Source organism: Geotrypetes seraphini, chromosome 9, assembly GCF_902459505.1.
Source record: "Geotrypetes seraphini chromosome 9, aGeoSer1.1, whole genome shotgun sequence".
Classification (NCBI taxonomy): Eukaryota; Metazoa; Chordata; class Amphibia; order Gymnophiona; family Dermophiidae; genus Geotrypetes; species Geotrypetes seraphini.
The window spans coordinates 33,843-261,835 of record NC_047092.1 but is presented as its reverse complement, the minus strand read 5'-3'; the positions used below and the strand labels follow the sequence as shown (position 1 = coordinate 261,835).

Here is a 227,993-nt window from a genome sequence, read left to right as displayed (position 1 = left end):
GCGACACTCAAGGATGTTACCTTAAAGGCGATTTGTCTGGTAGCCCTGGCATCGGCCAGACTTGTGTCTGAATTGCAGGCATTGTCCTGCAGGGATACGTTCTTACGTTTCTCAGAAGCTGGCGTTTTGATTCGAATGGTTTCTTCCTTTCTTCCGAAAGTGGTGTTCCATTTTCATGTCAATCAGGTCCTCTTCCTACCGTCCTTTAGGGAAGAGGATTGGGGGTTGCAGTTTCCTCCTCGATGTAAGGAAAGTTACTAATAATTTTCAGCGTTCGGATCACCTTTGTGCTCTTTTCAGGTCCCAGAAAAGGTCTGGCGGCTTCCAAGGCCTCAGTGGCTCGTTGAGTCTGAGAGGCTCTCTCTTCCGCTTATTTGTTGGTGGGCAAACAGTTGCCGGATGCTCTACATGCTCACTCAACGAGAGCAATGGCTATGTCTTGGGCTGTCTAATGCTGAAGACAGATCAAGAGAAATTAGTACAGATTTTTGATGATCAATATAATACAGAATAGTTGTTGTTAATCCTATTAATGAGTATTTTGTGGAGTGATTTTTCCTAAAGCCCGTCTGATTCAGGTGGAGGATGTCAGCCTAGAGGCCTCTGGGAGATTATATCAATCAGACCCTGGCATGGGAAGGCAGATAGACCCTTAGTGCAGGGAAACTGTTTTAAGTAGCCCTGATTGATATATTTTAAGTTTCAAGTAGCCCTGATTGAATCATAGCTAGCTAAAAGGTGTTAATGTCTGATTAAGAGGGAGCTTAGGACAATGGTGCACAGATCAAGCCAGAGACTTAATCCCATCACCATGCTTACAGGTTTCTCACCCTCCTTTGTCAATTAAATTGACCATTGTCTCAAACAGTTTGCAAGTTCTAAACAGAAAGATACTGGGAGATACAATATTTTCTCTATTCAGAATAAGATTCCAAGGTATAAAAGCCTGCTCTCTGCTCTATCAAGTTATCTCTCTCTTTTTCTATGGAGCTATCAGGAGAGGGGGTCTTGGCCCTCTCTCTCTCTTTCTATCTAGCTATCTCTTGGCTCTTGGCTTGGCACTCTGGCTCCCCCTCTCTCTGTCTATCCTTCCCTTTATCTATGGAACACGAAGCTTCCTAGAACTGCAAGCTTCTATGTCCCTCTTTGCCTCTGACCTCTGTAAGGCAGTGAGACTGCTTGCTCTCTGCTTAAGTGTAATGCTCTCTGCTTAATTGTAATGCTTATAAATATTACTTTTCTGTAAGACTATTTCTATAATATATTCTTTATATTATCACCCCTGGCTGTGCTTCTTATTTGATTCTATCCCTAATGAAACTTCTGTGAAGGAACTGAACCTGGGACCTGGCGTCTGTCAGTGCGCATTTCACTTAACCCCTACCACCTAATATTGTGGGGGCCACTTTCAAACTGACAGAGGACCTTTGTCTTTTCAACGAATTCTGATAATTGATTGAAAACTATTTTTTCAACATTCTTAGAAAGAAACGGAATGTTAGAGATCTGCCGATAATTAGATATCTCAGATGATCCCACCTAGTGATCTTTAATGATAGGATGCACAGATGATTCTTTCCATAGTTAGGGGAGTGTTCCCAAAAGTAAGCTGTTTATGATTAGCTTATGTATATGCTGTCCAAAAACAGAAAAAAATCACTTTATTAAAAATGGTGGAAATTTATCTGTTCTAGCTCCTTTTGAATTTATGGTTTGAATTAGGCATTGAATGTCCATTAAAGAGGGAAGGGTAAAGTTAGAGCATTTGGAAGTCGGTGCCTTGTTCAGATCGCTGTGGTAAGTGCTTCATTTATATTGAGGGAGGTGTGTACTGAGGAATCCCACGGTTTGAGAACTGAAACGCCATTAGGTACATTATATTAGCTGTGCCCTGGCATTGGGAGTGAAATTCTGACAGCGTTGGAGTTCTATGGAACAGAAAAGAGCAGTTTCACACATTGGGATTGACATCATATGTTGGAATATTTTGTTGTGATTCTTTATGGAACATTTTATAATGATTTAACTCAAAAGTCAGGATTATAATTAAAAAGGATATAGATGGTTGGGGAGGAACAAATGATAAAACAGATCAGGATCAGTGAAGAAGGTTCTGAAATAGTTGTGTGCTATAAGAGACCCCATGATCCACTTTCCTGAATTAAATCTCTTATGTTCCTCTCCTGGTTAGTTAATTTCAGTTTTTTAAGCTTTAGAAAAACTCCCTATTGCGTGGGATCTGAAAGAAAGGTTTTGAGTAATTACTCTTAAAAGTCACTTTAGTGCAATGAGAAAGTGCTTTCTATATAACAGTTGGAGAGATTTGACTCAATTTGAAAATGTGGAATGAGAAACACTACCTGTTTTTCCTCTTTATTAAAGATTTTACTATGGCATATAAGGCAGAGGAGTTTCTAGCTTTTGTAATTTTTTCAGTGAAGTATTTCTTTTTTGCCTGGTAAATTTTGAGTTTATGTAAATTTGCTTGTTCTTTGTATTTTTTTCTCCATTTCCTCTCAAGCGATCATAGGAGGAGCCTTATACAACCTGTACCAATCAGAGCCTCAGGCCCCTCCCTGGATGCATTGGGAAGGGACAAAAGGCTCTGATTGGCCCAGATGATGCTTTTGTGTTCAGGCCAATAAGAGCCTTAGGCCCTTTCCCTGTGCATCCAGGGAGGGGCCTGAGCCTCTGATTGGCCCAGGTTGTATAAGGCCCCTCCCATAGGGGCTCAGTATTTTCACTGAGGGCTCATAGGAGGGGCCTTAAACATGGGCCAATCAGAGCCCCAGGATGCACCAGGGCAGGGAAGGCCCATTTTGGAAGAGGCAGGTCAGCTAGCTGGAGGGAATTTATATTTGCTAATTTTAGATGTCCATTGTGAAGATCTCACTTCTTTGATTTTTCTTCAGCAAAAGGTATTGCCTATAATCATTACTTAAGGTATTACTTTCATTGGTTGATTTCCTATCAAGCTTCTAAATGGAAGGATGATTTAGACTAGAGCCTTTAATAATTAATTCAAATTCCTATCTTCATTTCTGGAAATTGCTAAAAACTTTTTGTATATAAAATATTTGCAAGATTAATAATTGTTAATCACTGTTTATGTGTAGTTTTTCTTAATTTGTAAGCCACATTGAACTATAAGGTACTTGTGGATTATAAATACAATTTTATGTTGTATCTTTTTCTCTCTCAGGTCCTGCATGATTCCTGATGCTGGATCTCCTCACTCAAAAACTGCTCATCTCTCTCCAACACATTCTTCTCTTCCTTCCTGAAATTCCTGACCACTTCTCAAGCTGAAAACAGTGAGTCCTTCAAAACAGCCGATAGTAGCTTTTTGCTCTTGGCAGTGGGAAGTCTATGTAGTTTAAGAAATGGTTGAAAGACAGAGAGTAGGTTTAAATGGTCAGTATTCTCAATGGAGAAAGGTAAATAGTGGAGTTCTATTTAGCAAGTGAACCAGCACCAAAAGCACAAACCCGGGGCTCAAAAATATTCACAAAATCTACAACCCACTCAAAAACAAAATCAGAATTCCTTTTTTCTTTTTTGTCTATTTTTCAGAATTTACACAATGTTAGTTCATGGGTCAGCAGGTTTGCTAAGGTGGAGGAAAGAGTCTCAGACTCAAGCCTTCCACTGCTACTTTAACGTGCGGTAAAGCAATAATTTTTCGCAGAAAAAAAACTCCTCCCTTCCAAACCAATCTAATGTGACAAATTTTAAATGTGCACTAAATATACTTGAAAATAAGCAATGTTCTAAATATGCCTGCACAGAATCAGCATTAATTGCTAAAATTTGTCCATATATTTCAAAGTAGTGCTCAAGTCACTTATCTCTCCCACATTGAACAATGCTCTGGGTTTGCCCAAGTTCACTTGTAATTCAGCCAAGCAGCCGTTTGTAGTTCAGTCAGAAGAGCTGAAGCATTCCCCTCCTCACACTAATAATTATTTTTCCATCAGTAGCATTAGCTCAATAAATTGTTGGTTTTTTTTAAAACAATAAAATATATTTGAACAGAATTAGAATTCAGCTAGATTTTACAGTTACAGGAATTAAATATATAAGCTGAAAATTATTGATTTCTATTCCCAATGAAATTAAAAAACAAACCAGCTGTTTTTAGTGTTGAATTTTATTAGTAGCTAAACTCCATTATTTAGAAAGCTTTTTTTTTTTGCTCTGGCATTAGGAAAGCTTATTTGTTTTTGAGCTTAGAAAAGCCATTCAGTACTTGTTCTAAAATTTTAAATGTTTGTCAGTTAGCACCTATGATTAATTTCATTAGAAAATCAATGGAGCATCTCAATAGATCCTCAAACAAAAGTCTAATTATAAATTGCTAACCCCAATTAATATGAGATGTAAGTAGACTTCAAGTGCCTCCACAATTGTCTTCTTAGCTTTAATGAGACATAATTAGGTCTTTAAACTGCTATACTAAAACCTTTTGGGCTAGATTCAATAACCCCCGAGTCTGTCTCCGATCCATTCCCGACTGCATGTAAGCCGACAAATTCACAAAAGGCCTGCATGCAAATGGAGACAATCGTTGACACGCCCCCCCTCCCCCTCCCCCCGGCCAGGATTGCTAGAGAGCGATACTGGAACATGGGCAGACCCTTACAGTAGTGACAGGAGAAGCAGCCTCGTGTCACTGCTGTCAGGGCCTCTGCCGGCTTTTTTTTTTTTTTTTTTTCATTTTTTTAATCGATCGCAAAATATCAGGCCTATTTAAAAAAATGAAAAAGAGCCTCCTGACCGGCACGGCACCCCCCCCCCCAGCCCGGCACAGCCCAAACCAACACCCCCGAACAAGTTGGGAGCAGGAGGGACTGAGTATCCCTCCTGCTCTGTAGGCCTCCCTCCCTGCGACCGGCACGGCCCTCGCCCCCCTCCGGCATGGCCCACCCCCGGCACCAAAAAATTGGAAGCAGGAGGGGTGCTCAGCCCCTCTTGCTCCATAGGCCTCCCACCCACAGCCCGGCACCCCAGTACCTCTATGTTGGGAGCAGGAGGGGTGCTCAGTTCCTCCTGGTCCTCCGACTCCAGCGACGCGTCTGCCTGAGCCTTAGGCCCCGCCCCAGTGCATCTTGTGATGCACAAGGAGCCTAAGACCCTGATTGGCTGAACCAATGAGGGACTTCCTTAGGGCTGAAGGAAGTCCCTGATTTGCTCAGGCACCTCCCAAGGGAAGAGGAGCCCGAGGCAACTGAGCCAATCAGGGCCTTAGGCTCCTCCCTGTGCATCACATGATGCACCAGGGCGGGGGGCCTAAGGCCCAGGCAGATGCTTCGCTGGAGTCAGAGGAGCAGGAGGGACTGAGCACCCCCTCCTGCTCCCAACGTAGAGGTACTGGGGTGCAGGGCCAGGCCTGGGGTGGGAGGCCTATGGAGCAGGAGGGACTGATCACCCCTCCTGCTCTCATTTTTTTGGTGCTGGGGGTGGGCTGGGCCATGCCAGTCAGGGGAGTGTTGTGCCAGTTGGAGGCTGTCAGTTGGTGCTGTGCCAGTCACGGGGTGTCGGTTGGTGGCAGGAGAGATGACATCCCTCCTGCCATATTTGGACATGTGGGGAGGGCAGCGTTGGGTGGTGGTAGGAGGGAGTGGGCATCCCTCCTGCTATTTGTGGGTCACTGGGGAGGGGGATCGCATTTGTCGGGGGGGCGCACTCAGCTGTTTGACAGGTCTGCCTGTCTTTTCATTTTTTTTAATGGGGCCGATATTTTGCATGTGTAAGACACGCAAAATATCTGTGCCATGGAAAATAAATGAATAAAAAAGACAGGCAGGTCTGTCAAAAAACCTGCAGACCTGTCAGTAACTCAGTTACCGACAGAACTGCAGCAGTTGGGTTTGCCAATAGTAAAACCTGATTCAAAATAGCCAAGCAATGGTTAGTGAATCAATCACTTGACTATTTTGCATGGAGTTTTACTAATTTGCATGGGTAGATCGGGATTGGATCGCTACAGGTGTTAGTGAATGGGGTTGGAGGGAAATCTGGTTCCAAAGGGCTCGCAAACTGATCAGTACATGATCGGTTTGCTTTTATTAGTAGCTAAATTCCATTCTTTTGCAAGCTTTTTTTTTTGCTCTGGCATTAGGAAAGCTTATTTGTTTTTGAGCTTAGAAGAGCCATTCAGTATTTGTTCTAAAAGTTTGAATGTCTGCCAATTAGCACCTATGATTAATTTCATTAGAAAATCAATGGAACATCTCAGTAGATCCTCAAACAAAAGTCTAATTATAAATTGCTAACCCCAATTAATATGAGGTGTAAGTAGCCTTCTGTAAAGAGAGACATTCAAAGTGCCTCTACAATTGTCTTCTTAGCTTTAATGAGACATAATTAGGTCTTTAAACTGCTATACTAAAACCTTTTGTCCTTTTATGCATTGTTTATTTTCAGTCTCTAAAAAAGTCACTCAATTTCACTTTGTAAACAAGGTATTTCATCATGGTGACGTCTTCCTGATATAAGCTTATAAACACAGCTATGTTTTCCAAAGGTTTATTGCTCTCTGCTTGTACAAAAGCCAATATACAAGATCTCCATATATTTCTTCCAACACAGGGAAAGGAACAATAAAACACACGTCTGCAGGTAAAATACTGGCTTATAAGCGGAAATGGGCTTTTTCACTACTGCACATCCCATACAGGCATAAAAGGGTGTATGTAGATTTAATCTGAAGGTCATTTCAGAGGGCATTCAGAAAAGTTGAAAGGGGACAGATTCAAAACGAATGCTAGGAAGTTCTTCTTTACCCAACATGTGGTGGACACCTGGAATGCACTTCCAGAGAGTGTAATAGGGCAGAGTACGGTACTGGGGTTCAAGAAAGGATTGGACAATTTCCTGCTGGAAAAGAGGATAAAGGGGTATAGATAGAGGATTACTGCACAGGTCCTGGACCTGTTGGGCCGCCATGTGAGCGGACTGCTGGGCACGATGGACCTCAGGTCTGACCCAGCAGAGGCATTGCTTACGTTCTTAAAGGATTAAGTGTATAAAGTCATTTTATAGAGCAGAATAATGTGCAAGTATAAGACCAAATGCACATACAGGGACTATGTACAAGGGGCTGCTGAAAAGTTCTCAGTTCATCCAACAAAGTTGGGGCAGTCTCCATTGAGGGATATACACTTAGTCCAACGATTTTCCACTTTTTTCGTTCTGTATTTTTCTGATGGAATGAAAAAAGAGGAAAATCACTAGACTAAGTGTATAGCCCTTAGAGGGTTTTGTTGGTTGGGCTGAGAACTTTTCAGTGGCCGCCTCCTACACAAAAAGGCTGTATTATGAGCATGTTGCCAGGAATGGACTAGGGGGCTCATAATTGAAAGAAAAAGATGTCTAAAAACCCACCTAAATCGGCACTTCGACATCCTAAAAGACAGGTCGTCCAAGTACCGATAATCAAAATGGGTTTTTAGATGTATCCAGAGACTTTTAGGCCTCTGAATCTCACTGTACGCCCAGAGCTGACAATGGCATTTTTGAAGGAGTGGTTAGGGCGGGATGTGGGCCGACCTAGACTTAGTCATACTGCAGGGATAATCGAAAGTTTGACGAGACTGCCTAGACGGAACTTATACATTGTGACTTAGGTGATCTAAAAACAGGTCTAAGTGCCCAGAAGGTATCCAAAGTGACCAGATAACCACTGCAGACAAAAGTACAGACCCCCACACACTCCCCCAATGATCACTGACTCCCCCCCACACACACACACTCTGCAATAAAAATCGGAATAAAAACATACATACTGAGGAGTAGTGGCTCGTGGCCAGCAGGGGGTGATGTTTATGGGATGGTAATGGAATGGATGTCAGAACATGATAAGTGCAGTATTTTTGTGGAGTTTTTCTACAAAAGCGCCTGTTTTTCATATGATTCTGGGTAATTCTAGTTAGATACAAGCATATGTGTTAGTTAAGGCCACGCCCAAATAGAAGCGTATGAAAAACGGGTGAATAAAAATCTGAATAATATGTAACTAAAGCCAGAAAAACACACTATAGATTAATATAAGGGAAAGAATGGTGGTTTTTTTATGTACTTTGCTGTTGGGTCAGATCAGAAAGGAAACCAAAGGAATCCATTTTGAGTTCTCTGTCTTTGCTATATCTGCTCATTTTGAGGAATCCATTTTGTTTTTCCAGGTCTTTGTTCCCAGCAGCGTGGTGTTAATTAATACCACATGTGCTTACTTTAGACTGGTAAAGAAAGATAACGTGTCCCAAACTGAATTAGATATAGTTTTGAATGAAAAATATGATTTATTGAATGGAAGCTTGGCCAAGCAAAGTATGAATGAAACAAATATGATTGGAATGAAGTGTATGACTGTGTTGAACAAAGGAATGGGTTTTGAAAAACATATTATTGTATATATCTTTGCAACCTAAAGAAATCCTACAGCAACATCTGGAAGTAATTAAGTCAGAGACTCCTGCTCTTTGTGTGTGAGACTGTCAGCTTAGGAGGAGAGGGGGACCAGCCCCTCCTCCTCCTCCTCCAGGCTAAGGCTATGTAATTTGAACCTGTCAATTTAGGGAGAGTTTGACAACTTTTCAGCACTGTGTGTGGATAAAACTTAGCTGACAAACAAGCTGAGAACTTTTCAGCACCCTGTTAATAATTGTAGATTCTCTTGAATATGTTATAATGTTAATTCAGAAATCAAAAGTAATTTTCTAAAACTGTCTAACTTTGAAACATGGAGGAATTTTTCTTTGTCTAACTTTTAAGACCACCCATGTTATTTTATTGGTTGTCAACCTGATGATGTCACAAAAAGCCAAAAGTATATAATAGAGTGAAATAAGATATTAAGGCGAGCTCGTTATCAGAAGGCCAGCATTTGGCAACTATAACGATCTCCCATTAGCGCAACTGTTAAGCAATTATGCTTGATGCTTTTGATCTTATAATGGAAAAATAGAAACAATAACTCAATAAAGCTTAATTATAATTTTTCAAACCTTGCGTGGTGTCATTTTGCATGTGTTATTATTTTTCAAACCATGAGCTTTCAAAGAGGCATCGATGTCCCTTGTTCAATACCTGCCTCCAGAACTTCAGCACCTGGCATAGGAAAGTCTAGTAGAGTTACACAGAGGTAGCTTAAGTAGTCTGGAGGGTGGGCTAGTGAACCATATAGAAAGGAGGACCCAGTTCCATAAGCCACTCTAAACACTGCATTCATGGTGAAAAATGTGAGTCCACCAAAAAAAAAATCAAACCCTACTCTACTGCCATATAGGTGCCACCTGCAGCTATAAGGGTTATTGGGGTTGTAGACAGGTGATTAGTGGGTTTGGGGGGCTTACCATAAACTATAAGGGAGTTCTGGTGAGATGTTTATCTGGCACCCTTTTTGTGAAGTTCACAGCAGTGCCCTCCCACTGCTCTCTTGCTATGTCTGGGTGACCAGTCCATCACATTGTCTAACAAGGTCATTACAGATAGGTGACTTACTGGTGCAGAAATGAGTTAAGTCAGAAATGGCAAATTCAATAGCTTTATTTCAGCCACTGGCCAAATGAAGTCTATAACACAGGCTTCAGCTTTGCAGTATCAGAAATACTCATACCATGAAATCATATAGTTCTCATACAGAGCAAAAACAAAAATCAAAGTTCCCAAGCTTGCCAGTAATGGCTTTAAACACAGTCCCCTGCTTCTGGACTTTAGCAGTAAATTTATAATACAGTCCTCTTCACCAGAGCAGTCAGTTTATACATTTTAGGCTTGCAATTTCATTCAGATGTTTATTCAAAATGAGCACTGCCAATCCTTGGTCAGATAATGAAAAACCCCCAACTCACAGAAAACTGGATAGCATAGCATGAAGGTACATTACATTGCTTCACTTCAGCATAACCTTTCCTCAAATAGGCTGTTTCTTTATTAGCAGAACTTGTGCTCTGAATCACAGGCACTGTCGGGAAAAACTCAGAACAGCCCAGCATGTAAAGGAGTTTAGTTCAGAGCCAAAACTGGTTAAGTTCAGAGATTCTAAAGTACGTTTCCTTCTGAAACGTTGCTGTGACAACTACACACAGTTGTGGGAGTGAAACGTGATCGCCTAGCCTGGCTGCTAGCAGGGAAAAAACATACAAACGTTGGTTTAAACAAAATCAATCCTTTCAGCTTGCAAAGGCAAAAACAAACTCTCCCTAAAGAAAAACAGCAAAACCAGCAGGTGCAGTTCAAAGAAAAGCTTATCTTGTAGCTCACAGCATCTGCATACAGGAAAACAAAACTCGTACGTTTTACTGCAAGTCCATGTCCATAGCAAAGGTCTCAGTTCCTACCAGACTCTCCTGAATGTCCTTTGCTTCTCCTTGGGCTTGTTCAGAGATTCCAGAGGGAGAAAACACCTCCTCCACCTCTGCCATATGCCAGTCTGTTTCCACAGCTTCTTTTGGCTATTCAGGGAGAATCCCACTTTCTCCCTCCTGCTCATCAGCTTCTGCTTCAGCCCTTGCCTGCCTACCTACTCTCATATGCCTGGCTTTAAGCTGTGGAGAGCCACACCCCCTGAGCCTGGCCCGGGGGGGGGGGGGTTCTCCACACATTAGCTTGGTCTGTTTTGCCTGCTTGGAATGATAATGTTCTGTCAAGGAATCTCTTGTGGATACAGCCCTTCAAGGATGGAAAAGCGAACAGGTAGGCACTGCAGTGTACAGGCTGTGCCTGGAAATTCAAAATGATGAGACAGATAGATTGGGGATGATCCTGTTATGGTTTTGAAGCAAAGGCAAGCAAACTTAAAGATGACCCTTGCTTCCACAGGCAGCCAGTGTAGTTTTTGTGTAGTATGGGCTTACATGGTCTGATTTCTTGAGGCCATAAATGAGACGACCTGCAGCGTTTTGAACGATTTTCAGTCGTTTGATAGTTTTCTTGAAAGATCCCAAATATATAATATTGCAGTAGTCTAAGGCAGTGTTCTTCAACCTTTTTACACCTATGGACCGGCGGAAATAAAAGAATTATTTTGTGGACCGGCAAACTACTAAGACTGAAATTTAAAAAAAACATTTCCGCCCCGTCTCCGCGAGCTCAGTCCTCGCAAACCATCTGATCCCATCTGCACAAGCCTCAGTTATGATTTTATATTGAACATATTTTATTAAAGTATAAAAAGAAAAAATATTCTGTACAATTGTCATTTTATAAATACAAATAATACAGAGCAAGGATCAACAAAACCCCTGTCTCCCCTCCCCTTCACATATATCCCCTCTACTATCAAGAAAATTGAATAAGCCAAATTACAGAATGCTACACAGAAATATGCTAACAGAATACCGCAGTCACACATGACAGGAACAGTGTTAGGGGTGTGGCCCCCTGATCAGAGAGAGCCTTAAGCCAGTTGGAAGCTAAAGAAGCACTGCCTGGGCTTTGCTGTCCCCAGTTATGTCTAACACCAGCTCTAGCAAGATATATATTTCAAATCTGATATATTCTAATGACAAAATAGAAATAAAATTATTTTTTCTACCTTTTGTTGTCTCTGGTTTCTGCTTTCATCTTCTTTTCACTCTCTTCCTTCCAGGATCTGCCCTCTCTGTCTCTTCAATCCAGCATTTGCCCCTTCCATCCACTGTCTACCCTCTCCCACTTCCATATGGTATCTGCCTTCTTTCTATGCCCCTCTCCCCTTTCCATCCAGCCTGTGCCCCTCTCACCTTTTTACATGATTCATTCCAGCTTCACTGCTCTCATCATTTTTATCTCTTCTACACCAGATCTACCATCTTTGTCCCTTTCTCATTTCTCTGCTGACCCCCTTTCCAGCATCAATCTCTCTCTACTTTCTCATTCCTCTCTCTCCCCTTTCCCTCATCTGATCTCTCCATTCCACCCTGACCCCTTCCCCTCCTTTAATCTCCCTGCCAGCTGTTTCCTTCATTTTTTCCTTCTCCCTTCCCTCCAACAGTAACTCTCTTCCCATCCCTTTCCCTCCTCCCCTCCCAGCAGCATCTCTCCTACCTCCCTCCAGGTCCAGTAGTAGCTATCCCTTTATCCAGCAGCTTCCCAGCCTCCAACAATGGCTTCCTCCTCTCCCCTCCCTCCGCTTCCTTTCCAGCAGCTCTCAGTACTTGCCTGCAGCAGCAATTCACTTCGGCAGCCTTGGGTCCTTTGATGGGTCATGCCGCCTCTGAGGAAAGCGGAATTTGCATCATCAGAGGCAGGCTGCAACTCAGCAAAAGCCCCAAGGCTGCCGAAGTTAATCATTGCGCTGGCAAGTATGAGAGCTGCTGGGAGGGGAGAAAGCCACTGTTGGAGGCTCCCCATGATCTCGCTCACCCAGCGTTGCACCACAGGCCTTGCCTCCCAAGACAAGCTGGAGGCCCCTACCTTGCGCCCTGCCATCCAGTCACGAGTGAGCGGCCCACCAACAGGAATGCTTAGGGCCAGCGCCACACCACTCGCTCACCCGCGGATGCTGTTAACAACCCGCCGGCGGCCAGTGAACACTGCACGACCCCGCAGCCGCATGAGCTCAACCCGCTGCACCCAGAGGCACCCTCTCAACCGCCAGGTACCCGCATGCATCCCACATGTGGGTGGACTCTCACTGCACAAGTGAGCCATCGCGAAGGGAAGGTCCAGATGCTGCCGATAGCCGTAATCCACATGCTGACCCCGTGCACCGCCTGGAGCCCGAGGCTGGGTGAAACAGCAGCCTGCCACCAACAACACCACAGTCAGGGAGCCCAAGACAGGTGCCGCACTGCTATATACCCAGCAGGAAATTTCAGCGTGTCGATCTCGCCAGCCCTGTGCAGACCGGCAGGAATTTTCTGTGGACTAAAACCGGTCCGCAGACCGGCGGTTGAAGAACACTGGTCTAAGGTACTTAAGATCAGAGATTGGACCAGCAACCAAAAAGTGAACAAAAATAATGTTTGATGGTACGAAGTTTCCATAGAGTGAAAAATTTTTTTTAACCTGAACATTAGTGTGGTCTTCAAAAGTCAAGCTTCGGTCCAAGGTGACACCAAAGATTTTGATTGTAGGGTTAATTGTGTAATCTGACCCATTTATTCTCAGAGAGGTATTCATGATCTTGTTATTGGGACTTGCCAGGAAAATTTTAGTTTTTTCCAGATTTAGTTTTAGTTTAAATTTCATAGTAATCTCCTGGCAATGCTTGGGACAGTTTTAAACTCGGTAAAGCTTTACTGTCTGTCCTTCTCTTGCTATTCCTCATCTGATGCAATCTCTCTAAGTGGTAGTCAGTTAATTCTGCAGTCTAGTTTCAACTTGATCAGCTCTCCTGCATCGGGGTTTAGTGAATTTCCTCCCCATCTTTGGTACAAAACCTGACATGGAATTGGGTTTGTCAAAATATGCAATTACATATGTGGACTTCCTTCATCCATCGCCCCAGTGCCACATTGCCCAGAACTCTCCATTCCCACTCCCCCAGAGAGAGCAGCAAGTCAGAGTGAAGGAGACATTGTAGATCCAGTTTACAATATCAGTGCTGCAGCTGATGAGATAACCTCTATATCCAAACCAAAAAGACCTCAACGACTTAATCAGAGATCTTGGTCTCACCAAGTCCAATGCCAAACTTTTGACGTTTAGGCTCAAGAGTTGAATTTGCGTAAAAGTGTGCAGATCACTGATCAGAGGAAGCGTCATCAAGCTTTTTCCATCTTCATCACCCATCACAATGGGTTCTGTTTCTACCCTGTGACCAGTCTCTGTTTGAAGTAATTGGAATCACCTGTAACCTGAGTGGCATCTCTTCATTGACAGCTCATCCAGGAGCATCGTCATCATGCTGCTCCATAATGGGAACATAACATAACATCGTGTTTATAAAACGCATAACCAGAAGTTCAACGCGGTTAAAAAAAATAAAAAATAAAATAACATAGAAAACGTCTAGAACTATTTGGTCAAATACTTTGAGGTTTTCAACTGAGTTCTAAAATGTTTATAGGAACAAATACCCGTCTCTTCCACTGGCTCACTCAGTGCACCTCAAAGAGGATTACAACAGCATCACAACCTTACTAGGCATCTTGAAGTATGAGTACGGCTGGGAGGTCATCAGAGACTTTAAAATGGTGGCATTCCTAATGGCTCTTTCCTGGGGGCTCTCTGTATTCGTGCATATGATTTTTGTTACCGACATGCATCACCTTGCACTTATCCACGTTGAACCTCATTAGCCATTTTGTGGCCCATTCGAGTGTGTTTATGTCTCGTTGTAGGTCTTTGTAATCCTTGTGTCCTCACTACTCTGAATAACTTTGTATCGTCCGCAAATTTAATCACCTCATTCATCGCGCCAATTTCCAGGTCATTTATAAATATGTTGAAAAACACAAGCCCAAGCACCGAACCCTGCGGCACTCCACTCGTGACACTTTTCCAGTCCGAGTATTGTTCATTTATCCCAACTCTCTGTTTCCTATCCACCAATTTGTTAGATCTCTATATAAGGAGTTAGCAGTCTTCAGGTACCTTCAAGATATCTTCCTTCATCTGTTTGATGCAAAGGTCAAAGCTAGTGTCTTCATCAGACCACAGATAGAGAAAATTCTGGAGTGCAAAGAATTTCCCAAGAAGCTAACAAGGAAGGAATAAGTGACATGGAACAGTTTTGTCACAGTGGTTTGGGGCTTCCTGGGCAATCACAAGGCTGAAAATTACATGGAGTTGCTCGAGAATCAGGCGAAAAAGCACAGTCACTTACTGTAACAGGTGTTATTACATTACATTACGGACTTCTATTCCGCCTATACCTTGCAGTTCAAGGCGGATTACAAAAAGAGCTAACTGGACATTTCCAGTGAAGTTATAACAGTTTTGGTTTTTGTTTGGTTACAAGGGAGGAGAGGTACCTGGATTAATTCCGGAAGAACTTGCAAATTGGATATTAAATTGACTATACGCAAGTAGACTCCCTTGAAGACCTTCAAGCTAGCGATTGGCCCGCGAATGTGCCCCTCTCGCCCGACCTAGGGCATGCGTCTCCTCAGCATGTCCTCAGTTCAGATAGAGGTAGATAGAGGGACAGCAGGCAGATATTCTCTATATGTGGGGTGATGTCTCCTCAGCATGTCCTCAGTTCAGATAGAGGTAGATAGAGGGACAGCAGGCAGATATTCTCTACATGTGGGATGACGTCACCGACGTAGCCCCCTAGCGGACGTTTTCGTAAGTAGACTCGCTTGAAGACCTTCAAGCTTGCGATTGGCCCGCGCACGTGCCCCTCTCGCCTGACCTAGGGCATGCGTCTCCTCAGCATGTCAGTTCAGATAGCTAGCAAAGAAGCCAACCATGGGGAGGTGAGTGGGTTGCGAGAATATCTACTTGCTGTCCCTAGATAACACCTGTTACGGTAAATAACTGTGCTTTATCCCAGGACAAGCAGGCAGCATATTCTCTACATGTGGGAGACCTCCAAGATAACCAGAATGGGATGGAGGGAGAGTTGGCAATTTAGGAGAACAGATTTTGCAAAACTGACTGGCCAAAATGGCCATCACGCCTGGAGAAAGCATCCAGACAGTAATGCGAGGTGAACATATGAACCGAGGACCAAGTGGCAGCTTTACAGATTTCCTCAATCGGAGTTGAGCGGAAGAAAGCAACAGACGCCGCCATCGCTGACCTTGTGGCCCGTGACTTGACCCGGTAGGGAGAGACCAGCCTGAGTGTAACAGAAAGAGATACAAGCGGCCAACCAGTTAGAAATGGTCCACTTAGAAACAGAGCGACCCAAGTGATTAGGATTGAAAGAGAGGAACAGCTGGGGAGCAGAACGGTGAGGAGCGGTGCGCATCAAGTAGCCAGCACACGCTTACAATCAAGAGAATGCAGAGCCACTTCTCCAGGGTGAGAATGGGGCTTCGGAAAAAACACAGGAAGAACAATGGATTGGTTGATATGAAACTCAGAAACAACCTTAGGCAAGAACGTAGGATGGGTACGGAGGACCACCTTATCATGATGGAAGACAGTGAAAGGAGGGTCTGCTACCAAGGCTTGAAGCTCACTGACCCGACGGGCAGAAGTGAGAACAATAAGAAACACAACTTTCCAAGTAAGAAACTTCAAGTGAGCAAGGACCACGTTAAGATCCCAAACCACAGGAGGAGGTTTAAGGGGCGGATGAACATGGAAAAGGCCTTTCATGAAGTGGGAAACCACAGGATGAACAGAGATAGGCTTACCGTCAATCAGCTGATGAAAAGCCGCAATGGCACTAAGGTGAACTCGAACCGAAGAGGACTTGAGTCCAGCGCCAGACAAGTGCACCAGATAATCCAGGACAGCAGACAAGGAGACAAATAGCAGCTCCTGCAGCCGAGAAGCACACCAGGAAGAAAAATGGGTCCACTTCTGATGGTAACATTAGTGAGTAGACTCCTTCCAAGACGCCTCCAGGACGTCCAGCACAGGCTGGGAGAACTGGAACGAGGGCATTAAATCTCAAGGAACCAAGTCGTTAAATGTAGAGACTGTAGGTTGGGATGAAGCAGAGAACCCTGGCTCTGCATAAGCAGAGAAGGAAAAACAGGCAGAGGAAGAGGCTCCCTGGAACTGAGTTGCAACAGAAAGGAGAACCACGGTTGTCGGGGCCACCGAGGAGCTATCAGAATCATGGTGGCATGTGTGGATTTGAGCCTGACGAGAGTCTTCAGGATCAGAGAGAATGGGAGAATGCATACAGAAACAGGTTCGCCTAATCCAGTAGAAAGGCATCCGCCTAGATTCTGAGAGGGGTGTAAACCCTGGAGCAGAAGTGGGGCAACTTGTGATTGAGGAGAGATGCGAACTGATCGACATCCGGAGTCCCCCAACAAGCAAACACCTGATGCAGGGTCACAGAGTGGACGGACCACTCGTGAGGCTGCAGAAGACGACTCAACCTGTCCGCCAGACAATTCTGCTGGCCCTGAATGTAGACTGCTCGAAGGAATATGTTGCGGCAGATGGCCCAATCCCAGAGCCGCATTGCCTCCTGGCATAGGGACCGGGACTCCGTGCCCCCTTGTTTGTTGATATAATACATGACGACCTGGTTGTCCATGCGAACCAGCACCACTCGGTCGCAAAGTAGGTGACAAAAGGCTTTCAGAGCGAGGAAAATCGCTCGAAGCTCCAGAAGATTGATGTGACAAAGGCAGTCGGCACTGGACCAAAGACCCTGAGTGTGCAGACCGTCCAGATGAGCCCCCCAAGCATAGGTCAACGAGTCCGTCGTGAGGACCTTTTTCAGAGGAGGAGCATGAAACAGAAAACCTCTGGAAAGATTGGAAAAGAGCATCCAAAGGAGAGACTGTTTCAACAAAGGAATCATGACAATGAGCCGAGAGGCAGGATCCCGATCCTGGTTCCATTGGGACGCCAGAGTCCATTGAGGAATATGGAGGTGAAGTCTGGCAAAAGGAGTCACGTGAACCGTGGAGGCCATGTGACCTAGGAGGACCATCATGAGCCGAGCCGGTGCCGAGGGCAGATGAGTCAACCTCTGGCACAAAAGGATAAGGGCCTCCTGACGAGGCCGAGGCAAGAAGGAGCGGAGACGAACCATTTCCAGGACCGCTCCGATGAACTCGAGTGACTGAGACGGACAGAGGTGAGACTTGGGAAAGTTTACCTCGAAGCCGAGACTCTGAAGGAGCAAGATGGCTTGATTTGTTGCTCGCAGCACTTCATGGCGAGAAGACGCCTTGATTAACCAGTCGTCGAGATAAGGAAACACCTGCAGGCCGTGGAGGCGTAGGGCCGCAACTATCACAACCAGACATTTCGTGAAAACCCTCGGGAGAGGCCGCCAGGCCGAAGGGAAGAATACGATACTGGAGATGGAGATCCCCCACCCGGAATTTCAAATACCAGTGAGAGGCCAGGTGTATCGGAATGTGCGTGTACGCCTCTTTGAGGTCCAGTGAGCACAGCCAGTCCCCTTCGTCCAAGAGGGGATACAACATGGGAAGGGTGAGCATCCTGAAATGTTCCCGGACCAGAAACTTGTTCAGAGCACGGAGGTCCAGGATTGGACTCAGACCCCCCCGTCTTCTTGGGTACCAGAAAGTACCTGGAATAAAATCCGGTGTTCCACTGTTCTGGGGGAACCTCCTCAACCGCCCGAAGGCGAAGAAGGGCCTGAGCTTCCTGCAGGAGAGGTAGCTGAGACTGAGCAGAAGGAAACTCTCTTGGCGGCAGGTCCGGGGGTACGTGACTGAAGTGGAGGGAGTAACCTTCCCGGATGACAGAAAGTACCCAACAGTCAGTGGTAAGATTTTCCCACTGTGCATAGAAATGATGGAGACGACCCGCTCAGTCTTCACCCGTGAAGCGCCGGGGCTTGGCCCTCAACTACAGACAAGGGCTGACTCAGTTGACCCGTTTAGTAACTTTGAATTTACGCCCAGCAGTGTCTACGATGAGCTGTCAAAACTCAAGATTAACAAGGCAATGGGGCCTGACAACCTACACCCCAGGGTGCTTAGGGAGTTGAGTGATGTCTTGGCAGAGCCACTGTCGGCACTCTTCAACCTCTCCCTTAGTACAGGAAGCGTCCCGTTGGACTGGAGGACGGCTAACGTCATTCCACTCCACAAGAAAGGCTCAAAGATGGAGACAGCAAACTACAGACCAGTGAGTCTAACATCAATAGTGAGCAAACTTATGGAAACTCTGATCAAACGACAATTGGATAAGATCCTGGATGAGGAAAATCTACGGGACCCCCGTCAACATGGTTTTACTAAGGGGAGATCATGTCAATCCAACCTGATCAGCTTCTTTGACTGGGTGACGGGGAAGCTGGATGTTGGGGAGTCCCTGGACATCATGTACCTGGACTTTAGCAAAGCATTTGATAGCGTACCACACCGCAGGTTGCTGAGCAAGATGAGTTCTATAGGATTAGGTGACACATTGACGAAATGGGTTAGGAACTGGCTTGGTGGTAGGCTTCAAAGGGTAGTGGTGAACGGCACCCCCTCAGAAATGACGGAGGTGATCAGTGGAGTGCCACAGGGTTCGGTCTTGGGATCGACCCTATTCAACATCTTTATAAGAGACTTGGCAGAAGGGCTTCGAGGTAAAATAGCATTATTCGCCGATGACGCCAAACTAAGTAATGTAGTGGGAAAATGCACAACGGACGAAGATTCAATGCCCGACAACATGATGCACGACCTACTCCTACTGGAGCGCTGGTCTAGGACCTGGCAACTCAGCTTCAATGCCAAAAAATGCAAAGTCATGCATCTAGGCAACCATAATCCATACAAGACTTATACTCTTAATGGTGAGATCCTAACAAGAACGGTAGCAGAACGGGACTTGGGGGTGATCGTCAGTGAGGACATGAAGGCTGCCAGTCAGGTAGAGCAGGCCTCATCCAAAGCAAGACAGATCCTAGGTTGCATACGCAGGGGTTTCGTCAGCCGTAAGCCGGAAGTCATTATGCCATTGTATAGATCCATGGTGAGGCCTCACCTGGAATACTGTGTGCAATTCTGGAGACCACATTATCGCAAAGATGTGCTGAGATTGGAGTCGGTTCAGAGATTGGCCACCCGGATGGTCTCGGGACTCAAAGATCTCCCGTACGAAGAAAGGTTAGACAAACTGCAGCTATACTCGCTTGAGGAGCGCAGAGAGAGGGGGGACATGATCGAGACGTTCAAGTATCTCACGGGCCGCATCGAAGCGGAAGAAGATATCTTCCTTTTCAAGAGACCCACGGCAACAAGAGGGCATCCGTGGAAAATCAGAGGCGGGAAACTACGAGGTGACACCAGGAAATTCTTTTTCACTGAAAGGGTGGTTGATCGCTGGAATAGTCTTCCACTGCAGGTGATAGAGGCCAGCAGCGTGCCTGATTTTAAGGCCAAATGGGATCGACACGTGGGCTCTATTCACTAGGCAAAGGTAGGGGAGGGTCATTGGGGTGGGCAGACTAGATGGGCCGTGGCCCTTATCTGCCGTCTATTTCTATGTTTCTATGACCCCCGATGGGGAGGGGGAAGGCTCGGACACGAATTGTCAAAAAGACGGCCGAGTCTTCGCCGGAGCCGGCAGTTGGGCCTTAGTTTGATGTTGCTGCTGATGCTGCGGCTGCTTCGAACGAGGCCAAGAGAAGGCAAGAGTAGATTTTGTGGGTACCTCCGGAGAGGAATTTTGTATTGTCAAGCCGGAGGGGCCTTCGGTTTAAGTGTCACCAGAGAGGCGAAGGACCATTCGTGGTCCGAGAGACGCTTGGTGGCTGCCTCGAAGAGCTCATGACCCACACATGAGAGATTGGCAAGACGATCCTGTAGATTCGGATCCATATCCACAATCCAGAGCCAAGCAAGGCGACGCATGGCGATTGCAAATGCCGTGACCCTTAAGGACAACTCGAAGGCGTCGTAAGTCACCTGAAACATATACAGGTGGAGCTGGGAGAGGGTCTCCTCTAGGAGACGAAACTCCTGACACCGATAATCTGGCACAGATTCCCGGAACGAGCGGAGGGCATCCACACAGTACCAGAGGTAGGACCTGAAGATAAAACTGTAGTTAAGGACACGATTCGCCATCATTGAGTTTTGATAAAGACGGCGACCAAATTTGTCCATCGTACGGCCCTCCCTGCCCAGAGGGACGGCAGCGTAAACCCTCGAGGAGTTAGACTTCTTCAAGGAAGACTCAACCACCAAGGATTGGTGGGAAAGCTGAGCACCCTCAAACCCCTTATCCGGAATAGTCCAGTAACAGGACTCCAAACTTGGAGGGAATGGCTGTGACAGCATATGGGGTCTCCAGGTTCCAGAGAAAAGTCTGCCGGAGAACCTTGTGCATAGATAATCGGAGCGCCTTAAGGGGCGGATGATCAACACCCATTTCTGCCAGGTATTCCTGGGTATAGTGGGACTCAGACTGGAGATCCAGGTTCAAGGCCCTATCCATGTCAGAGATGAAACGAGTAAAGGAGGAGTTTCAAGAAGAAGACTCATCCTCCTGAGGAGACTCCGATCGAGATCTGGGGACAGCCGAGAAGGAGGGAGAAATTTCCCTTGAATAGGAAGCCGGGGCCTTGGAGTCCCACGAATGGGAGACCGAAGAGGCCCGACTAAAGTGTCTAGGGGGCGTCGAGGAGCAACCCCGTGCACGGTGGACCGGGGAAGACCCCGGGATCCGAGGAATCAGCTGGTGAAGCCCCGGAGAAGACGGGGTAAAGGAAAATTCCCCCACCGGCTTCGAAGAAGACCCCTTAGAGGCTGGCAACCGCCTCGATGGAGAACACAAACTAGAGTCCAACTTGAGGACAAGCGTGTGTCTGGAAGGTTTCTCGGTCGGAGACCTGCCCCGAAGGGGCAGAGAAGACCGGGGCTTTTTAGAAGGAGCAAGCCTCGACATAGTAGTGGGGAGAAATGGCCCCCTGGCCTGGATCCCCGAAAAGTCACAGGCGACTCTGGGGATGAAGAATCGCTCGAGGAAACTCAACGAGTCTTATGGGCAAGGCATCGAGATACGAGGGGACGCTCAGGCTGGTCAGACCGAGACTGGGTCGAGACCGAGGTCAGAGGCATCGAAGTCGGGACCAGTTTGCTTACCACCGAGGAAAGCTGCATGGTAAGTATAGCCTTAAGCATGTCCTTGAACATAGGCACTGAAACCAAAGGTAGTTGATTCTGAGGTGCAGCAGTGCGCTCCTTTGGGGGCAACCTTGAGGAAGAGTATTCCCTACGTGAGGAGGCACACTTAGAGTGATGTCTCAAAGACGCCGACGAGACTCCGAGGTAGGCTTCTTTGCCGGCACACTTGAGGAGGCTGGAGCCTTCGAGGACGACGGGGACTTCGAGGCTGAGGCACCCAACGAGGGCGCCGAGGCCGAGCTCGAGGCCTGTCCCGCAGGATCCATGGGGCCAAAGAGTTGGAGAATATTGGCCACCCTCCTACGAAGAGCCCGCGGTTGCAAAGTCGCACAACGGGGACACAACTCAGCGCGGTGCTCTGCACCCAGGCACTCCACACACCAACGATGAGGGTCAGTGATGGAGATAACCCGGTTGCACTTAGTACAGTTTTTAAACCCGGAACGAGGCCGGGACATAAGAAAAAATACAGCTGCAGCCCTGCGAGGCCAGGTGGCCAGAGTAATACTGGGAACCCGGTCAAAATTACACAAACTGAAAAAAATGAAAATAAGACGCGGGCACAGCGACTCAACAGAAACTAAACAAACAAGCCGCGATGCAAGAGGGACGAGATCGCGCGAAGCAAGGGAGCAGTGCTTCAGGCTCCGTGGAAAACATAGAACTGAGGAGATACTTACCCTAGGTTGGGCGGGAGGGGCACGCACGCATGCGCAGGCCAATCGCAAGTTTGAAGGTCTTCAAGCAAGTTTGCTTGCGAAAACGTCCGCTAGGGGGCTCCTGCGGTGACGTCACCCCACATGTAGAGAATATGCTGCCTGCTTGTCCTGGGATAAATTATAGTATAATGGGCTGTAGGATGTCTCTCAAAGTCTGTGTCTTTGATGCTCATCTTGAGACATTCAAAGAGAACATGGGAGCATACTCAGAGGATCCAGGTGAGCACTTCCATCAGGATATGTACTGGACTTTGAATGTTGCTACCAAGGACAATATAATGAGAAAATAATGGGAGACTACATCTGGGGACTAATTCATGACAATGACTTACAATAGAATCGTTAATCTAAAAAAAACTACTCACTTCTAGATCTGTAGTCATCTTTGTATAACTTATTTAATTCATTTTCTATCCTATTTTTCCCAAAGAGCTCAGACTTCAATGCTTCTATCAGTTTTGGGATTTGCGATCCTGGAGTTGGGATCAGCAAGGGCTGAAAGGCCCATGGAATCACTCATTCCACTAAAATCCACTCAAAAATGTGTAGGACAGTCCAGGTTTTATTCTGAAATACTGAATGGAAGATGCATAAAATATGAAGTTACAATTCAGTTTTGGCAACAATGGAAAGCCTCAATGACCTCTCTAGATATGGACACACTCTGGTAGCAGGCTCCTTCCTCTAAAACCTTGGACCCCCTGGATCATAAGTAGATAATAAAAGTCTGAGTCAGCCTTCCATCAAGCCCGGCATCCTGTCTCCAACAGTGACCAATCCAGGTCACAAGTAGCAGAAAGACACCAAAAACTAGCCCAGATTTCTCATGTTCAGTCTTGCCTACTTGGATAGCACACTAAGGGGTTATAGTATAGAAAATACCCTGACGCTGCTCCAATGCTCATAGGAATTCTATAAGTGTTGGAGCAGCATCAGAGCATTTAATGCTCCGGGCCGCTGTAGAAATATCTACCGCAGCTTAGTAAAAGGGGGAGGGAAAAGTTTAGTTTCAAATGTGAAATTCTTCAGCATCTGACTTTTTGGATGCCCTGAGCTTTATTTTGTGTAGTTTCTAGGATTCATAAATGAACCCAAGATAAGGTATGTTTCCTGCTGCTCACTGTACATATTTTAATTATTTTTTCAGTATGTAAGCATACAATCATGAAGGAAAAGGATATGATATTAATAGAAATTGCATTGATCTAGTTTATTGACACTGCCAGGCATATATATAGGCAAACACCTCTGTTGCTAAGGCACAGTGGTCCAAACAATTTCTTATCAAATAGGTAAGGCTCCTGGATATGTAAATAAAATTTGCTGCTTAGATGAATCACAATTTAATCTGTACTATATGTTTCATAGCTTTTTTTTTAAACACAGGTCAATGAAGATGAGAAACCTAAAATAGTTAAGGCTTTCTCTTAAGAACATAAGACTAGCCTTACTGGGTCAGACCAATGGTCCATCAACCCAGTAGCCCATTCTCATGGTGGCCAATCCAGGTCACCAGTACCTGGCCAAAACCCAAAGAGTAGCAACATTTCATGCTACTGATCCATTTCTTTCTCAGTAACAGACTATGGACTTTTATTTAAGGAAATTGTCCAAACCTTTCTTAAAACCAGCTACACTATCCGTTCTTACCATAACCTTTGGCAGTGCATTCTAGAGCTTAACTATTCTCCAAGTGAAAAAATATTTCCTGCTATTGGTTTTAAGAACATAAGAATCACCGCTGCTGGGTCAGACCAGTGGTCCATCGTGCCCAACACTTTGCACACGCGGCGGCCCTTGGTTTAAAGACCAGTGCCCTAACAGAGCCTAGCTTTACCTGCGTACTTTCTGGTTCAGCAGGAACTTGTCTAACTTTAGCTTGAATCCCTGGAGGGTGTTTTCTCCTATAACAGCCTCTGGAAGAGCATTCCAGTTTTCCACCACTCTCTGGGTGAAGAAGAACTTCCTTACGTTTGTATAGAATTTATCCCCTTTTAACTTTAGAGAGTGCTCTCTCGTTCTCTCTACCTTAGAGAGGGTGAACAACCTGTCTCTATCAACTAAGTCTATTCCCTTCATTATCTTGAATGTTTCGATCATGTACCCTCTTAAGTCTCAGCTTTTCAAGGGAGAAGAGGCCCAGTTTCTCTAATCTCTCACTGTACGGCAGCTCCTCCAGCCCTTTAACCATTTTAGTCGCTCTTCTCTGGACCCTTTCGAGTAGTACCGTGTCCTACTTCATGTACGGTGACCAGTGCTGGACACAGTATTCCAGGTGGGGGCATACCATGGCCCGGTACAGCGGCATGATAACCTTCTCCAATCTACTCGTGATCCCCTTCTTAATCATTTCTAGCATTCTGTTCGTCCTTTTTGCTGCCACCGCGCATTGCATTGACGGCTTCATCGACTTGTCGACCAGTACTCCCAGGTCTCATTCCTGGGGGGGTCTCTCCGAGTATCGCACCATACATCCTGTATTCATGAATAAGATTTTTGTTACCAACATGTATCACCTTACACTTATCTATGTTAAACCTCATTTGCCATGTGGCGGCCCATTTCTCCAGTATGTTTATGTCAAGTTGCAGGTCTTCGCAATCCTTCTGCATCTTCACTACTCTGAATAACTTCGTATGGTCCGCAAATTTAATTACTTCGCTCATCGTACCAGTTTCCAGGTCGTTTATAAATAGGTTGAGAATATAAGAACATCAGAACTGCCATCTCCGGATCAGACCTTCGGTCCATCAAGTCCGGCGAGCCGCACATGTGGAGGCCCAGCCAGGTGTACATCTGGCGTAATTTTAGTCACCCATATCCCTCTATGCCTCTCGTAAGGAGATGTGCATCTAGTTTGCTTTTAAATCTTAGAACGGTGGATTCCGCAATAACCTACTCTGGGAGGAGAGCACCTGTCCAAGTACCGAACCCTGCAGCACTCCACTTGTGACACTTTTCCAGTCCAAGTATTGTCCTTTACTCCCACTCTCTGTTTCCTATCCGCCAACCAGTTTTTAATCCACATGACGATTTCGCCTTCGATTCCATGCCTCGCAATTTTTCAAAGTAGTCGTTCATGCGGGACCTTGTCAAACGCCTTCTGAAAATCCAGATATACAATGTCGACTGGCTCACCCTTGTCTATCTGCCTGTTTACTCCCTCGAAGTGCAGCAAGTTCGTCAAGCAAGATCTTCCCTTGCTGAAGTCGTGCTGGCTGGTCCTCATCGGCTCATGCCCGTCAAGGTGATCAATGATGCGGTACTTTAGCAGCGCCTCTTCCACCTTTCCCGGTACCAAGGTCAGACTCACCGGTCTGTAGTTTGCCGTATCTCCCCTCGAACCTTTCTTGAAGATCAGCGTGACATTCGCCACTTTCCAGTCTTCCAGAATCCTTCCTGATTTGATCAACAGATTGGCTATTAGTTGAAGCAGTTCAGCTATAGTCCCTTTAAATTTCTTGATCATCCTCTGATGCCATCCGGTCCCTGGGATTTATTGTTTTTAAGCCTATCAATCTACCTGCATACCTCTTCTAGACTTACCATCATCCCTGTCAGTTTCCCATCCTTGTTTCCTGCATATAGCCTATCAGCTTCCGGTATGTTGCATATATCCTCTTCGGTAAAGACAGACACAAAAAATGTGTTCATTTTGTCGGTGATGGCTTTGTCCTCCTAATCCAGAATACTGCAGCCAAGTTGATCTTTGCAAAACGCAAGTCTGACCATGTCTCCCCACTCCTAGCCAAACTTCACTGGCTCCCAGTGATTTCCAGAATCCATTTCAAATGCTCCTGCCTGGCTTTTAAGATCATTCACGGCATCCTTCCTCCCTTAATCCCACTATCTTATAACTCCTCGAGTCCTGACTCTACCAGACCCGCCCAAAGGTATAAATTATCCTTCCCCTCTCTATACGGTATTCGCTATGCAGGCAAACTGGGAAAATCCCTTCTCTTCAGAATCACAAGTCTTTGGAACGACCTTACTACCCCGCTGCGGAACCTGGGCTCCCTCCAATTATTCCGCAAACAACTGAAAACCTGGCTTTTCACTAAAATGTAATTCTATCCCCCCTTACTCTTCTCTTCTATATATAAGTTTATGTAAACCTTTTTTTTTTCCTTCTCTTCCTATATTTTAAGTTCTTGTAAACCGTGCCGAGCTCCACAACATTCGTGGAGATGATGCGGTATATAAACTTAAGGTTTAGTTTAGCGCTCTCTTTATTCCATGGTCATCCAACGGCCCCACCGCTTCCTTCGCCGGTTGTTTCCCCTTAACATATTGAAAGAACAGCTTGAAGTTTTTCACCTCCTTGGCTATTTTTTCCTCATAGTCTTTTTTGGCCCTTCTTACCGCCTTGTGGCACCCTACTTTGATGTTGTTTGTGCTTTTTCCAGTTTTCGTCTGTTTTTTACCCTTTCCATTCCTTAAACGAGGTCTTCTTGTGTCTGATCGCTTCCTTCACTGCTACAGTGAGCCACGCCGGTTCCCTATTCTTTTTCCTCTTGGATCCCTTGATAATACGTGGTATATATAGATTTTGCACCTCGGAGACTGTGTCTTTAAAAAGGGACCATGCTTCCTCTAGCGTTTTTACAGTGCTTATCCTCTTCTTAATCTTCTTCCCCACCATGAGTCTCATCCCTTCGTAATTCTCTTTTCAGAAGTTTAGTGCCATGGCCGATGTTCTGGTCCGATGTTTTGCCCCTGTGTCCAGGTCGAAGCAGATCATATTGTGATCACTGTTTCCCAGCGTCCCTTCTACTTCTACACCTTGCGTCGGTCCTCGTAGTCCAAGTATTTACCTGTAAGTTCATCGAGTGTCCCCTAGTGTCTGTAATTTTTGACAGTGAAAAATTGATCCACTTGCACCCGTTCTACTCCCCTCAGGATTTTATAGACTTCAATCATATCTCGCTTCAACCGTCTTTTCCAAGCTGAAAAGCCCTAACCTTTTTAGTCTTTCCTCATACGCTCTATCATCTTGGTTGCTCTTCTTTGAACCTTTTCTAGTGCCGCTATATCTTTCTTGAGATACAGAGACTAGAATTGAACTGTATGTGAGGTCGTAGTATGGAGCGATACTGAAGCATTATAACAATGTCTTGTTGTTAAATAATTCCTAGCATCTTGTTTGCTTTTTTGGCTGCCACAGCACATTTCACAGAAGGTTTCATTGTATTATATAATACAGAGTATGGTGGTGCACCTGATTTTTGGCCTAAAGAAATATGACCACATCAGTCCTTTTTATCGGCAATTACATTGGTTACCTTTCGAGGCATGCATTCTTTTTAAATTAGGCTGTCTTTGCTTTAAAACTCTTTTTGGTCTGGCTCTGGGATACTTATCCTCTCAATTCAATTTTTATAGATCATTACTCATAATAATTTTATGTTTATGTATCCTTCTGGTCAGGCTTGTCGTTACAAGACATTTTTAAATAACACATTTGCCTTTCAATTAGGAAAAATTAACTCTTGTTTGATAAGTTTGTTACATAACTTTGTTCTTAACTGTATATTTTCATCATGTTTTTTTCCTGAACTTATGTATATTTCACTGATTGTACAGTTCTTCTCTGTAAACCGCCCGGAACTTTTATGGATGGGCGGTAAACAAGAATAAAGTTATTATTATTACAATGACACCCAGATCCTTTTCATGGGCGCTAACTCCCAAGGTGGACGCTAGCATTCAGTAACTGTGATTTCACTGTGCATTACTTTACATCTGTCCACATTAAATTTCATCTGCTACTTGGAAGCCCAGTTTTCCAATTTCCTAAAGTCTGCCTGCAATTTTTCACAATCTGCATGCATTTTAAGTTTAGCATCATCTGCAAATTTAATCACCTCACTTGTCATTCCAATTTTTAGATCACTTATAAATAAGTTAAATAGACCTGGTTCCAGTACAGATCCCTGTGGTACTCTACTGTTTACTCTCCTACATTGAGAAAAATGACCATTTAACCCTACTCTCTGTTTTCTATTCAGTAACCAAGTCCTAATCCACAACTGAACTTTGCCACCATGACTCTAATTTTCTCAGGAGCCTCTCATGAGGAACTGTCAAAAGCTTTCAGAAAATTTAGATACACTACATCAACTGGCTCATGTTTATCCACATGTTTATTCACACCTTCAAAGCCAAGCAAATTGGTGAAGCAAAATCTCCCTTAGCTGAATCTATGCTGATTGTCTCATTAAGTCATGTTCCACAATTTTATTTTTTATAATTGTTTCCACCATTTTGTCCATCACTTTGGGGCCCATGCCAAGGGCACTCCTTTATTAGACGCCGGTGTGAAACACTGTCAAAGGCTTCGCTAAAATCTAAATACAGTACATCTAGCACACTCCCTCTTATCTAATTCTCTGTTCACCCAATCAAAGAAATTTATCATATTTGTCTGATAAGACCTGCCTCTAGTGAATCCATGTTGCCTTGGGTCATGTAATCCACAGGTTTCCAGAAATGTCACTATTCTGTTTTAAGAGTTTCCATTAATTTACTTACAACAAAGTAAGACTTACCAGCCTATAGTTCCCTACTTCTTCCTCACTTCCACTTTTATGGAGAGGAACCACATCCACCCTTCTCCAGTCCTCTGGTACCACTCTTGATTCTAGAGAAACATTGAAAATGTCAGTCAGCAGAGCTGCCAGAACTTCTCCAAGTTCCTTCAGTGCCATGTACACCATCTGGCCCCATCGTTTTGTCCATTTTTAGTTTAGCTAGCTTCTCACGAACACAATCCTCTGAAAATCGATCAGGGTCTACCTCACCTCCATCCCACCTTGTATTTGTCTTCTGTGGTCCCTCTACCAGTGCTTCAGATGTGAACTCGGAACAAAAATATTTATTAAGCAATTCAGCCTTTGTCAGGTTCTACATATTTCTCCCCTTCACTTTTGAGTCTCACAATGTACTTCTTCCTATCACTAATATATTTAGAAAATGTCTTTATTCCCATTTTACCGTGTCGGCTATTTTTTCTTCTATTTGAATCTTTGCTTTCCTGACCACTTGACCAACTTCTCAACTTTTCCAGATATTTTAGCCTGTCTTCCTCTTTCTGTGATATTTTGTAGTTTATAAGAACATAAGAATTGCCGCTGCTGGGTCAGACCAGCGGTCCATCGTGCCCAGCAGTCCGCTCACGCGGCAGCCTTTAGGTCAAAGACCAGTGCCCTGAGACTAGCCTTACAAGCATACGTTCTGGTTCAGCAGGAACTTGTCTAACTTCGTCTTGAATCCCTGGAGGGTATTTTCCCCTATAACAGCCTCCGGAAGAGCGTTCCAGTTTTCTACCACTCTCTGGGTGAAGAACTTCCTTACGTTTGTTACCAGCAGACCAGCTGATTGTCAAAACTTGGAACGCGCTTCCCGTCACATACCACACACTGCGTGTGAGTATTGCTGTACTGACAATGTTTGGCTCTACGTATGCATGTGAGCAGTCTTTCTCACATCTAAAGAACATTAAGACCAACCTACAATCACGTTTAACGGATGGAAGTCTCAACGCCTGCATGAAACTTAACACCACATATCAACCAGACTACAAAGCCATCAGCAAAACCATGCAGCACCAGAAGTCGCATTAATGGTAAGAACTACTTTATTCATCATTGGTAAGCAACAGCATAACAACGTTATTAAAAATAATTTAGAGACTTATTGTACTTTAAAAGTGTTGGTCTTATATAAAATGCATACATTTACTTGTACAGTGGAACCTCGGTTTGCGAGTAACCCGGTTTGCGAGTGTTTTGCAAGACGAGCAAAACACTCAGCAAACTTTTGTCTCGCAAAACAAGTGTTGATTCGTTACACGAGCTCTCACTATGGTGGCCCAGGGGTGGGTACCTGACTGTGGGTGTTGCAGCCCTTGTAGTGTGGTGGCTTCCTTTCCCCGGGGTCCCTATGCGGCTCTCCTCCCTCTTCGGACGATGCCTTTTCCGTTCACCAGCACCTTCCGGCTTCCGATTCAAACCGGCCATCCTCCAGACGCAATGCAGGACCTCTGAACTCCCCCTTAAGCTGACGCTGCTCCAACAACATGCGCACCACGTACAAGCACGCAGGACGTACTGCGTGCTTGTACATGGTGCGCGTGTTGTTGGAGTAGCGCCGGCTTGACGGGGGAGTTCAGAGGTCCTGCACATGCGTCGGAAGGATGGCGGCTGGCTTGAATCAGAAGCCGGGAGGCGCTGATGAACGGAAAAGGCATCGGCCGAAGAGGGAGGAGAGCCACACGGGGACCCCGGGGAAAGGAAGCCACCACGCTACAAGGCCTGCAGCACCCACAGGCAGGTACCCACCACTGGGCCACCATAGTAAACCTTGGTTGTGGAATGAATTATTTCAGTTTACATTGTAGCCTATGGGGAAATGTGCTTTGATATACGAGTACTTTGAATTACGAGCATGCTTCTGGAACGAATTATGCTCATAAACCAAGGTACCACTGTATTTAGTTTTAAACATATTGTATGGCTCTCACGGAATTACATTTTAAAATATGTCATGTTTATGGCTCTCTCAGCCAAAAAGGTTCCTGACCCCTGCTATGGTGATTTAAATTGCATCATTTTTCGTATGGACATAGCTTAACATAAGGTAAAATAGCTTTGTAGGTTTGTGCGTCATTGCAGATGTAAGCTAAGGAGCTGGGTTGGTAGAGAAAGGTTTTCAAGGCCTTCCTGAAGTTCCATAGACTGTTTAAAGATCTGACAGATGGGGTATGAAATGGGAATAATAGCGTTTCTGAGCTGTTTTAGATGTGAGTGAGCGTTTGGGTGGAATGGCTAGCCGTTTTTCTGCTTGGGATCTCAGTGATCGTTGGGGACATAAATTTGTAGTTTGATACTATGTAGCTTGGTGTCATCTTGTGGAATGTCTTGAAAGCTAGAACCAGGGCTTTAAAGGCGCATCGTTTTCGGATTGGCAGCCAGTGCATGGATTTTAGTGCAGGGGTGACGTGGCCATGGAAGCCCAGGTTTTTCAGGAGTCAGATTGCAGCGTTTTGCACACCTTGGAGACGTTTTTTGCGGGTAAGCCTACTAGTAGTGTGTTGCAATAATCTAAGCGGGATAACACAAATGCATATAGTAGCACGGATTCTGATGGAGTATAGTCTGGATAGGAGAAGTGAGTGATCAATAGGTGGCATTCAGGTCTAATAGAATCAGCAATGCATCTTTACCCTCATCGAGGATTTTCCAGCTGTTTTCTACAAAGTCTAGAAGCACCGTTTCTGTGCTTTGGTACTAGAGAATGACACGGGGAAAAAATCTGTCCCCGTCACTGCACCGTCCCCGGCCCATCATCCTCTGCACCGCCCCGTCACCGCCTTTACCTTCACCGCCCCGTCACCATCACCGCCATCCCTTTCACCGCCCCGTCACCGCCACTGCCATCCCATTCACCGCCCGGTCACCGTCCCCGCAGCATCCATATAAGCCTCAGTACTGCGAAACACCATGAAGACAGAAGAGAGTTCTGCCGCTACTACTACTGCACTGAGAATCTGTTTCAGTGCCTCTGCCCTGTAGTAAAAACCGAACATAAAATAAATCAATTAACTTGTCCTCCCTTTCAATGACGTGTCCTCCATGTTCACCTATAGCTCAAATCAGGTCAATTGTGCACACTAAAAATGCAGGAGGATCTGGAACATGAGCGCAGGCAGGCAGTGATACAAAAACAGCAGACACCCGACCGACTGCAGTGTTCCGCCATCTCCCTCCCTCCATCTCACCTTAGATGTAGAGTATGCCGGCTTTCTTTTTCACCCAGCCGCATGTGCGGGTGCTCATTTGTTCAATATTCTCCTCTGACGCAACCGGAAACAGGAAGTTGCAAGAGAGGAGAAGATTGATCAATGCGAGCGCAGCTTGGCGAAAAAGACATCAGTGGTTTTCAACCTTTTTACACCCGTGGACTGGCAGAAATAAAAGAATTATTTTGTGGACCGGCAAACTACTAGGACTAAAATTTTAAAACCCTGTTTCCGCCCCATCTCCGCAAGCTCAGTCACCTCAGTAACTATAGAAAAATAGACAAATATAGTGCAAAATATAGACAGCAGATATAAATTCTCAAAACTGACACATTTTGATCACTAAATTGAAAATAAAATCATTTTCCTACCTTTGCTGTCTGGTGATTGATTTCATGAGTCTCTGGTTGCGTTTCCTTCTGTCTGTGTATCCTTTCTTTCATTTCTTTCTTTCTGCGCTCAGGCCCAAGAATTGTCCCTTTATATTCCCCTCCCTCTTTCCTTCCTATATCCTTAGTGCCCCCGATGCCTCCTTCCCATGTCTTTAGTGCTCCCGGTGCCTCCATCCCATGTCCTTAGTGCCCCTTCCTGTCTTTAGTGCCTCCAGTGCCTCCTTCCCATGTCTTTAGTGCCCCAGTGCTTCCTTCCCATGTCCTTAGTGCCCCTTCCTGTCTTTAGTGTCCCCAGTGCCTCCGTCCCGTCCTTTTCCCCTTCTCTTACCGCCATGCTGCAGCTGCTAAAGCCGGAAGTCTTCTTTCCGACTCAATTCTGACGTCGGAGAGGACGTTCTGGGCCAGCCAGGCAGCGATTGGCTGGCCCAGAACGTCCTCTCCGACGTCAGAATTGACGTCGGATAGACTTCCTGTCGGCTTTAGTAGCTGCAGCATGGCAATAAGAGCAGGAGAAAAGGAGAGGCTTTTTTTTTTCTTTGCGCGGACCGGCAGAAATTCAACCGGCGGTGCTCTTCCAATCAAAGGTGAGGTGGAGGGAGGGAGATGGCGGGGACCGCGCGATCTTGATTGCCTCACTGCGGGGACAAGTCCATTCACCGCTCCATGGAGCGGTGAATGGCCTTGTCCCCGTCCCGCAGAGGCCACTATTTTTTCTTCTCCGTTTTGGCGGGTTACCCGTGGCTTAACGTGGCTAGCTGCGGGTAACCGCCACCGTGTCATTCTCTATTTGGTACTTCCTGAATCCTGATTGGAAATTGGAAAGGGTGGTGTTTGTTTCCATGAAGTCTCACAGTTGTGTGAGTACTATCTTTTCTAGTACTTTTGAGACAAATGGAAGGTTTGAGACTGGTCTATAGCTGCTTGGATTGTCCGGATCCATGGTAGGTTTTTTCAGGAGTGGTCTTACTACGGCAGCTTTCCAGCTCTGAGGTATTATGCCTGATTGTAGGGACTTGTTAATTAGAGGTAAAATGGAGTTCAGGAATGATTCATTGGTAGCTAGCAGTGTGGTGGATGGGCATAGGTCCAAGATAGAGGTTGTGAGGTGTAGGGAGACTATTGTGCCTTTAAGGTCATCAATGGATACTGGTTTGAAGCCATTTAGAGTTTCTGACTGCCAAAAAGATTCAAGCAGCAGGTGATGTAAGTCGATGAAATGGACATATGAATCCAATGGGTGATAGAAGCATTAGATGCTGGCCTACCTCGACAAGGTTAGGACATCAACACAAAAAGATGATCTGAAAGGTGAAAAGTCATTAGTTTTCTCCAAATAGTGCTAGTGCTGCCCGATTCACATCGGTTCACTGATTCACTTCGAGTGAATCGATTTGAATCGATTTAAAATAACAAACAAAACAAAACAAAAAAAATCGGCTTCCCGATTCAGCTGACCCTCCCCCCTTGACCCCTAAAGCAGGATTGGCAGTGCTGCTCTTGCTGGCCGGCAGCTGCCACTCCTGCTTTAGAGGGCAAGGAGGTTGAATCAGTCGGGAAGTTCTGGTGTCCCCCCAGGCATCTGGCTTCCCCCTGGCCTCCCGCACACTATTTACCTAATAGGAGCAGCCTACAGAGAGGATCGTAGTGCTAGCGATCTTTGCAAACTGCTTCAGAGCTGTTTCCTCTGCCACGATCCTGCCTCTGACATCAGAGGAGAGGCAGGACCGTGGCAGAGGAAACAGCTCCGAAGCAGTTTGCAAAGATCACTAGCACCGCAATCTTCTCTGCAGGCTGCTCCTATTAGGTAAATGGTGCGCGGGAGGCCAGGGAGAACATGGAGGCCTTCCCGGGGCGGCGCAATCCTTTGGGGTGGGGGGTAGGACAGGCCTTCAGGGGGGACAGGCCTTGGGGGGTGCAGGCCTTCAAGGGGGGAGGGGAACAGGCCTTCAAGGGAGGGCAGGCCTTCAGGGGTGGGATGCAGGCCTTCAGGGGGGACAGGCCTTTAAGGGGGGGACTAGCCTTCAAGGGGGGGGGGGACAGGCCTTCAGGGATTGTGGCACAGGCCTTCAGGGATGGTGGCACAGGCCTTCAGGGGGGACGGGCAAGCCTTCAGGGGTGGGGTAAAGGCCTTCAGGGGGAGGTGCAGGCCTTCAGGGGAGGGGGACCCTGGTGTAGAAGTGCACGGAGGGAGGGAAGGGGGGGTTCAAAGAGACGTGCATATGCTGGACTTTGGGGGGGAAGAAATAAAGTGTCTAAAATAGAGGAGAGGGAGAGAGTTGATGGACAATTGGATTTAGGGAGGGAAGGAACAGAAAGGGGGAGAGGTTGGACACATGGGATGGTGTGGAGGGAGGATAGAGATACTGGATAGGAGGGTAGTTTGGAAAAGAAAGGGAGAGATGGTGGACCCTGGGGTGGTGGAGAAGGAGGGAAAGATGCTGGATGAAAAGGTAGTTGAGAAATAGTGGACCTGTGGATGGGATCGCCAGTGGGATCTCTTCACAGAGAAAGGTAGGGGAGGGTTATTGGGGTGGGCAGACTTGGTGGGCCGTGGCCCTTATCTGCCGTCTATTTCTATGTTTCTATGGAGACGAAAAATAGGAAAGATGCCAGACCTCCGGGGAGGGAAGGGAAACGGAAGGGGAGGACAGAGATGGCAGATGGATGGTTAGCACAGAGAAAGAAGAAAGAAGGAGTCCCTGGCAAGCAAGTTATCAGAAGACAACCAGAGCCTGGGACCAAGATTTGAATAATGACCAGACAACAAAAGGTAGAAAAAATAATTTTATTTTCTGTTTTTTGTCAGATTTGAAACGTGTATCCTGCCAGAGCTGGTGTTAGACCACAAATGTGAGCTAGGATTTAACAGAGAGAGGAAAAGTATTTTTTGTTTATTTATTTTGTTTACACCACAGCACCAGTGTGGTTAGGAGAAGGCAAAGGGGGTGAAGAGGCTAAAAAATAAACCCACCAGGATGTTTAAAAAAACAACAACACCCAATTGGGCAAGAAAATCAAATCGAATCGAAAAACCAATTCAATAGGCTGAATCGAATCGAAATTATTTTCCTGAATCGGGCACTCCACACATCTAATTTGCACAAGATCTGATCCTTTCACACTGACCTCGTGGAGCGGAAGGCAGGTAAATGAACCTCTTGGCTGATATAAAAATCTAAAACCACTTTTGACAGAAAGGAAGGAACCATATGGAGAACTCCTCCCGAGTCTGTTATATGCAGAAAGGGCTCCTTACACAAAAGAGCCTACAGCTCAGAAATACATTGTGTAGAGACTATAGCCACCAGAAAAAGAGTCTTGCTCATTAGATCCAAAAGTTAAGCATTCCTTAGTTGCTCAAAAAGGGCTTCCACAGGACCCTGCAGAATATTAAGATTCTATGTTAAAAAAAAGGCTGATGCAAAGGAGAACCCAAGCGAAGTACCCTTCTGAGAAATATCGTCACATCTGGATGAGCCATCAGTGAACTGGAACCACTGTGTGCTTGAAAACATGAAAGACCTGCCACTTGAACTTTAAGGGAGGCCACCACCAAACCTTTATCTAAACCTGCCTGAAGAAAAGCCAGAACCATGGAATAGGAGCCCTCATTGGCTCTACCTGGTCTCTGGCACACCATGCTTTGGCATAAGAAGCCATAGTAGAGGACAGCATTAGATAACCACATTTGAATATCCCCACTTTAGCAAGACTGAGCACTCAAGAGCCATACCAAAAGACCAAAGCTCTGTGGGTTCTCCATGGGAACCGGACCCTGACTGAGTAGGTCGCAATGAAGAGGGAGTCTGAGCTACCTGTCTCATTTAAAACAGACCAGATCCGCATACCACAGATCCGCATACCACGGATGGCAAGGCCATCACTAATCCTGGATGCAATGCTATCCTGTGGATGACCTAATCAACCAGAGAACACATAAAGGAGCTTGTGAGCTAGCCAGGGCTGAACCAATGAGTCTAGGCCCAAGCTTCCTGGTTCTGTCCTTTGAAGCAGCACTAGACTTTCAAGTTGACTGTAGCCATCAAGGTTATCTGACACTCGCCCCAGCACTGCACTATAAGACAAAACGCTATTTGGGAGAGAGACCATTCCCCCGGATCCAGTCCCCCTGGAAAAGTCCTAAAAAATTCATCCATCTACTTACATATTTCCTTGTAAAAATATATATTTTTCCCACTGACTCACTGTTTTCATCTTTTGCCCCTAATAGGAGTGCATATTCTTCTTCATACTTATGAAAGGTATTTTAACAGCCTTGTGAATTTTATCTGTACTGCTGGTTATCTGAAAGCGATGCAAAAAGAATTATTCAATTTTTGGCAGACTGAATTTTTCAACTGGGTAAAGCAGATGTCAATGCATGCTTGAATCACAATTCCAGCTCTGTGCTCTAACCACACCTTTAATAAGATCACATTATAGATGAATGCAAATAAATTTATTGCCAATGATGCAAGCACACAGATGGAGTTTGCATCACGGCTTGCCAATGTCAGCACCTTGGTTAATAAAAAAGTATACTATTTGCTTTCTAATTGGGTGCTCTGAATGGAAAAGAATTCCATCATAATATCTAACCATACCTCTCACAAAATGCAAACAATTTTAAAACTAGGAATTTAATATATATTACTACTACTTATCATTTCTATAGCGCTACCAGATGCACACAAGGCTGTACATTAAACAGGCACAAGACAGTCCCTGTTCGAAAGAGCTTACAATCTAATTATGACAAACAAGACAATTAGGGTGAAACTGTACACCAAGTTTTCCAAGTTTATTAAAAATGTGTTATACTGCCTTTTCAAAAATTTTAAGGTGGTTATACAATAAAATCAAGAAGGGGACAAATTATAACAAAGAAACATCATCAATTAAAGCAACGGACGAATAAGACCAAAGGACATACTGAAACGAGTGGAAAAGGGAGAACTACAATATAAATAAAGAAGAGAGAGAAATGCAGGAAAATACAAAACGGTAGGGTAACACACAGCAGTCCAACTTCAGTAGGCTGAAATTAAATTTATAAAATCCTTAGGACAGTCAAACTTGGAATGCATCCTTAAAAAGGAATGTTTTAAGGAAGGATTTGAATTTCTCCATAGATGTTCTCTTTCTTAAAAAGTTAGGCACTGAATTCCAAAGGGAGGGAGCAACAATCGAAAAAAGAGTTTCTCCTTGTATTAATGTGTCTAAGTCAGTGGTTCTTAACCTTGTTGGAGGTACTGAACCCCACCAGTTTCATATGCGTGTTCAACGAACCCTTCTTTATTGGAAAAATAAAATATGATTTTTACAAATTCAAAACATAGGTATACAGTGAGGGAAAAAATAATATCAATTTTGAAAACAAAAAAGTTCTCCTATATTTCGAATAATAATAACATAATAATGAAATTTACTGCAAATCAGTGTGACTTCTGCTGTTGCCTCTCAGAGACCAGTTCAGAAATGCGCGGCTTTACCTTGGCAAGTGCCACTCTCATGTCATTTTCGCAACAAAGTCTGTTCCTTTTCTTCGTTTTTATGTCCAGCATCCTCGAAAAGGATTGCTCGCAAAGATATGTTGTAACAAACAGTATGAAAATTTTCAGAGCTTTCTTAGCAATAACAGGGTACGTTACCAATTGTTGACACCAAAACGTTGAGAGCATTGTTGTTCTGAAGAGTTGCTGTTGAACCTGGCTCTGCTGAATTTTAATGATTTCATCGAGGTATTCATCATTGACATCTGTTGTCTCAACACTAAACGTGAACGGCTGTCTCACCCATGCTGGATATGACTCTCTTGTAGGGAAGTATCCGTTGAGAGACTTTGCAAGCTCATCTAAGTGCGTGGCAATAGTTTGCTTCAGTTCTGCGGGTACAGAAATGTCTCTGATTCCAGATACATCTTCGATCTTACTTACACAGTTGTCTAGCAGGGGAAAGTTTGCGGAGTTATCGTTTTCTGTTCGTCGTTTCCATAATGGTAGCTTTTTTTGAAAAGCTTTCAGGTTTTCTTCCGCTTCGATGATGTTGACTCCACCACCCTGCATCTGCTTATTGAGATGATTGAGAGCTGCAAAGATATCAGCCATGTACGCTAAAATGAGAATGAACTCAGAATTTTTGAAGCAATCTGCATGACAATGTTGCTTCTCTTGCAAAAACAGAGCTAATTCCACACGCATGGCAAAAACACGATTCAGCACCTGTCCCCGGGATAACCACCGAACGTTAGAATGGTACAGAAGTACCTCGAATTCAGATCCCATTTCTTTACATAGCTCCTTGAAGATGTGGTGCTTCAGAGCATTATTTCGCACATAGTTCACACAGTCCACAACAATTTTTAAAACTTCTGCCAGTTTTGGAGGCAAAGTTTTTGTTGCCAACGCATGCCTGTGCAGAATGCAATGCGTAACAATGATGTGTGGTGCATCGGCATTCACTAGCGCACCAAAACCGGACTTTCTTCCGAACATGGCTGGAGCTCCGTCCAAACAAACTGCAGAAATCATATCCCATGAAAGATTGTTGTCTTTGAAGAAGTCATCCACAAGTTTCTTCACGTAAGTTGCCTTAGTTGTTGTAAGAGGCTTACAAAATAAAAAATCTTCCTTTATCACGTCGTCTTTCACATAGCGCACGAATACTGCAAGCCGGCTTAGATTGGAAATGTCTGTGGTCTCGTCGAGTTGAAAGCTGAATTTTGCCGGGCTTGAAATCAGATCTGCAACTACTTGAGCCAAGATGTCTTTGCTCATGTCCTCTATTCTGTTGCTGATGATGTCATTTGAAAGAGGAATTTCAGATAACTGAACTTCAGCCGCTTTTTCCAGCATGATATTCGCCATCTTCAACACAGCTGGTTTTATGAGTGTTTCACCAATGGTGTGTGGTTTGCCCTGCTTTGCGATCAGGTAAGCAACTTCGTACGATGCTGTGAGGATCGGTTTGTTGATAGGTACAAAGCAGAGAACAGGCAGAGTAGCCTTTTCATCGAATCTTGCTCTCTTCACCTTGAATTCAGCAAGCGTTGTGTTCATGTATTTTCCATCTCCATGCAGCTTAAGGAAGTGTTCCCTTAGTTTTGCCGGAGCTAAACTAGAATTACTCAACTTGGCATTGCAAATCATGCAATTAGGACGCTGACTCCCATCACGTTCCTTTATACATGTGAATCCATATTGTACATATTCGTCCGACCACTTTCGTATTTTGCTCGACATAGTTAGTAAGGGATTAAAATATTAAGATAGGTATCACACGACGTACCATCACAAGTTACAATTCGACTACTGTGCGCATCAAATCCCCTGCAGCACAGATAGGCCAAGCGATGTTGCGTGATCACCTGCAGCCAATTATGGACAAGCGGGGCGTATCATCACGAATCATAAGCACTTCGGTCACGTTCAATCATCTATCAGTTAAATCACAAATTTTGATCAGGAATTGATTGATGTATATAAGGCGTTAGTTACAGATTGATAGATCAAGAAACCGAGTACACGATCAGTCTTGATCAAAATCACTGAATAACTGATAGATGATTGAACGTGACCGAAGCGCTATATGAGTCGGAGGTGTGTTTTGACCTCCGCCGAACCCGCAAGACTGACTCACCGAACCCCTGGGGTTCGGTCGAACCCAGGTTAAGAACCACTGGTCTAAGTGATGGGACTACTAGATTTTGATCTGAGGATCAGAGGGTGCGTAATGAAGAGTATGGGATTAGAAGTTTGTTGATAAATTCTGGCTGTCCTGTTTTTCTTGTTTTAAATGTCAGCAATAATGTTTTATAAGTGATACGGTGATCAATAGGAAGCCAATGGGCTTTAATCAAGAAGGGAGTAACATGGTTGAATTTCTTTGCCTTAAATATGAACTTAACAGCAGTATTCTGGACTATCTGAAGACGTCTAATCTCTTTTATTGTAATTCCATAGTATAAAGCGTTACCATAGTCCCGGCAAGAGATAACCAAAGAATGAATGAGAATATTTAAGCAGAATTGGCAAGGAAGTTAGAGAGAGAACGGATCATCCGGAGGCAGTAAAAACATTTTCTAACTACTGTGCTTATATGGTCATGAAAACTGAGGTTCTCATCTAGAGTAATTCCTAAGAGCTTGATTGAGTTGACTAACTGAACCGGGATAGATTTGAATTTGATTGGAGAGAGCAGAGAAGACCCTTTCTTAGTTGGAAAAACCATTGCTTTGGTTTTATTAATGTTAAGTGATAACATATTAGAGTTAAGCCATTCATCTATTTTTTCCAGCTTTCGATTGATATTGGAGATGTCTTCGAGGTTATCCAAGTTGATAGGATGAATTAATTGGATATCATCAGCATAGGCATAGATGGTAAAGCCAATTGACTGTCCAAGGGTAATCAGAGGAATCAGGAAAATATTGAAGAGGAGTAAGAAAGATTGGATCCCTGAGGAATACCAAAGTTGTTTGAGTAAGATTCAGATAAGGAACCATTAAATGATACTTTTGAAGAACGATCCTTAAAATATGAGATAAACCAGTTTAATATTTGGTCTGATACTCCTATTTCCTGTAATCGATGAATGGATGAATAAGTGGTGATTGATTGTGTCAAAAGCAGAAAACAAATCTAGAGAGATGACAATAACTTAGTTATAATGATCCAAATGATAAGTGATATTAGTAAGAAGACCAATGAGGGAAATTTCAGAATGATGTTTTCTGAATCCAGTTTGGTTTGGGTGCATGGCATTGGTGTTTTCCACAAAATCAGAAATTTGGTTAAAGACCACCTTCTCAATAATCTTGGCTAGGAAGGGGATATTGGAAATTGGGCGATAATTTGCATTATCAGCAGTGCTAACTTTAAAGTCTTTGATGGTTGGGTGAACAATAGCTTCTTTCCAAAGTTTTGGTATAGAACTTGTTATAAGACTGGTGGAAACTAAGTCTAATATGTATGGTTCAAGGGTTGCAAAGTATTGTTTAAGAATAAATGAAGGGATTTAATCTGTACTGGTACCTTTTATATTAATCAAGTTAATGATTCGCTGGATCTCAGAAAGCATAGGAATTCTGAAATGAGAACATTTTGAAAGAGATAAGTAAAAGGGTTGAGAATCAAGGTTAGAATAAGTAGAAGTGATTGGTTGAGTAAATGGTTGAAGAGAGGCACGAATTTTATGGATTTTGTTAGTGATTTTGTTAGTGAAATGATCTGCCAAAGATTGAGCAGAAGGGAGTTGTAAGGAATCATAACAGTTCAAAAGATCTGTGGTCAGCGAAAGTGCAATCTTGTATAGTGTTGATGTGTTTTTTTGCCGTAGAAATCTTTTTAGAGTAATAAAGAGATTTTGCCTTGACTATTTTTGATTTATAATAGGATGCATGTTCCTTATAATTTTTTTAATCAAGGAGAGATTTTCTATGCCTCCATTTCCACTCCAATGAGCAGAGTTGTTTTTTGATTTGTAGTAGCTCAGGGTAAAACCACAGATTCTTATGGCGACGATGGGAGATAAGCTGGGTTTGTAAAGGAGCAATTTATTTAATAGTGTAAGAGCAGTCATTCCATACTGATAGAAGGTCATCAATGTTAGAATTCAAGGTAGTATCATTGCAAAAAATAAAGTTAGAAGCAATGGTAGGAGTATCCAACTTTGAATAATCTCTAAAACTTATTAGTTTGGAGTTGGGGGGGGGGGAAGTATTCAGAGACCAATAAAGAAAGACAGTAAGCAAAGAATGATCTGACCAAGGTACCGGAGTATTAGAAATTGGTGAGAAGTTGGATACTGCTCTATTAGATACCAAAATCAAGTCGAGGGTATGGCCTGCTTTATGAGTAGGTGACAATATTAGTGGCTGGATTACTGCAATTCAGTGTATTTGGGTCTTTCAAAGGTCAGTTTGCAGATACTTCAATTAATACATAACACTGCAGCTAAACTTATTTTCGATAAAAGTAAATTTGATCATGTAACCCCTCTGCTCAAGGAATTACATTGGCTTCCAGTGTATCTCAGAATTCAATTTAAGTGCATTTGTATTACATTTAAAATCCTATTTGGCATTTTTGCCACTTTGAGTCCTTTAGACTGGAATGTTCATAGATCTCATCTTGCCAGAAGTTCCCCAATATTAAAACTTATATTTCCCTCTCTCAGTGGTAAAAACAGAACCTTTAAGAGATTTAGTTATTCCTTTGCTTTTAAATTAACTGAATTCTGGAATGCTTTACCGCTTACATTAAGAAGTTTAGGTTCTTTTGCTTTATTCCGGAAAGTTCTGAAAACTTTTTTGTTTGCTAAACATTTTGGAAATTAACTATTTCAATCTACTTTTTCTTGTCAAATTTATGTATTATGTTTTTACATTATTGTAAACTAAACTGAGTTGAGCTCCTCTTGGTTGATGACTCGGTCTATAAAACTAAGTTTTAGTTTAGTTTAGGGCCTGTTTTACAAAGCCATGTAGCAACTACCCCGAAGCCCTTTAAATCTCTATGGGCTTCGGGACCATTACTGCGCAGCAGCCGCTAGCACGGCTTTGTAAAACAGGCCCTTAATTTATCATTAAAGAAAGTTTTCATATCAATGGTGCTTACATTATTAGAGTCATCAAAGTGAATATTAAAGTCGCCAAGAATTATTGGGTTATTGGAAGAGGTACAGAAGTAAAAAATCATGGATTGTAGTAATGTGATCCTGTCTTGGGAGAGGGGTGGTGAAAGATATAAAAGTAAACAATCATACACCACATTAGTTTTGAATTTGAATTGGAGGAATTCAAGGGGACTTTGGTTGGAAGAAAATTCCAAGTTGAAGGCAAAGTATAAGCAATGAACGCAGGTAAGGCTAGACTCAGTTAGGGCACTGGTCTTTGACCTAAGGGCTGCCACGGGAGCAGACTGTTGGGCACAATGGACCACTGGTCTGACCCAGCAGTGGCAATTCTTATGTTCTTAACTATAGAAACCCCTCCCGCTCTTCTACCTCTACGACGTTTGCAATGAAATGTAAAACTTGGAAGACAGGCAAAAGCTAATTAAGGCTCCTCACCATCTGAGAGCCATGTTTCAGTGATACATAGAAGGTCAAGTTTGTAATGAGTAATAATGTCATTTAGGAGATGAAATTTAGATGTCAGAGACCTAGAGTTTATCAAACTGAATTTAAGGCTTTGTTTCTGGAGACAGGCAGGCGGATCCAATTTTACTTGGATAACATTAGAAACAGTTGCTGAAGATTTGGAGGTTTGTAATGGGTGATATTTTGTCTACCCCATATAGTCGATATATTTGTCGGGTTTCCTGCCATAGGGTAAAGTGGTAAAGCAACCAAATGATCTAGCTGGGCCTCAGGAAGATTAGATGGAAAGAATAGTAAGAAAAGAGAGAAATAATTAGAGAACAGATACTTCAAAGTCAGGAAATAATATTTTGAAGACCCGCATCCAAGATGCGCACAAAGGAGTGCATTAAGGAGCATTACCTGCTCCTTAAGCGTGCTCCTTTGGCGCCACAAGTAGGGAGACTTTATAGGGCATATACCAGCTGATGTAAGTAGGCGAAATCAACGGCGCACTGCCCCTTCTCGGCGGCAGAGAAGCAAGAAGCAAAGGGAGACCTAAAAATGAATTGGATATTTCAAATTATCACAGTTCAGAAAATCAAAACAGCAGATCAAAACCACTGCTCAGGTAGGGAATTACAGAAGGAATGAAAGGGTAGGGGACTATTTAAGGAATATCAGATAAGGTTGCTTTACAAGTGGGTTGGAGTTAGGATTTAAAAGCAGCTTTAAAAAAAAAAATGGGCTTTTAGTCTGGATTTGAATACTGCCAAAGATAGTGTCTGAATACAGGCGTGATTCCGGAAGATAGCAAATGTTACGCCCATCTTTAAAAAAGGATCGAGAGGTGACCCGGGGAACTACAGACCGGTAAGTCTGACTTCGTTTCCGGGGAAGATGGCGGAAGCTCTGATAAGACAGCATCGATGAGCGTCTAGAAAGAAATAAACTGATGAAAACAAGCCAGCATGGCTTCTGCAAGGGAAGATCGTGCCTAACGAACTTATTGCACTTCTTCGAAGGAATTAAAAAACAAATGGACAAAAGGGACCCCATAGACATCGTATACTTAGATTTCCAAAAAGCATTTGACAAGATTCCCCATGAACGCCTACTACGGAAACTGAAGAACCATGGGGTGGAAGGAGACGTACATAGATGGATCAGAAACTGGTTGGCGGGTAGGAAGCAAAGGGTAGGAGTGAAGGGCCACTACTCTGACTGGAGGAGGGTCACGAGTGGTGTTGCGCAGGGGTCGGTGCTCGGACCACTGCTGTTCAATGTATTTATAAACGATCTTAATGGGGTGGGTCAGTAGAGTGGGCAGACTTGTGGGCTGTAGCCCTTTTCTGCCGTCACCTTTCTATGTTTCTATGATCTAGAAACAGGGACGAAGTGTGAAGTAATAAAATTTGCAGACGATACCAAACTTTAGTGGAGTTGGGACAAAAGAGGACTGTGAAGATTTATAAAGGGACCTGAACAAACTAGAAGAGTGGGTGATGAGATGGCAGATGAAGTTTAATGTAGAGAAATGTAAAGTCTTGCATGTGGGAAACAAAAACCCGAAGTACAGCTACAAGATGGGAGGGCTGGTAATGGGTGAAAGTACCCTAGAAAAGGACTTGGAGGTAATAGTGGACAAGACAATGAAGCCATCGGCACAGTGCGCAGCGGCCTCAAAAAAGGCGAATAGAATGCTAGGTATTATCAAGAAAGGTATTATCCTGCCATTGTATCGGGCGATTGTGCGCCTGCATCTGGAGTACTGTGTCCAATATTGGTCGCCGTACCTTAAGAAGGATATGGCGTTACTCAAGACGGTTCAGAAAAGAGCAACTCAATTGATAAAAGGTATGGAAAACCTTTCATATGCTGAAAGACTAGAGAAACTGGGGTTCTTTTCCCTGGAAAAGCGGAGACTTAGAGGAGACATGATAGAGACTTACAAGATCATGAAGGGCATAAAGAAAGTGCAGAGGGACAGATTCTTCAAACTTTCGAAAACTACAAGAACGAGAAGGCATTCAGAAAAATTTAAAGGGGACAGAATCAGAACCAATGCTAGGAAATTCTTCTTCACCCAAAGGGTGGTGGACACCTGGAATGCGCTTCCAGAGGGTGTGATAGGACAGAGCACGATATTGGGGTTCAAGAAAGGATTAGATAATTTCCTGAAGGAAAAAAGGATAGAAGGGTATAGATAGAGGAATACTACACAGGTCCTGGACCTGATGGGCTGCCGCGTGAGCAGAATGCTGGGCATGATGGACCTCTGGCCTGACCCAACAGAGGCAATACTTATGTTCTTATGTCAGGCAGCTTGTTCTAGGCATATAGCGCAGCAAAGTAGAAGGAATGAAGTCAGGAGTTGGCACTACTATAGAGAAGCATACAGCCAAGAGAAACTTACCCGATGGTCAGAGTTCCCGGGGAGAAGTACAGGGAGAAATGAGAGGAGAGAGACTGATGAGCTGCAAAGTGAACACCATTCACATACCTGTTGCTAGTATAGGAAAGTCTCCCTTAACCATCCCCAGCTGGAGCTAGTATAGCTAGGTCTCCCTTAACCACCCTCAGCTGCACAATCATGATTGATAGATGGTCAGAAGTTAAACACACCCACCTCAATTACAGCAGATGTTGCTTACCTAGAAGGAATGTGCCACTCCTTCAGTGAAAGGTTTTCCCCATGGAGGATGCTCTCATTTGGTTAGCACACAGGACATGCAGATTTTAAGGAGTCACTGCTCCCTTTAAGCTGAACAAGTCTCCTTCATCAGAAATACTTGAACACAATTTTAAATTTTTAAAAACCTTAAGATTTATTTGAACTGGTTAGTAACAATTATATATGATAAAGTTCAGGAATCCAACAGCAATGTTTATCAACATGTGCACATACATCTTTTTCTGTGTTTTAAACTTGACATTTCTGTTTCAGCCTCATTTTTACAACATGAATAGAAGTCTTCCATCAGTAATTTTAATGGACAACCTTTCATTTTAGGCAAGGCACAAAGAATTTAGACCAATTATAATAAACTTACTACACATTGTTGAGTCCCAATTTCTCCCAATGAAATACAAAACAACTTTAATCAGGAAAATACAAATAGAATTCATTCACGCAATGTACTTTGACACAGAACTACTACCAGTAAAGACTGACATTGTGAAGTTCAAAATAATTCAGAATTAGGGTATATAAACTACTGAACAGTAAGGCAGACTAAAGAAATATTAATAGCCTGCTCACAGTGAGATCTTTATGATTCTACAGAATGTGTGCCAATGTATCTGAGTAAGCCAATAAATTTGAATTATGTAACTTTTACTGACCCTTAATTTAACTTATCATTGAAAAAAAATTCAGAACTTTCAAGGCAAAATAATGGAGCATCTTTAGATTGATGTCATCTAAGACTCACTGCCACGCAATTTAATAGCCCTCAGTAACACAAATACACAGAAAATTAACAGAAACTCATCTCTTGTTAAAACATCAGAATTACAAGGTTGAAAATGTGCTTATTACAGCAAAATGTGTAACTAAGCTATCTATTTTTTCTCTTTCTTTACTCCAACATGATTGTCTCCAAATTCATTACAATGGCATTTTACAGCCTACAAAAATGTTCAAGATGATGTTCTGGAAAACTTATTTACAATGGAAAGCTGCGTTAATTTTTACATGTATAAAAATTTTCAGCACTACCTGTAAGGTAATAAACAAGACATGTATTACATAGTAAAAATGCACAGTGAAGGCTTAAGTTAGCAGGATGAATTTTTTGTGTTATACCACTTAAGTTTGTGCAAAAGTAAGAAAGCCTTAAATTATCAATGGACCTAAATTAGTTTGTTAACAAAACAAAAACACTGGAAAAGGCAGCATGCGTGCTTAAAAGGGTAAAACAAAATGTACAATGTTTAAATAGGAAGGCAAGAATGTTTGTCCTCTGTTAAGAGGCATCTCATAATATGCAGAGACACTATAGAGGACACATTCAAACTTAAAATAGTCTGTTCAATGTCTGTACAAACACATTCCTACAATTACAAGTATACATACAATCAAGATACTTTTTTATGGTGATCTAATAATACTTATTACTTTAAAATTTACAAGACATGAACATAAATAAAGCTGTTAAAACTGGTGAGTACAGTACTGGTCCATTCAACATAAGTCTTCTTATGTCACTCTAAAAGCTGTCAAGCTAGAATATTGTGAATTTTTTTTTAACCTAAAAGAAAAGAAAAGAAATCATCAGTGGATCTAGTTTAGATATGCATATACTCAACTTATCTGTAGAAACTTCTGGGAAACAATTCTGACAATTTTCAAGTCAATTACAGAGACAGAGATGCACAGATGTAAATTGGCTGTCTTGAAATTACCCTCCATTGCTTTAATTAGGGCCAAACTTGGGAGCGATAGAGCTTTTTGCTCCTTTTAGCTCAGGACCTCAAACTGAGGATACCCACCATTCAAAAAGTTATTTAGTAGAAATACCGTATGTTTCGCTCCATAAAACACACTTTTTTCCACCCATAAGTGGGTGGAAATGTTGGTACGTCTTATACAGAGATGATACCTTTTTAAAACACCCCCACCCCGTCGTACCTTTTTAAATGTCCCTTATAGCCCGGTGGTCCAGCGGAGTATCAGCAGCAGGAGCAATCTTTCCTGCCTGGGCCTGCTCTGCTTTCTGAATGGCTGCTGTCAGTTCTCGCAGGATTCGCAAGAAGTGACAGTAGCCATTCAGAAAGCAGTGCGGGCTTAGACAGGAATGAGCTTCCGATCCCCGCTGCTTGGCTCTCCCTGTCACCCGCCCGCCGCAGCCTTCAACTTCATGCTTGGCGCGAGCTTCTGATCCCCGCCACCACCGCTCGGCTCCTGCTGTCACCTTCCAATGTCATGCTCGGCATCCTGCATGTCCTGCTGCCCTTTCGCCAGAGGGGTGCGCAGGGGCAAGGTCAATGGGGCATGATTGCGGGGCTGGGGGAGCACAAAGCGTGCAGGCAGAAAACAAAGAGCAGAGCGAAGGAGGCTGTGGGGTTCTGCAGAGACATGGGGGGCTGCGATGTGATCCTGGGGGCTTTTGTCTGGAGAAGGGAAAGGTTGCAGCTACTGGGAGTGGGGAGAGAAGGGTCTTTTAATGCCACTTGCATTATTTCTTGTACTGGCATCCTCCTTGCTTTAAAACAGCTCGGTATTGCAAGCCTCGCTGCTCTAGGCCACCCCCCCCCCCTATTATTTGGGATAATATGGTAGGGCTTGAAGGGATAAAAAGACCACTGCCCCTACACTCCCAAGGAAAGATTTGGATTCGGCCAATCAGGGAGGGAGGAAGGAGGGGGGTATTTTCCTTGGTTTTCTCTAACCCTTGGGAGGGGGTGGAGGATGGTTCTTCCTCGGGGACCATAAGAGTCCAGGTCCCTGATGGAGGTAAAGCACAGTTATTTATCGTAACAGGTGTTATCCAGGGACAGCAGGCAGATATTCTCTACATGTGGGTAACGTCATCCACAGAGCCCTGTCGCGGACAGCTTTTCAAGCAAACTTGATTGAAGATCTCGAAGTTTGCTAGTGCTGCACCGCGCATGCTTGTGCCTTCCTGCCCCACTAGAGGGCGCATCTCCTCAACGTGGTCCTCATTTCAGATAGCTAGCAAAGAAGCCAACCCAGGGAGGCGGGTGGGTTGCAAGACTATCTGCCTGCTGTCCCTGGATAACACCTGTTACGCTAAGTAACTTTGCTTTATCCCAGGACAAGCAGGCAGCATAGTCTCTACATGTGGGTGACCTCCAAGCTAACCAGGATGGGACGGTGGGAGAGTTGGCAATTTAAGAGAACAGTTTACACAAAGCCAACTGGCCGAACAGGCCGTCGCGACTGGAAAAAGTATCCAGACAATAGTGAGAGGTGAAGGTATGAACCGAGGACCAAGTGGCGGCCTTGCAGATCTTCTCAGTAGGCGTGGACCTGAGGAAAGCGACAGAAACCGCCATCACTCTGACTTTATGCCCCGTGACCCGACCCTGCAGCGGGAGACCAGCCTGAGCGTAGCAGAAGGAAATACAAGCCGCCAACCAGTTAAACAAGGTGCGCTTGGAAACAGGACGCCCCAACCGATTGGGATCGAAAGATATGAAGAATTGCGGAGCCGTCCGATGAGATTAGGTGCGTTGGAGGTAAAAAGCCAACACTCTCTTACAGTCAAGAGTGTGAAGCGCCACCTCTCCAGGATGAGAGTGGGGCTTAGGAAAAAACACCGGAAGAACAATGGATTGGATGAGGTGGAAATCCGAAACCACCTTAGGCAAGAACTTAGGATGAGTACGAAGGACCATCTTGTCATGATGAAAAACAGTAAAAGGCGGGTCCGCAACAAGAGCTTGCAGCTCACTGACATGAGGGCAATCAGGAACAATCCTTCCAAGTGAGAAACTTCAAATGAGCTTTGTCAATGGGTTCAAATGGAGGTTTCATCAATTGAGCCAGAACCACATTAAGATTCCAAACCACCAGGGGAGGCTTGAGTGGAGGATGAACATTGAACAGGCCCTTCATAAATCGGGAAACCACCGGATGAACAGAGAGCAGCTTCCCATCAAGCGGCTGATGAAAAGCAGCAATTGCACTGAGGTGGACTCGAATGGATGTTGATTTGAGACCAGACCGAGACAAGTGCAACAGATAATCCAGCACTGAAGGCAAGGAAGCAGAAAGTGGCTCCAGGCGATGCCCAGTACACCATGCAGCAAATCTAGTCCATTTCTGGGAGTAGCATTGTCGAGTGGAACTCTTCTGAGAGGCCTCGAGAACATCCCTCAACGACGGAGAGAAATCAAAGGAGGGAGTCACATGGAGAGGAACCAAGCTGTTAAGTGAACAGACTGCAGATTGGGATGCAGCAGTGAACCCTGACTCTGAGACAGCACAGAAGGAAACACAGGCAGAAGTAGAGGCTCCCGTACACTGAGTTGGAGAAGGGAGAACCACGGCTGCCTCAGCCACCGAGGAGCTATCAAAATCATGGCGGCGTGAGCAGAATCAGAGGAAAAGGAGGGAACGCATAAAGGAACCTGCCTGACCAATCCAGAAAGAAGGCATCTGCCTCAAGACGATCCGGGGAGTAAATCCTGGAGCAGAAGTGAGGCAACTTGTGGTTGAGGGGTGAGGCAAACAGATCTAAATGCGGCGTCCCCCATTGAGCAAACACCTGACGCAGAGTCGAGGAATGGAGCAACCATTTGTGAGGCTGGAGAAGGCGACTCAATCTGTCCGCCAGGCAGTTTTGTGTGCCCTGGATGTAGACCGCTCAAAGGAAGATGTTGTGGCATATTGCCCACTCCCAGAGCAGAAGAGCCTCCCGGCAGAGAGACAGGGAATCCGTACCCCCCTGCTTGTTCACATAATACATCACCACCTGGTTGTCCATGCGCACCAGGACCACGCAATCCTGAAGCAAATGCCGAAAGGCGACCAGCACATTGAAAATGGCCCGAAGCTCTAGCAGGTTGATGTGACAGTGACGGTCGGCGCTCAACCAAAGACCCTGAGATCGGAGGCCGTCGAGGTGAGCCCCTCCCAGGCATACGCGAAGGAGTCTGTTGTAAGAACCTTCTGCGGTGGGGGCGTGAGAAAGAGAAAACCTTTGGAAAGATTGGAAGAGAGCGTCCACCAGCGGAGCAAACACCTCAAGGGAGTCACCGCAATGTGCTGAGAGGCGGGATCCCGGTCCTGTCTCCACTAGGACGCCAGGGTCCACTGAGGTACCTGGAGGTGAAGTCTGGCAAAAGGAGTCACATGAACGGTGGAGGCCATGTGTCCCAACATGATCATCAACTGCTTGGCCGAGGTCGTAGACTGAAGGGAGACCTGCCGGCACAGGTGGATGAGGGTGGCCTGCCGAGGTTGAGGCAGAAACGAGCAGAGGCGAACCATGTCCAAAATCTCCCCAATGAACTGCAGAAACTGAGAGGGGCACAACTGGGACTTGGGGAAGTTGACCTTGAAGCCCAGACACTGAAGGAATGTAATAGTCCGTTGGGTCACTGAAATAACCTCCCACTGTGACGGCGCCTTGATAAGCCAGTCGTCGAGGTACAGGAACACTTGAAGACCCTGCGACCGCAGGGCCGCTGCCACCACCACGAGGCACTTCGTGAAGACTCATGGGGACGAAGCGAGCCCGAATGGGAGGACTCGATACTGCAGGTGAAGGTCTCCCATTTGAAAGTGAAGGAACTATGAGAGGCCAGGTGAATCAGGATGTGAGTGTAGGCTTCCTTCAGGTCCAGGGAACATAGCCAGTCTCCCTCGTCCATCAGGGGGTACAGTGTGGGAAGAGAGAGCATACGGAACTTCTCCTTGACCAGGAACTTGTTCAGCACGCGGAGATCCAGGATAGGGTGCAGGTCCCCGGTCTTTTTGGGGACTAGAAAGTACCGGGAGTAGAACCAGGTGCCCTGCTGACACAAAGGGACCACCTCCACCGCCCGGAGACGAAGAAGGGCATGAGCCCCCTGGAGAAGAAGGGGTAGTAGCGCTCTGTTGGAAGGACACTCTCTTGGGGGCAGGTCCGGAGGAGGCATCCGGAAGTGTAAGGAATACCTCTATCTGATGACGGAGAGGACCCAGTTGTCCGAAGTTATCAGTTCCCAGCGTGATAAAAAGCATGGAGGCAGCCCCCTATAGGCAGAGGAGAAGACTCGAGGACGGAGGGGGCCGGCCCGCTCCAACCGGGCCAGTCAAAAAGATGGCGCAGGATTGGCTGCCACAGGCGGCTGAGGTTCTGAGGGGCCCTTTGCTGTTGCAGACGCCGAGGAGGCGACCGGGAAAAAGCCAGTGTGAACTTTTGAGGATAACGCCGGGGAGGCAACTTGTACGACTTAGGAGGAGTGGGCTTCGCCTTTGGCCTAACCAAGGAGGCAAAGGAGTGCTCATGCTCGGAGAGGCGTTTGATGGCTGCATCGATAGAGTCGTCAAAGAGTTTGTTGCCCAAACACGGAAGATTCGCCAGCCGGTCCTGCAGATTCGGGTCCATGTCAACTCTGCGGAGCCAGGCTAGGCGGCGCATGGCTACCGCAAAGGCGGAGACCCTCGAGAAGAGTTCAAAGGCATCATAGGTCGCCTGAAACATATAAAGTCGAATCTGCGACAGTGTATCCAGGAGCCAGCGAAATTCCGTCCAGCGATGAACAGGCAAATCCTCCTGAGACGAGGGCATGGATTTGATGCACTGTTTCAAATATGAAGTAAAAGTAAAACTGTAATTAAGAACCCTGTTCGCCATCATCGAATTTTGGTACAGGCGCCTGCCAAACTTGTCCATAGTCTGGCCCTCCCAGCCTGGCGGGACAGCTGTGTACACCTTGGAAGCATTAGACTTCTTCAGGGAAGACTCCACCACCAAGGATTGATGGGAGAGCTGAGCCTTCTCAAACCCCTTACAGGGGACCGTCCGGAATAGAGTAAGGTGTCTCTAAATTCCGGAAGAAAGTCTGCTGCAAAACTGGGTTCAATGGGAGGCGAAGGGATTCCTTCGGTGGGTATGGAAGCTCCATCTCCTCCAAATATTCCCAAATAGTCCGGGTATACCTGGATCCAGACTGGAGGTCCAGTTGTAGCACCTTGCCCATGTCCATCATGAATCTGGTGAAGGAGGACGGCTTGCCCGTAGAATGCCCCTCAAGGGGGGAAGCCGAGCGGGACTTAGGAGCAGAAGAGAACGAGGGGGAAGCCTCCCTCAAATACTGCGCCAGCAGGTCAGTGTCCACAAGCATGGACGTCAAGGAGGCACCGCTGAGAGAACGAGGGGGAGTTGATGACAGCCTGCGCTTAAAGAGCCCAGAGGGCGAGGACCCAGGGGTCTGAGGAACGGAGGTCCGGGGAGCCTGCCTCGGCGAGCCTCGGGAGGAAGATTCCTTCTGACTCAGCAGAGAGGCTGGCGTCTTCGACCTCGAAGCTCCTCGGTCGAGGGCTTGATGGACCCCATAGTGCGAGGGCCCTGCGACCTACCCCGCCTCAGGGGAGAATCCCTGGGCCATTTGGCGGACCACTGTCTCGAGGAAGAAGTACGCTTAGGTCGGCACTTCGACCAAAGCCGGGTGGCGGGAGAAGTCCGTCTCGAGGGAGCAGGCGAGGAGGCACTCGAGGACGAGCGTCAAGACCGACGCGCCTTGCCTCGAGACCCCTCGGTGCGACTCTCAGGCTGGTCAACAACGAGCGGGGTCGAGGCCGGGGCAAGCTGAGCCAAAGCAGAGGAGATCTGCGAGGTCAAGATAGCCTTAAGCATATCCTCGAACATGGGCACCGAGACCAAAGGGTTTGGACGAACTGGTGCAGAGTGCGCTCCACCGAGGGCGACCTCGATGTAGAGTATTCCCGTAATGCGGAGGCACACTTAGAAGGAGGTCTTGTCGAGACCGGCAGGACTACACTCACTGCCTGGGTAGCCAGAGACTCCGAGGATGGCTTCTTCAGTAGCTGAGCTGAACCTGAAGGAGGAAGAGGAGACTTACCCGAGGACGAGGTCTTCGAAGCCGGGGCTGCCGAGGCCTTCGAGGTCGAGGGAGACTTGCTCGAGACCGAGGTCGAGGCCAAGACCGGGGTCAAAGTCTTATCCGCCAACGGGTCCATGTTGAAGAATTCCAATCTTGGCCCACCTGCGACGAAGAGCCGGAGGTTGAAGGGTGGCACAACGAGGGCAAGAGTCCGTAGGGTGGTCAATGTCAGCATAGCTATCGCAAGCATTCAGCATTTTCAGTTGGCATAACTTATGTCAGCGAAGGCCTATGGGAAATTATATCAATCTGACTCTGGCATGTGAATGCAGATAGACCCTGAGGGCAGGGAGACTGTTTTAAGTAGCCCTGATTGATATGTTTTAAGTAGCCCTGATTGAATCATGATTAGCTAAAAGGTGTTAATGTGTTAATGTCTGATTAAGAGGGTGCTTAGGACAATGGGTCCAGGTGCACAGATAACTAAAGTTAATCAGAAACTATTGTCAAGAGGCATACTGGAAATTACATTTGACCATAACCTATTCTTTGGCTGTCTAGCACAAGTTTACTAAGGAGGGGAAGATTTAACTTCTATTGAAGCTCAATAGTTTTCTATATTCAGAATAAGATTCCAAGCTATAAAAGCCTCCTCTCTGCAACACACAAAAATCTATCTATCTATCTCTTGGCTCTCTTGTTCTTTCTTTCTTTCTCTCTCTCTGGCTCTCCCTAGAACTTCAGACTCTCTGTCTCTTTGTCTCTGAAATATGTAAGGCAGGGAAACTGCTTTGCTCTCTACTTAATTGTAATGCTTAATTGTTGTAATGCCTATAAATACTACTTTTCTGTAAGCCTATTTCTATAATATATTCTTTATACAATCACCTCTGGCTGTGCCTCTTTGATTCTACTTCCTGGTGAATCATCTGTGAGGGAATGGAACCTGGGACCTGGCGTTTGTAAGGGCGCCTCTCAAGTGACCCCACCAACCATATATTGTGGGGGCCACTAAAGCAATGTTACTTACCGTAACAGTTGTTATCCAGGGACAGCAGGCAGCTATTCTCACTAGTGGGTGATGTCATCAGACAGAGCCCCGGTACGGACGTCTCACAAGCACGTGTTGCTTGTAGAAACTTAAAGTTTCTAGATGCCCGCACCGCGCATGCGCCGGTGCCTTCCTACCCGGAGATCCGGGCGTGTCTCCTCAGTTCAGGTAGCTAGCCTGAGAAGCCAACCCAGGGGAGGTGGGTGGGACGTGAGAATAGCTGCCTGCTGTCCCTGGATAACAACTGTTACGGTAAGTAACATTGCTTTATCCCAGGACAAGCAGGCAGGTATTCTCACTAGTGGGTGACCTCCAAGCTAACCTCAGTGGGATGGAGGGGGAGTTGGCGACTTAAGATAATAAATTTTTCAATACTGTTTGGCCAAACTGTCCATCCCGTCTGGAGAGGGTATCCAGACAATAATGTGAGGTGAATGTGTGAACCGAGGACCAGGTGGCAGCCTTGCAAATTTCCTCGATTGGTGTTGATCTGAGGAATGCTACTGAGGCTGCCATTGCTCTGACCTTATGGGCTGTGACCTTACAAGGAAGTGATAATCCAGCCTGGGCATAGCAGAAAGAGATGCAAGCCGCCATCCAATTAGAGATGGTGCGCTTTGATACGGGTCTTCCCAACTTGTTAGGGTCGAAGGAGACAAAAAGTTGAGGAGTGGTTCTGTGTGGCTTGGTGCGATCCAGGTAGAAAGCCAAGGCACGTTTACAGTCTAGAGTGTGAAGGGCCGATTCTCCGTGGTGAGAATGAGGCTTAGGGAAGAATACTGGAAGTACAATGGATTGGTTGAGATGAAATTCGGAGACCACCTTAGGCAGGAATTTCGGGTGAGTGCGGAGGACCACCTTGTCATGGTGGAATACTGTGAATGGTGGGTCCGCCATCAATGCCTGGAGTTCGCTGACTCTGCGAGCGGACGTAAGGGCTACAAGGAAAAGCACTTTCCAGGTGAGATACTTCAGAGGGGCCCTGTTGAGTGGTTCAAACGGGGGCTTCATGAGGTGGGAAAGGACTACATTGAGGTCCCAAACTACTGGGGGTGGTTTGAGAGGAGGGTTAACATGGAAGAGTCCTTTCATAAATCTGGCGACCACCGGATGGGCCGAGAGGGGTTTCCCTTGTAGAGGCTGGTGGAACGCCGCAATAGCGCTCAGGTGGACTCGTATGGATGTGGACTTGAGCCCAGATTGAGATAGGTGTAGGAGATAGTCCAGCACGGAGGATAAGGAAGCTCGCTGAGGTTCCTTTGACTTAGAAACACACCATGAGGAGAATCTGGTCCATTTCTGGGAGTAGCATTGTCGAGTGGCGGGCTTCCTGGAAGCTTCCAAGACCTCCCTCACTTCTTGTGAGAATTGGTGAGGGGTTACGTTGAGAGGAACCAAGCTGTCAGGTGGAGAGACTGCAGGTTGGGATGAAGTAGTGATCCTTGATGTTGAGTAAGTAGTGAAGGAAACACTGGAAGTGGTACTGGTTCCCTGCTGCTGAGTTGGAGTAGGAGGGAGAACCAAGGTTGTCTGGGCCACCGAGGAGCTATTAGAATCATGGTGGCCCGTTCGAGTTTCAGCTTGACCAGAGTCTTCTGGATCAGCGGGAATGGTGGGAACGCATATAGAAATCGTTTCCCCCAGTTCAGTAGAAAAGCATCTGCCTCGAGGCGATGAGGAGTGTAGATCCTGGAGCAAAACTGAGGCAGTTTGGCATTGTGGGGAGCCGCAAAGAGGTCTATCTGAGGCGTCCCCCATTGCGTGAAGATTTGGTGAAGGGGGTTGGAATGGAGAGTCCATTCGTGCGGTTGTAGCAGACGGCTTAGTTTGTCTGCTAAGACGTTGTTCTCCCCCTGGATGTATACTGCTCTGAGTAGGGCGTTGTGGCGTACCGCCCAGTCCCAGACTCGTAGAGCTTCCTGGCAAAGGAGGGCCGAGCCCGTGCCTCCTTGCTTGTTGATATAATACATGGCGGCCTGATTGTCTGTGCGAATGAGGATTACCATGTCGTGGAGTAGGTGTTGGAAAGCTTGGAGCGCATTGAAGATGGCTCTGAGTTCCAATAGATTGATTTGGTGTAGTCTTTCCGCACTGGTCCAGAATCCTTGGGTGCGGAGACCCTCCAGGTGGGCCCCCCATGCGTAATTCGACGAATCGGTTGTGAGAACTTTCTGATGGGGGGGAGAGTGCATCAGCAAACCTCTGGATAGATTCGAAGAGGTCATCCACCAAAGTAGAGACTGCCGAAGAGCAGGTGTGACTACGATGCGTTTGGATAGTGGATCGGATGTCTGATTCCACTGTGATGCCAGGGTCCACTGGGGGATCCTGAGGTGGAGTCTGGCAAAGGGTGTCACGTGTACCGTGGAGGCCATATGGCCTAGGAGCACCATCAGTTGTCTCGCCGGTAGGGTTTGGCGAGTAGCCACCGACTGGCAGAGATGAAGAAGAGACTCCATGCGTTGCCGGGGCAGGAATGCTCGGAGTCGGGTGGTGTCCAGGACCACTCCGATGAAGGGGAGGGACTGGGTGGGTTGTAGATGAGACTTGGAGAAGTTGATCTCGAAGCCCAAATTCTGGAGGAAGTAGGTTGTCGCCAAGGCCGCCGAAGTGACCTCTGGGGCTGACGGGGCCTTGATGAGCCAGTCGTCGAGGTATGGAAACACCTGTAGACCCCTGTCCCGGAGTGCTGCGGCCACTACCACCAGGCACTTTGTGAAGACTCTGGGGGACGAAGATAGGCCGAATGGTAGCACTCGATACTGTAGGTGCAGATTTCCCACCCGAAATCTGAGGAACTTTCGGGAGGCCGGGTGAATGGGGATGTGAGTGTAGGCCTCCTTGAGATCCAGGGAGCATAACCAGTCGTTCTGCTCGAGGAGGGGGTATAGAGAAGCCAAAGTCAACATGCGAAACTTCTCTTTGACCAGGAACTTGTTGAGGGCCCGAAGGTCTAAAATGGGTCGCAGGTCGCCCGTTTTCTTCGGGACAAGGAAGTACCGGGAGTAAAACCCCCGGTTCAATTGGTCTGACGGGACCGGCTCGACAGCCCGAAGCTGAAGTAAGGTTTGGACTTCCTGAAGAAGAAGGGCGGTCTGCGTCGAGCTTGAAGGATACTCTCTTGGAGGATGGTCCGGGGGGACCCGGTGGAATTGAAGAGAGTATCCTTCTCTTATGATGGAGAGGACCCATAGGTCCGTGGTTATGGCCTCCCATCGGTGGTAAAAAAGATGGAGGCGGCCCCCTATGGGAGAGGCCGAGGTTATGCTCCCGGGAGGGGCGTCAAAAGGGCTGGGGAGCCTTAGGTACAGCCGGTGGCTGAAGTTTTTGCTGAGACTTCTGGGGAGGTTGTCTCTTCGCAGGCTGTCTCGCAGCGGGCGTTTGTCTGGGCATGTAACGCCGCTGGTAAATCAGGGGTGGCCTGGAAGGTCGAGACTGTTGAGGTTTGGGTTTGGGCCGTAGGATGGATTGAAAGGATTTTTCATGATCCGACAGCTTCTTGGTAACAGTTTCGATAGACTCATCGAACAGGTCAGCTCCAGCACATGGTACGTTGGCGAGTCTGTCCTGTAGGTTGGGATCCATATCGATAGTATGGAGCCATGCCAGGCGACGCATAGTTACCGCGCTTGCGGCGGCGCGTGCCGAGAGTTCGAATGCATCGAAGGAGGATTGCATCAGCTGGAGTCGTAATTGGGAGAGGGAGGCTACCACTTCCTCGAACTCGAATCGAGCTTGGTTGTCTATGAACGGAGTGAACTTGCGGAGCACCGGCAAGAAGAACTCCAGATAGGAAGAGAAAAAGAAGTTGTAGTTTAGCACCCGTGACGCCATCATGGAGTTTTGGTAGAATTTTCTACCAAATTTGTCCATCGTTCTTCCCTCTCGGCCCGGCGGTACAGAGGCGTAGACCTGGGAGGGATGAGAGCGTTTAAGGGAGGACTCGACCAGTAGGGATTGGTGGGAGAGTTGAGGGCCCTCGAACCCTTTATGGTGCACGATGCGGTATCGAGCATCAAGTTTGCTGGGGATCGCCGGTATGGAGTACGGTGTTTCGAAACACTGCATGAAGGTCTGATCCAGCAATTTATGCAGGGGGAGCCGAAGCGACTCCGTTGGAGGGTTAGGTAAGTGCATGGTGTCCAGATACTCTTTGGAGTATCTGGAGCCCGTGTCAAGGGTCACATCCAGATCATCCGCCATTTGTCGGAGGAATGATGAGAAGGACAATTGTTCCGCCAGCGTCGGTCTGTGGGACGGGCTGGAGGAGGATGAGGCCTCCAGGTCCGTGGACATCGGGGAGTGACAAGGAGAATCGGGCACCGGTGTCTCCTCGTACTCCGGGCCCCTTGGAGGGGACACCTCTGATGAGGAGTATCCCCTACGTTGCAGTTTTTTCTGCGGTGACACCTCCGAATGGCGTGAGGAGTGCCAGGATGAGTGTCTCGATCGGTGCCCGTCTCGGTGGCGGGACGGGGATCGGGATCGTCTGTGCATCGCATGGTCTCCCGAGGCCCCCAAGTGGATAGGGCTGGAAGCGGTGGATCGCAACTGGGTTTGCGATGCGGGTTCTTGCGATGCTACCCAAGTCTGGTAAGGAGTACGGAAGAACTCTTCCTGACTATGCCCAGGGCTTCGAGTATCGATCGGAGGTCTGGTCCCATGTTGGCGCGGAGGCGTAATGGGTTCTAATGGCGGCATATCGGTAAGCGAGGCTTGCCGCGTGGGCATCGCCGCCCTCCCCCGTTCGTCTTCGTCGGTTGTCGAGGTCGAACGGTGTGGGGGAGGGGGAGGGGGCGGGCCGCCCCTTTGGGTCGGTACCGGGAGGTCACCCTGTATGGCAGCGATGAGCCCGGGTCCGATGGTCTGCATGAGCTCAACGAATTGAGCTTCCAGCACGGACCGTAGCGAAGCCGATAAGGAGGGATCCGCACCGAAAGGGGGTCCTCCTGCACGGACATCGCGCTCCTTCGAGGTCGAGTGCTTTTGCTTAGTAGCTTTCGGCACTTTGATGACCATTGGTGGCACTGTGGAAGGAAGAGGTACCTGAACCGAGGAGACCGGGGCAGGCACCGACGTCGAGCTCGTGGATGGTGTCGGGGTGAGCGATGCCGGTTTCACCACACTCGATGCAGGAGTGGTCGATGCCGGTTTCGCCCGAACCGGGGAGGTATCAGATGAAGTGGAGGCTGAGGGATCCTTAGCTGCGTCCATCTTGAACATCGATTCCCACAATAGGCAACGCCGCTTGAATGAGCGTGCCGTAAGGGTAGAGCAAGGCCCGCACGATTTCGGGATGTGGTCAGGGCCCAAACACTGCAAACAGCGCCAGTGAGGGTCCGTGAGTGAAATCGCGCGTTGGCACTTGCTGCACTTTTTAAACCCGGTGATTGGCCGGGACATAGGCCGGAAAATCTCCGCCGCGAGGTCGAAGCCAGTGGGCCTGAGCCACGTGGCCGGCCCGTTCGACCCGCCGGAGGAAATAATCTTCTTTTTTTTTTTTTTTTTTTTACTGAAAAAGAAAAGAACTGTTAACTGTAATTAAAAGAAAACGAAAATGCGGACAAGGAAGGCAAATTTAACTGAATTCAGCTAGCGCATGAAGAAGTTGAACTTCTCAGCTCCGCGGAAAAGAAAGAACTGAGGAGACACGCCCGGATCTCCGGGTAGGAAGGCACCGGCGCATGCGCGGTGCGGGCATCTAGAAACTTTAAGTTTCTACAAGCAACACGTGCTTGTGAGACGTCCGTACCGGGGCTCTGTCTGATGACATCACCCACTAGTGAGAATACCTGCCTGCTTGTCCTGGGATAACAAACCTTACAGTCAACACCCAGGCAAAGGATACACTAACGGTGCGAGTCTGTGATGCAGATCACCCGACCGCACTGCATGCACTTCTTGAACCCGGTAAGAGGCCAGGACATAAGGCAGGAAGGAATGCCGTGGCCACTGCGAGGCCGGGCGGCCAAGGTAAAACCAAAGACACCTGGTCGCGGAAAACAAAAAAATTATTCTATTAAGTTTTGGGGGGTTTATTGTATGAAAAGAAGAAAAGACGCGGCACAGTGACTTCCGAGAAAATAATAAAAGAAGCCGCAGTGCAAGAAAGGCACTTAGATTCGCAGAGAAGAGAGACAGAGCTTTCTGGCTCCACAGAAAACTAAGAACTGAGGACCACGTTGAGGAGACGCGCCCTCTAATGGGGCAGGAAGGCACACGCATGCGCAGTGCAGCACAAGCAAACTTTGAGATCTTCAATCAAGTTTGCTTGAAAAGCTGTCCGCGATGGGGCTCCGTGGATGACGTCACCCACATGTAGAGAATATGCTGCCTGCTTGTCCTGGGATAATAGAGTTTTCGCATATTTAGTGTGTATGGGGTTTTGGGAGGGTGGGAGGACAGCCTGGCAGAGAAGGGGGGACAGGGTGCAGAGCCTGGCAGGGAGGGGGGACAGGGTGCAGATCCTGGTATACTATATATTAGTACACAATTTGGTTCAGAATGTTTTTTCCTTGTTTTCCTACTCTAAATCTAGGGTGCATCTTATGGAGCAAAAAATACAGTATGTGTTTTATTCATATCGTTATGAAATTGTTGCACTCCATGCAATATATCAGTGGTTTTTTTGTATGTTTTATCTTTGAAAATGTTTTGGTCTATTTGACCTTTGGGTTTCTTTTTGGTTAAAAGTAATTTTATCTATACTTTAATGTGGTATTCCAGTGAGCACATATACATGCAGACAATTTTCAAGTCTTCACTCTTTTCCTTGGAGATTCTGCATTTACCAAAAACAGGCGCCAATAACAAGTCTCTGTGCCCCTCCCAAGTTTCAAAGTGAAAGTATACCTTATATACTCAAATATAAATCCATCTGAGTATAAACCTTCCCCCATTAATTCCACTTTCTTGGAACTCCTCAAATCCTAATACCACCAGACCTACCCAAAAATTGAAATTATCCTTCCCCTCATTAAAAGGCATTTCCCTCCCAGGAAAACTGGGGACTTCCCTCCCCTTCAGATTCACCGAGCTCTGGAACAACCTTACCTCCCCTCTTCGGAACCTGAGTGCTCTCCAACCCTTCCGTAAACATCTGAAAACCTGGCTTTTCTCAAAAATCTAACACTCCCTCCTCATCTGACATCCTAGCCCTCTAACATCCTTCTTTCCTCTGATCTTCATCTAGCCCTTTCCTTGGAGTTCCTTTCTCATTACAATTCCTGTAAACCATGCCGAGCTCCACGACTATGGAGATGGTGCGGTATACAAACCTAAGGTTTAGTTTAGTTTATAAACCGAGATACAGCACAGTTACATACCTGTAACAGATGTTATCCAAAGACAGCAGGCAGATGTGGGGTAATGTCATCCACGGAACCTGGCCGGGCTGTCTAAAGTGAACTGTCACTTTAAGAAATTAAGACTACCCTTACTACACATGAATGGGTGCCTTCCCACCTGCTGCCAGCTTGTAGGACCATAAGTTCAGTAACAAAGCTGAGAAGGGGAGGTGGATGAGTTGTGAGAATATCTGCCTGCAGCCCTTGGATAACACCTGTTACAGGTAAGTGTGTTTTATCCCAGGACAAGCAGACAGCATATTCTCACACATGGGTGATGTCACCAACGGAGCCTCTGTATGGACCACTTCAAAAGTGCATCGCCACTCTAAGTCTTTAGAAAGCTCATGATAGCCCGCACTGCACATGCGCGAGTGCCTTCCTGCCCGACGTAGGCACGCGGTCCCTCAGTTTCTTAGTTTCCACGGAGCAAAGAATACACGTTTTTTCAACAGCCGTTGAAACTTTTTTCCTTGCTTCCTGCTCTCGCGCTCTGTGACTTTTAGTCACTTGATTTTTCTTTTATCTTCTTTTCATTTTAAAAAAACAAAAACAACTTAAAAAACTTAGTTTAGTAATTTCTAGTTAGCGGGTCTTGGCCCAGAGGGGCCTTTTCGACAACCATGGTCACCGACTTCAATTTTACTGATGCGGGGTTCCCGACGTCCCACCCACTAACAGGTTTTTAAAAGTGTGGTCGCTGTGCTCGGCCCATCTCTGTGACTGACCCGCATCGCTGGTGACTCCAGTGTTTGGGGCCAGAGCACCGCCTGGAAACCTGCACGCACTGCTCTTCTCTTCAAAAAAGGACCCTAAAGAATCGCCTTCTTCAGCAGCACAAACTTTTCGGTGTCGCCATGGAGGGGGAGTCGACATTGCTTCCAACACCAATAGCACCAACCAAGATGACACCGGGTACTTCGACATTGGCAGAAACATCTGAGCTGCCTCCGGTGTCACACCATACTGTCTCTATAGGTAAGCCGGCTAAGAAGTCTTCCCCTACCACCTCTAGAACTCAGGTCAAAATGGTATCGAGCCAAATCATGCAGACCTTGAAAAAGTCCCGTAAGCGCCCAGTCTTGATCTCGGTGAGTGCCTCGACATCAGCATACTCATCACTGGACTGGAGCGCTGCACCAGTGGTACTGGCGAAAAAGCCAACGGTACTGGTGCTCTCCAACTGTTGGTACCGACGCAGTTTATACCTCTGTCGAAACCGACTCTCCTGGTGCGGGCCCAGTCTATGCAGCTCTCGACGTCGACCACACCATTAGTGGATGCTCCACTAGTGTGAAGACCATCGACACGGGAGTCGATAAATCCATCTCCATGGCACCAATCATCCTTGACTCAAATGTCCAGAGAGGTTACGCCTACAATAATAATAGTTTATTTTTATATACCACCAAACCATCAGTTCATGGTGATTCACAATAATGATGATACAAGGTCAAGGAAGGACTCTCGTAAAACGAAACATCTCGAGGCTTCAACACCGAGTCTCTGGCACTGATCTCATTCCATCCAGGATTCAAACTTGTTTAGAGACTCTAATCAGGAACCACTCTCTACGGAGGATGAGGATTCTTCTGCTTCAGACTCACCTCATCAAATTTCATGTTTATTTAAAATTTCTTATACCGCCCAATCAACCTTCTAGGCGGTGTACAAAATCATAAAAACATACTTTAGCTAAAATACAAATTTAAGCTGACAAAGCATCACCAAACAGTAACAATAACTTGCAAAGACTTTTAAAAACAAAGACAAACAGGAACAAAAGGTAAAAAGGCAAGAACTACAATAGTCAAAGTAAAAGAGAACAATTAGGGAAAAAACAATAGGAGGGGCTGCTATAAATAATTTTGAACTCAATTGTCCTTAAAAGGAGTTAGGTCTCAAAGGCATCAAAAAAGAGAAATGTCTTTAGCTTCGTCTTAAAATTATTAAGAATTGATTCTTCATGTAAGTAATTTGGGATACTATTCCAGAGAGAAGGGGCGGTAACAGAGAAGATAGTAGACCTCATTGTATTTATATACTTCAGTGATGGAATAGAAAAAAGGTTATTGGCTGTCGATCTTAAGAGTCTTAGAAGGATTATAAGAGGGGTAAGATGATTATTAATAAATTCGGGTTGATTGTTTTGTCTGTTCTTAAATGTTAACAGAAGAATTTTGTAAGTGGTTCTGTGTTCCACTGGCAACCAGTGAGCTTCTGGTTGGATTTCTTTGCATTGAATATAATCTTTACAGCGGTGTTCTGTATTATCTGGAGTCTTCTTATTTCTTTTTTAGTTATTCCTTTATAAAGGGCATTACAATAGTCAATGCACGAAATCACGAGGGAATGAATCAAGATGTTCAAAATTTCTCAGTTGGATGTCAGAAGACCTTTCAAGAAAGGAATTGACAATTTCCTGCTGGAAAAGGGGATAGAGGGGTATAGATAGAGGATTACTGCACAGGTCCTGGACCTGTTGGGCCGCCGCGTGAGCGGACTGCTGGGCACGATGGACCTCAGGTCTGACCCAGTGGAGGCATTGCTTATGTTCTTATTCCTCTGGAGGCAGATTCTAAGCATACTAAGCAATTCTTGGAGGTTTTAGATCAGGGCTGCTCAAGTCCGGTCCTCGAGATCTACTGGCAGGCCAGGTTTTCAGGATATCCACAATGAATATGCATGAGAGAGATTTGCCTGCACTGCCTTCTTGGTATGCAAATCTCTCATATGCATGTTCATTGTGGATATCCTGAAAACCTGGCCTGCCAATAGATCTTGAGTACCGGACTTGGGCAGCCCTGCTTTAGATTATGATCAACCTCCTAAAGAAATGTTGAAGCTACCGCTCCATGACATTTTGAGGGAGACTTTCTACAAAAATTTAGAGACTCCCCTTTCTGTTCCAGTGGCTCCAAAAAAGTTGGAATCTTTATAAAGGGTGGTTGCTATTCCTGGGTTTAATAAACCTCAACTTCTCCATGAGTCGTTGGTAGTGGAATTTACCTTGAAGAAATCTTCAGGAGCTATGTCTATGCATCAGTCCCTCTGGGGAGAGAAGGTAGAGCAATTGCAAATTCAGTAAATGGCTTTACCAAAATGCAATGTTGGCAAACCAATCTGGCAATTATAATTTCCACTTTTCCTTCTACCTGAAATATCTGATCAAACAGTTTTCAGCTTATCAGAAATACATTCCAGCACACAAGACACAGTCTTTTCAAAATCTCATTGCTACAGTTTTCCAACTTAGAAAATATATGGTTCGGACTACTTATGATACTTTTTAGCTCACCTCGCGGGCCGCAGCCATGTCAGTGGCTATAAGGCGGCTGGTGTAGCTCCGTGGCTCTGAACTGGATGTAAACCAACAGGATCGATTAGCCAACGCTCCGTGTCTAGGAGATTAAGTTTTTGGACCATCAATGAATACTACCACTCAGAAGCTCTCGGGCTCATGCGACCCGGTAGGACAATTTGGTCAAACCAAATTCGACGACTCAAGCTCCTCGTCCTTTTAAACCTGCTTCTTCTTACCAGCGCAGGTATACTATGAAGCCTGCTCCTCCTGAACCTAGGAAGAAAAAGCAGCAACCACGTCAGCAACCTAAACAAGCTGCTCAATAAAAGCCTACACAACCTTTTTGACTTGTTCCTCGGGAGCATAGCCACAGTTCCCATTCTCCAACCTCTACCTCAGCCAATAGGAGGGCGGCTTCAACATTACATAAATCGTTGGGAGCTCATCACTACAGATCTCTGGCATCATTTGTCAGGAGTATGGTCTCCACTTTCATGGCCTACCTCCAGATCATCCTCCAAGAGAGTCTATTTCTGACCCTGCACTGTCCTCTCTTCTCCTTCAGGAGATTCAATCACTCTTCTAAATGCCATCTAAGAAGTTCCTCTATCGCAACATCAGGTATTTTACTCCTGTTACTTCTTAATTCCAAAGAAGACGGGAGGACTGCGACCCATTCTGGATCTCAGAGATCTCAACAAATTTCTAGTCAAAGAGAAATTCTGGATGCTCTTCCTCGTCCTGCTTTATCCACTTCTGGATCAGAACGACTGGCTATGCTCTCTGGATCTCAGGGAAGCCTATACTCATATTCCAATCCATCTGACTTCCAGGAAATATCTCCATTTTCAAGTGAATCAGCGTCACTATCAGTACAAGGTCCTTCCTTTCGGCCTGGCATCTTCTTTCAGAGTCTTCACGAAGTGCCTGATTGTAATGGCGGCATCTCTCTGATTTCACGGTCTTCAAGTCTTTGATGACTGGTTGATCAAAGCTTCTTCAGCTTAGGAGGTAGCTCTGGCAACATCTCAGACCATTGCCTTTCGTGAAGCCTTGGGATTTGAAGTCAATTTTCCCAAATCCAATCTCATTTCATCTTAAAGACTTCAGTTCATTGGGGCTATCCTAGACACTATTCTCATGAGAGCATTTCTCCCTCCAGATTGCCTACCCGATACTCTTCAGTCTGTCCGCAGATATTGAATCTTCAAACCATTTCTGCGAGGTGCATGATTGTTCTTCTCAGTCACATGGCGTCTACAGTTCATGTGACACCGCCAACAAGACTGCACCTTCGCACTCCTCAGTGGACTCAAGCGACAAATTGTCTATCACAGCATATTTCTGTCACATCATAGAAACATAGAATATGACGGCAGAAAAGAGCTGTAGCCCATCATGTCTGCCCACGCTAATGACCCACCCCCAGACTTCACCCGGCTAGAGATCCCACATACATATCCCATTTCTTTTTGAAATCGAGCACGCTGCTGGCGTTAATCACCTGCAATGGAAGTTCATTCCAATGATCGACTACCCTTTCGGTGAAGAAATACTTCCTGGCGTCGCCATGAAATTGCCCACCTTTGATTTTCAGCAAATGACCTCTTGTGGTTGAAGGTCCTTTAAGAAAGAAGATATCGTCTTCCACCTCGATGTGGCCCGTGATATATTTAAAAGTCTCAATCATGTCCCCCCCTCTCTCTACGTTCCTCGAGCGAGTATAGTTGCAGTTTATTCAGTCTTTCCTCATATGGGAGGTTCTTGAGTCCCGAGACCATCCTGGTCATTCGCTGAACCGACTCGATTCTCCGCACATCTTTTTGATAATGTGGTCTCCAGAATTGAACACAATATTCAAGATGAGGTCTCACCATGGATCTGTACAGGGGCATTATGATTTCGGGCCTCCGGCTGACAAAACCTCTACGGATGCATCCCACCATTTGTCTAGCCTTGGATGCAGCTTTCTCCACCTGCTTGGCAGTTTTCATGTCTTCACTAATGATTACTCCCAAATCACGTTCTGCCCTAGTCCTAGCTAAGGTCTCACCATTCAGAGTGTAAGTTCTGCACGGGTTTTTGCTGCCAAGGTGCATGACCTTACATTTTTTGGCATTAAAGCCTAGCTGCCAAGTCGAGGACCAATGTTCCAATAAGAGCAGGTCCTGTTCCATACTGTCAGGCAAAGTGCTGTTATCTACTATGTTGCATAGTTTGGCGGCGGCGGCAAATATTGTTATTTTACCTTGAAGCCCTTGAGTCAGGTCTCTTATGTATATGTTGAAAAGGATCGGTCCCAAGACCGATCCCTGTGGCACTCCACTGGTCACCTCTGATGTATTGGAGGGGGTACCATTAACCACTACCCTCTGGATTCTACCACTTAACCAGTCATTGACCCATGTCGTCAATGTCACTCCCAATCCCATCGAAGTCATTTTGCTCAACAATCTGCGGTGCGGGACGCTATCAAAAGCTTTGCTGAAGTCCAAGTACACGACGTCTAGAGACTTCCCCATATCCAGTTTCCTTGTAACCCAGTCAAAGAAGCTGATCAGATTGGATTGACAGGACCTTCCCTTTGTGAATCCATGCTGCTGGGGATCCTGTAGATTATCCTTCAGCAGTCGCTTCAATGGTAGATGACCTACTCCAATCTATGCAGAGGTCTACTTTTTCATTTGCTTCCTCATCAAAGGGTGCTCATGACAGATGCATCTCCTTACACTTGGGGGGGTGCACCTGGATGGCCTTCAAATCCAGGGTCATTGGTCTGCTAGGGAGTAGAAATTTCACATCAATTTCCTAGAGTTCAGGGCAATGTTTATGCCCTCAAGGTTTTTCAGCATCGCTTAAGCCCTTAAGTCCTCCTCCTTTGCACAGACAATCAAGAAGCAATGTACTACACAAACAAGCAAGGAAGTACGGGCTCTCTCCTGTTATGCCAGGAAGCCCAGAAAATCTGGCTTTGGGCAACAGCTTGCAACATTTTCTTAAAGGCTGACTATATTCAAGGGGAGAATTCCCTAGACGACAATATCAGCAGAATTCTTCAACCTCATGAATGGACTTCTCAGCTCTGCAGCTCTCCGTCCCATCTTTCTTCAATGGGGCACTCCACAAGTGGATTATTTGCGGCTCCCCATAATCACAAGTTGCCCCACTTTTGCTCCAGACTATACTCTCATCATCATCTGGAAGCAGATGCCTTTCTTCTGGATTGGACAAACATATTTCTTTATGCATTTCTGCCCACGCCTCTCATACTAAAGACTCTCTTCAAACTCAAACAAGAGTCAGCCACCATGATTCTAATCGCTCCCTGGTGGCCCAGGCAGCATTGGTTCTCCCTTCTACTTCAACTCAGTTCCAGGGAGCCAATACCTCTGCAAATTTTTCCTACTCTGCTTACTCAGCATCAAGAGATATGATAGAGACTTACAAGATCATGAAGGGCATAGAGAGAGTAGAGAGGGACAGATTCTTCAAACTTTTGAACAATAAAAGAACAAGAGGGCTTCGGAAAAGTTGAAAGGGGACAGATTCAAAACGAATGCTAGGAAGTTCTTCTTTACCCAACGTGTGGTGGACACCTGGAATACGCTTCCAGAGGACGTAATAGGGAAGAGTACGGTACTGGGGTTTAAGAAAGGATTGGACAATTTTCTGCTGGAAAAGGGGATAGAGAGGTACAGATAGAGGATTAATGCGCAGGTCCTGGACCTGTTGGGCCGCTGCTTGAGCGGACTGCTGGGCATGATGGACCTCAGGTCTGACCCAGCGGAGGCATTGCTTATGTTCTTATGTACATCCCAACCTCCAGTTGCTAAACCCGACAGCTTGGTTTCTCTCGGGCTGAATCCATCTAAACTTCATCTCTCTCAGCCTGTTCATCATATTATTGATGCCTCCAGAAAACCAGCCACTCAACAGTGTTATCAACAAAAGTAGGCTGTTTTCTTCCTAGTGTCTCCATCATCATGATCCAACTTCCTTGTCAATGGAATTGGTGTTGGAATATATACTGCAGCTGTCTTGACTCTGGTCTCAAATCTACATCTATTAGAGTCCATCTTAGTGCTATTACAGCTTTTCATCTTCCAGTTGAGGGAAAGCCTCTTACTGCTCATCCTTTGATCTCCAGATTCATGAAAGTACTTTTCAAAGTGAAACCACCTCTCAAACCTCCTCCACTGGGACCTTAATGTGATTCTTTCCAGGTTAATGAAGCCTCCATCTGAATCAATGGCCAGGCTCATCTCAAATTTCTCACCTGGAAATTTGTCTCTCTCATTTCTCTCACTTCTACTAGGAGAGTTAGTGAGCTACAAGCGTTGGTGGCAGACCCACCCTGCACAATTTTTCACCATGTTAAAGTGGCTCTACGCATGCATCCCAAGTTTCTTCCGAAAGTTGTGACAGAGTTTCATCTCAATCAGTCGATTCTTCTTCCAGTTTTTTTCCCTAAGCCTCATTCTCATGCAGGAGAAATGACTCTTCATACTCTGGACTGTAAGCATGCTTTGGCCTATTACATCGACAGGACAAAGCCTCATAGAACATCTCCTCAACTCTTCGTCTCAGTTGATCCTATCAAGTTGGGGCATCCTGTTTCTAAGAGAACGATTTCCAATGAATATTAGACTGAACGATCATAAATCTCGGGTAAATACTGGGTCTGAAACAGCTCCCTTAGTTCATCATTGGGCTCTTTTCAAACATAAGATTATTGACTTGAAATGGCGGATTATTGACGCAGTACAAGTCGGGTGGGAAGGCGGTAATATTGAACACATTTTAAACCTTAAAGAACTCCGATGGATGTTTGAACTGAATACCATGATTCCTCACGGGCTTAATTTAACGAGTGATTGGATGACTCTGGCGGTATGATTTTATACTATGATCTGTTCCTTGTATGCTTGTGATGCTTTGTTTGTCTGCGATTGGTGGGAGTCAGTGCACGTCACGGGGTATTCCTTTCTTTAGCTCCACCTAGAACGCCGCGGCCATGTTGCAGTCCTGGCGAGAACGATTATGGATTTAGTTATATACTAAGACTCTGAACTGTTCTGGTAAGATAGTGAGTTTTTTCTTGTGCTTCTTACTTAGACTGTCAGGGAGGCCTAATGAAAACTATTGTTTTTGCAGTAATCTCTATCCCCGACCCTGAGGAAGAAGAATGAAACGCGTTGGTGGGTATTAGGACAGAACTGTTCTAAGTTAAGTGGCAATTTAATAAGGCTATTATGAAGATATTTTGATTTATTTATTATTAAGCACTGGCACTTTATTATAAATTAACACAACTAATATAAGAAGGTCCAAGTGAAAAACTTCACCGTATATTGGTTCCTATGAGGACGGCTACCACACTAAGTAACTAAGAACTTAATAGATTTAGTGTGGCTTTCTGAGGAACATGATGATGGTAACCACTGGACATATTTAAGGTGGAAACTAAAGTATTATTAAGTTACTTGATTGGAGACCTTGTGCATATTAGAGTGTCCTGGGATTAAGCATAGTTACTTACCGTAACAGGTGTTATCCAGGGGCAGCAGGCATATATTCTCACAACCCACCCACTTCCCCTGGGTTGGCTTCTTAGATGGCTTATCTTAACTGAGGGACCACGCGTCTACGTCAGGCGGGAAGGCACTCATACATGCGTGGTGCGGGCTATTGCAAACTTTCTAAAGACTTAAAGTGGCAATGCACTTTTGAAGTGGTCCGTACCGGGGCTCTGTTGGTGATGACACCCATGTGTGAGAATATCTGCCTGCTGTCCCTAGATAACACCTGTTTCGGTAAGTAACTATGCTTTTTATCCCAAGACAAATAGGCAGCATTTTCTCACACATGAGAACTCTCCAGCAAACAAATAGGGTTGGAGGGAAATTGGCTTCTAATTGGAAAATAAATTTTGGAGAACTTTGCAGCCAGACTATCCTGTCTAGTAAGATTTTCCAAACAGTAGTAGCTCATGAATGTATGAACTGAAAACCAGGTGGATGCTTTACAGATGTCCTTAATACAAGTGGAGTGTAAATTTGCTACCGAAATCGTCATGGCTCATATCTTATGTGCGGTCACACGACCCTCTAACGTCAGATCAGTCTGAGCATAGCAGAATGAGTTACCGTCCGCATGTGGAGATAGTCCTCTTGGTTAAAGAAGTTCCCAGCTTGTTTGGATCCAATGACAGAAGAGCTGAGTAGAAGTTCAGTGAGGCTTAGTTCTATCCAAGTAGCAAGTTAAGAGCAGTGGTCCCCATCCCTGTCCTGGAGGACCACCAGCCATTTGGGTTTTCAGGATAGCCCTAATGAATATGCATCTAATCTAATCTAATCTAAACCTTAGGTTTGTATACTGCATCATCTCTACATTCGTAAAGCTCGACACGGTTAACAAGAGTTAGGGTAGAAATGTAATGTAATGTAATGTAATTTATTTCTTGTAATTTATTTCTTATATACCGCTACATCCGTTAGGTTCTAAGCGGTTTACAGAAAATATACATTAAGATTAGAAATAAGAAAGGTACTTGAAAAATTCCCTTACTGTCCCGAAGGCTCACAATCTAACTAAAGTACCTGGAGGGTAATAGAGAAGTGAAAAGTAGAGTTAGAGGAAAAATAAAAATAAAATAAACATTTTAACAAGACAGCATTGATCTAAATACTTTGGAAGGTAGAAGAGAGGAGAGAAAGGAATAGAAGCAGAAGGGGGAGCCGTTGAACAGTAGAATTCTGGAGAAATTTAAATGATAGAAATAGAACAAAACAAAGACAAAAGGCAAAACAATAGATAAGATTAAAGATAAATCATAAGCTGGAAAGAAAAATAAAATAAAACTTTGTCTTCAATCCACGGTTTCAGCGTCAGTGATGAAGTGGAGCAAGTAAGTTTAGGAGGAGCGATTGACGTTTCCAGAAAGGGCTTCTTCAGGGAAGAGACTTGGCAGACAGTCCCAGGATGCCTATGTCTCCTCCCCTGCGATGTTCTCCCATCCATGCATTCCCTCCCAGACACACTGCCCGTGCCCCAGCCGCTCCAAGGAGGCTGCGCCAGATGAGGCCCACGGTGAATGCAGGATTCTCTCCTCTGCGGGAAAGCCGCCCGGAGCCGACAGTCGATCTTCTTAGCGGATTGCATGGGGGTAGGGTTCACACTCTTGGTAGGATCGGGTCTGTGTGCTCTCGGTGGTTGTGGCTGGTCTCGTTGCTGCTTAGGTGTAAAAGCAGTTGATCTCCACTGCTGCTGATATTTAAAAGCAGGCAGATTGATCTCTCCAATGGACTGCAGGGGGAGGAGTTCACACTCCTGGCAGGATCGGGTCTGTGGGCTCTTGGTGGTTGCGGTAGGTCTCGCTGCTGCTTGTATGTAAAAGCAGTTGTTTTTCTACTGCTGCTGATATTTAAAGCAGGTAGATTGATCTCTTAAACGGGATATAGGGGGAGGAGCTCACATGCCTGGTTGGATCGGGGCAAGGGCTCCTATTATAGGCAGCTGGTCTTGCTGCTACTTAGGTGTTAAAGCAGTTGATCTTCCTAGCGGACTGCAGGAGGTGTGGAGCTCACACTCCTGTCATGATCTGGTCTATGGGCTCTTGGTAGTTGCAGTTGGTCCCAATGCTGCTTAGGTGTAAAAGCAGTTGTTCTCCTACTGCTGCTGATATTTAAAAGCAGGTAGATTGATCTATCCAATGGAATGCTGGGGGAAGATCTTATATGTCTGGCTGGATCGTGGCAAAGGGTTCCTGGTAGTGGCGGCTGGTCCTATTGCTGCTTAGGTGTAAAAACAGTTGATCTTCTTATCGAATTGTAGGGGGCGGATCTCACATTCCTGGCAGGTTCGGGTCTGTGGGTTCTTGGTGGTTGCGGATGGACCCGCTGCTGCTTAGGTGTAAAAGCAGTTGTTTTCCCAATGCTGCTGATATTTAAAAGCAGGCAGATTGATCTCTCCAACAAATTGTATGGTGAAGAGCATACACGTCTGGCTGGATTGGGACAAAAGCTCTCGATAGTGGCGGCTGGTCTTGGTGCTGCTTAGGTGTAAAAGCAGTTGATCTCCTACTTCTGATAATATTTAAAAGCAAGCATATTGATTTTTCCAACGGAATGCTGGGGGAAGAGCTTACTTATCTGGCTGGATCAGGGCAAAGGGCTCTCGGTAGTGGTGGCTGGTCCTGTTGCTGCTTAGGTGTAAAAAACAGTTGATCTTCCTAGTGGACTGCAGGGGGAGGTGGAGCTCACACTCTTAGTTGGATCAGGTCTGTGTGCTCTTGGTAGTTGCGGATAGTTCCGCTGCTGCTGAGGTGTAAAAGCAGTTGATTTCCCACTGTTGCTGATATTTAAAAGCAGGTAGATTGATCTCTCTAATGGACTGCAGAGGGAGGAGCTCACATGCCTGGCTGGATCGGGGCAAAGGGCTCTTGGTAGTGGTGGCTGGTCCTGCTGCTGCTTAGGTGTAAAAGCAGTTGATTTTCCTAGCGAACTGCAGGGAGGGTGGAGCTCATATTTTTGCAGGACCGGGACTGTGGGTTTTTGGTGGGTTGGTCCCGTTGCTGCTTAGGTGTAAAAGCAATTGATCTCCCACTGCTGCTGATATTTAAAAGCAGACAGATTGTCCAGGGAGAGGAGCTCTGCACTCAAACTGCCATCCTCCTCGCCTCCAAGTTCCGGAACTCCAGTGGAGGGAAGAGGCAAAATAACCAGAGAGGGAGGAGGAGTTACATTTTTGAGAATAACCAGGTTTTCAGATGTTTACGGAAGAGTTGGAGGGAGCTCAGATTCCTAAGAGGGGAGGTAAGGTTGTTCCAGAGCTGAGTGATTCTGAAAGGGAGGGAAGAACCTAGTTTTCCTACAATTGAAACGCCTTTTAGAGAGGGAAAAGAAAGTTTCAGTTTTTGGGTGGATCTGGCAGAATTGGGGTTAGAGGAGTTCCAAGAAAGAGGAATGAAGGGAGGGAGAATACCGTGTAGGATCTTAAAAGTGAGGCAGGCACATTTGAAGTGGACTCTGGAGATAATCGGAAGCCAGTGGAGCTTGGATAAAAGCGGTGAGACATGGTTGAATTTGCTTTTTGCGAAGATAAGCTTAGCAGCGGTATTCTGAATCCGCTGGAATCTTTGAAGGTTTTTCTTTGTTAGGCTAAGGTAGATAGAGTTGCAGTAGTCCAGTCTGGAGAGGATGGTGGATTGGACAAGGACGACAAAGTGTTTTTGATGGAAACAGGATCTCACTTTTCTCAGCATGTGAAGGCTGAAGAAACATTTTTTTACTAGGGAGTTGAGGTGGTCATTGAAGGAAAGTGTAGAGTCAATGATGACTCCCAGAACTTTACTAGAATATTCAAGATGCAGAGTGGGGCCAGAGGACAGTGGGATGTAGGTGGGCAGTTGGTCCAATTTTGGGCCGAGCCAGAGAAGTTTTGTTTTAGATTCGTTCAGTTTCATCTGCACAGTGTGGGCCCAGGATTGAAGGTTCGATATACATGAGAATATGTTCGCCGAGAGGTTGGTGAGGCTCCGGTCGGTCTCGAGGAGGACAAAGATGTCGTCTGTGTAAGTGTAAGTGCATGAGAGAGATTTGCATATAATGGAGGTGACAAGCATGCAAATCTGTCCCATGCAAATTCATTAGGGATATCCTGAAAACCTGACTGGCTGGTGGTCCTCCAGGACGGGGTTGGGGATCACTGAGTTAGAGAACGTTTGCAGTCCAATATGTGAAGCGCCTCCTCCCCTGGTTGAGATGAAACTCTAAAATAACTTTTGGGAGTAATTTAGGATGAACCACCTTGTGAAGGTTTATTGATGCGAACCATTTATGAAGAGCCACCTTATAGGGGTAAAAATAGTATAAGGTGGATCTGCTGCTACTTTCCAGTAGTGAATTACTTCTCAGTCACGAGTGCATATTTACCAGCTACATTTAACCAGGAACCTGTTTGAATATTATCACTCAGGTCCCCTGAGGCAGGGAACGAAACGGGGCCGCGTTGGGACCCCCCAAATCCTGCTTAAGCTAAGTGCCATTTTGCATATACTACAACATACAGTGACTTTTGAACATATCGAAATCCTTTATGTGAAAATTTTTGAAATAGAGCCAAACAATATCTTTTGGAGTTTGTGATCAAAGTTTTTATAAAATAACAATGACTGGAAGGTGAACTCTTCACCCAAGGGAGGTTTTCAAGCCTTCCTTACAGAGTTCTATATCTCTGAGTATTTTTATAAACTTTCCATGAGTTTTGTAACCAACTTAGGTCAGTTGTATAATTAGATATTCCCCTGATGTAGCCTATGTGAAAGGTGGGAATATTTTGCAGCACAAATTGGTGAAATCAGTGATGAAGCTAAGTAATTAATCTTTTCTGTCTATATACTGTTCAGCATGATATAATGCTGTTGGAAGGTTACACTACAGCTTTTTGCATTTATTTATTCATTTAAAGTGAAAAACATATTTAAAGTGAAAACCGTATAACTGTTGCCATCTCACATCTACCGGTTAGTTGCTTGTGGAATTTTATTAGAGAACATGGACTGAAGCTCTGGATGAATGATTTTGTTTTTGATGTTAGTGGAGTTTTTTTCAGACCTATGATGATCTGTGGAGGAGTGTGTGGCGCGGTGGTTGAAGCTACAGCCTCAGCACCCTGGGGTTATGGGTTCAAATCCCACAACTGACATTCGGAGAAACTGAAGGGAGATAGGTTCAAAACAAATGCAAGGAAGTTTTTCTTCACCCAAAGGGTCGTGGACACTTGGAATGCGCTACCGGAGGAGGTGATCGGGCAGAGTATGGTACAGGGATTCAAACAGAGACTGGACAGATTCCTGGGGGATAAAGGGATCGTGGGATACTGAAAAAGTATAGTGGGATACTGGGATACTGAGAAAGTATAAACCCAACCAGGTCGAGCATGTGCAAGACCGGAGGGCTAGGACTTCGATGGGAAGATAGGACTCATCAGGAAGCCAAGATGGCATGGGGGCCCCTTCTGGTGATTTAGACAGGTCATGACCTGTATGGGCCGCCGCGGGAGCGGACTGCTGGGCTTGATGGACCTATGGTCTGACCCGGCGGAGGCACTGCTTATGTTCTTATGTACCTACAAACAAACAGGAGATGCTATCTTCTCAAGGTAGAAAGGAAAGACAGTGAAGGCAACCTTGAGTGCTCAGTTTCTTTATTATATCTATTTGGATTTGACACGTACGTACGTGTTTCGGCCCTATGGTCCGCTTCAGGAATTTGAATGACATTTTTGTGAAAGAAATTGAAAAGTATCAAATGATTATTGCCTTTTTACCAATGTCCTTAATATTGAAACACTAAAGAGAAAAAAGAGCACATGTTCTTGCTATTTGAGTCTGTCTGCTACTGTACACACAAAAACAAAAGTGACTCGCACCACTGTTTTCTCCAGAGTGGGCTAGAAGCGAGTGAGTCCAAGTGAAACGCCTGAAGCTCCAAATGATTGATCTACCAACACCACTGATGAGGAGACCACTGTCCCTGAATGGAACGGTCCCCGCAGTAATCACCCCAACCCAACAGGCTGGGATCCATCATAAGAGTTAACCATGCTAAGATCCGCAGAAACATGCCCTAGCGGAGAGCCTCTCCCTGAAGCCACTAGCGCAGACTTCTGAACGCTGGTGCTGTCCAGGAAAGTGGCATCTGAAAGGTATGATGTTGTGGAGACCATCGAAAAAGGAGGGACTCCAGTAGTGAGCGCATGCCCATACTGACCCAGACAAACGCAATTTGCCTCCAAAGATGTTGCCATGGACCCCAGCACCTGCATATAATGCCAGGTCGTTGGAGCTGGAAGGTTCAGGAGATCTCTGATCTGCCACAGATGTTTTGGACTGCATGGCTCATGAAGAAACCCACTATCTTGCCAGGTGTCAAAGAGAAGGCCCAGATACTCCAAGGTCAGATATCTCTACAGGAGTTCAGGCCCGAATTTCAGGCAACTGTCCGACATTGCCGCCATCTCAAACTGAATATGGCAAAAACTTATCTTTCCACCTAAATTAACCTCCTCCCTCTCGCCATTCTCTATTTCTGTGTATAACACTATCCTCTTCCCTGTCTTGTCCGCTCACAACCTTGGGGTGATCTTTGACTCCTCTCTCTCCTCCGCTCAGATCCAACAAACCGCCAAATCCTGTCGCTTCCTCCTCTATAATTTTACCAAAAGCCGTCCTCTTCTCTCTGAACACACTACCAAAACCCTTATCCACGCTCTCATCACCTCGCACTTAAGACTACTGCAACGCACTTCTCTCGGGCCTCCCGCATACCTGTCTCTCATCTCTTCAATCCGTTCAAAATTCTGCTGCATGACTCATATTCTGTGAGAGCCACTATTCTCACATTACTCTTCTCCTCAATTCACTTCAATGGCTCCCCATCCATTTCCGAATACAGTTTAAACTCCTCTTGCTGACTTACAAGTAAGTGCATTCACTCTGAAGCCCCCCAATATCTCTCCTCATTTAACTCCCCCTATGCTCCCCGCTCATAGGACAAACCCCACTTATCTGCACCCTTCTCTTCCACTGACAACTCCAGACTCCATCCCTTCTTTCTTGCAGCACCGTATGCCTGGAACAGGCTGTCCGAATCAATACATTATGCTCCATCCCTGGCAATGTTCAAATCCAAGCTAAAAACCCACTTTTTTGAAACTGCTTTCAACTCTTAACTCCCACTCACTGCTGTCAGATACCTATACCCACTGTATCATTTCTTCTACCATAATCTTCCCAACCCTGTAATGTCCTGTATAAATTAGATTGTAAGCTCTTCTGAGCAGGGACTGTCTATTGTATGTTAAAACGTACAGCGCTGCGTACGCCTTTTCAGCACTATGGAAATAATAAATAGTAGTAATAGTAGTCTGAGACAGCGCTAACTGGCTCTGTTTGAAGTTTGACAATCCAACACCAGCTCTGTAGCAGAGAGACCACCGTCTCCACCCGGGACACACTTGTGTCAAGGCAGAGCCTGGATCAACCAGTCATCCAAGAAAGGATGGATCTGGATACCCTGCCTGCGGAGAACATAAGAACAACAATATCGCAGAGACAGAGTGACACAAAAAGAAGGAGGCATTGCCATATACATCAAAGAGGGAATTGAATCTACTGGAGAGAACATGCCACAACAGACGGATAAGTTAGAATCTCTATGGGTCAAAATTCCAGGAACAAATGGACCAGAAACAAGGATAGGCATCTACTACCGACCCCCAGGGCAGTCCAAAGAAATTGATGGAGAAATGATGGATGAGATTAAATGCAACTGCAAGGGAGGCAACGCAGTTATCATGGGCGACTTCAACTATCCGGGGATAGAATGGAACTTCGGCACCTCTGGCTGTGTTAGAGAAACTAAGTTCCTGGAAACAGTAGGCGATTGCTTCCTTGAACAACTAGTCAAGGAAAACACGAGAGGAAATGCAATTCTAAATGGGCTGCGAGGGCCGGCACAGGATGTAGAAGTAGAGGGGACGCTGGGAAACAGCGATCACAATATGATCCACTTCAACCTGGATAAAGGGGCAAAACATCGGTCCAGAACGACAGCCACGGCGCTAAACTTCCGAAAAGGGAATTACAAAGGGATAAGACGGATGGTGGGGAAGAAGATTAAAAAGAGGATAAACACTTTAAGGACGCTAGAGCAAGCTTGGTCTCATTTTAAGGATACAGTAACTGAGGCACAAAATCTATATATACTGCATATCAACAAGAGATCAAAGAGGAAAAAGAATAAAGAACCTGCGTGGCTCACTGTAGAGGTTAAGAAAGCGATCAGAGACAAAAAAAACCTCATTTAAGGAATGGAAAAGATCAAAAACAGACGAAAACTGGAATAAGCACAAAAAACATCAATGCAGGTGCCATAAGGTGGTAAAAGGGGCCAAAAGAGACTACGAGGAAAAAATAGCCAAGGAGGCGAAAAACTTCAAGCCATTCTTTCAATATATTAAAGGGAAGCGACCTGCGAAGGAAGCGGTGGGACCGTTGGATGACCAAGGAACAAAGGGAGTGCTAAAGGAGGACAAAGCAATCACTCGCAGACTGAACACGTTTTTTGTGTCTGTATTTACCGAAGAGGATATACACATCATACCGGAACCCATCAGGCTATATGCTGGAAGTGAAAACAGGAAACTGACAGGGTTAACGGTCAGTTTAGAAGAGGTATACAGGCAGATTGATAGACTCAAGAGCAATAAATCCCTGGGACTGGATGGCATCCATCTGAGGGTCATCAAGGAACTGAAAGGGACCATAGCTGAACTGCTTCAACTAATAGCCAATCTGTCGATCAAAACAGGAAAGATTCTGGAGGACTGGAAGGTGTCAAATGTTACGCCGATCTTCAAAAATGTTTGTGGGGAGACCCGGGAAACTACAGGCCGGTGAGTCTGACTTCGGTACCGGGAAAGATGGTAGAGGCGCTGATAAAGGACCGCATCATTGATCAACTTGACAGACATGGGCTGATGAGGACCAGCCAGCATGGTTTCTGCAAAGGCAGATCTTGTTTGACAAACTTGCTGCACTTCTTCGAAGGAGTAAACAGGCAGATAGACAAGGGCAACCTGGTCGACATTGTATATCTGGATTTCCAGAAGGCGTTCGACAAGGTTCCGCATGAAAGACTACTTTGAAAAATTGCGAGCCATGGAATTGAGGGTGAAATACTCACGTGGATTAGAAACTGGCTGAAGCATAGGAAACAGAGAGTGGGGGGTAAATTGACAATACTCGAACTGGAAGAGTGTCACCAGTGGGATGCCGCAGGGCTCAGTGCTTGGACCCTTGCTCTTAAACATCTTTATAAACAATGCGGACACAGGAACGACAAGCGAGGTGATTAAATTTGTGGACGATACAAAGTTATTCAGAGTAGTGAAGATGCAGGGGGACTGCGAAGATCTGCAACGAAGATCCCTCTCCATGCGGCATCCACTATTCAGGCAAACTGGGAAAATCCCTTCTCTTCAAAATCACAGGTCTTTGGAACGACCTCACCACCCCGCTGCGGAACCTGAGCTCCCTTCAGTTATTCCACAAACAACTGAAAACCTGGCTTTTCAGCAAATTGTAGCTCTATCCTTCCCCCCTTTCTCTCCCCCTTCTACACATAAGTTCATGTAATCCTTTTTCTTCTTCTCTACCCACTATTTTAAGTTCTTGTAAACCGTGTCGAGCTCCATTCTCATGGAGATGATGCGGTATATAAATTTAAGGTTTAGATTAGATTAGATTAGACATAATCAGGCTTGAGAAATGGGCATCGACATGGCAAATGAGGTTTAACGTGGATAAGTGTAAGATGATGCATGTCAGTAACAAAAATCTCATGCACGAATACAGGATGTCTGGGGCGGTACTTGGAGAGACCTCCCAGGAAAGGGACTTGGAATTCTGATCGACAAATCGATAAAGCCGTCCACGCAATGTGCAGCGGCGGCGAAAAGGGCAAACAGAATGCTAGGAATGATAAAGAAGGGAATCATAAACAGATCAGAGAAGGTTATCATGCCACTGTACTGGGCCATGGTGCGCCCTCACCTGGATTACTGCGTCCATCACTGGTCGCCTTACATGAAAAAGGACACGGTAATACTTGAAAGGGTCCAGAGAAGAGCGACTAGGATGGTTAAGGGGTTGGAGGAACTGCCGTACAGCGAAAGATTAGAGAAACGTGGCCTCTTCTCCCTCGAACAGAGAATGAGAGGGGACATGATCGAAATATTCAAGGTACTGAAGGGAATAGATTTGGTAGATAAGGACAGGTTGTTCACCCTCTCCAAGGTAGGGAGAACGAGAGGACACTCTTTAAATTTGAAAGGGGATAGATTCTGTACAAACGTAAGGAAGTTCTTCTTCACCCAGAGTGGTAGAAAACTGGAACAATCTTCCGGAGTCTGTCATAGGGGAAAACACCCTCCAGGGATTCAAGACAAACATAGAAACATAGAAATAGACGGCAGATAAGGGCCAAGGCCCATCAAGTCTGCCCACCCCAGTGATCCTCACTATCTATCTTTGCGGATAGATCCCACATGTCTATCCCATCTGGCCTTAAAATCCGCCACACTGGTGGCCTCAATAACCCGAAGTGGAAGACTATTCCAGCGATCAACCACCCTTTCAGTGAAGAAGAACTTCCTAGTGTCACTGTGCAGTTTCCCGCCCCTGATTTTCCACGAATGCCCCCTTGTTGCCGCGGGACCCTTGAAGAAGAAGATGTCTTCTTCCACCTTGATGCGGCCCGTGAGATATTTGAATGTCTCGATCATGTCTCCCCTCTCTCGACGCTCCTCGAGTGAGTAGAGCTGCAAATTCCCCAACCGCTCCTCGTACGGGAGCTCCCTGAGTCCCGAGACCATCCTGGTGGCCATTCTCTGGACCGACTCCAGTCTCAGCACATCCTTGCGGTAATGCGGCCTCCAGAATTGCACACAGTACTCCAGGTGCGGTCTCACCATGGATCTATATAGTGGCATAATGACTTCAGGTTTACGGCTGATGAAACTCCTGCGTATGCAACCTATGATTTGCCTTGCTTTGGATGAAGCTTGCTCCACTTGGTTTGCCGACTTCATGTCTTCCCTGACAATCACTCCCAAGTCTCTTTCTGCTACAGTTCTTGTCAGGATCTCGCCATTTAGGGTGTAGATCTTGCATGGATTCTGGCTTCCCAGGTGCATGACTTTGCATTTTTTGGCATTGAAACTGAGTTGCCAGGACCTAGACCAGTGCTCCAGCAGAAGTAAGTCATGCACCATATCGTCTGTCATTGCTTTTTTGTCTGTTGTGCTTTTGCTCACTACATTGCACAGTTTGGCATCATCGGCAAACAATGTTATTTTACCTCGAAGCCCTTCTGTCAGGTCTCTTATATAGATGTTGAACAAGATCGGGCCTAGGACGGAGCCCTGTGGCACTCCACTTATCACCTCCGACGTCTCGGAGGGAGTGCCATTCACCATCACCCTCTGAAGCCTACCTCCAAGCCAGTTCCCAACCCATTTTGTTAAAGTGTCGCCCAAACCTAAAGAACTCATCTTATTCAGCAACCTGCGGTGTGGCACGCTATCAAATGCTTTGCTGAAATCCAGATAGACGATGTCCAGGGACTCACCAACATCCAGCTTCCTCGTCACCCAGTCAAAGAAGCCGATCAGGTTGGATTGGCACGATCTCCCTTTAGTAAATCCATGTTGGCGGGGATCCCGCAGATTCTCCTCGTCCATGATCCTATCCATTTGGTGTTTGATTAGGGTTTCCATTAGTTTGCTCACTATTGAAGTGAGACTCACTGGTCTGTAGTTTGCCATATCCACCCTGGAGCCTTTCTTGTGTAGTGGAATGACGTTAGCCGTCTTCCAGTCCATCGGGACGTTACCTGTACTAAGGGAGAGATTAAAGAGCGCGGATAGTGGTTCCGCCAAGACATCTCCCAACTCCCTGAGTTAGACAAGTTCCTGCTGAACAAGGACACACACGAATAGGGCTAGTCTTGGCTATGGTGCTGGTCTTAGACCAGAGGGCCGCCATGTGAGCGGCCTGCTGGGCATGATGGACCACTGGTCTGACCCAGCAATGACAATTCTTATGTTCTTAACATAATAACAGTCTTACTGGGTCAGACCAATGGTGCATCAAGCCCAGAAGCCTGTCCTCATATAGGTCACCAGTACCTGGCCAAAATCCAAAGAGTAGCAACATTCCATGCTACTGATACAGGGCAAGAAGTGGCTTCCCCCCCTGTCTCTCTCAATAACAGACTCTGGAATTTTCCTCTCTCAGCATTTTACGGCTGTTCTATTGGTCGGTCGGTCTGTGGGACTCAAAACCGAAACGAATTATGGGCAGAGGCAGGAGGGCTCAAAATCTGACCTGGCTAGTGGCGAACTTCGGCCGCGTCCGGGAAAAAGGGCCCGGGGAGACCGGAGGAGCGGAGCGGGCTTGTGGAGGTGATCGGCACCGCAGCTCTGTCCTGGCGGCCTCCGAGCGGCGGCGCTGGGTGCGTGAGAGGAGCCTGCTGCCCGAAGAGGAGGAGCGGCGGGATCTGAAGAGGCTGAGCTGTGGCTCCCTGAGCTGAGATTTCTGCCGTTGGCTCCTTCGGTCCCGGCTGTCTCTTTCACCATGTTCCGCCTGTTGTGTGGTGACGTATTAAGCGCGAATGCGCACTCTCGCCGCGGGCACAGCGCGACAGATCAGATCTCAGGGAACACACAGCGAGAGTGCTAACATTTTATTGTTATAGATATCTCAAACTAAATAAATACATTTGCATGCGTTTTAACAACTTTGAACAGTTTAGTGTCATCTGAAAATTTAATCGCCTTACTCATTCCAATTTCTAGATCATTTATACATAAGTTAAATAGCACCGGCACTCCACTGTTTACTCTCCTCCATTGAGAAAAATGACCATTTAACCCTACCCTCAGTTTTCTATCTGATAACCAGTCCTAATCCACAACTGAACTTTGCCATCTATCCCATGACTCTTTAATTTTCTCAGGAGCCTCTCAAGAGGAACTTTATCAAAAGCTTTCTGAAAATCTGGATACACTACATCAACTGGCTCACCTTTATCCACATGTTTATTCACACCTTCAAAGAAGTCAAACAAATTGGTGAGGCAGGATCTCCCTCGGCTGAACCCATGCTGACTGTGTTTCATTAAATCATGTTTGTCTACATGTTCCACAATTTTATTTTCTATAGTTGTTTTCACCATTCTGTCTGGCACTGAAAGCTTATCGAGAAAAACTGCTACAAGAATGATCGCCTTGATGAAAGTGCAGGGAGCTGTCACTAGCCCAAAGGGAAGAGCCACAGACTGGAAATGCTGTTGCAGAATATGGAAACACAGAAATCTGTGATGCTCCGTAAATACTGGAATATGGAGGAGAGCCTCCATGCGATCCAACGATGCTAGAACTCCCCAGGAGAAACAGCTTAATGACCGTGCACAGAGTTTCCATTCAGAAATAAGGAATCCGCTGGAAGCAAGAGACAGACTTGAGAACATGAACGTGCCCCTCCAGTCCTCTGAGCCATACTTTGGCATGATGAAGTATAGTCAAATGTATTTTATTGAGCACAACAAAACCAGCAAACAAGAAACAAACCATGTAGAGGCACGCTCAAATTTTTGATAACAAAACCCAACTGCAAAGAACAAAGTTACCCAATAAACCCCACCCAACACAATCCTCCCCAAAATAAATAACCCCCCCAGGGTCCTCCTTCCAAATACAACCTATCCAGAAAATATACAAAGATCAGGGAAATCAGGCATAATGAATAAAAACAAAATTCAGAGATTCAACAGTTCAGCAAGCGGCTTCTGGCCAGTGGGGTCATCGTTGTCCAAAATGGTTCCCAAGTGCGCTGGAAGACCTGGCCTGGTAGAGAAGAAAGATCCAACACATCCCTTCGCTCCTAAATCAAGAGGTTAATCATCCGACATCGCCAAAGAGAGTAATCGGGAGCAGTATCTTCAAGCCAGTGTAGTAAAATACATTTCAGGGCAACCAAGACAGTCAGCATGATGAAGTATAAAGAGTATCTGCCAAAGCCTGGATCATGTTCAGAAATGAGTTCTAATGCTTGGATATCCAAGAGACGCTACAAAGTAGCGTGGACCCTTGACTCCTTGTCCGACCTGCTGGTGAATCCAGAAACAAGTCGGAGGCAAGCAAAAGAAAGCAATTTTGTGCCCCTCCCGAATGCTGTCCAGCACCCATTTATCCAAGGCAGGCGAGTCCACTCCCTGCAAAACTGAGCAAGGTGGCTCTCCAGAGGGCTATTTAGAACAAGTAGCTGCCTAGGATCCAGATGTCTGAGGACGGCTTGAATGGAAGAGTTGTTACGGGGACTGTATCCCTGAGAATATTTCTGGGAGGAAGAGCATATATAAGAACATAAGAAGTTGCCACCACTGGGTCAGACCATTGGTCCATCGCGCCCAGCAGTCCGCTCTCGCGGCGGCCCGTCAGGTCTATGACCTGTAATGTGGTTCCTGTCTGTTTCTGTAACCTACCTCTTCTTTTTTATCTGTAACCCTCAATCCCCTTTTCTTTTAGGAACTTGTCTAAACCTTCCTTGAAATCCTGCAATGTGCTCTGGGCTATCACAACCTCCGGAAGCGCGTTCCATGTGTCCACCACCCTCTGGGTAAAAAAGAACCTCCTAGCATTTGTTCTAAACCTGTCCCCTCTCAATTTTTCCGAGTGACCCCTTGTGTTAGTGGTTCCCCACAGTCTGAAAAATCTGTCCCTGTCCACTTTCTCTATGCCCCTCAGGATTTTGAAGGTTTCTATCATGTCTCCTCTAAGTCTCCGCTTTTCCATGGAGAAGAGCCCCAGCATCTTCAACCTGTCAGCATACGAATAGTTTTCCATACCTTTTATCAATTTAGTTGCTCTCCTCTGGACCCCCTCGAGTACTGCCATGTCCTTCTTGAGGTACGGCGACCAGTATTGGACACAGTACTCCAGATGTGGGCGCACCATTGCACGATACAGCGGCATGATGACTTCCTTCATCCTGGTCGAGATACCCTTTTTAATGATACCCAACATTCTGTTCGCTTTCTTTGAGGCCGTTGCGCACTGAGTTGATGCTTTCAATGTTGTGTCCACCATCACCCCCAGGTCTCTTTCAAGGTTGCTTACCCCTAGCAGTGATCCCCCCATTTTGTAGCTGAACATCAGGTTCTTCTTCCCTACATGCATGACCTTACATTTCTCTATATTAAAACTCATTTGCCATTTTTTTGCCCACTCTTCCAGTCTTGTCAGGTCTCTTTGCAGGACCTCACAGTCTTCCGCGTTTCTAACCCTGCTGCAAAGCTTGGTGTCATCAGCAAATTTGATAACCTCACATGTCGTCCCCGTCTCCAGGTCGTTGATGAATATATTGAACAGGATTGGTCCCAGCACCGACCCCTGTGGAACTCCACTCGTGACCCATTGCCAATCTGAGTAATGGCCCTTTACTCCAACCCGTGTTTGATCCATCGGTGGATATCCCCCTGCACCCCGTGGCTCCACAGCTTCTTAAGTAGTCTTTCGTGAGGTACCTTATCGAAGGCTTTTTGGAAGTCAAGGTAAATGATGTCTATGGATTCCCCTTTATCCACCTAGTTGTTTATTCCCTCAAAGAAATACAGTAAGTTCGTGAGGCACGATCTTCCCTTGCAGAAGCCGTGCTGGCTCGCCTTCAGTTGTCCATTGCCTTCTATGTATTCGCAGATTGCGTCCTTGATTAGTGCTTCCATCATCTTTCCCGGAACCGAGGTCAAGCTCACCGGCCTGTAGTTTCCCGGGTCACCCCTTGATCCCATCTTAAAGATGGGCGTGACATTGGCTATTTTCCAGTCTTCTGGGATCTCCCCAGTTTTTAAGGATAGGTTACATATTTGGCTTAGTGTATCTGCTATTTCGTTTCTCAGTTCTTTTAATACCCTTGGGTGGATGCCGTCCGGACCTGGTGATTTGTCGCTCTTTAGTCTGTCTATCTTTCTGAGAACATCCTCTTTGTTTACCTCTAGTTGGACTAGCTTCTCATCAGGGTTTCCGTTTATGTGCTCCTCGGGTTCTGGGATGTTGGATGTGTCCTCTCTCGTGAAGACTGACGAGAAGAACTTGTTTAACCTGTCAGCTATCTCTTTTTCTTCCTTTACTACTCCCTTCCTGTCTCCATCGTCTAACGGTCCCACTTCCTCCCTGGCTGGTTGTTTCCCCTTCACATACCTGAAGAATGGTTTGAAGTTTCTTGCTTCCCCTGCCAGCCTCTCCTCATATTCTCTTTTTGCTTTCCTAACCTCTCGGTGACAGTCCTTTTGGTGCAAGGATCTCTGATGAAAACAGCATGAGGGACGAAAATTACTATAATCCCCTCCCAAAGTCCAGCAAGACTTGTGACAGGGAGAGACTTAGGGTGGTGATCAGCAACACCAGCCCTGAGGTCATCCAGATCTGTCCCCAAAAGAAGCTGACTCTTGAAAGGAAGTCTGCTTAAAGTGGCTTCAGAGGCAGCGTCCTCAGCTAAAGGACAGAAGCAAAGAGGTCTTAAGCAGGGAGAACATGAATGAGATCAGAAAGGGCATCCACCACATAATCCACACCATCCAGCACTAGCTGGGAATAGACCTTCACTTCCACAGAGAGCACCTTGCACAATCTCACGTGACAGGCATGCGCCACAAAGGAGGTTGCTGCTGCCGCCAGGAAACCTGAAGAAGCCACTTCAAGAAGGTTATTTTAAAATAAATAAAACCACTACTGTGCGATCCCTGGAGTCCTTAAAAACTACTCCTCTAGCACTAGGCCGGGTCCATGCACCTGGTATCCTGTCCCACGGCGGAATCCACTTTAAAGTGCTCAAAACTGCTGAAAAGCAAGAGCCAGCGGAGAAAGCTTAGATATAGCTTGAGAGCGCCAGAAGGTGCAGCCTGAGCATCCTATTGTCCTGTAACCAGACCAAGAAGCTGTGGATGGGATGGATAAAAGGATATATATATATATTGCTCTTGCAGAACCCTAGCAATAAAATGGTGGACACAGTCATGCTGAAAAGACCTGCTGATGGAGGGGTCCTCATCCAATTCCGAACTCTCAGGCAACTGCGTTGACCAGTCCCAGCAAGGGTATCAGCTGGATCCAAAATAAAAACAGTTATCAGGAGACAAAGGTGACATAATATCCATCCATATGGCACAATGCAATCGAGCTCAACCATAGCCGGACGAAAGGGCTTCTGAAAAGGGACCTCCGCTACTGGCGCAACTGGTTTAGAAGAAACTGATGCGCCGGCTGGCCGCATCCATCAAGCTGGGTCTGAAGAATACACTTTCCAGAGGAGCCGAAAAAAAGTTTGGTGACAATTCATATTATATGCACTGCAGGGCTCTGCAGAGGCACTCACACCACACCAAGAGAGTCCCCAGGCCTCTGGATGAGATATTTTCCCAAAATCATGGACCCAGGCCAAAGCCCGAAGGTCTCGCCCCCTCCCCCAGCGCGCTAAGGCTTGCAGTTGCAGATTCAACACCAATACAATGTGATCAAGGCACACATTCGACAGATTAGGGGCTGGGGAGTCCATCCCAAATGAATTTTAATCAAATCAAGGTGTTTTGAGGCAGAAATAAAACTTTGAAGATGGCCACCATCAGTGAATTTGCGACAAAAACGACAAAATCTGAAAAGAAAAAAATATGATTTGGGATCTGGGGAGGTAGGGGACCTGAACCCTACCCTCAGAAACTGTGAAAACAAGTTTAAACATGTTTTATAAACATAATAATAATAATAATAACTTTATTTTTCTATACCGCCATAGTCAAATGACTTCTAGGCGGTTCACATTGAAAGAAGGCTGGACAATCAGCAAATTACAGAATACATGAAGAGAAATGTTACATAAGAAATTGTAGTTACCGGAGAGATTACATTAGGGTTTGCAGCGGGGAATTAACATAGTGAGAGAAGGTCATCTGTTTAGGCAATGAATTTGTCAAATAGAGTGGTTTTAATTGATTTTCGGAATGCGTTGTAGGTCTGTCTGGTTTTATTTATGTAGTTTCCCAGCCAGGATTGCTGTCTGTCTGCTTGGAACATGAAGGTTCTGTCCAGGAAGGATTTGTATTTGCAGCCTGTGATCTTTGGGTATGCAAAAATGTTTTTGTTTCTGGTTGTTCGTGTGGAGTTGTGTAGCGTGAAGTGAGGTAGCAGGTAGGAAGGTGCTAGGCCCCAGACCTGTTTGAAACAGATACAAGCAAACTTGAACAGTATTCACGCGTCCATTGGTAGCCAGCTTTTTGTAGTATGGGCTAATGTGGTCTTGTTTTCTCAGTCCGAAGATTAAGCGAACTGCAGTGTTCTGCACTAATCTCAAATTTTTTACAGTTTTTTTGTGGGATGCCTAGGTAGACGATGTTGCAGTAGTCCAGGATGGGCAGGATCAGCGACTGCACCAGTAACTAAAGGATGTTGTGTCAAAGTATTTTTTAATAGTCCTTAGCTTCCACAGCGTGTAAAAGCAAGTTCCCATAGGAAATAATGGAGGGTTACTCACAGTCACTGAAGTGCCTTGCCTGTCAGCATTTTTTTTTTTTTTAATTATTTATCAATTTTCAAATTTACATATCAAGTATCCACTAGTACAGAAAGTTGAAGAAAAGCAAACAATTAACACTCTGCTATTCAAATGCAAACTATCAAAAGGAATAAAACATGTAGCTTGACTTCAGCTCAAGTCTTCAAATTAGATCCAAGATTAAATATAGCAAGTTAAGACATTATAATATTAAGATATAAAGAAAATAAGGTCACTTGGCTGAGAGAGGATATCACTTAATATTAAAACTGCACTCATTCATTCGAGCTCCCGCCAGGAAGGCTGTCAGTTGGAAAGGTTCAAAGAAAACATGTTTTTTCATACGATATTGTATTATACATTTGCATGGGTGACAAAGAGAAAAAGTCCCTCCAAGATAGATAACCCCTGGCTTTAACAAAAGAAATTCACGCCTCCTTTTTTGTATGTCCTGTGCCAAATCTGGAAACATTAATATTTTATAGCCAAGAAATTCTTTCTGCTTGTTCTTGAAGAGCCTAAGCAACCAGTTTTTATCTGGTGCAAGGGCTACTGTAATAAGTAATGTTGCCGCCAATGCAGTCTCTCTATCAGAAAGTTCCAGCATTGCTGATACATTGAGCGGTTGATTATCTTCCTGCAATTGTGGTTGCTGTTCATTACTTTTAGTGGCAAATAATAGACATGAGTAAATGGTGGCAACATATCCTCTGAAACTCCCAGTCTCCATCATATAACGTTTTAACATATCCTTAGGAGTCACAGCCGCTATCCTAGGAAAGTTAATCAATCACAAGTTATTATTGAGAAAAGTTTTCTAGAAACTCCAGTTTTCTGCGTAGATTTAAATTATCTTTTACTAATGTTTCACTAAGTTGTTTAGAAACCTTTAGTTCTTGTTGAATATTCACTATGGAATTCTTTGAATCATCCATTTCAACGCTCAAATTCTTAATATCAGTTTCTTGGGTTTTAAGTTTACCTTCTAGATGTAGCAGCTGAGGTTTTATAGATTTAGCCAGATCAGCCACAAGGTTCCAAATAGAGTCCAGAGTTACCTCTCTGGGCTTTTCTATAATGTAAGAAACTTTATCATCTTGAATAATCTCACCAGCTGAAAGCAGTTCCTTGTTGAATCCTCAGTTTCTCCTGGGCTCTCCTGAAGATGCAGGGAGCCTGTCTCCATGCTCCCCTCCGTGTTCTTCCTGACCTCCGAGGGACAGTGCAAACCGTTCACCAGTAGCTCCTCCACTCACGGGGAGCTAGTAATCTGAGGAAGTGGGGGAGGTGACCTTGCGTCGGGGCTTAATGTTGTCTTCAAGCCCAGGGAAATCGCTTCAGTCTCGCCCCTCCGAGGCGTCTCCAGCGGGGATAACGACGCTGCAGGGATATCCTGCATACGGCGCAGGAGCTCAATATTGCAGAAAGAGGGTACGCCAGAGCGCCGCGAGACTCCAGGGGCGCTGCGGCCTCTCCTCTTCGGCATGATGCAGGTAAGAAAAAGCTTCCCCGAGGTGTTTGCAATATTTATTTAAGTGAGCTCACACAGCATGTAGCTCAGCTTAATGGACAATCAGCTATCTTGGATCCAGGGTGTCGCCTGTCAGCATTTTCACACCCAGCTGAATGGAGGAAAGGATTTTCTGCCTCAGAATAGTTCCAAATTGACCACACTTGAAGATTTTCAGACTGCCAGTTGGCTGGACACTGACTGTCACCAACGCCCCCACAGATCCTCTCCATGTGACCAGGGGCAGGAAATCCAGCCTGCACCATGAAACCCAGGGGATTTTCGCTCAGGACACATACAGCCTGCACTTAAACCCCTGATAAGGTCAGCAGGCAAGCTAACTCCCAGGGGAATAGATCCTGAGTCAAAGAATGGTGGCACATGGCAGGCTGGCTCCACAGATCCAAAGTTTCTCCATGAAGCAGCAGTCCAGATTTGCAGGACTGCGTCCTTTCCTCTAACAAGAGAACCACAAGAAAGGGGTGTCAAGGCACTGAAGAAACATAGAAAAATGACGGCAGAAAAGGGCCACAACCCATCAAATCTGCCCACTCCAGTGACCCTTTGCCCTGATTTTGCCGACCCACCCTCTCCTTTACATCATTAGAGATCCCACGTGAATATCCCATTTATTTTTAAAATCTGCCACGCTGTTTGCCTCAATCACCTGCAGTGGGAGTTTGTTCCAATGATCGACCACCCTTTCGGTGAAGAAATACTTTCTGGAGTCACCATGAAATTTCCCTCCCCTGATTTTCAGCGGATGTTCTCTGGTGGATGAGGATCCTATAAGACGGAAGATATCCTCTTCCACCTCGATACGGCCCGTGATATATTTAAATGTCTCAATCATGTCCCCTCTCTCTCTTCGTTCCTCAAGCGAGTACAGCTGCAATTTATTCAGCCTTACTTCATACGGGAGATCCTTGAGCCCCGAGACCATCCTGGTGGCCATCTGCTGTACCGACTCAATTCTCAGCACATCTTTCCGGTAATGTGGTCTCCAGAATTGAACACAATATTCCAAATGAGGTCTCACCATGTATCTGTACAGTGGCATTATGACTTCTGACTTCCTGCTGACAAAACCTCTACAGATACAACCCATCATTTGCCTTGCCTTGGAGGAAACCTTTTCCACTTGATTGGCAGTTTTCATGTCATCACTAATGATTACTCCTAAATCCCGTTCTGCCGTGGTCCTAGCTAAGGTCTCACCATTTAGCGTGTAAGTTCTACACAGATTTCTTTTACCCAAGTGCATCACTTTACATTTTTTAGCATTGAAGTTGAACTGCCAAGTCGATGATCATTGTTCCAATAGTAGTAGGTCCTGCGTCATACTGCCAGGCAAAGTGCTTTTACCTACTATGCTGCACAGTTTGGCATCATCGGCGAACAATGATATTTTTCCTCTAAGCCCTTGGGTCATATCACTTATGAATATGTTGAATAGGATTGGGCCCAAGACCGAGCCTTGTGGCACTCCGCTGGTTACATCCGATGTTTTAGATGGGGTACCATTTACTATCACCCTCTGAAGTCTACCGCTCAGCCAATCCTTAACCCATGCAGTTAGTATTTCCCCTAATCCCAGCGATTTCAGCTTGTTCAACAATCTGTGGTGTGGGACGCTATCAAAGGCTTTGCTGAAGTCCAAATACACTAAGTCTAGGGACTCCCCGGCATCTAGTTGCCTTGTTACCCAGTCGAAGAAGCTAATCAGATTTGATTGGCAGGACCTGCCCTTGGTAAATCCATGTTGATGTGGATCACGTAGATCTTCCTCATCCAGGATTGTATCAAGTTTCTGTTTGATCAGTGTTTCCATGAGTTTGCTCACTATGGATGTGAGACTCACCGGTCTATAATTTGCCGTCTCTGTCCTGCAGCCCTTTTTGTGGAGTGTAATAACGTTAGCTGTTTTCCATTCCAAGGGGACTCTTCCTGTGCTTAGGGAAGGATTGAAGAGCTCTGATAATGGTTCCGCCAAGACTTCACTCAACTCTCTGAGCACCCTGGGGTGTAGGTTGTCTGGTCCCATGGCTTTGTTCACTTTAAGTCTTGAAAGTTTGCAGTAGACGCTACTGGACGTAAACTTGAAGTCTTGAAACGGGTCTTTCTGGCTTTCCCTTGTCTGTAACTGTGGACCGGATCCCGGCGCCTCACAGGTGAAGACTGAGCAGAAGTATTCATTTAGTAGTTCGGCCTTAGTGGAATCCGATTCTGCATAATTCCCGTCCGATTGCCTGAGTCGTTCTATCCCATCCTTGTTTCTTTTCCTGTCACTAATGTACCTAAAGAAGGATTTATCCCCTTTCTTAATGTTTCGTGCTAGATTCTCCTCTAATCGTAGCTTGGCCTCTCTGACTGCCTTTTTGACAACTTTAGACCTGTTGAGATAGTCATCTTTTCCCTCCTGCTTTCCTAGATGTTTGTAGGCAATAAATGCTTTTTTCTTCTCTTTAACGAGGTCCGAAATTTCAGTGCTGAACCACTGGGGTCTTTTGTTTCTCCGACTTTTGCTAACTGTTTTTATATAGCGATTTGTTGCTTCATGGAGGGTGGATTTCAGAGTTGACCACATAGTCTCCACATTGTCAGTTTGTGCTTGGTTTTGCAGCTTCCGATGAACAAAATCTCCCATGCGTTTGAAGTCTGTGCCTCTAAAGCTGAGAACTCTCGTCGCTGTGTTTGATCTAGAGAAACCTCTCTTGAGGTTAAGCCATACCATGTTATGGTCGCTGGAGGCGATATTTCTGAGACTGATATTTCTGAGACGCTGTCTCCATTGGTGAGTACTAGGTCCAGTGTTGCCTGGTTTCTAGTGGGCTCCAGTACCATTTGTTTGAGTCGTGCGCCCTTTATGGAGGTTAATATTCTTCTGCTGCCACAGGTAATCGTAGAGAGTGTGTTCCAATCTGCATCGGGCATATTGAAGTCCCCTAGCAGAACTGTGTCCCCACGCAAAGTGATGTTTTCTATATCTTCGATCAGTTCTATGTCTTTGTCTTCCTGCTGTCTTGGAGGTCTATATACCACACCAAGGTATAGGCATTTTTCATTCCCTCTGGCCAGGTTCACCCAGAGGGATTCTCCGGAGTATCTAACATCCGTGATTCTGGTAGTTTTGATGTTTTCTTTAGTGTACAGTGATACCCCTCCTCCTAACTTGCCCTCTCTGTCACGACGAAGCAGGTTGTAGCCCGGTATAACCATATCCCACCCGTGCGAGTCCGTGAACCAGGTCTCGGATATTGCCACCACGTCTAGGTCTGCATTCCTTATTTCAGTCTCCAATTCCAGAATTTTGTTGCCCAAACTGTGTGCATTAACATACATAGCCCTCCATACCTTATTGTTGTTAAGTTCCTGTGAAGAGATTCCCTTCTGATTTAGTGTGACTCCCAGTTTATCGTGTATAGTATGGGTACTTACCTTGGACTCAGAAATGTGGTTGTGACTCGCCTCCTCAGGATAGTTTCTTACTGCTCCGAAATATGAGTGGATACCCTCCCCCGACTTACCTAGTTTAAAGCCCTACGAAGTAGGCGGGCTAGTCGATGTCCGAATACGTTCTTACCTCTCCTGGTCAAGTGGAAGCCACCAAAAAAGATGAATTTTAAGCGAAAAAGAAGCAGAACAATTCAAATAATTTCTACTAGGATTGCTTGCAGATTTGAAACTGTAGGGGGCTCTAACACACTCTCTAAGGTAGGAAGAGCACATGCTCAAAAAAGTCTTTTGGATTTCTGCAACTCCCGGATTGCAGGAGAGGACTAAACACCTAGCATATGGCATCCAGAAGGGATGCAACAGAAAGCATAGCATTAAAGGGTATACAGGTTTTGCCTAATAAGGTATAAACAGATCTTATAAATAACCATTATTAAGTAGACTTAGTGAAAGCCACAACTTATCCCTGGGGTTACGGTAGCATGAAATCTTACTAAATTTTGCAACTCTTCCAGGTACATGTGACCTGGACTGGCCTCTGCTGGAAACAGGATACTGGGTTATATGGATCTAGTATGGCAAAACTGTTTTGTTTCCTGTTTTATTTACACAAAAGTTACTTACCATTTGACGCAAGAATTTAGAAAAGGCCACAGTCTTTAAGATTATTTTTTATGATGACATCAGTTACAGCATCAAAAACAAACTGCACATTCTTGGTATCTGTAGCACATGTGAAATGGGTATATATTTCCTTTGAGTCCTTTCTCTTGTTCAGATCTTCAAACTGACACTGAATATATGCAGCAGCCTCTTCATAAGTATTTGACCCTGTAAATAAAATTAGAAAAATGCTAACAAAAACAAAGGGAGCTCAAACATTCTATCAAACAACTGCAAATTTAGCAAGGTCTATACCAGAAAATTTCATTTTCATTTATTCACTTGTTATACTGCTACAAAACTAATGCCCAGAACTATGCAGTTTACAATACTAAAAACATAATAAAACGAAAGAAACAAGATTAGATTCTTACCTTTTCTAATCTTTTTTCTTGTAAATTCACACTTTATTCCGGGACAAGTGGGTTATTTCCGTCTACCCACCAGGACTTTGTAAGAAGCCTGAAACTTCAGAGATTTAAACCTCTCTCCCTCTTACCTCATCACTGTCCCCGTAACCTTAGCAGTCGTAAAGTAGACAGAACATCTAATCTAATTCTTAGTCTTATATACTGAATCATCTCCTAAAAATAGGAATTCGATTCAGTCTACATAATTAGATCACAAAGAAAGATACAATAACATTCATTGGAGCTAGACCCTAGAAAGCAATGAAACATAGTAGAGGATAATAACAAGAGAGAGGGGAACAGGGAAACTCCCTGGCAAATAAATTAATTCTGTTCATAACAAATGCAAAACAGCAACAGTGAAACAAGAGAATGGGTTATTAAACATTAGCAACCTAAACAACAAAACAGTGCTATATAGAGAGATACAGCCTGCACTGTCAGAAAGGGACGTTGGAAACAGGGACCCCCCAGAGTAAGTGCTAAACCCATTCTGAATGCACTCTTATAAAGGCTGGTTGGAAAACAGAAATCCAGCTTACCAGTACTTGTAAAAGCAGACAATCGACGAATCAGCAATGTATAGGGTAGGTTCCCAGAATAAAGTGTAGATTTACAAGAAAGATGATTAGCAAAGGTAAGAACCTAATCTTTCATTCTTGTACAATCCTTCTTTATTCCGGGACCAGTGGGACACAACAGAGCCGTCCCAAAAATTCAGGGTGAGACTGATGAGCCCGCTGCTGAAACAGAAGCACCAAAAGCAGCAGACTGGTTGGCTGCCACATCGATCCTGTAAAACTTGATGAACTTATGCAAAGAGGACCAGGTAGCAGCTCTGCAAATCTCATCCAGAGAAACAGCCCACCACTCAGCCCAAGAGGACGAAATACCTCTGGTAGAATGAGCCTGAACCGTGAGGGGCTTCTTTTTGGCTGCCACAAAAGCCACAGGAATGGCCATACAGATCCATCTGGGAATGGTGGTCTTCAAGTTTCAAGTTTATTTAAAATTTCTTATACTGCCTAATCAAACTTCTAAGCGGTGTACAGTAATAATAAAAACATAAATCAACTGTATTTATTTATTCATTCAATTTTTTATACCATTCTCCCAGGAGAATGTCCTGGTGGGCTCACAATCTATCTAATATACCTGGGGCAATGGGGGGATTAAGTGACTTGCCCAGGGTCACAAGGAGCAGCGTGGGTTTGAACCCAGGGTGCTGAGGCTGTAGCTTTACCAAACAAAAAAACTGAAGACTCGCGTACAATGATGCAGGCAAAGTTTATTTTAATAATGATTAAAATGCGGTTAAAAACATCGCCTAAAGGCAAATGACCCAACACGGTCTGTGTTTCAGAAAATACATCTTCATCAGGGGTCCCAAATGAAGAAAAACTCAGTAAAAACCGCAAACAATCTGTAATCCAGTGGTCTTCAATGCGTGCAAGTCCAGGACTTTGGGAGTTGCATGCATTGAAGACCACTGGTTTTTGCTGAGTTTTTCTTCATCTGGGACCCCTGATGAAGGTGTATTTTCCGAAACATGGACCATGTTGGGTCATTTGCCTTTAGGCGATGTTTTTAACAGCATTTTCATCATTGTTAAAATAAACTTTGCCTGCATCATTGTACGCCAATCTGCAGTTTTTTGTTTTGTTTTGCCCTTGTATTTCTGACTGCAGACCCTGTTGGTTCCCCCCTTTCTGTTGTTTGCTTTGAGGCTGTAGCTTTAACCATAAGAACATAAGAAACGCCTTCACTGGATCAGACCGAGGTCCATCTAGTCCGGCGATCCGCACACGCGGCGGCCCATTTAGGTACTCCTTTATGGAGACCCGGATTTACCGTATCCCTCAATATGATATGCAAAAAGGTATGCATCCAACTTGCGCTTGAATCCCAGTACAATAGTCTCCTCCACAACCTCCTCCAGGAGTGCATTCCAAGCATCCACCACACGCTGTGTGAAAGAAAACTTCCTGACATTTGTCCTGAACCTTCTGCCACTCAGTTTCAGGCTAAGACCTCTTGTCCGTGTCACATTTGAAAATGTCAGTAATGCTGCTTCTTGGTCTATTTTATCAAATCCTTTTAATATTTTGAAAGTCTCAATCAAATCCCCTCTTCTCAAGGGTAAACAGTCCCAGTTTCCTGAGTCGATCTTTGTAGCTCAAATGTTCCATTCCTTTAATAAGTTTCGTGGCTCGCCTCTGCACTTTCTCCAGCAGAGTTATATCCTTTTTAAGGTATGGAGACCAGTGTTGGACACAGTATTCTAAGTGCGGTCTGACCATTGTTCTATAAAGTGGCATTATGACATCTTCCGATCTACTCGTAATCCCCTTCTTAATTATGCCCAACATCCTATTTGCTTTCTTCACCGCCGCCGCACATTGTGCTTTAGGGTACTGTCAATCAGTACCCCCAAATCCCTTTCCTGTTCGCATTTTGCTAACTTGACCAACATCTTATACTCATGTTCCTTGTTTTTCTTTCCTAGATGCATCACCTTGCATTTGTTTATGTTAAAGTTCATCTGCCACTTTATCGCCCACGTTTCTAGCTGGTTCAGATCTTTCTGGAGGTCCTCGCAGTCCCTTTGAGAGCTAACCGCCCAACATAGTTTTGTATCATCAGCAAACTTTATTATATTGCATGTTGTTTCCTCTTCCAGGTCATTTATAAAAATATTGAACAAGATAGGCCCAAGAACCGAGCCCTGGGGCACGCCGCTGGTCACTTTCTCCCAGTCCGAGAATTTCCCATTTATGCTAACCCTTTGCCTTCTGTTTTCAAGCCACTGCGCCACACTCTCCCAAATACAAGGTTAAAACATTACATGACATCCAGTATAACCAGAGACTTAAACCTTGGACAAACAAAAACAGAAGGTAAAAGGTAAGAACTACAATATTCTTAGAAAAAGAGAAGTAGGGGAAGAACAATGGGAGGGGTAAAACTGTAAAGAAAACAGTGTAATGTAGCCCTTACAAGGGAAGTTATGCTTCAAAGGCATCAAGAAATAAAAATGTTTTTAGTTTTGTTTTGAAATGACTTAGAGATGATTCTTTGCGTAGATAGTTAGGTATGGAATTTCAGAGGGAGGGGTGTGATCACCGCAAAAATATTTGATCTCATTGTATTGGTGTGTTTTAAAGATGGAATAGTAAGAAGATTCTGAGTCAGGGAGCGAAGAGCTTTAGAGGGATTATATGGAATGAGAAGACTGTCAATGAATTTGGGCTGGCTACTTTGGCGGGATTTGAAGGTTAGTAGATGGATTTTATAGCTAATTCTATGTTCTACTGGTAGCCAGTGTGCTTTGTGCAAGAGAGACATGATCATATTTTTTTGCGTTAAATATGATTTTTATTGCAGTATTCTGCACTACCTGAAGGCACCTTATTTCTTTTTTTGTTATGCCTTTGTAAAGGGCATTGCAGTAGTTTATGCAGGAGATCACAAGGGAGTGAACCAGGATATTCAGGGAGGAGGGTTCAAGCAATTTGGAGAGAAATTTAATCATTCATAGACAGTGAAAGCAGCGCTGGACCACAGTACTGATGTGAAGATGGTAGGTGAATTTGCTATTAACAATTTTAGAGATTATGATTTTGATGGGTGGAGATTTGAATTTGAGAGCAGTCTGAATAGATAATCCTTCTTTGATAGGGAAGATCATTAATTTGGACTTTTCAATGTTAAGGGACAGCATGTTAGAATCCAACCATAGTTTAACTTTCTCGAGTTTTTGATTTATGATTGTTACCTCATCTGGGTTATTTACATCAATAGGATGGATTAATTGAACTTTGTCAGCATATGCGAACATTGTGAAACCAATGGACTGACCTAAAGTTAAAAGAGGTGCCATGAAAATATTGAAAAGTAAAGGTGATAATATCGAGCCTTGTAGGATGCCCTGCTCATTTTTAAATGATTCTGAGGATGCTGCATTGAAAACTACCTTGGATGACTGTTCTGTAAAGAAGGATGAGAACCAGTCCATGATGACTTGATCTGTGATTCCAATTTCTCGAAGACGTGATAAAAGAAGCTTATGGTCAATCGCGTCAGACGCTGAAGAAAGATTGGTGGTGATCAAGATGATAAAGTATCTTTGTGGTCAAGCCTATGAGTGAAAGTTCTGTGAAATAGTATTGGCAGAATCCAGTTTGATTCGGGTGTAGAACTTTGGTCTTCTCGATTAAGTCAGCAATTTGGCGGAAAATTATTTTTTCAGTGAGCTTCGCTAAGAAAGGGATGTTAGCTATAGGCCAGTAATTTGAAACTTCTTGAGCATTGGTTTTATGGTCTTTGATTATTGGATAAATGATTGATTCTTTCCATGTTTTGGGTAAGGTTCCTAAGGCTAAAATTGTCCTAACCACATCTAGGATACTGGGGCCAAAAATTGGAAAGAAACGCTTCAAGAGGAATGGTGGAATTACTTCTGAGGTGGTTCCTTTTATGTTTAGTGAATTCAGGCATCTCTGGATGTCTTGAAGGGTCGGCAGAGTAAACTGTGAGCATTTGGAAAAGGGATGATTTATTGACTCGTTCGTGTCGGCTATGTTACTGGTAAAGCACTTACTTACCGTAACAGGTGTTATCCAGGGACAGCAGGCAGATATTCTCACATGTGGGTGACGTCATCTACGGAGCCCCGATGCGGACAGCTTTTCAAGCAAACTTGATTGAAGATTCAAGTTTGCTGTGCTGCACCACGCATGTGTGCCTTCCTGCTCCACTAGAGGGCGCATCCCCTCCTCGTGGTCTCCAGTTCATATAACCAGCAAAGAAGCCAACCTCAGGGAGGAGGGCGGGTTGTGAGAATATCTGCCTGCTGTCCCTGGATAACACCTGTTACGGTAAGTAACTGTGCTTTATCCCAGGACAAGCAGGCAGTATATTCTCACATGTCACCTCCAAGCTAACTAAAAAGGGACGGAGGGAAGTTGGCAATTCAAGAAAACAAATTACGCAAAACCGACTGGCCAAAATGGCCATCGCTCCTGGACAGAGTATCCAGACAGTAGTGGGAGGTGAAAATATGAACCGAAGACCAAGTGGCAGCCTTGCAAATCTCCTCGATAGGCGTTGACCTGAGGAAAGCTACAGAAGCTGCCATCGCTCGGACCTTATGTCCCGTGACTCGACCATGCAGCGCGAGACCAGCCCAAGCATAGCAAAAGGAAATACAAGCATGATCGAGACGTTCAAGTATCTTACGGGCCGCATCGAGGCGGAGGAAGATATCTTCTTTTTCAAGGGTCCCACGACAACAAGAGGGCATCCGTTGAAAATCAGGGGCGGGAAACTACGAGGTGACACCAGGAAATTCTTTTTCACTGAAAGAGTGGTTGATCGCTGGAATAGTCTTCCACTACAGGTGATTGAGGCCAGCAGCGTGCCTGATTTTAAGGCCAAATGGGATCGGCACATGGGATCTATTCACAGGGCAAAGGTAGGGGAGGGACATTAAGGTGGGCAGACTAGATGGGCCGTGGGCCCTTATCTGCCGTCTATTTCTATGTTTCTATGTTTCTATGTTTCTAACCAGTTGGACAAGGTGCGCTTGGAAACTGGGCGTCCCAACCGATTAGGGTCGAAGGACAATAACAATTGAGGAACCGTCCGATGAGACTGAGTGCGTCGAAGATAAAAAGCCAACACCCTCTTACAGTCAAGTGTGTGAAGCGCCACCTCGCCAGGATGAGAGTGGGGCTTTGGATAAAACACCGGAAGAACAATGGACTGATTGAGATGAAAATCAGACACCACCTTAGGCAAAAACTTAGGATGAGTGCGGAGAACCACCTTGTCATGATGGAACACAGTAAAAGGCGGGTCTGCCACCAATGCCTGCAGCTCACTAACTCTTCGAGCAGAAGTGAGAGCAAGTAGGAAGATCACCTTCCAAGTGAGAAACTTAAGATGAGACTTATCCATAGGCTCAAACGGAGGTTTCATAAGTTGAGCCAGAACCACATTAAGATCCCAAACCACAGGGGGAGGCTTGAGAGGAGGATGGACATTCAAGAGACCCCTCATGAAACGAGAAATCAAAGGATGAAGGGAAAGGGACTTTCCTTCAAGGTGCCGGTGGAAAGCAGCAATCGCACTAAGATGCACCCGAATAGAAGTCGTCTTCAGACCGGAATGAGACAAATGAAGCAAATACTCCAGAACCGAAGACACAGGAACCGACACAGGATCCAGATGATGAGAGGAACACTAGGACGAGAATCTTGTCCACTTCTGAGAGTAGCAGAGTCTAGTCGAGACTTTACGAGAAGCCTCCAACACCTCCCGGACTGACTGAGACAAAGGAAGAGAAGTCAGGTGGAAAGGAACCAAGCAGTCAGATGTAGAGACTGAAGATTGGGATGCAAAAGAGAACCCCGACTCTGAGATAGCAGAGAGGGAAAAACAGGTAGAAGCAGAGGCTCCCTGACGCTGAGTTGAAGAAGCAGGGAGAACCACGGCTGGCGAGGTCACCGAGGAGCAATCAGGATCTGAGTGGCCCGCGCAGACTTGAGATGTACAAGCGTCCGCAGGATCAGAGGAAAAGGCGGAAACGCGTAGAGAAACTTCCCCTCCCAATCGAGGAGGAAGGCGTCGGCCTCGAGATGATCCGGGGAGTACATCCGGGAACAAAAGAGAGGCAGTTTGTGATTGACGGGGGAGGCGAACAGATCTATCTGAGGGGTCCCCCACCGCTCGAACACCTGTCGCAAGACCCGAGAGTGCAGCGACCACTCGTGCGGCTGGAGAAGGCGGCTGAGCTTGTCCGCCAGACAATTCCGCTCCCCCTGAATGTAAACCGCTCGATGTTTTGGGAAATCGCCCACTTCCAGAGACGAAGAGCCTCCTGACACAGGGACCAGGACCCCGTACCCCCTTGCTTATTTACATAATACATTGCCACCTGATTGTCCGTACGGACCAGAACCACCTGGTCGTGAAGCAGGTGCCAGAAGGCCAAGGCTGCCAGATAAATGGCCCGAAGTTCCAAGACGTTGATGTGACAGCGATGGTCCTCAGCTGACCACATCCCCTGAGTGCGCAGCCCGTCCAGATGAGCCCCCCCAAGCGTACTCCGAAGAGTCCGTGGTTAGGACCTTGTGGTGCGGAGGGGCGAGAAAGAGCAAACTCCTGGAAAGATTGGAAGAGTTGGCCCACCAACGGAGCGATCGTCTCAAAGAAGGAGTCACCGTCACGGGACCGGAGATCGGGTCCCAGTCCTGATGCCACTGAGAGGCCAACGTCCACTGAGGTATCCGCAGATGCAGTCGAGCGAACGGTGTGACATGGACGGTAGAAGCCATATGACCCAGCAGAGCCATCATGCATTTCGCTGAGACCGAGGCCCACAGCGAAACCTGCTGACTCAGACTGACCAGTGCCTCCAATCGAGGAGGAGGAAGGAAGGAACGGAGGCGAACCGTGTCCAGCACGGCCCCGATGAACTGCAAGGACTGAGAGGGGCATAGCTGGGATTTTGGAAAGTTTATCTCGAACCCCAAACCCTGAAGGAAGATAATAGTCTGTCGGGTCGCTGAGATAACCCCCTCCCTGGACGGCGCTTTGATCAACCAGTCGTCCAGATAGGGAAATACCTGAAAACCCCGGGACCACAAGGCCGCTGCGACCACCACGAGACACTTCGTGAAGACTCGAGGAGACGAGGCCAGACCAAAGGGGAGGACCCGATATTGAAGATGGTACTCTCCCACCTGAAAGCGCAGAAACCGGCGATAAGCGGGATGCACCGGAACATGTGTGTAGGCCTCCTTCAAATCGAGGGAGCAGAGCCAATCCCCCTCGTCCAGCAAGGGATAAAGAATCAGAAGGGAAAGCATCTGAAACTTTTCCCGCACAAGGTATTTGTTGAAGCGTCTCAAGTCCAGAATCGGGCACAGGTCCCCTGTCTTTTTCGATACCAAGAAGTAACGGGAGTAAAACCCCCGCCCCCGTTGACCAGGAGGGACCACTTCCACTGCCCGCAGGCGAAGAAGATATCAAGCCTCCAAGGACACGCGCTCGGGGGGCTGTCGGGAGGAAGTTCCCGAAAGTTGAGAGTGTAACCTGAGGATATCATGCCCAGGACCCATGCTGGCGTGATGGCTGCCCAACGAGGGTAGAAGGCTCTGAGACGGCCCCCGATGGGAAGAAGGCCTGACATCTGTGCAGAGGGAGCCCGCCCCCATCCGCTCACCCCGTCAAAAAGACGGGGACTGCTTGGCAGCAGCGGCTGGTTGGGACTTGGGCAAGACCCTAGGATGTGCCTGCTGACGCCAGGGCGGAGGCCGGGAAAAAGCCGGCGTAGACTTCTGCGGGTAGCGGCGCGGAGGGGCCCGCAAGGGTCTCGACGAGGACGGCTTCGGCTTCAGTCTGACCAATGAAGCAAACGACTTCTCATGCTCCGAGAGGCGCTTCGTAGCCGCCTCAATGGTGTCGTCGAACAACTCCTTGCCTACACAGGGAAGGTTCGCTAACCAATCTTGCAAATTTGGGTCCATGTCGACCAGGCGCAGCCAAACTAGCCGACGCATGGCCATTGCAAAGGCGGAGACCCTGGACAAAAGCTCAAATCCATCGTATGGCGCATGAAACAGATGGAGCCGCAAATTGGAAAAATCCTCCAGGAGCAGGCCAAATTCCCCTCGGCGGGAGGCCGGCAAGTCCGCCTGGAAAGCCGCCAACAGTCCAATCAGGTGTTTAAGATAGGACGTGAAGGTAAAGGCGTAGTTCAGCACCCTAGAGGCCATCATGGAGTTCTGATAAAGCCTGCGGCCGAACTTATCTAAGGTCCTGCCCTCACGACCCGGAGGGACCACCGCCGAGACACGGGAGGGGTGAGACTTTTTCAAGGACGATTCCACCAGCAACGACTGGTGGGACAATTGCGGGTGCTCGAACCCCGGGCAAGGAACCGTGCGATACTTCGACTCCATCTTAGAGGGGACAGCCGTCACCATATAGGGAGTCTCCAGGTTCCTGATAAAGGTTTGCCAGAGCACAGGGTTCAACGGCAGCCTGAGGGGACTCTCTAGGCGGAGACAGCATATCCAGCTCCGCCAGATACTCCTTGGAATACCTAGAGTCCGATTGGAGGTCCAGATCAAGCGCCCGACCCATGTCCTGGACAAATCTGGTAAAGGACGGCCGGGATGCTCCCCGAGCCTCGACGCCGAGCGAGACCGCCTCGGCGCAGAAAAGGACGGGGAAGCCTCTCTAGAGTAACGAGGCTCCCGCTCCGTAATGCGCTCAGAACCCCAGGAGGCACACAAAGAGCGCTCCGGGGTCGAGGACCTGCGTTGCCTCGAGGAGCCCCTCGGAGACGATGCCGGGGTACGTGGCACCGACCGATGACGGGTCGGAGACCGGTCCCCGAACTCCCTCGGCAAAAGCCTCGAGCCTCGGACCGGAGCCCCGGACCGAGGGGGAGTGAGCAAGAGCCGAGGGTTAGTCAGAGATAACTCTGTAACCCTCAGCGGTCCTCCAGCATGTGAAGTCGGGGAGCGACCCCGCTTCGGAGGGGAACTTCGGGCCTTCTTAGAACCCCTGCCCGAGGTCTCGGTGTGCCTCGAGTGACGCTTCGCCCCGCGGGAGAAGAACGCCTCGAGGCCCGGGGCGAGGAGTCCGAGGACGACGAGTGGTGCCGGGACCGGCGCACCTTGCCCCCAGGCACCTCGATGCGAGGCTCAGGCTGGTCCGGCACACGCGAGGTCGGGGCCGGGTGAAGATGGGCCAGCGCAGCGGACAGCTCCGACAAGATCATCCCCGGAGCATGTCCTGAAAGACCGGCACGGACAGCATCGACGGCATGTCCGAGGCCGCAGTGCACTCCACCGAGGGCGACCTCGATGCAGTGTATTCCCTTGTGGTGGAGGCACGTCCCGAAGGCTTGGAGGACTTCGCCGGAGCCACAGGCAAGGGACTCCCACCATGCCTGGCCGGCGTCCCCGAGGCTGGCTTCTTTGCCGGTAAGGAACATGTTGGAGGAAGAGGGGACTTACCCGGAGCCGAGGACTTCATCGAACCCGAGGCCTTCGGGGCCGAGTCTCGAGGCGGGGCCGGGGTACCCGAGGCCGAGGTTGAGGGCTGGTCGACCGCAAAAAGATCCGCCATACGGGCCTTACGCCAACGGAGGGCGCTGTGCTGAAACATAGCACACCAGGGGCAGGACTCGGTGGGATGATCAGCCCCCAAACAACGAATGCACCAACGATGCGGGTCTGTGAGCGAGAGAAGACGCTCGCACCGGGTGCACTTCTTAAAACCGGACAAGGGCCAGGACATAAGCAAAAAAACCGGCCGCGGCCAACGAGGCAATGCGGCCGCGACTACCCGGGAGCCCCCGGGCAGTCAAAAAACTCGCGAATGAGAAAAAAACAAATAAAACACACACGCACAGCGACTCTCCGGATGAAAAAATAAGAAAGCCGCGAAGCTAGAAGGCACTTTGGGCAGAGACCTAAAAGTACAGGACTTCGTGGCTCCGCGGAAAGAAACTAACTGAAGACCAAGAGGAGGGGATGCGCCCTCTAGTGGCTAGCTTGCCTGAGTTCGGGGCAAACAGGTGAAGTCGGCCAGAGGAGGGAGAGAGGAGAAAATCCACTGAATAAGGCACAAGGGAGCAGAGAGAAGGCAGAGGGTGAGGGGCTGAGGCGAGAGGTAGCTCCACCCACTCCCTGACATCACCCGAAGCAGACCCGATGTTCCCCCTTAAAAGGGGAGGAGCCAACACTGGAAAAAGGACAAAACTGAGGGGAACTGGAAAGAGCACAGGAAGTATCAAAAAGAATGTCACTGAGTGGTTCGAAAAACCAAAAGAGAGTATGAAGAGAGGCTAGCTAGCCAGGGAAGCTCGAAATTTCAAACTGTTCTTTAGATATGTTAAAGAGAAGCAACTGGCTAGGGAGGAGGTGGGACCGTTGGACGACGGAGACAGGAAGGGAGTGGTGAAGGAGGAGAAAGAAGTGGCAGAAAGACTTAACATGTTCTTTTCTTCTGTATTTACAAACGAAGACACAAAGCAGAAAATTAACATTCATAGAAGTGAGCCTTGAAGATATACGCAGGCAGATAGAAAAACTGAAAACTGACAAATCCCCAGATCCAGACGGAATCCATCCAAGGGTTCTGAAGGAATTAAAGGAGGAGATAGCGGAACTACTGCAGCAAATTTGCAATCTATCCCTGAAAACAGGCATGATCCCGGAGGACTGGAAGATAGCCAACGTTATGCCCATCTTTAAAAAGGGATCAAGAGGTGACCCGGGAAACTACAGACCGGTGAGTCTGACCTCGGTTCCAGGGAAAATGGCGGAAGCACTGATAAAAGAAAACATCGATGAACATTTTGAAAGAAACGAACTTCTGATAACTAGCCAACATGGTTTCTGCAAGGGGAGATCGTGCCTAACGAACTTATTGCACTTCTTCGAAGGAATTAACAAACGGATGGACAAAGGAGACCCCCTAGACATCATATATCTAGATTTCCAAAAAGCCTTTGACAAGGTGCCCCATGAACGCCTACTCCGGAAACTGAAGAACCATGGGGTGGAAGGAGACGTACATAGATGGATCAGAAACTGGTTGGCGGGTAGGAAACAGAGGATAGGAGTGAAGGGCCACTACTCAGACTGGAGGAAGGTCATGAGTGGAGTCCCGCAGGGCTCGGTGCTCGGGCCGCTGCTATTTAATATATTCATAAATGACCTAGAAACCGGGACGAAGTGTGAGATAATAAAATTTGCGGATGACACCAAACTATTTAGTGGAGCTCGGACTAAAGAGAACTGCGAAGAATTGCAAAGGGACTTAAACAAACTAGGGGAATGGGCGACGAGATGACAGATGAAGTTCAACGTTGAGAAATGTAAAGTATTACATGTGGGAAACAGAAACCCGAGGTATAACTATACGATGGGAGGGATGTTATTGAATGAGAGTACCCAAGAAAGGGACTTGGAGATAATGGTGGACATGACAATGAAGCCGACGGCACAGTGTGCAGCGGCTGCTAAGAAGGCAAACAGAACACTAGGCATAATCAAGAAGGGTATTACAACCAGAATGAAAGAAGTTATCCTGCCGTTGTATCGGGCGATGGTGTGTCCGCATCTGGAGAACTTCGTCCAATATTGGTTGCCGTACCTTAAGAAGGATATGGCGATACTCGAGAGGGTTCAGGGGAGAGCAACACGTCTGATAAAAGATTTGGAAAACCTTTCATACGCTGAGAGATTGGGAAAACTGGGACTCTTTTCCCTGGAGAAGAGGAGACTTAGAGGGGATATGATAGAGACTTACAAGATCATGAAGGGCATAGAGAGAGTAGAGAGGGACAGATTCTTCAAACTTTCGAAAAATAAAAGAACAAGAGGGCATTCGGAAAAGTTGAAAAGGGACAGATTCAAAACGAATGCTAGGAAGTTCTTCTTTACCCAACGTGTGGTGGACACCTGGAATGCGCTTCCAGAGGGCGTAATAGGGCAGAGTACAGTACTGGGGTTCAAGAAAGGATTGGACAATTTCCTGCTGGAAAAGGGGATAGAAGGGTATAGATAGAGGTTTACTGCACAGGTCCTGGACCTGTTGGGCCGCTGCGTGAGCAGACTGCTGGGCATGATGGACCTCAGGTCTGACCCAGCAGAGGCATTGCTTATGTTCTTATGTTGTCCTTCCTGTCTCATCAGCTTGAAATATTGGGGTCATCTTTGCCTCATCTCTTTTCTTCTCTTCGCATATCCAGCAGACTGCTACAAACTTCTCATTTCTTTCTGTACATTGCTAAATTCTGGCCTTTTCTTTCTGAGTACACTGCCAAGACCCCTCATACATGCTCTCATCACCTCACACCTGGATTACTGCAATTTGTTCCTCGCAGGTCTTCCTCTAAGCCATCTCTCTCCCTTTCAATCTGTTCAAAATGCTGCTGCATGTCTCGTATCCCACCAGACTCGTCATGCTCACATTACCTCTCTCCTCAAGTCGCTTCACTGGCTCCCTGTCGCATTTCTGCATACGGTTCAAACTCCTCTTACTGAAGTATAAGTGTATTCACTCTGAGGTTCCTCAGTATCTCTTTTTTCTGTCCCTAAACTCTATCCTGAGAACTCCGCCGGGTAAGTCTCTCTTGTCAATACCCTTCTCTTCTTCTGCCAACTCCATCCCTTCTGCCTTGCTACACTGTATGCCTAGAACAACTTGCCAGACTCAGTACGTCATGCTCCCTTCTCTGACGGTATTCAGATCCAGGCCAAAAGCTCACTTTTTTTGAAGCTCTGTTTAAGCCCTATCCCTACCAACTTGTAAAGCACCTATATCTGTTATCATTCCCTCTATAGTCCCCTATCCTATCCCCCTGTAAATCCCTACCTGAGCAGTACACATAGATTCACCCTTTTTGTTCTCTATCGTCCCCTACCCTATCTCCTTGTAAATCCCTACCTGAGCAGTACACATTAATTCACTCTTTTTGTCCTATGTGTCTGTCCTAATTAGAATGTAAGCACTTTCGAGCAGGTGTTTAACGTACAGCACTGCATGCATCTGGTATCGCTACAGAAATAATAACTAGTAGTAGTAGTAGTAACTACCACTTTACTAGGTATCATAGGTTGGAGTATATGACCCTAAGTTTCAGGTAAGCAAATAAAATTAACTTTCTTCTAAAGAAATCCAAGTTGCAAGAATACCTGCATATTCTGGGTAGCAGATTGTAAGAGGACTCCTTTTGATTTTCTCCTCAAAAAGATCTTTTTTGTTTAGGAAAAGAATAATAGATGTATCTGTGAACCATTTATTGTTGCAGATGCTGTCAAATAATTTCATACTTTCATGCATTCGATTCTGAAATTGAAAGGACAAAGTTAGTACACTAAGAACAGTTTAACAGTAAATTGTTGATGTTCAGCTATCATTACATTACATTGATGTCTTCTATCCCACCAATACCTTTCAGTTCTAGGTGGATTACAGCAAGAAATTAGCCTGGGCATTCCCAGAGAGGTTACAAGGTTGATAGCTATAGTATGTGTCAGGATCTGGGAAGGGTCAATATGGTTTGGTTAGATTATTTGACAAATTTCTTGAATAGTATGGTTTTCAGTTCTTTTTTGAATGTTTTGTAGTTGGGCATCGTGGTTATCAGATTTGAGAGGTGGTGGTCTATTTTTGCTGCTCTGGTGGCTAGTAGACGGTCATATAATTTTTTGCTTTGCATGCCTTTGATTGGGGGATGGGTAAAAAGTGCTTGAGTTCTCCTTGGTCTGGATGTGTTTTTCCTGATTAGGTGGTTGCTCAGATAGCTTGGTCCATTTCCATTTAGGGCTTTGAATAGGGTGCAGTAGAATCTGTGTTGTATGCACGCTTGTACTGGGAGCCAGTGTGAGTCTTGGAAAGCTGAGGTAATGTATTTTTTCAGCGAGTATATTAGTCTTAGGGCTGTATTTTGGATGGTTTGTAATTGTTTTAGTATGTTGATGGGGCATGGGAGGTAAAGTATGTTTGAATTTTTGAATTTGAATTTTTCGTTGTTGAAGTATTTTCGGATTTGTCTTAAGTTGCAAGCTATTCAGGAAGGACAGACTCCACCTCAGCAGAGACCGAACAAGACTACTTGCAAGCAACATCAAGAGAGAAGTTGAGAAGTTTTTAAACCAGGAAGAAGGGGAAAGCAGACAGTCGACAGAGAGAGAGTCGATGGTTCAGGAACCGGTATACCCGGAGGATACCATGCAGGAACATAGAGGGAGAAGACTCACCGGATCAAAGGCAAGACAGATCGAAAGGGACACAAGAGGGAAGGAAATGCAAGAAAGGAACAGGCCACAAACTCAAGTGTATGTACACGAATGCAAAGAGCCTAAGGAATAAGATGGGTGAATTAGAAGCTATGGCACAAAAAGATAACGTGGACATTATCGGCATCACAGAAACATGGTGGAAAACGTGGGACACTGTGCTGCTGGGATACAAACTATACTGCAGAGACAGAGTGGCTCAAAAAGGTGAGGGAATTGCCATATACATCAAAGAGGGAATTGAATCTACTGGAGAGAACACACCACAACTGACAGATAAGTCAGAGTCTCTATGAGTCAAAATTCTGGGAACAAATGGACTGGAAATGAAGATCAGCATCTACTATCGACCCTCAAGGCAGTCTGAAGAAATTGATGGAGAAATGACGGATGAGAGATTAAACGCAACTGCAAGGGAGGCAATGCAGTTATCATGGGTGACTTCAACTATCGGGAGATAGATTGGAACCTAGGCACCTCCGGCTGTGCTAGGGAGACCAAGTTCCTGGATGCTGTAGGTGATTGCTTCCTGGAACAACTTGTCAAGGAAAATACAAGAGGAAATGCAATTCTGGACTTAATTCTAAATGGACTGCGAGGACCGGCACAAGGGGTAGAAGTAGAAGGGACGCTGGGAAACAGTGATCACAACATGATCCACTTCGACATGGACGCAGGGGCAAAACATCGGTCCAGAACGATGGCCATGGCACTGAACTTCCGAAAAGGGATGAGACTCATGGTGGAGAAGAAGATTAAGAGGATAAGCACTGTAAAAACGCTAGAGCAAGCTTGGTCCCTTTTTAAGGACACAGTCACTGAGGCGCAAAATCTATATATACCGTGTATCAACAAGGGATCTAAGAGGAAGAAGGACAAGGAACTGGCATGGCTCACTGTAGAGATGAAGGAAGCTATCAGAGACAAGAAAACTTCGTTTAAGGAATGGAAAAGGTCAAGAACAGACGAAAACTGGAATAAGCACAAACAACATCAACACAGGTGCCATAAGGCAGTAAAAGGGGCCAAAAGAGACTAAGAGGAAAAAATAGCCAAGGAGGTGAAAATCTTCAAGCCATTCTTTCGATATATTAAGGGAAAACAACTCGTGAAGAAAGCAGTGGGACCGTTGGATGACCATGGAATAAAGGGAGTGCTAAAGGAGGACAAAGCAATCGCTGACAAACTGAACACATTTTTTGCGTCTGTATTTACCGAAAAGGATATACACAGCATCAGGCTATATGCTGGAAACTAAGACGGGAAACTGACAGGGTTGACAGTCAGTCTAGAAGAGGTATGCAGGTAGATCAATAGGGTTAAGCGCGATAAATCCCTGGGACCGGATGGCTTCCATCCGAGGGTCATCAAGGAATTAAAATGGACTATAGCTGAACTGCTTCAACTAATAGCCAATCTGTCGATCAAGTTTCAAGTTCATTATAAATTTGATTGATCGCCTATTCAAAATTCTAAGCGATGAACATATCAGTAAAATTACAAAGTTTAAGGGGGCAACAAAACAAACAAAGATTCCAGAGGACTGGAAGGGGTCAAATGTTACACTGATCTTCAAAAAAAGTTCAAGGGGAGATCCAGGAAATTACAGACCGGCGAGTCTGACATCGGTACCGGGAAAGATGGTAGAGGCGCTGATAAAGGACCGCATCATTAATCACCTTGATGGACATGGTCTGATGAGGACCAGCCAGCACGGATTCAGCAAAGGCAGATCTTGTTTGATGAACTTCTTCAAGGGAGTAAACAGACAGATAGACAAGGGCGACCCGGTCAACATTGTATATCTGGATTTTCAGAAGGCATTCGACAAGGTTCCACATGAACGACTACTTTGGAAAATTGCGAGCCATGGAATCGAGGGTGGATTAAAAACTGGCTGGAGCTAGGAAACAGAGAGTGGGGGTAAATGGACAATACTCGGACTGGAAAAGCGTCACCAGTAGTGTGCCGCAGGGCTCAGTGCTTGGACCCGTGCTCTTCAACATCTTTATAAACGATCTGGACATTGGTACGACAAATGAGGTGATTAAATTTGCAGACAATACGAAGTTATTCAGAGTAGTGAAGACATGGGGATTGCGAAGATCTGCAATGTGATATAATCAAGCTCGAGAAATGGGCATTGACATGGCAAATGAGGTTCAATGGGGATAAGTGTAAAGTGATGCATGTCAGTAACAAAAATCTCATGCACGTATACAGAATGTCCGGTGCAGTCCATGGAGAGACACCCCCAGGAAAGAGACTTGGGTGTACTGAAGTCATTATGCCACTGTATAGATCCATGGTGAGACCGCACCTGGAGTACTGAGTGCAATTTTGGAGGCCACATTACCGCAAGGATGTGCTGAGACTGGAGTCGGTCCAGAGAATGGCCACCAGGATGGTCTCGGGACTCAAGGAGCTCCCATACGAGGAGCGGTTAGGGAAGTTGCAGCTCTACTCACTCGAGGAGCGTAGAGAGAGGGGAGATATGATCGAGACATTCAAGTACCTCACAGGTCGCATCGAGGTGGAAGAGGATATCTTCTTTTTCAAGGGTCCCGCGGCAACAAGGGGGCATCAGTGGAAAATCAGGGGTGGGAAACTGCATGGTGACAATAGGAAGTTCTTCTTCACCGAAAGGGTGGTTGATCGCTGGAATGGTCTTCCACTTCAGGTTATTGAGGCCAGCAGCGTGCCAGATTTTAAGGCCAGATGGGACAGACATGTGGGATCTATCCACAAAAATAGATAGGGAGGATCAATGAAGTGGGCAGACTTGATGGGCCGTGGCCCTTATCTGCCGTCTATTTCTATGTTTCTATGTTTACTGGTTGACAAGTCGATGAAGCCGTCCACGTAATGTGTGGCGGCGGCAAAAAGGGCAAACAGAATGCTACAATGCTAGGAATGATAAAGAAGGAGATCACAAACAGATCGGAGAAGATTATCATACCACTGTACCAGGCCTGGTGCGCCATCACCTGGAGTACTGCGTCCAGCACTGGTCGCCATACATGAAGAAGGACACGGTACTACTCAAAAGGGTCCAGAGAAGAGCGACTAAAATGGTTAAGAGATTGGAGAACTTGCCATACAGTGAGAGATTGGAGAAACTGGGCCTCTTCTCCTTTGAAAAGAGGAGACTGAGAGGGGACATGATTGAAACATTCAAAATACTGAAGGGAATAGACTTAGCAGATAAAGACAGATCTCCAAGGTAGGGAGAATGAGAGGGCACTCTTTGAAGTTAAAAGGGGATAGATTCCGTACAAACGTAAGGAAGTTCTTCTTCACCAAGAGAGTGGTGGAAAACTGGAATGCTCTTCGGGAGGCTGTTATGGGGAAAACACCCTCCAGGGATTCAAAACAAAGTTAGACAAGTTCCTGCTGAACTGGAACATATGCAGGTAGGGCACTGGTCTTTGACCTAGGGGCTGCCGCGGGAGCGGACTGCTGGGCACAATGGACCACTGGTCTGACCCAGCAGTGACAATGCTTATGTTAATTGTAGACTTTGCCTGTGATTCCTATTGCCTCCAGTGTTTGTAGTAGGATGTCTTGATCTACTAGGTCGAATGCCGCTGTGAGATTGAGTTGTATGAGTAGCATTTTTTTGCCTTTGCTTAGGTGCTGTTTGGCTGTGTCTAGGAGAGAGACTAGTAGTGTTTCTGTACTGTAGTTGCCTCTGAAGCCTGATTGTGAGGGGTGAAGTATGCTGGGGTTTTCTAAGTATTCAGTGAGAAGTTTTGCTACGAGGCCTTCCATTAGTTTGACGTATAGCAGCATTGAGGCTATAGGTCTGTAATTGGATGGCTGATCTGTTGCTCCCTTTGGGTCTTTCAGAATAGGGGTTGTGATGATTTCAGTGATTACAACTAATTACATGCATATTAACAGAAGTCACTTTCCTTTAATTTCAGAGTGTCTAGGTGTTATCTTAAAATCTAATCAAATTACATAATCTACTACACCATATCAAATTACATAATCTAGTACACTATATATAAATAAAGGTGTTAGTTATTACTATATTTTCAAATTTTTGAGTATATGTTAAAGAACACATAAGCAAATGCAAGAAAAAAAATAAGAAAATAGCTAAGAATAATTCAAAAATAGCTAAGAATGCAGAAACTTCAAGTATTAATCAAATAATAAAGTTCAATGTGGATATCGTATACTTATAAGAACCCAATTAACAAGTCTTCCCACTTAATTAGTTCTATGTAGCAATATCATTTGGAATAGGGTTATCAGAAAGAAAATTCTCCAAATATGATTGTTCCAAAAATACAGGTCCAAGTGGTAAGCCAAAGTTTGCTGCTTCACTAGGATGGGAATGTGGTTTCAGGAAGCAAACAGGTAGAACTACGGATTGGAAGAGATGGAATTTTGAGATAACTTTAGGCAGGAATTTGGGATGAGTTCGAAGAATCACCCTGTCATGTAGAAAATCTTGTATACGGCGGATCTGATACTAGTGCTTGGAGTTCACTTAATCCAGCATGTAGACGTGAAGGCTCCAGACCAGCACAGCTCACTGATGGGACGTACCAAAGCAGTACCCATCATGGGTGGGACCCCCGTAGGGCCACTACGAAAACATTCTCACCAAACACGTCCCGACGTGCCTGAACATCCACACAGTAGTGTCACACAAAGGAATGGAGAGAAGACCAAACCACAGCTTTACAGATATCCACTGGAGGCACAAGAGAAGACCCAGTCCAAGAAGCTGCCTGACCCCAAGTGGAATGAGCCTTGAGAAATTCCAGAACAGACTTCTGAAGAAGTTATGCCGAAGTGATAGTCTCCTTGATCCAGCACGCAATGGTAGCCTTGGAAGTACCATCCCTCTTACAAGAACCCGCTAAGAGAACAAAAAGACGATCCGATTTCCGGAACTCCTGTGTCATAAGAGCGAAGGACCCAACAGACATCCAACTTGCACAACTGCCTCTGCTCCACAGAGCCCTCCCAACTACCTAAAACTGAGAGGACCACAGATTGGTTGACATGAAAAGGTGAAACCACCTTTGGCAGAAAGGAAGGAACAGGCCGCAGCACAACGTGCTCCCTAGAAATCTCCAGGAAGGGAGACCTACAAGAGAAAGCCCACAGCTTGAAAACGCGTCTCGCAGAAGTAATGGCCACCAGGAAGACCGCTTTAAGAGTAAGGTCCTTCAACGAGCAAGAACCTAAGGGCTCAAAGGGAGGTGCATGAGCACGGACAGGACCAAACTGAGATCCAAGGCTGGAACCGAATGCCACATTGGAGGCCAAAGCAATTTGGCCACCCTCAAAAAGCAAATCACATCCAGAGAAGTTAAACGCCTACTCTGCAGCAAACTGCGAAACGCAGACAAAGCCGCAAGCTGAACCTGGAGAGAAGACCAGGCCATCCTGCAAGAACTCTAAGATGTGAGGCAAAGAGACATGAGAGGAAACCATTCCACGAGCGGCACACCACACCTCAAAGATACGCCAAACACGCACATAAGCCCGAGAAGTGGAAAGTCTCCGAGACCCCAAGAGAGTGGAGATCACTTTATCCAAAAAACCTTTCTTACCTACGCATTTCTTTTCAAGAGCCAAGTAGTAAGACAAAAGGGACCCGGATCAAACGTTGGAATGGGGCCCTGAGTCAGAAGGTCGGGAGAGACTGGCAGCGGAAGAGCATTTGCCATGAGATGACGAATCAGATCTGTATACCACAGGTGCCTGGGCCAGTCCGAAGCCATGTGGATCACGCAGCTGGGGTGCTGAGCAATGCAAAGAAGGACTCTGCCCACCATTGGCCATGGAGAAAACACGTACAGGAGACCCCCTGCCAGCCAAGGCTGTACCAGGATGAGTGATGAGCCTGGAAGAGCGATGCTTCAGAGAAGATGACTGATGCTTCAGAGAAGATGACCAATGTTTCGATGGTCGATGCTTTGGAGAAGATGAAACCCATGCTTCGGTGAAGGTGAGGAATAATGCCTCGGTGGTGAGCGACGCTTCGATTGAAATCATGCACTGACACCTGCTGAACCAGAACGTACGCAGGTTAAGGCTAGTCTCAATTAGGTCACTAGTCTTTGACCTAAGGGCTGTCGCATGAGTGGACTGCTGGGCACGATGGACCACTGGTCTGACCCAGCAGAGGCAATTCTTATGTTATGTTCTTATGCTACACTTCTTAAAGCCGGTTAACGGGCAGGACATGGAAGGAAAAACCGTCTAGAAAGAAAGAGAAAAAAGAAAGATTCTTTTTTTTTAGGGAAAAAGTAGAAAAAAAGATCAAAAAGATCATGAAGAGAGAGAATTCCACAGCGAGAAGACACAGAAAACTAACGCAGAACGTTTGAAGACAACTTCACAGCTCCGTGCAAAAACAAGAACTGAGGAGACACACGCCCTACATTGGGCAGGAAGGCACTCGCGAAAGCGTGGTGCAGTCAGTCATGAACTTTCTAAAGTTATTGAAGCAAAAGTGCTTTTGCAGCTGTCCACATTGGAGCTCAGTGGATGAAGTCACCTATACGTGAGAATATGCTAGCAGCAGAACGGGCCAACTTCAAAACACCGTGACCATAATCAGTACAGCCATGACAAGAAATCTGACCAATGCTGCTCAAACCTAAAGTACTTATCACTGGGCAAATTTTTACATTCTACAGATGAGTTTACAGCATATATTATTTCTTTTTGTGAAAGGGCTGCAGGAGGGCTGCAACAGCTCAGCTCTCTGGATAAAGACGACAAAGCTAAACAGGCTGACAGAGTGGATGCAAGAATACCCATACAGCCTTAAAGAAACCAAAAACGCCTCTGTACTGAAGGAATGCTCTGGGTACTCTTGCTATCATGTCACAACACCAGCAAGTGTGCCTGCATTGCCCTGTTTGTCTATGGGAAAAGTATGAACTTTTGGTCAAAACAGTTTGGTAGTTATATTTTAATTTTACAGGGTATTTTACTTTTAAATGTTTCAATTAAAAAAAAAAAAAGCTTTTGTACTTGCCATTTCTTCATCTTCTGCTAGAACCAAATCATAATCACTCAGTGCTACACAAAAGATTATTGCTGTAACACCTTCAAAACAGTGAATCCACTTCTTGCGTTCAGATCTCTGTCCTCCTACATCAAACATTCTGCAAAACGAAAAACATGTTGGCAGGAAATTCAGTATGTAGTAGAATATGAAGTGCACTACAACAGTCAGCACCTATGAGCATCACTGCTCAAGGAACATTAGTAGAGTCTTGGTTAGCTAGGTCTCAGTTACCATATATACTCGAATATAAACCAATCCAAATATAAACCGAGATAACCCTTTCCCCCAAAAAAAGAGGAGAGAGGAAAAAAAAAAAAAAAAAAAGAAAAAAAGGCTGACTCGAATATAAACCGAGGTTAGAAATCTGGGTATGTGAGTGTCGTTTGTCAGGGATCATGCCGTAAGTAATCACTAATTTTTCAGTTGGGGCTGTTTCAAGTCCAAAAAAGCTGAAGGAAAGCCAACAAATATTTTCTTACTTGGGACCACGAAACCAACCAAAATTTCTGGACTTCTATCCCCACCAGAACACCTGGCCTCAGTCACACATGCAGAAAAGAGGGGAAAAAAACCAAACCTTTTCAAATACAAACCCACAAACTAAAAGTACTATTGTTTACAAACGAAACTCTAATATGCCAGACTCTGCACACAGTAAACCACAAGAGAAATAGAAAGAAATGCCTTTTTTCTGAACAGTCCAAAATATAAACACAACAGATGTAAATTTTCAAATTTGACATATTTCAATCACTACATTGAAAATAAAACCATTTTTCCTACCTTTAACTGGCGATTTTATTTTTCTGATCATCTTGTTCTATCTGTACTTTTATGGCTGTTTCTTTCCTCTCCTTCACTTTTTGCACTACATCCTTCTTTGACACTGATTTTCATATTCAGTTTTCTTCATTTTTCTGCTTCTATCTCAGATCTATCTTTTCAACTCTTCCCCTTCCCTCTGTCCAAGTGCACCATCTCTTCCCCTTCCCTCCATCCATGTGACCCCTCGTTCCTCTTCTCTATGCGTCTCCCATTCAGTATCTCTCCCTTCTTCCATCCTCCCTCCCCTCCCCACTCCCATCCCCGGTTCCACCAAATGTTCATCCACTCAGCTCTGAAGCTCCCCTCACCATGAAAGCGCTGATATAAGTTTCCAGAGCATCAGGACTAAGTGTGTCTGTCTGCCCAGGGCAGGGGGGAGCAGGCAATGGAGGATAGGCGTGCCTGTCATTGCAGGTGGGGGTGGGAGAGAGAGTAATGTCAGTGATAGGGGGCGGGAAGATAGTAGTGCCGGTCATCAGAGGGGGCTGGAGGATAGCAGTGTCGGACATCTGAAGGGGTGGAAAATAGCATCATTGGTCATTGGGTGGGAAAGAAAAAGAGTTGTGTATATCATCTTGTGCCCCTGTACGATGCTTTATGTGGGTCACACTTCTCGCCGGTTGAAGACCCAGCTAGTGGAGCATAGATCATGCCTGCATACTCAGCGTGTGGAGGAACCGACGGTGGTTCATTGTCTTGAGGCTCAGCATGATTTCAGCTCTCTGCGCTGCATTGTTATTGAGCATTTCCCCTACTCATCCAGACGTGGTGATTGGCAGCGTCTGTTGAGACAGAAAGAACAGCGTTGGATTTACCTGTTACAATCTGTTCAACCAAAAGGACTGAATGCCTGGATTGAATGGGCCGCATTTTTTGGTTAGCTTCCTGATTGAGAGGTTGCTAAGGAGCAGTGTTTGGCTGGTAGTATCTAGGAGGTGGAGTAGTGAATATGCTGTGTTCTGCAGTGGTTCCTGCTACCAGCATCGCATTGATTGTGGAATCTGTGAAGGATTTGCACAGAGGGTCGTGGTGGATTACCTTTGATGCAGGAAGTTTTTCACCCCTGACACAGCAAGAGCGAAACAGAGATTTCCCCGTCAGGTGGGCTGTTTTCCCATGAAGCCCGGGTAGTGAGGCTTAGGAGCAAACCTGATTGGAGACAGCTGAGACTTCATGGACAGCTAAGTTTTACCTTTTTCCTTGCACAAGTTGCAATACTTCTGACTGTGCCTCTGGACTGCAATCTTTTTTCACACAATGTTTGTATGTGAGATTTTGGTGTGCTGGATATGAGATGTTTTTGGGGAGGCTACTTTTGTGCCTCATTTTTTCACCACTGTTTTTAACATAGTGATATAAGTGGAGTTTTTTTAGCCATATGAAGCTTAACTGAGGCTTTTTACATTACATTACATTAGTGACTTCTATTCCGCCTGTACCTTGCAGTTCTAAGCGGATTACAGTAGAAGATAGCTGGACATTTCCATCAAGTTACAATTTAGGGGATGGTTACATAGTAGGGCACAGGGAGATACAATTTAGGGGTCGTTAAATAATAGAGGCAGAGGGAAGAAATTGAGGAAGGGAGGAGAAATGAGGACTACTAGTAGGGAAGATGTAGTACAGGGTTAGTTACTTGATAGGGTCATTGGGGAGATATTAGTAGAGGTGTAGGAGGTCAGCTGGAAATTTGCATGGAGGGGGGAGGATGCGCGAGGGGGGATAAGAAGGCTGTATAGTTTTTTTGAATAGCAGAGTTTTGATTTCTTTTCGGAATGATTTATAGTCATTTGTAGTTGTCAACAGGTTGGAGATGGAGGGGTCCAGCTTCGCTGCCTGCGTCACTAGGAGGCCGTCGTACATCTTCTTGCGCTGAGTTCCCTTGAGTGGTGGGTAGGAGAATAGGACCTGGGTTCTTCTTAGTCTGGGTGTGTGATTGCGATTTAGACGGTTGTTGAGGTAGGTGGGTGCAGTTCCATTTATTGCTTTGAATAATAGACAGTAAAATTTGAATTGAATTCGAGCTCGTATCGATAGCCAGTGTGAGTCTAGGTAGGCATTAGTGATATGGTCAAATTTTCCGAGTGAGTAGATCAGTCTGAGGGCTGTGTTTTGAATGGTCTATAGATGGTTTATCAAGTTTGTGGGGCATGGAAGGTAGAGGATATTGCAATAGTCCACTAGACCTAGGACAAGGGATTGGACTATGATCCTGTAGTGATCTTTTTCGAAGAATTTTCTTATTTTTCGTAGGTTGCGCATGGTGAAAAATGCTTTTTGAGTAGTTTTGTTGATTTGGATCTGCATTGTGCAGCATCTGTCTATCGACACTCCAAGGATTTTGAGAGAGGGCTACATGGGTTTTTTCGTGATATTTATTTCTAATTCTGTTATGGATGGGGTTTTGTCCTTTTCAAGTAGTAGAAATTTTTTTTTTCCGAGTTCAGTTTCAGTTTGTGGTCTAGCATCCATTCTTCCACTGTTTCCAGTGTTGTTTTTAGGTTGCCTAACGAGGTGAGGTCTTGGGTGTCAAAGGGGAGGAGTATGGTTATATCATCTGCGTAGCTGAGAGATGCTACTTTTAGGGTATCTAGAGTGGTGCCAAGGGAGGATATGAAGAGGTTGAAGAGCATGGGCAACAGCGGTGATCCTTGTGGGACTCCACAGAGGTTAGACCAGGGGTCCGATTTGTAGTCGTGTGACTTGACTCTGTAAGTTCTTGTTTTTAGGAATCCTTGGAACCAGTTGTATACCACTCCTGAGATCTCTATGGCGTCTAGTATCTTAAGTAGTATAGTGTGGTCTACCAGGTCGAATGCCGCTGAGAGATCGAGTTGATTAGCATTACTTTTCTTCCTTTACTGAGGTGCTGTCTGGCTGTGTCTAGTAGTGTTGCTAATAATGTCTCTGTGCTAGATTTGAATCCTGATTGGGAGGGGTGAAGTATGTTATGGTCTTCTAGGTAGTTGGTAAGGTATTGAGCTACTAGACCTTCTATTAATTTGACGTATAGTGGGATTGAGGCGATGGGTCTATAGTTGGAGGGGGTATCTATTGGGCCTTTGAGATCTTTCAATAGTGGGGTGATTATAATCTCACCTAGTTCAAGTGGGAATTGACCTTCCGTGAGTGTGGTTTGAATCCATTGCATGAGGTTGGCTCTGAATTTAGGGGTTGCGTTTGTTAGGAGATATGAGGGACAGTTATTCAGGTCACATGATGCTTTGCTGTATTTTTTGTAGAGACGGTCCATATCAGACCATTGAACTAGTGGGAAGGTGGTCCAGGTCCTGTCGGCCGCTATTGGTTCTTCTGTTGTAGGTTTTGTTATTATCTCGTCTAGGCAAGTTGATGAGTTATTGAAGGTGGATCTGATTGTGGTGATCTTGCTTTTGTAGTGGTCAGCTAGTTGGGATGCTGTTGGTGGGTGGTTTCCTTGAGTAGCTAAGAGAGGCTTGGTGTCAGTGAGGTTCTTTACTAGTTTGAAGAGCATTTTAGTGGCTGGGGCTTCGGTGCCAACTAGTTTGGAATAGTAGGTTTTCCGTTTTTCATTAAGTTTGATCTTGTATTGTTTGATTAGGTTTCTCCATTCGACTTTGGTTTGTTCTTGGTTCTGCTTTTTCCAGGCTCTTCCGAGTTGTCTACAGCGCCTTTTTAGTTGTAGAAGTTCGGTGTCGAACCATTTGTCAGATGGCCTGCAAATTCTATTTTTAGGTTTTAATGGGGCTAGTTCATTCAGTATTGTTTCGCTTAAGGTATGCCTGTGGCATATAAATTCTTTAAGATCTGTGGAGCCTATTGCGGGATCTATTTTGTCCCAGAATGTGGTTGGTTCGCTTTTTTGACAGAGTTTTGAAGGTGGTTCTGTGGGGTTCGGGTTTGTTGTTGCTTTGTGCCCACTTTTTTTCTGTGTCTTCTTTTTTTCAGACTATGGGTGTATGTGTGAGTGTGGGTGGCCTTGCAGTGTCCCATAAGTCCCTTGAATGTTCAATTTAGGGTGCATTTTGAGGTAAATGAAGAAAAAGAGCACCATCATCAAAAGGAGGCTCAAGTATAAACCGAGCTCCCCATTTTTGGCCCATAAATCTTAGTTTATATTCAAGTATATATGGTAACCTGGACTCTCACACAACCAGCAAAATAATTGCCAGTGGGAGGGGGGGAGACCCCGAAGCACCAGCAGCAGCATCCTGAGCCACAAATCTTCCCTCAAGCCCCAAAGCAGCTACGAACCCCCTTCCTTTCTGCCCCAAAGCACCAGCACAGAAGCGATCCTGAGCAGCAAAGCCCTCCTCCCTCCCTCAAGCCTCAAAGTGGCAGAAGCAGGCAGTGATCCTGAGCTGCAAACTCTCTCGCTCCCTCCCTCTCTCCTTTCCTGACCGCAACCAGTCAGCAGGAGGCAGCCTCAAAACACAGAAACATGACGGCAGATAAAGGCCAAATGGCCTATCTAGTCTGCCCATGTGCAGTAACCATTATCTCTTTCTCTCTCCGAGAGATCCCAAGTGCTTATCTCAGGCCCTCTTGAATTGTCTCTGTTTCCACCACGTCTTCCGGAAGACTGTCCCAAACATCCACCACCCTTTCTGTAAAAAAGTATTTACTCAGTATTTACTCTGGAGCCTATCACCTCTTAACTTCATTCTATGCCCTCTCATTGCAGAGTTTCAATCATGTTCCCTCAGTCTCCTCTTTCCAATGGAGAAGAGGCCCAGTTTCTCTAACCTCTCACTGTACGGCAACTCCTCCTGCCCCTTAACCATTTGGTCACTCTTCTCTGGACCCTTTCGAGTAGCACTGTGTCTTTCTTCATATACGGCGACCAGTGCTGGACACAGTACTACAGGTGAGAGCATACTATGGCCCGGTACAGCGGCATGATAACCCTCTCTGATCTGTTCGTGATCCCCTTCTTAATCATTCCTAACATTCTGTTTGCCCTTTTCACCGCCGCCGCACATTGTGCAGACGGCTTCATCGACTTATCAACCAGTACTCTCAAGTCTCTTTCCTGGGGGGGGGGGGGGGGGGGGGGTCTCTCCAAGGACCGCACCGGACATCCTATATTTGTGTATAAGATTTTTGTTACCGACATGCATCACCTTACACTTATCCAAGTTAAACCTCATTTGCCATGTCGCGGTCCATTTCTTGAGAGTGTTTATGTCACGTTGCAGGTCTTCGCAAACTTCCCGCGTCTTCACTACTCTGAATAACTTTGTATCGTCTGCAAAGTTAATTACCCCACTCGTCGTACCAATTTCCAGGTCATTTATAAATATGTTGAAGAGCAAGGGTCCCAGCACTGACCCTGCGACCAGGTAGGGTTTGGAATAGTTTTTTAGTGTCTTGGGAATCTCTGCCTATTTGGTTAGAGTAGTGTGTCTGTCTTTTTTCTTTCAGTTTTAGTTTGTATTGTTGGTTTAATTTTCTCCATGCTGTTTTTGTGGGCTCTTGATTACTTTTTCTCCATTTTCTTTCTAGTCATCTGCATTGTTTTTTGAGTAGGAATAGTTCGTTGTCGAACCACTTGTCTGATTGTCTGCTGATTCTGGTTTTTGTTTGTATTGGGGCTAGCTCATCCAGGGTAGCTGTACTTAGACTGCACCATTGTGAGATGAAGTCCTTGGGGTTACAATCTTGGATTATTATGTCTGTTTTATTCCAGAATTTGGAGGGGTTGATGTATTTACGTGAGTTGCAGGTTGTTCTTTGAGCTTTTGGTTTGTTTTTGCTTTTGGCCCAGTTGATATTAAAGGAGTGTGTGTAGTGGTCTGACCAGAGGGATCAGAAACATTTTCCATTTCAGGTTTGAATCTCTGGTTGAATGGGCTGTTGGGTCATGAAGGTTGCAATGTCAAGTTGGTGACCTTTCTCATGTGTGGATTGTGGGTCTAAGATCTTGTATGTTAAGGCTTCGAGGTATGATAGTAAGTTTTCTACTTGTTTGGAGGATTGGTCTTCAAGATGGAGGTTTAGGTCTCCTAGGATTAGGTTGTATATTGCCGTTAGTGAGTTTTGGTGAATAAAATCTTCAAATTCTGGTCTTGCTGTGTTCCAGTTTCCTGGTGTTATGTAGCAGAGCATGCAGGTTACGGATCCTTTGAGTGTGGTGCCTGAGAGTTGGCAGGCTAGTAGATCCATGTATGGGGTGGATGTTTTGTCTAGTATATTTAGGTTTAAGGTGTTTCTGACTAAGATGGCTAGACCTCTTCTTCTTTTATTTTCTCTGCAGACCACTGTTATCACTGTTAACAGCTAGATTTGTTTGGTGTTTGAAATTACTTTGAATACCTCATGTCTGTGTCTGCTTAATGTTTAACCTGGGCAGCCTCAACATAGTCCTCAGGGCACACCAAGTCCCACTGGATTTTCTGAATATCTACAATATGCTTGGTAGAATTGCATACCAAGGAGGAAGTACATGTTTATTCGTTGTAGATATCCTGAAAACCCGATGGGACTTGGTATGCCCTGAGGACTGGGTTGAGAAGCCCTGCTTTAGAAACTTGGAGGTATTTAGGACTGTCTCTTACACAGGGCATTTTATAAAGATTAGAGAATGACATGGGGATAAAATTTTCCCTGTCCCCTCAGGAACTCAATTTCCCCATCCCGTCCCCGTGAGTTTTATTGCTGTCCCATTCCTGTAAGCTCTGCCTTAACCGCATAAGCCTCGAACACTTATGATTTTAAAGTTTGAGGCTTGTGTAGGAATAGGATAGGAAAACAACTCTCTGGAACGGGCCAGGAAAATGAGTTCCCGTGGGGATGGGGAAAAATTTGACCCCCGTGTCATTCTCTAATAAATATGACCAAGCTACAATCTACAAAAGAACTTAGAATATTTACTTACTTAAAGTGAAGATCCTTAAATGTGAAGTGGGTTTCAACAATTCCAGTTGTTTTAACTCTAGTGCGGAGAACATCCTGCTGGGTTGGAATGTAACTGTTTTGTGCTATTCTGTCCAAGTCATTCAAGTAACTATGGAATAGAAAAAAAAAGTGATTTTTTTTTTTCTTGGCTATGGCATTTTACAATCTGCTATTATTCTCTTTGTGGGACACCTTAAACTAGCAAGCCTCAGTATTAAAAGGTAGGGATAGATTTGCCAAAAAACATTCCCTACAAAAATGTCTAAACTGAAAAATTCTACAAATTTATCCAGGATAAATTTGGGTGTCTAATTAAACTGAAAAATTGTCATAAATCAGCATAAATTCAAGTTTCTGTTGTATTATATTTACAGATCAAAAGCATTATTGAAATGGTGGTCACTTCAAACAATTTATTGATACAGGGAAGATAATTTTCAAAATTGTTCCATGGTTATATGTAAATAGCTAAATGCAAAAAGATCAATTGAAAATTGCACTGAATAATGGAAGATTAGGTTTATACCTTTGTAATCTTCTTTCTTTTAGTCCCTGGAGGATTCCATACGCTAGGTGTTCAACCCCAACCCGCAATCAAGGAGTTGCAGAATTCCATAAATTTCTCTGAGCACATGCTCCAACCCCTGAGCCTGAGAGCTAGCAAACATATCCAGCAAAGCAACATACCTGGACAAATCCATGACAAGGGAGCACGGAGACGGACTGGCATCCAGCGGAGGAAAGGAACCATCAATCTTTAAGTGTCTTCTGAGGAGGACAAACATGGGCACTGGCACCGGAATGTCCTGTGCTTAGTGCCGGTGCCCGAAGATCGGCCTCCTCTTCTGCTAGGCCTTGAGCATCTGAGCATGCTCAAGGCCTGCGAATTCACGTTCAGAACGGGGCAGGGGGTGCCGAATCGCGGGAGGGGGGTGCCGGATCGCAGGGGGGGCCTTCGTGGGGAGAAATGCCGGTTCTCGGGGGGGGGGGGGGGGGGGGGGGGAATGCATCAAAGCGAGTTTCCATTATTTCCTATGGGGAAACTCGCTTTGATAAATGAGCATTTTGGATTACGAGCATGCTCCTGGAATGGATTATGCTCGTAATCCAAGCTACCACTGTATTTGTATTTTTTACTGTATTATTGTATTTCGCTGATTGTCCAGCTCTTTTTAGTGTAAACCGCCTAGAACTTTTCGTTACGGCGGTATAAAAGAATATAGTTATTATTATTATTATTTAGATTTTCAGAAACTTTTGATAAAGTTCCTCATGAGAGGCTCCTGAGAAAATTAGAGTCATGGAATAGGTGGCAAAGTTCAATTGTGGATTAGGAATTGGTTATCGGATTTAAAACAGAGGGTAGGGTTAAATGGTCATTTTTTTCAATGGAGGAGAGTAAACAGTGGAGTACCACAGGGGTCTGTACTAGGACCGGTGCTACTTAACTTATTTATAAATAATCTGGAAATTTGACCGACGAGTGAGGTGACACTAAACTGTTCAAAGTTGTTAAAACACATGCAGATTATGAAAAATTGAAGGTAAGTAATTGTGCTTTATCCCAGGACAAGCAGGTAGCCTATTCTCACATATGGGTGACCTCCAAGCTAACCATAATGGGATGGTGGGAGAGTTGGCAACTTAGGAGAATAAATTTTGCAACACTGTTTGGCCAAACTGTCCATCCCGTCTGGAGAACGTATCCAAACAATAATGAGAAGTGAAGGTATGAACCGAGGACCAAGTGGCAGCCTTACAAATTTCCTCAATAGGTGTAGATCTGAGGAAAGCCACAGAAGCTGCCATTGCTCTGACTTTATGGGCTGTGACTTTACTGTGAAGGGGTAATCCAGCCTGGGCGTAGCAGAAAGAGATACAAGCCGCCATCCAGTTGGAGATGATGCGCTTAGAGATAGAACGTCCCAAATTGTTCGGATAAAAGGAGATGAAAAGTTGAGGAGCAGTTCTGTGCGGTTTGGTGCGTTCCAGGTAGAAAGCCAAAGCACGCTTACAGTCCAGAGTATGAAGAGCTGATTCTCCAGGGTGAGAATGAGGCTTTGGGAAGAACAATGGATTGGTTGAGATGAAATTCCGAAACAACTCTAGGAAGGAATTTGGGATGAGTGCAAAGCACCACCTTGTCATGATGGAACACTGTAAAAGGTAGATCAGCTACCAAGGCTTAGAGCTCACTGACTCGTCTAGAAGTGAGACCAATGAGGAAGACAACTTTCCAGGTGAGATACTACAGATGAGCCTTGTGAAGAGATTCAAAGGGAGGTTTCATAAGTTGAGAAAGAACAACATTGAGGTCCCAAACCACTGGAGGCGGTTTGAGAGGAGGATTGACATGGAAAAGTCCTTTCATGAATCTGGAAACCACAGAATGAGCAGAGAGAGGTTTCCCTTGAAGCGACTGATGGAAAGCAGCAATTGCACTAAGATGGACTCGTATCGATGTAGATTTGAGGCCAGAATGAGAAAGGTGCAAAAGATAGTCCAAAACCGAAGACAAGGAGGAGTGTTGTGGCTCATGATGATGAGAGAAACACCAAGTAGAAAATCTGGTCCACTTTTGGTGGTAGCATTGTCGAGTGGCAGGCTTCCGTGAAGCTTCAAATACGTCTCGCACAGGTTGGGAAAACTGGAGAGGAGTTATGTTGAGAGGAACCAAGATATCAGGTATAGAGACTGCAGGTTGGGATGAAGCAGAGATCCCTGATGCTGTGTAAGTAGCGAGGAAAAAAAAGGTAGTGGGTACGGCTCCCTGGAGCTGAGCTGAAGGAGAAGGGAGTACCAAGGTTGCCTGGGCCATCATTACAATTAAGGAGAGAGCAAAGCAGTTTCCCTGCCTTACAGAGTCCAGAGAAAAGCGTGAAGTTCCAGGGAGAGGCAGAGAGAGAGAGAGAGAGAGAGAGAGAAAAGAGGATGGGGTGATGGTCTAAGCTTCGGGTTCCAGAAGGTAGACAAGAGAGGGGGGGGTGATGCAAGAGGAGCCTTTATAGCTTAGAAACTTATTCTAAATATAGAATCTATTGAACTTCAATAGAAGTTAAGCATCCCCATCCTTAATAAACTGTGCTAGACAGGAGAAAAATAGACTGAAGTCAAATGTAATTTCCAGTATGCCTCTAACACATGCACCTGGATCCATTGTATATCTTAAGCTGTCCATCCTAAGCATCAGACATTAACACATCTTCTTAGCACCTCTTAGCTGCAAGTTGGTTTGTTACCTTTTAAGCATGATTTAATTAGAGCTGTTTGAAACAGTCTGCCTGGATGCTTTCTGTATGTGAATTCTGTGCATGAGCACTCAAGGTCTATCTGCATCCACATTCCAGAGTCAGATTGATATAATTTCCCATACGCCTTTGCTGACATTGGTTACGGCAACCAAAAATGATTATTGCTAGCAATAGCTATGCTGACATCTTCCTTCCATAGAAAGGGGAATGAATCAAACAAGCCTTTTGTACAATGTACATTTAGTGGAAGAACTTCTGATTTACTCCAGTTTATCTTATATCCTGAAAATTTTCCAAATTTCTCTATCACTTCAAGTAAGCATGGAATGGTTGTTTCTGGATTTCTCAAATGAAGCAGTATATTTCAAACTAGTCTTATAGCCCGTTACATTAACGGAGATAAAAAGCCAACGCCCTCTTACAGTCCAGCGTGTGAAGCGCCGCCTCACCAGGATGAGAGTGGGGCTTCGGGAAGAATACCGGAAGAACAATAGACTGATTGAGGTGGAAATCAGACACAACCTTAGGTAGAAATTTAGGATGGGTGCGAAGAACCACCTTGTCATGATGGAATACAGTAAAGGGCGGGTCCGCAACCAAAGCCTGTAGCTCACTAATCCGACGAGCAGACATGAGCGCAAGTAAAAAGACCACCTTCCAAGTGAGAAACTTAAGAAGAGACTTGTCAATCGGCTCAAAAGGAGGTTTCATCAGTTGAGCCAAGACCACATTAAGATCCCAAACTACAGGAGGAGGTTTCAGAGGAGGATTAATATTAACTAAACCCCTCATGAAACGAACCACCAGAGGATGAAGAGAGAGAGAACGTCCCTCTAGATGCCGATGGAAAGCAGCAATAGCACTAAGATGTACCCGGATGGAAGTTGTCTTCAGCCCAGACTCGGACAAATGCAACAAATATTCCAGAACAGAGGACACCGGAACCAAACTTGGATCCAGATGGTGCGAGGTACACCAGGATGAAAATCTGGTCCACTTCTGAGAATAACAAAGCCGAGTCGAGGCCTTGCGCGAGGCTTCCAACACCTCCCTGACCGCCGAAGTCAGGGGGAAAGGAACCAAGCCGTCAGATGTAATGACTGAAGATTGGGATGCAACAGCGAACCCCGACTCTGAGACAGCAGAGAGGGAAACACCGGCAGTAGAGGCTCCCTGGTACTGAGTTGAAGAAGCAGGGAGAACCAGTGCTGACAAGGCCAACGAGGCGCAATGAGAATCATAGTGGCGCTGGATGACTTGAGGTGAACCAACGTCCTCAAGATCAGAGGAAAAGGAGGAAACGCATAAAGGAATCTCCCTTCCCAGTCGAGAAGGAAGGCGTCTGCCTCGAGACGGTCCTGGGAGTAAATCCGTGAACAGTAGAGGGGCAGTTTGTGAGTCTCCAGGAAGGCAAACAGATCCCCTGAGGCGTCCCCCAGCGGTCGAAGACCTCGCGCAGAACTCGGGAGTTTAGCGACCACTCGTGCGGCTGGAGAAGACGACTGAGTTTGTCGGCCAGACAATTCTTCTCTCCCTGAATGTAAACCGCCCGCAGGAAGATGTTCTGGGAGGTCGCCCATTCCCAAAGGCGCAAGGCTTCCCGGCACAGGGACCAGGAGCCCGTTCCCCCTTGCTTGTTTACATAATACATTGCCACTTAGTTGTCCGTCCGTACCAGGACCACCTGATTTCGCAGCAGATGACCGAACGCTCGAGCTGCCAGAAAAATGGCCCGAAGCTCCAACACATTGATGTGACAAAGACGGTCCTCTGCCGACCATAGCGCTTGAGTCCGCAGACCGTCGAGGTGAGCCCCCCACGCGTACTCCGAAGAGTCCGTGGTCAGGACCTTGCGATGTGGAGGGACGAGAAAGAGCAAACCCCCGGAAAGATTGGAAGAGCTGGTCCACCAGCGGAGCGATCGTCTCAAGGAAGGAGTGACCCTTACAGGAAGGGAGAGCGGGTCTCGAACCTGATGCCACTGGGAGGCCAAGGTCCACTGAGGAAGTCTCAGATGCAATCTGGCAAACGGCGTGACATGAACTGTCGAAGCCATGTGGCGGAGTAGAATCATCAGCCTGTGCGCAGAGACGGAGCGCTGCAGCAAAATCTGACGGGCCAGGCGAAGCAGAGCCTCCAGTCTCGACGAGGGAAGGAACGCACGAAGGCGAACCGTGTCAAGCACGGCCCCGATAAACTGCAGGGATTGAGCCGGGCACAACTGCGATTTGGGAAAATTTACCTCGAACCCCAGACGTTGAAGGAAAATGATAGTCTGTCGGGTCGCTGAGATAACCCCCTCCCGGGATGAAGCCTTGATCAGCCAATCGTCCAGGTAGGGGAAGACCTGCAGCCCCTGAGATCTTAGGGCAGCCGCGACCACCACCATACACTTCGTAAAGACCCGAGGAGACGAGGCCAGCCCGAAGGGAAGGACGCGATATTGGAGGTGCAACTCCCCCACCTGGAACCGTAAGAACTGGCGGAAGGCGGGATGCACCGGACCACCTGATTTCGCAGCAGATGACTGAACGCTCGAGCTGCCAGAAAAATGGCCCGAAGCTCCAACACATTGATGTGACAAAGACGGTCCTCCGCCGACCATAGCGCTTGAGTCCGCAGACCGTCGAGGTGAGCCCCCCACGCGTACTCCGAAGAGTCCGTGGTCAGTACCTTGCGATGTGGAGGGACGAGAAAGAGCAAACCCCCGGAAAGATTGGAAGAGCTGGTCCACCAGCGGAGCGATCGTCTCAAGGAAGGAGTGACCCTTACAGGAAGGGAGAGCGGGTCTCGAACCTGATGCCACTGGGAGGCCAAGGTCCACTGAGGAAGTCTCAGATGCAATCTGGCAAACGGCGTGACATGAACTGTCGAAGCCATGTGGCCGAGTAGAATCATCAGCCTGTGCGCAGAGACGGAGCGCTGCACCGAAATCTGACGGGCCAGGCGAAGCAGAGCCTCCAGTCTCGACGAGGGAAGGAACGCACGAAGGCGAACCGTGTCAAGCACGGCCCCGATAAACTGCAGGGATTGAGCCGGGCACAACTGCGAATTGGGAAAATTTACCTCGAACCCCAGACGTTGAAGGAAAATGATAGTCTGTCAGGTCGCTGAGATAACCCCCTCCCGGGATGAAGCCTTGATCAGCCAATCGTCCAGGTAGGGGAAGACCTGCAGCCCCTGAGATCTTAGGGCAGCCGCGACCACCACCATACACTTCGTAAAGACCAGAGGAGACGAGGCCAGCCCGAAGGGAAGGACGCGATATTGGAGGTGCAACTCCCCCACCTGGAACCGTAAGAACTGGCGGAAGGCGGGATGCACCGGAACATGCGTATATGCTTCCTTTAGGTCCAGGGAGCACATCCAGTCCCCCGAGTCCAGCAGAGGGTACAGGACTGGAAGGGATAACATACGGAACTTCTCCCGGACAAGGAACTTGTTGAGCCTCCAGAGGTCCAGAATGGGGCGTAAGTCCCCTGTCTTCTTCGGGACCAAAAAGTAACGGGAGTAAAAACCCCGTCCCCTTTGGTTCAGGGGCACCGGCTCCACCGCCCGAAGGCCCAACAAGGACCTGGCCTCCGACAGGAGAAGAGGAAGCTGGTCTCGACAGCAAAGAGAAGCCCCCGGCGGATGTTCAGGTGGCGTGGCTAAGAAGTTCAGCGAGTAGCCCTCGGAGATGATCTGGAGCACCCAAGCGTCTGACGTGATCTCGGCCCAGGCTGGAAGAAAGGTCTGCAATCTGCCCCCGATAGGAAGGGGGTCCTATGACAGTGCGGAGGGGGCCCGCCCCCAACCGCGCATCACGTCAAAAAGACGGAGCGGGTTTAGACGCTCCTTGCGCCAGAGGCTTTGGTTGGGATGCTCTGCCCTGCTGCTGGGGACGCCGGGGCGGAGGCCTGGAGAAGGCCGGCGTCGACTTCTGCGGGTACCGCCGCGGAGGAGGTCTAAACGGCTTCTGCGGGGGAGCCCGGGGTTTAGGACGGACCAATGAGGCAATAGAGCGCTCGTGTTCCGACAAACGCTTGGTTTCCGCCTCCAAGGACTCATCAAACAGCTCTGAGCCAACACATGGAAGATTGGCCAGACGCTCTTGCAAGTTTGGGTCCATATCCAGGGTACGGAGCCATGCCAGGCGGCGCATCGCCACCGCGAAGGCGGACACACGAGAGGCGAGCTCAAATGCGTCATACACAGCATGGAAGAGGTAGAGACGCAGCTGAGACAAATTGGACATAAAGGCCCCAAAATCCTCTTTATGGGAATCTGGCATGACTCCATGATACCTCGGCAACGACTTCACCATCTGTCTCAAATAAGACGAGAAGGTGAAGGCGTAATTCAGGGCCCTGGTCGCCATCAAAGAGTTGGAATAGAGGCGACGACCAAACTTGTCCAAGGTCCGTCCCTCCCGTCCGGGGGGAACCGCCGCAGAGACCCTGGAAGGCTGCGACTTCTTCAGAGCTGACTCCACCAGTAGGGACTGGTGGGACAGCTGTGCCTTATCAAAGCCCTTGCACGGGACAGTGCGATACTTGGACTCCATCTTAGAAGGCACCGCTGTGACCGTAAGAGGGGAGTCAAGGTTCCTCAAAAAGGTCTGGGTAAGAACCTTATTGAGAGGGAGCCGAGGCGTCTCTCTGGGGGGAGAGGGCAAATCCTGCTCCTCCAAAAACTCCTTGGTGTACTTCGATCCTGCGCCCAGGTCAAGGTCCAAAGCCCTGCTCATATCAAGAACGAATCTAGAGAAAGAGGAGGGCTTCGAAGGCGGAGAGGGAGATCGAGACGAGCGCCTCACCAAGAAGGAAGGAGAAGCCTCGCGTGAGTATTGAGGTTCCTTCCCCATGCCAGACCCCGAACCCCAAGAAGCAGCACCGAGCGATCTGGACGGGGTCAGGGACCGCCCATGCCCCAAGGAACCCCTTCGGGAAGTCCCCGGGGTATGGGGCACCGAGGCACGCCCCTTCCGTCTTGGCGAAGAGTCCCTCGAGCACTCAACCTCTGAAGAATGGAAAAGCCTCGGGTTATCGAGGCGCAGTTTGGAGACCCGCAGGGTCTCCGCCCCGGTCGGCGAGGAGCGACCGCGGCATCGAGGAGAGACCCGTTGGCGTTTGGGCTTCCTCGACCGACACTTCGCCCGAGGCCGACCCGAGGGCGAGGAACCCCGGGAGGACCTCGACGAGGACGAAGAGGAAGAGATCCTCCAAACTCGCCGCACCTTGTCCCGAGGCCACACACTCCGCTCAAGCTGGTCCACCGAGGTCGAGGGCAAGGTCGGGGCCGAGGCCGAAACCCCCCCCCCGGGCCCGAAGTCGAGGGCACCGAGACCGAGGTCACCGACACCGGGGCAGTCGAGGCCGAAGCCTGCTGAAGGTGAGCGAGGGCCCCGGACAGCTCCGAGGCGATGAGAGCCCGGAGCAAGTCCTGGAAGACGGGAACCCCCATCATAGTCGGCAGATCCGGGGCCATCGGGTGCTCCCTCGAGGGCGACCTCGGTACCGAGTATTCCCGCGGGGCACCCGACTTCGGCGCTCGGGGCGGGGCCGAGGACGACCCACCCGCCCCCGCCGAGGAACTCGAGGATGGCTTCTTCGAGGCTGAAACTGAAGAAGGAAGTGAGGACTTACCCTTCGCCGACTTCGGGGTCGAAGACACCGGCTTTGACGCCGCGGGCTCCCGGGGCGAGGCCGGGGCCAAAGCCGAGGCCGACGTCGAGGCCTTCCCCGCCGCGGGGTCAACGGCAAAGAGCTCCGCCATACGAGCCCGACGGCGGCGGAGAGCTCTCTGCTGAAAAGTAGAGCACCGGGAACAGGCGTTGGTGGGGTGCTCAGGGCCCAGGCAACGCAAGCACCACCGGTGGGGATCGGTGATCGAAAGGAGCCGATCGCACCGGGTGCACTTTTTAAAGCCCGTCACAGGATGGGACATGGGCCCAAAAACCGGCCGAGAACAAGCGAGGTCCCGCGGCCGCGGCTACCGGGAGCCCCCAGAGCCGAACGGAAATTTTTTTTTTTTTTTTTTTGACGAAAACTGAAGGAAATAAAAAGAACAACAAAGAAAAACACAGCGACCGAGTCGAAAAAAGGACACAGCCGCGGTGACAGAAGGCAATACTAAGAGCACAATTTCCACAGGGCTTCTGGCTCCGCGAAAGAGAATGAACTGAGGACCACGAGGTGGGGATGCGCCCTCTAGTGGGCAAGAAGGCATACACATGCGTGGTGCAGTGTAGCAAACTTGAAACTTCAATCAAGTTTGCTTGAAAAGCTGTCCGCGCTGGGGCTCCGTAGATGACGTCACCCACATGTGAGAATATCATGCCTGCTTGTCCTGGGATAACAAACCATTCCAATGCTTGATACATGAAGGTCCATTCCACCCGATCAAAGGCTTTCTCTGCATCCAAAGACACAGAAAAAGCCGGATCTTTCATGGCTTTTGTTAAATTTAACATATGAAAAGCCAATCTCATGTTATTAGATGAATGTCTCTTAGCAACAAATCCAGTTTGGTGCATATCAATAATAAAAGGGAGAGCCTTAGCCAAGCGTACAGCCAATGTCTTAGCTAAAAGTAAAATTATTTATAACCCGCCTATCCACAAATCTAAGCGGGGAACAATAATCACATACAAAATCACACACAAAATGAAAACAGATACATCACATTAAAAAACAGCATAAAAAAGAACTGCATATCCTCAAACTGTCACCTCGCTTGCGCCAAAAAAGTGTGCAACCACAATTTTGACTCTCATACTAAAATGCGTAAAGAAGAACTACACATCCTCAAACTTTTGCAGCGTTTGTGCAAAAGAAGCAATCAAACAGCACAGTTTTTACCCCCTTCTTGTGCCAAACAACTTCTCCTGCTGAAATCGACGGGCTTTGATAGAGCGCTTCTGTAAGGTGGAACACCAGGCACAAGTCTCCACCCGGTGCTCAGGGCCTGAACACTACAAACACCAACTATGAGGGTCGGTGACAGAAATAAGCCGCTGAAACCTACAGCACTTTTTAAAGTCCATTAACGATTTCAGCATGGATGAAAAAATGGCTTCAGCGAAATTAAATGCAATTTTGGGGAAAACCCCGAAGGCCGAAGCCGACGAGAAAAGAAAAAATTTAGTTTTCTTTTCTACAGATTTTTAATAAAGAAAAGAAGACAGGCAAAGAAAAAAGATACACTAGAAAAACTAGTAAGAAAAAAAACGTAAAGCGGGAAGGCCACACAGACTAAGTTCAGTCAGAAAAATGCTTCTTTGCTCCGCAGAAAACGAAGAACTGAGGAACCAAGAGTCTACTTCAGGCAGGAAGGCACTTGCACATACACAGTGTGGGCAGTCGCAAAGTTTCTAAAAACTTAAAGTGGCGATACACTTTTAATACTGTCCATACTGGGGCTCCATGGATGACGTCACTTACATGTGAGAATATGTTGCCTGCTTGTCCTGGGATATATCACTTACAAAAATGTTAAAAAGAACAGGCCCAAGAATCAAACCTTGAGGCACACCACTAGCAACATCCCTTTCCTCAGAGAGCTCTCCATTGACTACTACCCTCTGTTGCCTTCCATTCAACCAATTCTTGATTACATTTTAATTAAATTTGTATGAAATACTGAAAACTTAATTTCCTATACGAATACTCTCATATGAATATTTGTCCCAGAAAAGGAAAGGTACTTACTATGCTGCAGAGTCATTAAGCTGGTATTCCCTGGATCTATTGAAACAGGCTTGTACCCCACTATCTTTCCATAGTCTCTTGATAACCCCAGCAAGTTCAGCAGTCATAAATCCTTCTTCTGCTGCTCCAGCCAACACAAAGAGTTGACGGGCATCATCCTATACAAAAAGGAAAAAAGTCATTAGAAATAAATTCAGCTTTTATGTTTAAACAATTTTTTTTTTCAAAATCTTTATTCATTTTAATACATACATCAAGCGTACATTAAATACAAACTATTATAATACATTATCACTTGAAAATTCCATCACAATGTGTATCTAAAAGCTTTATATCCCACCCCCCTCCCATAACCATACACAAATAATAAAATTCATATGTATATTAATCATTTAAAAATATGCAATATATATATATGCAATTCTCCCTAATTCCCCCACCCCTCCCTTCCTTCAATTATCACATAAGAAAAAAGAATAATAAATTAACATTAATCATTATAATATTTTATTATTGGCCCCCACACACCCTGAAATCTATTAAAATAACCATTTTGTACTGCAATTAACCTTTCCATTTTGTACAGATGACACACTGAGTTCCACCAGAAGCTGTAATTTAGTCTAGAACAATTCTTCCAATTAAGTGTTATTTGTTGTATCCCCACACCTGTAAGGATCATCAGAAGCTTATTATTTGCTGCAGATATTTGGCTTTTAGATCTCATACACATTCCAAATAGAACTGTATCATATGACAATGCCACATGATTTTCCATTAAAAGATTAACTTGATCCCAGATTGATAACCAAAATGCCTGAATACATGGACAATAAAATAAAAGATGATCTAAAGTTCCAATTTCAATTTTACAATGCCAGCACCTATTAGACTTAGAGCAATCTAATTTTTGTAATCTAGTAGGGGTCCAGAATGCTCTATGCAACAAGAAAAACCATGTTTGCCTAATAGATGCCGACATCGTACCTTTAATTCTCCAAGACCAAATACGTGGCCACTGAGATGCATTAATCTGGTGCTTAATCTCAATGCTCCAAATATCTCTTAATCCATTTTTAGGTTTCTTATTCAAATAATTAGATAAAATTTTATACCACTTTGCGGCTTGGTGTCCCAGAAAATCTGCCTGGAAACATAGGAATTCTAAGCTATAATGATTATTTAAAGATTTCCATTCAGGGAACCCTACCTAAATAGCCTGCTTCAACTGCAACCATTTATAACTTTGTTTTTTTATTTAGACCATATTTATGTTGCAATTGTGAAAAATCAAGCAGTTTACCATTATGAATAACTTCATTTAAGGATCTTATATCTGCTTTAATCCAATCTTTCCAGACAACCTTAAACCCGCCTATTTGTATCTTGGAGTTTACCCAAATAGATTGATGTGTAGATTTTCCAATAGACTCAGGAGTTAATTTGTCTACAAATCTTAATGTTTTCCAAGTATCCATTAATACTCTATTGTCCTTACGTACTCTAGGCATCTTTATACTGAGCAGAAGATCAAGTCTAAGTGGGAATATAAGCGACCTCTCAACCCATAACCAGTCTGGCAGTTGTTCCAAAAGCTCTGGGAGGACCCAATACATACCTTGGCGCATGATATAGGATTGGTGATACCTATAAAAATTGGGGAAATTTACCCCACCCTCCTTAATTGGCCTTTGTAGAGACACTAGAGCAGGGCTGCCCAAGTCCGGTCCTCGAGATCTACTGGCAGGCCAGGTTTTCTGGATATCCACAATGAATATGCATGAGAGATTTGCCTGCACTGCCTTCTTGGTATGCAAATCTCTCTCATGCATGTAGTTCATTGTGGATATCTAGAAAACCTGGCCTGCCAGTAGATCTCAAGGACCGGACTTGGGCAGCCCTGCACTAGAGCAACTCTTGCAATTTTACCCAGCCAAATAAATTTAACCAGAATACTATTTAACTTTTTATAGAAAGACCCCTGAAAAAACACTGGTATCATGCCCAATTGTTAACAAACCACAGGCAGAATCATCATTTTAACAGTTTGAACTCTTCCCCACCATGACAAATGCAAAGGATTCCATTGCTCACACAACTCTGTTACTTTTTCAGAAACTCCCCCCCGGAGCATGGGCAGCTATTGCTAGCAATCAGCATTTTCAGTTAGCATAACTAATGTCAGCAAAGGCCTATGGGAAATTAAATCAATCTGACTCTGGGATGTTGATGCAGATAGCTCACAGGCAGACTGTTTCAAACAGCCCTAAAGACGGTTTCAAATAGCCCTGATTAAATCATGATTACAAACCAACTTGCAGCTAAGAGGGGCGAAGAGGTGCTAAGAAGATGTGTTAATGTCTGATGCTTAGGATAACTAAGATTAATCAGAAACTATTGTCAGAGGCATACTGGAAATTACATTTGACTTCAGCCTATTCTTCTTCTGTCTAGCACAAGTTTACAACGGATGGGGATGTTTAACTTCTATTGAAGCTCAATAGATTCTATATTTAGAATAAGTTTCCAAACTATAAAAGCCCCCTTGCAACATAACCCCCTTCTTGTTCGTCTTGCTCTCTACCTGAAGCTTGGGACATCACCCTCCCCACCCCCCTATTTCTCTCTCTCTTTCTTTGTGTGTTCTCTCTCATTCACAAGAACACAGAAGCAGTCTCTGTAATTGTAACTTTTATGAATCCTACTTTTCTGTAAGCCTATTTCTATAATATATTCTTTATGCAATCACCTCTGGCTGTGCTTCTCATTTGATTCTACTCCTGGTGACAGTATTGAACTCGGGACCTTTGGGGCCGCTACCAATCCTTACATTTTGGGGGCTCGTCTAGGTCCTTCCTGATGATTTCATTTGAGTAGAATTCAATTTTTTTTCTTGTATGCACTGTGCAATAGGATTATTGGCTGCATAAGACAAGGTGAGAGATGGTATTTTCCATTCAAAAGACCTTGTGCAGTATAGACAGAGTGAGATAGAAATCAACAGACCTTGGAAAACCTTTAGATTGATTGTACTTTAGACTGGATGACATACTGGTGAAAAGTTCCAGTAATATTGTGGGGTTTTATACTTGGTGAGATTTTACTTATCAATAGACTTTGTATTTTTGATTGATAGACAGAGTGAGATAGAAATCAAAAGATCTTCTGGAACCCTTAAATTGTTTTATACTGGATGACACAGTTGTGAAAAGTTCCAGTAATATTTTGGGTTTTATATTTGGTAAGATTTTACTATCAAAAGTCTTTGTAGTTTACCTGTGCCAGTTTGCATTTTATGCTTTGCTAGAGTGTGTTGCATGTAAGAATATTTGAGCTGCTCTGAAGAAAAGCATGTTCCAAAGTTAATTAAGACGCCACATCTGTACTAATAACTTTTACTTTTTTAACTTGTGCTTTTAATTCTATTTCTTGTCAGTCCCTGCCCTGGTGAAAAGCCCAGTGCAGACTGGAGCTGGCAGCTGACACCTCTGCTCTTCTAACAAACTTCTTATATTTTTTCCTGCTAAACTTCTGCCTGTAAATTTCAGGTAGTAACCAGTGTGGGCATACGTGTATTCTTTATGCCAATGACTCTTGCCTAACACGCTTTACCTCATTTTTTCTACCTGTTACTAAAGTCTCCCTCTTTCATAAGTGGGAGCATTTCCATCGCAAAGACTACAAACAGACAGGGACATTTAGAGCAATGCCAAATACCAAGGCAGACTGCAGCCTCAAATATGAACCCTTTTGATTTTCAAGAACTCACAGATATTGTACAGAAATATTTTGACAAGAAGGGAGGTCCATATGAGGGTAATTTTCCAGAACACACATGGCACGATATTCAGAAACAAATGGTTAATCATTCTCAGGAGTTTAGAAAGAAAACAAATAAACGAAAGTGTCTTTTCATTCAAGGCATATGTAGGGGAATTATTAGTATCAGACATGAAAATACTGACTTCAAAACACAGTGCCATCAGCTGTCCAAAGACTTAGATGAAGCACAAATTAATATATTCATGCTAAGAACCCAAATTGTTCAAGCTACAAATTCCTTTTTCGCTGTAAATGAACAATTAGAAGAGGCCAAGGCAGAATTAAAGTATTTAAAGTCAAAATGTGCCTCACAGGGACAGGTTAATGCTGTCTCCTCACAGATTCTGCCGTCTGCACCAGTGCCACCTTCACCATATAATCCATGTAGTCATTTTACGCCCAGCTTACACCCAGTTTACGCCCAGCAGTGTCTACGGTGAGCTGTCAAAGCTCAAGGTTAACAAAGCAATGGGGCTGGACAACCTGCACCCCAGGGTGCTTAGGGAGCTGAGTGATGTCTTGGCAGAGCCACTGTCCGCGCTCTTCAACCTCTCCCTTAGTACAGGCAGCGTCCCGTTGGACTGGAGGACGGCTAACGTCATTCCACTCCACAAGAAAGGCTCAAAGATGGAGACAGCAAACTACAGATCAGTGAGTCTAACATCGATAGTGAGCAAACTAATGGAAACTCTAATCAAACACCAATTAGATAAGATCCTGGATGAGGAGAATCTACGGGATCCCCGACAACATGGATTTACTAAGGGGAGATCCTGCCAATCCAACCTGATCAGCTTCTTTGACTGGGTAACGGGGAAGCTGGATATTGGGGAGTCCCTGGACATCGTGTACCTGGACTTTAGCAAAGCATTCGATAGCGTACCACACCGCAGGTTACTGAGCAAGATGAGTTCTATAGGATTAGGTAACACATTGACGAAATGGGTTGGAAGCTGGCTTGGAGGTAGGCTCCAAAGGGTGGTGGTGAACGGCACCCCCTCCGAAATGACGGAGGTGATTAGTGGAGTACCACAGGGCTCAGTCTTGGGCCCAATCCTATTCAACATCTTTATAAGAGACTTGGCAGAAGGGCTTCGAGGTAAAATAACATTATTCGCCGATGACGCCAAACTGAGTAATGTAGTGGGCAAATGCACAACAGACGAAGATTCAGTGCCCGACAACATGATACACGACCTACTCCTACTGGAGCGATGGTCTAAGACATGGCAACTCAACTTCAATGCCAAAAAATGCAAAGTTATGCACCTGGGCAGCCAGAATCCATGCAAGTCTTATACCCTTAATGGCGAGATCCTAGCAAAAACGGTAGCAGAACGAGACTTGGGGGTAATCGTCAGTGAGGACATGAAGTCTGCCAATCAAGTGGAGCAGGCTTCGTCCAAGGCAAGACAAATCATGGGCTGCATACGAAGGGGTTTCGTCAGTCGTAAGGCGGAAGTCATTATGCCATTGTATAGATCCATGGTGAGGCCCCACCTGGAATACTGTGTGCAATTCTGGAGGCCGCATTATCGCAAGGATGTGCTGAGACTGGAGTCGGTGCAAAGAATGGCCACCCGGATGGTCTCGGGACTCAAGGATCTACCATACGAAAAACGGCTTGACAAATTACAGCTATACTCGCTCGAGGAGCGCAGAGAGAGGGGGTACATGATCGAGATGTTCAAGTATCTTACGGGCCGCATCGAGGCGGAGGAAGATATCTTCTTTTTCAAGGGTCCCACGACAACAAGAGGGCATCCGTTGAAAATCAGGGGCGGGAAACTACGAGGTGACACCAGGAAATTCTTTTTCACTGAAAGAGTGGTTGATCGCTGGAATAGTCTTCCACTACAGGTGATTGAGGCCAGCAGCGTGCCTGATTTTAAGGCCAAATGGGATCGGCACATGGGATCTATTCACAGGGCAAAGGTAGGGGAGGGACATTAAGGTGGGCAGACTAGATGGGTCGTGGGCCCTTATCTGCCGTCTATTGTTTCTATGTTTCTATGTTTATAGAGAAACAGAACACCGTTTTTGTAGCAGGCCAGCGAAAAGGTAAACTAGCTACAGATGTAGAACAGGAGGAAGAACCGACAAATGAAGATGAGGAAAATTCACTACCAGGCCAGAGCAATACCAATAGTACCCCTATAAGTGATACAGCTCCAGTAACAGTAGTGCTGAAGGACATATGAAGGACAGTGACATTGAAAGAATAGTGGAGAAAGTGGGCCCTATGCCTTTTAACATAAATGAATGGTGCAAATGGGCTACTGACATACTGATTCACTGGGGTCTAGGGAAATACAAAAGGAACAATGCAGATTTTGATAAGCTTATGCACCTAGCCCTGGGTCCACATTATTATAAATTTGGATCTCTTGTTCATCCATACCAGTTTGTAAAGATGGGCATCGAACAACTATTTCGATGCACCTCCCTGCAAGTACTTAGAACTCTTTCACCCCTGCCAACCGATACACTAGAACAGTTTGCATATAGAGTGTGGGTAAACAATGCAGTACTGCATGAACACTGGCCCCGGGCATTAGATTATGGTCAGAGAGAACATAAAGAATTTCTATTAAAATTATTATCCCCTGAGATTACTAAACACCTTCTGTTATTTTCAGAGGACCCTAAAGCTACCCCTTTTGACACTTTACTGCTCAGGATTAGGTCTATGTGGAAGACCCAACCAGCTCACATTATTTCAGTATCAGAAGCTAGGAGATGCCGTGCTGAGGGAGCACCCCAATACAAGAAAACACCACACACAGGAAATAGAGAACATGGCAGAGGTAGTTACAGAAATTCCTCCTCTTACATTCCTTTCCATGAGCTCAGAGCACAGACAAAAGCATTAGAAAAAGAGAAAACTAAATGGGAACAGGATAGACATACAATGCAGATAGAATTGGGCAGAGTAAAAAGTGATTTGACAGCCAGGAAAACCAGTGTTAGTGCATAGGGATGTCCTGACTCTCTGTGTCCAAATATCAAGGTGACTCAAACCTTCACAGCCCAGCCAGACTCCTTTTACTTACCTGTGGACTCACTTTTGGAGACGCAGGATAAGGGAAAGAAGTCAGACTTTGAATTCAGCTTGAGGTATGTGGCACCTTTGATATTGGACACTTCCGACTGCCCCAATGTTAATACTATCATAGAGGGTCAGGATAAATTAACTTTAATTGATACAGGGGCCAGAATCAGTTTTACAGATAGAGCGCCTCCTACTGGAGATCAGAAAAATGTGGAAATTTGTGAGATTCAAGATATAACGGACACAGCTTCAAAGTGGGTATCTATCCCACAAAAGGAGCAAAGGAAAGACATTGTCCCTTTATCCCTCTTTCTTGGAATTCCTCAAACCCTAATACCACCAGATCCTCCCAGAAATTAAAACTATCCTTCCCCTCGCTAAAAGGCATTTTCCACACAGGAAAGCTAGGGACCTCCCTCCACTTCAAAATCACTGAGCTCTGGAACAACCTTACCTCCCCCCTTCGGAACTTGAGCTCTCTCCAAGTTTTCCGCAAACATCTGAAAACCTGGCTTTTCTCAAAAAATGTAAGTCTCCCTCCAACTTAGGAATCAAGGAAACTCTTATATCTTGCCATCCCAAGTCCTGTAAATTTTCTTCCCACTTCTACCTCTAACCCTCTGTTGTAGTTCCTTCCTATTTCTCCTACTGTAAACCGCGTCGAGCTCTACGAACGTGGAGATGATGCGGTATACAAACCTAAGGATTAGATTAGATTAGATTGTAGAAACTAATGCCCGCACGAGTGAGAATACAGGCAGAGAAATAGTTGAGGTGGCTGGTCTTGCATTGGTGTACAGGAATTCCAAATGCTTCTAAACATTTGGTTCATGAGGTTATTCCTGTGCAGTTAGCCACACAGTGTTGCCTGCCAGTGCAGCAGCATGATCGTAGTGTAACTCACTCAGAGGCTGCAGATGTTCCAGTTTGGGCACAAGATTGTGGGAAAAAGTACACAGAAATTTTGTTTGAGGGCAAAGATCCTGAACCACAAACACAGCATCCAGTACTTCCTCCAGCAACAGAACTCAAATCTTACAACGTTCCGAAAAGCGGAATCTGCAAAAGGCAATTAACCAACTTGAGATTCAAAATGGGTCTCCAGTCCTCTGATCCTTTCTTTGGCTTGATGAAGTATCAGGACTATCTGCTTAAGCCCAAGTCCTCTTCCAGGTTGGGCTCCAACACTCAGATGGCCAAAAGACACTGCAGGGCAGTGCAAACTCATGACTCCTGCTTGGGACAACCTGCCAGTAAGTCCAGAAACAAATTTGGAGGGAGATGATAGATGTCTAGCTTGTGCCCCTCCCAAATGATGTCCAGCACCCACTGATCCGAGGATATTTGAGTCTACTACTGGGAAAATTGAGATCCAACCCTCATCTGAGGGAGTTCCGCTGGACTTCTGGCACTACTATGACTTATTAGGCACTACTCCAGGATGAGATCCTGATGACTGTAACATCTGGAAAGGAACAGGCGGTATCCCTGGGAATATCTTCAAAGAGCTCAAGGGATCCTGGTGAAATCTGCGGAACGAAAAAAATAGTGAGTCCATTCTGAGACTTGTTCTCAGGGAGAGATTTAGGATGGTAATCCACTATACTGGCCATCAGGTCATCCAGATCCTTATCAAAATGTAGATGACCCTTGAAGGGGAGTCTGCTCAGAGTCACCTTAGAGGCAGAAACACCTGCCCAACGACAGATCCAAAGATCCGGTGCACTGACAATGCAGAAGCTGAGGCCTTACTGAGAACTCACTGGAAAGCATAGAGGGCATTCACCACATAAGCCATGCCTGCCATCACCAGCTGGGGATAGGCAACCTCATTCGCAAAGAGCACCCAGCGCAATTTCATGTGACATGCATGCACCTCGAAGAAGGATGCCACAGCAGACTTGACACTTGAAGAAGCCATATCAAAGGGCTTTTCTTTCTTTCTTATTCCCCCCCCCCCATAAGGTTCACTTTGCGATCCTGGGAGTTTATCGCTAGGTAGGGCCGTGCACATAGTAACCTGTGCCACTACGGAATCCACCTTTGGCTGTTCAAAAGCCTGCTGAAATTCAGGAGCCATAAGGTAAAGTTTACACATATCTTAAGTCAGTCAGAAAGAACTGAAAGGGTTATACCATTGCTCTGCAATCAGGCCCGTGAACTCCTCCTGATGCATCACAAAAAAGGAGATCAGAGCATTAGAGCAGCTCATGACCGAACACTGCAATTCAGAGGGCTGGAATTCCAAAAAGCACAGTTACCGTATTTTTCGCTCCATAAGACACACTTCCCCCCCCAAAAAAAAATATTAAAAAGTGGGTGGAAATAAGGGTGCATCTTATGAAGCGAATACCCAAACACCCCCCTCTCCCCCCGGGTAACCTTATTTTAATTCTGGCGCCCTCCCTCGCTGGACACGGCTGTCTCTCTAGAGCACTGCACAAGGTTGCCTGCCTGGTCCCGCGAAGAACTCTCGCAGGAAGCGGCGGGGAACCAGGCAGGCAGCATTGTGTGCCGCTCTGCCGCTAAAGAAGAGGAGTCAGCCGACTAGGCAGGCAGGCAGCCTTGTGCACCGCTCTGCCGCTGAAGAAGAGGTCAGCCGATCAGGCAGGCAGCCTTGTGAGCCGCTCTGCCGCTGGAGAAGAGAAGAGGAGGCGGGGGAAGTGGCGCGGGATAAGCCAAACTCACTCTCATCAGCTTTCACATTATTGAAATTAGGCATTAAAAATCAGAGTAATCTCCTCAAAGGGGGGCCCTCCAAGGAACCGCTTCTTTATAAGCTCGCTGTCACTAGAGAATCTTTTCAGTGGAATGCCAAATGTCTGCTGCCTTGTCCCCTGTCCCTACCTGAGGAAAGGCTTAGAGGGTTGCCTGCCCTCCCTGTACCCTGTCCCTACCTGGGGGGAGGCTTGGGGGGGCCTGCCTGCCTTGTCTCCTATCCTGCCTGCCAGCCACTAGGCCTTCCTGCCCTGTCCCTGCCAGCTGCTAGACCACCAGAGGGGGGAACAGGGTACAGAGCAAGGCAGGGAGGGGGGACAGGGTACAGAGCTTGGCAAAGAGTGTGAGGCTGGGTGCAGAGCCTGGCAGGGAGAATTTGGTTCAGAATGGTTTTTTTCTTGTTTTTCTCCTCTAAATCTAGGGTGCATCTTATGGAGAGAAAAATACGGTACTTACCATAACAGGTGTTATCCAGGGACAGCAGGCAGATATTCTCACATGTGGGTGACGTCATCCACAGAGCCCAGATGCGGATCCGGGCTCCGTGGATGACGTCACTCACATGTGAGAATATGCTGCCTGCTTGTCCTGGGATAATGAGCACTTTCATGGCATCTGCGATAGTGGACAGAAACAGCATTGAAGAGCCTGCGGATGGAAGGATCTTCACCCAGATCTGGACTCTCTGAGATAACACGCTGCATTTAACCGCCGAGGGTATCCACATTATCCAGAATAGAAGCAGTGTCAGGAGACAGGAGAGGCATAGTAGCCATTTGCAAGCTAAGGCAATCCAGAGCTGTGGGGACCATCACAGAGGAGCACCACATAGGGGCATCTGGCAATGTAGCAATCTGCTTTTCCCACAGAAGATGTGCTCACCTGCCGCGTCAAAAGAGCTGGGTCCGTGGAATATGCTCTCCAAAGAGCTGAATCAATTCCAAAGAAAAGGCACACTCTGGGACAGCAGCCAGGTCTCGCTGAGCCTTTGGCACTGTTCGAAAGAAATCTCCCAATGAAGTGCGCAGGCGCTATCATTCAAAATGAGCATTTGGCAGGTGTTCTATCCAGATCCTGGACCCATGCTGGCTCCCCAGTCCTCAAGGACCTGGAGGAGGTAAGGTCCAAACTTCCCACCCCCTCCACCAGCGAGCTGGAATACACAGTACACAGACGCTCCTGCATCAGCCATCTGTTTCTGATTTTTTTTACAGAATCGAGGGGTTTTAAGTCAGAATTTAAGCTCTGAAAAAAGACCGATAAAAATCCAAGATGACCACCACCAGCAAAAACACGCAACAAAAACAGCAAAAATAAAGAAATTTCAGAAGTAAAAATTAGTGATTTGGGGTTTCCAAGTTTTATTAAAATTTGATATACAGCTTAAAATAACTGTCTAAGCTGTGTACAAAACTAGAGAGTAAAAATATTTAAAAAAACTTTAGGGGAGTATAACGAAGACATAAACAATACAAAATGTACATGAACAAATGGAAAGGAAGGCTGAACTACAATTGTAACAGGAAAGAAGAACAATAAAGGACAACACGGGGGGGGGGTGCAAAGTTATGCTCTTCCTTTATTGGAGTCTCAGGGAATTGAAGTCTCAGAAAGGAAGTGATGTCACTGATCATATGCATCCCTAAATAAGAATGTTTTAAAAATTTGTTTTAGAGGGGCGTGGCTTGGACGCGAACTCTGACGGTTGGATGAGAGAGTAGCTCCGCATAAACAAGCTATATATATAAGAATACTACCAAAAAAATATATATATTTTAAAAAGAAAATACTGAAATATATCAGAACATGACTTCAAACAAACAAAATAAATCTGACTTGGGAGCCGGAGTATCTGGAACAGGTAGCAACAAGAGGTCGAAACCAGAACCGGGTACACCCTCTAAAGTACCGCTGCCGTCAGAAAAAAATCTCGACGTTATGGAAGAACTGAGACATATAAAAGAGATTGTCTTAGATAGTAATAAAAAACTACAAAAAGCGATTGAAGAAGCCGCAATCCTTACAAAAAGAGTAGACATGACAGAAAACAGAATTTCTACATTGGAGGATAATTCAGAACAACTAAACATAGATATGAGATACAGCAAAACCATTTGGAAAGAGGTGACAGAAATTAAAAGAAATCTTGAAGATAGCCGGAATCGTGAGCGAAGGAACAATTTAAGAATTATTGGACTACCGGAAGGAGTGGAAAAAAACGATCCGATAGCCTTTCTGGAAAAATTTTTACCTAAAATATTACCATTAAAATTTAAAACAGAATTGGAAATCGAAAGAGCACATAGGATTCCAACACAAAGAAACAATACTCAAACGGGACCAAGGACTTTAATATTTAAACTTTTAAGACATCAGCAAGCAATAGAAATATGTCAACTAGCCAAGGAAAACAAAAATCTAAAATGTCAAGACTCAAAAATACATATTGTACCAGACTTTGCAAAAGAAACAGCATCAAAAAGAAAACAATTACTGGACATGAGACCCCAACTGAGATCCTTAGGAGCTAGGTTTGGTCTCCTTTATCCAGCGATAATGAAAGTTACTATCGCTAACAAAACCCAAAACTTTATGGAACCCAAAAAACTACAAGAATTTATGGACCAACTTGATCAACCAATGACAACTTAAAAACAATTGATGGCTACTTTTAATATTTATTTATTTACTTATATATACTCATATAGTAAATAAATCTTTCAATATACAAGAAAATTGAAAACATCGGTTAAAGATTCAAAACTCTCAGGACAACGGAAAATTTGCACGAGGACCGAATTAAAAATTTGAACAGCAAACAACGTTCTCAATAGGAAGCAAAGAAGAAATAAAAATCTAAAGAAATCCACATGATTCAATTCTAGAACTTTTAAACAAGAATAGACTTACATGTAAAACTCTTAACTGGACAGAGATCCATCTTGAAATGGTGACGAAGGAAGATTTTCTCTTTGACAAAAGAATAAGGGATGTGCTGATTGGTTAGAAACTATTGGGGGCGGAGTATAGAAAGAAAACAGAGCCATCCTTCAATCATAACATGATTGGTTTAATAGGGTGATTTCCTGTAAGAGGCGGTACTTCCGGCTAAACTTGCGTTTCAAATACAATAGATTGTGTTTCAATAGAAAATATATACAAAAAATCTCAATATGAAACGAAAGTTTACCGGATAAGTTTTTGAATTTACTTTATGGATTCTCTTATACCTCATAAATATTCCTCATATAAATATATATATATTCCTCATACAAAATATTTATAGTGGATAAATTTAAAATAACAAACTCTGATACTTTGGAATACAGTAATGGGAGAATGAATATCTTTTGATATTAATATTTTTAAATTAAAAATAGAAATATTTCATTTATCTATAAGAAAGGTTCTTAAAATCATATTATTATATAAAGAGTATATCATATGAACATAGAGGATGAACAATGTTTTATATTTAAGATTACAAATTGTTTTATCATATACAAAAATTTATATAATATGATGATATAATTTTATATATTATTTCATTTGGAATGAATCATCCTTATAAAATTAAAAAAATATACAAATATGGATAAAAATCTTTTAAATTAAGAAAGATCAAATTAATGAAAAATGTTTATGACTAAATTTTTTTTTTTTTTTGTGTGTGTGTTAATTTGATTTAAAAATCTATTGATATATATAAAAAAAAAAAAATTGATAGTAATTTAGATATTTTTTTTTTTATATATTAATTTGATTTAAAAATCTATTGATATATATAAAAAAAAAAAAAAATTGGTAGTAATTTAGATAATTTATTAAAAGCTTGGGGGAGTTATTTAAATCTAACCTCAACTGCGTATCCAAGTTTTCGTAATAAAAAGGGGAGGGAAGGGAGGGATGGGAGGGAATATAGGGGGGATATATAAGAAATGGATGAATAAGGGGAGGGAAAAGGATATAAAATATTTAAATTACTGGGAAAATTTTTTCTTAAAATCATTTATTGTTTACTATCTGAAAATTAAAAAAAAAAAAAAAAAAAAAAAATGGATTTTAAAATAATGTCCTTAAATGTTAATGGTCTAAATCATATGATAAAAAGGAAAAAAGCTCTATCATTTTTAAAGAGGCAAAATTCAGATATATGCTTTATACAAGAGACCCACCTTTCACATATTGAATCTAATAAGCTGGAAGGAGGTTGGGTCAAACACTGTTTTTTCTCACCAGCTATAGGGAAAAAGGCAGGTGTTGCTATTCTAGTTAGTAAAAAATGTTCTGCTTCATTCAAATTAAAAGCTTCAGATACTCATGGAAGATGGGTAATAGTGGAAATGAATATGGGAAATACTACCATGATGTTGATTAATATATATGCCCCTAATTCGAACCAAAATGAATTTTTTAAAACCCTTCAACAACTGATCTTACCACTAGCTACTTCAAATCTAATAGTAGCAGGGGATTTCAATGCTGTAATGGATCCTTTATTAGATAAAAACCCAAGTAGAGTTATGAAATCTATGGGATTAGAAAATTTGATACAATCTTGTGATTTAACAGATATTTGGAGAATACTTCATTTTAATGATCGGGAATTTTCCTTTTGTTCTCATGTTCACAATTCTTTTTCAAGAATAGATTATATATTTATTTCAAATCATCTAGCACAGCAAGTGACACAAGCAGCCATTGATCCTATTATTTTATCTGATCATGGTGGAGTATGGATAAAAATTAAAATTATTGATCAAAATAATAATAGACCAATTTGGAAGTTCGATAATACATTGTTGGCTGATCCAATTTTTTGTGAAAATCTTTTAATAAAAATGAAAGAATTTTTTCAAATTAATGATAAAGATGAGATTAATAGAGAAATTTTATGGGATGCTTTTAAAGCATCAATTAGAGGACAAATAATTTCCTATTCGGCTTTTCTCAAAAAACAAAATAAAAAACAATTTTTAATTTTAGAAAAAGAGATTAAAAATTTGGAAACAAAATTAATAGAAAAATGGGAATATTCAATTCAACAAGAATTATTAAAATTAAAAATTAAATATAATGAAATCTCATCTAAAATGATTAGAAAAGAATTATTTTCTCAGCAAACATTGTATTATGGTAACTCAAATAAGTCGGGAAGAATATTAGCAAACTATCTTAAAACAAAAAAAAGAAAAACAAAATTAATAGCTATAAAAAATGAAAATGGAGACACATTTACACAAATTGAACCTATATTAAAACAATTCCTAAAATTTTATAAATCTCTTTATTCTTCCGAGACTTATAAAAATAAAGAAAAAGATGGTTTAGAATTTTTGAAAATGTTAGAGGGTCCAAAAGTTCCTGAACATATAAAACGAAGTTTAGAAGAACCAATATCAATAAAAGAATTAGGAACAGCTTTGAAATCCCTTAGAGTTGGATCCGCTCCAGGTGGTGATGGATATACAGTTGAATTTTATAAAACATTTCAAAATTTTTTACTACCCTATTTACTAAATCTTTATCAATATCAACTTAATAAAGGTTGTATTAAAGGCACTATATCAGAATCTTTAACTATTGTTTTACCAAAACCTAATAAAGATCCCACTTTGGTCTCAAACTATAGGCCAATATCTTTAATAAATGTAGACGGAAAATTATTAGCAAAAATACTTGCGTTAAGATTGGCTAATGCTCTCCCCCACATTATAGGTATGCATCAAACAGGATTCGTTGCTCAAAGACATTCATCTCACAATACCAGATTAGCATTCCATATGCTATATTTAACAAAGAAAATGAATGAACCTACTTTTGCTATTTCATTGGATGCAGAAAAGGCTTTCGATAGAGTAGAATGGCCTTTTATGTATCAGGCAATGGAATGGTTTGGTATAGGTCCTGGATTCACACAAATGATAAAAACATTATATAGCTCCCCTTCTGCAAGATTATATATCAATAATACTTTTTCAGAAAAATTTAATCTACAGAGAGGAGTTAGACAAGGATGTCCCTTGTCTCCTTTACTGTTTGATATTGTTTTAGAACCCTTAATATTAGCTATCCAACAAACAAAGGAGATACAGGGTATACCTCATTCAGACAGAGAATATAAAATATCTGCTTATGCAGACGATTTATTATTATATTTGAGAAATCCAGAATCTACCATTCCATATCTACTTGAATTAATTGAGAAATTTGGAACTTTTTCAGGATATAAAATTAATTGGAATAAATCAGAAGTTCTTCCTCTAAATGTATATTGTACAAAAGGTTTATTTGATACATTCTCTTTTGTTTGGAAGGAAGAATCTATTAAATATCTTGGAATTTGGATAACAAAAACAGTAGATGAAACAATGAAAATTAATGAAAAATGTCTAATACAGAAAGTGACAGAATTCTGTGAGCAATGGAATCCTTTACATTTATCTTGGTGGGGAAGAGTACAAACAGTTAAAATGATGATTTTGCCTATAGTTTGCTATCAAATGGGAATGATACCAATTTTCTTTCAAGAATCTTTTTATACAAAATTAAATAGAATTTTGACAAAATTTATTTGGTTTAATAAAAAACCAAGAATTGCTTTAGTGTCGCTGCAAAAACCAATTAAGGAGGGAGGGGTAAATTTTCCCAACTTTTATAGGTATCATCAAGCCTATATTTTACAACATGGTATGTATTGGATCCTCCCAGAACCCACTGATAATATTCCAGACTGGTTTTGGCTGGAATGGAGACTTATATTTCCATTACGTCTTAGTCATGTAATTAGTATCAAAATGCCAAAGTTATACAAAGATCATAAAATATTTATGGATACCTGGAAAACTCTAAGATACATAAGTACCGTATTTTCGCGGATATAACGCGCACCATTGTAAAACGCGCACAGGGGTATAGCGCGCAGAAATCACGATGATATGTACAAAAACTTTTCTATACCGCGCTCAGGCATATAACGCGCATGCTGCCCGACTCTCCTCTGGCCACCCCGACTCTCCTTTCGCCCTCCCCGACTCTCATCTGGTTGCCCCGACTCACCCTGACTTTCGGTGCACTGCCCCGACTCTCCTCTGGTTGCCCCGACTCACCCTGACTTTCGGTGCACTGCCCCGACTCTCCTCTGGTTGCCCCGATCTGCCTGTCCCCCTTGAAGATCTGCCTGTCCCCCTTGAAGTCCTGTCCCCCCTTGAAGGTCTGCCTGTCCCCCCTTGAAGGTCTGCCTGTCCCCCCTTGAAGTCCTGTCCCCCTTGAAGGTCTGCCTGTCCCCCTTGAAGATCTGCCTGCCCCCCCTTGAAGTCCTGTCCCCATCCTGAAAGCCTGATGCCCCCCCTCGACGTCCGATTCTTCTCCCCCCTCGGCAGGACCACTCGCACCCCCACCCCGAAGGACCGCCGACTCCCCGACAATATTGGGCCAGGAGGGAGCCCAAATCCTCCTGGCCACGGCAACCCCCTAACCCCACCCCGCACTACATTACGGGCAGGAGGGATCCCAGGCCCTCCTGCCCTCGACGCAAACCCCCCTCCCCCCCAGCCGACCCGCGACCCCCCTGGCCGACCCCCCCACCCCCCTTTCCCGTACCTTTGGAAGTTGGCCGGACAGACGGGAGCCAAACCCGCCTGTCCGGCAGGCAGCCAACGAAGGAATGAGGCCGGATTGGCCCATCCGTCCTAAAGCTCCGCCTACTGGTGGGGCCTAAGGCGCGTGGGCCAATCAGAATAGGCCCTGGAGCCTTAGGTCCCACCTGGGGGCGCGGCCTGAGACACATGGTCGGGTTTGGCCCATGTGCCTCAGGCCGCGCCCCCAGGTGGGACCTAAGGCTCCAGGGCCTATTCTGATTGGCCCACGCGCCTTAGGCCCCACCAGTAGGCGGAGCTTTAGGACGGATGGGCCAATCCGGCCTCATTCCTTCGTTGGCTGCCTGCCGGACAGGCGGGTTTGGCTCCCGTCTGTCCGGCCAACTTCCAAAGGTACGGGGAAGGGGGGTGGGGGGGTCGTGGGGGTCGGCCAGGGGGGTCGCGGGTCGGCTGGGGGGGCGGTCGGAGGTTCTTGGGGGGGGGCGGTCGTTGGAGGGAGGGGGGTTTGCGTCGAGGGCAGGAGGGCCTGGGATCCCTCCTGCCCGTAATGTAGTGCGGGGTGGGGTTAGGGGGTCGCCGTGGCCAGGAGGGTTTGGGCTCCCTCCTGGCCCGATATTGTTGGGGAGTCGGCGGTCCTTCGGGGTGAGGGTGCGAGTGGTCCTGCCGGGGGGGGGATGTATCGGACGTCGGGGAGTCGGCCGGGCAAGAGGGCTTGGGCTCCCTCTTGCTCCGATCGTGGATGCGGGTGCGGGTGGGAGCGCGTACGAGCGGTCGTTCGGGGTGGGGGTGCGAGCGGTCCTGCTGGGGGGGTGAATCGGGCGTCGGGCGGGGTGGGAACTATGTTTAAAAACTTTTGTATACCGCGCTCAGGCATATAACGCGCGAGGGGTATGCGCGGTACGTAAAATCACGTATAACGCGCGCGTTATATCCGCGAAAATACGGTAATCTAACTCAAATTCCAATTAATAAATCAACTACTCAAACAATATGGCTAAACCCCAAGATCAAAATTGGCGGTTTTAAAGTCATCTGGAAACATTGGATGATAGCAGGTATTCGTATTTTGGATGATGTGATAAAAAATGACAAATTGCTGGAGTTTTCACAATTGCAACATAAATTTGGTCTTAATAAAACACAATATTTTAAATGGTTGCAATTGAAGCAATCTATTCAGGAAGGGTTCCCTGAATGGAAAAACCTTGCTAAATATCACAGTTTAGAATTCTTATGTTTCCAGATGGACTCAATAGGACATAAAGCCGCACAGTGGTATAAATTAATATCTGGATTTATAAATAAAAAACCAAAAAATGCTCTTAGAGACATTTGGAGCATTGAGATAAAACACCAAATTAGTGCATCTCAATGGCCACGACTTTGGTCTTGGAGGCTAAAATGTACGGTATCAGCATCTATGAGACAAACTTGGTTTTTTCTTCTTCATAGAACATTTTGGACCCCTACACGTTTACATAGAATAGATAGCTCTAAATCCAATAGATGCTGGCACTGTCATGTTGAAATTGGGACATTAGATCATCTTTTATTCTTTTGTCCATTTATCTTATCATTTTGGAAATCAATTTGGCCCCAAATTAATAGAATATTAGAAAATCCAGTAGCCTTGACATATGATACTATATTATTTGGAACAACCATGAGAGCAAAGAGCCAAATCTCATCAAGTAATAACAAACTTTTATTTATCCTAACTGGAATAGCAATACAACAAATCACATTTAATTGGAAACAACATGATAGATTGAATTATATGTTCTGGTGGAATTCTGTATGCCATATATATAAAATGGAACTCGCTATTGCAACACATAAAGGATATATGAATAAATTTCAAAAAATATGGGGACCATTAAAAGATTTTTGCAAAGAATGATAAATTTTCTCATGAATAAAATTTGGAAAAATCTGAAGACCGTTAACAGATTTCTTTAATGGATGATTAACTTTTCCCATGATAAGACATTTGAATAGAGGGGAATGGGGTGGGCTTTTAATTCTGATTATTATATAATAATTAATATATGAATGAATTACAATAAAAAAAAATTGATTTATGTATTAATGATTGGGAGGGAGGGAGGGAAAGGGGATTATTATATCTAATAAGAATTATATAAATTTTGATTTCTTGCATAATATTATAACTTTATATAATATTAAATTTCTAATGAAATGTTAAATTTGATATTAATATATGAGTTAATCAAGTGTGTATATTCAAATTTCTAATGAATTTATTGAAACACTTGTTGTAACATAAGAAAATGAATAAAGATTTTAAAATAAAAATTTGTTTTAAATTTATCAAGATGTTTTTCTTCCCGTAAGTATAGAGGAAATGAGTTCCAAAGGGTAGGGGCAGTAACTGAAAAGATTCGTTTCTGAGGAGTGTCAAAGAATAAATGCCATACGGAAAGAACATTTAAGAAAAATTGATTACTGATTCAGAGTGTTCTCGGAGAGCAGTAAGGGATGAGTATTCTATCAATGAGGCCTGGGAGGTGTGAGGTTTTTGTTTTAAATGCAAGCAGTAAGATTTTATAAGTGATTCTATGAGTGATCGGTAGCCAATGTGATTTTCTTAGAAGGGGTGTAACATGGTCACATTTTTTAACTTTATATATTAGTTTAATTGCAGTATTTTGGATGATTTGTAGTCTAAATTCTTTTTGGGCAATTCCTTGGTATAATGAATTACAGTAATCCAGTTGAGAAATTACTAGTGAGTATAGGAGCACGTTAAGGGATGATGGCTCTAAGGCAGTGTTTTTCAACCTTTTTACACCTATGGACCAGCAGAAATAGCACAGTTACTTACCGTAACAGGTGTTATCCAGGGACAGCAGGCATATATTCTCACATGTGGGTGACTTCATCTACGGAGCCCCAGCGCGGACAGCTTTTCAAGCAAACTTGCTAGAAGTTTCAAGTTTGCACACTGCACCACGCATGTGCATGCCTTCTGCCCACTAGAGGGCGCATCCCACCTCGTAGTCCTCAGTTCCATAACTAGCATAGAAACCATCCCCGGGGAGGCGGGCGGGTTGTGAGAATATATGCCTGCTGTCCCTGGATAACACCTGTTACGGTAAGTAACTGTGCTTTATCCCAGGACAAGCAGGCATGATATTCTCACATGTGGGTGACCTCCAAGCCAACCAAAAAAGGGCAGGTGGGAGGATGGCAATTTAGGAAAACAGATTTTGCAAAACTGACTGGCCAAACCGGCCGTCACTCCTGGATAAAGTGTCCAGACAGTAATGAGAGGTGAATGTATGAACCGAAGACCAAGTGGCAGCCTTACATATGTCCTCCATCGGAGTGGATCGGAGGAAAGCTATCGAAGCTGCCATCGCTCGGACCTTGTGCCCCGTGACTCGACCCGGGGGAGGAAGGCCAGCCTGAGCATAGCAAAAGGAAATGCAAGCAGCCAACCAGTTAGACAGAGTGCGCTTGGAAACTGGATGCCCTAATCGATTGGGATCGAAGGACAAAAACAATTGAGGGACCTTCCGATGAGACCTGGTGCGTTGAAGGTAATACGCCAACGCCCTCTTACAGTCAAGCGTGTGAAGCGCCGCCTCGCCAGGATGGGAGTGGGGCTTAGGAAAGAACACAGGAAGGACAATGGACTGATTGAGGTGGAAATCAGAAACAACCTTAGGGACAAACTTAGGATGGGTGCGGAGAACCACCTTGTCATGATGGAAGACGGTGAAGGGGGGGTCCGCAACCAAGGCTTGCAACTCCCCAATCCGCCTAGCAGAGGTGAGGGCAATCAGAAACACCACCTTCCAAGTCAGAAATTTCAAGAGGGACTTGTTGAGTGGCTCAAAAGGGGGTTTCATCAGTTGAGCTAAAACCACATTCAAATTCCACACGACAGAAGGAGGCTTAAGAGGGGGACAAACCCTGAGTAACCCTTTCATGAAGCGTGTCACCAAGGGATGGAGTGACAGAGGGCGTCCATCCAGATGTTGGTGGAAAGCAGAAATCGCACTAAGATGAACACGCACCGAAGTGGTTTTCAAGCCAGAGCGCGACAAATGGAATAAATAGTCCAAAACCGAGGATACCGGAACCGATACCGGATCCAGGTGAAAAGGCGAACACCAGGTGGAAAACCTGGTCCATTTCTGCGAATAGCAAAGCCTCGTCGAGATCTTGCGGGAGGCTTCCAACACCTCCCTCACCGATTGAGACAGATCCGGAGGAGTCAGGGAACAAGAAACCAAGCTGTCAGGTGCAATGACTGCAGATTGGGATGTAACATGGATCCTTGACTCTGAGACAGCAGAGAAGGAAAGACAGGCAGAAGAAGAGGCTCCCTGGCACTGAGCTGAAGCAGCAGGGAGAACCAGTGCTGACGCGGCCACCGAGGTGCTATGAGAATCATCGTGGCCGTGGACGACTTTAGATGTACTAACGTTCGCATGATCAGAGGGAAAGGAGGGAATGCATACAGGAACCTCCCTTCCCAATCGAGAAGGAAGGCATCCGCCTCCAGAAGATCCCTCGAGTACATCCGAGAACAATACAGTGGTAGTTTGTGTGTCTCCGGAGAGGCAAACAGATCCACCTGTGGCGTTCCCCAGCGAGCGAAAACCTCGCGCAGAACTGCTGAGTGTAGAGTCCACTCGTGCGGTTGCAGAAGTCGACTGAGTTTGTCCGCCAGACAATTCAGTTCTCCTTGGATGTAGACCGCCCGGAGGAAGATGTTCCGGGAGACCGCCCACTCCCAAAGGCGAAGAACCTCGGAACAGAGGGGCCAAGACCCCGTTCCCCCCTGCTTGTTCACATAGTACATTGCCACCTGATTGTCCGTGCGGACGAGGACCACCTGGGGACGACAAGAGAATCAACCCACAAGGAAGAACAACAGGGAAAGTAAAAAACCAAAACTTAAATTGCTTGTACGCCAATGCAAGGAGTCTACCGACCAAAATGGGAGAGCTGGAAGTCATGGCCAACAAAGAGGACCTAGACATAATTGGAATCACAGAAACATGGTGGTCTGAGGACAACAAATGGGACGTAGTACTACCAGGTTACAAACTCTATAGGAAAGACAGGACATGTAAGAAGGGAGGAGGAATAGCGCTATACATAAAGGACTCCATTCACTCGACCAGGATGGATACGGCAACAAGGGCAGAAGGTTTGGAATCGCTATGGGTTAAGTTACCAGGAAGAAAGGGAACCGACACAAAATTGGGACTTTATTATCGCCCACCTGGACAGCCAGAAACAAGTGACAATGACCTAGAAGCAGAATTGAAGCAGGAATGCAAAAGCGGAAGGGTGACGGTTATGGGAGACTTCAACCACCCTGGGATAGACTGGAGCATTGGACACTCCAGCAGCGCGAGGGAAACAAAGTTCCTGGAGGCTGTGAGGGATTGCTTCTTGGAGCAGCTGGTCCAGGAACCGACACGAGGAGATACCACACTTGACCTAATCCTCAACGGTCTAGGGGGCCCCGCAAAGGAGGTGGTAGTAGTAGGGCCACTAGGAAACAGTGATCACAACATGATCCAGTACAAACTAGAAATGGGAACATCAAAAGTGAAGAGAACCACAGCGATGGCACTCAACTTCAGAAAAGGGAACTACGAAGCTATGAGGAAAATGGTGAGACATAAACTCAGAAACAGCTCACGGAAGATGGAGACCGTAGAGAAAGCCTGGTCCCTACTCAAGAACACGGTGCAAAAAGCACAAAACATGTACATCCCCAGGTTTAGGAAAGGGCGCAAACAGAACCAAACAAAAAACAAGGTGTGGATAACAAAGGAAGTGAAGAAGGCGATAAGCGACAAGAGATCATCATTCAGAAAATGGAAAAAGGACCAAACAGAGGAAAACCGGAAGGAACACAAAAAATACCAGAAAGAGTGCCACCGAGTGGTTAGGGAAGCAAAAAGAGAATACGAAGAGAAGCTGGCTGGGGAGGCGAGAAACTTCAAACCGTTCTTTAGGTACGTGAAGGGGAGGCAACCGGCAAGGGAGGAAGTGGGACCATTGGATGATGGAACCAGAAAGGGAGTGGTAAGAGAGGAAAAAGAGGTAGCAGACAGGTTAAACAAGTTTTTCTCGTCAGTCTTCACGAGCGAGGACACATCCAATGTACCAGAACCTGAGGAGATTATAAGTGGGGATCTAGATGAAAAGCTGGAGCAAATAGAAGTAAGCCATGAGGACGTCCTACGACAGATAGATAGATTAAAAAGCGACAAATCACCGGGCCCGGATGGAATCCACCCAAGGGTACTAAAAGAACTGAGAAAGGAAATAGCGGAAACACTCCAGCAAATATGTAATCTATCATTGAAAACTGGGGAGATCCCGGAGGACTGGAAAATAGCAAATGTCACGCCTATCTTTAAGAAAGGATCAAGAGGAGACCCGGGAAACTACAGGCCGGTGAGCTTGACTTCGGTTCCGGGTAAGATGATGGAAGCACTTATTAAGGACAGCATCTGCGAGCACATGGAAAAAAATGGGCAGCTGAGGGAGAGCCAACATGGCTTCTGCAAGGGAAGGTCTTGCCTCACAAACTTACTACATTTCTTTGAGGGAATAAACAGCCAGATAGACAAAGGGGAACCCATAGACATAATTTACCTCGACTTCCAAAAAGCTTTCGACAAGGTACCCCACGAACGACTGCTTAGGAAGCTGTGGAACCACGGAGTGGAGGGGGATGTATACCGATGGATTAAACACTGGTTGGCGGGCAGAAAACAGAGGGTTGGAGTGAAGGGCCAATACTCAGACTGGCAACGGGTCACGAGCGGAGTTCCGCAGGGGTCGGTGTTGGGACCGCTCCTGTTCAATATATTTATAGACGATCTGGAGACAGGGACGAAATGTGAGGTTATCAAATTTGCAGATGACACCAAACTCTGCAGCAGGGTTAGAACCAGGGAAGACTGTGAAAGCCTGCAAAGGGACCTAACGAAGCTGGAAGAGTGGGCCAAAAAGTGGCAGATGCGTTTTAATATAGAGAAATGCAAGGTCATGCATGTTGGGAAAAAGAACCCGATGTTCAGCTATACAATGGGGGGAACATTGCTAGATGTGAGTACCCTTGAAAGAGACCTGGGTGTGCTGGTGGATACAACAATGAAAGCATCAGCACAATGCGCGACAGCCTCAAAGAAAGCAAACAGAATGCTGGGTATCATCAAGAAGGGTATCACGACCAGGACAAAGGAAGTCATCATGCCACTGTACCGTGCAATGGTGCGCCCGCATTTGGAGTACTGTGTCCAGTATTGGTCGCCGTACCTCAAGAAGGACATGGCATTGCTTGAGGGGGTCCAGAGAAGAGCGACGAAAATGGTAAGAGGTATGGAAAACCTTTCATATGCCGACAGGCTAGAACAGCTGGGGCTGTTCTCCCTGGAAAAGAGGAGACTTAGAGGAGACATGATACAAACTTTCAAGATCCTGAAAGGCATAGATAAGGTAGACAGGGACAGATTCTTCAGACTGTGGGGAACAACAAGTACAAGGGGGCACTCGGAGAAACTGAAAGGGGATAGGTTTAGAACCAATGCCAGGAAGTTCTTCTTCACCCAGAGAGTGGTGGACACATGGAACGCACTCCCGGAGGTAGTGGTGGGGCAGAAGACACTACAGGGATTCAAAGAAGGTTTGGATAAATTCTTGAAGGAAAAGGGGATTGAGGGATACAGATAGAAGTAAGGATAGGTTTTTTTTAGGGCAGGGAACACTTGACAGGTCATGGACCTGATGGGCCGCCGCGGGTGCGGACCGCTGGGTGCGATGGACCTCTGATCTGATCCCGGTGGAGGCAACTTCTTATGTTCTTATGTGAACGAAGGCTCGAAGTGCTAGGAAGATGGCCCGAAGCTCTAGCACGTTGATATGACACCGACGGTCTTCTGCCGACCACAGGCCCTGCGTGCGAAGACCGTCGAGGTGGGCTCCCCACGCGTACTCCGAGGAGTCCGTGATCAGGACCTTGCGAAAAGGAGGAGTGCGAAACAGTAGCCCCATGGACAGATTTGAAGAGTCTGTCCACCAACGCAGCGATTTCCGCAAAAGCGGAGTCACCGAAATGAGGCGAGACACCGGATCGCACTCCTGACGCCACTGGGACGCGAGGGTCCACTGAGGGATCCTCAGATGCAGCCTCGCAAACGGCGTGACGTGTACCGTCGAGGCCATATGACCGAGCAGCATCATCATGCGCTTGGCCGACACCATCGATAGTTGAGAGACCTGGCGGCCCATCCGTACCAAGGCTTCCAACCGCTGGGTCGGAAGGTAGGAGCGCAGGCGCACCGTGTCCAGCACCGCACCTATGAATTGAAGAGACTGAGCCGGCCTCAACTGAGACTTTGGAAAGTTTATCTCGAACCCGAGAGTTTGCAGGAAGGCAATAGACTGTCGGGTCGCTGAGATAACCCCCTCCCTGGTCGGGGCTTTGATGAGCCAATCGTCCAGGTAAGGGAACACATGGAGCCCACGAGACCTCAGGGCTGCCGCAACCACCACCATGCACTTCGTGAATACTCGTGGGGACGCGGCCAGGCCGAAGGGCAGTACCCTGTACTGGAGGTGGAGGTCCCCCACCTGGAATCGTAAAAATCTTCGGCAGGCGGGGTGCACCGGAACATGGGTATATGCTTCCTTCAAGTCGAGGGAGCACATCCAGTCCCCTTCCTCCAAGAGAGGATACAAAACCGGGAGAGATAGCATTCGAAACTTCTCCCGGACCAGGAATTTGTTGAGCTTCCTGAGGTCCAGTATGGGGCGCAGGTCCCCGGTCTTTTTTGGGACCAAAAAGTAACGGGAGTAAAACCCCGTACCCCACTGGTCCTTGGGGACCGGCTCGACCGCCCGAAGCTTCAAGAGGGCTTTGGCTTCGGTCAGAAGGGTCGGTAGCTGCGAACGGTTGCAAGAGACTAAACTTGGGGGACTGTCCGGCGGCGAGGCCACAAAGTTGAGCGAGTAGCCCTCGGAGACGATCCGGAGCACCCAAGCGTCTGAGGTAATCCCGGTCCATGCCTCCCGGAAGGACCGAAGACGCCCCCCGATAGGAAGGGGTTCCTGTGAAAGTGCGGAGGGGAACCCGCCCCGTCCGCTCAGCCCGTCAAAAGGAAGGCGCGGGCTTAGAAGGGCCCTGCGCCGGGGCTTGGGTTTGTCCCCCTCTGCCTCGCTGAGACGGACGTCTCGGAGGCGGTCTCGAGAAAGCCGGGGTCGACTTCTGAGGGTATCGGCGCGGCGGCGGCCGGAAAAGTTTCTGCGGCGGGGGCCTAGGTTTGGGGCGGACCAGGGATGCTAAAGAGCGCTCCTGCTCCGACAACCGCTTGGTCGCCGCATCCAATGACTCGTCAAATAACTCGGACCCCACACAAGGCAAGTCTGCAAGACGTTCCTGCAGGTTTGGGTCCATGTCGAGGGTGCGAAGCCAGGCCAAGCGGCGCATGGCCACCGCGAAGGCCGACACCCTCGAAACCAGCTCAAAGGCGTCGTACACTGCATGGAATAGGTACAACCGCAGTTGAGACAGGTTGGACATAAACTTATCGAATCCTGCTCTTTGGGAGTCCGGTAACGAGTTTCGATATTGAGGAAGGTCCTTCACCATACCACGCAAATAGGAGGAAAAGGTGAAGGCGTAATTTAGAACCCTGGTGGCCATCAGGGAATTTGAATAGAGGCGACGGCCAAACTTGTCCAGGGTCCGCCCCTCCCTGCCGGGTGGAACCGCCGCAGAAACCCGTGAGGGCTGTGATTTTTTAAGAGCAGACTCCACCAGAAGAGACTGGTGGGAGAGCTGCGCCTTATCGAACCCTTTAGGGGGAATCGTCCTATACTTCGATTCCATTTTTGAAGGCACAGACGTGACTGTAAGAGGGTTTGACAAGTTCTTCAGCCAGGTCTGCAGAAGGACACTGTTGAGAGGGAGTCTAGGCACCTCTCTAGGAGGAGTGGGAAGGTCCTGTTCCTCCAAAAATTCTTTGGAATACTGAGAACCTACCATCAGGTCAATCCCCAGGGCTCGGGCCATGTCCTGAACAAAGGATGAAAAAGAGGACGGCCTAGCCTGGGGAGACGGGGTTCTCGACCGCCCCACCGAGGAGAGGGGGGAGGCCTCATGTGAATAATGAGGATCCCTAACAGATCCCGAATCCCAGGATCCCCGCTCCAAGGCCCTCGAGGGGGAAGGGGAAATTATCCTCCTCGCAGAACCCTTAGGCGAGGACCCCGGGGTCCGTGGAACACTCTCCCATTTCCTCGGCGAGGCGGCACGCGAAGACTTCCCACGAGGTGAGCGGAGGAGCCTCGGGTTGTCGAGGCGCAACTCCGACACCTGCAGCGCCTCGCCCCCGAACGACGAGGAACGATCGCGCCGAGGCGAGCCTCGGGGCCGCTTAGACTTCCTCGATCGGCGCCTCGTCCGAGGTCGCGTCGAGGGCGAGGCGTCCCGGGAAGACCCGGAGGAAGAGGAGGAAAGACGGCGCACTCTGCGCAACTTTTCTTTGGGCCTCACACTCCGCTCAGGAGGCTCCCCCGAGGTCGAGGTCAGGGGCGGGGCCGAGACCGAGGTGAACGGGGCCACAGTACCCGAGACCGAGGTCGCCGAGGCCGGGGCTCCCGAGGTCGAGGGAGCCGAGGCCGGGGCCTCCGAGACCGAAGGCGCCCCGGCCGAGGTCGAGGCCGCCGGAACCGCAGCACGCTGCAACACTTCCAGGGCTCCCGACAGCTCCGATGAGATCAGGGCTCGAAGGAGATCCTGGAAGGCCGGAATCCCCACGAAGGTGGGGAGTTCCGAGTCCGGGGCACACTCCCTGGAGGGCGACCTCGGTCTCGAGTATTCCCTCGGGGTGTGCGAAGTCGAGGTCCGATGCGGGGCCGGGGTCGACCCACCCGCCTTAGCCTGAGTCGAGGATGGCTTCTTTGCTGAAGGGGATGGAACAGAGGACTTACCCGAAGCTGGCTTCGCTGACGACGCCTTCGAAGACGAGGGCCGAGGCGAAGCCGAGGCCCCCGAGGACGCCGAGGCCGAGGTCAAGGCCGGGGCCGAAGCCGAGGCCGACGTCGAGGCCTTAGGCGGCGCGTCGACGGCGAACAATTCAGCCATTCTGGCCTTACGGCGACGGAGGGCCCTGTTTTGGAAAGTTGCACAGCGATCACACGACGCTGTCGGATGTTCGGGCCCAAGACAGACAATGCACCACCGGTGAGGGTCAGTGATGGAAAGTAACCTCTCACACCGGCTGCACTTTTTGAATCCCGTAACAGGACGGGACATCAACGAAGAAAAAGAAGAAGGCCGGGAACGACCGACGTCCCGCGGCCACGGCTTCCGGGAGCCCCCGGAGCCCAACGAAAAACAAAATATTTTTTTTTTTTTTTTAAAGAAAAGAACAGAAAAGAAAGCAGCACCGCGAACTAATTCGATGAAAGAACAAACTAAACGCGGCAGCTAGAAGGCAAAACACTGGAGCTCAGATCCACAGGGCTTTCTGGCTCCGCGGAAAAAATTGAACTGAGGACCACGAGGTGGGATGCGCCCTCTAGTGGGCAGAAGGCATGCACATGCGTGGTGCAGTGTGCAAACTTGAAACTTCTAGCAAGTTTGCTTGAAAAGCTGTCCGCGCTGGGGCTCCGTAGATGACGTCACCCACATGTGAGAATATCATGCCTGCTTGTCCTGGGATAAAAAAGAATTATTCTGTGGACCGGCATCAGTCCGTGGACCAGCGGTTGAAGAACACTGGGCTAAGTTGTAGGCCAGACCCCGCCCATCTCTACCCACTCTCCACCCCAGACACCGCCCCCATAATAGTACTAATTGCACCTTGCACGTCTCTTGCCTCATCTGGAAGCCTTCCCTCTGATGTTGCAACGTCAGAGAGAAGGCTTCCGGTTCAGGCGCAGGATGCCCGTAGGAGCCACTGCCCGTGGCTTTGTGCATTGAATCAGTTAGGAAGAGGGAGCTGGCTCGAAGATAATGCCGCATCGATCGCACCATGGACCGGCGGTTGAAGAACATTGTTTTGGGCCTGATGCACGTGCTGGCCCTGTGGACCGGCAGGAAATTTCTGTGGACCGGCACTGGTCCATGGACCGGTGGTTGAAGAACACTGCTCTAAGGCAATGGTCTCAAACTCAAACCCATTGCAGGGCCACATTTTGGATTTGTAGGTACTTAGAGGGCCTCAGAAAAAATAGTTAATGTCTTATGAAAGAAATGACAATTTTGCATGAGGTAAAACTCTTTATAGTTTATAAATCTTTCCTTTTGGCTAAGTCTTAATAATAATATTTTCATTTATAGCTAAAGAGACATTTGATCAAGAAACTGTTTTATTTTACTTTTGTGATTATGATAAACATATCCAGGGCCTCAAAATAGTACCTGGCGGTCCGCAAGTTTGAGACCACCGCTCTAAGGGATTGGAAATTGAACTGATCATTCTCAGTTTATAGAAGTTGTTGTTTTTTTTAACTACTGAACTGATTTGCATATGAAAGTTAGTTTATCATAGATTATAACACTAAGAAGGAGGAGGTAGAAGAACTGAACCCTACCTTAAGAAACCCTTACAAATCAGTTTTACAGACCACTTCCGATTTTCCCATAGGAAATAATGGAGGTGTACTCACAGTCACTGAAGTGCCTTGCCTGTCAGCTCTTTTCACTGCAGCAGAATGGAGGAAAGGATTTTTCTGCCTCAGAAAAGCTCCAAAAGGACCCAAACTTCAAGGTCTTCAGACGGAGTCTGACTGAGACCTTCGGCCCTTGGAACCTTTCCACACAATCGGGGGTGGGAAACACAGCCTAAGCCCTGATACCCCAAGGGCTGTTACTCAGGATGCACCCAGCCTGCACTTAAACCTCTGACAAGGTCAGAAAGCAAGTTAGCTTCCAGGGGGAAGGACTCCAAGCCCGAACAGGGTGGCACACAGCAGGCTGGCTCCACCGAAGTTTCTCTTGTGAAGAAACAGTCCAGCTCCGCAGAACTGTTTCCTTTCCTCTGGCAAAAGACTACAAGGGGTCACACAGCTCCGAAGACACCAAAAACGAATTTGAAATCGCCAAAAATAAGAAAAAGGAGTATTGAATCCGAAAGGGACATACCAGAATTGCAGTGGCAGGAGACAGCTGTGAAGAAAAAATTGTCACTGTTCCCATCAGAGACATCAAGACCACATGTCCCGATGCCTCAGGTGGATAATTAGAGCCATACCTAACTGCACACCCGTCCTTCCCTCATCCATTTCCAAAATCAGAAATGGCCCATCACAACTGGGACAGACAAAACCAGCAGTTCTACTAAGCTGCTGGTTCTTTCAGGTCCCACAGCACTTGTCCACTGGCATTCCAGACTGCATGGCAGGGGGGGAGGAGGGAGGAAGAGGCTGTTGAGAGTTAGGAGCTCTTTCAACCTGAATACTCCCTGGGCTGGGATGCTAACAGGAGAAATCCCTCACTCGCAAGTTAAAAGATTTCTCCAATTAAGATCTATGTTGCTCTTTTTTCTTTCTTTTTTTTTTTTTTTTAACAGCGCTCTTAAAAAGCTGCAGATCTTTTTTGAAGTTTTGAACAGCAAGAGCAAATGTCCACCTGACCAAGGCACTAAAGACCCCCAGCTGTGCAGATCAGTGACTGAGATAGTCCAGTTACACAGAATACACCTCTTGAAGCCACTAGAAGGCTTTGACATTGAGGGAAAAGCCACCAAAGAGAGGTCGAAGGACTCAATTGTCCTGGGGGTCAAGTTAAGATGTAGCCTAAAAAGGCTCAATGCTCCTGACCTGAAATCAGGCTGAGGAGGATCCGAGGGCCTGAAAAATAGAAGAGGGGAAAAACACAAAATAAATATTAAATGAGGTAATTCAATGTACAAACTGAAGAAAAAAAAAAAAAAAAAAACTCAGGAAGGCACAAAAATGAACTTTAGTTGATTTTGGAATGACAAAAAAACCCTCCCATGGTCCTGCGAGCCGTCGGGTGGGAGGGCACCGGCGCATGTGTGGTACGGCTGGTCTCAAGACTTTAAGAAGTTAAAGTAACAGTGCACTTTTTACACTGTCCATACCTGGGCTCAGTGGAAGACGTCACCCACATGGGAGAATATACTGCCTGCTTGTGTTGTCCACGCCAGACAGCGCCACCTCAGAGGAGGGTAATCCTCCTGGCTTTATAGAAGATTAAAGTGCATGAGTATGAGCAGGCATTTCAACATGAACTCCTCATGCTTCTCCCACTCCTGCTCTTCATGGTTTAAAGAGCAATTTTTAGCCTTAGTATTTTACCCTGTTTTGTTACTTAAGCAAACTCCTTTGAAAACTGTTCTCAAAGAACTTAAGTATATGCAACATGTACTTTAAAAGACCTATAAAAAGTTACTCAGTTTAGATGTACACCCCAAGCTCCCTCAATACTCACAGCTCTTGCTGGATCACCAAAGTCTATCTTCAGTCTTCCCATTGCCCTAATGATTGCAATGATAGACTGTATGGTGTTGCTGTAGACAACAGCTTTATACTGCTTACATTCTTCTTCTGAGTAACCAGCTTCATGAATAATCCTTTAAAAAAAAGGGGGGAGGAGAGAAATGAAATCATATGCCTGTAAATTCAACACATACCGATTTTTCAGGACTTTGAAATCAATTGCTTACTTACTTCATTTGCTTTACAATTGTACTTTTCCCTGATTCACCAGCTCCTGAAATGAAGAAAGAGTTCATGAAGAGTGCCTCTCAAACCCTACATCCAGAGACATTACACACTCGAATGACTCATAGAATCTACAACTATTAGATACCTGTCTACAGAGGAAACACATTTCAAATGCTGTTATTGAGAAAATATAGTAACGTCAGAGGGAAGGCTTCCGGCTCAACCGTGGGACACGCATAGAAGCCGCTGCCCGCAGCTTTGTGCAGAGAAACGACTGCGGCTGGAAGGAGGAAGGAACCAGCCAGAAGAATGTAAACACTTGCCAGAGGGAGACACCGTACTTGGGACACAGAATGGAAGGAGGGAGGGAGAGAGAAGGGTGTGTTGGAACTCAGGAGTTAAGTAGAGGGGTGCGTTGGGACTCAGGAGCACAAACTTCGGACAAAGGATGGAAGGAAGGAGGGTGCATGAACTTGGGACACAGAATGGAGGGATGGAAGGCAGCATGAGCCATAGGATGGAAGAATGGAGGGAGTGAGGGAAAGAAATGCTGAGGTGGGGGAAGAAATAGAATGGGAGAATTGGTGTCTGAGAGAGAGGGAAAGAGAGATGGTGCACATGGGGAGATGAAGAAAGAGGAGAATTGTTGGACATAGGGAGGAAGAGAGAATTACTTAACATGGTGGTGGGAGAGAAGTGAGGTAGATGTATGGAGATGAGAGGGAGTAATGTTGGATGTGGTGGTGGAGAGGGAACAGTGGGGATAGATGGAAAGGAATGTAAGAGGGGCCTCACAGAGGTGGAGAAGATGGGAAGAATACTAGAATCCGAGTTGCATACAAATTCAACTTAAGAACAGTTTAAAAAATGGAACCTGTACTTAACCCGGGGACTGCCTGTACTGAAAATTTGTAGCAAGATCTCAGACACTGCACTGAAAGAGACCTAAGAACATGTCTCAGCAAGAAGACTGGCAAATAATTATTTAAAGCAAAAATAGAAACACTCAAGAAGAGTTCTCTTGGGCTTCTGCATCTGGCATCATGATTGTTGCAGTTGTCTGAATCTTGCAGATCTGACGTTTCAGCCATCAAGTGAGACCCAGACAACTGCAACAATCACTCTTAGGAGAAGTTTGGAGGCTGCAAAGGTGTCCAAAGGTCTGCATCTGCCATATTCACTATTAGCCTGCCAGGCAGACTCAGTCAGATGAATGCATGCCTGTTGTATCCTTGCAAAAAAATAAACTGTTCCTTACAGAAAGGAGTAATATATATCAGCATAGGCAATGGAATGCATTTTTGTTGGGGGGGGGCCACAAGCTCCACCCCAGACTCCGCCCCCATAATAGTACTAATCATAATACCATTTTTTCCATTCATTTTTCATATATACACAATATAATCTTATTAACAATACATAATGGTTAGCCACAAAATTAAACTACGCAAAGCACACTATATGTTTCTCAACATTCATTCCTACCAGAACACCTGGCCTTGGTCACACATGCAGAACACAGATAACCCCTATGCAAATACAGGACCAGAAACTAAAGTACAAATATATACAAACAAAACCCTAAGATGCAAGACTCTTCATGCAGTACAACCTTCAGAGAAATAGAAACAAATGCATTTCTCCCTGAACAGTGTTAAATATAGACAGCAGATGTAATTTCTCAAATCTGACACAATTCATAGAAACATAGAAATTGATGGCAGAAAAGGGCCACGGCCCATCCAGTCTGCCCACACCAATGACCCACCCTCTAACTACGCCTATGAAGTGATCCCACATGCCAATCCCATCTTTTCTTAAAGTCAGGCATGCTGCTGGCCTCAATTACCTGTTGTGGAAGATTATTCCAGCGATCAACCACCCTTTCGATGAAGAAATATTTTCTGGTGTCGCCATGGAATTTCCCTCCCCTGATTCTCAACGGATGCCCTCTGGTTACCGTGGGTCCTTTAAGAAAAAAGAGATCTTCTTCTGCTTTGATACGGCCCGTGACATATTTGAACGTCTCAATCATGTCTCCTCTTTCTGCGTTCCTCAAGTGAGTATAGCTGTAACTTGACCAGCCTTTCCTCATACGGAAGGTACTTGAGTCCTGCGACCATCCTGCTGGTCATACGCTGAACCGACTCAACTCTCAGCACATCCTTTTGGTACTGTGGTCTCCAGAATTGTACACAGTATTCTAGATGGGGTCTTACCATGGATCTGTACAGCGGTATTATCACCTCGGGCTTACGGCTGACAAAACTTCTACGGATAATAATAATAATAACAGCTTATATACCGCAATACCGTGAAGTTCTATGCGGTTTACAAAGATTAAGCAAAGGTACAAATTGATTGACTTTAAGAGGGGAGGAAGAAAGAGGGTTAATAGGACAGGAAATCCATTTTTGAGGAGAGAGTGATCAATAGAACAAGTTAATCGCTATAGAGGGGGGAGAAAAGAGAGGATTAATTGTCTAGATACTTTAGGAACAGGTGTGTTTTCAAATGTTTCCTAAATTCCTCATAAGTAGTGGGTGAAAGCAAGGATGTAGATTTCACTAGTACTAACATTTACACTTTCTAAAGCCCCGTCTTGGGCACCATGCAGTAAGTGGAACAACGTCCCTTAGTTCCTGAAGAACTACAAGAACTGCCCTGAGGACCAATAACACTTAAAAGGAAAACACAAAACATAGAGACTCCAAGAACGAACCGGAAACCTGAGGAGGATGCAAAGTTGCAAGCATCCTGAAAAATGTTCATAGCCCCCTGACCTGACATTATAGCGTCTTCTCCCTCATGAGAAAGCCTGAAGAATCATTGGAAGAAGTCAAGATCCCCTCAGAATGAAGTGCAGAAGGTCAGGGAACGGCAGGATGAAAACTGTAGGACCTGTAAGAAGAAAGAAATTCTCCTAGGAAAAATCAAGTTTCGCAATGTAAAGAGGAGTATACTGGAACTATGAAAACAGTACTAACTCCATGCAATGTGAGCGAAATACGAATGTCCTTTAAAGTGAATATGTACTAGATGCAATCAAGATGCTGCATCTACCGCCCCGTGGAAAACAACAGCATCCTAACAGATATCAGACAAAGCTCACATTACTAATGAGAGCTTCAGGCAACTGGTGTTTGAACCAACAAGGGATCAGGCAATACTGGACCTGATACTTACCAATGGAGAAAGTGTCACAGAGGTCTCGGTGGGTGACACATTGGCCTCCAGTGACCACAACATGGTATGGTTCATTCTCAGGAAAGGTTTCACTAAATCTACCACACTGACTAAGGCCCTCAAATTCAAGGACACAAACTTCAAAGAAATGGGACACTTCGTTCACCAGGTGCTACAAAACCAAGCAGAAACCGATAACGTGGAAGAAATGTGGTAGACTTTGAAAGCCCTAGTGTTAAACCTAAAATAATACAACCCTGTGGTATATTATATGAAATACAAAACTAGTAACAAAATACCACTCTGTCGGACCATACACAACAGTGTTACAAAATTTTTTCCTCTCTACATACAGGCATCCTATACGGCCTCAGAAATGGAGCCTACGCATAGCAGCACAGTCATAAACTGGAAAAATCTGCGTAGTTCAGATGCTCCTGCTCCAATCATTGGCCTTTAGATCTCCATTTTTAAATTTTTAAGGTATTCTTTTTTTAGTTGCTAATGTTTAGTTCAATGAACCCCACACCATTCAATACTGAAAAAATACTTCCAAATATACTATTACTATTTCAAGTGCTCTGTATCAAATACTGTGTGCAGTGTCCTGATTTGAAAAACTCGACCAAAAACTTATCTCATTAGTTGAGTATTTTTCACTGTCGAAGTCTTAGCAGTAAAATTTCCAAAACAAACGGAGCTTCCAGACGTTATTGTGGAAGGAATGCTCTGAGTTGGACAGTGTCCAGAACAGCTCCAATGAATTGTAGATTCTGAGAGGGTTGAAGTTGAAATTTGGGAAAGTTGATTTCGAATCCCAAACTTTGTAGGAACCAGGTAGTCCGTTGGGTCGCTACAATAACCCCTTAAGATGTGGAATTTTTGATGAGCCAGACGTCGAGGTAGGGAAATACCTGAAGACCATGACTTCTTAGAGCTGCTACGACCACAACTAAGCACTTGGTGAACACTCTGGGAGACGAAGCCAGACCGAAGGGCAGCACTCTATTGAAAATGCAGATTCCCCACCCGAAATCTGAGGTATTGGCGGGAGGCCGGATGAATGGGAATATGAGTGTAGGCCTCCTTGAGATCCAGAGAGCATAACCAGTCATTCTGCTCGAGAAGGGGATAAAGGGATGCCAGGGATAACATTCGAAATTTTTCTTTGACCAAAAATTGGTTGAGAGCCCTGAGATCCAGAATGGGTCGCAGATCGCCCATCATCTTCGGAACAAGGAAGTAACGTGAGTAAAAACCCCTATTCTGCTGTTCCAAAGGAACTGGTTCGATGGCATGGAGGCGAAGCAGAGCTTGAGCTTCCTGAAGAAGAAGGGCGGTCTGGGATGGACTGGAAGGATACTCTCTTGGAGGAAGGTCTGTAGGAATCTGAGTGAAATGAAGAGAGTATCCTTCTTTGATGATGGTGAGTCCCCAGAGGTCGGATGTAATTGTCGTCCATCGGTGGTAAAAATGATGGAGACGACCTCCTATAGGGGGATAAGAAGTCAGAGTCAGAACGGTGAAGGTTATGCTCTGTTTTAAACAGTCAAAAAGGCTGAGTCGCCTTAGGTGCAGCAGAATGTTGAGATTTTTGTTGCTTTTGAGGCTGCTGTTTCTTAGCATAACGCCTCTGATATATAGAAGGAGGGTGTGTAGTTTGGGCAGGAGCTGGCTTTGGCTTAGGTCTGACAATGGAAGCAAAGGATTTTTCATGTTTAGACAATTTTTTGGTGGCTGCCTCGATGGATTCATCAAAGAGGTCATTGCCTGCACAAGGAATATTGGCCAAGCGGTCCTGAAGATTGGGGTCCATGTCAATGGTGCGAAGCCAGGCAAGGCGACGCATGGCTACAGAGCAAGCAGCTGCCCGGGCAGACAACTTGAAGGCATCATAAGATGACTGAAGGAGATGTAATCTGAGTTGTGATAAAGAAGCAATGACTTCTTGAAATTCAAAGTACTTCTGAGTATCCAAATAAGTCAAGAATTTTGGTAATAGAGTGATAAGGAATTCAAAATAAGTGAATAAAATTAAAATTAAAATTAAGGACTTTAGAGGACATCATGGCATTTTGATAGATGCGACATCCGAATTTGTCCATAGTTTTCCCTTCCCTTCCAGGAGGAACGGTGGCATAAACCTTGGAAGGATGGCACCTCTTCAAGGAGGACTCGACAAGCAGGGATTGATAAGATAACTGTGAGTTGTCAAACCCTTTGCGATGTACACTTTTATACCTAGAGTCCAATTTGCCTGGAACAGCCGGTATGGTATAAGGGGTCTCCAGGCATCGGCCAAAAGTCTGAGACAAAAGCTTGTGAAGAGGAAGCTTAAGTGACTCTATCGGAGGTTGAGGGAGATGCATGACTTCGAGGTACTCCTTAGAGCAGGGGTGCCCAACGCGTCAATCGCGATCGACCAGTAGCTCAGGAAGGCAACGTGAGTCGATCGCAGAGCCCATCCCGGGCTCTGTGATAGACTCGTGTTGCCGTCCCGATCTACCGGGCCTATCAGCCTTCCTCTCCCCGACGTCAAAGACGCCGACGCCGGGCTTTAGGCTGTTTTTGTCATTTCGGGGGGGGGGGGGGGGGCGTGGCGGCGGCAGCAGCAACAGCCTGAAAAAGAAATCATGCTGGCCCGGGTCGGTGTCATTCTCCGGAACTTCTACCTCTTCCAGCAGCCCTCTCCCTTCTACCTGCTTCCGGCCACACCCCCTGCTCCGCGGCTCTCTTCGGCAACTCAGCAGCAGCGATCGACACAAACTTCTGACGTCGGGGCCTACCCTCTGCGAGTCCCGCTTGTTTCAACTTCCTTTTTCCACAAAGGTGGGACTCGTAGAGGGAAGGCCTCGATGTCGGCAGCCTGTCTTGATCACCGCTGCTGACGAGTTGCTGAAGAGAGCCGCGGAGCAGAGGGTGTTACCGGGTGCAGGTAGAAGGGAGAGGGCCAGATGCAGGACTCGTGGGTGAAGGAGGAGAAGAGAGAGGGGAGGGAAACAAGGAAATATTTCATACTGGGCTGGGCTGGAGTGGGGGGAGGGTGGAAAAATTCTAGCTGGAAAGATTCTGGCTACCGGGTGCAGTAACAAAGGAAAAGGGGGGAAAGCTGAAAATGGAGATAGTGACACAAAGAAGAGATAGAGTAAGCAGGACCTACTGAATAAGGATAGAGATACAGAGGGGACATGAAGAGGAGGTGAAATAGAGACATAGAAGTAATGCTGAAAAAGTGTGGGGGGGAGAGATAAAGACATTGAAAGGGCAAATGGTGAACATGGGGTAAAGACAAGGACAGAGACAAATGAAGATTCTGAAAAAGTGGTGAGATAGGGATATAGGTGAGATGGACACAAAGAAGGGTGATACTGGAAAATAGGTGGAATGGTAATTCTGACAGGAGGGCATGGAGAAAGAAAGAAAGGGGGCAGACAGGGAGACAGAAAGAAGGGGGAACAGGGAGACAGAAAGAAAAAGTTGGGGGAGAGAATGAGGTCTGGAGGAGAGGAAACATACAGGAGGCTGAAAGAAAAGAAGAAAGATTGGATGCACAGTCAGAAGAAGAAAGTGCAACCAGAAACTCATGAAATCACCAAACAGCAAAGGTAGGAAAAATGATTTTATTTTCAATTTAGTGATCAAAATGTGTCGGTTTTGAGAATTTATATCTGCTGTCTATATTTTGCACTATGGCTCCCTTTTACTAAACCGCAATAGCGTTTTTTAGCGCAGGGAGCCTATGAGCATTGAGAGCAGCACGAGGCATTCAGCGTAACTCCCTGTGCTAAAACCTACTATTGTGGTTTAGTAAAAAGGGAGGGAGTATATTTGTCTATTTTTGTATGGTTGTTACTGAGGTGACATTGCATAGAGTCATCTGCCGTGACCTCTTTGAAAAAACCCGGAATATGAATAATTAACATTTTCTCTGCCTTTCAGTGTGCTTTGTGTTTTTTTTTTAATTTTATTGTTGGTAGATCATTTTGACTTAGTCATTATAAAAGTAGCTCGCAAGCCCATAAAGTGTGGGCACCCCTGCCTTAGAGTATTTGGAACCAGCATCTAATTGAAGATCCAAGTCAACTGCCATCTGACGAAGAAAAGAGGAGAAAGATAGCTGATCCGCCAATGCTCGAGAAGGACTCGAGGTCGTCGAGGCAGCCTGGGTCGAAGATGAAGCTTCGGCAGGAAAAAAAAAGGCATCAAAAGAATATGGAGACTTGGACGAAGCAATCGAAACCGCTGCATCCTCGAGATGTGGAAGTGGAGACCTCGATCGAGGAGTCGGCGGTCTAGTTGAAGTAGGAGCAGATCGAGGCTTAGTGGAAGAAGGACGTTCTTTAGAAGAAGAACTATGCCTGGAAGTATGCCTCGATGAAGGCCTCGATCTTCGGTGAGAACGATGCTTGGAAGCAGATCTCGAAGAACAAGGAGACTTCGCCTCGGAGATAGAAGCAGCCGATGCCACCAAAGAATGGATAGGACTGGAGGCTGTAGGGCGAAGCCCCAGAAGCTTGTAAAGAGTGTGAGGATTCCTGCCGAGGCACTTGCAAAGATTCTGCTCCTTGCTTTACGTGCTTAGATGCCAAACCAGACACTCGCAGGGACTCTGCTCCCTGCAAAGAGTGTGTAAGCTCAGACTAAGGCAAAGGAAATGGCTCGACCTCGCAGGAATCTGCTGAATGCCCAGGCTGGATGACAGGAAGAAGCTTCGGTCCCATATTAGTAAGGAACTGAATGAATTGCTTCTCCAACATGGTCTGGAAGGAAGCCGGCAAGGATGGATCCGCGTCTGAAACCGGACCACCAGCTTTGGCTAGAGGTTCCACCAAGGCAGTGTAAATGTGCTTCGACTTGGAAGTCTTAGGCACTTTAAGCACCACCGCTGGAACTTTCTGCTGAGCTATCTGACCTGATGAAACAGAGGAAGAAACAGCAGAAGTCGCCGAAGAGAGAGCCGCTGCAAACGACAAAGGTCTGATGAGGCTCGAGGTGGAAGCAGTAGAAGCAGGAGGAGTCTCGGTTGAAGGTGAAGGTGAGGCCAAGGGCGCCTTCAAAGTCAAGGGATTGGAGGAAGAATCCATCCCAAAAAGCTTCTCCACCATAAGATGACGACTGACGACGTTTAAGGGCTTAAGGTTGCAGAGTAGCACAGCGCTCACACGACTTCGGTTGATGTTCCGGCCCAAGGCACTTGAGGCATCGACGGTGTGGGTCCGTAAGGGAAATCGCACGCTGGCACTGGCTACACTTCTAGAAGCCCGTGACAGGCCAGGACATAGAAGGAAAAATAGCCGCCACAAAATCGAAGCCCTTGGGCTGCGGCCGAGCGGCCTGCCCCGGCAGACAGACGGAAGATTGAAAAATTATTTTGGTTTTTTTTTTTAAACAAGAAATAAAAGAAATAAAGTAGGAACAGTGATTCGTGAAGAAAAGAATACAAACCGCGGTTCAGAGAAGGCACGAAGTAACTAAGTTAAATGCAGAGTCAAAGACGGACTTCTCGGCTCCGCGGAAAACTGAGAACTGAGGAGACGCGCCCTATGCTGGGCGGGAAGGCACTCGCACATGCGCGGTGCGGTCGACTCGAAACTTCGAGTTTCTTCAAGCAAGTATGCTTGCGAGCTTCCGCATCCGGGCTCCGCCGATAACGTCACCCATATGTGAGAATAGGCTGCCTGCTTGTCCTGGGATAAAGTGGTATTATAACATTCTTGTTAACCATCCCTAGTACCAAGGAGAATAGAAAGAGAGCAAGAGTACTTTAAAATTCATAGGTATTATCAATTAATTTTTAAAAATAAAATTTAAAAAAGGGTATTAAGACCATAAGAGATATTCAGAGAAAAATCACAAAAACTACAGCAGAAATTCTGAAAGCAAGCAAATGATTATAGCAGTGCACTGGAAGCCAAGTTTTAAACCCTGATGCTTATTGTGATCTTTAAAAGTTACAACTTCCCATTTCCTTAGGTACCAATTTAGACTAAGTCCTTCAGGGAGAAATAAAATTATCTACTATATCTGAATGTGATTACCTTGAACCACTAGATGTGAACTAAATCTAAACCTATAATAGAATATGGCCTTTATCTCTGAATGGATCATGGGAAAAAAAATAAACCCAAGGTATAAAGGTATAAAATTTTAAAGTTAACTTTTTAATCAGCAAAAATATACTTAGTAAATCAAGTATGGTAGTATGTAAAATAAAGTTCTGTAATAACTAATTACATAACCAGAACAGGAACTCACAATTAAACCTCACACATAACAAATATTTAAGCACTACTGAAGTAAACCATTTTAGCACACAGGGCCCTATTGTCACCTAATTATTTTGGTTCGCTAAACATAATCAAATTAATTGAGTCTCTGTACAATATATTACTGTAAATGCATAGGCCAGGGGCAATAACTAAATCCCAGTGAGATTCAGGAGTCGCAGAGCAATTAAGAAGCTTTATTATGCCATTATAAACAGTGCCATATCACACACAAAAAAAATCCAACCTTTATAGATGTTAAAGCATTTAGTTGCTGTTAAAATAACTACTCAACAGAAAAAAAAATCCTGCATTTTAAGATAATTTTTCTAGTGCTTCTAACTCTTCATAAACAAACATTTGTTCACTGAGTACGACAGGATTAAACCTTATTTATTCTCCCCCACCCCCACGCCAAAAAAACCCCAAACCCACACACATCTCTATGAGCACCAGAGCAGCTTCAGATCATTAAGTGTCGTGAGCCATGGTAGAAATCTCTACTGCGGTTTCTTTCATGGAAGTCAAACAGAAAAATTAACATACATAGAAGTGAGCCTTGAAGACGTACGCAGGCAGATAGGAAAACTAAAACCTGACAAATCCCCGGGTCCGGACGGAATACATCCAAGGGTTCTGAAAGCACAGTTACTTACCGTAACAGGTGTTATCCAGGGACAGCAGGCATATATTCTCACATGTGGGTGACGTCATCTACGGAGCCCCAGCGCGGACAGCTTTTCAAGCAAACTTGCTAGAAGTTTCAAGTTTGCACACTGCACCACGCATGTGCATGCCTTCTCGCCCACTAGAGGGCGCATCCCACCTCGTGGTCCTCAGTTCCATAACTAGCATAGAAGCCATCCCCGGGGAGGCGGGCAGGTTGTGAGAATATATGCCTGCTGTCCCTGGATAACACCTGTTACGGTAAGTAACTGTGCTTTATCCCAGGACAAGCAGGCATGATATTCTCACATGTGGGTGACCTCCAAGCCAACCAAAAAAGGGCAGGTGGGAGGATGGCAATTTAGGAAAACAGATTTTGCAAAACTGACTGGCCAAACCGGCCGTCACTCCTGGATAAAGTGTCCAGACAGTAATGAGAGGTGAACGTATGAACCGAAGACCAAGTGGCAGCTTTACATATGTCCTCCATAGGAGTGGATCGGAGGAAAGCAACCGAAGCTGCCATCGCTCGGACCTTATGCCCCGTGACTCGACCCGGGGGCGGAAGTCCAGCCTGAGCATAGCAAAAGGAAATGCAAGCAGCCAACCAGTTAGACAGAGTGCGCTTGGAAACCGGATGCCCTAATCGATTAGGATCGAAGGACAAAAACAATTGAGGAACCTTCCGATGAGACCTGGTGCGTTGAAGGTAATAAGCCAACGCCCTCTTACAGTCAAGCGTGTGAAGCGCCGTCTCGCCAGGATGGGAGTGGGGCTTAGGGAAGAATACCGGAAGGACAATGGACTGATTGAGGTGGAAATCAGAAACCACTTTAGGTAAAAACTTAGGATGGGTACGGAGAACCACCTTGTCATGATGAAAGACAGTGAAAGGAGGGTCCGCAACCAAGGCTTGCAACTCGCCAATCCGCCTAGCGGAGGTGAGGGCAATCAGAAACACCACCTTCCAAGTCAGAAATTTCAATAGAGACTTGTTGAGTGGCTCAAAAGGGGGTTTCATCAGTTGAGCCAACACCACATTCAAATTCCACACGACTGAAGGAGGCTTAAGAGGGGGACAAACCCTGAGTAACCCTTTCATGAAGCGTGTCACCAAAGGATGGAGCGACAGAGGGCAGCCATCCAGATGTTGATGGAAGGCAGAAATAGCACTAAGATGAACACGCACCGAAGTGGTTTTCAGGCCAGAGTGCGACAGGTGGAATAAATAGTCCAAAACCGAGGACACCGGAACCGACACCGGATCCAGGTGAAAAGACGAACACCAGGTAGAGAACCTGGTCCATTTCTGCGAATAACAAAGCCTCGTCGAAATCTTGCGTGAGGCTTCCAATACCTCCCTCACCGATTGAGACAGATCAGGCGCAGTTAGGGAGCAAGAAACCAGGCTGTCAGGTGTAATGACTGCAGATTGGGATGTAACATGGATCCTTGACTCTGTGACAGCAGAGAAGGAAACACAGGCAGAAGAAGAGGCTCCCTGGCACTGAGCTGAAGCAGTAGGGAGAACCAGTGCTGACGCGGCCACCGAGGTGCAATGAGAATCATCGTGGCCGTGGACGATTTCAGATGTACTAACGTTCGCATGATCAGAGGAAAAGGAGGGAACGCATACAGGAACCTCCCCTCCCAATCGAGAAGAAAGGCATCGGCCTCCAGACGGTCCCGCGAGTACATCCGAGAACAATACAGGGGCAGTTTGTGGGTCTCCGGCGAGGCAAACAGATCCACCTGCGGCGTTCCCCAGCGAGCGAAAACCTCGCGCAGAACTGCTGAGTGTAGAGTCCACTCGTGCGGTTGCAGAAGTCGACTGAGTTTGTCTGCCAGACAATTCAGTTCTCCTTGGATGTAGACCGCCCGAAGGAAGATGTTCCGGGAGACCGCCCACTCCCAAAGGCGAAGAGCCTCCGAGCAGAGGGGCCAAGAGCCCGTTCCACCCTGCTTGTTCACATAGTACATTGCCACTTGATTGTCCGTGCGGACGAGGACAACCTGATTCCGCACTATGTGAACGAATGCTCGGAGTGCTAGAAAGATGGCCCGAAGCTCTAGCACGTTGATGTGACACCGACGGTCCTCGGCAGACCACAGGCCCTGCGTGCGAAGACCGTCGATGTGGGCTCCCCACGTGTACTCCGAGGAGTCTGTGGTCAGAACCTTGCGAAACGGAGGGGTGAGAAACAGTAAACCCTTGGACAGATGTGAAGAGTTTGTCCACCAACGCAGCGATTTCCGCAAAAGCGGAGTCACCGCAATGAGGCGAGACACTGGATCGCACTCCTGACGCCACTGGGAAGCGAGGGTCCATTGTGGGATCCTCAGATGCAGCCTGGCAAACGGAGCGACGTGGACCGTCGACGCCATATGCCCGAGCAGTATCATCATGCGGTGGGCCGACACCACCGATAGTTGAGAAACCTGACGGCCTATCCGGACCAAGGCTTCCAACCGCTGGGGCGGGAGATAGGAGCGCAGGCGCACCGTGTCCAGCACCGCGCCTATAAATTGAAGAGACTGAGCCGGGCACAACTGAGATTTTGGAAAGTTTATCTCGAACCCGAGGCTCTGCAGGAAGGCAATAGACCGTCGGGTCGCTGAGATAACCCCCTCCCTGGTCGGGGCTTTGATAAGCCAATCGTCCAGGTAAGGGAACACATGAAGCCCACGAGACCTCAGGGCTGCCGCAACCACCACCATGCACTTCGTGAAGACTCGTGGAGATGAAGCCAGGCCGAAGGGCAGGACCCTGTACTGTAGGTGCAAATCCCCCACCTGGAATCGTAAAAATCTTCGGAAGGCGGGATGCACCGGAACATGGGTGTATGCTTCCTTCAAGTCGAGGGAGCACATCCAGTCCCCCTCCTCCAAAAGAGGATATAAGACCGGGAGAGACAGCATTCGAAACTTCTCCCGGACCAGGAATTTGTTGAGCTTCCTGAGGTCCAGTATGGGGCGCAGGTCCCCGGTCTTTTTTGGAACCAAAAAGTAACGGGAGTAAAACCCCGTACCCCGCTGGTCCTGGGGGACCGGTTCGACCGCCCGAAGCACCAATAGGGCCCTGGCCTCGGCCAGAAGGGTCGGCAGCTGCGATCGGTTGCAAGAGGCCAGATTTGGAGGATGGTCCGGTGGCGAGGATACAAAGTTGAGCGAGTAGCCCTCGGAGACGGTCCGGAGCACCCAAGCGTCTGAGGTTATCTCGGTCCATGCCACCCGGAAGAACTGAAGACGCCCCCCGATAGGAAGGGGTTCCTGTGATATCGCGGAGGGGAACCCGCCCCGTCCGCTCAGCCCGTCAAAAGGAAGGCGCGGGCTTAGAAGGACCCTGCGCCGGGGCTTGGGTTTGTCCCCCTCTGCCTCGCTGAGACGGACGTCTCGGAGGTGGCCTTGAGAAAGCCGGGGTCGACTTCTGAGGATATCGGCGCGGCGGAGGCCGGAAAGGTTTCTGCGGCGGGGGCCTAGGTTTGGGGCGGACCAGGGATGCTAACGAGCGCTCCTGCTCCGACAACCGCTTGGTCGCCGCATCTAAGGACTCGTCAAATAACTCGGACCCCACACAAGGCAAATCTGCAAGACGTTCCTGCAGGTTTGGGTCCATGTCGAGGGTGCGAAGCCAGGCCAAGCGGCGCATGGCCACTGCGAAGGCCGACACCCTCGAAACCAGCTCAAATGCGTCATACACCGCATGAAATAGGTACAACCGCAATTGAGACAGGTTGGACATAAACTTATCGAATCCTGCTCTCTGGGAGTCCGGTAACGAGTCTCGATATTGAGGAAGGTCCTTCACCATGCCACGCAAATAGGAGGAAAAGGTGAAGGCATAATTTAGAACCCTGGTGGCCATCAGGGAATTTGAATAGAGGCGACGGCCAAACTTGTCCAGGGTCCGCCCCTCCCTGCCGGGTGGAACCGCCGCAGAAACCCGTGAGGGCTGTGATTTCTTAAGGGCAGACTCCACCAGAAGAGACTGGTGGGAGAGCTGCGCCTTTTCGAACCCTTTAGGGGGCACCGTCCTATATTTCGCTTCCATTTTTGAAGGCACAGACGTGACTGTAAGAGGGTTTGACAAGTTCTTCAACCAGGTCTGCAGAAGGACTCTGTTGAGGGGGAGCCTAGGCACCTCTCTAGGAGGAGTGGGAAGGTCCTGTTCCTCCAAAAATTCTTTGGAATATTGAGAACCGACCATCAGGTCTAACCCCAGGGCTCGGGCCATGTCCTGAACAAAGGAGGAAAATGAGGACGGCCTGGCCGGGGGAGACGGGGTTCTCGACCGCCCCACCGAGGAGAGGGGAGAGGCCTCATGGGAATAATGAGGATCCCCAACTGACCCCGAGTCCCAGGACCCCCTCTCCAAGGCCCTCGAGGGGGAAGGAGAAATTCTCCGCCTCGCAGAACCCTTGGGTGAGGACCCCGGGGTCCGGGGGACACTCTCCCACTTCCTCGGCGAGGCGGCACGGGAAGACTTCCCATGAGGTGATCGGAGGAGCCTCGGGTTGTCGAGGCGCAACTCCGACACCTGCAGCGCCTCGCCCCCGAGCGGCGAGGAACGATCGTGCCGGGGCGAGCCTCGCGGCCGCTTAGACTTCCTCGATCGGCGCCTCGTCCGAGGTCGCGTCGAGGGCGAGGCGTCCCGGGAAGACCCCGAGGAAGAGGAGGAAAGACGGCGCACTCTGCGCAACTTTTCCTTGGGCCTCACACTCCGCTCAGGCGGCCCCCCCCGAGGTCGAGGTCAGGGGCGAGGCCAAGACCGAGGTTAAGGGGGCCACAGTACCCGAGACCGAGGTCACCGAGGCCGGGGCTCCCGAGGTCGAGGGAGCCGAGGCCGGAGCCTCCGAGACCGAAGGCGCCCCGGCCGAGGTCGAGGCCGCCGGAACCGCAGCCCGCTGCAACACTTCCAGGGCCCCCGTCAGCTCCGATGAAATCAGGGCTCGAAGGAGTTCCTGGAAGGCCGGAATCCCCACGAAGGTGGGGAGTTCCGAGTCCGGAGCACACTCCCTGGAGGGCGACCTCGGTCTCGAGTATTCCCTCGGGGTGTGCGAAGTCGAGGTCCGAGGCGGGGCTGGGGTCGACCCACCCGCCTTAGCCTGAGTCGAAGATGGCTTCTTTGCTGAAGGGGATGGAACAGAGGACTTACCCGAAGCCGGCTTCCCTGTAGACGCCTTAGAAGACGAGGGCCGAGGCGAAGCCGAGGCCCCCGAGGACGCCAAGGCCGAGGTCAAGGCCGGGGCCGAGGCCGAGGCCGACGTCGAGGCCTTAGGCGGCGTGTCGACGGCGAACAATTCCGCCATTCTGGCCTTACGGCGACGGAGGGCTCTGTTTTGGAAAGTAGCACAGCGATCACACGACGCTGTCGGATGATCCGGCCCAAGACAGACAATGCACCACCGGTGAGGGTCAGTGATGGAAAGTAACCTCTCACACCGGCTGCACTTTTTAAATCCCGTAACAGGACGGGACATCAACGAAGAAGAAGGCCGGGAACGACCGACGTCCCGCGGCCACGGCTTCCGGGAGCCCCCGGAGCCCAACGAAAAATAAAATATTTTTTTTTTTTTTTTTTGAAAAAGAAAAGAAACGAAAAGACAAGAAAGCAGCACCGCGAACTTATTCAAATAAAAGAACAACGAAACGCGGCAGCTAGAAGGCAATACAACTGGAGCTCAGATCCACAGGGCTTTCTGGCTCCGCGGAAAAAATTGAACTGAGGACCACGAGGTGGGATGCGCCCTCTAGTGGGCGAGAAGGCATGCACATGCGTGGTGCAGTGTGCAAACTTGAAACTTCTAGCAAGTTTGCTTGAAAAGCTGTCCGCGCTGGGGCTCCGTAGATGACGTCACCCACATGTGAGAATATCATGCCTGCTTGTCCTGGGATAATAATTGTTTATGGGAGGGGTTCAGCATACTATTCTTATCTATTGGAAAAGATATTATCAAAGGTAGGAACCTAATCTCTTTTTCCAGTGCAATAAGAATGATATGCTGAACCTTAGGTGACATGCCTAAGCAGTCCCTGAAGTCCCAGGTGAGAGAGAGAAGCCTGCTTTCAGCAGAATCCTCAAGCACTGCTATATCCACCCTAAAGAATATAGTGAAAGACCATGTTACAGATCTACATATCTCCTCAGGAGGTATTGCCCTTTCCTTCTCGCCTGAAAAAGAGAAACAAGGGGGCAGCAGACTCCTAGGAGAAGGTGGAGGTTTCAAAAGCTGTGATTGACATTTTTCTGCAGTATGCTTGCAAGAATGGACAGAGTACCCTACGGATCAGCATACCATTCCCAATGCACTGGAAAGAGGCATTATAATATTTTTAGTCTTATTTACCACCCCTTTTCTAATACTGTAATTCCTAGCATCGTTTGCTTTTTTTGGCTGCCACCGCACATTGGGCAGACGATTTCAGCGCACTGTCTACAATGACACCTAGATCTTTTTCTTGGGCACTGGCCCCCCAAGGTGGACCCTAGCATCTGGCAATTATGATTTGGATTATTCTTCCCAAAGTGCATCAGTTTGCATTTGTCCATATTAAATTTCATCTGCCATTTGGATGCCTAGTCTTACAATTTCCTAAACTCTGCTTGTAATTTTTCACAGTCCGTATGCATTTTAACAACTTTGAACAGTGTATTGTCATCTGCAAATTTAATCACTTCATTCGTTGTTCCAATTTACAAATTTAATCACCTCATTCGTTTTCCAATTTACAAATATGTTAAATAGTACTGCTCCCAATATAGATCCCTGTGGCACTCCACTAATTACCCTTCTCTATTAGTCCTGGCAGAAGTCTGCACAAAAAAAATCAAAATTCTGTGCACAAAATTAGCAAATTCTGCAACTTTAATTGTCAAAATTTAGACAATATTTTTGCTAATTATTATCCTTATTTCATTTAAAATAAAATGTTTTTCTTCTACCTTTGCAGTCTGGATATTTTATTTTTGCATCATGTTGGTTCGTTTCTTTTTTTCTACTTTCCTGTCCTCTGCTAATTCTCCTTCAAGCGGCTGCTATCCATTTGTCTTTTCTACTCTCTCCTATTTCCTCACTACTCCTGCCTCAGACATATTGACCATTCCTTTTTAGCTCTTTTCTGCCTCTTTCTTACCCTTCTCTTCTTTTTCACTTTTCAGCTACTTATCAAATTTCCATATTCTCTCCCATTCCTCATCTTATTCTTTCTTCAATACTCCATTCCCTTTCACCTTCAATGTACATCCATTACCATATTTCTACTCTGTTATATCTATCCTCTCATCTGTTTCCTTGCCACCCTCTCCTCCCTCCTCTACCATTCTCAGCATCTTCCTTCCTCCACCCTTATAGCCCAGCATCTGCTCTCTTCCTTCCCTACTTACCTTCATAGCCTAACATCTCACACTCTCCCCCATGGTCCAGCATTTCTTCTACTATCTTCCCTCACTCCCATTTCCAGGCATCTCTCTGTCACTCCATTCTGCTCCTGGATCTAACATCTCCCTCCTTCTTCCCCTCCTGTGTATCTCTCCCTCAATCTCATCCACCCACATGTCCAACACTTCTCTCTCACTCCCTTCCCTTTGCCGTGTTAAATCTCTCTATCCCCTCCATGTACCATCTCTTCATTCCTCCCTTCGATTATATTCAATTCCATCCTCTCCCCTCACCATGCATGTCTCCCTCTCCTCCCCCCCTCCTGTGCCAGCATCTTTCCTTCTTCTCACCCTATCCCTCCCCCTGTGCCAACAACTTTCCTTCCTCTCCTCCCCTGTATTCTAAGGTTTGTTTCTTCGAGTTTCGGTTATCGGCAGTGACTTTCACATGCTGCCTGCCACTAACCCGGAATCCTCTCCTCTGCCGCTGAGAGACTTCCGGGTTAGCAGCAGGCAGTGAGTAGGAATTACTGCACGTACCGTGACCCAAAGATGCTGACACGGTCAAGATTCTGTGGGGGAAATGGGAAGTCTGCAATTCTGCGGAAATTCTGCATTGTGCGGTCGTGCAGAATTCCACCACGAGTATTCCATATAGAAAACTGACCGAAGTTTGCCCAGTACTAGTATTACTTCCCAACTACTAGAAATGCTATCAAAGCCCACTCCATCTTATGGGACACAGATTATCTGACCTGAAGAGGGATATACCTGTGAAAGCCAGATGGTGTGAATAACATGAAGAAAGACCAAGCAAAGCTTGAAGAATGGTCTGAAATTTGGCAGCTAAAATTTAAGGCTAAGAAATGTAAGGTCATGCATTTGGATTGCAAAAACCCGAGGGAAGGGTACAGTTTAGGGGGTGAAGAACTTATATGCACGATGGAAGAGCGGGACTTGGGTGTGATTGTATGTGATGATTTTAAGGTGGCCAAACAGGTTGAAAAGGTGATGGCAAAAGCTAGAAGGATGCTAGGTTGCATAGGAAGAGGTATGGCCAGTAGGAAAAAGACTTTGGTGAGACCTCACTTAGAATATTGTGTACAATTCTGGAGGCCACACCTTCAAAAAGATATAAAAAGGATGGAGTTGGTTCAGAGGAAGGCTACTAAAATGGTATGTGGTCTTCCTCATAAGGCGTATGGGGACAGACTTAAAGATCTCAATCTGTATACTTTGGAGGAAATGTGGGAGGAGCGATATGATAGAGATGTTTAAATACCTACATGATGTAAATGCACATGAATCGAGTTTCTTTCATTTGAAAGGAAGCTCTGGAATTAGAGGGCATAGGATGAAGTTAAGAGATGATAGGCTGTGGAGCAATCTAAGGAAATACTTTTTTACAGAAAGGGTGGTAGACGCGTGAAACAGTCTCCCGGAAGAGGTAGTGGAGATTAAATATGTTTTTGTTGACTAGCCCCAAAGAAAGCCAAGAAACAAAGTGAAAATGACAAATCTACCCATGAGCACCTTTTCTCTCATCAAGAACTGGGGGATTCATAATTAATAGGTTTTCAAATAAGTTGGGATATGTATATGTAATGTAATATAATTTATTTCTTATATACCGCTACATCCGTTAGGTTCTAAGCGGTTTGATAAAAATATATATTAAGATTATAAATGAGAAGTAAGAAGGTACTTAAAAAATTCCCTTACTGTCCCGAAGGCTCACAATCTAACTAAAGTACCTGGAAATTAATAAAGAAGAGAAAATAAAGATGGTTGAAAAAAGAAAAATTCTATGTGAATTTATAGGATGGAAATTAAACTGACAGTGAAGAATTGTACGAAAAATACATATGGAATGCAGTTAGAAAGGGTAGGTTACAATCTATTGATGGTATTTGTTTAATTGGAAGGTGTTAAGGTGGGTAATTTGGGGGAAGGTTATCTGATGGTAGGTGAATCTTCTGGAGGTAAAAGAGGAGGGGTTAAGATATTTGGATGAATTTTTTGAAAAGCAGGGTTTTGATTTCTTTTCTGAATGTTTTGAAGTTGTCTGATATTGTCATAAGATTGGAGATGGAATGGTTGATTTTTGCTGCTTGTGTTGCTAGAAGGTTGTCAAACATTTTCTTGCGTTGTGTGCCTTTGAGTGGGGGGAAGGCGAAAGGGTTCGAGGTTCTTCTGTGTCTTGAGGTGGAGATTTGGTTTAAGCGGTTATTTAGATAGGAGGGGGAAGAGCCGTGCAATGCTTTGAATATCAGGCAGTAGAATTTGAATTGGATTCGTGCTTGTATGGGTAGCCAGTGAGAGTCTAAGAAGGCAGTTGTTATGTGATCATATTTTTTGAGTGAGTAGATCAATCTGAGGGCGGTGTTTTGTATGGTCTGGAGTTGTTTTATCATAGTGGCTGGACAAGGAAGATATAGGGAGTTGCAATAATCCAGCAGACCTAAGACTAGGGATTGGACAATTAGTCTAAATTGTGCTTGGTCAAAGAATTTTCTGATTTTACGGAGATTTCTCATGGTTAGAAAAGCTTTCTGGGTTGTTTTGTTGATCTGGGGCTGCATTGTGCAACATCTGTCTATCGTAACTCCTAGGAGTTTTAGTTCGGGTTGTATTGGGTATTTGGTATTTTTGATTTTCAGTTCAGTGATGGTAGGAGTTTGGGCTTTTTCGAGCAAAAGGAATTTTGTTTTTTCAGAATTTAGTTTTAGTTTGTGATCCATCATCCATTTTTCTACTGTGTCTAAGGTTGTTTCTATCTTTGTTGTGGTGGTGGTCTCTGATGGGTCGAATGGGAGGATTATGGTGACACTTTGCAGCACATAGCTATGAAGCAACAGAATAGGCGGCCAAAAGCCTGGCTCACATTCACCTCCACTCATCCAGATTGTTATTGAAAAAAACATGGGGGAAGCCACTGCTTGCCCTGGATCAGTAGCATGAAATGTTGTTATTCCTTGGGTTTTGGCCAGGTACTAGTGACTTGGATTGGCCACTGTGAAAACAGGTTACTAGGTTTGATGGACCATTGGTCTGACCCAGCAAGGCTATTCTAATGTTCACAGAAGCAGAGGTGTCATACTTGTCACTGCTCCAATTTATATGCATAAATATGCTTCTTGCAGGTTTCTGGGTCTTGCTGCGTCTTTGTCAGGTAGAAATTGGCATTTCAGCCATCATGCTGTGGTTTTCTTCAAGGTATGTTGTGAGGTCTGCAGTATGTCTTTATATATAGTGGGTCCACTGACCTGATTGAGAACAGGGAAGGATTTTGACGGGAAATCAACAAACTTTCCTGCCAAAATTTAAATTCATGATCATTGGACCATCCTGTTCACAACCAGGTCTGAGGATTCAGTATATATAAAGAGAAACTGCAGACTTCACAGCACGATGGCTGAAACGTGAGTTTTTACCTGACAAGATGCAAGACCTGGAAACCTGCAACAACAAGCATGATGCCAACTGAGAAAACCCTGAGAGAACAGAACATACGCAGGGTTGGGATTGTAGCTAGTTAAGTGAGCACTTTATAGTAGATACTGAAACAACAATTCCTATAGGCAAATCATGTTCTTAGTTTTAAATGATGTGGAACAACCGAATAATATTTCTATTACAAATTTAAAAAAAAGTTTAATATACACAATTTCAAATTCAACTACCGACAGATGGCAACTATTGTCGTTAGTTAGAAACAGGATTACCATTTTACCCCGCTTTCCTTACACAATTGAGACTGTCGTTGTGACCCTTTTAAACAGGGTTTGAAACTTTTTGGATTGCATTCACCAAAGAGCCACCTATTTTTCTTGAAGTTAAAAAACATTGGTGCAACGATAAAAGCAGAAGCTAAAAGTTGAAGGATGATTTTAGACTATGCATTTAAGCAAGTGAGCTCAAGTGCATCGGGACGTTTCGACTCCTGCACAAAGCGAACGAAGGGCGACAGCTTCGAAAGAAGCGGAGAAGAGCTGCGCAGGGAGTGTCCGGGCAGCGGAAGATGGAGAGGAAAGCGTAAAAGAGGAAGCAACGGAGAGGGCCCGTTTGCTAGCCAGGGCCGGCCGGAAGGATGGGGCGAGTCGGGGGCTCTGGCAAACTTTCTAGCGCTGCGGCGGGCGGGGAGGGAGGGAGGAAGGAAGGAAGGCTCGGCTGCACAAAGAGCCGCATTTCCTGTCACCGTTGGCGGCAGAGGCGCGAGGAGAGCGGCGGCGTCACGAGAGGAAGGGGGGGGAGGGGAGAAGCCTTCGAGAGCGCCGAGGCAGACGTCTCTTACCCAGCAGCAGGAGCTTGACCTCGCGGGCCGCCTTCTCGCCATCCTCGCGCAGGCTGCGGTCGATCATCTTGCTCCTCACCTCGGCCGCCTTGTCCTCGGCGCTCAGCGTGCAGCCCATGACGGCAGACGGTCCGACAGGCAGAGCCACGGAAGGCCGACTTCGCTCTCTCGCTCCCGCGGGGCCTCGCTCTCTTTCCCACACTCTCTCTGCGGGCCTCACGCACTGGCTGACGAGCGCCGACACTGGCCAGTCCCTTCCTGCAGCCGCGCACGCGCTTCCAGCACGGGCACGTCCGCGCGCTGCCAACCGTCCCACCAAGCACGGACGCAAGCGTTAGGTGACGTCAACGGACTCGAGGAGGAGGCGGGCTGCGAGAGAGGGGCGTGGAGATTCCTCTGCTGTTGCTGCTGACGGGGGAAGACGATGCTCTGTCGGTGCTAAAGCTAAACCACGAGCGGGATGTACACGCGGGTTCCGAGGCTCTTCTGATAACGGAAAGCCACGAGCAGGATTACATGCGGGGGCAGAAGCTGATAACAGAAAGCCATGAGCGGGATGTACACGCAGGAGCTGAGGCTCTTCTGGTGACGGTGGAAGACGATGCTCTGTCGGTGCTAACGGAAAACCACAAGCGGGATGTACACGCGAGAGCCGAGGCTCTTCTGCTGATAACGGAAAGCCACGAACGGGATGTACACACGGGGGCCGAGGCTCTTCTGCTGATAACGGAAAGCCACGAGCGGGAGGTATTCGCGGGGGCTGAGGCTCTTCTGCTGATAACGGAAAGCCATGAACGGGATGTACACGCAGGAGCTGAGGCTCTTCTGGTGACGGTGGAAGACGATGCTCTGTCGGTGCTAACGGAAAACCACAAGCGGGATGTACACGCGAGAGCCGAGGCTCTTCTGCTGATAACGGAAAGCCACGAACGGGATGTACACACGGGGGCCGAGGCTCTTCTGCTGATAACGGAAAGCCACGAGCGGGAGGTATTCGCGGGGGCTGAGGCTCTTCTGCTGATAACGGAAAGCCATGAACGGGATGTACACGCAGGAGCTGAGGCTCTTCTGGTGACGGTGGAAGACGATGCTCTGTCGGTGCTAACGGAAAACCACAAGCGGGATGTACACGCGAGAGCCGAGGCTCTTCTGCTGATAACGGAAAGCCACGAACGGGATGTACACACGGGGGCCGAGGCTCTTCTGCTGATAACGGAAAGCCACGAGCGGGATGTACACGCAGGAGCTGAGGCTCTTCTGGTGATGGTGGAAGACGATGCTCTGTCGGTGCTAACGGAAAACCACAAGCGGAATGTACACGCGGGAGCCGAGACTATTCTGCTGATAACGGAAAGCCACGAGCGGGAGGTATTCGCGGGGGCTGAGGCTCTTCTGCTGATAACGGAAAGCCACGAACGAGATGTACACACGGGGGCCGAGGCTCTTCTGCTGATAACGAAATCCACAAGCGGGGTGTACACGCGGGTTCCGAGACTCTTCTGCTGAAAACGGAAAGCCACGAGCAGGGTGTACACACAGTTTCCGAGGCTCTTCTGCTGATAACGGAAAGCCACGAACGGGATGTACACATGGGGGCCGAGGCTCTTCTGATAACGAAAAGCCACAAGCGGGGTGTACACGCGGGTTCTGAGACTCTTCTGCTGATAACGGAAAGCCACGAGCGGGAGGTATTCACGGGGGCTGAGGCTCTTCTGCTGATAACGGAAAGCCACGAACGGGATGTACATGGGTTCCGAGGCTCTTCTGCTCATAATGGAAAGCCACGAGCGGGATGTACACGCAGGAGCTGAGACTCTTCTGATGATGGTGGAAGACGATGCTCTGTCGGTGCTAACGGAAAACCACAAGCGGGGTGTACACGCGGGTTCCGAGGCTCTTCTGCTGATAACGGAAAGCCACGAGCGGGAGGTATTCGCGGGGGCTGAGGCTCTTCTGCTGATAACGGAAAGCCACGAGCAGGATGTACATGGGTTCCGAGGCTCTTCTGCTCATAACGGAAAGCCACGAACGGGGGGCCGAGGCTCTTCTACTGATAACGAAAAGCCACAAGCGGGGTGTACACGCGGTTTCCGAGGCTCTTCTGCTGATAACGGAAAGCCACGAACGGGATGTACACGCAGGAGCTGAGGCTCTTCTGGTGACGGTGGAAGACGATGCTCTGTCGGTGCTAACGGAAAACCACAAGCGGGATGTACACGCGGGAGCCGAGACTCTTCTGCTGATAACGAAAAGCCACAAGTGGGGTGTACACGCGGGGCCGAGACTCTTCTGCTGATAACGGAAAGCCACGAGCGGGATGTACACGCAGGAGCTGAGGCTCTTCTGGTGATGGTGGAAGACGATGCTCTGTCGGTGCTAACGGAAAACCACAAGCGGGATGTACACGCGGGAGCCGAGACTATTCTGCTGATAACGGAAAGCCACGAGCGGGAGGTATTCGCGGGGGCTGAGGCTCTTCTGCTGATAACGGAAAGCCACGAACGAGATGTACACACGGGGGCCGAGGCTCTTCTGCTGATAACGAAATCCACAAGCGGGGTGTACACGCGGGTTCCGAGACTCTTCTGCTGAAAACGGAAAGCCACGAGCAGGGTGTACACACAGTTTCCGAGGCTCTTCTGCTGATAACGGAAAGCCACGAACGGGATGTACACATGGGGGACGAGGCTCTTCTGATAACGAAAAGCCACAAGCGGGGTGTACACGCGGGTTCTGAGACTCTTCTGCTGATAACGGAAAGCCACGAGCGGGAGGTATTCACGGGGGCTGAGGCTCTTCTGCTGATAACGGAAAGCCACGAACGGGATGTACATGGGTTCCGAGGCTCTTCTGCTCATAATGGAAAGCCACGAGCAGGATGTACACGCAGGAGCTGAGACTCTTCTGATGATGGTGGAAGACGATGCTCTGTCGGTGCTAACGGAAAACCACAAGCGGGGTGTATACGCGGGTTCCGAGGCTCTTCTGCTGATAATGGAAAGCCACGAACGGGAGGTATTCGCGGGGGCTGAGGCTCTTCTGCTGATAACGGAAAGCCACGAACGGGATGTACATGGGTTCCGAGGCTCTTCTGCTCATAATGGAAAGCCACGAGCAGGATGTACACGCAGGAGCTGAGGCTCTTCTGGTGACGGTGGAAGACGATGCTCTGTCGGTGCTAACGGAAAACCACAAGCGGGATGTACACGCGGGAGCCGAGACTCTTCTGCTGATAACGAAAAGCCACAAGTGGGGTGTACACGCGGGGCCGAGACTCTTCTGCTGATAACGGAAAGCCACGAGCGGGATGTACACGCAGGAGCTGAGGCTCTTCTGGTGATGGTGGAAGACGATGCTCTGTCGGTGCTAACGGAAAACCACAAGCGGGATGTACACGCGGGAGCCGAGACTATTCTGCTGATAACGGAAAGCCACGAGCGGGAGGTATTCGCGGGGGCTGAGGCTCTTCTGCTGATAACGGAAAGCCACGAACGAGATGTACACACGGGGGCCGAGGCTCTTCTGCTGATAACGAAATCCACAAGCGGGGTGTACACGCGGGTTCCGAGACTCTTCTGCTGAAAACGGAAAGCCACGAGCAGGGTGTACACACAGTTTCCGAGGCTCTTCTGCTGATAACGGAAAGCCACGAACGGGATGTACACATGGGGGCCGAGGCTCTTCTGATAACGAAAAGCCACAAGCGGGGTGTACACGCGGGTTCTGAGACTCTTCTGCTGATAACGGAAAGCCACGAGCGGGAGGTATTCACGGGGGCTGAGGCTCTTCTGCTGATAACGGAAAGCCACGAACGGGATGTACATGGGTTCCGAGGCTCTTCTGCTCATAATGGAAAGCCACGAGCAGGATGTACACGCAGGAGCTGAGACTCTTCTGATGATGGTGGAAGACGATGCTCTGTCGGTGCTAACGGAAAACCACAAGCGGGGTGTATACGCGGGTTCCGAGGCTCTTCTGCTGATAATGGAAAGCCACGAACGGGAGGTATTCGCGGGGGCTGAGGCTCTTCTGCTGATAACGGAAAGCCACGAGCGGGAGGTATTCGCGGGGGCTGAGGCTCTTCTGCTGATAACGGAAAGCCACGAGCAGGGTGTACACGCAGAAGCCGAGGCTCTTCTGCTGGTGACGGTGGAAGACGATGCTCTGTCGGTGCTAACGGAAAACCACAAGCGGGATGTACACGCGGGAGCCGAGGCTCTTCTGCTGATAACGGAAAGCCACGAGCGGGAGGTACACACGGGGGCCGAGGCTCTTCTGCTGATAACGGAAAGCCACGAGCAGGGTGTACACGCAGAAGCCGAGGCTCTTCTGCTGGTGACGTTGGAAGACGATGCTCTGTCGGTGCTAACGGAAAACCACAAGCGGGGTGTACACGCGGGAGCCGAGGCTCTTCTGCTGATAACGGAAAGCCACGAGCGGGAGGTATTTGCGGGGGCTGAGGCTCTTCTGCTGATAACGGAAAGCCACGAACGGGGTGTACACGCGGGTTACAAGGCTCTTCTGATAACGGAAAGCCACGAGCAGGATTTACATGGGTTCCGAGGCTCTTCTGCTCATAATGGAAAGCCACGAGCGGGATGTACACGCAGGAGCTGAGGCTCTTCTGGTGACGGTGGAAGACGATGCTCTGTGGGTGCTAACGGAAAACCACAAGCGGGGTGTACACGCGGGTTACAAGGCTCTTCTGATAACGGAAAGCCACGAGCAGGATCTACATGCGGGGGCCGAAGCTCTTCTACTGATAACACAAAGCCACGAGCGGGATGTACACGCAGGAACTGAGGCTCTTCTGGTGACGGTGGAAGACGATGCTCTGTCGGTGCTAACGGAAAACCACAAGCGGGGTGTACACGCGGGTTCCGAGGCTCTTCTGCTGATAACGGAAAGCCACGAACGGGATGTACACACGGGGGCTGAGGCTCTTCTGCTGATAACGAAAAGCCACAAGCGGGGTGTACACGCGGTTTCCGAGGCTCTTCTGCTGATAACGGAAAGCCACGAACGGGATGTACACACGGGGGCCGAGGCTCTTCTGATAACGAAAAGCCACAAGCGGGGTGTACACGCGGGATCCGAGGCTCTTCTGCTGATAACAGAAAGCCACGAGCAGGGTGTACACACGGTTTCCGAGGCTCTTCTGCTGATAACGGAAAGCCACGAACGGGGGGCCGAGGCTCTTCTACTGATAACGAAAAGCCACAAGCAGGGTGTACACGCGGGTTCCAAGGCTCTTCTGATAACGGAAAGCCACGAGCAGGATGTACATGGGTTCCGAGGCTCTTCTGCTGATAACGGAAAGCCACGAACGGGGGGCCGAGGCTCTTCTACTGATATCGAAAAGCCACAAGCGGGGTGTACACGCGGTTTCCGAGGCTCTTCTGCTGATAACGGAAAGCCACGAACGAGATGTACACATGGGGGCCGAGGCTCCTCTGCTGATAACGAAAAGCCACAAGCGGGGTGTACACGCGGGTTCCGAGGCTCTTCTGCTGATAACGAAAAGCCACAAGCGGTGTGTACATGCGGGTTCCGAGGCTCTTCTGCTGATAACAGAAAGCCACGAGCAGGGTGTACACACGGTTTCCGAGGCTCTTCTGCTGATAACGAAAAGCCACGAACGGGATGTACACACGGGGGCCGAGGCTCTTCTGCTGATAACGAAAAGCCACAAGCGGGGTGTACACACGGTTTCCGAGGCTCTTCTGCTCATAACGGAAAGCCACGAACGGGATGTACACACGGGGGCCGAGGCTCTTCTGCTGATAACGAAAAGCCACAAGCGGGGTGTACACGCGGGTTCCGAGACTCTTCTGCTGATAACGGAAAGCCACGAGTAGGGTGTACACGCAGAAGCCGAGGCTCTTCTGCTGGTGACGGTGGAAGACGATACTCTGTCGGTGCTAACGGAAAACCACAAGCGGGGTGTACACGCGGGTTCCGAGGCTCTTCTGCTGATAACAGAAAGCCACGAACGGGATGTACACACGGGAGCCGAGGCTCTTCTGCTGATAACGGAAAGCCACGAGCAGGGTGTACATGGGTTCCGAGGCTCTTCTGCTCATAATGGAAAGCCACGAGCGGGATGTACACGCAGGAGCTGAGGCTCTTCTGGTGACGGTGGAAGACGATGCTCTGTCGGTGCTAACGGAAAACCACAAGCGGGGTGTACACGCGGGAGCCGAGGCTCTTCTGCTGATAACGAAAAGCCACAAGCGGGGTGTACACGCGGTTTCCGAGGCTCTTCTGCTGATAACGGAAAGCCACGAGCAGGGTGTACACGCAGAAGCCGAGGCTCTTCTGCTGGTGATGGTGGAAGACGATGCTCTGTCGGTGCTAACGGAAAACCACAAGCGGGGTGTACACGCGGGTTCCGATGCTCTTCTGCTGATAACGAAAAGCCACAAGCGGGGTGTACACGCGGTTTCCGAGGCTCTTCTGCTGATAACGGAAAGCCACGAGCAGGGTGTACACGCAGAAGCCGAGGCTCTTCTGCTGGTGACGGTGGAAGACGATGCTCTGTCGGTGCTAACGGAAAACCACAAGCGGGGTGTACACGTGGGTTCCGAGGCTCTTCTGCTGATAACAGAAAGCCACGAGCAGGGTGTACACGCGGTTTCCGAGGCTCTTCTGCTGATAACGGAAAGCCACGAACGGGATGTACACACAGGGGCCGAGGCTCTTCTGCTGATAACGAAAAGCCACAAGCGGGGTGTACACGCGGGTTCCGAGACTCTTCTGCTGATAACAGAAAGCCACGAGCAGGATCTACATGCGGGGGCCGAAGCTCTTCTACTGATAACAGAAAGCCATGAGCAGGATGTACATGGGTTCCGAGGCTCTTCTGCTCATAATGGAAAGCCACGAGCGGGATGTACACGCAGGAGCTGAGGCTCTTCTGGTGACGGTGGAAGACGATGCTCTGTCGGTGCTAACAGAAAGCAACAAGCGGGATGTACACGTGGGAGCCGAGACTCTTCTGCTGATAACGGAAAGCCACGAGCAGGGTGTACACGCAGAAGCCGAGGCTCTTCTGCTGGTGACGGTGGACGACGATGCTCTGTCGGTGCTAACGGAAAACCACAAGCGGAGTGTACACGCGGGAGCCGAGGTTCTTCTGCTGATAACGGAAAGCCACGAGCGGGAGGTATTCGCGCGGGCTGAGGCTCTTCTGCTGATAACGGAAAGCCATGAACGGGATGTACACGCGGGGGCCGAGGCTCTTCTGATAACGAAAAGCCACAAGCGGGGTGTACACGCCGGTTCTGAGACTCTTCTGCTGATAACGGAAAGCCACGAGCAGGGTGTACACGCAGAAGCCGAGGCTCTTCTGCTGGTGACGGTGGAAGACGATGCTCTGTCGGTGCTAACGGAAAACCACAAGCGGGGTGTACACGCGGGTTCCGAGGCTCTTCTGCTGATAACAGAAAGCCACGAGCAGGGTGTACACACGGTTTCCGAGGCTCGTCTGCTGATAACAGAAAGCCACAAACGGGATGTACACACGGGGGCCGAGGCTCTTCTGCTGATAACGAAAAGCCACAAGCGGGGTGTACATGCGGGTTCCGAGACTCTTCTGCTGATAACGGAAAGCCACGAGCAGGGTGTACACGCAGAAGCCGAGGCTCTTCTGCTGGTGACGGTGGAAGACGATGCTCTGTCGGTGCTAATGGAAAACCACAAGCGGGGTGTACACGCGGGAGCCGAGGCTCTTCTACTGATAACGGAAAGCCATGAGCGGGAGGTATTCGCGGGGGCTGAGGCTCTTCTGCTGATATCAGAAAGCCACGAGCAGGAGGTATTCGCGGGGGCTGAGGCTCTTCTGCTGATAACGGAAAGCCACGAACGGGATGTACACACGGGGGCCGAGGCTCTTCTGATAACGAAAAGCCACAAGTGGGGTGTACACGCGGGTTCTGAGACTCTTCTGCTGATAACAGAAAGCCTCGAGCGGGATGTACTCTCTTAGGGAGCATAACCAACCGCGTTCTGCCATCCCCTGTTTTCCCCATTGGGGGTCGCCTCCATCATTTTTTCCATTGATGGACGGCTATCACCACCAACCTCTGGGTCCTTACCATCATCAAGGAAGGGTACTCTCTTCAATTCCATCGGGTCCTCCCGGACCACCCTCCAAGAGAGTATCCTTTCAACTTGACCCAGACCGCCCTTCTTCTTCAGGAAGCTCAGGCTTTGCTCCGGCTTCGGGCCGTCGAGCCGATCCCGGTGGACCAACAAAACCGGGGATTTTACTCCCGGTACTTCCTCGTTCCGAAGAAGATGGGTGACCTGCGACCTATTCTGGACCTCAGGGTCCTCAACAAGTTCTTGGTCAAGGAGAAATTTTGCATGCTGACCCTTGCTTCTCTCTACCCCCTCCTCGAGCAGAACGACTGGTTATGCTCTCTGGATCTCAAGGAGGCCTACACTCACATTCCCATTCATCCGGCCTCTCGCAAGTTCCTCAGATTTCGGGTGGGACATCTGCATCTGCAGTACCGTGTGCTTCCATTCGGCCTGTCCTCGTCTCCCAGAGTCTTCACGAAGTGTCTGGTGGTAGTGGCCGCTGCACTCCGGATCAGGGGTCTTCAGGTATTTCCCTACCTCGACGACTGGCTCATCAAGGCCCCCTCGGCTCCAGAGGTCATCTCGGCGAACCTGACCACTATTTGCTTCCTACAGAGTTTGGGCTTCGAGATCAACTTTCCCAAATCTCATCTACAGCCTACCCAGTCTCTCCCCTTCATCGGGGCGGTCCTGGATACCATTCGACTCAGAGCATTCCTTCCTCCTCAGTGCATGGATGCTCTTCTTCATCTCTGCCAGTCGGTGTCTTCTCGCCAGTCCATCTCAGCGAGACACATGATGGTTCTCCTGGGCCACATGGCCTCTACAGTTCATGTGACGCCTTTTGCCAGACTTCACCTCAGAATTCCTCAGTGGACCCTGGCTTCTCAATGGACTCAGGTGTCAGACCCGTTGACTCGACACATCATAGTCACTCCTACTCTTCGGCAGTCTCTGCTTTGGTGGATGACCTCTTCAAATCTATCCAGAGGTTTGCTCTTTCACACTCCTCCCCACCAGAAGGTGCTCACAACCGATTCATCGACCTATGCATGGGGAGCTCATCTGGATGGTCTTCGCACTCAGGGATTCTGGAACAGTGCAGACCGACTCCATCAAATCAATCTTCTGGAGCTCAGAGCTATCTTCAATGCTCTTCAAGCTTTTCAACATCTGCTTCACGACATGGTGGTCCTCATTCGCACAGACAATCAGGTCGCCATGTATTATGTCAACAAGCAGGGGGGCACGGGCTCGGCCTCCCTCTGCCAGGAAGCTCTCAGAGTCTGGGATTGGGCGGTTCGCCACAACGCCTTCCTCAAAGCTGTCTACATTCAGGGGAAGGACAATGTCTTGGCAGACAATTTAAGTCGTCTCCTCCAGCCTCACGAATGGTCACTCCATTCCAGCCCCCTTCATCAGATCTTTGCACAGTGGGGGACGCCTCAGATAGACCTCTTTGCTGCTCCCCACAACTTCAAACTGCCTCAGTTTTTCTCCAGGATCTACACTCCTCATCGTCTCGAGGCAGATGCCTTTCTGCTGGATTGGGGAACTCGCTTTCTGTATGCGTTTCCTCCATTTCCTCTCATTCAAAAGACTCTGGTCTGACCATGCCACCATGATTCTAATAGCTCCCCGGTGGCCCAGACAACCTTGGTACTCCCTTCTACTTCAACTCAGCAGCAGGGAGCCATTCCTTCTTCCAGTGTTTCCTTCACTGCTTACTCAGCATCAAGGATCTCTACTTCATCCCAACCTGCAGTCTCTCCACCTGACAGCTTGGTTCCTCTCAACGTAACTCCTCACCAGTTTTCCCAGGCGGTGAGGGATGTATTGGAGGCTTCCCGGAAGCTTGCTACTCGACAATGCTACTCCCAAAAATGGACTAGATTTTCTTCCTGGTGTGTGTCTAATTCTAAGGAGCCTCAGCGAGCCTCCCTCTCTTCTGTATTGGACTATCTTCTACACCTGTCTCAGTCTGGCCTCAAGTCTACATCTATACGAGTCCACCTGAGTGCTATTGCGGCTTTCCATCAGCCTCTACAAGGGAAACCTCTCTCTGCTCATCCTGTGGTTTCCAGATTTATGAAAGGACTTTTCCATGTCAATCCTCCTCTCAAACCTCCTCCAGTGGTTTGGGATCTTAATGTGGTCCTTTCTCAACTTATGAAACCTCCTTTTGAGCCTCTCAACAAGGCTTCACTAAAGTTTCTCACTTGGAAAGTGGCTTTTCTGGTGGCCCTCACATCTGCTCGCAGGGTCAGTGAGCTTCAGGCCTTAGTGGCGGATCCACCTTTCACAGTATTCCATCATGACAAGGTTGTCCTCCGCACTCATCCGAAATTCCTGCCTAAAGTGGTCTCTGAATTTCATCTCAACCAATCCATTGTGCTTCCTGTGTTTTTTCCAAAGCCTCATTCTCATCCTGGAGAATCAGCTCTTCACACTCTGGACTGTAAACGTGCTTTGGCTTTCTACTTGGATCGCACCAAACCACACAGAACTGTTCCTCAACTTTTCGTCTCCTTTGATCCAAACAAGTTGGGACGACCTGTATTGAAGTGCACCATCTCCAACTGGATGGCGGCTTGTATCTCTGCTATGCCCAGGCTGGATTGCCCCTTCCCTATAAGGTCACAGCCCATAAGGTCGGAGCAATGGCAGCCTCTGTAGCCTTCCTCAGATCGACACCGATTGAGGAGATTTGTAAGGCTGCCACTTGGTCCTCGGTTCATACTTTCACCTCTCATTATTGTCTGGATACTTTCTCCAGAAGGGATGGACAGTTTGGCCAAACAGTGTTACAAAATTTATTCTCCTAAGTTGCCAACTCTCCCACCATCCCATTGAGGTTACCTTGGAGGTCACCCACTAATGAGAATACCTGCCTGCTTGTCCTGGGATAAAGCAATGTTACTTACCGTAACAGTTGTTATCCAGGAACAGCAGGCAGCTATTCTTACGTCCCACCCACCTCCCCTGGGTTGGCTTCTCTGCTAGCTACCTGAACTGAGGAGACACGCCCGGACCATCGGGCGGGAAGGCACTGGCGCATGCGCGGTGCGGGCATCTCAAAACTTCTGAGTTTCTTCAAGCAAAATATGCTTGTGAGACGTCCGTATCGGGGCTCTGTCGGATGACACCACCCACTAGTGAGAATAGCTGCCTGCTGTCCCTGGATAACAACTGTTACGGTAAGTAACATTGCTGTATTCACCATTAATGTTTTTTCCCTTTTCCAGATAGTCAATAAAAATTATCCCATGGAAATCCCAAAAGACAATCACCACCACCTTCCCAGTCACTGGACCTATTTTTAATATTTTTTTGGCACCTTTAACTCTTCAGTCTCGGATTTCTTTTTTTTCATCTGTGCAAACGATATACAACTTCTCATTTGCCTTCTGAATATATATACAACTTCTCATTTGTCTTCTGAATATTCCATTATTTCTGATAAGACAAAATCACAGACTGGTTAACATTAAATAAACTAAATTAGTTCTCAGAAGACTGCGGTAATGCTTTTCTGTTCAGATAAACATTCTAATGTTCCAAATTTCAGTATGAATGAAGTTTCACTTTCATTTACAGCTACTAAAAATTGTTCATTATATTTAAAACCCAATTAAACACATTTTACTTCTCTGAAGCATTCTGCTCATAGGTTTGGGGTTTTTTTGGAGGTTATATTATGGGTATCCCTTTTTTTTTCCTTTTCCCTAATTTCCCATTGCAAATTTTATTGTAATTTAACCTTAGGGCTCCTTTTACTAAGGTGCGCTAGCATTTTTAGCGCACGCAGGAAATTACCATGCGCTACGCTTCTAGAACTAATGCCAGCTCAATGTTGGCATTAAGATCTAGTGAATGCGGCAATGTAGCTTGCTATTCCGTGCGTTAAAGCCATAACGCGGCTTAGTAAAAGGAGCCCTTATTGTTTTTCCCTTTAAATGTAATGGAGTTTGTTTTGTATTGTTTTATTCCCCTATTTTATATTTATTGTAAACCGCTTAGATTTTAACTTTTGTTTTATATTTGCAGTATATTAAATAAATTGAACTTGAACTTGGAGCAGTTTTGGCTTTCTTTGGAGTTGGTTCATATCTTGAAGTCCACTGTTTGGATTGTTGTTTTGTCTCAGGAGTATAGTGATGAACCCAAGTCTCATCCACAGTCGCAAAACGCTGCAAAAAGATGTTCTCATTACACTTAAAGACCCTGATTCTAAAAAGGACTCCTAAGTCATGCCTAAAGTTAGGTGTGCTGTAGGTGTCCAATTTAAGTAGTTAATGAGCCAATTAAGAACATAAGGGTCTCAAGCTTTAATTAGTACTTAGGGGTCCAAAGGACGTAGACAGCGCTTTGTAGATGCAGCCACAATTTCACGGATGCCCATGTTTAAAGCTCACACCTAACTCAATAGGTGTGGGCGTGGAATGGGCGTGGTTTGGGTAATGACTCAATTTGGGCATCCTTTGATTCATTTACATAACATGCCTATATTGTAGACAAATGAAAACATGGTCTTCTTTTGAACTTAGTTTGGGCTTCAGATAGACCTGATTTCAGATAGACCTAAGTTAGGCACTCTTTGGATGTTTTTCCAGAACGTAGGCACAGTTTGGATGTCCTTAATGCGATCTGCTAAATACCTCTCTGGGTTTTAATTTTTGCTTTATTAAGCTCAAAATACATTTAATAAGGCCCAACCTACCTGAACAACCGCCTCATCCAATCTACCTCAATCAGACACAGAAAAATGCACACTCCATTCACTCACCCTCCAATCAAAGAAGTTAAACGGAAAAAATTATACGATGGCCTCCTGGCCACTCAAGCAGCAAAACTAGATAACCAAAACTCCAATCTACTGATAACCCCAGACTACAAGATGTTCAGAAAAGAAATAAAGACTATACTCTTCAAGAAATCCCTGAAAAAGTCTTAACACCATGAAGACCTTCCTCTTCCCATCTTCTTCCTGACTCACCGATACTACCTGATCTACTCTTTACCATGACTAGAAAGGACTCGGTCATTGCAAATGGAGGTTTGAAGCTGCACAATGGTGACCGTATTGTGAGATCATCAAGGTGCACCTGCAAGGTAGAACGCCACAATTAAAATATGTGCTAGATGTCAGCCTAGCATTGCTAGCAGTCAGCATTTTCAAGACCTATGGGACATTATATCAATCTGACTCTGGAATGTTGATGCAGATAGACCTTAAATGCTCATAGAAACATAGAAATAGACGGCAGATAAGGGCCACAGCCCATCTAGTCTGCCCACCCTAATGACCCTCCCCTACCTTTCTCTGTGAATAGATCCCACGTGTCTATCCCATTTGGCCTTAAAATCAGGCACGCTGCTGGCCTCAATCACCTGTAGTGGAAGACTGTTCCAGCGATCAACCACTCTTTCAGTGAAAAAGAATTTCCTGGTGTCACCTCGTAGTTTCCCGCCCCTGATTTTCCACGGATGCCCTCTTGTTGTCGTGGGACCCTTGAAAAAGAAGATATCTTCCTCCGCCTCGATGCGGCCCGTAAGATACTTGAACGTCTCGATCATGTCTCCCCTCTCTCTGCGCTCCTCGAGCGAGTATAGCTGTAATTTGTCAAGCCGTTCTTCATATGGAAGATCCTTGAGACCCGAGACCATCCGGGTGGCCATTCTCTGCACTGACTCCAGTCTCAGCACATCCTTGCGATAATGTGGCCTCCAAAATTGCACACAGTATTCCAGGTGGGGCCTCACCATGGATCTATACAATGGCATAATGACTTCCTCCTTACGGCTGACGAAACCCCTTCGTATGCAACCCATTATTTGTCTTGCCTTGGACGAAGCCTGCTCCACTTGATTGGCAGACTTCATGTCCTCACTGACGATCACCCCCAAGTCTCGTTCTACTACCGTTTTTGCTAGGATCTCGCCATTAAGGGTATAAGACTTGCATGGATTTTGGCTGCCCAGGTGCATAATTTTGCATTTTTTGGCATTGAAGTTGAGTTGCCATGTCCTAGACCAGCGCTCCAGCAGGAGTAGGTCGTGCATCATGTTGTCGGGTATTGAATCTTTGTCTGTTGTGCATTTGCCCACTACATTACTTAGTTTGGCGTCATCGGCGAATAATGTTATTTTACCTCGAAGCCCTTCTGCCAAGTCCCTTATAAAGATGTTGAATAGGATTGGGCCCAAGACTGAGCCCTGTGGCACTCCACTGATCACCTCCGTCATTTCGGAGGGGGTGCCATTCACCACCACCCTTTGAAGCCTACCTCCAAGCCAGTTCCCAACCCATTGCGTCAATGTGTCACCTAATCCTATAGAACTCATCTTGCCCAGCAACCTGCGGTGTGGTACGCTATCGAATGCTTTGCTAAAGTCCAGGTACACGATGTCCAGGGACTCCCCAATATCCAGCTTCTCTGTCACCCAATCAAAGAAGCTGATCAGGTTGGATTGGCATGATCTCCCCTTAGTAAATCCATGTTGTCGGGGATCCCGTAGATTCTTTTCATCCAGGATTTTATCCAATTGGTGTTTGATTAGAGTTTCCATTAGTTTGCTCACTATCGATGTTAGACTCACTGGTCTGTAGTTTTCTGTCTCCATCTTTGAGCCTTTCTTGTGGAGTGGAATGACGTTAGCCGACCTCCAGTCCAACGGGACGCTGCCTGTACTAAGGGAGAGGTTGAAGAGCGTGGACAGTGGCTCCGCCAAGACATCACTCAGTTCCCTAAGCACCCTGGGGTGCAGGTTGTCCGGCCCCATTGCTTTGTTAACCTTGAGCTTTGACAGCTCACCGTAGACACTGCTGGGCGTAAACTCAAAGTTACTAAAAGGGTCAACTGAGCCAACCCTTGTCTGTAGCTGAGGGCCAAGCCCCGGCGCTTCTCGGGTGAAGACTGAGCAGAAGTATTCATTTAATAGTTGGGCTTTTTCCGAATCCTTATCCACATAGTCTCCGTCTGGATTCCTAAGACTTACAATCCCGCCTGAGTTTTTTCTTCTGTCACTGATATACCTGAAGAAGGATTTATCTCCCTTCTGGATGTTCTTTGCCAGAGACTCTTCCATGTGGAATTTAGCCTCTCTGACTGCTGTTTTGACGGCTTTTGATTTGGTCAGGTAGTCTGCTCTAGAGTCCTGCTTCCCTGATTTTTTGTAAGAGATGAATGCTTTTTTCTTCTCCTTGATGAGGTTTGAGATCTCTGCAGTAAACCACTGTGGCTTATTGTTCCTTCGCTGTTTACTTACTGATTTAACATAGCGGTTTGTTGCTTCTTGTATGGTGGCTTTCAAAGTCGACCACATTTCTTCCACATTATCAGTTTCAGCTTGGCTTTGTAGCGCCTGGTGAACGAAGTCTCCCATTTCTTTGAAATTTGTGTCCTTGAATTTGAGGACCTTGGTCAGTGTGGTAGATTTAGTGAAACCTTTCCTGAGATTGAACCATACCATGTTGTGGTCACTGGAGGCCAATGTGTCGCCCACCGAGACCTCTGTGACACTTTCTCCATTGGTAAGTATCAGGTCCAGTATTGCCTGATCCCTTGTTGGTTCCAACACCAGTTGCCTGAGTCTTGCTCCCTTCATAGTGTTTAATAGCCTCCTGCTGCTTCCGGAAGCAGAGGTAAGTGTAACCCAATCCACATCAGGCATGTTGAAGTCACCTAGCAATACTGTGTCCCCACGCAAGGTGATATTTTCTATATCTCCGATTATTTCCATATCTAGGTCATCCTGTTGTCTTGGGGGTCTGTAAATTATGCCAAGATACAAGCATTTGTCTTTCCCTCTGGCCAAATTAACCCAAAGGGATTCCCCAGTGTACTGGACATCTGTGATTCTCGTGACCTTAATGTCATCTTTAGTATATAATGCTACACCTCCTCCCATTCTGCCCTCCCTGTCCCGGCGAAGCAAGTTGTAACCCGGTATGACCATATCCCACCCGTGGGAGTCTGTGAGCCAGGTCTCGGATATCGCCACCACATCCAGGTCGGCATTCCTTATTTCTGTTTCCAATTCCAGGATCTTGTTTCCTAAACTGTGTGCGTTGACGTACATAGCCCTCCATGTTGTATTTCTGTTATGTCTCAATGGGGATATTTCTGCTTGAGCTATTTGAACACCTTTAGCACTGTTTGCGTTATTTGTGCTTTCCTTAGGCCCAGAACTACAATGTGTATTCCCCATATACCCAGAACTACAGTGTGTACTCCCCTTAGACCCAGAATTACAATGTGACCCATAAATATGATGTGACCCTACTCCCGACTTGAAAGTGTGTGCACTCACCCCCGACCCAGAATTTTGGTGACTACTTACCTCAGCCTCAAAAAAGTATTGGCAGTTTAGCTCGCCAGGTATGTTGTTTATGCCTGTACCCTCCCCCGACTTACCTAGTTTAAAGCCCTGTGGAGAAGGTGGGCTAGACGGTGTCCAAGGACATTCTTCCCTCTTCTGGTCAGGTGTAGCCCATCATGTCCCTGTAGCCCTTGCAGTGCTTCTCCATGGTGCAGAAACCCGAAGCTCATCTCCTTGCACCATCCTCGCAGCCAGTCGTTCGCCCTCCGTATTCGATCCTCTCTGGCTCTGCCCTTGCCCTTCACTGGGAGAATCGAGGAGAAGACTACCTGCGCATCCATCCTCCTCAGCTTCTCCCCCAGGGCCCTGAAGTCTTCAGGTATGTGGTCCGGGGTGCTCCTGGCGGTGTCGTTGGTTCCGACGTGGATTAGAATCATGGGGAAGTGGTCTCGGGGCTTGATGAGTCTGTCAAGGCAAGCAGTGACATCCCGGATCCTGGCCCCTGGCAAACAGCAGACCTCTCTTGATTGTAGGTCTGGTCTGCAGATTGGTCCCTCGGTGCCCCTCAGCAGTGAATCTCCGATGACCACCACTCTGCGCTTCTTAGGGGTAAGCCGTACAGTTGATTCCGGAGCTGGAATCATCTGCTGAACATCTTCTTGTACCTCTGTCTCTGGACCTTCCTGTAGCAGTTGATATCTGTTCCTCAGGGCGATTTGTGGTGTCGATGTAGAGCTGTCCTGTGTGAGAGAAAAAGAGACAGAGTTAGGTCCTCTGCGTTTTCCTGTGGAGGAAGTCACCAGCTGCCAGGAGTCAGTGTCCCCAACCACTTCCTGCATTCCAGCGGTTTGTCTCAAGGTGGCCGTTTTGGACGCTTTGGGTGTTCCCAGGGTGGTCTTGTCAGGTTCCTGTTCAGCGATCTGAGACAGCTCCTGGATGACTCCATCGATGAAGGTCTCGTCGTCTCGGATGCTCCTTAGACGCTGAACCTCCTCTCTCAGGCTCTTCAGCTCCATCAAAAGGCTCCTGCACAGAATTCACATACATTAAGCATCCAGCCAGACTGGATTGTTTATCAAGAAGATAGGCTACTTGAATGGGACAAAGAAGCCAGAGACTAATCCCATCTACCATGCCTGCAAGTATCACACCTTCTTTATCAATTAAATTAACCATTGTTTCAGTTTACAAATTATATACAGAAATATATTGGAAAATACAAGTTTCTATTTATTCCAACCTATAAAAGCCTCCTTTCTGCAACACCCCTCTCTCTCTCTGGAACCCGAAGCTTGGAACATCACCCCCCCACCCCCATTTTTCTCTCTACCTCTCTTTGGGCTAGATTCACTAAGCAAACCGATCATGTAGAGTGCCCGGACCCTCCTCCTGCTCCTACGCCGATGAAAATCTTCGGGAGGAGGAAAGTCCTCCTGATCGCCAACCAGCTGCCGCCCCAATAGTGGCCTTAGGCCCCGCCCCAGCACATCATCTGATGCACGGGGAGATGCCTAAGGCACTGATTGGCTTAGGCACCTCAGGCTCCTCCCTTTAGAGGGGCCAGGGCACCTCAGCCAATTAGGGACTTCCTTAGGGAGGAGTCTAGGGAAGTCCCTGATTGGCCATTGTCCAGGAGCAGGCAAGAGAGATCTGGGCTGCGCTGAGCCCTAACAGCAGTGGCAGGAGGCTGCTTCTCCTGTCACTACTGTCAGGGTGTGTGCATGAGCGTAGATCGCTCTGGCTGTGGGTAGGGTGTGTGCTAACTATTGTCTCCATGTTTGCATGCAGGCCTTTACTGAATCACTCGGGCGGCATGCAATAGGAAACGGATCGTGCACGGTTTGGAGGTTTAGTGAATCATGCGCTTTGTCCTCACAGCACCTATTCATGAAGCTGTCTTTTCTCTCTCACAAGAGCACAGAAGCAGTCTCTAAGTATTTGTAAAACTTATTTCTACAATTGTAATGCTTGATGTATCTTTATAAATCTTGCTTTCTGTAATATTAAGCTTATTTCTGCACAAAATATATATTCTTTATGTAAGCACTCATACTTTGTCAGTAATTTTACTTCCTACTGAATCTTCAGTGAGGGTATCGAACCCGTGACCTGGCGGATTGTAAGGCCACTTCAACATTACCCCTCCAAACCTTACATTTGGGGGGCTAAACCTTACACTGGGGAGCGGTTGGGATTTTAATTTATAACACCTCGAAGAGGAGCACAGGGCTTTTACTTATTGAGTTATAGCAGTTTCCAGGAAGGTGTCTCTGACTGCCCTGTGATATGTTAGCTTAGAGCACTGTTCAACCGCCGGCCCACGGACCGGTGCCAGTCCGCAGAAAATTCCTGCTGATCCGCACAGGACCAGCAAGATCAACATCTCCAATTTCCTGCCGGTCCGTGCAGGACCAGCAAGATCGACGAGCTGTAGTCTGCGCAAGGCTGGAGAGATTATGGGGAGCCTCCGACAGTTGCTTTCTCCCCTCCCAGCAGCTCTCTTTACTTACCAGCGCAGTGATTCAGTAAGGCAGCCTTGGGGCTTTTGCTGAGTCGCAGCCGCCTCTGATGATGCAACTTCCTCTTTCCTCAGAGGCGGTGTGACATAAGAACATAAGCAATGCCTCCACTGGGTCAGACCCGAGGTCCATCGTGCCCAGCAGTCCGCTCACGCGGCGGCCCAACAGGTCCAGGACCTGCGCAGTAGCCCCCTATCTATACCCCTCTATCCCTTTCTTCAGCAGGAAATTGTCCAATCCTTTCTTGAACTCCAGTACCGTACTCTGTCCTATTACGTCCTCTGGAATTGCATTCTAGGTGTCCACCACACACTGGGTAAAGAAAAACTTCCTAGCATTTGTTTTGAATCTATCCCCTTCCAATTTTTCCGAATGCCCTCTTGTTCTTATATGTTTTGAAAGTTTGAAGAATCTATCCCTCTCTACTTTCTCTATGCCCTTCATGATCTTGTAGGTCTCTATCATGTCTCCTCTGAGTCTCCGCTTTTCCAGGGAGAAGAGCCCCAGCCTCTCCAATCTTTCAGTGTATGAAAGGTTTTCCATGCCCTTAATCATTCGTGTCGCTCTCCTCTGGACCCTCTCAAGTATTGCCATATCCTTCTTAAGGTACGGTGACCATACTCAGCTGATTGCGGCAGGGGAATTCATCTCCCCCCCCCCCCCCAGCTGAGAAGCAGGGACTTCACAAAGCCTTGATTCTGTAACCAGCACCCTAGAATGATTGGCAGGCAATCTGACAGGTGCTTGTTACAGAATTGTGGCTTTGGGGAGTCCCTGCTGCTCAGCTGATGGGGGGAGAATTCCCCTGCCGCAATTGGCTGCTGTGGTCTAGTAGCAAAGATAGGCGGCTGAAATGTAGGCAAGGTTTTCCAGGCCTACATTTCAGCCGTCTATCTTGGCGTGATGCGTGGCTGGGTAGCCACTTTAGCTCGCATAACACTACTTCCGGCATTGGCCATGCCTACTTTGGCATTCTGCAGCATAAACCGGCTATCTAATTGTGATTCCAGTGGCTATTTCAGCCACTTTTTATTTAGGTGTTGGTAGACGTTTCAACACGGCCATTTCTGACTGCATTTTTCAATTACTTATGCATAGACAGGGCACTTACTGACACCTAAATTTAGATGCTAGTTATAGAATTTCCCCCTTAATATTCTAATCTGTTCACCACAGGGATGCTCTATCTGTACTTTGATCCCATGATCAGGACATACATACAGACAAGGGCTCAACGCACACATATAGCTCTGTCTATAGGATACATAGCCCCACCCCTCCTCAGCCACTTTTTCTCTGTATACACACCAAAAACCAGAAGCAGAGAAACAGCTCTGCGACATCTCTCTCTGTGCTAAGTATTATAGCTTTGTAATATCAATAACAATATACTTTTTGCACCACTTAGCTGTTGTATCATTTTACTTCCTGCTGCTTCTGAGGCCAGAACCTAGGACCCAGATAACACAAAAGATTACATTGGATTTGATTGTGTGTGTGTGTGTGTGTGTATGCATACACCACTTGGATCATGGTGCTCAACTACTGCAAGTATTCTCATGTTGAAAGCAAATAAGATGTAAATAACCCTTTGTAAGGAATCAGCACTTATTATAGCAGGTGCAGCCTTTGGTACAAATTCCATACACTACTTTGCACATTTGACAGAGGTATATTTTTAAATAGAGATACATGTTGTGCCTACAGTAATTCATGAGAAACAGTTTTGAGTTTGGTAGAAATAAGCATTTATTTTCACTCTTTATCCATCAAATAGTCAAAATAACTTTTTTAATTATTCCCCTTAAATGCGTTCTCTAGTTTAAGAACATAAGAATTGCCGCTGCTGGGTCAGACCAGTGGTCTATCGTGCCCAGCAGTCCGATCTCGCAGCAGCCCTTAGGACAAAGACCAGCGTCCTAACTGAGACCAGCCCTACCTGCGTACGTTCCGGTTCAACAGGAACTTGTCTAACTTTGTCTTGAATCCCTGGAGGGTGTTTTCCCCTATAACAGCCTCCGGAAGAGCCTTCCAGTTTTCCACCACTCTCTGGGTGAAGAAGAACTTCCTTACATTTGTACGGAATCTATTCCCTTTTAACTTTAGAGAGTGCCCTCTTATTCTCTCTACCTTGGAGAGGGTGAACAACCTGTCTCTATCTACTAAGTCTATTCCCTTCATTATCTTGAATATTTTGATCATGTCGCCTCTCAGCCTCATCTTTTCAAGGGAGAAGAGGCCTAGTTTCTCTAACCTCTTGCAGTACGGCAACTTCTTCAGCCCCTTAACCATTTTAGTCGCTCTTCTCTGGACCCTTTCGAGTAGTACCGTGTCCTTCTTCATGTACGGCGACCAGTTCTGGACGCAGTAGTCCCGGTGGGGGCGTACCATGGCCTAGTACAGCAGCATGATAACCTTCTCCGATCTGTTTCTGATCCCCTTCTTAATCATTCCTAGCATTCTGTTCGCCCTTTTCGCCACCGCTGTTCATTGCGCGGACAGCTTCATCGATTTGTCGACCAGTACTCCCAAGTGTCTTTCCTGGGGGACTCTCCAAGTACTGCACCGGACATCCTGTATTCGTGTATAAGATTTTTGTTACCGACATGCATCACCTTACACTTATCCACGTTAATCCTTATTTGCCATGTTGCAGCCTATTTCTGAAGCGTGTTTATGTCACATTGCAGGTCTTCACAATTCTCCTGCATCTTCACTACTCTGAATAACTTTGTATCATCCACAAATTTAATCACCTCACTCGTCGTACCAATTTCCAGGTTGTTTATAAATATGTTGAAGAGCACGGATTTGTCTCAGGGAAGTGATTTTACTATGGGCTTTTCAGAATACACATAAGGGTCAATAAGAAGTAAGGTTTTATTATTGCAGTAAATATGATTTTTATAGTTTTACAGCATAGTTAGGAAACTATAAACAGAGGGCCTGATATTCAAAACAATTTAAGTGGGCAGGAGATAAGAACACATAAGAATAGCTTTACTGGGTCAGGCCAATGATCCATTAAGCCAAGTAGCCCGTTTTCACAGTGGCCAATCCAGGTCACTAGTACATGGCCAAAACCCCAGGAGTAGCAATATTCCATGCTATCAATCCAGGGCAAGCAGTAGCCTCCCCCGTGTTTTTCTCAATAACAGACTATGGATTTTTCCTCCAGGAAATTGTCCAAATCTTTCTTAAAATCCAGCTACACCATCCGCTCCTGCCTGCTTAAATTGCTCCTGGCCCCTTATCTAGAATATTTTGCTCCCTTACATTAGAGAAAAAGCAAGTTTAGATAAATTTAAAGGAGCACTAAAAAGTTTTTTTTTATAGAGATGCCTCAGATTCCACACGCAAGGCTTCTGATGAAACTACAAAGCCATGGAATAGAAGGAGATATACTAAGATGGATAGGCAAATGGCTGGAAAACAGATTGCAGAGGGTGGGCATAAATGGGAAGTTCTCGGACTGGGAAAAGGTGACGAGCGGTATACCCCAGGGTTCGGTCCTTGGGCCCATCTTGTTCAATATCTTCATAAATGACCTGGAAGAAGAAACAACAAGTAATTTAATCAAGTTTGCAGACGACACAAAACTATGTAGGGCAGTTGGGTCACAAAAGGACAGAGAAGAACTCCAGAGAGATTTGAACCAGCTAGAGAAATGGGCAGAAAAATGGCAGATGAAGTTTAACATAGACAAATGCAAAGTGATGCACCTGGGTAAGAAAAACAAGGAACATGAATATAAAATGTTAGGTGTAACATTGGGCAAGAGCGAACAAGAAAGGGACCTGGGGGTACTGATAGACAGGACCCTGAAGCCATCAGCACAATGCACAGCGGCAGCAAAGAAAGCATATAGGATGTTGGGCATGATAAAGAAGGGGATCACGAGTAGATCGGAGGACATCATAATGCCGCTTTACAGAGCAATGGTCAGACCACACTTGGAATACTGTGTCCAACACTGGTCTCCCTACCTAAAGAAGGATATAACCCTGCTGGAGAGGGTGCAAGGACGAGCCACGAAGCTAGTTAAAGGTATCAAGAACTTGAGCTACAAAGAACGCCTCGGAAAACTGGGATTGTTCACCCTCGAGAAGAGAAGACTGCGAGGGGACATGATAGAGACTTTTAAAATACTAAAAGGATTTGACAAAATAGAGCAAGAAACATCGTTATTCACATTGTCCAATGTGACTCGGACAAGAGGTCATGGATTGAAGCTGAGGGGCACCAGGCCCAGGACAAATATCAGGAAATTCTGTTTCGCACAACGAGTGGTGGACGCTTGGAACGCACTCCCGGAGGAGGTCGTGATGGAGACCACCATTCCGGGATTCAAGGGCAAGTTGGATGCACACCTTCTCGCAAATCACATTGAGGGATACAAGTAAACAAGGTTTCTCAATAGGGAACACCTGGCTTGGCCTCCGCGGGTGCGGGTCGCCGGACTGGATGGACCTAGGGTCTGATCCAGCGAAGCCACTTCTTATGTTCTTATGTTTAATACCAATGCTCTATACATACTCTTTCTCAAACTGCAACATAAATTCCACGTTCACTCTCAGATGCTTTACAAATCTCCTCTAGGGCATCTGCTATGTCAATAGCCATGAGGCGCTTAGCTTGGCTCACACTCTCAGACATTGACATAAATCTCCAGAATAGTCTGGCCAATGTTCCATGTTTGGGAAAGGAGCTGTTTGGTGAGTCTGTAGAGACAGCAGCACAACAGCTAGCTCAGCCTGAACTGACCTGGAATATTTTGAACAAAAAAAAGTCTGTGTCTCATTCTCAAAAGTCTTCTGTAAAACCCAGATGAGTTGATCTTCAACCATTTTCTCCTGTATCATCTAATTCTTGGTAGTCTCAGCAATAGAAGTAACTCTGCTTGACATCTCAACTGACTTCTATGATAAGTCTCATCATTTGATGAACCTTTTCCACCCACTGCTTTTATTTTTACCATATCTTCAGTGGGACCTAGAGTATTACTCCACCTTTGTGTTATTACACTTCCTTTGATCACCCTCTTCATTTCTTTCATATCTTGAGATGTTCATAATGAGTTTCATCTACAGCTCTTTGATTCCCAACAATATTTCGCATGGTCTACCCTGCAATTTCTCATTTTTGGGAACTTTATCAGCTTCTTGAATCTGTTTGCTGGTTTGTTCCCTTTTGTCTCAGCAGAGCTGGGGAGTAACCTAGTGGTTAGTGCAGTGGACTGTAAATTAAGAGATGTCAGTTCAAATCCTACTTTAAATTTAATGCCTCCCTCATTACAACTCTTCATTTCTTAGAGGCCCTGCTCAGCACCATACTCAGCAAAGGAAATATGATTCAACTTTACAACAGGACTTCACAGTTTCCGTCCATCCTAGCAAGCGGACAATGATGCTATTGGGTCACATGATGCCTGCAGTCCATGTGGCTCCCTTTGTGAGACTCTATCCCTAGCCACCCAATGGTCTCAAACTCTACATCCACTCTCACAAGAGATTTCAGTCACAAACTGTTTGTCTCATTTGATTATAACAAGTTTGGACAACCTGTATCCAAGATAACTATTTCTACAGGGTTGGCGGCCTGTATCGCCGTATGTTATGCTCAGGCTGGGCTGCAACTGGGGGTCGTGTTACACCATACAAAGTCCGAGCTTCACTGTCTTTTTTATGATTTACCCCTATTGATGAGATCTGTAAAGCTGCTACTTGGTCCTCAGTTCATATAGTCACATCTCACTACTGTCTGGAATCTTTTCCAGATGGGATGGTCATTTTAGCCAAGCAGTATTGCAAAATTTATGTTCTTAATAGCCAACCCTCCCTCCATCCTATTGTAGTAAACTAGGGAGTCCCACATGTGAGAATATGCTGCCTGCTTCTCCTGGGATAAAGCACAGTTACTTACCATAACAAGTGTTATCCAGGAACAGCAGGGATATTCTCAGAACCCAACCACCTCCCCTGGTTGGCTTCCTAGCTTGCTTACAGAAGTGAAGTGCTGTAAGCCTACGTCGGGCAGGAAGGCACTCATGCATGTGCGGTGCGTGCAGTTGTGAAGTTTCTAAAAAACTTTAAAGTGGCGATGCACTTTTAAAGCTGTCTGTACTAGGGCTCCGTGGATGACGTCACCCACATATGAGAATATCTGCCTGCAGACCCTGGATAACACCTGTTACAGTAAGTAACTGTGTTTTTTTGTACATTATTAGGGGACATGCACCACTGTTTCTCTGGTGTTGCATTGTATGCAGAGCCTGGCTTCTTTATGATTCAATTTTTGTATACATATTTCTATTTTTACCTCACCCCTTTCAGAAAAGTTCAGAAGAGGTTTGTAGTGCTGGCCGGTGCACTGAATGCTCTGTGCTGCTCTGACGGTCTTAGAGTTCCTATAAGTGTCAGAGCGCCAGCCAGCGCTAAAAACCTCTTCCATGGTTTTGTGAAAGAGGGGGTTAGTTTATGATTATTATTCCTTACTGGGCGAGGGTGTTTCTGTGTTCTGTGTTTATGAACGACATGGTTTTCTGTTAGCGCTGAGCAACATGAAGGAAAAATAAAATGTGCAGACAACAAAGGTGAAAAAAAGACTTTTATTTTAAATGTATTACCTGGAATATGTTAGCTTTGGCATATGCGCAACACAGATCTAGAGTGAAACAGCAGGCACTTTATGCAGTATTCAGCAGCAGCAATCCCAACCTTAAATAGAAAAGAAGCCATTAAGGGTAGAAGTTAAAACAAAGATCCCACGGACCTAAAAGAAAGTGATCGTGGCATGGAATCCTCAAGGATTTTCATTTTTCAACTCCCACAGATCTCATGGATCCCACTCACCCCACAGATCCTTTGTTTTAACTCCTGTATACGTCATGGATCCCGCTAAGGTCTGTAGGATTCATGAGGAACAGGTACAGAGTTTAAGTCCTGGGTAAGTAGGTGGGAAGGGAAGGAAGGGGGGATTTGTTAAGAGATGTTTTGGGGCTGCATAGAAGAAGAATTGTACACTGGAGAACCAGCTTGGCTAACTAAAGAGGTGAAGGATGCAGTAAGGGAAAAGAAGAACTCGTTTAAAAAATGGAAACATGAACACAACGGAGGCCTGGAACAGTCAGAAGGTCAACCAGAAGAAGTGTCACAAGGCGGTAAGAGACGCCAAAAAGGCCTATGAGGAAAAGATAGTGCAAGAAGCCAAAAACTTCAAGCCCTTTTTTACATACATAAAAGGGAAAAAACCAGCAAAGGAGGCAGTGGGCCCTCTCGACGACCAAGGAAGAAAAGGGTGCATCAAGGAAGACAAACAGATTGCAAATAGGCTAAACTCATTCTTTGCATCTGTCTTTACCAAGGAGGACACTGCATCAATGCCCAAAACAGGGAAAGTATTCCAAGGGAGAAATTGAGGAAAGCCTCACCACTGTGAATGTGGATTTGGGCATGATATACTATCAGATCGGCAAACTAAAAAGTGACAAATCCCCTGGACCAGATGGAATTCATCTGAGAGCTTAAGGTAGAAATCGGAGAACTATTACAATCCCTAGCTAACTTGTCAATTAGAACCGGGCGAATACCAGATGACTGGAAGATAGCGAATGTCATCCCAATCTTCAAAAAAGAATCGAGAGGAGAACCGGGCAACTATAGACCTGTGAGTCTTACGTTGGTTCCTGGGAAGATGGTTGAAGCACTAATAAAGGATAGCATAGTGCAACACCTGGAAAATCACGACCTGATGAGAGCTAGTCAACACGGCTTCAGGAAGGGGAAGTCATGTTTGACAAATTTACTTCAATTTTTTGAAGAGGTGAACAAACAAATCGATAACGGTGAACCGGTGGATATAATATACTTGGACTTCCAGAAAGCGTTCGACAAGGTTCCACATGCAAGGCTTCTGAAGAAACTACAAAGCCATGGAATAGAAGAGGATATACTAAGATGGATAGGTGGATGGCTGGAAAACAGATTGTAGAGGGTGGGCATAAATGGGAAGTTCTCGGACTGGGAAAAGGTGACAAGCGGTGTGCCCCAGGATTCGGTTCTTGGGCCAATCTTGTTCAATATCTTCATAAACGACCTAGAAGAAGAAACAACAAGTAATTTAATCAAGTTTGCAGATGACACAAAACTATGTAGGGCAGTTGGATCACAAAAGGACAGAGAAGAACTCCAGAGAGATTTGAACCAACTAGACAAATGGGCGGAAAAGTGGCAGATGAAGTTTAATATAGAAAAACGCAACGTGATGCACCTGGGTAAGAAAAACAAAGAACATGAATCCAAAATGTTAGGTGCAACATTGGGCAAGAGCGAACAAGAAAGGGATCTGGGGGTACTGATAGACAAGACCCTGTAGCTGTCGGCAGAATGTGCAGCGGCGGCAAAGAAAGCATACAGGATGTTGGGCATGATAAAGAAGGGAATCACGAGTAGATCGGCGGATGTCATAATGCCGCTTTACAGGGCAGTGGTCAGACCACACTTGGAATACTGTATCCAACACTGGTCTCCCTATCTAAAGAAGGATATAACCCTGCTGGAGAGGGTGCACAGGCGAACCACGAAGCTAGTAAAAGGTATCGAGAATTTGAGCTACAAAGAACGCCTCAGAAAACTGGGATTGTTCACCCTCGAGAAGAGAAGGCTGCAAGGGGATATGATAGAGACTTTCAAAATACTAAAAGAATTCGATAAAATAGAGCAAGAAACATCGTTATTCACATTGTCAAATGTGACTCGGACAAGAGGTCATGGACTGAAACTGAGGGGCAGGAAAAATATCAGGAAATTCTGTTTCACACAATGAATGGTGGACACTTGGAATGCTCTCCCGGAGGAGGTTGTGACAGAGACCACCATTCCAGGATTCAAGGGCAAGTTGGATGCACATGTTCTTGCAAAACACATTGAGGGATACGGGTAAACAAGCTCTTCAGCAGGGAACATTTGGATTGGCCTCTGCGTATGCGGGTCGCCGGACTAGATGGACCTAGGGTCTGATCCGGTGAAGGCATTTCTTATGTTCTTATTTTGAATTTTAAAATAAAAGAAATAAGGAAATAAATAAGAAAACAGGTAAATAAATGGGGCAGAACAGGGCCAGGGGGCCTAGTGTACTTGTGTGCCTAGGAGCCCTTGAAGAATTAATCCAGATGTCTGTTCACCAAGAATTGCTACTAGCTTCAACTTCATCTCCACTTTGGAAGTGACCCAACTCATCACTGTTATGTATGGCTGGAGACCTTTAATCTGGTCAACAAAACAAAAGGAAACCAACAAATCTGCAGTGAAGATACAGCAAGTAACAAAATTAAGAGAACTGCAGAGAATGTACAAGGTTCAGGAATTTTTATTCAAGTCAATAAAAAGTTGTATTTCCAAAATTTGTCATTGATTTTGAAGGGTACTGACCCGACACAGTCCGTGTTTCGAAAAACACTTTTTCTTCAGGGGTCAATGATTCTCATTACATTGGTATATAAGAACCATATGGAATACAGCAATTGAACATTAGTCTCTCAAGAGACAGGCGGTTAAAAACTTCTGTCAAAGGAACTGCTCAGTGAATAAAACTAATGTTACAAGTAAAATAAAACAATTTTACTTAAGTACAGTAATAAGTTACATGTACTTAGGGCCCCTTTTACAAAGCTGTGGTCATGATTCTCTCATGGCAAATGCACTAGAGCCAATAGTTAATGAATGAGCTTTGGTGCAGGGGAATTGCTACCTTGGCTTTGTAAAAGCCCTCAGTTACTATACAAATTACAACACTGTGAGAGGGGAGACACTGTGAAATATACCTGAGGTTGCACTAGACATAATGCAAATTGAGGCATACAGAACTAGCAAGTTGTAAAGTCATCCCCATTAACAAATTGTTTATTCAAATATGGCCTATGCCCACTGTTTAAAAATCATTACATTACATGACAGGTGTTTTTTTTTGTTTGTTTTTTTCCTAAAGCTGAAGTGTTTACATGCACATGTCAAAATTTGCATGTTCTGTAATTTGCATTGGAACAGAATAAGCACCATAGAACTTTAGGTCCTTTATTTTAATAATCTTTTAGAAGCATAGTCTAAATGCCAACTGCAATGCCAACTGAATTATTTAAATTTATTAATCAGATTTACACAATCCTAATGGAATTATACTTTTTCATTAATATTACTCATGAGATTTATGTGTATGGAAGGAATAGGGTTCCTTAATATCATGGATGACAGGGCTGAAATCAGCAACTTTGGACAGCAGAGGCCAGTAGGAATGTACATGCATGTGGTTAGGGTTAGGGTTAAGGTTCTCGATCCGTGCTTAAGTCAAATTTATATCCGAGTACTAATCCCCGGCTAGGGTTAGGGTTTAGGGTTTAGGGTTAAGGTTAGGGTTAGGCTTCTCGATAGGGGCTTAAGTCAAATTTATACCCAAGTACTGTAGGGTCATGAAATGGTTAACTGTTGTTTAAAATATTGCTCTGGCCTACTTAGCTGAAAACAGTGTACAATCTATTGATCTCATCTGCCTGAAATGTATGTCCCTACCTTGCCACATTGTAAGCTAAATAGATAAGAGTTTGAGCCATGATGTACCCTGCCCTTCTGTACATTTAACTGTAAGAGTTAGATAAGTGTCCTGCTAGTGACCTGCTAGTGTGAGCTTAGAACCAATGAGTGTTAAGAAAAGTAACACATGAAAAGCTTTTTCTAGAATTCAGTTGTATAGCCAGAAAAATGAATAAATATCTCTGTAACTTCCTGGTTTCGGCACTTCTGAGCCAGCTTGGAGTCAGGGGTCCAGCATGCATTCTGTAATAAATCTCTTGTACTTTCTTCACGCCTCTGACTTTGTGTGTCCAAGTGACCTTTCATTTGGCGCCCGAACAGGGACTTGAAGGTCTCTTGACCACTGGTTACTCGATTGGTCACTTATTTCTGGTCCTACGGCTGACGTGTCTGCTTAGCCAGCTACCTTCCTTTTGGGGGGGTTGGCAGACCTCAGGACGTTGGACCGCTTCAACTGACTTATCTAGTCTCAGTTTAAAGTACAAGAATCTGTATCAGTTTAATTCTGTCCTGGAGTGGCCACCATCTGGTAAGTGGGGATTGATCATCCCTATCCTGTCTCTCGTCTCCTGCCTTGTAAGCCATTTGATCCGTCGCTGAAATCGTGGGGAGGGATTCTAGGAACTGTTATTTTCAGGTTGGATAACTAAACTGAAGTCTGTTGTGTTTTGTGTGTTTGAGAGTGTCTGAGACGTCCTTGAGGATGAAGCGAGTGTGGACCTGTTAGTACTGCGTTTCCCTAGTCCGGAGAAGGGCAGGGCCAGGAATACAGGGAAGTGTTTTTGTCCTCCAATGCACAATGGGGGGATGTCAGTCTACCTGTGGGGACCCCTTGATATGTTAGCTAATTTTAAAAAGGGATTTGTCTCTGATTACATTTAACAAATCAACCCTTATTCATTTGTGCCAGTTAGAATGGCCGATATTTGGTGTGGGCTGGCCCCCTCTGGCTCCCTGGAAGAGGACATAACCTGTCAGGTTTTTATGCATTCTTTTGCTGTCGGTTAGCCCCTTCCAGTCAGCCAATTTTTGCATTCCAATGGGAAAACCCTTCCATTGGACAAACCTCCCAAGTAACTTGGACCCGTCTACCCCAGGGCTTTAAAATAGCCCCACTCTATTCAGCTTGCCATGAAGTGTTTAGCACTTCAAATGTGGTTTCTCCTGAAACAGATAAGTAGTTTTAGATTTAAAGTTTTTGGCTATGTTATAAAATGTTTATGTATATTCTGAAATGAATGTAAACAAAAATTATGATTTCTGGTACTTATATTCCATGCTAAAAAGAAGTGATTTGTCCAAATTTAAGGCTTCCTCTTTTAAACCTAAGGAACTAATTCTGAAAAGACTACATCTGTAATTTAATCTCTTTGATCTTTAAGCACTTCTCTCTCTCCTTTGTGAAATTCTGTAGGAAGGGGGAGTAAGTCTCTACTGAGACCCATGTTGATTGTAAAAAAAAAAATGAACAATGTTTAAACTTGTGAGTACAGTAAAACCTTGGTTTGGGAGCATAATTTGTTCCAAAAGCATGCTTGTAGTCCAGGGCACTCGTGTACAAAAATATACATACTTGTATTGCAAGCCCTTGCTCATTTGGAACAGTCACTGCATTCCTGCAGCGTCATATAGAGAGGAACCATTGGCTCCGTTGTAAAAATGTGATGCTTCTATACTGTATGTATGTGTATTGCAAGACGTTGCTGGTATAGCAAGTTAAAATTTAATCATTGCTTGTCTTATAGAACACTTGCAAACCAAGTTATTTGCAATCCAAAGTTTTACTGTATATTCCAATCTTTGTTTTGTATTTCTGTTTATAAATCATGTAAGTTTAGGTATAACAATGTAATTTTTAGGAATGCTTTTGTATTGAAGTAAATATTTTTGCCAGTCAGCTGATAGTGAAGGGACTGCTGCTTTAGAGAGCGCTTGTGTCAGACTACCCTGCTTAGTGGGTGGAACCAGAACTGCATTTTACTTAATTTTTACAAGTCAGCTCTTTGGGTTAGGAACCTGGTACAGATAGTGGGTCTGCCTTTTAAATTTTCCTGTGGTCATATTTCCACTGATTCCAAGTATGCCTTCCTTGTGTCACCTACCTTGGCTTTCAAATCTCCCAGGGTACTAGGTCCCTTCCTACACCTGTGTCCAGGCTGTCTGTAGTCTCCCTGTCCCTGATAACTGCAAGGCTCTGAGCACCTTTCTCAGTATTGCAGGATACTGTCCCATCTGGATCCCTGATTTCTCTCCTATTGCCCACCCTCTGTATGATGCCTCCAAAACTTCTGACTCAGGCCCCTGCCCTCTGGCCCTTCTGCCCAAGCAGCTGAGCTGTATGCCCTCACTTCTGCCCTGCGATATTCTGCTTCTTTAGTCTTGCAATATCTACACTGACTCCAAATATGCTTTCTTTACCTTGCATTCCCATAGGGCCATCTGGAAACATCGAGGTTTCATTACAGCCTCCGGCCGCCTGATCCATCATGCTCCCCTCATCCTTGACCTTCTTGAGGCCGTACAACTACCCTCACGTATTTCTGTTATGCACTGCCATGCTTACAGACGCGTGAAGGACCTTGTCTCTCATGGCAATGCCCTTGCTGACTGCACAGCCCGAGCTGCCAGTCTCTGCCCCCTCTTTCGGCTCCTCTGTATACAATCATTCCTTTTCTGGACACCCATTCACCCAAGACACTTCTCAGGAACAGACTTGGGCACGCACTATTTTGGGCCAGTCTGTCCGGAAAGGGGGGTGGATATAATGATACTTCAAACGCAAGCACAGTGGGTACCCTCGTAGTCATTCCTCAACATCTGGCCCTCACGATTGTCAAAAGATTATGGTCCGACAGCGTGTTGTCGGTTCTAGAATAAAATCCCCAATCAGATGACTGCCACCTCTTGGACACCAACCCATTGGAACATATCCGATGCAGGTTCTGTCTGTAGACTTCACCCACATGCCCACTTCTCGTTCCCTCAGTCACCTCCTACTCGCACTGAACACGCCAGGGAAGTAACCCAACACTTCCTAAACGACATACGGTAATTCCGCGCTTTGGTCTCCCTGTTTCTATAGGCAGTGACAACGGCCCTGCTTTCATTGCTGATGTTGTCCAACAAACTGCTCAGGCCCTCCAAATTGAATAGAAATTATATGCTGCTTACCATCCTGAAAGAATGAACAGAACTCTTAAGACCCTTCTCACAAAATGAATTAAAGAAACCAATCTGTCCTGCTGCCCTCTGTCTTATTTCAGATTAGATGCACCCTGTCTAAACCCACTAAATTGTCCCCATTTGAGCTCATGTTCGGCCGACCACCACCCATTATGAATCCAGACCCTGGTTCCTTTGCTACTCTGGGATCAGATATCCTCCAGAGTCAGGTCCAATCTTTAGCTAAGGCCCTTCAAGAGCTCCACAAATGGGTCCTGGAAAGGGCCTCACTATCGATAGCTACACAAGTCCATGGGTATATCCCTGGAAATACAGTATGGCTAAAACTTGGAAGTCAGACCCCCTGAAACCTAAATGGATAGGTCCTTTTACTGTCCTAATTTCTTCTCTTACAGTTGTCAAGGTGTCCGGACATGAAACTTGGTTCCACTACAACACGGATCTTCAGCTGAAGCTTTCTAAGACCTCAAAAGTTCTGAATATGTACTACTGTACTTAGCAGGTGTTCTGAATATAATTCTTTATAAGTGTTTGAGTTTAATTGATTGCCTGTGGTTCACCACTGCCTTTAGCAAATGTCTTGAGTATAACTGTTTGAAGTTTTCTAAGTTGTGCCTGAAAGAAAAATTAGCTTCCTATGTTAGCATTGTAGGCATCTTTTGTCTTATATATATCTGATATTTGTGTTGCCCTCACTTATGTTTATTTTTTTTCTGTATTTCTTTCCTATTGTACTTAACAAGTGCCCCTAGCCCTTTTGCCTGATGTTTGTTTGCATGAAAGAGTTAAGTACAGAAAGTGTCAAACATCTGAGGGTATTTTCTGTTTCCAACCTACTGGTAATGAAGTTTAAAAGTGGGTGGAAATCTGCATTGATAATGTTGAGGGTCCACTTATCAACCAGACTCTTATTGTAGACCCCACTCGCCCGGTGTCTTTGTATTGTGATACATGTGTGCTATTTGATGTTGCCCAGGGTCATGGTTTTGCCCCTAATACAGTTTTGTGTGGCTCCCTAGATTGACAGCGTTATTATACCAAATGTGCTAAGTATATATGTCTGTATAACCTGATGCCTTTAAGAACTGCCCCCATGAGGAAACCTTCACTAATGGTGGAGCCTAGCCTTTATGAGAAAGTGTCTCGTGGGCTACCTACAATAACCCACACAAATATCCCCCTAATGCCCCCTCTGCCTCCCTTACTATAGGTCCTAGCTCCAGCCCCTTGTGTACTACAGGCCACTGTAATCTCATGGTTTTCACTATCACTGACCCATATAACTGGAATGCCAATATCCAAGTCCAGAAGGCTAGAGATTGCATGGCATTGTATATTGATGGTAAAAGGTGAGACCCAGGTACTGTTGTATATGTCCGAATTGTATTCCACTCATGTGCTCCTGTCCATCACTCTGTGGTGTTTCCCCAGTTTTATGAAATGATGAAAGTAGATACTGATATCCTGTAATCACTAGAAATCTGTTTATACAGTTTGCTGAAACTATAGGTCAGACTCTTAATGTTAGCAATTGTTTTGTATTAAGAGGGACTGGTATGGGAGAATATTGGCTATGGGAGGCAAAGCAGCTGGACATGTTAAACCTGACTTCACAGACCCTCACTTTTATGTCAGGTCCACGACCTTCACGATGGGCCTTGCGAACCTCCATTGTTGCTTCCCATTGTCTTCAGCGCCCTTCAGACACTGCTTAATGGAACTTCCTATGAATGATGGTTGTCAGTTTAATAAAATGTAAGGATGGTCGCACCCCCACAATGTTAGGTGGTAGGGGTTAAGTGAAATGCGCACTGACCAACGCCAGGTCCCAGGTTCAGTTCCCTCACCGATGACTCACCAGGAAGTAGAATCAGAGGCATAGCCAGAGATTTTTGCATAAAGAATATATTATAGAAATAGTCTTACAGAAAAGCAATATTTATAATCATTACAATTAAGTAGAGAGTATTACACTTAAATAGAGAGCCCAGCAGTTCCCCTGCCTTACAGAGTACAGAAGGAATTGAGTGTGAAGTTTCAGGGAAAGGCAGAGAGAGAGAGAGGGGGATGGGGTGATGTTTCGTGTTCCATAGATAAAGAGAAGGATAGACAGAGAGATAGAGAGAGCTCAAGAGAGAACCAGAGTGCCAAGCCAAGAGCCAAGAGATAGCTAGATAGAAAGAGAGAGAGAGGGCCAAGACCCCTCTCCTGATAGCTTGATAGGAAAAGAGACACTGATAGCTCCATAGAAAAAGAGATAGATTGATAGAGCAGAGAGCAGGCTTTTATACCTTGGAATCTTATTCTGACTAGAGAAAATATTGTATCTCCCAGTATCTTTCTGTTTAGAATTTGTAAACTGTTTGAAACAATGGTTAATGTAATTGACAAAGGAGGGTGTAAGACCTGCAAGCATGGTGATGGGATTAGGTCTCTGGCTTCTTTGTTTCTTGATCTGTGCACTTGGACCTAAGCACCCTCTTAATCAGACATTAACACCTTATAGCTAGTCATGATTCAATCAGGGAAACTTAAAACCATATCAGGGAAACTTAACACAGTCTCCCTGCACTAAGGGTCTATCTGCCTTCCCATGCCAGAGCCAGATTGATATAATCTCCCATAGGCTTCTAGGCTGACATCTCCCATAATTTTTTTATTTTTATTTTTATTCTTTGAAATGAGGGCAAGCTTGTGGTACCCTCGCTTACCTCCAACAGTACGTCCCCTGTCTTGCAGAATCTTCAAGCTATGAAGATAGGTTGTATAGTCCATAAACAGTTCCCATTATGAGTTCAAACCTCTGTCTTAGGTTGTATAGGCCATCAACTGGGCGGGGGACCCCAGTATGCTTATATCTTACCCGTCGTTGAGCGAATGAATGGTGCATAAGGGATGCAGGAAGCTTTTTCAGGAGGTTCAGGTATAAAGGTACCAAGATGTCATGAGAGAGTGTGCAAGTATGGAATATGGGAAAATATTATATCTGACCCTGGTAATGGTAATGCAATAGGCCATGCCAAATTAAAACCAAATTAGAACCAAATTAGCAAGTATCAGAGAAGATACTGGAAATACATGTATAACTGCCTTAAAAAGCTAGAAGGAAGCTTGTGAGATAAAGAAAAGTACATGTGTTTCACTTTACAGCAAAGGAGAATCATAATAATACATAGCAAAATTTGTACAATAATTAAGATAATGATAGGGTGAATGAAAATATTAAATACATGGTTTGCAGTGGGTGAATACCCAAAGAAAAGTTCCCAAACTGAGACATGAGCGTCTTGTATTAAATTTTGTGCAATCTGTCCATTTTCAAAAGTGATAGTATGATTCACTTCTTTGGAGGTTTTCTTAAGTTGTTCAATGTAAATATGGAGTTCAGTAAAGTTCAGCAGCTTATGGAATGTCTCATTCCCCATACCAAGAGGTAGTGGATGTACAGCATATGAAATAAAGTCTGGAATGTCCATAGAATAGGTTAAATAGGTGGAATTGTACAGCAAAGCGTTCTTAGGAAGGTGGCAATATCCGAGACATTGTGGACAGCATGTGTGGAAAAGTCTTTGCAGTCTCTTTAAACTGGTGAGATGCACACTTGGGATGAAATGATGTTTGCACAGGATCTTTCAGTCACTGGAAATTAGTGGTATTCACCCTTGAGATGAAATGATGTCTGTGCATACAGGGAGGGATTTGAAAAGAGTCCCGATATCATTCAGCAGCTGTACTCCAGTGTGATCCAAATAAGAGATAGAAAATGAGAAAGAAACCATGTTGCCAGTACTGAATGTAGAGAGAGAGAGAGAGAGACCAGTTGCCTGTACTGAATGTGGCAACATGTAACAATATTAATGCATTTACTTGGTATAGTTATGTCAAAAGAGAGACAATATGCAGGTACTTAAGGTTCTTAATCAGACATTCCAAAAAGATATGTTTTTGTGTGCTGCATATAACTATTATGGCACTTCAGAGAGACCATAATTCAGTACTGAATGTATATATAAAAAAATTATGTCAGAAATGTGTACTGAATCTAATGAGGATCATAGAATAAACACTGTATAGATATAGAGGAAAACCTTTTCTTAAAAATATAACCCCTAACTAAGCTACATTTAGGATATGAAACAATAAGTAAAAAGAACATTGCGCAATTGGGCTAGTAAAAAAAAAATAAAAATGGGGAAAAGAGCTCTAGAAATGGCCAATGTTATGTTTCCTGGGGTACCCTCTAAACTAAAACAAATAGACAAAAGACAGACCACATGGCACAGACAACATAAAACACTAATTTTTCTTCCATCTGTCAAGTGTTCAGGGCTGAATTTAACTCTGCAAATAAGCACATTGTTATAGAGAAAAAACCCCCAGCAAAAATGAACACCTGAGTAGTACAAATAATGCATATCATAACCATCTCATATTCAGACAAGGCATAAAGCTAATATCTTCTTTGGAACGTCTCTATCTCTGCAGTGATAAAGAGGAACCTTAGAAAACATTAGAAATATCTTTGTGCCAAAATTGGTCTGGGATGGCTATATCCGAACTGCTGCTAAGAAAAAGAAAAAAAAAAAAAACATTTTAAATTAGCAGCAACCTCAAGGTCACTTAAAGAAAACTTTGTCCATGTTCCATTCAGGCCGACCTGGACCACATGTCTCCCACCTGGGTCCCACTGCACTCGGAGGAGTGGGCACTGCGGTGCAGAAGTCAGGTGCAGGCTAGATTTGTCTTCTTTCATCTGCACTGTCGTGTCCTGGCATTCAGAGGCAAGGGGCAAATTCCGAAAATCATTAGTCATGTCTAGGACAGAGAAAAATGCACATTTAGGGTTAAATTTCACAGTAATGTCAGAGCAAGAGGCAGCCACTGGCACTACAGGCTTTGAAATCTTAGGGCCTGAGAGTGTATAGTGAGCCTACTGGAGCTCTCTGATTTAGCAAATGACCAAGCTGGAGAGCCACATGCTAAAGAGATAGGTCCACTCAGACCCCTCTCCTCCATCTTAGGCACCA

At 46.1% G+C, this 227,993-nt stretch overlaps 1 protein-coding gene across 1 annotated transcript; it reads right to left on the bottom strand.

The window, feature by feature from the left end:
- Window positions 1-47,471: 47,471 nt before the first annotated feature.
- On the bottom strand, window positions 47,472-190,660 carry LOC117366720 (guanine nucleotide-binding protein G(i) subunit alpha-1). Its single transcript, XM_033958464.1, has 9 exons — window positions 190,275-190,660; window positions 168,488-168,530; window positions 168,249-168,390; window positions 136,598-136,755; window positions 125,636-125,764; window positions 117,922-118,051; window positions 109,803-109,956; window positions 95,633-95,839; window positions 47,472-47,904 (listed from the first exon to the last, which is right to left on the bottom strand). Exons 1-8 carry the CDS (start codon window positions 190,390-190,392, stop codon window positions 95,649-95,651), a joined length of 1,065 nt encoding a protein of 354 aa, XP_033814355.1. The 5' UTR covers window positions 190,393-190,660; the 3' UTR covers window positions 47,472-47,904; window positions 95,633-95,648.
- Between the last annotated feature and the right edge of the window lie 37,333 nt (window positions 190,661-227,993).

What these genes read in the sequence shown, in the direction of transcription:
- LOC117366720 (XM_033958464.1), bottom strand. Translation starts at nt 190,392, where the DNA reads ATGGGCTGCACGCTGAGCGCCGAGGACAAGGCGGCCGAGGTGAGGAGC. An exon ending in TTGGTGATCCAGCAAGAGCT is followed by an intron (nt 136,756 to 168,248) that starts GTGAGTATTGAG and finishes CTTTTTGTATAG; the next exon opens with GATGATGCCCGTCAACTCTT. An exon ending in TAGCAGAAGATGAAGAAATG is followed by an intron (nt 109,957 to 117,921) that starts GCAAGTACAAAA and finishes TTTCAATTTCAG; the next exon opens with AATCGAATGCATGAAAGTAT.